Below are 288,358 nucleotides of genomic sequence, written 5' to 3' on the forward strand. Positions count from 1 at the left end.
CACGTAACGGGCCGGGCCCTGCTTGGCGTCAGCCATCACCGGCGGCGAGCCTTCCGGGGCAGCTTTCCGCCTTCGTTTTTGTTTTGTTTTTCCCTCCTCCCCTCCCAGCACTAATTTTCCTTAAACACTCCAGGGCAGCGGGAGAGAGGCGCCGGAGGCAACGCGCAGCGCGGGGGGGCGCATCCCCGCCGGGAACCGCAGTCCGCCCCGGCCGCTGCCTCCTCGGACCGGGATCGGCTTTTCCCAAAAACTCCCGGCCTGGGCTTCTCCTGGAAGGGGAGCTGGTTTCTAGGCGGTTTCACCAGTGGGAGAGCCTTGGTGGCGGGCCACCACCCTCCACCTTTTTTTTTATCCCTTTTTCTTCTTTTTGGCTTTCTAAAAAATAACAGGGAGGGAAAAAAAAAAAAAAAAAGCCAGGGAGCGGAGCCGAGGCGGCCCGGTCGTGCCCCCCAGAGCCGGGAAGAGCCGCCGGCCCCTCGAGGCGTGGCGGGGCCGATGCCTGCAGCCAGGCAGGAGAGCGGGGAGGAAACTTATTTCGAGTGGGGTGGAAAGGGGAGGGCAGGGCAGGGGGTGGGGGTCGGGGTCGGGCAGGGAGGTATCAGCTCCAGGAAATGTGCCTTGGCAGCAGTCGGACGGGCGCTTCCCTGCAGGTTGGTGCGCTCCTCTCCGGAGCCGTCCAGGGCGCCGAGGCTCGGTCCCCACTCCGGCAGCATCGGCGACGGGGAAGGAGAGGGAAACCAGCTTGGGGAGGCAGGAGCCGCTGCAGGATCATCCCGGAGCGGTGGCTGCGGACGTCTCTCCCGCCGGCTCCCTGCAAGAAGGCTCCGCCCGGGCCGTCCCAGGTAAGCGGCCGAGCCCTGCCGAAGGCTGTCCCGCATCATTCTGTCCCGTATCCTCCCGTCCCGCTGCAGCGGAGGGCCCCGGGGCTGGCTGCCTCACACGTCGGAGCCGTGGGGCTGGTGAGACGCTGTGAGCCCCCCTGGGGCTGGGGCTGCGAACCTGGAGCGGGGAATTCGGGGGTTTCTTCTGGCCGGAGATATGGAGGGAGGAGGGAAGCGGGGCGTCCCGGGAGCGGGTGGGTAGCCGGGGCGGGGAAATCCCGCCCGGGAGCGGTGGGGCCGGCGGCTGGGCTGAACGCGGTGAGTCCGGGCTGTGTTGGCAGGCGGGCCGCGCGGCCCCTTCACCCGGCCCGGCTTCTCACCATGTTGGACGGGCTGAAGATGGAGGAGAGTTTGCCGAACGCCCTGGACCCCGCGGCCCCGTTCTCCTCCCTGCTGGGTAAGTCGGGGCACCCCGTTTGCCCTCCTGGGGACCCTGAGGGTAGGGCACAGCCGGCCGGGACATGAGCGATGGGCACCGGGGGACCCCGGTGGCAGCTTTCCCCGCGGCTTGTTCCTGCCCGGCGCCGCGCCGCTCCCTTCGCCCGAGCAGTGCCCCCGTGCCCGCCTTTCCCGCTCGCATTTCGTTCCGTGAATGCATTAAATTGTGTGCTCCCGCTCTCCCCCCCAACTACAGCGAAGGCCTTTCCTTCGTATCGAACAATTTAATTTATATTTTTTAATTTCGTTTTAATATCCTTTTCAAACAATCGCTCTCTCTCCGAGCTGCGGTTCTGCCTTCACCTTTCCAAAAGGAACGAAATCGGGGACGATGACCCGCTCCCGGAGCTGCTGTAAGGCTCAGGTCCCCCTCGGATCCCGGAGCGGCGCCCCGCACACTCTCGCCCACCACCCGATCCACCAGCCTGCACCGGGGAAGCGGGAGCGGCGCGATCTTCTGTTCGTCCCTCGCGCGGTCCGTCTCCCCGTCCACCTCTCCCTCCACCCACCCCTGCACCCGGGTCCTTCCTGTAGGCAGAGCCGCGACCCCCAAGTCGGTGTGTGAAGGGTGCCAGCGCGTTATTTCGGACCGGTTCCTGCTGCGCCTCAACGACAGCCTGTGGCACGAGCAGTGCGTCCAGTGTGCGTCCTGCAAGGAGCCCCTGCAGACCACCTGCTTCTACCGCGACAAGAAGCTCTACTGCAAGCTGGACTATGAGAAGTAAGTGTCTTCTTGTCCCCCCGGTGAGCCCCCTTCGTTCCACTCCCAGCACCCTACTGAAAGCATGAGGGGCTGGAGGGCTTCCCTGCAACTTCGCTGCTTCCTCTGCACTGTGTGTCCCAAGAGGTGTCAGCTTTACAGTGCTGTGTGGTGAGTTGTGCTTCTCCCTTGCAGCCTTGTCGCGCCCCAGTTCTCCCCTTTTTGGAAGTATTTCCTTGTGCTTGGCTTGGGCCTTGGGCATTTAGGAGCCTTTTGTTCGGAGCCTGAGACTTGGGGTTACCGGGCCTGAGCCTCAGTAACCCCGAGGCTGTGGAGGGACAGGGACAAGTGTTTTCCCCATCTCCTCTGGCTTTGTTCTCCAACTGAGCATCTTCAGGAGGAGCATTATATCCTCCCTGATGTGGTTCTGGATGGAGTTAGGAAAATATTATATATTATTAGGAAAATAGTCCCACAGGCAGGACAATGCTATTGCTCCCTCTGGTCAGATGGAGAAACTGAGGCACTTGTCAGGGACCAGGGAAGGCCCCGCTGAATTTGAAGTTTTTGCTGTCACATGCTGAAGGCTTTGCCTGCATCTGGGGCTCTGATGAGCAGGAAATTTAGACATAGGTGGTTAAAGCTTCCAGTTCTGATGCTGCTCCTTTGGCAAGTGTGGGGCTGGAGGGGGGGAAGACAATGAGAAAACTATTTTCCCTTCTTTTATTTAAAGAAAAACCTTTCCAGTGGGAATGGGGAGAAGGTTGTTGAGTCTTTCCTCTGCAGCTGTTTTCATTTTCTTCCTGATCATGCCACTCTCACTGTCCCTGCCGGACCCCGTTCTCTGGCTGGGTTTTGGAGCCGTTAAATTTGTGTTGCCTCCTGGCCAGTTGTTTCTTGAGGAGGGTGTAGCTGTGAGACTGGACCCTTCACTACAGCAATAGCACAACTGCTGAAGCCCCATGGTTCCATTCCCAGGTCACTGCTACATGAGAAAACAGTGGTTGGCGATGCTCTTATCCCCGGCCTTCAGTGGGCCGATGAGCGTGCCTGGGGGCTAGCCCTACTTCAGGCCTTGTTAAAGTTGTTTTTTTTTTCCTTTAAGTCCCGTATTGTGGGTCTGAGTTTAATCACTATGGATACAAAGCAAATTGAAAGCAGAATTTGTGCGCGTGACCTTGTTTTCAAATGTTTACGAAAGAGTGGAAGAATTAGCTGCCGTGAGAGTGGGAAGGACAGCGCTGCGGTATGGGATTTTTTTTTTTTTTTAAGGCAAAAATTTGTTGAGATTGGGTGCCCTGCTTGCTTGTTCATAAAAATTTGGCTTCCCGTTCCCATAGCTTTCCAACACAATTTAATTCACATTTTTTGCTTTACCGGTGCCTCTATTTGGAGCATTAAGGGGAAACTGGGATGAATATTACCGCAGAAATGCCTTTCCAGCTTGCAGCACGTGTGGGTTTTACTCTCTGTGTGTTTGACTGCAGCTTCTGAGCTCTGGAAGCTGGCTCCAACCTGGAACCTTTCTCCTATGTCTCTTGTCTGGGAAAGAAATCGGTGCCTCAGCTGGCTTCTTGTTGGGCACATCTGGCTTTTGGGATGGACAAGGATGATTGTGAAAAAGGAAAATGCCACAAGTATTTCCTAGGCTCTGGTGATGGCATCATTTATCCTGGTTATTTCCCAGCTGTGTTTGGTTTGGTGTCTGACTGGAGCTGGGAGTGGGCTGTGCAGCCGGTGTTTTCCCAGAGGTGTGATGGTTTTATCCCTGAGCCACTGCTGGTTTCTTCTCTTGCTCCCACCTGCCCCTTGCTATCGCATCTTTGTCCCCTTGAGTTTTATTTTATTTTACTTTTTTGGCATGGGGCTGTAGGCGCATGTCCCTGCTTCCTCCATCCCCTTGCCTGGGCTCTCTGATGTGCCTGCGCTGTGACTCCTTACCTTGGGACGGCAAGGATGCAGAGAGCTATTCCCTTTGGGCTCTGCTGAGCTTTACACATGACTGTATTTAACGAAACCTCCTCTTTCTTTGCCCATGCTGCTCGTCCCCATGTTTTACTCTGGCGCAGTAACACTGTGCCGGCGTCTGTCTGAGTGCTGATGCTGATAATGGGGCTTTCAGTGTGAAAGGGGCAGGGGAAGAGCCACTGCTCTTGCACTGAGCTAATTACCTCAAGCCGATAGCTGGTTAATTATCGTGAGTGACTGACACTCCTTGTGCAGTGCAATGGTGTAAAGTGGCCGATCCTCCCCGGGGCCTCTCTGTTGGCTTGTCGGGTGGGAGAGCTGGGGTGTCTGCGTGTGAAACATCAGTGCTGGGAGTATCAGGGAAGCGGTTGGGATCCCACTTTCCACTGCTGTGGTGTCGGTGGTTTTTTTTTTTTGGTTTTGATTATTTAATTGATTTTGTGGAGATTTTTGTTTGGTTGTTTGGTTTTGTTTTGTTTTTAATTGAAAGATGGGATTTCTCTTCCATGTGGTGACTGTTGCGATGTTTTATTAGAGATGAGTAGGTGCAGTATTTTCTGACAGACCTCCTTGCTCTCTGAGTTCCGTTTATAAGAAGGCTGTAGAGGGTTAATGACAGAGCGTGATATGGCAGAGCCTTTAGTTATAAATACAGCCGTGGAAAGCATTATGGGCGGTATTAAGAGACCATCTGACTTGCTGGACTCTAGAAATTGAAGAATCACTTACTAAAGCACGTGTTTTACATTTCTTTGTCTTTCATGAAGAGGAAGACCTTGGGGGAGGACCCGGAGAGGGATGGTTGAAAGACAAAGGATGTCAGGCCAGGTCTTGGCATCTCTTTGGGGTGCTCAGGGCCACAGCTTAGGACCTGTGGGCAGTTTGGACGGTGATGCTGACCACGCACTCAAGGGGCCGGGGGTCATTCTTGGATGAGCTTCCCTGACTCTGGTGAGGAGGGCTCTTGAAGAGGGCCTGCTTGAGCCATGCCCCTGGGACAGAGTCTATTTGGGGCAGAGGACATCAGTTACAGAACATCCTGAATCTCACAGCAGCCCCCGGCGCTTGTCCAAACCTGATAAGTCTTAACTATGACAAGGTTCAGGCTTTGCCCTGGCCAGCTCCCTGACTGCAGAGCAGATTTGGGGATGTTCCCCAGCTGTGGGGCCCCTGCGCTGGTGACCAGGGAGATGGGCTTTTGGGGTGGCAGGTTTTTTTGAGGGGTAACATCAAACCTGGCCATAAATGAGGAGGGGTGCTGGAAGCAATGAGAAGAGTGGGGCTGCCCTAGAAGCTTAAAATCCACATGAAGATGGGAACACCTGAGCCCCACAAGCCTAGAGGTGTCTTATAGTGGGTTTGTATGAGCCAAGTGGAGCCAGAGCTGTAGGGAGAACTTGGAGCTGCTGGGACATCCCCATCCCAAAGCCCCACCGTGGGTGATGCCAGTGGCATGCAGAAGCCCTGCTGGCTGGTTCTGGGGGCCAAGAGCACTGACAGCGGTGCGGTCATGATGGGGGGCGCAGCTGGGGAGCGTGGCGACGGCGGGACGGCTTGGCACGTCCCCAGCCACGGCGCAGAGCCCCAGCCCCGGCCCCAGCCCCGGCTGGCAGGAGCAGATGGCCAGCACATCTTGGAGCAGGCCTGGCATGTGGGCGCCGGCAGCAGAGGGGCAGCCACAGCCCCCAAGCCGCCTCCACCATGCCGGGCTCCCCGGCCGAGGGAGGCAGTTGTGTGATGCTTGTCCTGTCTTCGCATAGCTTGATGGCTCTGTGCTGTTGCCAGCTTCTGTGCTGTCATTGCAAAGCTCTCTCTGCTTGGTTCTGAAATCCCCTGCTCCTGGAGTCATGGGGTCACGTGGGTGCCTCCACCTCTGCCTCTGTGAATTAAAATGAGGAGGCACATCCGGATGTGAAAGAAAAAAAGTCCTTCCAACCTCTGAACACACAAAAGAAAATGTGTTTTAGAAACCCATCAGTGTTGGGTTTTAAAATCACACCCTGCCTCTTTGTATGTCCTGGCAGATCACGGCGGGCTCTACCCAGGGGGAAGGTGGGATCTGCTGGTGCAGGGCAGTGCAGCATAGCTTCCTCTCATGGGTTCGAGGCTTGTCTGGCAGCTGCTGCCATAGAGGAGAAAGAGGGAAGAGGTTTGAAGCACCGTGGCTGTTTATCTTGCTTAATGTGGGTAATGAATGTAATTGTGCAATTAGCTGCAAACGGTAGCACAGCTTCCCCAGCCCGGAAGGGTTGTGATGCAGGTAATCCCAGATGGATAGAATGAATAAGGTGATGCTGATACTGAATGCTCTAGAGCTGCCTGCTCCCACCGGCTGGGACTTCCTATGGTCTGTATGGTTTGTGCTGGTAATTTGCAGTCCTTTGCTTTCTCTTGCCTGGAGAAATGGGACTTTTTGCTCTTCTTGTGGCTGATGGGAGAGAATGGGCCTTCCAGAGAGCCATGGGTCAGCCCAGCTACAGTGGAGAATGCCTTCCAGAGGTTCTTTTCTCTTCTTATAGGGCATCCTATGAAGAGTATGGTGCTAACTTGGGGTTCTCCAGCTGGCCATGCACTGAAGGCAGTCAGGCTGGTCTGGACAGGGTAGCAGAGCACATGGAAGGTCTGTGGCATGATATCCTTCTTGCTGGTCTCTCTTTTCCCATTCCTCAATTTTTTCTTCTAGAGCATCCTATCCTTCTTGCCTGCTCTCCATCCCCACCCAGCACCTTGTTTCCTGTAGCAAATGCCTCTCTATCCTTGCCTCCTTCCCCATAGCTCCTGGAGGAAACATGCTGACTTGTGGGCTGGGATGAGCGCAGCTCTGGGGCAGTCGAATCTGGCCCCATCCCTACAAGGGTTATAGTGGTGGGTGCTGCCATGCCAGGACCAGGTGCTGGTCCTTTGTTTTTTGTTATTAGGTTGCCTTGTTGTGCTGGTGGGAGTGGGAGGGAAGTGGGGAAGCGGTGGGATGCAGCAATGAGAGGTGTGTTGTGGAGGCCGCTGTGGGCTCTGCACTGGAAATGCCAGGTGAGCAAAATCCACGCTGCCTCCATCTCTGCTACCCCCTGTCTTCTCACTTGTGGGGCTTTCCTTTTCCAAATGGAGTAGAGGACAGATTTGACATCCTGCCCCTTCACTCTGCCCTTAATTGGGTCTCAGTCTTGCAACTAATGTTTCATAGAAAGGCCTGGAAGGGAGCAATGTTTCTTAGCTTGGGACCAAGGCAGCTGAATATACTCATCGTATGTTATTTTGTAGCAGGGACCAGGGGTAGCTTTGAGGTCACCCTTTCTCCTGATCATTGACAGTGAGACTGTGGGTTGGTGCTGGCAAGGCTGGGACCTGAGCATCCTTGGGACTCTCTGTGGTTTCTGCCATCTTATTTCAGACCTGCAATGGCTGGTTTTCCCTTTCTCTCTCTTTCTCCCCGTGTCAGAGTTCTCCCTGATCAGTGTCTATCAGGGTGCTTGGATCTGCGGGAACTGCTTCAGATCTTTGCAAACCCAGTGAAGACATTGAAAAGAAATCGGCTGGGGGAGGAAAGGGGGGGTTTATTTCAGGTTGATGAGAATTTTGTCCCCATCAGCTGGAGAGACAGCTGAGGTCCTCTTCTGTCCCAGCTCACCAGCCCTTGCCTCGCTGATTCTTCACCTGCTTGTAGCCTCCAGGCACAGGGAGGGATTTGCTGAGCCACGGATTTGAGGGCGCCCACAATTGGGTTTCTTGCTCAGTACTTCCTTGGGGAGCTTTCCGGCAGGGTCTAAACTCGATGCTGTGGTCAACCCCAGCTGTTTTTGGATCGTGGTCTTGGGTGTTGGCTATGCCAGAGACTGGCCAGCATGTGGGCAGGATTTGCCAGTGGCCATGTGTGCTGCCAGGGAGGATGAGCTCCTCTGTCTGTCCCTGTCCCAGGGTTGTCTCAACATACCCAAACCCACAGCAGTTTCTGACTCTGATCCTGTACATTTGCCCCATGGTTTAGTTGGGGGACCCAGAAGCACCCTCTGCCTTGGAGGGGGAGAAAAGGCACTTTGAGGGGTGAGGGTCTCCTCTTCTGCTCACAAGGCTGCAAGTCCTGCTCCTTTCTGGGGAAAGAGAAAACCCAGTGGTTTGAATCTGGTTTGGATCTGGATTCATGGCTCCCCATTTCTGCTGAATCCTGTGGTGTTCAGCCAAGGGGCTACTCAGCATGCTGTAATGCTGGAGGATGTCTGAGGAAGAAGCTGTGGCCAAGGCTGTGGGAGGTGGAAAAGAGAGTGGTGTCCTGGGTATTTTTCCTTTCAAGATGTTCTTTGTCCCTTTGTACTCCATTTTGTCTCTGTCGTATGCCCTCTGCAGGTGCAAATGTAAAGTGGGGAAGTGGGAACAGGGTCCTGGGCTTAGAGCCTGTGCCTGTACCTGCAGTTTAATGAAGCATCTCCTCTGTAATAGGAGTAAAGAGTAGTTCTAAAGCAGGGAAAAAAAAGTTCAGATTTTATACGGGTTAGATACTGGGATTGACCGCCCAATTTTCTTTTTTTCCCCCCATAAATGTGTTTTCATGAGGAATTTGAATTTCTGTGTATTCACATATTTCAGGAGAGGGAGGTGTGTGGAGATAAACAGCGCTCCCTGCCATGCCAAGCACCATGCAGATGTGTGCGAAAGCCTATAGCTGCAGTTACACTAGCCCGTAACCTCCATTTTGTTCCTCGATATTTTTAACTTGGAAGAAATCATGTCTGGCCAGAAGGAAGTCAGCTGGTGCCTGGGTGCCTTCTCATGATGGTGCTCAGGAGCAATGGATGCACTCTGGTTGTCTGTGCATTTCTGTGAAACCAGCAGACATCTTCTTGCAGATCTGTTTGATTATTTTTAAGATCATCAAGCCTTGGTTGCCCAGGAGAAGGGGTCTGTAATTCCTGGCTTCCCATCCCAAATATTTACGAACAGCCAGATCCTGAAGCTTTTGCAAGAGGCCTGTAGCAGCCTGAGCCTATCTTATCTGATAGCCTTTCTCTATCAGACGGCTCTGCCTTCTTTCTTATATGTTTTGCTGGGATCTTATTAATAAAAGACCAATTTCTTCATCTTGTCGGGGATCCTGCAGGTGCTCTGCATTTTGTAGACTGGCTATCTGAAAATGGTGATTTCTTCCCACGGGGGTTTGAGTTTTGAGGAGGGTGGCATGTGCATCTCTCAATACAGGGGCAAAATCATGTTGTTTTCAATGCAAACAATTTATTATATTGCATTGTGTGCTTGCATGCACCTACCTGTTTTCAGTAGAGCACTGCCCATGCCTATGAATACAATCCTGTTTTGGGTTCAAGTCTCCTGCACTGGTGCCTGGCTGAGACTTGGCTCCTTTACCCATGAAAATGGGGCTGGAAATATGTATCTATCTAAAAAAGGATTTGTTCATTATCATAATGTCTTGCTGGGCATGTTTGAATAGGGAGCATGAATTCTCAGACTCTCTCCAGATTTGCCTTATTTTTACATCATGTCTGTCTTTATGTTTTCCACCTTGGGCTACCTTTGACTGAAGGCAATCGAGAGCTTGTGTTGTAGTTTCTCCCAGGCATGAATCAATAGGATGAAGGCATGAATTGGTAGGAGGACTGCTCTCCTCTGTATCACAGCACATCCTGGCAGGCAAAGGTGCTTCTTGTCCAAGGGTCGCTGGGGCTCTGTGCCTGCAGATGAAAGGTTTGTCCTGCACAGAGGCATCCTGCTCCTCCTGGGGCAAATGTGTCGAAGGCATGCTGGAGGAGGCTTCCTCAGCTGGTACTCATGCTTTGCGAGCCCATTAGAGCTCAGCATTGATCCTCCCCAGCTGTCCCCCTGTCTCCATCGTCCATACATTGTCTCTTGCCACTCCTTGCCCCTCTCCTTCCCTTGTGGGCTTCATTTCCTAACACTGCTCTTAGGGAGAGCTTTCTGTCCTTGACAGTGGAACAAATCCCTTTTCACATGACTCTCACACCTCAGCCTATTGTCCTCTGCCCCTGCCACCACTGTGCAGTCTCCCTCCCTGGTATGTCTGTTCTTCTGGAATGATAACCACTATTGCCCCTGAAATCCCTCTGGGTAAGGTCCCTGCCCTGCGAGGGAGCAAAGTGAGGTCTTAAAAACACAACAAGAAGCAAGAGTGATTCCTGGATAATTTACCTTTTGGATGCGATTCATCTCTTTGTGACGTGCATCCTGTACTCTAGTTTTGTGGTGCAGAGCTCCTTGGATGAACCTGGAACCTGTGTGTGCTGAGGGCTCCTTCTCTGTCTGGGGCCAGTGGAGCCACATTAAAAGTTCATTTTTCACTGCATAACATTGCCCAAGGTAGCTGAGCAGGAAGAGTGAGGCAGGAATTTTCTCTTTGCTATTGAAAGCTCAGGGAAACATTTGGCAGCAAAAATTTGGAAAGGGGAGAGAAATAGCTTAGGGGACATGAAGGCAGTTCTCAGCTGCAGCATTTTATTTATTCTTTTTTATTTTTATTTTTTAATTTGTAGGAGTCAGTGTTGTCATTTCTTTCCTTCAACCCCAACTGTTGTAAAAACATAAGAATGCTTTCCTTGTCAAAATTTCTGCTTGGCACTTGCCAGCTCTGTTAAGTCTTTGTTCCTGGAAAACAGTGTCTTAGCTATGCAAAATGTTGCTAACCTCTGCAGTAGTCTGTCTAAACAGGAAGAGGGAAATGCAATTTGGGAAATGGCATATGTTCACAAGTGCCTCCACAGGGATGATTTTGATGCCTTTGGATGATTAAATTCATGGTTGATGATTGTGGAGATGGATGTTTGTCAAGACACAACCCCAAAACTCTTGCCCAATGACTTCTGTGTCAAGCCCAGGTTGGAACTGCCTTTGAACACCCTTTTGAGGCATCTTTTCCATTTCTGGTCTTAGAGAGGACCATCCAGGCAACAGGAGAGGAGGGAATGGCAGCTGTGCTGTGTGTGCGTTGAGTATGCAGGACCCCAGCCTCGTGCTGGGTGTCGACGATGGGGTGACAGTCTGCTCTCTGCTTACAGACCACTTTCTGTAGACTCCTACAAGGGTTGAAGGGAAGGAAAAGGTTCTTCTGAGAATGTGGTTCAGGCAAGCCAAGCTCTGAATTGCCTGATGGAGATGCTGAACTCCAGGTGTTGGGTACAAGAAGAGCAGAGGGCCCCTTACTCACATGAACACTGTCTGTGAGCCCAATCATCCTCTTGGCTTGGGTGCCTGTGGTCTCTGGTGTGGTGGGATGGCTTAGGCTTATGTGTCTTGAGTCTAGCTTTTGCCAAATGGGTGGCCTTCTGGATTGGTGATGTGGAACTGAAATACTGAATTATGTATATCTCAGCATCTCTGCTGCCTGGCAGAGCACTGGAGTGGTATCGAACAGATCCTTTTAAACAGTGATGTGGACATGGGAGCTTGGTTAGGAAAGCCATTAAGTGTTTGAATTTTCTTGATGCCTGATCAGGTGAATGTTGCTCCTTCCTTCTGCATCCGTAATTATGAAAGGCTGAAAGAGCAACCTCAGTGGACTGGCTTAAAACTTTAATGAAGCTTAAAGTCTTGTAGGTTGGGCTCTTGAGTCTGAGCTTGTTTCAGCTCTGGCCCTAGAAAGGAGGGTTAACCAGAAAGTGGGAGAGGCTTCCTGCATGCATTACCTTGAGGACATCAAAACCCATGTTGATGGGAGGGGCTGTTATGGAGATGGTTTAGGGGAAAGTAATGACAGAAGACATCAGAGATAGGTGAAGGGCCCTGCATGGGGAAAGTAGGTCCAAGCGAGGTGTTTATCCTTGGCAGGGTGAAAGCTGCCCGTGGCAGGGATGAGATTTTCTGGCCCCTGCTGTGCAAGATGTGTGTGTAACGGTGCCTTCTGCTCTGCCACTCCAAACCTGGGCAGCACTGATGGATGGGTGCCAGGCTGCAGATGTTGCTGGGTTGCTCACCCACTCTGCCTGGTGTAACATGCTTCTCATGTAGCCTGCTAGAGGCACGCCAGGCTGGGGAGGATTGCTGGTGTGCACATGCTGGCAGCCTCTGTCTGGATCCTAGCAAGAACCAAAGAGTCTGTGCCCATGGCAGCATCTTTACAGGAGTTTCCTTCACAGCACCAAAATAACCTTTGCATCTTTTTTTGCCTGGCTGAGATGTGGAGCCAGGGCCCCAAGCTGTCACCCCTTGCAGGGCTGGGGGAGAAGTGCTCTTTCTCCAGATGTGCTGTTTTGTGAACCACCACCAGATCCCGTTTTTAGTTTCATGGTAAGTATTTGCAGTGGAAACGACCTCTGGCCAAACGTGCTGGGATCCTGCCTGCTCCCAGTGCTTCACCTTCTTCCCCTCGCCTCATGGCGAAACTAGCTCTTTATGGTTGGAGTGAGGATGGAAGAAACATGATCAATACTTTGATGCTGGGATATGTATGGGGACACAGTTAGATTCATAGGACCATTTCTTCATGGCCAACCAGGTTCAGAAGCACTGATGATACCCATCTTCATCCAGGCGGCATAACCTGAAGTGATGAATCTGGCTGCTAAACCAGAGAGCCCAAATCCACCCTGCTCTTCTGAGACGGACCATCCCCATCCTCCAGAGGAAGTAACAATTTCCATGCCAATAATGTCTTTATCTGTTTCCAACTGCACAACAAAAATCTCAGGAACTCCCTGAATCCTTGGCTTTTAAAGTAAATATACCCCCACCTTGCACTGGCCCGTTTCAGGCACTTCTGCCTCCAAAGATCTGCCTTGTCTTTCCCTCCCTGGCCTGATGCCTGCAGAGCACCATCCTCATGCAGAGCAGTTGCTGGTCTCACCTTGGGACAATGCTTTGCAGGTCTGCTTGGTCAGCTGGGGAAGTACATCAGGCACGTTGTAGGTGAAAGTTGCTAATAGAACAAAACTCAAATCTGTGCTTTCCACTTTAGTGCCTTTGTGCTGGAAAAGTGCAGCAAAAGTCAACTGACGATGCATCTTGCCGAAGCTGCATTTTTTTTTCCCATAAGGATTAGTTGTTCAAGAGCGGGGATTTTCAAATTGACAAGCCCTTGGCAGAGAAATAATTACAGGCTTTTTATGCTTTGTGTTTCATAAGTAGTTCTAAATAACTTTTTCCCTTGGGGTATTTTAAGTCCACAAAATGGGGGTAAAAAATGTGAATTTCCTTAGTGTCCTTGAAAATATGCAAGATGTTTGTGGAGATCATTTAAGTTTCACCTACAAGATTCTATGATTTTTTTTGCATATATTTGCTTTAACCATGTTCAAACAACTGAAGTTTCTTGGCCAGCAATGCTTCAGAAATGGATTTTAGAAATGGGAGATAGATGTGATCACTTTTTGGCCATCTCAGGAATGCGGGTTTTGCCTCTGCACCATTTTCCCGGGGGTTTTTACCCCACTCCTTGATGTAAGAGAAGATTTCTGGGGCTAGCAGAGCTGATTTTCCCTGTCAGTGTCTGTTATTTGCTTGTGCTGAGTGCTGCACATTCTGCTGGGAAACAATGGTTGTGCCCCTTTCTTCAGCATCCTGCCACCATTCCCAGGGGCTGCAGAGCCCAGAGGGGCTGGCCCAGTCCTGCACTGAGTCCTCTCCTTGCCCACTCCTCCATCCTGACCGCTTTGGCCAGTCTTTTTAATTTTATAGAAGGCAGCATGATGGGGAAAAAAAGCCATCTGGGAGTGACTGAAAACAGCTCTCAGGCACATGTGAGCTCAGGCCTTTTGCCCCTAGCAAAATTCACCTCCTGTAGGTTTCTATGTAAGCTCTTTATGTGGTATCCTAATTTTCTGAGCACACCAGACATCTCTATGTCGCATCATGTACCAGCACAGAGCTCTTTAATCCCTAGTTTTTGGCCCCCCTCCGAAAGACACTGTCCTAAATCCCAGGAGTCCTGTGCCTGATCAGTGAGGGGGTATCCATCCATCCCTGATACTGAATCCTGCTTGCAGTGTAAAGGAGGATCTGGGAAAGGACCCCCTTGGCATTTACACTCACCACAATATAAAAGAGCAGCGCCAAGTCCCAGAGGGGCCACATTATTGCATCCACTGTCAGGGCAGCGCTGGGGTGCTCCTCTGGGATTACCAGTGCAATATTCCGGCCATCAGTAGGGAGGGGCAGGTTGCTGTTAATAACGGCATTGCTCTACCTCGGCTTTATTAAGTAAGGGAAGCCTCTGTTCCTCGCACCCCAGGCATCTCTCATTCTGGGCTTTGCGATGAGAGGGGAGGGCAGTGAGGAGATGGTGTTTGAAGTAGTTAGAGATGCTCAGTGGAGAGGAGGGAATTGCCAAGATGGGTGGCAGTGATACCTCCATGGAGACTCCTACCCTGACCCGATGCAAAACCCCTCTGTGGGCTCTGCCTTCTACTGTCCTCTAAAGACTCTCTTAGGGTAGCTAAAATCTCGTTGAGCTGGGAGGCCACTATGTAGCTGCAGGGCTTGCAAAGTCTCCTTTGCCCTACAGATGTGGCAGCTGACCCTGCAGAGAGACATGGTGCCAGGAGGGAACCTGCGTGTCCTCTTTCTCCTCTGCCCCAGCCATCATTTCTCAGGGGAAAGGGTTGGGTTTTTTTTCCCTCATCTTCCCCTGTCCAGACGCTGTGAATCCCACTAAAACTTTTGACTGGAGCAGGGATTATACGCTCAGGTTTCAGCCCTTGTCTGTGAGCAGTGTAAGCTTTCTGCTGGAGCTCAAGTGACATTTTGTGGGAGATACAAGAGTATTAAGTGTTGGTCCTTGCAGATAAAAATAGCCAATGGCCCGACAACATTTTCTGTCATCTTGTCACTGGTCTGACCTGCCTCTATCGCCTCCATGCTGGCACTCCCAACCTGGTCTTAGCAGCAGGTGCTGGGGGTGCCCACAACCCAAGCCGGTCCTTCTCTGAGCATCCCCACTTGCCTGTCAGCAATTCTCCTTTCCTCCCATAAGCACCATGACCAGGATAGTGCCAGGCTCTTAGAGTAGGCTGGAAAGCAAACTGGACCAGGAGCAGCAGGTTCCAGGTCAGGTTCCAGGTTTGTGTTCACAGGGGCTGGAAGGAAGCACTGTCCATTCTGCTCACTGTGAGCCCACCCTAACCAAGCACAGCATCACCCTTCCCTGAAATCAGAGCCTGCAGGTCAAAACAGGTACCCCAAATTGCCCATTATTGCAAACCTTGCCACTGATGTAGGAGCTCTCCTGACTACAGGAATGCTCATGTGTGCACACATGTCCGCCTGTCTGTTTTTCCTGTTGCTGTGTTTCAGAGATGATGTTTTCATTCTGAGGTTATAGCCAGAGCTGGCTCAGGGCCCCATAGCAGCATCGGCAGAGCTGACTCTTGCTGCTTCAGAAATGCGGGGCTGGGGCCAGTCGAAAGGAAAGGGAAGGAGAGGAGGAGGAGGGAGTGGCAAGGTCTGGCTCAGTGCTGAGCTGGGACCAGATCTGCTTCTGGGAAAGCCTCTCCCACCCTGCCTGCCCTGTGCCTTTCCTGGCTCTGCTTCAGAGCTGCATCTGCCCGCTCCACCTCTGAAAAAAGCTAGCATGGTTCTGGAAGAGTTTGCCTACAGCTGGTGAGATGGCAGCAGGGACAATTTCTACCGGTTTTGAGCCTTTTTTTCTCATGACAGGATTGGGAAGTCCCTGGGCATTAGACTCTGGACTGGGTATCCTTTGAGGATGCCTCCATTCCATCTGCTTGTTATTCCCATGTCCCCCAGAGCACCATTCTCCCCAAAGATCTCTTAATGGATTTCTTAGCTTTATAGTCAGGGTGCCTTCAACGCAACTTTTAATCGCAGTCCTTAAGTACCTTTCTCAAACAAGTGAAGGCTTTTGGGAACAGCATCTTTTCCAGATTCCTTTTACTCTCTGCTTCAAGGCCCACCTGCCACTGAGGGATTCATCATCTTGTGTGATGTCATCCATCAGCTGAAGCATCTCTCCCATCAGAAATAGGGAACAATGTCCTTGTGTCTGGAGCTGAACCGATGTGATGGCAGTTGGCCACTTACAGTAGTGGGCGATTACTGAGCCCCTGCCAGGAATTTTTCCAGTGGGATTGGGAACGCTCTTGGGTGTTAAATTTGTCCTGCAGTGTGTAACCTCTAAGTAGAGCCTGTTGTGTTTTGTAACGGATCATATGATGCCAGTGATGGCAGCTACCCGCCCGGTGTTTCAAGGTCAGCACAGAGCTTGGGGACTGAGGGGCTCCTGGCTGCAGCCTCACCTGACTCCTGAGCATGTTGCAGGGCTCTGCTCCCTCCTGGGGTGAAGCCTCAAGTCCCTCAGGAGCTTAGGCTTGGAGATGGAGGATGTTCTGCTCCTGGCTGGTGAGACCGCAGCCCACATCTTGGGATCTCCCTTTGCAGGGGGTGCTCCCGGGAACAGCATGTCTCTAGAATGTGAATCCTGTCCGCATTTGTCCTGCAGCCCTGTGAGGGTTTCTTGTGTGCCACCAGCATACTGTCTTCATGTCTGGAAACCTCTGTCCTTTAGCTGGAGCCAGCACATAAGGTGTGGCTCCATCTCCTGAGAGTTTTACAGCATCATGCTAAGGACAGGACCTTTCAGCATACATATAGACATTCCCTCATTCTCAGTGCCTTAAAATACCTTCCAGTTAGGACTTCATCTTGTATTCTTGAAGCCAGGGGAACTGCTGTGCAGAGAAGGGAAGAGTGGCAGGGTCCTTGTCTCTGCTGCCAGAAGTGAGGAGTGCAGGGTCCTTGTCTCGGTGGACAGCCAGTGATGCTGCTGTCTGCTCTGTCCCTTGGCTTCCAGCCCCTCACTGGAAGAGTCTTCTATGGTCTATATCAATAAATGCTTTAGGCCCATCACTGTATGAAGCAATTAGAAAGGACTTTTTGGACAGGTCGTTAAATAAGAATTAGCAGGGATTTAAAATATTAATGGGCAATTCGCCCTCACCAGTTCTTTTGTTACGTGAACATTTCATTTATAATTTGGACCCAAGTTGGGATGTGCTGAGAGATGCTCAGGCTGCAGCCTGTGCATAGGGGTTAACGTAGTGCTTTTTCCTGCCAGAAAATAATAAAAGCCAGGGACTGTCTAGGGATTGTGCGTGAAGGATTAGGAAGAGGATATGCATAGGCCTGTCTGCAGCTGGTTGAAGTCTAGCACAGAGGGGTAAGCCTGGAAATCATTCCTTTCTGATGGCTTCAAGGGGGGCAGCATTGGAAAGGGAGCTTCTCTCCTAAAACCTGGGGAGCTCTGCAGCAGGATGATGTTTTTAGTGGGATGCAGTCAGTGGATCCTCTTTCCCTGAGAGATGTCTGTGCTGGTCGGGAAGGAGGAAACACTATGTGGTGGATGCTTCTGCCTCTGCTTTCCAGCTGCTGCAGTTTGATGTTAGCCAAGGATACTGGACTGTAGGGATTGGGGTTTTTTTGTGTGAATGGAGGATGCTGGGCTCTAGGGACTGGGTTTTTGGTGTGAGCAGAGGATGCTGGGCTCTCAGGACCAGAGTTTCTGGTAAGAGTGGAGGATGCTGGGCTTCAGGGACTGGGACTTTCCACCTTTCTACAAGATACTTTGTCAGACCTACAGATTCTGCTGGGAGCCTGGCTTCATCCACAGCAATATCTGTAACATTTTTGCTTTAAAGCTGCAGGTCCCAGAGCCAAGGGATTTAATGAAGTCCTTCCTACTTTTCAGTAGGAAGCTCTCCTGTTCTAGGGAAAGCTGGAAGATGCTGATGTTTGACTTCTTGATGTTGGCAGTGCTGTTCCTTAAAATGGCCATCTCAAGCTGGCTCAGGAAGCTGGAGTCACAGCTCTCCAGCATCAATTATTCAGCATTAGCATTTACTTTGTGACCACCACACTCATGGAAGGTGTCTGCTGAGATGAAGGTATCCAAATTCCCCATGGTGACTCAGGGCTTTATGGCCTTCACCCAAGAGAAGCATGTTGCTTTTGTGGCAACTATTAATTGCTTCCTGAATTTAAAAAGCATAGACAAACTCTCTTGCCAGGGAACGAGTTACCTGATGCATAAATACTTTGCCATTAATGCGTGGCTGACCCTGACGATGATGTGAGGACCAGAAGAGCTTTCAAAGAATTTACCAGAAACCATTTCAGGGGAGGTTGTGTGTTGTAAATCCTTAAGTAACAGGATGGAGGGAATTAGATTAGATAATAGTTTGCAGAAACCGGGCATGATTCCCCATTGAGGATCTTGAGATCATTAGAAGCATAGTGTGGTAAGGCAAGGACTCCACATATCCTTATCCCTGAAACTGATGAGTGAGTTTGCAACCTGGTAAACAAGATTATCAAAGGGGTTTTTTTACATGCTGCAGTAACAAGTGATGGTAGGGAGCAAAACAGGGTCTTGTTACGTCCAAAGATATATTGTAAAGCTGCAGCAGTTCCTGGAGGAGCAGCCCAGGACAAGGCTGTTTGTGCTGGGTTGAGGATGCCCATTGCATCCAGCATGCACCATAGCAGCACCAGGGCACCTTGCAGCCTTTGGCATGAGTTTCTCAGGTGGTCCTATGCTTCTGCTTGGGGAGCTGTTTCAGGAGGACTTTTAGCTGCTATAGCAAGGGAGGTGGTGTCCTATCTTGCTTTTATAGTCTGCCCTGAAGTATGCATCTGTTTCTCTGCTCCTGCCATGAGCTGTTCTAAAGCTGTTTGCAGGCTTTTAGGGGGTCCCAGCCCCTCCTCACCAGCTCCCCAGCCTGTGGATGGGGCCACTGAGCTCTTTCACAGTGAGATGCTGGTGCGTGGGGTTGTTTGTTGCCTCCACCATCCTCCAACACCTTTCAGTTGCTTGCTACATAGAATCATAGAATCATAGAATAGTTAGGGTTGGAAAGGACCTTAAGATCATCTAGTTGCAACCCCCCTGCCATGGGCAGGGACACCCCACACTGAACCATGTCACCCATACATCTGCAGGTTTGCTCTTCTTCAGGCTTCCCTTGCACTGGAGGGGTGGGGTTGGGTGAAATTTGGGATGCCAGTGGCTTTTGGTGGCAGACCTGCTTTTACCATCTAGCCACATGTTGGCTTTTCCCCAGGTGTTTGGTGGTGCCTGCTGCAAAGAGCTGGGGAGCTCAGCAGGCAGAGTTAAAAATCTCTCATTTGAAAGGGTAGGCATGAGGGAAAAAAATGTTTTGCCTGCAGCGAAAAAGTATTTCCCAAATCCAATATCTATGCAATGAGGGGTACCGTGGTGGGAATTGTGCATCCTTTCATGGGGCAGTGCTTGCAGGGAAAGCATTCAGCAGCCATGCTGCCTTGAGCCCTAATAACAGTCTTGCTGGCTGCCTGGGGCAAGGCGCTGGTGCTTAAAAGATCAAATCTAGTGGCTGAAATTCAGCTGCCCATTAATGCTGGTGTAGCAGATCACATCCAGCTGGTCTGTCTGTCGTGGGGCTGCCTGGCACATGCACAGGTTGGTGAAGTTTTCAGCACAACAGTGATTGAGGCTAGGGAAGGTGTAAGTCTAGATTAGCATTGGGGGGTGTGTTTCTGTCTCTAGATTTCACTCTTTCCAGCAGAAGGATGGAGTTCAAAGGGGCTCTGGCCTTCCTGGAATAGGAAGAAGTAGGGTCCACCCTGGAGCCTTTTCTCTTCTTACCCAGAAGGGTCCCTCCCCAGCTGAGAAGCCCTAAATCCAGCTGGGTGTGGAAATGGGGTCAGAAAGGTCTATGCAAGGACTGCTTCATTCCTACCGCTGCAGTGGTTGGTTGTTCCCCTTGAGCACGTGTGAGGTTGTGTTTGATCTGGGTCCGACTCAGGATTTGTGTTTAATCTTCTTTAGAAAGGGGGAAAAGAAATTCAGGAGGCGCTGGTGAGATGGGCTTGGAGCTGGGTGGCTCTCGCTCCACGGAGCAAGTGCTGGCGTCCAATTTTCTGTCTCACTTTGTTTAATGGACCTGCAAACCCGTTGCAAAGCCAAGATTGCACAGGCAGACGCTCCATAACCAGATTGCAGGGGCTTGCTTAACCCAGTGCTGCTGGGTTTTTCCCCACAGTTTTCATGTGAGGTCTCAGCTTCACCTTTTCACCAGTGAGAAAATACTCCAGAGCAGCACAGTTGAGCCTCAGGGCTGGGGTTTTCTTTTGGAGGTGAGTTTTGCTCAGCCACGAGGATGGAGAGGCTGGTTTGCACTGGTTGCCTGCTTTACCCCTCTCAGGTGGCACCTTTCCATGCTGGTGACACGCTGGTCACTCTTTGCTTTAACCACCCTGGGAGGTGTCACCTCAGACGTTGTTCAGCAGGTTGGCAGGTGACATCATTAGGGTTCAGTGGTAATGTGCTGTGGAAGTAAGCAAGGAGAATCTCTCAGCAGTTGGTTCCCTAACTGGGGGCTCTCTGTTGCTTTACATTTGGACTCTGTTCATACTCAGATGGTTTTCCTCCTGATGCATACCTTTCTCACAGGCTTTCACAACAGACTCAAGAAGGCTCAGGTTCTTGGGCAGGTTTTGGCCTTCTGCCTGTAAATGCATGGTCTCATGGCCTGAGGTGACATTATCTCAGAGTTTCAGATTTTTGTGTGTCCTTTCCCACCTCTGCATCCTGCAGAGCACTTCCAGGGACAGAAGAGGCATCTGAGGAAGGGGAGATGCTGTAGAAATCAAGGCATGGTGACCTGGGTGCCAAGTCCGTTGCTGTGTCCACCACCTCTGCCCAGTGGGTCACATCGCTGTCTGGTATTGGTGGACCTCTGGTCTGATAGGAAAGGAGCACCTAATGTGTATTTTTTAGTGGGAAATATGAACAAAGAAGTACAACATCCGACATTGGCAAGCCACCAGGCATGCCTTTGGAAGAGGATGTATGGAGGTGCTTGGTATGCAGTTTGCAGAACGGCTGCAGTGCATTTTGGAGCCTTGAGGTCCCATTTACACTGATGCTGCTGGAAGAGACTGGTTTTATCTGGCATTTCCCCCCTCCCCACTCAGCAGCAGAGGGTGAAGTGTCCCCCCGCAGGGGTTTGCAGGCAGGACTCTGGCAGGGAAGGAAAGGAGGAGAGGATAACGCCCCAGATGTGGACCCTGGCCATTTCTGGATGAGTAGGTCATCTGGGTGTGGGAGGGGAGCCGGTGTCCAAGCCAGCCTGGAGAGGCTGAGGTTGGGTGTATGTGTGATTTGGGGGAAAGTGAGAAGGGATTTCTTAGGCGAGAGGAATGCAGATTTCCTCCTTCACATATGCCTCCTGTTCTTCCAGTTTGCAACAAAAGTCATCAAATTGCCCAAGACCTGGCAGCAAGGACAGCCTGAGAACAGCCCACAAATCAGATACTCGTGCAGCAGGAACCACTTTAATCCCCCTTTGGACAATAAAACTCCTGCCCCTTCCTGATGCTGGGCGGCTACACAGCCCAGATGCTCCAGAGCTCCTGCATCCTATAATACTTGTCCTGGCAGCTTAGAAATTTGGGTTTCCCTTGAATTGTTTGCACTTTTAAACTCTCCAAATGGTCCAGGGAAGGGCTGGAGCACTCAGACATCAGGGGTTTGGAGGAGCCGTTTGGAGGAGACACTGTGACATGACTGGTGTGACTTGTTTCCTGCTGGTGGGGACAAGTGGCAGTGACTCAAGTCCTACTTGGTCTGCCTGAATCATCAGGCACTGGGAGAGGAGACTCTCAGGGATGCCCAGCTGTGGAGCACCGGGGTTTGGGGATGTAAGGCTCCAGATGAGAAGTGAAGGAGCAGTTGTTTCTCAGGATGAAGGGTGCTTTTAATGAGCCCAGCTGTTTCCTTGCAATCCTGCTGGCTGCTATTTTTTTATTTGGCAGAAAGAACTGTTGGTGAAGCAGAGCTGCAGAGATCAGGTGATCCTGTCTTAGCTCTCCTGTTCACCCTGTACATCATGGGGATGGGCAAAGTCTCCCTTGCTATTGTAATTGCCAAGTTAGGATTGCTGCTGAAGGTGTGTTTTGTGCTGTTTTGTCTGCCTTTCTTGGGGCTCCCAGAGCAGTGTGAGAATGGTTGCAGCCCAACCATCCTCCCACCATGAGCTCATGCTTCCTGCCTGGTTTTGCAGCCACCCAGTTTGCACCAGGAGGTGCAGGTCCTTTAGGATCCGCATAAGAAAGACAATCAGATTACACAGTTTTGGTAATTTGAGTTATTATAGGATTTTCTTACAAGAAAACAATTCTATCTGTCTTATAAGTAAGTGTAGACTAGCAGTGATACCAGGACAAGGAATGCCAAGGTGTCCCACCTTGAGGGACCATGAGGGTCCATCCCTCATCTTGTGTCCCAGTAAGACAGTGATGGTGCAGCTTTCACAAAGCAGAGTCCAGGGGCTCGTGTGATGGAGGAGACACAGGGGAGCTTCAGTGTGGCTGGAGGGCAGGGGCATCCAGCACTTCATGCTGGTCAGTACACGGTGTGCAGTGAGCAAAAACAGCAGTGTGAGTTGCTGCGGAGGGGAAGGAGTTACTTCTAAGTACACCTGAGGAGTACGGGGTCCCTTTGAGTAGCGTGAGCACAGCTGTTAGCTCTGTGTAGTTACTGCTGTCCCTCCACCTTGCCTGGCTGGGGTGAAGGCAGCAGCTCTCTGTTACCTCTCTTCTTCTCATGCATGTCCAAACCACCTGGGAACCAGGTGTGCAGCTTCTGTTTGGAGGGGAGTTGTTCATGCAATGAAGCTTCCTGAGGTGAAATGGCTCCAGATGAAGTCAAGTTGCATTAATGGTTCTACTTGAGATATTAGTCTTTCTTACAAGGCACCTAGCAGGATGCCCTGCAGATTGCCAGCATGCAGTGCTGGTCCTTCTTCAGCTCTCCTGGTGAAACCTTGCAGACTGTCTCGCTCGCTGAGCTGCTCACAGGCAAGACCTGGTTTGCAGGGCAGCCAGTGTACAGGCTTCCTTCATCTGCCCCACATGCTGCTCCCATGCCGAACTGCTTTTCACTTCCCTGCTCCTGCCTTCTTCCTCCATCCACAGCATCTGCTCCAGTTGCTTTTACCCTTGGACTGCAGAAGCTGAATTTGTTCTGTGGTTTTGCTTTTTTTTATCTCTCCAGGGTCCCCTTCAGATTGTTTTGCTCTGTTCCATCCTCTCCAGTTTATTATCTCCTACTAAATGTTATTAACATGCTAATTAGTCCCTAATTGCCATTGCCAATGAAGATGTCAGAGAGGGCTGATACTAATCTTGAGCCTTTACATCACACTTTTCACTAAATCCTGCAGATTACCTCTCCCATTGTCTTGATTATTTTACCTGGTTTGGCTTCACAGAGGGATGGTCACATATGCTGAGTGTGATTCCTCCCCTAGTAAAGACTCACTGAGATAGATCATAGGGTGGTTTATAAACCCCCAAGGCCAGGTTGGCAATGGGTGTAGCTCTGAGAAGCCTTTTCTGGCTGGTCCCAAGGTCTTGTCTTATAGGCAGGGTTCATGCCTGGCTCTTGATGGCAGCCCCTTGGGAGGCAGAAGGAAAAGAACTTTGGAAAGTCAAAGAGCGGCATTTGCCATCCTGCCTGTACACTCAACCCTCTGGCTGCTTGAGTGTTGTGCAAAGGTCTTCCATGGCTATAAATAGGCAGAGAGGTAGGCAAAGAGATGGTGAGATGGGATTAGGATAGGCGGCGAGCCAGCCTTGGCCGGCATCTGGAGCTCTCATTGCCTTCATGCACAGAAGAGGTGTGGATTGTTCCAGCCATGCTGCTCTCATCAGGCAAAGTTTGCCCCCGCAGAGCCTATATTTGAACACAAAATCCCCCTTGGTTGCCTTTTGGATGTGCTGCAAAGAACTGGGGCCAGTGTACAGTGAAGTGCCCTGGTGCTGCTGCAGGACGTCAAGCCACGTGCTCCAAATAGCTCTGTGCAGACGTGGCCTATGGAGATGAAATGTGGCTCTTGACCGATTGAGAATAAATCAGGGTCAGGAGCTTGAATGCTGGCCAAGAAACCCAAAGGGATAAAATATAGCTTCTCTACAGACTGTTAGCAAACAGCACGTGGGCTGAGATCTGCTAGATAAATTTATGCACTGTGAATTGTTCACCCAGCTGTAGTAGAGGGATGGATGGACCCACAGAGAACTAATAACCATATGTGGTGGACATGCCTTCGATGCTGACCTTTTAGAGGGTTCAGCAAGGCTGGGAGGTGGCATGGTGGCATCTTCTTAGGGATGTCACTGGGAGGGAATGGACGCATGTGTTGCTTGACACGAGGGAGGGGGATTCAGGCTGCCTTTGCCCTGCACATCCAGGACACAGGCTGGCAAAACAAATTAATGCTCCTGACCTTGGTTCTCCCATCATGTCGTCTGACATGAACTGAGGATGAATACTGGGCTCTCTGCCTTTGCCTACTTGTTTCCAAGCTCATGGGATTTACCGTCCCAAGAGCTCCCATTCCTGATGCAGCCCAGGGAGATCAGTTTAAAATGGGAGGAATAATATGGAAATAGTTAAAAGGTTGGATGCTCACCCAGTTGCAGGCTGTGGGCGTGGGGCCTCCGGCACCCACTGTTGCCTGTTTCAGGAGAAGTGCTGAGAGATGGCAGCACTGCCCCTGCTGTGGAGATTACTTCCTCTCGCTCATCCCAAATCCCTCGTAGCTGCAAAGAGGAACATCAACTTCATGTTAGGATGAAACATCCTTGAGGTGGAACCAGCTCCAGGCAGACTGACTTAATGAGCCTTTGGGCTCAGCCCAGCTGCTTTAAACCAGAGAGATGGGCCCAAGCCCAAAACATGGAGCCAAACAGCCTTGTATTTGTCCAAGCTGCAGAGGAGCATGAGTGGTTTGTGGCTCATCCCTTCTTTCTCTAACCACGCATCTGCTTCCCATCCTCTGCCCCGGGATGCTGGATGTGTGCATGCTGTCATCAGATAGGACTGGCTTATATATTGACATCTTACACGTCAACATCTTACATATCAACGTCTCTGTCCGGGCTTTAGCTCAGCTTGCAGGGGGGACTCGACACCCCCATGGGTACCAGACCCTGGGTCTGGCTATGGGAGGGTGACTGCTCTGTTTTCTTCTCTCTTTTTACCCCAGCACTGTAGGGGAATCTGAATTCCTCTGGCTGTGATTCAGAGAACTGTGGAGGAAAAAAAAATATACCATGTTTTGAGAGGAAAAAGCATTTCTCCTGGATGCTGGTCCAGTCCTGCACTCTCAGGCTGGGCTGAGCAATCCACCTTCCCTAGGCTGCAGGGGATTATTGAGGGGGCTGCAGACTGGCTCTGCTTCCTGGGATTTGCAGCATCATTTTGAGGTTGCGAGGTGGAAAAAGAGGCTTTTTCCTTGGCTGGGCATCCCCAGCAGCCTGGGAGTCCTCTCCTGGATGGACTGGCTGCTAGCTGTGCCCAGCCTCTCTCCTGCACTATCTCAGCAGGGTAGTCTACATCCCTGCCCCAGCGGGTGTGGACAGAGACTCCCACTTTGGTGGCTAATCTAGCAGCCCCCCTGTTGCTTTGCTGCCTGCCCTGTGCCTTTGCCTTGGGCTGTGACTTTTGACACAGGCAGGACACATTTAACAGTGTGCTCTGAATGCTTTGCCAGTGGTGAACTGGTGGATTGTGAGCTGTGGGGCTGTGTCACAGCTCCTGCTGGAGTGACACCAGAGGTGGCATCGCCATCCCAGCTTGTGCTGGGGACCCTCATCCTGGAGGCAGATGAAAGCCACCAAAGGCTGGCACTGCTTTCTTTGTGCAGGGTGAAGGATCCCCACTGTGTCTCACACTGCCATGCAATTCAGTGATCTCATTTGTTCTTTTAAAACTGCGCCAGAGCAAAGCACAGCAAGTTTTTAATGCAGACTGATTTTTCCACCAAGATGTCTTTCCTTTCTCCTTGTGGCAGTGAAGATTTTAACAAAACTTCCCAAGGAAACCACAACAAAACCCCAGAGCAATGAAATAAGTGTTAAAATGTGAAAACTGTGATGTGGCGCTTGAGTTGGATGTGCCCCTTGTTTGGTGAAGGCAGCTCAGAGAAGTCTGGCACTGCACAGGGAAACCCTAAAAGAAAAATAACTGTATTGGGTTTTAATTTTATTTAATTGTGGTCCAGTGCTCTGTGGCCAAGCACCCAACTGTGTACTTCTTTTTTATCATGGTCTAGTCTGTCCCTTAAAAAAAGGCATCTGCCAGCTATTCCATACAGCAAAGGTTGCTGGGGCAGGCAGGAGAAGCATGCGCATGCTGCTGCCCAGAGCTGCTTCTTTATCACACACCAGGCAAAAGAGCAGAGCTAGAAGGGAGTCCCCAAACCTGTGTAGTGGGAAGGGGGTGTCTTTCTTACCCACCCCTGCCCCAATGAGTTGGTGCATTTGGTGTTTCAGTGAAAGAATTGAGACTTTTGCTGGGGATGGGTGGCTTTGGGATTGATGGATCTAATGTACTGCCTGTTATTCTGTTGGTGCCATTTGTGGTCTCCCTTGGTTGCAGTCATTAGGTTCCAGGGTGAACGATAGGCATGGGGTAATTTACACTTGTCTCAGGTGTGAGGGGACATCCCAGATATAACTTAATACCCTTCAAAGGTTTTGTGTTCTGGATGGATGGATTGGCAACATTATTTTTCTGTTGTCTTCCAGAGGATCCCACTGTCGGTTTGCAGAGCCCTGCCCCAATATTGCTGCTCCATGGTGGGCTCCTATCCCTCCATCTACTAGTCCATGTTTGGGGGCTGAGAGAGCTTTCTCCCAGCTGAAGGTGTTGAGCTATCTTCTGCGAGGGGTTCGCAGCTAATTGGTACAATCAATATTTGTTTTGCAAATGCAATTGGAGGGAAAGAGAGATTGAGAGCGCCAGAAATTCAATTGACCTGTAAAAACAGATACTGTGTAAAGGGAATCCTTCCCCTGCCAAGCAAATATTTAGAAAGGAGAAGCAATAAAATGAATAAGCAACAAAGTAATATCCTGCCTCAACAGCCACCAGAGGCTGCTGGGAAGGGCTGCTGCCCTCAGTGCTGCGATAACCCTGAGCAGACGAGCAGCAGCAACCTGTTTCCAAGGAAAGCCTGTTTGCTCTTAGTGTCAAATCTGTTGAAGGCTCATCCTGGTGCCTTGGCAGCACTGGAACCTGTCTCAGGTAGCCCAGCAAAGTGAGCTCCAGCCCTGCACACCTGCAACCAGGACCGTGGTATGAGCCCAGGAGTGGCACAGGAACAAGGCCGTCCTTGCCCCCTTGTTCCACCTTGTAGCCCTTTGGTACCCAACTGAGTGGAACCACAGAACTATGAACTTTGGGCTTATGTCTGAATTGAAAAAAAATCAATGGAAAACACGTTTTTCAGAAAAAAAACCCATATAATGTATATACCTATGAGTGTGTGTGTGTGTAAAATAGAGCAAATAGAAGGAAGAGATATGATTTTATGGGAAAATTTTGAACCAGCTGTGGCACTAAGCACCTTTAGGCCACTTTGGAGCTTTCTGAGCATCCTCCCCCCATAATGGATACTGACATCTCTAGCTGATGTCAGGATCTGAGACTGCCTCTTGTTTACTGACATAAATTAAAACCTTTTTTTTTGTTGCTGCCGAAGCCACCTTGAAATGCAGTTACTACACAAATAAAAAATTTGGGTTCACATTAGTATAATACTGAATTTTCAAGAGGGTGTTGGCTAAAAATGCAGGCTTCCCTCCCAAACTCCCCCAGGCTGAAGAGGAGAAAGCTCTAGCGAAGCAAGTGAATTTTTAACACTTGATAACCAAATTTTCCTCAGGCTTTATCCCTGTTTAGCTTATCCCTTATTTATACCTACCCTACTCCTCTAGGACGCTCAATACCTCTGGGGAGCTGATGCTCAGCCCCACAAAGGCAGAGCAGCTCTGCTTCTCCATGCATGATATGTCATTTGGGAGCAGGTTGCTTGTTGGGATCATGATCAGTGAGCTGCCTATGCTAGCTGCTCATTGCCAGGTTCCTCTGCTGATGCTTCCCTGGACCACTGATGGTGTGGCCCCTCACACGCTCATCTGTTACAGCAGCCCTGTCTCGGGTGCCACTTTGCTGAGGGTGCAGAATGTGTACTGAGCATTTGCTTCTCCCAAAACCCTAGCCTGAGAGCACATGCTACCAGAGAGACGCTACATGAGCTCAGCAGAGGTGGGTAAAAAAAAAAAAAGAGATGGCTTAAATTTAATGTCTTTTTAGATGAATATTTCCATTCATTCCAGAGCATATTCCTCTGGCATTTCCAGCGTGCTTGTTTAGCTGAGTAGTTAACAAACTTCATTGAAACACATGTTATAGTGCTCTCTAGTGCACAGAGCTATGAATGAAGGATGCCTCTTTTGAGATATCTGGATGTGCAGCGCAGCTTTTGCTCAGGAGCAGCCTTTTAACCACAACAGCTGCTTCCCATTTAGAAATGCTATTGAGAAAAAAAATCCACAACGCCCCAACAACTTGACAACACACAGAGACAATATTTATGCAAAACCCTGTGTGAGGGTGAACTGGGACACATGGAAATAAAAGATAAGGCAAGAAATAACCCAGCCACAAGACTGATATCTCCTCACTGGCAGTGCCCTGTGTGCTCCCACAGATCTCTGCTTGCTGAGCTGGTCCGAAGCAGCTGGTCTCTATGTCGGGCTTAGTTTACTCTGTTTAGCTTTCATACAGCTGAGCAATTTTTATAGCTGCCGGAGCACCAGGAAGCTTGACAGGATATTGGCTGCCTCCTAATGAGAGTTTGCCACATTGGCACGTCAGCACGAATGTCCCGTGAATTTTAAATGCCTGGGAAATGCTGGCTCCTGTGGCCCTGTCCCCGGATGCTCAGAGAGCCACTGAGGGAAACATGGGTTTTCTGTTTAATAAAGGAAAACACAAGCCTTAATTGTAGCCTAGGAGACGCGAGAGCAGTCAGGAGCCCCAGTGCTGAGGCACGGCTGCACCCAGTGTACGTGCCCTTGAAAGTGATGCTTTCAGAAACCCTGAGCACTCAGGAATTTGGGTGGTCCTAAGGATGAGGTCCTGTGGGACCAGGCTGGGGATGGACTTGGTCCCCCAGATTTGCCTGAGCCCTTTTTAAACCTGTTGGTACAAGGTGGAAGTGGATTTATGGCATCAGGGGGGAGTCAGGGTTGGAAGGGACAAGAGGTCCCCATCCCTTCTTCTGCATAGAACAGGGCTGACTTGAGTGCTGGATCAGGTTGCTCAGGGCTGGCTATCCTTGAGAAAGGATATTTCTACACTTAATCTGAATGGTCTTTCTTTTCCTTTTGTTTTTGTTTTTTGGGGGAGTATTTTCTGTTATTTTTTTTGGTTTTGTTGTTTTGTTTGGGATTTGTTTTGGTTTTGTTTTGGGTTTTTTTGTAACCCTCCTTTCAAAATTCTGAGTGCAAAATGGAACGCTTTTGATTTTTTTGTTTCTATATTCATTGTCCATCACAGGAGGTTTACAAAAAAATTCATAAGCAAATATAATGACTTGCAAGAGAGGGTACCTTAAGCTGGAAGAGAATGAAAGTAGCTCCTTCCCCCCAGGTGGTACAGCACGTCGAAAAACCAGCGGGTGCGTAAAATCTCCAAGGGGGCAGGAAAACAAGCCCACGGGATTTTTTATCCAGGATATCCGTTTCTTGGAAAGCGAAAATGAAGTTTCAAGATCATCGCATTTTTATCTGCAAAATGAATGACATGAACAGCATTTCTTTCTCTCTTAGTTATTCCTGCCCTCCTTACAAAGCCAGCCAAACTGGGGTGGTGGCAGCGATGGCACACCCTCTTGCTCCTGGTGACTTTGCTTTTCCATCATTTGCCTCTCCATTAATCTCAGTACAAACAAAGGCTCTGAAGAGACAAGCTGAAAAGCTCCTGGGGGTACGTTTAAATCAGTCCTTTCTAATAATGTCTGTCGACCTCTCTATGGAAGCACTGCTCCCCAAGGAAAGGACACGGAGCAGCGGCAGCGTGCTGAAATATGGTGGGGTGTAATTAATTCTGACCTCTGGCTCCCGCTCACTCACTCTCAATATTAAATTTGAGTAGTGATATTGTGTTTTTTCAATTATCCTTGTTTTCTTGGAGGCAAGGAGGGGGAAGGGGTCGCTGCTCGAAATTCAGATTTTTGGGAGATGTACTGGCTGGGATGCAGAATTGCTGTGCCATGGGCTGGGTGGGACTGGTCCTTGGATTGTCTCCATTCAGAAGGTGTTTGTGCTTGGACACAGTGTTGTGTGTGCCTCTCCCCCTCTTACCTGTGTCCTTCCTGCCTCCAAAACCAGATCTGTGATGAGGCCATCTCCCTGCATTATGCTATGTGTTGTTAATGGGGGGGGGGGGGGGGGAGAGAAGGAGAGGGGCACAAAAAGTCTTTATAGTATATCCTTCATCAGAAATGGAGCAACTTAGAGCAGCCTTAGAAGCCATGCCCTTGCTTGACCTTTTATTTTGGTGTAGAGAAGGCTTGGGGATTGCTAGTGTATTTTGGCAGCAGCTGTTTGCTGGGAAGGCTTCGTTTGTCTGTTTATTTAACCGTTTCATTCTAGTGGTGCCCCTGTGTGTTACAATGTGGTCTCTGGAGGGTTGGGGGGATGTTAAGTGACCATTTTTGACCTCATCCAGGAGGCAGGGGTGAAGGTGCCTTTTCCTGGGAAGGCTCAGATGGTTCATGTGTAGCAGAGAGAAGGTTGAACAGTCCAGTGCCAAGCCCCTCTCCTCTGCTTGCACCCCTTTCCCCTTTGCCACCATGTTCCCTGTGTGTCCATTGTCCCCAGCATGTCCCTTGTCTCTAGCATCTTCTGCCACAGCACCAGGCTCCAGGAGGGGATGTAGGACCATCTTAGGTGCTCTTATCAGGGCAAGAGTTCATTTAGGGTTCTTCCTGCAGGGTTCCCATGCACGTATCTGCCAGTTTATCCCCTAGTTTAACACCTTCAAAGCCTCTGGGGTCCCTGGACAGGGCTGTCCCCCTACCTCCACACCCCAGCCATCACTGACAGCAGTTCTGCCTTTGAAAACAAATTGTGCTTTTTGGCATCCACCGCTGTGATGGGCTGTCTGAGCCTGGGATGTGTGCAGGACTGGGATGCATGGCAGAACATGATGCTGGATGGGGTAGGACAATGAGCTTTGGACCCTGAGAGAGCTGGGTTAGGTGAAGAAAGGTTAAAAGCAGGACCCAGGCTTCACCTCCCTTCCTTGCTTTCACTGGTCTCCCAGAGAATACAGCCACCAGCCAACTGCTCAGGGGTGGATTTGTAAGAGGTCAAGGATATTTTGGACTCCCCATTCCTGGCTGCCAGCAGCAGCTCAACTGGACTCTGGGAAGAACTTGCTCCCGAAGGCCATGAAGGCGAGCTCGCATCAGCCTAAGGGATGAAATAAGCCCATTTCAGCCCGGTTGCTATGTCCCCTTGAAGTGTTGGAAGATGCATTCAAGCAGCAGGAATGAGAAGGGCTTGAGCTGGGGGGGGAGGGAGGAGAAGGGAAATTAAAAAAGGAAAAAAAAACCCGAAAACATCACTTGCTGCAAAGTGAGTGAATTCCCCAATAAACCTGAATCTGCTGAGAATACATTTTACAAACACGCAGTGAAGTTGGCTGCTTTTGTTTGGGCGTTTGTTAAGCATTAACTAAAGAATGCCATGGTCCAGCCTGCTCGGTGTGAAACCTAATTCTCCCCCTTTCTGGAGCCATGGCATGGAGTGCTCAATTTTTTTCTCTCTGTAGGACTGCAGCCTTCTGGTACTCCAGCCAAAAAACACTCATATTTTAGCAAGCTTAGCCCCGGCCCCGTTGCCAGGCAGTAAAGCGAACACTTGTTCGCCTCAGGGTAGAGGGGGAGGGAGCCAGGAGACGGAGAAGGGTCAGAAGAACAGTCCCGGGGAAAACATCCCTCCTTCATCCCACCAGAGAGCTCTCTGAGGGCTTGAGATGCACAGGGAGGGTGGCTGGGGGTGCTTTTCTGCATCAGCCTGGGAGTCTGGAAACCTGGTGTGGGTTTGGAGGTTCCTGGGCTCGCTGGTGCTGGGTTCCCTCTGAATCTCTTTTCCTTAATCCCAGGACATGCCAGCCTGCTCTCTGCAGCACAGAGATGGTCTCAGCCCTTTCCTAGTTCCACTCATGGCCTTAGCACCCTTCCTGGGGGCTGAATATCCATGTAGTCCCCAATGCCTATGGCTGGAGTCTGCACTTGCAGGCACCACACATAGGGAATGAATCCCTCTCCCTTCCTTCTTGGCCACAGTCCCTTTGCCTTATCCTTTTGCCCCACAAGGGCTGGAGGGAAGGACAAAGTGACGTGAGCCCAGCAGCAGCAGGACAGCGAATCTTTCCCAAGCCATGCATGCAGGGTTGACAACAATTGGCATTTTTCCACTGCCAGCCCTTGGAGGACCTGGTGCTGCCCTCCCCCTTTCTCATAAGTGACAGTGAGTGAGAAGATGACCCAGTGCCAAGACAACTCAATCCAACATCCATGCACAAGAAGCCCTGCAGTTTACTGCCGGTGCCTGCCGCTAGCCTCCTCCTGTACCCCTCATGCCATGCATGGCCATTGGCTCATCCCTATGCCAAGGTCATGGCTTTGCTCTCCGGAGAGACATTGATTAGAGATGTCTGTGAGCATGGCCTGGCTGGAGCTCTTTACACCTTGGATGGGTTGGTTGAGGTCTGCTCACACCCCTCCTGGGCCATGCTGAGAGCAAGAGATGAGTTAGTCAGGTCTCTGCACCAAGGTGCTGGAAAACCCAGCATCCCTGTGGATGCATCTGCTGCGGGCAGCCCTGGCAGGGAGATGAGCAGGACAGCTGCCTCACAGGAACTAGTACCAATGGTGCCTGCTCCAGCCCTCAGCCAGGAGCTTGTGTGGTCACTTGGGGCACCCTATCAGCACATCCTTAGGCCAGGCTGGTGCAGGCAGACAGGAAATTATTCCTGTGCCCAGCCGAGCTGCTTTGCCTTACCTGCTGTCTGAGCCAAGCCTCTGCTCAGCGTTTGAGGTTTGTCCATCACTATTTAATATCGTCATCCCTGATCCACTGTCCCCTCCCTGGGGAGGCTCCAAAGGGCTGTGTTTGTATGCGACACACGCAGACAGGCAGCAGACGGGAAGCACCCGTCAATCACAGCCCCTTTCAGCCTGTCACCTCGAAATAAAGGGAGAAAGAGGGGGCAGTGACTCTGATGAGAAACTGGGGCTGCCCGTACACCTCCCCCTCCACCAGTGTCAGAGGGGACATGGGATGAGCTGTCCCAGAGGTGGCTTCAGACACGTGTAGAAATTTCTAGGTTTCAGTGATGCTGTGTAGATGGGAAACCCTAAAGGAGAGGTCTGGGATGGCTTTCTTGAGGAAGAGGGATTGCGTGAAGCAGTGAGACTTTGTCCCAGAGAAAAGGGGGACATCTGTAAGGCTGGCTAGTTTGTTTGGGAGTCTTCCAGAAATGTTGCATTTCTGGAAATGGCAAAATATTTTGTTTCAAAATCTTCTTGAGCACCCCTCACACACACGCGACTCCCTTTTTGTTTCAAAACTGTGGATTTTAATTTCAAAAGGGACCTAAATACAAAATAATAATAATAATGCAGATCAATCAGTATAGAAATAGGAATGTTTGTAAGATCAGAAGCAAAAGGTTGTCTGTTGCAATAAAAATTGCTTGCATCACCGTATTTTTGTCCCAGTTCCTGCTAGGCTGAGTGGGTTTGTTTTGATTTACAAATTGTCACTGCAGTTCAATGAGACTTTCACTGAGCTGCCCATGGCAGGTGGGGTTTCTACCGAGCATCACAGTGCTGAGTGGGTCACCCTGTTCAGTGTCCTGCACTGTGCCTGCCAGCTTCCTACATGGTTAAACAAACCCAAAGGCTGCTAGCCAAGCCTCATTTAGCTTTTGAACCCCAGGCTATGAAAGGAAAAATGGTCCTCTGCCATCCTTATGATGGCAGGAATGAAAACATTTCTATTGAAATCTAAGGGTAGGTAATTTGTTCTTGGTTTAAAACCTGTTGAAGTCCCTCCCTTCTCTTCTGTGCAGCCTCCTACAGAGAAATGTCATCTCAAAGTCCCCTTTGCAGCTGAAGGGAGGCACAAAGAGGGAGAGAGGGGACAAAGTATCTCATGTGTTCTGCAAGGAGGGAGCTGGGCACAGAGCTGAAGATCCCGGAGGTGGTGCAAAACATCTCTGGATGCAGGCTGGTGTGCCTTGCTCAGGCAAAAATGTTAAATTAATTGCTAGATCTGGTGCTGGAGGAAAACTTCCTTTCAGCCCCATCTCTGGCTGACCAGGGGCGGTTCAGTTGGGTTACCTGTGCAGGAGTTGTCTGTGCTAGAATTATCCTGTGTGAGGTTGCCCCTATTATGGAGTTGTTCTCAAGTGGGATAATCCATGCATGGGGTTATCTATGGGGGGGATGTTAACCATGCATGCTCTTCCTCCCCAGTTCCTGTATAGGAGCTGGTATTGTCCAAGGCTGTGCCAGGACTGTAGGGATCTGGGATGCTCTGTGCTCTCTCCCCATTACTACCTGTGGTAGGCTGAAGTTTTTATGCCATGACCTTTTACTGCCTAAGATCTTGCTTTATTGTGGGTTTATAAGGAGCTCTTTAGGTTTCATATTGTGAAAGAGGTTTTATGGGGATTTCTCTGCATCTCACATTGCCCAGGGATGGGGGAGTCCTGCATTGGACAGTGAAAGATGACTGGTCCATCTGGCATCTCTCAGTGGGAACTGCTGGGGACTCAGCAGTTTGGAAAGAAAGTAATTTATTCAGCAACTTAGTACAGCTTTAAGTGTGTAATATTAGGCAGCCATTTACCTAAATCTCACACCTTCCTGTTTTGCAACATGCTTTGGGCTTAGAAACATCCATTGCTTAGTTGGTGCTGCTGTGCTTAATTGACAAAAGTTTATGGTTCTTTAATCAGTGTCCTGGAAATAGAGATTTTGGACACATTCACTTGTGAAGATCAGATAGCAGTAATGTAATAGCTTATCAATATTTTATTACTGAGAGCAGTTAGTAATCCCAACAGGTAAAGCTTCATTTAAACAGGGTGAGAATATGCTACCAGATCAATCAAATCACCTCCACTTTGACATGAGGGACATAATTAAAGACAATTACAGAAATATTAACACAAGCCTGCATTTCTCAGAGCTGGGACAAGAAGAAAATAACCCTTCAGAAGGGATGCTTTAGAAGGAATATATATCCCTTTCCTCCCAGGGCAGTCACTTGGGTCATGGAAATACATACATCTTAGAGACAGACAGTTGTATGTAAACCTGGGAAATTAAAATTGAATGTACAAAAATAAAAGCTACTAATAGCATTACACAGAATTATAAACTCCCTAACCTCCACTTTTTATTTGACGATTTTCCACTTTCTGTAGTGACACTGGTGTTTTATAAAAACTTCATAACACCTCTTTCCTACTTCTTGGGAGATGCTACAATTTGCGAGTTTGCCCAGGATTTGGCTATCATGGGGAGAGTGATGCACCCCATTCTCATGCCCCCACCATTTTGGGAAAACTGGGGAGGGAGTGGGCATAGCCCACATGCCAGCATGAAGTGTCTGTGAGAGACCCCCAGGCGAGAGGGAGCCAACACCAATAAAGTGGGGTACATTTGGGTACCCCATTCCCAGCCCTTCAAGCCCTCAGCACCCTCAAAGGCTTGCAGGCACTGCTGGCAGGTGGCAGCGTACCTAGTCACCCTGTGAGAGGTGTGCACATTTCGCAGGCAGCTGTTTGCATCTGGAGGTGGGTGCTCACCAGCTGCAGCACTGGGCACTGGGAGGTAACGCTCTATGGTTGACCCTGCCTTCAGCATGGGGAGGCCAGCATTATCCTCTGCTCCTGCACATAACTGCCCTCCTCGTACCATGGGGGCACTGCCCTGCCCAGGGTCACTGGCTCCGTGCAGGCAAGAGGTAGGAATAGATGCAGCCAGCTGCTGCCAACTCTCCCAGGCTTGCTGCCTGCATGGCAGAACCTGCCTGTCCTCCTCCAGCAGTTTGCACAGCTGGCCGCCTTCTTCTGCTGCTGTTGGGCAACTGAAGTGGTGAAAGGAAAAAGTGAGATGAAGCCTGGCTGGGATTTCATAGGAGCAGAGGCTGTGCATGGGCTGCAGCAAGGTGCATGCACCTTTGCTGCTGGGGATCTTCTGTTCTGTAGCATCTCTGTTGTTATGGGAGGCTTCGCTTTGGGAGGTACCTCTGGAACACAAAGACACGCACGTGCCTTGTTCTGCCCCTTGTCTCCTTGTTTTATGGGCTATCGAGCTCACCACAAAAACTTTTTAAAATGATCCCTGTTTTCTGATAGTTTTGCTGTGAGGGTTTTGCTTACATCTGGTCCTCTCCTTGTTGGGATGGGGCTAACTCAGCGCTTTTCATTTCCTATGTAGGCCTTTTTTTCCATAACTGCCAAAAAAAGCAAAAGGATTGAAAATCCACTGGTGGGTGCAGGGCTGCCCTTCCCCTCCCAGCCAGTCATCCCAGCACCGCAGCCCCCAGCACTGCAGGTTTTCCCTGGAAATGACACATGAAATGGGACCACAGAGGTGGGAGCTATCTGGGGTCGGAGGAAGGCTGGATGCGTCGCTCTCCATGCAGGTCCCTCGGGCATCCCTGGGCTGGGACATGGGCGATGCTCGGAGATAACCTTCACAGGATGTGTGCTGACTTCTGACTTCTCTTTCTGTGCCAAGGTCATCAAGACAGGGGAATAATAATGTCTAGTTCCCACAGATACTTAGGACAAGGCTGGGTAAACAGTGACTTTTTTTTCCTTATGGGGCCCAAGCCAAAAATACAGATATCTGGGGGTATCTTCAAACAGCTCTACTGGATGAAACATCCCATTCACTTAAAACATCCAGCCCAGGGATTAGCTCCAGGTGCCTCCAAATCCTCTCAAACCAACACTGACGTTCCCGCCTCCTCTCTGCTCACCTCAGTTTCCCCAACTGTAAATCAATGATCATGCTACTGAACTTCTTGGTAAGGACATTTAAAGTTGGAGAAAGAAAAGCTCTGTTTCAACCTACAGTGTTATTGCTGTCATTATTATTTTTGACTTTTAAGTATAAAGCCAGTGTGTTGAAACCTGGGAATTGTACAATTAGTGATGCTTCACACACTGTCCCATCAATGTCAAGGAATAAGCTGAGATTTATCTTTTCCTTTTGACATATCAAGTCTTCAGTCTGTCATCAGCTTTAACCTAAAACTTGCTGCTGTAGAGATTTTTATTATATATTGGGTGCTTGATATGTTTGCAAGAAGAAACAGGGCTGTTCCAGTGACCCAGGCCAGAGGGATGGGGTGGTTTGTGGGTGACTTACAGTACTGATGCTTTCTTCAGGTGCTTCTTGAAAGGCAGGGATGAGCTTGCTGGCTCCATTGCCATCTCCAGCATCTCCTTACATCTAGGTGTGATCTGGAAGCAGGTAGACATGTAGGATTGGCTTGATAAAACTCATGTAGATGTGTGTCCCATGTCATGTGGTGGTGAGAGCTGGACTGTTGGGTTTGACACCTGTCTGATTTTCAACTGGAGTGTCCAGATGTTGGCGTCTTCGTCCTTTGACTGTGTTCATGGTAAGCACCTGGTAACAGGTCAACTAAAAATGCTAAAGTTGACCCAAAGGCAGCAATCCCCACTGGCACAGGGCAAGCTTGCAGCACGTGTTACTGGGTGGAGACAGTGCCACTGTGCCCAGCCCCTCGATGCAATCAAAGTACCACCGGGGTGACACAGTGATCCTGTGATGCCCATCTCCCTGCCACGGGTCCCAAACACTGCGCCACCTGTGGGTGCAGCCGCGGTGCTGCCGGGCATCCCAGCGGGATCTCCTCTTGCTCCCGCAGGCTCTTCGCAGTGAAGTGTGCCGGCTGCCTGGAGGCCATCGCTCCCAGCGAGCTGGTGATGCGAGCCCAGAAGAGCGTCTACCACTTGCGCTGCTTCTGCTGCTGCGTCTGCGAGCGGCGCCTGCAGAAGGGCGACGAGTTTGTGCTGAAGGAGGGGCAGCTCCTCTGTAAGAGCGACTACGAGAAGGAGCGGGAGCTGCTGAGCTTGGTGAGCCCGGCTCTGTCGGATTCTGGTAAGGGGCCACCCGTGCCCAGTGTCTCCCTGGCTGGTCCTGCTCTGAGGCCCCTGTGAGTGCAGTGTTGCTCGCTAGAAGCAAGGTTTGGGCTCATTACCCTGAAACTCTGCCCCATGGTCCAAAGGGAAAAGCATATTGCATTCTCCAACCAGAGCCTCTCCTACCTCAGTAGCAAGAGCATGAGCAGGTGCCCCAGGAGCAGAGGGGCTGCAGTGCTAGAGGATACTCTGGGAACCATCCCATTTCAATAGGCTCTTTCTGTAATGGTTTGTGCTCTTGGCTTGGGCAGCAGCACCCCATCCTGAGGGGCATACAACCTCTCCAGGAGCAGGAGGGAGAGTCACGCTGGCCAAAGGTGACATCTCTCACCTACTTGCCTTTGGAAACAGAGGCGCTGCCTCTGCTATAAATACACTGTAAACAAGAGTTTTTTTCTGAAAAAAGTCATGGTCCCAAGCATCCCAATGACTACCTTCTGTGTCCTTCCCCTGTGCCTCACTGTCCCAGACAGCAGACCCAGTGTGGTGACACTGCTGGGACACTGAAGAGCCAAGGGGGGCAGCAGGAGAGGTGGCACCTAGCTGGCACCAGTAGGGTGGGCAGGGGGCTGGCATCCTGCTCCAGCCAGGGTGTCACTGCCAGGTCAGGTTGCCCAGAGCATCATATCATCATTAAAATATGTATTCACAGTCAATGCTAATAAAATTTGAATGTTTCCCAGGAAGACAAATCTAGTAAGAGAGCCCAGGAATAAGAGCCAGGCGGGTGGAAATGATCTGCTAGCAGAAATCCTTGTGTTAACGCCTTCCCCGTGGAGCCCTGTTTCTTGAGAGGCTGCAGAACCCCATGCTGTGCACCTGGGTCACTCTTAGAAATCATCACTGGGGGAAAAATCTGCTTTGTGGAGGAAAAGATTTAACTTTGAAATGCCGTGCTCTGGGACGGGCTGACAGCATGCTGGGGGGATCCTGTCCTTTCCCTGCTAGAGCAAAGCATTGGATTTAATAAAATAGAAATCAGTGTTACAAGCCTGTTTAGGAGCTAGTTAGGTTGTCAAGGTGTGAAGCAAGGCAGGTCACAGACATGGCAAAGCCAAGTGCTCGCTGCCAGGCACAGGCAATGCTGCAGCTTGGAGCAGGTATGTGGGGGGACAGGGTGGTTTCAGTGGATATGGAGCAAAAATTGCGCAAAGCCCATATTTCTCTTTAATATTGTGCTCCCCTGCAATCCCACTTGGTTGAAAGAAAAAAAATCCTCCTCCCAAATAACGGTGATGATATTTAAACAGTGAAGAGTGAGACAATGGGAGGAGGTGCCTGAAGGCAGTCGGTGAGTGATGGTCCAACGCTGGAGTTGCTGGAGAGGCAGGAAAATAGCAGGATCTAGCACACTGGCGCTACCTCTTGCTTTAGCCTTGGGAAAGTCCTTAATGGATTGAAGAATTATTATTTTTTCCTTCTGGGATGTGCAGACTCTTTCAGTTAAAATAGGAACTGATGAGGAGATATCTTGCAGGAAAATAAGTGAATTGGCCACAGCAGTTTGGGTTTATTCCTAATAGGGGAAAAGGGCAGTTTGGGAAAGGTTGGGGAGCTTTTTCTCCCCAGCGACTCATCGGCCAGTGGTCCAGCCCTGCTGCCAGGGGCTCTAGCCAAACTGAGAACAACTAGCAAAAACCTCCAGGGGAAATACTTATTTAGGTGGAAACTCCAGCTGAGACCCAAGGGATGCAGAGGGCCAGTGTGGGAGTCAAAAGGGCATGGCAACCCCTTGGCTGGGTGGAAACACAACCCAAAGCTCCAGCATCCCCTGGCAGCTACTGGCTGGGGGGTCCCAGCCCTTCCTGTCTCCCCACAGACCCCATAGCTTAGCCCCACTGTTGTTCCTGCCTGGTTTTAGTGGCCACCAACAGTTTGTCTCAGGATGTTGTGTGGGTTTGGGGATGGTGGCTTAGTGGTGGCCAGCCCAAGTGCACATCCCACATGGATGCCCACCATGGGGCAGCTTTGCGCACTCCTGCTACGTCCCTCCTGGGTACCCCACCACCACGCTGGGGGATGCAGAAGGGGTGTCTCCACTCTGGCACTGGTCCCAGATGCCCTTCACCAGCAGTGTGCGATGTGCTCGTCCAGCCTCTCCCCTGTATCCCCCTTGCTGCTTTGAAGACCTCCGGCCTCCCGCCCCCAGCCGCCGCGCACCAAAGGCCACTTTATGAGAAAGCACAGATAAAAAGAGAGCCATATGTTGTCTGTAATCTCCCAAACCCTCGCTTCAATTACCTCCTCCCCTGAGCCTCCGCCGCCCAGCCTAAGTAAACAAGCCCCTCTGAAAGAGGACCCCACTTTCCAATTAAAAGTGTCCTAACGTTTCTCCTCTCCCTAAATCCTCCCAAGTGAGGAATGTCCCGGCCCTGGCGGCGGGATGCGGGCTTGGCGGGTCGGACCAAGGGCATGCTGCACAATATCCATTGCCCCGGCCCCTTCCCAGGTGACGTCAGGGGCAGCCCCAGACACTCATTAATTTCTCCCCCCTTCTTGGTGGGGAAAGGCTTGAAAGGGAGAGTTAATTAAAAGTAATACCCTGCCAAATCCGGCTTCACTTTTCCTTCTTTCCCTTTGACACTGGGAAGGATTTGCGGAGCAGGTGTTGTGTGGGGGGCAGGGCTCTGGAGGGCTGCTCCCAGAGGGTTTTCCCCTTGGCATTGGTTTTGAGCATCATTTGCTTGATGGTGTCCATGAGCCTCTGGCTCCCCCCTGCTGGGCTCTGCCCCTTGCAAACTGGAGGGGGCTGGGGCACTTGCCTCCCTTAGGATGTAAAGGGGTTCAGGCACTGAAATGTCTCCATTATTCCAATATTCCTCCTCCCAGTATTTGTAAAACTCTACCCTTCCATCAAAATTTATCTCCTTCAGGTTTCAGGAAAGCAGGCAGCTCAGCAGAGTAGACTCTGTGCTGGCACTGAGGAGGCAGTGGCAGCCACTGCTCAGCTCCATTAGCCATCAGACTCCACACCCAGCATCCCTACCACGAGGCTTCTCAGACCCACTGTGTTGCTATGTCCCTTGTTTTGGGACATGCAAGAAAACAGCAGTTTGCCTTTCCCATTGCCACTGCTGCCATGGGCACAGTGTGGCTGTGCAGGAAGCTCACAGCAGCAGCAAGGCTTTGTCTCCTGGGGGCCAGCACCTAGCGCCAGGCTGTTTGGGGATCACCAGTGTGAAGATCTCTCCCTGTCCCAGCCCGTCCAGCCCTTACCACAGGGAAGGTCTCTGTATCAGCTGGTGAGCCCAGGAGAGAATCCAGAAGCATGGACGAAAGAGTTAACTGTTACCTTAGAGCATTGTTGCTCCTCCACTGAAATCACTGCCTCACACTGTGCTGCAGAGCTGCTCCTGTTGTTCCCCATTCTCAACTGGGCTGCCACTGGATTTTGCTTTTCTGATGTGTGTGATCCATGATTAGGTCTTGTCAGGGGGTTCAGCCTGACCTGCTCTCACCATGAATTACTCTGAGCTAGGCTTACAACTCCCTGATGCATCCCCATCTCCCAGAGGCATAGCAGCCTTGGGACAGGACTTGGACGAAGCACAGCCTTGCAGCCTGCATCTGCATCAAACCAGCACCTCAGTTCTGTTATCAATTCCTGAATGGATGGTGAAGGAACTTTCTGGAAAAGGCTATAAGTGAATTACAGCTTGTGAGTGGGAAGGACCTGTGCTGTCAGACTTGCATTACAGCCGTCCCACAATGGCTGAGCATGCAAGACTGTCAACATGATGGTGATCCAGAAAATGAGGAAGGCTGGTAAGATGCTTTCCTGGAGCAGCTTCTGCCCAAAGGCCTTGCAGCCCTGCACAGTGGAGAGCAGCAGGGAGATACATACCAGTGCCTGGGAATGCAATGGAGCAGCACATTGCAGTGAGTACATTAGGGGTGAAGCTTGAAACAGCCTGAGCTTCTGGCTAGAGAGATTTAAAACTCCATGGAAAGGGGAAAATATAGGCCTGCTCACCAGCTGTAGAGCAGGCAGAGGTTTGGGTCCGATGAAGGGAAAATCAGGTGTCCTAGGATTTCACATTGCAGCTGTTCAGACTGTTGGGGCAAAGAAGAACCCAAAAGCACATTGGCTGGCTGAGCAGTCTCAAACTATGAGTCACAGCAGCTCTCACCCTCTCTGAGCTGCTGTGGGGAAGCCAGCCTCAAACCTCAGCTCCTCTCACACATTCACAGGAAGATTCCCACCAATGCCAGCTTAAGTCCCCCAGATATTTTTGGACATGCTGGAAAATGGAGTGCATGGCCTGTTGTCTGTAAAGGACCTGCTTCTTCTTCCCTCCTCTTAGGCAAAAGTGACGATGAGGACGGCATTTGCAAATTGGGCCAAACCACAGGGAAGGGTGCTGAGGATGGGAAGGATCACAAGCGTCCCAAGCGGCCGCGGACAATCCTGACCACACAGCAGCGGAGGGCATTCAAAGCATCGTTTGAGGTCTCCTCCAAGCCCTGCAGGAAGGTAAGGGGAGAAGTGCCCATGCTCAGCTGCCTTCAGTCCCTGGGGATGTTTTGGATGCTGAGCAAGGACTTGTCCTGGCTGCTCTGTTCCCTCCTAAAGTCCCCCTGAAAGGCAGAGTGGGCTGAGATGCTGCTGTCATTCCTTCCTCCAAGGTTCGGGAGACGCTGGCAGCCGAGACGGGGCTCAGTGTCCGTGTGGTGCAGGTCTGGTTCCAAAACCAACGAGCAAAGGTGGGTACAAGGGGTAGCCCCCACTAAGGCTGGTGCTGGGGCTCCCCTCCCACCTCACTTTGGCCAGGGCATGATTTCACCCTGGTTTTCCCATTCTTCTCACCCAGATGAAGAAGCTCGCCAGGAGGCAGCAGCAGCAGCAGCAAGATCAGCAGAACACACAGCGCCTGAGCTCAGGTACCCCGTCACACCCAGTTCTCCTTGCATTCAGGATCTCCTTATTTCCAGCCCTCTCTGGGCTTCCCAAGGGAGCTGGGCCCCGCAAAAAGCAGCAGCCCCACTGCATTGACAACTTGCTCTTATCTTCCAGCCCAGACCAATGGCAGTGGAAGCGCAGGGCTGGAAGGAATGCTGAACCACTACACCACTCTGCCCACACCCCAGCAGCTGCTGGGCATGGAGCAAAGTGTCTACGGCTCTGACCCTTTCCGGCAAGGGCTTACGCCGCCACAGATGCCCGGAGATCACATGCACCCCTATGGTAAGGCCCTGGGGTTTGCCTCTTGCCTTCTGCCCTTCACGGAAATGCTGGGCTGTAGTGGGGGGCTGTGTGGTGGAGGCATGCATGGGGATGCAGTGATTCTGGAAGATGGTGGTCCCTTCACCACTAAATCCTTACACTGCAAAAGCTGGGGGTACCAGGCACTGTCATGGTGCTGGAGGAGAAATAGGCTCTGAAGCCCTTCTGCTTCTTCCCTGCTATCCAAGGTGCCGAACCCCTCTTCCACGACTTGGATAGTGATGATACCTCACTGAGCAACCTGGGTGACTGCTTCCTCACCACGACTGATGCGGGGCCGCTCCAGGCACGAGTGGGGAATCCCATCGACCACCTCTACTCCATGCAGAACTCCTACTTCACCTCCTGAGCGTGACGTGGGCCCCAGCACAGGGCAGCCACCACTGCTGTGCTGCTCCAGGAGGGGCTGCAGAGCCCCTGGGGTTGGGAGGGAGGGGAAAGTGACACTGCTGAGATGCTGTCAAACAATATGTTGTAGCTTGGGATTCCCAAGGAGCGAGTTAAGTTATGGGTTGCATAGTTTCATGTTTCTCTTAGGATCCTAGGATTAGGGACAGGAGTGGTTGTTGCAGCTGGCTGGTGGATTTTCAAATTTCAAACAGGGAACCAAATTTCTTGTTTCAGCAGGAGGAAAGGCAGGGGGAGGCGGGAGCATCCCGGAGCCGTATTCCCTCCACACCATCTTCAGTCTGAACCATAGAAAGGGGAAACTGCTGATCTTCACGGAGAGAGCCTGCAGCATCAGCCAGGCTTTGAAATTTGAAAAGCTGAGAATGCCTTGGAGAAACAAGGGGAAAATTTCGCTTCAGGGTTTTCTCTCTGTTCCCTTGACCAGCTTGAGCACTCGCTGTTTAAACACAGGGACTTTTAAGATAGATGTACCCATGTGAATATAGAAAGCTAGAAACCCCTAACATCACCCCCGTCCCTGTGGACGGGGCTGTGTGTGTATGTGTGTGTGAATGGGCACACATGTGTGTGTGTGCAGAGCTGTGTGGCTGTGGGTGATGTCCTACACAGCCACACCTGCCAGATTGTATCAACAAAGTTTATTTCTAAGTCTATCAGAAATTTACTGTACAGCAAAAGTAACTTTATTTTCAGCGTGAACCATATTTAAGGAAACACTCAATGCACTTAAGTTATAAGATGAAATAATTTACTTTTTATAAAGGTTATGTTTAGGTTGCAAAAGCCCAGTGGCAGGGAAGGAACATCAGTTCATTTCAGGTGATAGGTTTGTATTTTGGGGTTGGTTATTTTTGGTGCTCTAGGGTTGCCCTACTGGTTTTGAGGTGCAATTGAAACCCAAAGCAGGGCTGGCTCCAAATACCTGCTCCTCTGCCAGCAGATTGATGGGGACAGCATGGTGGCCAAGTCCCCATCTAGACATGTTCAGTGTGGGGTTAGTGCAAGGTGGAAAACGCTGCTGGACCTGGTGGACATCCGGGCCCATCACGGCTCAGCCGTGCTTCTCTGCATCACCTCTCTCCTTCCCACAGCAGGACCCAGCCTGCCTCCACCAGCAACCCCATCCTGTACCCTCAAATATGGGTGCTAGACCAGTGTGAACTGCTGTCATGGCTCTGGAAAACACTGCAGCCTGTGTCACCACCCCTCAGGCAAAGGAGAAAGGAGGCATTTCCCTTCCTGTGTTCATCCCTGCCGGAGCCATAGGAACCTGGGGAAAATTCTCCTTAGGATCAAGCCTTCAGCTGACCCTCATCTCATCCCCACTCTCGTTTTCATGCGTTGTGTCCTTTTGTGCTGCTGTTCACAAACGATGTAAGCAACAACCTGTAAAGACATGCAAGTGACTGTGAGGCTCAAACACTGGCTCATTGCCACTGTACGATCTGACACTGAATGTAGCGGGTTCCAGAGATGGCTGACCCAGCAGGAGATGCTGACACACTGTCAGAAATCACGTACCAAGATGAAATTAAAAAGACAAAAAAATCTCTGAAAAAAACCCTACAAAAACCCAAACAGCCTGGTCTTTTCTTGCGTGGGGTGTCCTCTTGACTCTGAGTGGGAAGGTTTTGAATCATCTCCACAGTCAGCAAGGTGTTGGGTAGGGTATAGCAAGACCATGGGGGAAGCTTCTGCTCCTTGGGTTTCCTATACTAAATGTTCCCTGCTCTGGGAGAAAACCGGACCTTGCGGGTCCTCCGTGGCCAGTGGACAGATTGGTGGATCTAGAGGGTGACATCTATCCCTGGCTCTGTCCAAGGGTGGCAGTGAGGGGTTTGCTGGGAAGGCATTTCTGCAGGCCAGGTTAGCCCATAAGTGCTCTCACCTGGTCTGTTACTTCACTGTGACCACCAACCCTCCATGGTGGGGCCATGGGCAACTCTGAGTTAGGACTACCTAAAAGGTGTGGGTAGGTATTTTCCAATAGGAGCTGCTCTTATTCCAGGTCTCTGACATGGAGAGGTTCAACAAATGTGTACTGATGGTACCAAATTGGGGATACGGATTCACAGCTCATTGTCTGAGGTGTTCAAAATAACATGCTCTCCTTCCTGCCCTTCATCAGTCACTGCTCTGCTGTTTCTGTGCTATAAAATGTTTCCCAAGTCCAACCTGCAGAACAAAAATATTCTCAAATGGTGTGACTCTCTAAAGAAAACTTGATTTTTATTTTGCAAGATGTAGTTTCCTAGGAACAGCCTGGATTTCTTGGGTTAGTTTGGGGGGTTGCTCTATTTCAGGATAGAAAAGCATGGCACCTGACTCTATAAATGGCAACTGCTGCAAAACCCCGGAGCAGCCCCAACCCAGCAGTGTCCAGCTTGTTCCAGATATCAAACTATGTCTTGGGATCAGGGTGCTGGGAAGCCTGCTTGACCCAAACTGCTTGAAACTCCATTCTGGGTCATCCTGCAGCTATTTCTCCTTGCTCCCCAAGACTTGCTTTTAACCACTGCACAGGCTCTATTTTCTCTTAACAATAACTGTGATTACAGAACATCTCTGGGCCCTTATCTGGCCTCTGTTGCCTCAAATGTGAGCTGAAAAAACACAGCAAGAAGGATGGAGAAATGTCTGACATGTAGGAGAAGGCTTTCCACAGAGAAGTAAAAAAGCTGTATTCTAGTGCAAAGTCTTCTCTTCCTTTTCATCTGTGCCTGTTTGCTCATTTGAGATATAATTAGTGAGTCATTAGGTGAAAGTGTTTCAGGAGGGAGGGCAAAACCTTATAAAAGCAGGATTCACAGGTTGCCTTGTTTTGGGAGGAGGTGGGAAGATGTGCCCTAGGAAGCTGCCTGGCCTGATTTGTGATGATCTTGTGAAGGACAGCAGGGTAGATGCTTGTGTGTAAATTTTGCAGTGTTTCTAAAGTCTTTGCTCTTTCTAAGAGAAAATGATGTGTTGGAAAATTTCTTTCTAGAGACTGTAGCATTTGTGTGTACTTCACTCTTGCAAAGTACAAGGGTGATACCTGTTATAAGTGCTAGCATTTTTTTGACTGGTTGTCTCCAAACCCAACTTCTGGGTGGATGACACGGAAAGGCAAAATCCTGTATTTTATTTTGGTATTTTGGTGCAGGATTGCTCCAAAGCAGCAGGGTAAAGGGTTGGACATGTTCTGGCATGGGCAGGTTGGGGAAATTATAGCTTGAGATTTCTTTGTCACTAGGCTTGGTGGTCTTGGAGCAGTGCTGGCTGGTGCTAGTGAAGCAGAGGGAATTTGAGCTGGGGTTAGGCTGATAGTCACTGGTGGCTGGAGGTGGAGATGTGCCTTGCTTGTGGAAAGGGAGTTTATCTAGGGGAGATGAAGTATGTGTGGTGTGGAGGAGCTGCTGTGAGCCATGAAGCCAGCATCAGTCTGATCTGTAGGATTCAGCTGCTGGCAATGCCTTTGTTAGCACCACCCAGGTCTGCAATAGAAAAATAGATGTCTTCATTAATGGTTATTAAAATTGTCTTAAAAATTTCCCTTAATCGGATGCTTCTTAAAAAACATTTAAACTTGGGGGTTTTAAAAAACTTTTGAAGATAAAAGGCTTGTCTTTCCCACCCACAGCCATCTCCTATTTGGAAAACGTTCACCTACATCAGTCTGGTTTTCTATCAGCCTAACTATCAATCTACACTTACAAAATTGCTTCCCAGAAAATAAACCCTCCATAAAACCCATGGCATATAGACAGGCTGCCTACTTTTAATATCTTGCAAAGAAGTACTGACATGCTATAATAACAGTACCTCAAGGGGGGGTGTGTGTGTGTATGTATAAAGTTATTGTATACAGTATATAATTTGGGGAAGGATCAGTATTGTGGAAGGGGGCAGATCTTTGTCTAGTGAAATCAGAATTTATGGTCTTAAACCTGTCTTCCTTCTGCAAGTTGACCTGTGTGCTTGACACAGCCTAAACACAAGTCCAGCTTGCAATTGTGCAATGCAGTAGCAGATGTGGGTCCTCCTGTCATCTGGATTTCATATTCTGATGTGCCGTATTTCAGGATGTGGATGGATCCTGCCAAAGAAATACTGGCTAGGCCTTATATTCTGCAGGTGATGGAGTCACTGCATGGCAGATGACTTCTTGTCATGCTGGGTGGGTTGTGAGTTTGCTATGTTCAGGGCTGGACCCCCTGGGATGTACTGTCATGGTGCTGCTTTACCATGTTGTGCTCCATGTCTGAGCCCACTCCTGGCCTCTGGAGCAACTCCCTAAGACAAATGATGTCCTTCTTGTCAAAGCTAGGAAGAAAAGAACAAGGTCTGACACGAAAACAGGTTCTACCTTGCTCTCCGATACAAGGACAATGCCAGGAAAGTGTTGGGAGCTGACCGTTGTGTCTCTAGTGGCTCAAAACAAAGCTTCCTCTGTTCAGGCACTGTTCGGTGGCCAAGAAAAGATCAAGTCAGAGATTACTTTTCAGTTGAGGACACTGATTAGATGATACAGATAGGCATCTAGCTCTGAGTGATATCATGTTAATTAACTTTCTCTTTGTGAATGGGTGATAGAGGAGCTTGTGGCAGATGCAGACTGGAATGAAACTCAACATGGTATTGGCCAATACTGGCTGGGTTTGAATCTGGAGATTTAAATCTTGATGGTATTTTCAGTTATTTGTGGAAGACTCATAGTGCACAGACATAGAAGTTGGAGCAAGCAACCTTCCTGGAAGTGTGTGACCTTGGTAGCAGATGCTGTCTAGATGAAGGGTTGAATCCTTGCCTTGCTCAGAAAGTCCTGGCTCAGCATTTAAGCAAAGTTAGTGAAGCTGTGGTGGCTCCTGTCAGCTATGATATGGGCATGGGGATACCTCAAACCGAGTAAAGAGCTTGATGTAATGGAGATATTAATTTGTGAACCCCAGTGCACTGCTGCCTCCGCTGCCCATTGGTGCACAGGGTGTTTACAGGCTGGCAGGGTGAGGGCTACTTTCTTGTGTAATGTGAGCACTTGTATATAAGAAGAACCTGCAGAAGACTTTCTTGTGTACCTGCACCAGTGGGTCATCTTTCTGCACATGTGAGGTGAAGCAGGCACAAATCCCAAGGAAACCACAGGTAGGGTCTTTGCCTGGAACTGGACATGGGAGGTGGCAAATGCTGCTTTTTTGTGGGGAATATAACAAAGATTCAGTTGCTCCGCTTACCTTTCCAGAGTGAAATAATTTGCCAGATGCTTGATACCTACACTAATGCTGTTCTGGTACAGTATGTCACTCATCATTAGAAAATGCTTGTCCTGTGACACATAATAAAGCTCAAATCACTGAGGATGAGTGCCTTTGCTTTGCAGTAGGTCGGTGAGCAAGATCCCGGATAACACCAGCTGTCCAAATCTGACTTGCATTTCCTAAGTCTTTTCTTCCACTGCTAATCATCTGCATGGAACATTCATTAAAAACAAAAAAAAACAAACAAAGAAAAAAAACCCTACACCTTTATAAAATGATAAGGACTTGCAATGGAAAGGCAGGAAAAGGGTTAGAAGCTCTTCACGTGTAAAAAGGTGAGTAATGGTTTCCTATCTTGTTGGAAATCAGGCTAAATTCTTGTCTCCATTCCTTTGAGTGGCAATGTGTTGGTCATGAAAAGGTTATCTTGTCAATTGTAGACCTTCTAAACACTGATGTGGAGGCTGACGCGCTTGCCTGATTGACGTGTATAAGTTCACAGGCTGGGGACAAGCATATCCAACTGCAAACCATGTCAAAACACTCCAAGTGATCAAATACCGACAGCACTTCTGGTGAACAACAGCAGATTCCCACTGCCTCAGGCCCTCTGAGCTGCTGCTTCAGAGGGGAGATCAGATTTCTCCTCTGATGACCCTGAGAACAGGGGGCTCATTCAAAGGGTTGCTTGGTGGGTTGAACTGTGGTCTTGGAGCAGACTAAATCTGTGGCAGGAGGCAGGCAGACCCTGTAGCACAGAGATGTAGAGTGGTGGTGTACCTCAGCAAGCATTGCCCTAGGGTCTTTATCAGTTTGATGGCTTCAAGTCAGGTGGAGAGTCAATGATCATTTTCTGACCAGTTTTAGTTAGGGCTCTTAGAGAGCCCAGACAAGATTAGTGCTTTAGAGAGCTCAGCTTTGGTATCTCAAATCAACACTCTGAAACTGGCTAGCCCCCAGCAGCTCTGGCTCTCCTCTTGCCTCTGTTTGTTGCAGTACAGATGCAATAATATCTGCCTTGGAGAGGAGAAGCTGGGAAGGGAGGTATCCGTGGACCTTGGGCTTCCCTGTGCTTTCCCGAGAGCATCTGTGAGGAAACAAGTCTGTGCTCAACACAAGCTCAAAATACTTTGTAAGCACAGAGAGCCCTGAGGCTGTGCATGAGAGTGAGGAGGAGATGGGAAACAGTGAGCAACTACCCATTTGCTAAATGAGGCAGGGACCGTATGGAAAATATAGCATGAGATCATGGAACTAGAGATGTAGCAGAACACCTGTGCCTTGGGTGGCTGATTACGTTGTCCTGACAACCTTGCACTAGTGTCCCAGGCTTGCAGGGTTTGGCTTTGCAGCCGCGTGTATGTAGGTATTTGGAAAGTAACTGGAGAACCCTTGGGGAGTTTGGGAAGAGGAGACTGGTGAAACTCTTCCAAAAGGATTAGCTGGAGCATGCCAGAAGCTATAACTGACTGTTGGCTGCTCTATCTCCTCCTGGAGTAGGCGGAGAAGTGAGGAAGGAGTGGTGACATCCCAGTGCTGCCAGCAGATGACCTGGGGGCTGGGGCACATCAAGCCTCATCCCATGGGGCAAAGAATGCCTTTGCAGGAGCTCTTCAACAAAGGCTGGTGTAGAAGAGCTGGAAACAGGGTGAGAGGCTCAGGCAGCACACAGTGGTTAAAGGACAGTAGCAAATGTGGCAGAGCAGCTCATCCGAAATACGGGATATTAGCTGCAGGCGGGATCAGGACGTTAGGGAAGATGAGGCAGTCACTTTTGGGTTAAGAGAAAAGGACCAGCTCCACTGTGGGTGATCAGGAGGCCTGAGTGGCAGGGAAGTAGAATAGCATGGCTGGTGTTTGACCAGTGGCTTTTCCACATCAATCTGGGTTACCTGATAGCATGAGATGGGGAAGGGACGCTGAATCTGGAGAAAAGTATCAGTGAGTCTTTGTTGAAGAGTTAGACCCATGAGGATGCCCAAAGGCAGATGTTACTCTCAAAGGCGTTGCAATATGTTGGGCAGCAGTGGGGGGACACATAGCCTATGTCATGCCCAGAAATAGTCATATAAACTGATCTGCTTGGCTTCTTTCCTGGTCTTTACAGTTCCCACTAATTAAAAGCTAATCACTTTTTCAGAAAGACTTTAAGTGCAAGCAAACTTATTCAAGATGATGAAATTGCCTCCTAATTGATTATTCCTGCAGTTTAACAGCTGCTTCCCTGACTTGCTTAGTTTTTCCCTTTCTCGAAATACAAATCTGCTGTTGATATGACCAGCTCACCTCCAGCCAGGAGCTTGTGAGGAGCTAACAAATGTTTGCGGCAGTGCTGGCTTCTGTGAAGGGGTTGACAGAAGTGCCTAGTGTATTAGCTAGGGCTAGAGCTGGTGGGGAAGAGCTTCCCCATGAAACATGAATATGCAGAGGAGATGATGCATTTTCAGTCTTCCCCATGATGGCCTCAAAGCTGTGATGTGCTGGGGGAGGAGGAAGAGTCTTGTTTCATCCCACTGCCCTAGGCCACCTGAGCTTAGGTGCTGCCTGACTGCGTGCACCCAGCCAGCCCCTCCCGATAGCATCGGAGTGAATACAGTAGGTGCTTTGTGGTTGAGGGGGATCTGGTTACTTGGGAGCAACTCTGCTCCTGGGGAAGATGATGGCAACATGCTGGGGGGAAGCAGGGCTTGGGAAAAAATTACAATGCCAGTTTGTGAATTACTCCAAGATTGTTTCAAGGTGCTTCCTAAGGAAGAAGTCAGTGGGCCCCCTGTAAGGCACAAGGGCTTTATAGCAGATTACCTGATCTGCATCTACCTGCTCTTGCTGTACTATACCTTGCTGTTATATTCTTCATGCTGTGCTGAGTTTGCTGTGCTATACCACAAGAGATATGTATTCCCTTTTTAGATGCTATTACAGGTCTTGCTCTGCATTCCCAGCAAGGCTAGTGTGGCTCTTCTTTCTTTCTCAACAAATGTTTCCACCTTGCTTTTCTGCTCAGATAAGGCTTATACAGTTACCTGCCCTACACCTCCTTGCCAAAATAATTTTGGGGGTGTTGTCTAATTCCTGCCAATTTTCATAACCTAAAACATAGATTTCTGTGGGTTTTGCATAGAGAGGCTCTGAAGTGATCTATACATCTGTCCACTACTTCTCTTCCCCTCCATGCAGAGACCTCAGTGTGAGCCCTTACTGAATTTCAGGAATTGCATTGGTGAGCACTGTTATCTATGTCGCACCTGCAGCTTAGGTGTGAGACAGGGGCTGTGGCTGCCCACCAGTGGGATGTACAAAGCCATGGAAGATCAGGCTTTCTGGAAGCTGGGTTGCTACTGAGTCCTGGCCAACAGGTTTTTCTGCCTGAGGAACCCCATGAGTTTATCTCAGCTGAGCTGAGACCTGTGAGCACACTTGAGGTGAGGGAGCTTTAGAAAAGATGCATTGCTGCTACTGGCTCATTCTTTCCCTCTGTTGGGACACCTGGCCAAAATGGGTGAGGGATATGATGTTGTTTTTTGGCCTCTCATACAGGTGGCTGGTGTCTTGGCAGGTCATAACAGCAAGTCCTTCAACCTTCTTTCTAGCTAAATGTCTTGCTCTCCACCCCTCTTTTGGCAGCAAATTCTAGTGAATGTGAGGCTGAAAGAGTCCTCTAGAGGCTCTCACTGAGAGTTTAACAGTGCGCAAACTTCTTTCTTTGGTGATGTCTTGAGTTGTCTTAATGTGATAACTGCTCCTGGTGGGGTTTTCTGTTGCATGGGATGCTTCAGGAGGGAGCAGGACCCTTAGCTAGAAGGCAAAATTCTTGGGAGGTCTGTGGGAAATAGAGCAGTGAAATACAGAGATGGAGATGAAAATTTGCCATCTGGTACAGAACAAACCAACTGCAGGGAATATTCAACACATACAAATTTGCTTCTGCAATGTGTTTGCAGTCCTGCTGGTACAGGAACCCACTGTATGTGGCATCTCAGCTTCTGGTCCTTAATAAAACCTACAGTGTACCTGGAAGCTTCACCTTTGTCAGTGATGGGAAACTGTTCGGTGCTGGGCAGGTTGCAGTCCTATTGTTCTGAGCTGTGCTTTTGGTGTGCTGCATACTGGTGGGTAATTGGTGTGCCACTCATGCAGCAGGCTGTCTGTCTGGGGAGAGACACTCCAAGCTGCTTTTCCCAGGAGGGTGCACCTGGTTATCCTGTCTGTTAACATCCATGGATTGGAGGACACAAAATACCACTCTCAACACACCACCTGCATGACGCAGCCCAGACTGAGGGCTACCGATAGCCAACCGATAAAACTGTCCTCAAAACCACAGTGACACACAGACTTGGGCAAACTTCCTTTGCAGGGTGAATGGATCCAGTTTCAGTGTTAATGGGTTTCCCAGGATTTGCAGATGTGAATTATTTGCATTCTTGACTCCAAGGTGAGTGCAGGTGCATCAGATGGTCCCTGTGAGCACCCCTCTGGTGTGCTGTCCCCACTTCTTAGGGCACAGGCGGCTGGGCAAGTGCACAGAGCTGCTATTGTGCACTGCTGCCTGTGTGCCAGCTACCTGCCAGACAGCCCATTGGGTGCTCAGGGTGTTACTTGGTGCTGTCTGAGTGACAGTGCTTTTTACAAAGGAATCTCTCCTTTATCTCCTCCAGGAGAGAAGCAGTTTACGGAGTCAAAACCTGAGCCTGGCCCTTGGGCTTTTGGTCAGAGGTCCAAGGAAAACAGCCTTTGCTTTAAATCACCCTCCTTGCATCTTCTGTGCTTAAACTCCAGAACTATTTAACAGGCTTCAGCTTCTTATAAAGTTTCTGTCAAAATGGATTAGCAGCAGGCTGACAGATTGCTATTACAGCCCCAGTGAACTTTTAATACCTGCCAGTAAGTTCCGTGAGTCCCTTAAATCCTCCTGTGGATGCTTGGGTTGGGGAGCAAAGGCTGTAGTTTATGTGGCTTGTATTCAAGGTACCTCCACCTCTTTCCAAGATGTCAGCATTAAGAAATGACCTGTAAGGATTTCTGACATTATGTTTCCCAAGGCCTTAAAATTACTTTCTCGATGCAGATTGCATCCCCTCTCCCGATGGGATGAGGCGCTTCTGAGAGAAGGATTGGGGCTGAAGGTCCCCCAGCAGACTTCAGGCAGAGGAGTGGCAGCAGCACATCTTGGCTCCTGCCTGTCCAAGGAAGTATGTTGGCATATGAGCAAAAGCCGGGGTGATTTTGGGTGGGGGGAGCCCTCAGGGGCTGCTGTCTGTGCAGTCTGATGGCCAGGATCAAAGCATCACCCAGGTGAGATGAGCTGTTAGCTGCCTTCTAGGGAGGCTTGGCTTGATCTATAGATGGCCTGCAGTCCAGGCACTCCAGCAAGCATCAGAAGGCTGGTGGGTCTAATTTCTGCCTTTGTGATCTTTTTATTTTTTTTTTAATTCCTTATGCTGAGTTTTGCATCCATGTGAATTTTGAGGCACCTGTTCCTACTACTGTCACCAAAACTGAAGCATCAGTGTAGAGGTGAGCCAAAGAATAGCTGTCAGATGTCCACATAGTGAGGTGGCTGCCATGTGAAGGAGGCATTGTATGACAGCGGGTGTGCTGGTGTGGGTAACTGTGTGGTGGTGCAACCCAAACATCTTGTCTCCAGGATCCCTGTGTCCCTGGTGGGTACCAGCATGCCTCTCACAGCTTTATTTCACCTTCTAAGTCCCCAGCTTCTGGAAGCATGGAATGTGCAGGAAGATATTTGCTACACTGTATAGCTTCCAGCTGTGGAAAAAAAGCTTAGAACTGCCTTTGCTGAACTCAAAAAACAGAAGTTACCTACTACTTCATTGGAGGGCACATGAGTTTTGCATGCTTAGAACAAAAACTGGAAATGGCTTTTGACCAGGATCTTTCTAACTGTATCTGCATGTGTTCTGCTCTTTAGGTTTCTCTTACTGGGATGCATGTTGTCCCAGTAGGCAACTTGCATCCAGAGTTTCATTAGCCTTTTGAAATGCCATCTTTCTCTTGTGCGGTGTTGGACGAGTTTGTGTAGCTTGGCAGAGATACAGTTGTTCAACAAAAGTCTGCAGCTGAGCAAGATGTCTTGGCATGGCCAACATATCGTAGCTGGTATTTTGGCCTCCTGCCTGCAGGATGTACCTCAAGGCACCCAGCAAGTGCTGTGGATGTGGATGCTGTGTACCCCACTTCCACAGGTATGCCAAGGTGGTGTTTTATGTGGTTCAAGGTGGGCTTTACAGTTGCCTTATACTCTAGCCAAAACTGGACCTCTGCTTGGAGCTGCACATGTAGCTGGCAAGAGCTGGGACACAGCAGTCCCTGTAGCAAATGTATGACAGATGCAGATGCAAAGGGGAGCACCTTGGCAATGGAGCAGGATTTGGGGTGCTTGGGGAGCAAGGTCCAAATTTGCTGCTGCTTGGAGAGATTTGAGCATGAGAGAGAGAGACAGACCTTGGTTGACAGGGGGTTATCCTAGCCCTAAGCTCCTTGAACTGGGCTACCTTGGGCAGCTGCTCTTTAAGCATCTTTGATATTTTTTATTGTACAGCAAAATGTCTGGGTTTTGGAGGTTTGTTTTGTTTTGTTTTTTTTTTTTTTTTTTTTTTTTTTTGGAAGTTGGGCTATTATCCTTCCAATAGCAAAATACAAGCCCAGAAGAGAAAGGGGTGAGGGGAGAGAGGGAGTAAGCACAAGAAGGGGGCCTTTGAAGTGAGCTGCCCAAATGAAACGTGTGACATCAGAGAGATGGCAGATAGCTGGCAGAACAAGGCTGCCTTTGAGCCCTCCTTGAGCCCAGCCAGCACGCACTTTACACCCCACCTCCCAAAGTCGGAGATGAAAGATGCCCCAGGCAGCCTGCCTGACCCCATTGCCTCTGCTATCTCCACTTGATTGCACAGTGTTTTGCTCCAAACAATTCTTCACTGTCTGGGCTGCACAGGTGAATCTCCCAGCTTGGCTTGTGAGCAGAGATGCCACGCATAGCAGGGCCGCTTTGTTGTGGTTGCTCACCTGCTTGTGGGGTGGTTTTCTTAGGATGGACATTGTTCGATAGCAGGGCATGGAGGAGAGGTGGAAAGGATGGGGCAGGACTGGGCAGCCTGGGCACAGGAAAAGTTTAGGGGGGGATATAGAGTCCAGGAGCATCCTTAGGGATGGATGGATGTGGGGATATAGGGATAGGGATCATCCTTGGCCAGCAGATTGGTAAGCCCAGCAACTTGTGATGGGTGTCCCAAGAAGGGATCCAGGCTGGATCTGAAAATAATCTGCTTCTCCATTTGTTACTGGATTCAACCTGTGTTTAACCATTCTGGTTTTTTCACTTGGGGTCCTCTTGCTTTCAAAAAAGTGTCATGGCGGGAGGACACCTGCATGCGTATCTATACTAAGAAGAAGATGCACACACAAATCACACTCTCCATGTGTGGAAAGTGTGTCAGACACCAGAGTTCCCCTCAGAGAGGTTAAGGATGTAAACTGTGTGAATCTTAGTTGCTCCACTGTCCTCAGTTTCTTTGAAGCTGGGATATACTCACGTGAACCATGAAACCAGCCTTCATAGGCTGCTTAAACAGCACTTTACATCTGCCACCCTCTCACTGAACTTCATAGTACTGGGGAGTTCTCTGCCTGGAGAAAAATCAGGCCACATTCCAAACTGAAGACCCCAAACCACAGGCCAGGACTCAACCAGTGTTGCCATAAACAAGGCTAGAATAGACTCCTCCTGACTGGTTCATTTCTGAGCATCTTCCAGCAGTGTAAAGGCCAGGTGAGACCTGTCTCACATGTGTCCACTAGCTGATTGGTCATGACTGTTCTCATGGGACTTGTGTCCTTCAATTGGGATGGTAAGGGTGAATATATCCTGCTAGTGAGAGCTGGTGGTGCACTGTAAGGGCTATATAGCAGGAACAAATCAGTGCTGACCACCATCAGCCCCTAGTTATACCAAGATGGGAAATGATGGACCACTAGAGCCAGTCTTTATAAGATCAATGGCCAGTGAAACTCAGCCATGTGCTCTATAGATGGACAGACTCAGGCAGGTTTTGAGTGTTCAAGTAGTACCACAGATGTGTCAACATTACCTTCTCATTTGGTCCTTCCTCAGCAGATGCAATCAAAGGCAATTCCTAGACTCATGAGCAGGGCAGACTTCAAAACCCTGAAGGGCATTTGAAAAGTTGAGCTCCTGTACAGAGATCTGAACACCCTTTTGACCTTTACTGAAAAGATCAGAGCCAAGTTTTCCCTTGCATTCAGTGACTTGTAAAGACTGAATGCCCTAAAATCAATGTTACTAGTGGGAACATGGAAATTAATTGTGTCACTCTATCACTCATCTTGCCCTATTACATTTAGTGATTAGAACTTGGCCTCAAACACATGAACAAAGTGTCTTCTGTGACAAGTAACTGCTGCACAGGAGATGGCAGTGCATGACTTAAAGTCAAAAGCAGAGAACAAAAGAAAAAACACTGTTTTTTCTAGTCTAATGCAATGCTTTCCTTGCTTGGGTCTTCTCAGGTCAGTATGACATCTTGGGAACAGAAGATTAAGTTTGCAGAAGTCTGAGTTGCAAAGGAAACAAAGTTTTCTTGACACATTCCCTTACTGTCTCTGATGACAGGTAATAACTTGCAGAAATTTGCTTCATAAGGACTTGTGAAAGGGTAAAGTTAGGGGGAAAAGAAGTAAAATAGTAGGAAATTAGCAGTAGGAGAAAGTACATAGAGAAGGTATGTATTCTGCTGTGAACTGTCTTGGAGCAGTGCTAAGGAATAGAACACCAGGTTGATTGGTCATCTGCAAGTAGACCCTGGGGCTGAGGGGGATGACTTGCAAGGCATTATGTATAGGCATTATGCAGTGACCTCCCAGAAACTGTTTAGGGCCAGGCTGTTTGAAGGTGTGAATGATGTTACTGTTGTGGGCATTTTTGGATCTCCAGCTACCATATCGCCCTACCCAAATCTGGCCTCAAGGCCTCAGGAAGCAAAAGGTGTTGATGGTGACCTCTCTGCCTCATCTTCATACACAGACAGCTTGGAGGCTGAGTGAAATGGTCAGGTTGCAGTCATGGCTGAACTCAGTTGAGGTTCCTGATGGCTGGAGGGTAGATATAATTGAGCTAATTTCAAGATAACCTAGCTGGGTAGTAGTAAACAGGTATGGCAGCACAGAGCTCAGATTTGGTCTGAAATGACTCTACCTGGCTATGGTTTTAAGTTCAATTCATGTCAAGCTTAGCTTTAGACTAGCTACTGTGAAAAAATCACAGCTTTCATGTGCACACAATATGCCTGAACACCTTTCACCTTGTCACAGAGCCATGACATTCTGTTCAAGTGGAAAGCTGCTTCTCACCCAAGATTAGTGCTGAACTCTAGGCACCCCCATGTTTTTTGGCCTGGCATGGTAAGATGCTGTTGGCCTGAAGAGCTACCTGAGGGATGAGAGTCCCTTCCACCCTGTGCCACACCTCCATGGGATGGAAGTTACCTTCCCATTGCAGACACAGTGTGGCTGGCCTTGCTCAGCAGCAGCTTAACTTCATCTCTCCTTACCTATGACAATTGGAGGGTTACAGCCTGAGGCAGGTCAACTTGGGAAATTGCTGATACTCTTAACACAAGGCTCATTTCTCTAGTGTTTCTCAAACTAGTGCTGGTGGGAGAAAAGTTGCTGCCCTGTGGCAGCATTCCCATGTTTCCTGCTTTGGGGTAGGGCTGTCCATCAGAGGGCAGAAACATTGTCCACTGCACCTGAGCCTTGTGAAGGTTGTGATGCTAATACGAAACATGCTTTTCTGCCTCACCAGCACCTGTGTTGGGCTGTACCCAGGCATGGAGCTCAGCGCTTCTCTGTAGTTGGTGGCAAGGGGACAGATGGCCCAGATTAGGAGCTCTCCCTATGCCAAGCAGGAGTTAAATTTGAGTGTAGAAATTTGGAAGGAGACCTCAGTGGGGAATAAAGGGAGGAATTACAGCTGTAGCAGGCACCTGGCGTGCTTCTACCCCATGCCCTGATGCAAGGCAGGGTGAGCTCTGTGCTTGCCCGGCCTGCACTATTTTCCAGTGACCAAGACTACAATGGTCTCCTGGAGCTGCCACTTGGGAACTTCCCCAAGCCTTTTTCTGTACTCCCTTCCTCCTTGTTGCAAGAAAAAGGAGACAGGGAACAAAACCAAGCAGGAAGCTCCCTGCTGAGGAGGATGAAGTGCAGAGAGGGGAGTCCTGCTCTGTGCTCACCCCTGTGGTTGGGAAGTCCAGGAAGACTTTTTCACCTCTTCACTGGGGCCCAGCTCTAGGGGTGACCTGGGGTTTGCAGCACTGGTAGAAGAACTTGGTGCTGAGCCATCCCATGACCCTGGGCTTTTCCAGCCTCCTGGTGTCCCTTTGCCATGAGGATGGCACCGCAGCTGTCCCTTCCTGTGGGACCTCCACTTCAGAGGTGGCTGCAGCAGCTTGGTACCTGCGTGTCCCCTTCCTCCCTCTCCTTTATTAAGGCACCGATCTCTTCCCAATAACAAGGGGGCTTCTGTTGGACAAAACCTGCCAATTAGTCATTCTGGCTGGGTATAAACGTGGCACTTGAACAGCTGAGGGGACGGCAGGCAGTCCTGCCCCTTCTCGCAGTGTTGCCAAGCTTGCCATTAACACAATGTGACAACTAATCTCTCTATAGCATCTGACTGAGCAATTTTAATTAATAGCTCTGTACGCTTGCACACACACCCCTACCCCCTCTGCTTCACACAGGTACCGCATGCCTTTAAAGCTCCTTCTCTTGCATAGCAGCCATGTGGACAAAAGGAGGGGGCTCATATGTGGTGAGCTTGGATGCTGCTTTAGGCAAAACTTAGCTGGAGAATGCCTGGCTTGGGCCTCTGCTCTGTGCTGCAGCCACTGCTATGGCAGTAGGAAGAGTGGGTCCAGTCCTCAGCATGGCCAGGTGGGATGCAGGACCTGGAGAAGCTGTGCTGGGCTGTGTGGGTTGCTGCAGCAGGAGCAACATAAAGCCCCCACAGACAGGGAGAAATTATTGTGGCTGGAAAGAGAACCGAGCCTTTCTGCTAAGAACTGGCAGAAAAAGGTAGATACGGGAGAGAAAGTGAGAAGACTGGCAGAGTGCAAGGCTGAGGAGGGGTCCCCCTGTTCTCCCTTCAACACCTTAATTTCAGTATTTTGGTGCTTCTGATCCAGGTGGTGCTGGCTAGCCAAGACCTAAGGTGGTATCAAGTGGCTGAATATCCTGAGCATGATAAAATTGATCAGGCTTTGGGCACTTGCATAACACATGAGATTGTCTCTTCCCATGGTGATGTAGCTCCACCATCACCCTCTTGCAGCTCCCTTCTGTTCAGGGGCTGCTCAGCACTCTTCCTTCAGATCACCAGAGCAAGTCCTCAATGGTAGTGAAAAAAGCACCACAGGGTGCTTGAGCAGAACATCCATGCTTTCTGCAAGTTCTTGTTCCCATGGCACATGTAGGGGGGGGTCTTGCACTGTCACCTTGGCAGAACAGCTGCAGTGGGTCATGCCAGAGTATTGGGAGCCCATAGCCTTGAGCAGCGACCCCACAAGAACGTGGGGAGCAGAAGCCACAACTGGTGGTGATCTTGCTGGTGCAATTTGATACTTAATAAATGGGTAGAGCCCTTGCTCTCAAGAGAGAGTTACACTGTTGCAATACTGTTGGATAACACATTTCTGGCTGGGAATGCCCATCTATCCTGGAAGCATTGCTCATTATGGACAAATGCAGGGGCTTGTACTTTGCTTTGTTCTTGTGAAAAGCATAGGCTTGTGTCCCCAGGAGATATGTCTCCCACCCTGGAAAGATAGGAACTATGTGGGACACTGGGGTGGTGTGTAGGAACCACCTTCCTGGAGGTGGGATCTGGCATGAAATGACCGACTGGCCTCACAACCCTTTCGCTCTGCTTGTGCTCCTCCTTTCTGGCTTGGTCCTTGCTGGTGACACCTGGCTTGGGCTTATGTTTCTCTTGGTCCCCCTCCTGCCTTCGGGGCTGCCCAGGCTGTATCCCAGAGCTCTGGCTGCTGTTGCTGGATGTCTCTGCTTTGCTCTGGCAGAGAACACATCCTGAATATGGTAAGGGTTGGGACTTTCTAAGAGTACTCTTGGTTTCTAAGGTGACTTCTTGTGCACAGCACCCTTGGGCAACCAAAGCACAGCACCAGGCTGTCTCACAGTGAGACGTCTCCTCATCCTAGGACATGGGCCTGGCTGCCTTATGCTGGGTAAAGCTGCCTGGGTGCTTTGAACATCTTGGCTTTGCAACAACCACTGAGGCTGCTGCACTGCACAGAACTGTAAGAGCTTTCCTGCCTCCTGCTCATCCTCCTGACTGAGACACTGAATGCCAGGACGCAGTGGAGTTGCCTCAGCCAGGCAGCTGATGAGCGCTGCCACCCATCTGCAACCTGGGAAACACGATGTGGACCAGCCATGCCCCCACCGAGCCCTGGGCAAAGCATCTCAGCCCTGCAGTGGAGACCAGTGGATGTGTGGGGAGCGGCGCAGAAGCCGATGCTCTCTGGCACCCCCTAAGCACGGCAGTGGCAGGAAAACATGGGACCTGCCCATCTGCCCACACGGCAGCGCAGTGGGGAGCTAATGAGAAGCAAGGTGAGAGGCAGGAGATGGGCTGACAACTTACTGGCTCTGCAAGCTGCTGGTGGCATGAGGGAGGCAGAAGGACGGCATCTGCCCCTGCTCCTCCCCAGCATCTTCAGCCTCATAATGAGGTTATTACTGGCCCGCTGCTTGACGGCCAGAGCCAGCAGCTCTTGCCTCTTCATCCTCCCAATTCCCACTTGTGGCTACGGGAGCGGTGAGTCAGAAAGGAATAACCATGCGCTTGCGCTCTGGTTTAGCTCAGGGCTTCAGTGGGAGGGAGGTATGGTTTTGACCTTGCTTGTGGAGGAGATGGTGCTCCTGTGCTCACTGCCTGTCCATCCCTGTTATATCTCTGGAAGGTTTCTGGCCCGTTGCAGCCTGGTTTGACAAGGGGAGAAATCTCAAAGATAATTAAGTTCCTCCAAGTTTTGTGAAAATAGGCAGGCAAAGGAAGGATGTGATGAGGGCTTCTGCAGTGGGGAGGGTTCCTGACTGGGAGGCTGAGCCAGGGAATGGCAGCTGCCTTGCTTGTGGAGCTTGTGGAAAGCCCTTCCTGAGACCTGACTTAGGAAATTAGGGAATGATGCTTAATTAGGGCTTTTTCCACTTTGGGTCTGCTTGGGGAAGAATGGGATTTCATAGGATATGCCCAAGGGTGGTGAAACCCAGTGCATCCAACAAAGGAACTTGCATGGGTATAATGAAGGCAGGACTTGTCCCATCAGCTCCTTAAAATTTTCTTAAGGATAATAAGCTATGTCTGGGTGAATGCTAGTTACTAGTACAGCACAGTGTGTGTCAGCCATTTCTCTGCCTGCAGAGCATGGGCTAAAAGGCTCCAAACACTTTTCATCATCCCACTCCATCTAACAGCAGCTGCAAACAGCTTTTCTGAGCCAATCACCCCCAGCATGCTATTAACATTTGTATTAATCACTAATGCAGCGTGAGAAACCAGTGTGTTACCAAACTCCTCTGACATCTAAAGGTTTGCAAACTGGGGTGCGGAATGGCTGCAGCTCACCTGGCTCTGCTCCTCTCCTAACATGGTGTAAGGGGCCCACTGGGAGGGGCATGTGTCACTGCTTGCTGCTTCTGACCCCACAGCTGACCATGGGGATGCACTTCAGGTACCCGCATAGTGCCATGGCAGGCGCTCACACAGTCAGGGTGCTGGGCAGGGACTGGCCGGTGGTTTTGCCTCTCAGAGCAGCTGGCACAGATGTCGCAGCCGATCACGTCGGGGAAGGAGGTGAGCAGGAAAGTGGTGACACCTTGCTTATGCCGCCCTGCTGTCGAGGGATGGATGCGGAAGCCGACACATGTTTGCTGTCACTGCACTGCTAATTAATCACCTCCACCACAGGGCCACAACAGCACCCTTCCCCACGCAAAGGGTGGGGTGGCTCTGCTGGGGTGGCAATGGGTGTTTTTCCCTGCACTGTCCCTTTGAGCCACATTATCCCATATGTGAGAGAGCGGGACGATGGGTCATGCCAGCAAATGTTAATGCCGTTGGCTTCTGCCTACTGAAAGAGGTTGGAAAGCTAGGGTGCTTCATTCTCACCCTTTTCATGGATGTAACTACTCTATAAATCAGTGGAATGCCTCCCCAGCACCACCTCAGCTTGAGCACCCATGGGAAATTTGGCATCCAGAGACCCACGCACCTTGACAAGCTGACATGGTGTCTGTACTTGCAGCAGCATACAGGAAAGAGAACTTCCTTCTCCCTGGAAGGACCAGCAACTTCTAAATCATACAGAGAGCAGGTCCTTTTTGCTTTTTTCTTCTTCTCTCCTCTCAGAAAAATGATGAGCCAAATGGGACTTTGGGGTGTTTTTCCTGTTTGCTCTGACCTGCGTGGCAAAAGCCAGGCATTGTTGTTTCAATTCATCTCAGTGAAGGGGCACAAGAATAGCAAGCATCACCCAAGACCACTTTTCCCCAATTTCTCTATTAACCAGCTGGAAGAAAATAAAAATAATTACAAGTGGGGAGTATCACCATTTTGCTGGGAATGTCTCACTGAATTTCCTGGCAATTTTGCCCTAGACAGAAGTGTCTTGTGGGGAGTTGGCCACACCAGCCCCCTCTTGCATGCCCAGCATATCTGTGTGCTCCCGATGGGGACAATGGTGCTGGGGAGAGGGGCAGAAGCCCCCTCCTGTCTGTTAGCTTCAGCTTTTCACTGAGTCAAACAACCGGCTTTTGCGGCAAACCCCGGTAGTGGCCTGGCTTCAGGGATGGAGGATGCGGATACAGTGGTCGCCTTCGGGCACGGTCCTAAGCCAGGCCCCAATTCCTCCACCGGGCAGTGCCCGAGCAGTCTCGAGGTGTCCTCAGGAAACGGGGACAGCGGCTGGAGATGCCGAACCGGCCGGGACCTCCGCGGGGGCTCTGCGGGCAGCCCGGCTGCTCTCCGCGGGCAGAAGCCTCCATCTCGTGGCCGAGCCCCGAACGACAAACGGGCGGCGGGACAAGAGCGGTGGGGCCCGGAGCCGTGTCCTAGCCCCGGGGCTGCGGCGGGACCCCGCTGCAAAAATCATCGAGTGTCACCCCCTTTTTGAGCTGTTTATTTCTATCACTCTTGATCTCTTCTGTGCGTGTGTTATTTCAGCAGTCAGAAGTTTCCAAGGTTAAAAAATCTTTTTTTTTTTTTTTTTTTTGTTAGCTAGTTTTCCTATCCCCTTCCCTCCTCTGCCCTTCTAATTTTTATTTCTGAAGCTGAGCTCAAGGCACCCAAGGAGGCAGCAGGGTAGGATTAGGCAGCAGAGCATCCCACTTCTCCTCTGCCTGCTCCTGGGTTATGTGCTGAGGAGTGAGAGGAGAGAGGGGAAACCTCCATAAGCATGAAATAACTTTTCCCCGTGCTGGGGTTGCTATTGGGCTCTGCTGGCCCTTGCTGGGGCATCAGGAACCGGGCTGTGCCTGAGCAGGATTTGCTCCTTGTTTAACAGCCACATCTCCTGCAACATTTGCAGCATTCCTGCTCTCTCATCCCTTAAATGTGAATGCGAGCAGAGTGTGGTTAGCTCAGGGTGAGGCAAGCCTGCATGCCTCTGTTTCCTAATTTCACGTGACCTTGTTCTGCCTTTACTTCTCCCTCAGCTTGCCCCTATTCCAATTCCTTTAATTAACACAAGGAGTAGCTCTGCCCTACAGCATCCAGCAGGTTTTTCACCTAAAATCCTCAGCTCACTTAACTAATGAGCTCTCTAGCTTTTGTATTCTAAAGCAATGAGGCAGCTATTATAGGGCAGCTCATTCCTGACTTGGCCACCTATGTGGCTTTTGCTGTGTAGCTCTCTTGGGGCTGATTCAAGCTCACCTTGGGGTCCAGTAGCCTCAGTGGCTCTCAGGAGGGATCACACAAGCAGGAATGTCTGTCTGACCACACTTGCAGGGGAAGGAGATCACGATGCTACCCATTTTCTAGCCTAATTCTCCCTTGTGATGGATTTTGCATAGGTTGCCTCCAGATTTGGCAAACCTGGTTAGTTAAAGGACACTCCCACGGCCCTGGGAAAGAAGGAGCCTGTACTAACCTCAGCAGCTGATTTCTGCCTTCCCTCTTCTTTTTAACCTAAATGAAGAAAATCAGGAGGGGTGATCCACGTTTCGTGGTGCTCTTATGGAGAAGGAGCGTCTTCTGGTTCTTGCTTTTCCCCATCTGTTACCAGTGATGCAGGTACAGTACATCTGCCCAGGTGCTTCCAGGATGTCATTTCATTTAAACAGTTTCCAACTGCAGCTCATCAGTTTACCTGCTTCATTGGAGACGGCTGCAAGAGACAGCGCTTGGCTGGGAAGTCCATTTTGCTCAGATCAAGGACAAAGTCTGACAGAAAACTAGAGATACATGACAGCAAAAAGCTAAGCCTGCTGACTAGAGCCAGGAGCCTCTGCCACTCATCAATTAAAACCATGGTGTCCTGGGGGAATTAACCCTTTTGTGGCCAGTGAGGACCATGGGTAACATAAGGCGACCTGCAACAGGCCAAGCACCACCTTGCCATGGGAAACCTCTTGCATGTGTCCTCAAGGACCATGTCCTACCTCAGGGTGGAGATCTCACCAACTGTGTCCCCACCATCACTGCAAAGTTCCATCCAGCTGTGCCAGTCCTGTGCCTGGAGCTCCTCCTCACTGCATTTTCCCAGGCAAGTGTTCAAAATGATGGCATTTCTCTCCAACTCTTTCATTTTCTTGTTTTTCAAAAATTAAGATCTTATTTCAGCATCAGGGCAGCATTTTTTTTTTTTTTTTCAGTTTCAGAAATTCCACAGGGAATTTCAAGAAAAATAGAAACATTTGACATGCCCCAGGACAGAGAATTGGGTTGTGAGCAGCTTTCATCTGGTGCAGCCTTTGCTTCCTGCCCTGTGGGATAAAAGTCACAGCAGAAGTGACAAAGACTCATAAATTCTGCAGAACAATTTAGTTCGTTCTGGAAAAAAACAGGTTGTTCCCTGAAGTGAGAACAACCAAGAGCTGGGTGTGACATGGGGTAAAGAAAGTTTCTGCAAATGTCTGTCTCTTAATTAATATTAATACCTCTCTAGCTTTTTATCTCTGCTTTAAATAAAAGGAATCCAGCCATGGCAGAGTTCCCACCACATTAAGAAACTCATGAAAGTGGAGTGATTGATGCTTTGGAAGACGGCTTTCATTAATGTCTAATCCTTTCCATCAGCCCCACTTGTCCCTGACACTCAGAGCTTGTTAACCATTTTGGAAATGGTTTTCAGGGACTTGTGAAACTGGGAAGGAGATGGCATTGTTTCCTCCCCTTTGGTGACGGTGCAATGAAAAGCATGAAAAAGTAATTTTTGGTTTGGGTGCAAATAGCTGCTGCTCTTTCCATCTGCCTGACCCAAGTTTATTGCAAGAGGTCTCTCCCAGGCACATTGTGAGGCCAGAGCCTGCCGGAGGTACTGAAAAATGTTTCTGTTTCTTTATAGGCTAACAGCAATCATTTTTGAGGCCGTGTGTATTTTATATCAGTTGTTTCTGGGCGCAGGGCCATGGGGTGTTAGGGGGCCGACCAGGGCCTCTGCTCAGACTGTAACTGCTGCCTCTTGCTGCTTTGCTGTGGTGAAGGGCAGTCAATCTGGGGACATTCTGGAAGGCACCAGCTCCTGGATTCATGGAATAAGCAAGCAAATTTTTTTTTCTTTTTTTTTTTTTTTTTGGACACAAACCCACTTTAATGCATGTAGAAAATACAATAGGTTTTGAGGCTAGAAAGGAACAGTAAGTGGACTTGGTCTCTGTGGGGTTACACTAGAAAATCCAGCGAAGGGGCCTCTCTCCTGGGTGCAAATAGACCACCAAAGAACTTTTCTGGGAGAGGAAAACTTGTTGCAATTGTGTGTCCTGGTTTTGGATGGGATAGAGCTAATTTTTTCTTAGTAGCTGGTACGGTGCTGTGTTTTTGGGTTTACTATGAAAAGAATGTGGGGGTTTTTAACCCTTTGCAACCATGCATCTTTGCAGCAAGGGTGTGCTTATTGCAATGGTGATAGTGAAGGCTTCTCTGCTGAAAAGCATTTTTCCTCATTTATATCCAGGTTGCAATGCTATTTGAGAATATGTGGCTTGTGGTAGCACAGATGCTCAAGGAGCTCATCCCTCTGCACCAGTCTTGCCGAATGTCCTTACAGGGAAGTCACAGAGCCCTGCCAGACCTCAAGGGATTCATTCACCTATGCCATGTATCAGGAAAATGGGCCTCTGATCCTGCTTTTGGTCCTGAAAAAAATCCTGGCCACTCTGCTTGTGGGGGTGCCCGAGACTTCGGACTGTCAGGAGCAGTTCACTGAGGTCTTGCACAACACAGACCTACTGCACCCAGCTCGACTATACAGGATAAGCAGGTCCTGGCCTTTCTGGAAGAGAAAAGCCACTCAAAATCAGGACAATTGCTAGACTCACTCGCATACATCTATGTCTGGGCTCAGAGTGACGGGTTGTAGTGTTTTACACAGCTAAATATTGCAATAAGACTTCCCAAGTAGGTTGGTGCAAAGCGCTTTGGAGCAAACGAAGCCCTTGAGGAAGAGGTACAGCCGAGGGCGGCCGCTTCTGTCTGCTTTCCACTAGAGGTAGCTGGAGCCACGCACAACCCGCCCAACAGCCCAGGGATTTCCAATCTCCAGCCCTAAATCAGTATCGATATAAGTGATTAGCCTGCCATTAAAGGCATATATCCCAGCGCAGGAGGCTGTTCGTCCGCAGGTCTCCCTTCCCTGCATGTTTCCTCTCCCCTGCCTGCAGCCCCGCATGCCCCACATCACGAGAGCTGCAGTGGAGAAGGCTGTGCCAACACTTTCTTGGTGCAAACCCTATAGTTTGGGAACTTTTCAAAAACAGAGGCAAAAATCCCCACTGCTGCTGCAATTCATCACACAGTTTCTCATCCTTGGGGACAGATGTCTGCCACTCTGGAAAAGAGTAAACTGCTTTTAGCTCTTTATTCTGCAGAGGGGCAATAGGAGAGAAGTTTGGTGGTTTAAGGCAAATTTTCCCCCCTTATTTCCTCCCCCCCTGTTTTGCCCTTCTAGCAGGCTTAAGATGTATACTTCCAGCTGACTCTGTAGCTGCTGTTTATGGAGAGGCAAGGAATAACCCCCCAGGATGGATGGGGGGCAGCTGGCTCTGGCCACAGGGACCCCTCTGGTTGAAGGGATCCTGGGGGTGGAAATATCTTTTTCTCTTTTTTGTTTTTCTTTCTTTCTTTCTTTCTTTTTTCTGGAGGGAAAAGAGTGTCTCATGTAGAGCAGCTATTTCTGGGGAGCTGCAGTAACCTTGCAATGCAAGGAGGGAAAGAAGGTCAGGAGGAGCAGGGATTATCTGCCTTCTCCACTCCCAAAGGGATTTTAGCCCTGAATTTTAATAATAGCCTAAAAAGAGGCAGGCTTCCTGCTTACCCAGAGGAAAAGGCCCTAATAGCATAAAGGATTTACTAGAAAAAGGACTTTTTATCTCTCTTTGCCATCCCCGTGGAGACTGCTGTGCCGGGGACTGCAGTCCCCCACCCCGAGCCTGCCCTGGACCCTCTACAATGGGTCGGGGTCCTGGCTGGCACAGGGGGTTCTTGTGCCACTGTGCTCTGATGACGGTGATGGCGTGACTTCCCTGGACAAGGTCACTGGTGCAGCTCTGTGCAACATGAGGGGCTCACGCATGGGATGAAGGGAGAGCCCTAGGGGCCCTCTCTGTAGCCACCACGTTGCCCAGTCCTTGCATGGGCTTAGCAAGTATGTCTCAAAACAAATGAGGTTTCACGGAACTGAACATATGGGAGGAAGACTAAATCAGGGTTGCATGGCTGGGGCCATCTGTAGCTCCCCAAAAGTCTTCCAAGCCTGCAGCATGCCACATCAAAAAGGGTTCCTTGTCTTCTCTTGATGCCACTTGAGATATGGCTGCAGGTCCTTAGCTGCATCATCCTTTTTGGTCTGATCTACTGGTCATCAGGTCTTGTTTGGTTTGGCCAAAGCCAGGGGCCACCTTGGCACTTCCCTGGTCCCTCAGGCAGGAGGAGGCTAATGAGTCAGAAGCCTTTCTGAATGGGGCTGTCACCTTCTTACACTTCAAACTTCTAAACCAGTGCTGGAAGATGATCTCAAACCCATCCTTGGCTTCTTCTCCAGAGGGTTTGCTGAGGCCTAATGGGTGGCATTTGGGGACGGTGGAGCACCAGCCCAGCCCCACAGGATGAGGACAGACACGTGCAGGTGAGCTTTGACAGATGAAGACCGTTAATATTGAACATATAATTATGCTGGCCAAGGCCGAGAGTCCTTCTGCAGTAATGTGTATGGAGGGCATCAATATTAAGGTGAGTTACTAAATGTATCTCAAAGGTGAACTGAAAGGCATTTTGGAGGTCCAGGGCTGAGTTTCAGGAGTCTGCTGTGCTGTGGCCAGTGCTGAGAAGGTTCTTGCTGGCAGGGCAGTGGAGAAAAGAGCTGCTTTTACTGAGCCTCTTGAGATATCTTTGTGTTTGACAGTTAAAAGAGGAGACAGGTACAGTCACCCCGTGCTGCCGAGCTCAGCCTTTCTGAAATCAGTGGATTGGTTTAAAATGCTTATTTTTAAAGACTGCATGCTATAAATGAATCAACCTAATTAAAATAAATCCTCCCAGGGTTGGGGCTTTTACAGTGCTCAGCTTTCTTCTTCCACCATACTGCTGGAAACTTTGTCATGGTTGATTTCTAATGCAAGTTATTCTCACTTAAGCCCTTGGTTCCCATTGCTGGGATGCTAAAAGGCATTTTGGGTGCCATGGGGTGAAGCTAGGGGACCTGGAAAATGTGCTGGTGAACTCCCAGATTCCTAGTGAGAACTTTTTATATATACTTATGGAGGAAAAGGAGTAATTTCTCTCTATCAAAAATGAATGAAATCTTGAAAAACCTCTACCAGGTTTATTTATTGCCTCGTCTATTAAAATAGCCACGTCTGTTCAAGTGTGGGGGCTGTGCTTTACCTTACCTTTTCCATGAGTCACAGAATATGGGTTTTTTCAGGAAAAAGTTACTGCTGAGTTTCTCACAAGGCAAAAATGAGCTATAGGACACAGAGCACAACTTGTCATTGAAGCAGCCAGGCAGCACCACCATCCTCCTGACACCTCTGTTCCACAGCCCTGCAAATGCCTCAGTGGCCAGTGCCAGCCTGACAGCCCCTCTGCATCCTCACTGGTAAGCCAAATCCAGGGTTTTTCTTACCTCTAAACCAAGAGCCATCAACTGCTGGTGAGTGCTGGTTGAGTTAAAGAAGGCAGAGATGCTCTGGGACCCCTGAGACACCAGCATGCCTACCTGCACTGAACATCTTAAGGGACTGACAAGTTGTTTGTAGCAGGTTTGGCCACTTGTGCCTGTGTTTCTTTGTGGTGGCATGAAGGAGACACACACACGTGTACATACAACCTCCTGTACCTTTCTAGCTTTGCATTCAGTGAAACTGCTCATATTAAGCATAAGCTCCAAATTTCTGCTAAGCCAACCCAATACAGGAGCTGATCTATTTGTGCTGGAAGGGACATGCTGTATTATTTGAAAACCAGATGCCCAAAAATATGTTAATTCAAACCCCAGAACAGAAATCCCCTCCATGTTTTTTTCTCACTTTGTCTCACATTGAATTACAAGCTCACAGCAGGACAAGAAATTAAACCTGCTTCCCACAACTGTACCCCTGTGCGTGACTCTGCCTGAGACTTAGCTGCACACCTTGGCATCCTGGGCTTTCCCTCTGTCCCCAGAAGCCATCGCACTGAACAGATGCCACAGGCTGTCGGGTACCTGCCAGAAAAACCCAGCATGGGAGCCGCTGTTGAACCAGAAAACTGATGGAGGTATTTAACAATACCTGGTAAAGGTGGTGACAAGGAGGGGCAGCCCCGAGGACTCCTCTGGGCCCTTCTGGGATGCTCTGCCCAGGGCTCACCTTTCCACTCTTTACTGTAAATGGGTAGGGACACCTTGGTGAGGGAGACCAGCAGATTTACTGGTGAATAAACTTTATTTAGAACTTATCCACAGTACTGCAAATACTATTTGCTGGGCTTGATATTATTCATGTTTTTTATTGTGTACAGTAAGTGACAGCTTTGGAAGAGCTGCGAGGACCCTGGCAATCCACAGGGATCTGGTCCCAATTTCCATTATATGGGGCTGGTTTTAACTTTTCATGGTATTTTTTTTCTGGCATGAATCAAGCCACAGGCATGGCTTGGGACCACCGGGGCCAGTGCATGAATGTGGCTTTGATGGGGCTAGAGGAAAGCCAGGGTCACATTGATGGAGACTTTAGTCCTTAGGGAATGGCAGGAGGGGAGGCATGGGGCAAAAGTCATCACTTTATTAGTATCTTTGGTAAGCACATCAGCCTGGGGCTGGTAAAGGGCCTGGCTCAGCAGGACACAGTGCTTTCTCCTGCTGTGGGTGTTTCTCCATGGGATCCCCACAACAGTCCCATGAGCTCCTGCTCTTCACACACCCTTCCTGCCTGTTCCCTGCCACTGCTCAGAAAAAGCTTTATTTATACTCATTTAGCTGCTTGCCTCCTCCCTAATTGAAATCATTAACCTTCTCGCTTAATGAAGATGAGAACCAGGGGGATGGGGGGGTGCCAGGGCCAGCAGACCCCCTCCCGGGCTGCTCCGCTGACTCCCTTGACTGGCTGAAAACATGATTTTGAATTTGGCCACCGGGAGCTAAAGAAAAAAGCCCCGAACAACTGCGCTTTGGTTGGGGGGCTGGTGAGGTACAGCTCCTGTGCCCCCAGGGCTGCGGCGGGGCTGACGCCGGCATTTCATCTCGGTGGAGAAGTCATCGGCTCTGACCACGGGGGGACTTTGCCCGCCAGGTCCCACTTTGCTCCCCTATATTTAGCCCATTATGAATATGGAAGAGCGTTGAAAATGATTCGCCCAGACATCCCTCTGTCCAGCTGAATAACGTCAAAAGTGGGAGTGGGGACGGGAGTTGCTCTCCCTGGCAGGGGCCCTGGCTCCCGCATGGGGCGCAGAGTGGGGTTCGTGCAGCCGCGTGGGGGGAAATTCACTCTTGTGGTTTCAGGGGTGCCCATCACAGGGTGCTTTGGGGGTGCTTTGGGCAGACGCTATGAGGTGCTGGGTATGGGAGCGCTCCCCCCACCACAGCGCCAAGCAGGCGCCCGGGGTCTCAGCTGGCTTTGGAAGTGGCCGTGGCGGGGATGCCGCACAGTGCCCAGCTGTGCACAGCGCTCTCTGAGGGCACAGCAGCCCCATCGCTCCCTTCCTCCTACCACCCGACACCCCCTGGACAGCTGGGCACAGCCCCAGTGAAGGGCCATGCAGCCTGGAATCTGCAGCCTGGGAACTGCTGATGCTTGCTGCTTCCCATTGAGCTCCCTCCTCAACCCTCTTTGCAGTGGAGAAGAGGGATGCTACAGTCCTGGCTGGGTTTGCCGATGCCCTGGCATTCCCACTCCACTGTGCTAGGTTCTGGCATCAAAAAGGTGCTGAGTGTCCTGGGTGTGCAACCCAATAGCACATGGCTGCTCCTCCACTGTGCTTTGCTGGGCCAGGCCTAGCATTAACCACCTTTTCCCAAGGAGAGTCTGTCTTCCTGCCCTTTGGGAGCAACAGCCTGCTGCAAAATCATTAGGGCATCCTCCTGCTCTGCTTTGGGGCATGGACACCCCTCCTTGGGCATCTGCCCCTTTTCAGCCACTATTTTCTTCCCCTTTGCTCTGTCCCAAAAGCCATGCCCTGATAGGGAGAGGATGTGGGGGGCAACACCGCCTGCAGATGTGCTCCCCAGATTGACTGGGTTGGGTTGGGGTTTGAAGAGCACTTTGTGCAAAAGATGACTGTTGCTTTTGGGCATAGCAGGAAACAGGGAAAACAGCTTTATTCAAGCTGTTAATGAAATGTCATTTGCAATTCACTTCCATGCTGTCACGTGGCAGATCCACAGCACTCCCGGGTTGCACGGGCTCACTTGGGGTAAGGGGGGAGGTGCGAATTCAGAGGGGGGTTTGGTACAAAATGCACAAAAGCATCAGAAATCAATTGCCCCATCCATAGCCTGGGGGCTCTGTTTGCCATGGGTGCTGTTGCTGGGTGGGATGGCTCAGCCTCTTCTGCTGGCTCATGGGGCAATAGGTGGGGTCAGAAAAGACCAGGCAGAGCAACTCACCGTTTCTGTGTGTGGAGTCTGACCCCAGAAATATCCCATGATTTTATTTTTCCCCTCCTGTCATCACATATCTATATCCCTCACATAGCATGTGGGCAGCCAGTGGAGTCCCGCTGCCTTCTCCTCTCAAGGCTTGGTGGCGCTGTCTGGACTCCCTTTTCCATCCTTCGCCCTGTTATCTGCTCCCTCTCCCCTCCTCCACCCTTCCCAATTTCTGAGCGATCCTCCACAGCTGTGGGCAGGTTTAACTAATCTTTCTGTCAATGGGGTACTTTATGGAAATTGAAAAATAATTAACGTTCATCTCAGCAGCTAATCACATAGAAAACCCACCACCTTGGCCTCCCTGCTCTTAAAATCATAATGGCACATGAAAAGGAGCAAGGCAGATCTTGATCAAGCCCACCAGGTCAGGATGGTCCCAGAGACAAAGCTGAGATACCTCCAAAACCCCGTACCTGGGGATGGGTCACCTTCTGCTGGTGCTGGACATGGCTCCAAACCTGCTGAACCCATCTTGCCTATCCTTCCCTATGGCTATCCCGACCCAAAAAGTGGGGAAAGCGCATTTTGGGGCAATTTAGGGATGGGGGGGTGGTGTGGGGCTGGGGCCGGGAGAGAGATACAGATGTGTGGTCAAAGATGCTCTCGCCCACAGTGAGTCATTCGGCTTTAATTGCTCTCTGAAGTTGTTGGCTGCTGGCGGCACCACATCAGAGATGTCATGTTACAGTCATGCGTGAAGAGCTAATGGTCAAGGGTGACACCATCAACAAAACATCCTCCGGGAAGCTGTCAGCGGCAGGGGGGATCAAAGGGCAGGGAGAGGGGAACATCCCACTGCCAAGGGTCAGGGCTGCTGCTGGAGATGCAGGTGCCCAGCATAGGGGTGGTGGCAGTGCTCATGGGGCTTTGTGGCCAAAAAATGGTCCTGCCACATGAGGAACAATGCAGGTAGTGCCCGAGCTGAGGGTCCCGGCCCCCTTAGAATGCCTGGGAAAGATTTTCCTTGCCTTTGAAGCTTCACACCAGCACGGTTTGGGAAGGCTCATGCTGGTGGTGCTGTTGAACCAGTGGTCTCTGCTGTCTTCTGTGCCAAAGGGTACATACCCAGTTATGATAAACCAGAACATGAAGGTGGATCTTGAATGCACAGCTCCTGTGTCAGCGACGGGGGTACCAACCTGTCCCTTTGGGCATCTGTACCCTCCTGTGCCCTGGTTGGGATGCTGCTGTGCCCAGGCTGGTTGGCACCTACCAAGAGTTGAAGGGAAGACGTGGATGAGACCCCATCTCACCAGTGCAAGAGGTTAAGTGGTACAGCATTGTGGGTTTGCTTTTCTGGATGCTGCCAACAGGACAGGTCTCAGCACATGGGTTTGCAGACTGCGCTGCACTGGAAGCAAGGTGCTCCTTCCTGATGCCCTCTTCCCCAAGGGCCGCAGAAGGACACAGGCTGCTCCTCTGTTTCACGGCAGTTCTAGCATGGTCCTGGTTTGTATTTGGCTCAGCGGTCCCATTTCCAGCTGCTTCCCACTGTGCTGCTGTTCGGTCCAGCATCTCTCCCCCATCATTGCTCCAGCAGGATTGGGCAGCATCTCCCTGCCCTCCATCATGAGGAATGGCTTGCAGAAAGCCAGGCGAGTTGACCACAGTGCTGGGGCACACAGATCAACCTGCTGGAGAAGCAGCCCTGGCTGCAGCCATCCCACCGAGGAGCGCGGCACAGGAGGAAGAGTTATTGCTGCAGTCACACACCAGCTATTATCTCCCAACAAAAGGCAGCGTCTGCACAGCCCGCAGAAAGCCTGAGGACAGGGACCGCCCTGATGACCTTCAGAGAACATGCAGCAGACAGGCCGAAGCCCTGATCGCCCCAGACAGGTATGCCTGCAGGCACCCCTCCACCTGGCCCTGCGCAGCAGGAGCCTCCCGGGATGCTCCCCACAAGCCTTCAGCCGCTATCAGCTTCAAAAGCTGCTCTGCAGCCCCTGGCCTCGGTGGATTTTTTATCCCTTCCAGCACATGTCAAGTTTTCAGGTTTCTGAAAGGAGGCAGAGGCGAGGTTGTTGTTGGCTCTTAGCTGCTGCGAGGTGCCAGTACCCAGTACAATGCTGGAGTTTGGATACAGCCCTGCAAAGCAACATTTTCCAGCCCCTGCCTGGCAGCCAGTGCTTAACCAGGAACCTGCTTATAATAACTAGGGATCAAGGCTAAGGTGACAGCAGCAAAGTCCTGGGGGAGCGAGCCAGGGCCATTAGTGTGAGACAGTGGGTCAGGATCTGCTGGTTGTATCCCCAGCCTGAAATGCCAGCACAGGTCAGAGCTCTGGGACACACCAGACTGGAGGGTGATGTCCTTGTACTGCCTCTTGCCCCAGGAGTGAAGGTACTCAAGGACACTCTCATGCCATGGTGAGAAGCTGCCTGTAAACAAGGAAAAATGACTGCCTAGCTGGGTTTTGGGTCTCTGCCTTTAACGTGGCCCAAGTTTACCTTGGGAGGTGTTGGGGTGTCTGTACTATTTCACTGCAGTTCTCTCCTGTTTTTCCAAGCATTAAATGCATTGCTTGTGCTCACCAGGATTACAAATCTCAGGGGTTTTATAGGTCCTGGGAGATAGCACACTACCAAGTCACTTCTACCTACACATGTATGCACATAAATACATTATATAGATTATTATATTTATGTCTTCTATTTCGTACAGAGGTCACAGCTGTGTAGCCGCCAGCCCTTTTGCACAGCAGACTTTTCCACAAGCCCAGCCACGCTGGAAGCACAGGCAATTTATTGGAGACCCCTGCTTGGCACTGGGCAGCTGGCAACAGTGGTGGCCAGGAGCCCTTGTCCCAGCACAACCCCATGGTGGCCAGGCTCCAGACAGTGCTCCTCACTTCCCTCACAAACCTCCTAATCCCGGGTTAATTAATCATCAGCAAATTAACTGCATGGCTGCAGCTGGGACAGCAGCTTCTCCTTCACTCCTCCTCACGCCTGCAAGGCTGGGCTTGGTCCCTGGGGTGGTGCTACCTTTCAGGGGGCACTTGGGTGCATACCCAGCGCCTGGAGTGGCTGCTGCTGAGATACAGCTCCTGGAGAGGGGTTCTCACTATGAGAGGGGTCTCAATAGGAGAGGAGGGGTCTTGAGAGGACAGAGGTCTTGATAGGAGCAGGGTCTTGGTAGTTGGGCCCTTTTTATTTAGCTCTGAAAGGCAATAGCTCAAAGGATGAGTTTTGAGGCAGCTCAATGGCATTAACCACCTAATGCCGCAGTCATGCTCAGGAAATGCTGCAGACCATGGACACAGGGTTCAGGAGCTGAAGTTCCCTGTGTTTTGCGGCATCTTCCCCTTGCCCCAGGGGCTTGCAATAGCTCTGCACTGGCAGACACTGGTGGGGACCCTCCATAGGGTGTCTCTTACAGTGCTAGAGCCTTGCTGCCGGGTGCAGCCTGGGAGAGGCTGGCAGGCTGGAGAAGCAGCGTAATGCCTGCATCTGTCTGCACCACGCTCTGCCTGAACAGATGCTTCTGTGCCATAATAAAAGGTTAAATATTTTAATAAGCATTAGCCACATGTTGAAGGCAAAATGAGCTGCTTGCTTTTCCTCTCTTTTTTTTTTTTTTTTTTTTTTTTTTGTATGCAAATGAACTGGAAGCTTATTAACAAGATGAGAGGCTGGAACCTAATTAGCTGCAGGACGAGGGAGCTGCGTTGGAGCTGAGTCAGCGAGTGGGAGAATCGCTGGCGTGGCCCTCGGCAATCACTGCAGCCATCCCTGCCATGGCCGCTTCCAAATCACCCCCAAACCCAGGAGAATTGGGCAAAACCCCCATGTTTCTGGAAGGGCTGGGAAGATGATCTTCGCTCAGGGTCATGCTCTGGACAGAGCTGTGTGGGTCACCTCCATCTTTAGTTTCTTCTCCATGCTGGGTGCACTGCAGCTTGGATTTTACAGGTTGAGCTAGGGCAGTGTTTCCAAGAATATATTGAGTATTTAGGGGCAATGCCATGAAGCCATGTAGTGATGGATGAAGCAGAAATGAGGTATTTGTGGTGTGGGCTCAAGCATGCCCAGTGCCGCTGGCAGGGGACAGGGCTGCTTTAGTCCCTGTGTAATTTGTTTTAGCGAGTATTTGCCTCTGATGTTTCTTTTTTTCATTTTGAAGAATCATTTTCATACAAAGAGGTGGGAATGAAACAAAAGAAAACAAAACCAAAAACCCCATCAAAACCCAGGTAAACTCCTCCCCCCCCTTCTTTTTTTTTCAAATCAACTTTATTTTCCCCCATCCTTCCTTCTACCCCCTTTTTCCTGCTCTGGAGGTTGCTTCAAGGGGAGGAATGACAGAACCTGTTCCAGCTGTCGGGTGGTTGCAGTGGCGAGGCAGGGGCTGCCTGTCCTTCGAGAGCGGTGGCTGTGGGAGACTGGGATGCGGCTCTGAATGAGAACCTGCCAATAAACCCTCCTTGTAATTTGCACCTTCGGAAAGTGACAGCAGCCGCGGCCCCATCTTTCATTTGCATTTTTAATTAGCTCGACTCTCCCAGCCCCGTTCAGTTGCTCTGCCCTGGGGCCAGTGATAGCTGCAGGCAAACTGGGTTGATTCTGGGGGTGAACAAAGCCTTTCGGTGGCCACAGGACCTGGCAAGGAGGTAATTTTAAATGTATATTTTTTCCACCCGGTCTCGGTCGAGCCCTGCCTCTGTGCCATCAGCACCTGTGGCTGTGCTGAGACAGTACCCATCCATCAGACCCTCCTCCTCTGCCAGCACCATGCACCCCTGCATCACTGTCCCTGGGTTCCCCCTTCGCAGGCAGCTCCCAGGGCAGCACTGCCACTCCGGCACCTTGAACAGCCAGCACACAGAAGGCCACCACAATTCCCCTATAAAGCTATTAAAACTCTAGCCCATTAGCAATAACTAAAAGGTGTAGCACACATTCCCAATAGCTCATGCCTGTGGGCAGGGTTATTCTGTTTTGCTTTATTTTATTTTATTTTATTTTATTTTATTTTATTTTATTTTATTTTATTTTTTAATCTTATTTTATTTTGTTTCTAGGCTGCTGCACCCACCATGCCCAAAGAATGGGCAGCATCACCCCTCCACACGATTCCCATGGTGCTGGCAGAAGAGGGACCCAGGGATGGCCACCATTCCTCTGCCTGCCCGGAGGCAGGGGGCTGGTGCATCTAAGGCACAGTAAAACATTTTACTACAAAGCAGAATTACTCCAAAGACTGATGGGCTGACTTGCTAGACCCACTCACATTTATGGAGGTCGTAAGTTATAGACTCCTGGTGAACTGGAGGAAAACATAACCCTCGCCTTTTATAGGTGATACTTCCTCCTGTATATTAAACTCTCCAACAAACAGATGGGGGCTTTACTGCAACCAGTAACTTTAATGCTTCCCAACCACTAGGTTAGTTTGGAGGGATTATTAATAACTGGGGTGTGATTTGCCAGCCCTCGTACACCGATGGTTTGCCCCAGTGATGGCAGTGGCTGGTGTCTCTTGGCTGGAGCCCCCAGCATAGAGCTAGGTGGGAGCAGGCAGGCAGGAGCCAGGGAATGCTGGCGGCTGCCTATGAGGAGAAAAAGCTGCAAGAGGCATTGTGTGGATCAGGACATGCACAAGGGATCTTGGGGGGACTCAGAATGTCCAAGGCACTGCCACCAAGCAGCTGGTTTCTGCTCACCAAAAGCCTTCTGAAGCTTCTGTCGTGGAAATCTGTAGGGCTTGGTCCATGTTATGTCCATGCCTGTCTTTCCCCACCCTGTTTGTCTAAAATATTATAAATATTATAATGTGAAATAGAAAAAGTGCAGGAGCCTGCCTTGGGGTTTGCTCTCACCAAACTTTATTGCCCAAATGTGGGGAAATAAGAAAAACAAAAATCCTATTGATAAGGGAATGGCAGGGCGAGAAGGAAGAGGTGTGAATGCCGAGAGGGGGAACAAGATGATAGCAACGAAACCACAAACAATCAAGTTTGGTTCCTGTGAGTTTGGTTTCTCTTTCAGCCACAAGCAACCAGCAAAGGAGGGATAGAGGGAGGAAGGATGCTACACCCAGCCAGGCCCTCCAGCTGCCCCTGACCACTCTAGGAGGTTCCATGTGCCCTTTTCCCATCTTAAAATCATCTGCTTTTGCAGGGAAGGGGAAAGACTCGAGCTGGGAGAGGTGCAACATGCTCAAACCCACCCTGGCACCCAAAGGATGCATGCCAGGAGCCACCAGCCCAAACAGCATCGTATCCCCTCCTCCCAGCAGCACCTCCTGCCATCTGCCTTTTTGGGGCAATGCTCTCATCGGGCCCAGTGTGACTTCTTAGCATTTCCATGTTTGGAGCCAGGATGAGCATTCATTAGAATTAAACAGCTGGGAGCAAGATGATATTTAAACTGGTATTAGGAGAGCACCGGTGGAGAGAGATAATTCCTGGGGCGGTCTGGCAGCACAGCGGCCAGGGGGCTCCTTGGGTCTCCTGCTGGAGAGCGATACAGTTAATTTGCAGCCGGGGCTGGAGGCTGGCCCAAGCTGATATTGCCATGTTATTTAGAAGAGAAAGGTCAGGCTGGAGATTGAATAATCATTGACAAGAAATCCATAGGGGAGCAGGGCAGCAGCTCAAGGCAAGCTCCAGCATCCCTGTGCTGCCTCCCTGGGGGTTCTTTCCCTCTGCTTTGCTCCCTGTGGGGTGTTGGAGGCATTTGTGGCAGGTCCTGCCTGCCTTTCTCCAGGTTGGAGCCGGGGAATCACAGCCACCCCCTTTTTCACGTAATACCACCAGGAACACGGCAGAGCTGTTCTGGTTTTTGTTCCATGCACAGACTCTTTTGAATTGCAAATTATTTTTAAATGTAAAATGAGTTTTTGCTCAGAAATGTTTTCAAAATGTTTCTCTTTTTTTTTTTTTTTTTTTTTTTTTTTAAAAAAAAAAACCAAAACCTAAAACCCCCAAGGAAACAGAAGAAACCACCAACCCTTCCCCTGCCCCCCAGCCCTGCCCCATGCCTGGGTGTGATAGAAAATCCCCATTGCAGCTATTTTGGAAAGAAGTGCACTAAGAAGTCCAAAAAAGCAGTGAATGAGCAATGAAAAGGAAAGACTGAAAATGTTTTTGGCACAGACAAATCTGTGTGTCCAGCAGTACTCGCTTTCCCCCGGCCTGGGAAACTGAGACATGGGAGGAGGTGCCGGCAGCAGCAGGAATGCTGCACATCAGGCATCACCCCTGAATCGCATCCCTCCAGCTCCCAAGTTCACACCACCAGAAGCAGGACCAAGCAGCAGGCTATTGCCTTTGCTCCCGCTGCATCCCAAACCCTTCCTGCCCCCTGCACCCCCGTGGAGAAAAGCCCCAGGGAACCTTGTGTTCCTCTTTTTCCTCCCCCAAAAAAACGCCAGGTTTGGTTTCTTTTTTTTTTTTTTTTTTTTTTTTTTTTTGCAACAAAAGAAACTATTTATTTGGAATATGCATTACCAGTACAAATCAGGGAACTGTAAAACCTACACCTTGTTAGTATTGTCATAGAACATAAAAGTCTCAATTGGGATCAGAAAGACAGAGGCCTTTTTTTTTCTTTACAGAAGCAGAAAAGCTTAAAGTTTCAAAACCAGGTCGGAACAGAGAGGTGGGGGTTTTTTTTAGGGTTTTTCTTTTTTTTTTTTTTTTTTTTTTTTGTTTATTTTTTTAATTTTTTTTAATATTTGGAATCAATTAGGAAGAGAAGAAAAAAAAAGATGGGGGAAAAATAGAAAAGAAAAGGCAACTCAGAACAATTGGATCATCTTTACAAGGGATAGAAAGGGCTTTGCAAGAACAGAAAAAGCAAACTGACAGAACCAACCCCCCAGGCAACGTCTGATTTACATAGTCTTAATAATAATAATAATAATAAAGGTGTATGAAAACAAAGGGACTCCAGGAAACCTTGGGATTAAAAATAATACCCCAAACCCTAAACCATTCAGTGATGTGAAAAGCTGGGTTTTTTTGGGGAGGGGGCACAGGGAAACTGTTTTTAAGAGAAAACTAAAGTGGTGCCCACCAGCATCTTCCTTAGCACTTCTCCTTGAACCCCACTCTGCAGCCACTGAAATTTCAGGCTATATTTGGGGGCATTTTGGCTGTGTCCCACCATGGCTGGGAGGCTGCCGTGTCCTGTCCCTTGCCCCTTATCTTTCCCAGCAACCCTGTGCCGCTGGGGCTTGGGGCTAGGCTGTGAGACCCCATCCTCAACAAGGTCCATGACTGAAATGAGGTTGGTACCTTCCTTGCTCCAAATTAATTTTTCAGCCAAGAGCTGTGGTTGGGCTGATGGGTGCCTCCAATACAGGGCTCTTGCAGCAAACTCCTGGTGCCACCGGGATTCAGAGCAGAGCATAAAAGCATTGAAGCCCACTGTCTACACATTCTGGGGAGGATTCATACCCTTTCATCACTTCCAAGCAGCTCAGAACATGACTCCCCATTACCCCTCAGCATCTACTTGCCAAAACCCCACGGGACTACATGCTTCTCTGGGAGACGTAACTCCCCAACTCAGCCCCAAAGCAGCCACCTAAGGATCTTCTGGGTTGGGTATCAAAAGGAGTGGGGCCCCCTGGAGGAGAGACAATTCCCCCCCCAAACACCACCATCACTTTTCACATCACTTGGGGCACAGCTCAAAAGCGCAGGGGAAGCAGCAAGGCTGATGTCTCAGACAGGTCAAAATAAACTCAGCATCATCAAAGCCCCGTCCCCCCCCCCCCCCAAATAATGCCAAAAAAAAAGGTAATTTCTGGGTCTCAACGTTAAGAAACATAAAGTGTTAGACTGTACCTATTAATGCTCACTATTCCAACCATTTTTTTTCTTTTTAAAGTTTTACAAAATGAATTACTGTCACTTTTTAAACATTGTGTAAGAAGAAATGAGTGTGCACAACTCTACACTTTTCTAGCATTCTTGAACTAATTCACAAATGCAAGAAAATGGAAAAAAATAATGGGAAAACCAAACAAACAAACAAAAAAAAGATGAATGTAGGTAGTTCGATGTTATAAACTATACAGGAATGAAGCGCTTGTTGCCACAGAAAGAACAGGGATGGGACCTTCCCCCTGTTCAATTTTGCGTGCTAAGAGGGTCATTTTTTATTCTTTTATTATAAACACTATTAAATTCTGACTGCGTTTTTGGTTTGTTTTTTTTCTCCTTTATCTGAATATACAAGAACATTCATTATCAAATGTTCATTATCATCAATACTACAAAGAACGAGACACAAATCGCAAGAAACAATGGAAAATGTTAATAAAGCTGAAAGAATCATCGAGTTTTTTTGTGGCTTTTTTTTTTCTTTTTTTTTTTTTGTTTCTGCAGGTTTTTTGTTAGTTTTTTTGTTTGTTTTTGTTTTTTTGTTTTGTTTTTTTGGTATCGAAGTCAGGTTTTTCTGGGCAGAAAAAAAAAAAAAAAAAGAAGGAGAAAAAACCCCACAACACTTGGGGCTGGGGGAAGGGATGAAAGGGGAGGAGAAACAAACCCCAAAAATAAAGAAGGCAAAGGAAAAGGCAAGCAAGCAGCTATGCCAACACAAACCGGAGGGACCAATCAGGGAACCCAGGAGGTGATCTGCAAAGTACCATGGAGGAGTGAGCACCCTGCCCAGGACAGGGGTGCTGTGGGCAGGGAGTGCAGGCAGGAGGGGCAGCAGCTGCAGGGCAGGGGAAAGCAGCCCTGGCATGGGCCGGCTCCAGTCAGCGGGTGGTTCTGGATTGTTCCCGGTTGATTTCCAAGAGGTACCATGGCATTCCTGCAGGCACAGCACTGCTGCCACTCCAGAGAACAGACCTGACCCAGTCCTATGTCCCTGAAATGCTTTGCCAGAATGGTTTCGTATAAAATAACCTGGAAATGGTGAAAAGGCTGCACTGGGGGGAAGCCACGGGAGGAGGAGAGCAGGAAGGTGCACAGCTGGGGAAGATGGGCAACACCTCCTAACCATCTTCTTGGAGAAACCAGCTTCTCATTGCTCTTAAGATATTCCCAGCTGGGAAGCAGCCCCAGACCTCACCTGTTGCATCATGCTCTGCAACACAGCCTCCAACCCCGGGCATAGATCTGAAAGGAACAGAATGTCTCAACTGGAGATATAAAAACCAAGCAAAAGGCAGCTTGTGCTGTTTCTCATCTACCTTTTGCATCCTACTCTGACCCCACCAGCTCGGAAGGAGAAAATCTTATGAATTGGCACCTCATATCTGGGGAAAGGTCACAAATTTCAGAGCAGATGTTTTGAAGCCTTCTGGGCTTGTTCCCCATGGAAAGGCAGGCTTCACCTCCACTTCAAGCGAGTCAAACTGCTGGCCCCGAGCTGCAAGGCAACAGCACGTCAGAGCTGTGGGCACACCACTGCTGTGGCCTGCAGGCCAACCATCATTTTTTCCACCAGAATGGTAGAAATTTTTTTGGCAGAGCTGTAATTTTATGTGTTTCCTGCTTAAGGCTGCTTTGCACTGGCAGTTCCCATCTTGAGATGGCTGGCACCGGCACTTGGCAGGGTGGGCATGGATGTGCAAGTGCATGAGATGTGGCCAAGAGGTATTCAGATTCAGGTGCTATTTATGCTGCACCCACAGTGATCCCTATGAGACCCAGGATCTTGTCACAAGATGGCTGAACCTGCTCTCACCCACTGGAAGAACCAGTGGCCAAAAGTGCCACTATGGCACAAAGCTCAGCCCATTGCCAGGGGCACACTGGTGCCTCCTCACCCTGTTCTTCAATGAAAGCCATGTTCTCCCAGCATCAGCTGCCTGAAGTTGTGTTTCAGCCATCACCAGCTGTCCAAAGAGCAGACCAGAAAATCTGGGCAGAAAATCCCATGAGTCTTCCTATGGTATTGAATGCTACTGTCCAGAGTAACAGGGATAAAACCAGGAGCTTTATCGAAAAGACATCCCCAAGAGGGGCACCCCTTATCCTACAGAGCTGTTGCTTTAACCATTACTGAAAGCACCCACTGTGCTCACCCCACCACATCAAGCCCCTTGAATCCTGCCGCCCAACCCTTGCTGCTAGCCTGGCATGGCTTTGGGAATGCAGCAGGTGCCACCATCCTCTGAGGGTCTTGCCTGCACTGGGGAACCCATCTCCTCCTCTTCTGCAGTGTGGCATGGTCCCAGAAACACAAGCAAACAACCCATGACACTTTCCTTGCCAGGAATACATCCACCACCAGCCTCCCTAGGTGCTGTGAGAAAACTGATCAGTGTACACCACCACAGAGGTGCTCAGTGCCTTTGTAATCAGTGACGGCCATTTCTCACCTGCCTCTGCCTCATTTCCTTCTCTCCTCTCCTCCCCTCCAACAGCAGGCAGAGAGGATGGAGGGTTCCATGGCTCATTCAGCCCACAGCAGCCAGTGAGATTTGTGGCAGGGCAGGGACCAGGAAGTGCTGTCAGTTTACCAAGGGCTGGGAATGGGCTGGTACCTTTTGGAAGCAAAAGGGAGCATGCCGACTTCTTCTCTTACATGCACAGAGGCTGTGTCCACCCACCCATCACCAGCAGCGCACAGGGGACAGCTCACTGAAGCAGGGCTGGGCGCAGGGAGGCGAGGTTCTGGCTGTGGCCAGGGCCGGCGGAGATGAGGCGGCAGCAGGGCTGTGGTGGCATTTCCCTATGGAGAGGTAGCATGAGACAGGAGGAGTAAGGGAGGCTGCCTGCTAATAAAGGAGTGAGATATGACTGAGGTACGTTTGTGGCTCCTCAGAAAGACGCCCAGCATGAGGCTGTACACTGCTTTGGGGTTGTTTTGTGTGGTGGCAGTTGATTTTTGCTTTTCCTCCTTAAAATCCTTCTACCTGTTGACATATCCTTCGGTGGGAAGGGGTGAGGGGAAGGGAGTGGTGGTGTGGCAGTGGCAGGGAGGGAGCGGCTTCTACCCAGAAAAGAAAGGGAAGAGAGTATAAAGAAGTGTCCAGATTGGCTGAAAAAAGCATCCCGACGAAGAGAAGAGAAGAGAAGGAGTCTTCTTGTGTGTGCTGATTGGGTTCACCTCCAGTCTGACTGCTGCGGTGTTAGGAGAGGCCCCCTCCCCTCCTGCCCCGCCGGGATCGGCTCAGCCAGGGATGCAATTTGCTAGGAGATCAGTTGGAGGTATCAGAGTGAACGCTGCCAGGGCCTTCTGTGGGGGAGGTCACCGACGATGGGGTAGTAGCGTCTTGCCAACCTCCATTAGCCTGCGGGAAGGGAGACATGGAGATGTCAGTCACCAATAGCACACCCAACTCTGCCCAAGCCACCTATCCACCTCAGACTCTCCTGCTTCTCCCTCAGCAGGCGCTGATGTAGGGGGCAAAGCTGTCCCCTCTGGCTTCCTCATCCCACTGCGGACCACAGGGCTCCATCAGGGGGATGGGGCAGAAACAATTCTGTTGAAAACACAGGTTTTGATAAATTGCAAGTGCTCGTGAAAATTCTGCCCCCTAAAAAACACATCTTTCTGCAGAAACTCTGAGTTCTGGTTGTATGGTGGTTTTTTACCCCCAAATATGACCCTTCCCCATATGGAAGGAGGAAAACAGCAAACATCTCACTCCAGAAACACCATCCTGAGATATTATCTGGACTCAGGTGCTATGAACACAAAGAACAACAGGTCTCAAGGGACTGCTGAGCTGTGCTATGTTCTCCAGCACAGCTCCATGTTCCCCTTTGCTGCCTTTCTACGCACCCCTCCTGCTGCATGATCCCTGTGCAAGGGAAGCCATCAGCTTCCAAGCCTGTTTCAGGAAACACACATTGTCCAAACACCTCTCTTGCCACTGTGAAAGTTGTATTCTGGGATCTGGGCCACATCTCTGCTTCCAATGCAAAAGCATTCCTCTCCTCACTTTATAATAAAACCAGAAACATATTTCTGCCACCCGGGGCTGACCCTCCATGCTCCCTGTAACCACTCCTTGGGGCATCCTAAGCCACAGTGCCATGGAGGTGCTACCACCATATCTCATCCCAGGGTTTGTACAGCAAAGTGTGGCAGACAACTTGTTTCTTCTCCTAAAAGCAGATGCAGAGACAAATCCTCCCATCTCTCAAGAGCAGAGCTACTGGAGGGCTCCACTGCTGCAGGCAGCGCACAGAAGCTGCTCCTCCACGGTTGCCATCCACTTTAGAGAGGAGCAGATGTCGCAGCCAACCTCCTCTGCTCACTCTGACATTGATTCAGTGCTCAGCTAATGAATCCTTTCCAACCACTGCCCAAGCTCAAGTCAGTAGCAGTTGCTGTCGCAGTTCAAATGTGCTGTGGCTGCTTTGTCCTCTCTGGCTGCCTGTCCCACTGCCTCCTGGCACAGGGCATCCGTCACCAGCCACACTAGTTGGGGCCCCACTCCCTGAAACAGGGTAAGGGTAGGAAAAGCCTCATGGCCCTAGGGCACAGGGCAACTGTCTGGGACTTGCTGGTGGGTTGTCCACGCTGCTGACCAGCTCCTGCCTGGCTGAAAGGCAGCTGAAATGAGAGGAAAGAGCTGGCCACAGGTGGGCCATGGGAACCCATATTTTGAGGAATGCAACCACCGCACAGCAGGGCATGCACAAAGCAAAAAAGACAGAGGCGTGCACACACACAATGGGCTTGCGTGTTCTTCCATACGTGCATGGGGTTCCAGCAACAGCTAGGAAGACAGGATATCGTGACCTAAGCCTGCTAGCAAGTTAGCAAATCCCACTGCACTGTGGGTGCAAGCATGAAACCAGACTATGCACAAACATTACCAGCCCCAGGTACCCCCAACCTGCGCAGACGATCGGCTCAATGTGCCCACAGCCCCCATCAGCTTCCATCTGTACCCAGACCCTGATCCACCATCCCTGCACTCATGAGATGCAGCAGCCACCCTTACACATCTTGGACCGCTGCAAGAGGCAGCAATTACTGTAGATTATCAGCCCGACAATGACAGGCCACGTAAAGAGAAACACAGAGCCAACTCCACCGCCCCGAGACTGGCATATTCAAGTACACTTAGGACATTAATAGCAATTTACGTGCCATCAGTGAGAGAGAACCACAATAGCTAAGCTGGCAGCCTCTTATTACCAAGCCTGTTATTTGTTGGAGTTACAAGCTATAATCACAACAGAAACTTTCAAAACCCTTATCTTCCATGACGCACCAAATCTATTTCAGAGCTGTAATTGCTATGTCACCGGAGAGTTTGCTGCTTAATGCACTCAGATGCCATTTAGTGTTTGCAGGGTCATTACTGCGAGCAGGAGGGGGGAGAGTGGAGGGGGCCACATGGAGCAGGGCTCTGTCCCTATTGTGCTTAACTATTTTTAGCGAGGCTTTGGCGTGCCAGCCACGGCTGGAAGGAATGAAAGGGAGAGCGTCTTGCAGGCAGGGACTGCAGTGCCTCGACGCTTAGCACCCTGCCTCCCACAGTGCTGGGGAGCCTCATGTTCTCCAGATTGGAAATCAGCCTTCATGTATTGTGGGAGTCCATGCTGTCAATTACCATCTTGGTTGCATTCAGTAGGAAGCCAAGAGGATGTTGGGGAAAGGCTGACCCAGATCAGGAAACCTTCCACATATCCCACACTCTCCTGCTCCCCCAGCCTGGGAAGGCCTCAAGGTTGGCCATGACTTTATCATCTTAATGCTATCTTCTGGTATGGACAAGCCCTCCATGAGGAGGCAAGACTCTTCCCAAAACAGAGGGCATATAGGCACCATTTACACTCATCTTCCCTTTACTGGAGTTCACCCTGTTGCTGCATGGACCAAAACACATTCAGGATGCATCCAATTCTACACAGCCAGGCCCTGCCTCCTTCTGAAGCAAGAAGATCCCATTGGGATCTGACTGAAGTAAATTGCTAGGGATCTCCTTCAAAAATGAGGGAGTCTTCTGAGAAGGCTTCTCCTCCTCAGACTTTTCTGAGCAGCCCCTGCATGCAGCTGTGACTTCTTCATGAAACAGGAACAGAGCAATGGTCTCTGGGACATCTCTTCATATGTCACCTTATGGTGCCAAAGCACAGCCAAGGCCTTGGTGGCTGTCCAAGTGATGGAGCCTCACTGATGGATGGCTGAAGCAACCCATTTGCTGCCCATTTCCACAAGGCCTCCCAGAAGTTTGGTCACCTCCAGCAAGGCTAGATGGCTCTCTGCCTGGGCCTCCAGCATGGGCTTGGGAGATGACTCTGCCAGTTTTTAAAGGCACCTCCTGCTGTGCACAGAGGCTGTCTCGCCATCCCACCTTCTGTGACTAAATCCTTGTCCCACCATCAACAACGCAGGGTGTCAGGTCAGCTTCCAAACACAGCAGACACGAGCAAGTCTGACAGACAGGCAGTAGCCTCAAATTGGTTTCAGACCTCTGCACTTTTAAGAGCTTGTATCAGGGTCTCCTTATGATACACGCTGAAACTCTTATTAAACACTGAAGAATCCAGCTTTGTCTGGTTACCACTTTCCAAGGTTCACAGCAGCAGTCTTCAGAACACACCAAGACATTCCTGATGGACGAAACTTGGGCACTGAAGCCCTGCCAGACAAAACTTCCATATCCCAGCTTGTGAACATGGTCATGTACCATAGCTGGATCATGATGGTGAACTGTAGCTTGCTGAGGAAAACAGCAACAACTTTCATTTCAAGGCTCAAATTCTTAACAGAAAAGGGTCTCAGCATAAGTGAGAAGGTCTCACCTCCTACAGGTACCAGTGCCCAGAGATCTTCATCAACAACAGTGGTTGCAAAACTCAAAGGCACACCCTGCTGCTGACCGCCACCATCATGGTCACAGCCACTGCTCTGTAAATAGGCACAGATCTGCACAACGACATTTTAAATCAAAAACCTTGTACTCTGATGACCTTTAAAAATTGCCTCTCATTTTAGATTTAAATGATCTATAAATTAAATTAAGTCCAAAAAGAAATTTCTGAAATGGTGTTTCTTTAAGATTACTATAGCTCATTTCATTCATTGGGAGATAGCGGAACTAAAACGCTTGGTGGATTTATGGCCACAGGGCAGAGGCAAAAAGGGTGATGTTTTGGTTTGGGACCCTCCAGAGAACTATGGTAATAAAGATCCAGCTTCCACTGGAACCCACAAGAATCTGCACTTCTAAATGCTTTGAAACCTTTACCTTGGGACCTCCAGCTGGGTACAAATGCAGGACACCCCTTTGTGCAGAGGGACCAGGCACTTAACAACTCTCACTTTATGGTGCAAAATCCCTCATCCTCAAAGCTTGCAGAAAGGGCTGGATCATGCCCCAGTCACCCCTTCCTTTCAGGTGGGAGGGTCCCTCCTTCTTCTCAGTGCTACCCAAGACTGGGTATCCTGAAGATATCTCCAGTCTCTATCAGCCATCCATCACCAAATGCATCCCTGTTCCTTGCCAGTACTGGTGATACCTCACACTGTCTCCACCTGTGGAGGAGAAGGCGTCTGTTCTTGCTCTGCTTCAGTCATCACTGTGGGTCACGGGGATCGTGATGGCTGGGACATCACCCATTATCCTGCTAACGATGCAGAACTGACTCCAGCCCTTTTTGCCCCGCAGAGCGGTCTGTCAGCCATCAAGCAGCACTGCCACGGAGGGAACTGGGCTTTGGGTAGATTCCTGCTCTCAGCTGTCATGACTTACACGCATTTAAAAATTCATCTTCCATCAAGGAAGGCAAACCCCGAGCATTGTCTCCCCTGCCAAGGTTTGCAGTGGTGGAGCTGGGCAACCTGCCGCTGACTTCCCATCCCTGACAGGCTCTGGGGATGACTTAACCTCAGCCCTGTGCAGACATCGTTGTGACAGGGCTCTTGACTAGGTTTCGGCTCATCTCCTTCCAGCAGCTCACGGGGATGCTCAGATGACGTGGGGATGGCAGCTTTCTGTGTCACTAGCAGGTTTCCTCCACATCCTGCTGCCCTTCCTTGGCAGTAACGGGTTCAGGGTAGAGGCAGGGAAGCCCTGCATGGCACGAGACAGCCACCCTGCCTGCACTAAGCAGCTCCCCAGGACATTGCCAAGGGTCAGCACTTCCTAGAGGATGGCCACACTTCAGGAGTAGACAAACTGGGGTCCATCAAGAGACCTAGCTGGGTAGGAAACCGTTAAATTACAATAAAAGCTACAGGCAGGGGCATGCTGGTCAGTATAAGGGGGAAGCAAAACATTTGGGGATAGAGAGACAACCCAGAAAATATTTCCTAAACTATTCACCCAGCTCTGGACTCCCTGCCTTCCTCCCCATGCCTACTACACCTTTACAGGAAAACGAGGCATCACCCCTGAACATGAGCTGTCTTTTTGCCCACTTGCTACCATGCTCCTCTTTGAACAACATACAATTTGGGCCTATTTGGGCTCCTGCCCCCCCTGAAAACCAGCCTAAGGAGCCATCAGATGCCACCATGCTGGATCCCCATTTGGGAAGCGCGGGGGAACAACTGAGCCCCTGCCACTCTCACAGCTCACCAATTTGCAGCGCTGGTAACACTGGTTCTCCCATTACCACAGCCAAAAACACCAGCCCAGCTCTCCTTGTCCTATACAACTTTTGAGTTTCTACTACCTCTTTCTTGTCCTTTTCTCTATTGCCCCCATCCCTGCCTCATAATCCTCAGCAACAATCCCCCCCCCAAAAAAACATTTTGGCTTACCCAGCCCACTGTTATTTTTGAAGCCAACTGCAGCTATAATCTGCTCAGCCTCTTTCCTTGGGGGTATTTTAATTTATACAAAAGTATCATCTCTTATCATGATCAGCCTGCGATTCATTTACTCTCCAAGTATTAAAAAGCCAGAAAGGGAATAAATTCAGTGCACGGAGAAATTAATGCAGAACGATAGGCTCTTTCATGTGGCATTTCCAAGCGCTGTTTTTGCAATGGGCTTATGTAATGAGACATAATTATCTGCACATGTTCAATTACATTACTTCACAAATCCTCCTGCCTCTGCCTCCTGACGTCAAGCCACCCACTAAGCCCCAACACCCGCAGAACAGGGGAACACAGTTCTCCATCCCACTGCACCCCTCTCCCTATACCCTCTCCCTATGCCAGCAGTGGCCGCTTGCATGCCAATGGCCCAAAGATGGTCACACGCAAGGTGATGTATGGCATAAGCCTTGGCCAGGATGGTGATGGGACTGGATGGTGCACCCCGCTGGGGTGCTCACCCACAGGACCACCGTCCCACCTGGAGGATCACTGCCTTCCTGCCCAGTTTGAGATCACCCCACTTCAACCTTTAGGCTCCTCAATGGGGACCGCAGCAGCCAGCCAACCCCTCCTCCGTGCTATCCCTGGACACCACTGCCACCACCCACTTGGCACTCACAGCCTCCTTTTCCAGGCTGCCCTCTTCTCCCAGCTTGCTGTCACCGCTGCTGAGATGGCAGACGATTGATCTGAGAAATGAAGTTGGATTGCTGTCCCGAATCTACACTGGGTTCTCCTTGTGTGTGTCTGATCGATTTCCCCCTGTGCGACACAGCTTGTCGCTACGAATTTTCATGCTAGTCAGAACCCGCCAGCGCACCCAAGAACAAGGAGAAGATGTTCTGGAGACCGCCCTCCCCCTCACATCCTCCCCCAGCCCAGTTGGGTGAGGTTTTCTTGGGTTGACATTGGTTGGCTTTGTTGTTTTGTTGGTTGTTTTTTTTCTCCATTTATTTGCATTCGTTATTGCCACCAACCCCGTTGCTGCCGTGCTTTCGGATGCCGGCCAGGGATGGTTTATTTTTAGACGGTAGCTCTGGGATGGTGCCACTGGCCTCTACGTGAAGCCATCTCTGGACTGGGGCATCAGCGGTGACATCCCTCACCACAGCTACACAAGGTGTCACCTGTTTAGCAGCTCCTCTCGGCCGAGCGCGTGTGGCCGCAGGTGCCAGGCAAACGCTGATCAGCTCTGACAGTCCTAGACGCCAGCTGCCTGCACAAAGCCTGCCCAGTCGCCACTTTTTTTGTGGGCAAAGCTCTGCCGTTGGCGTGACCGATACAGAAGCAATAAACTAGGTGACCGTAAAAGCAAAGACAAGTTCTACTAAGTGGCATTCTGAGCCCTATGGCTTTGAAATAATTGGTAGTGAGAGAACAAAAATGAAAAAAAAGCCACCCAAAAAACAAGAGCCCAAGCCTATTTTTTTTTTTCTTACACTGATGCCCTGCGGACTATACATCTGACTTGCTGCGAGTCCATCACTGTATCCTCCTGTCTGGCTGATAACATGGCGAAGGGTATCCACCTAAACAGACCAACGACAACAAAGACACAAATTAGAGTGAATGAAAGGTTAGTGGGAAAAGATGCTTTGGTTCATCTTTGGCAAGATAAAAACAAAGAGTCATAGTAGTAATAATAATATTAATACTAATAATAACAATAACAATGGTATATATTTAAAGAGGGCAAAGAGAACCGCAGTTGCTCTTGCAGTGAGAGCCGAGCCAGAGGGCTGCTCCTGCCTCCCTCATCACAACCCCCTGTCTGCCCTGGTGGCCCCATCATGCACTCCTCAGTCCCAAGTCTTTCAATAGAAAGAGCAGAGAGGGAGAACAGCAACGGCAAGTGTAGGGTGGGACCTCCTGGAGCACACTGATGCAGCCAGTTGCACCATTGTGCTCAAGGATGCACATTCCTACCCCTTCCACCCTTTGGCCCCAGGCACTGGGAAGCTTACAGCAGTGTAGGAGATCCTTGGAGTCAGCTGACTGCCTTCATTTTGGAGGGCCCAGAAAGGCAATATACCTACCATGGCAAAGGCACTGGCAGCTCTCCTCCGGACATCCCATTACTCTCCCTCCTCTCACCCAGCCCAGCCCCAGCAGCAGTACGCATGGTGAGCATGTCTCGTTGCCCATGGATGGCATGCTTGCTCTGCATCCAGCACTGTGAGTGGGGCAATCTTAGCTTTAGAGAGCTCTCCTTGCCCAATGCAGAAGTGTCAGAGTGGCTGTTGTCTCTCAACACACTACAGAGCCTTAGATGCCAGAGAATAGACTCATGGCACATCTGGACATTGGATGGGAGGTGGGAAATCTGAGTGAGTTCATGGCTATTTTAAATTCTTTCTTTGTGCCCAAAGCATGGGTTGACGTTTCAGTAATGCTGCTCAAAGCTTCCATGCTCTGTCTTGCTCATGTGTACATGGGTGGCATTGAGTGCCTGTGCTTTGGGGAGGTTGTGAAACGTTGAAGAGTGCCTTTTAATTTAAAAAAAAAACAAAACAAAATAAACAAAAAACAAAAAAACCCTAGCTGTGTATTTGAACATTTCTTGCCTTTCAGCAGACACCTGGTTTGGCACCAAAGGAGTAAGTGGAAGCCTTCCTTGTAAAACGAGACACCAGTTCAAACATCTGGGCCCTTCCCTTGGAAGAATAAAGCAAGCACAACCTAAACCTCAGGTGCTTTCATTTGAGTTCATGCCTGTTCTCCTAAACCTCCTTTCCTTCTAGTACAACTATCAAGCCAGAGCCAAATGCATTCACAAAGTGTGGGCAAGTCTCCTCAAGACCATGGTTGTTGGTTCGGTTGGGTGTTTGGTTTTAGTTTTTGTTTCTTTTGATTATTTTTTTTTGGGGTGGTTGTTGCTGTTGCTTTTTTTTTGGTTGGTTGGTTTTTCGGTTTGGTTTGCCTTTTTTAAGTGTTGGTTCATTTGTGCTGGTTGAGATTTGTTGTTTTCGGACGGGAGGGAGAAGTGCCAATACAGTCAAAGGCTCCTCCAACACTAATGCATTCACTGGCAGTACATCGGATGGGTCCCTACCTGTGACTGCACGTTGGCTCCAACCTGGGCCCCTTGGTAAGAATCCCCATTGAGAGACTGCACGCTCATGAACAAATCTCCAGAGTTTGACATGTTAAAAGAACTGGAAGAACCTGGAAAGGAAAGAGTGAGGCACCTGAATCACAGAAAGGAAAAAGATCCACCCCATGACTCTCAGCCAAGAGGAAGGAACAACATGCAAAGCAACCACAAAAACAAACCACAGAGTCAGGTTAGTAGTATGAAGAACAGAGCAAGCAAAAACCAGGATGCACTCTTGAGGTTATTCAAAGCCACATGTTGTTACAGCTCAACGCCAAGAACATTCTTCAACAGCTCCTCAGCTGGAGGAAGGATTCTTCATGCTTTTGACCAAGACAAACAAAGCCCAGCCTGGAGGACTCAGCCAGCCTTTCCCTTAATTTCAGGGCATCAAAATCCTTCAGGCATCTTTGAAAAATCCTGGTTGCTGGAGGTGTCCACCCGGCAGACTGCACTGGAGAACAGAATTACCCAAACAAGCCTCACTATCAAGAGCAGCAGACTGCTCAGCCGGGTGAAGCAGACCCACACTACTGCTGCTTCCGAGCTCAGATCAGGGTGGGTTAAGTCTACACCAGCTGCTCTCTGCAGGGTGAGAACATCCAGTTCCACAGCTGGAGCTCCCACTGAGCTATGGGGAGCTCTGCAAGGGAGTGGTGCATAGGGTTTGCCTTCAGGACATAAGGAACCTATCACTGGTGGGAACCAGGAGTGAAGGCTTGCAAAAATGTGAAGACACCTGGGCTAGACTCCCAGTACCCACCATGCTGGCAAGTGTCTTTCATCATGATGGGCCATGGGAGAATGCAAGGGTGTCACCTCCCTTCTGGGCCAGCTGCCCCAGAAGAATGAGCTCTTTAAAGGAATTCCCCACTGCATGCACCAGTTGTCAACGTTACACTAAAAAATTGTCACAGTGAAGACAACTGGGTGGGATCTGGAGGAAAAAAATCCACGAAAAGAAAAAAAAATCCCATCTTTGCAGAAACAAGGTTTTCTGCTTCCAGCTTCGAGATATCTGAGCACCTCCTCAACTACTGAATGGGAGAAACAAACCCATCACATAACTGGAAGGCGGGGAAGGGGATTAAAAATAAATAAAAAGGTTTTATGGGATTATTTCAGATTTTATCGTGCAGATCAGCGCGTTAAGTGTGAGACAGCTCAACGTGCAAGGTTTGGTTATATACATGACGTTAGCCTTGGAAAGGAGAGACTTCAGGGGCCCAGGTCAGCTACATTTTCAGCTCCAACCCCAAATACACTCTCATCATCTCCACTGCCACTTCCAACCTGGAAGACTGGCAACCATAGCCCTGGTGGAATTGCCCAACTATGGCTCATGCGTGCACTCTGAGAAACACCTGGCAATCCCCCTCCCTCTGCTGGACAGGGAAGAAACACTCTGGACAGACCCTAGCTCTGTCCTGGAGGTGGACCAGGGAAGGCTCCTCTGAAGGAAGTCACCTCCAAAAACGGCAGGGAGGAGGTGGGAGGTCTATGCTGGAGACTTCATGTTCACTAAACCCTCTGCTGCTCTCTTTGCAACTGGCTCTTTTGTCAGGTGCTGGTAATTCTCAGCATTGAAGGAAAGCAGAAACATCACTGCTAGATACAATGTCCAAGATAGTCAAGAGAAAGACTCATCTTGAGCGCAGTGAGTCTTGGATCCAGACCCTCCCACTGGTGCCTGAAAAGAGCAGAGCCAGGAATAGCTTATTGTCTGTGCTCACTGTCAACTCTGCCCAACCTGTTACAGAGATCAATCCCACAGTGCTGCTGCGTAAAATAATGGGGACTAGTCAGAAGGCAGCTGTAACTATCGCGTCCTCTGCTCAGCTGGCAAAGGCCTCCTGTCATTTCCCAACCTCTCAGGTTACTTGCTATTTTAAAGGCAAAAAACCTAGGGAAATGAGCTGGGAGACTGAGGATAGCCCACCCTGACACTGCTCAACTTTAAGCACGAAAATGGGCACTTTTCACATGTATCTTTGGATGCGTCCTACCTCAGTTTTCTGAACGATCACTCTGACCACTGGTGTAAAAGCAGAGGTCACAAATTAACGGTGGCTTATACTCCCACAGTGGCTGAGAACCAAAGGACTTTGCAGCTACTGCTCTCAAGAAGCAGAGAATTTCTCTGTTCTTTTAAGGTGAGCAGAAACCTCTGAGATCACACAGATGATCAGTGGCAGAGTTGGGAAGAGGACCTGGAAATCCCTGAGCACCTGACAGGGCACTGCTATCACTCTGCCCCCAGCAGAGCAACATCTTACCCCACCTTCCCCTACCAAAAGAAAATTGTAACAATAATAACAAATAAAAATGCCATAAAGTTAACTGGTATTTTATTGAAACTTAACAAACCTGCCTGTGAAACTGAGACTGGGAGGGAGGAAATAAAAATAAACAAACAGCCACAAACTCTAGTTCTGAAGAGCACTGGTGTCTTGGAAATCATGAGGAGTGCTGGAGATGTCACTTACAAGATATACACTGCTATTGGCACAGGGTATTTTTACAATATATGTGCATATCTAAACAGTGAATATGTCTTGTTGCTGATGTGGATGCAAAGATAAATATGCGCATACCAATGGCCCCGCATGTATGGATGCATTGGTATCAGAGCTGTAATTGCAGAGAGCCCTTCATGCTGCCACTCTGCTGCTTCAGCACTCTGCTGTCTATGTATTAGCCATGTATGAAAATTATGATGGCCCAAAGTCTGACAGACACAGCTAAGAGGGGCTGATACACTGGGGTGGAAGAGGGAGCAGGAATGTGAAGAGCCCCAAAAATTAAGATTTGTATATTCCACAGAGAATACATCTGGAAATACAAGTCAAATCCTTCAGTTAGAGAAGGCTTCACCATAAATGTAATCTGTCCCTCTGCAAGGCTCCACTGTGAACACAGTAAAGGTCTTCAGTGGTCATAATTTGATTGGGGACTCCCTAACAACTAAGAAGTAACAACCATCTTTGAACTTGTGAAGCCAGAAGGAAAGGGCTCTAATCTTGGCATGGAAGTCCCCTGATGCTACTGTGTGCAGACCAAACCCCCCCCAAAATACCAGAAACCCCAGCACTTTTTATGACTTGTAGCAGTGAGGAACAGTGGATCATTTTCAGCATCCAGATTATCTTATCGAACCAAAGACCTACCACCACTATTCCTTAGTGATGAACTTCTATCAGGTCATCATCAGCTTCAGAAAGAGTGCTGGAATGTTTAGACAAGCTATGGCAGTCAGATCTTGTTACTGGATGAAATCCTACATCAAAATAATGCCCACAAAGAGGTTTCTTCCACCCCTAACATTTCTGATGAGCAAAACCCACTTCAATTTTGCCTCCAATTCAAAAATCTTCACAAGCTTGTCTGCTGGCATTTCTTGCACCACTTCTCCAGCTCTTCAGAGAGTTTATTCTTCTCTGATGTCTTCTCTAGCGTTTTGGCAGTCTCTACTTCCACCTCAGATTTTCCAGGACCTCTAGTAAGTCCTTTTCTCTAACATACCTGACAAGTCAAATGGCACCATGGATAAACAGACAGAGTAATTGTGTTCATTGAGGCTGAAATCAAACCATCCTCATCTGATGCCTCATACCACCTACCACCAATGAGACAGAGATCCAGCACACTGAACCATTTAAGTAGACTGTGGTCATGTATAGAAGGCTCCTAGTTGAAGTCAATGGCAATGACATAAGCATTGAGAATACCTGCTCTGTAATTTTTTCCTTGTGTTTGTACCATGGCCAAAGATGAGAGAGGAACTTGATGGACCATGTAGCTCCTCAGCTGGACAAAGCCACTGAGTTTGACAGCAGGTCTAAAAGCCAGGGATGACTCAGCAGGGCATTTGTTCTTTTTTACTTGCTAACCAACACTCAAGATAGTGAGACTATAAGTAGAACAGCTTCTCTGCTGACGCAGGGTCCTCTCCCATGCTGTCCTCTGGACAACTGACTGCCACAAATGGAGGAAGGCAGAGAAGAGAAGATACAGCCATCAGGCCTGTGCCTGATGACATACTTATACTCCCAGACAGTACAATCCCCTCCATCCGCAGTTTTGCAAGATTTTCACAAAATAGAAGGGTAAGCAGGAAAAAAAAAACATTTCAGGACAATTTTGGTTGCTCTGCATGGAAGATTTCACTGGATGTCATCACCTGCGTGTGGCCCTTGAGGACTCTGGTTGGCAAAAAGGTCTGCCCACATAAAATAACTTTAATTTGCCATGTGGTTTTTGTGCTGAGATTGTCCAGGCAATCAAAGTGAGGATGGGGAGTTGTTAGCCCAAATGAGCCAGACATCTCAGCTTATTTGAACATCTGGCTGATAAAGCCCAACTGTGCGTATTCAGGATGAAAAGGTGTTTGACATTCAGGCCTGGGTGACTGAGGATGGGGGACCCTGCTTTGAACATGCCAGATGGCTAGACAGATGCAATTCTTGCCCTTGTCAATGTGTGGCCAATCTCTTTGACTGACTGTAGCCATTCACTGATCTTCGGTAACATGGGCATCAATGCAAAGAACAGATGGGCCTGCGCAGCCCTGGCAGAAATGAATTTAACTCCTGTCCCAGGTCCCATCACATCCAGTTCCACCTCCTCTTCGACCGTCATGGCCCTCCAGGGACTACGCTGCTGGTCGCTTTTTTCTCATGACCTGTCCTCTGCCTACACTCTTTCTTTCCACATACCCTAAAGTGTATTTAAACCAGAAGGTCTACAAATTCTCATCAAATCCCATATTCGCTCAGGTTCCTTCCTCAAAAAACTTACAGCTGATGATCTGAAAGAAGTCCATGGTGTAAAAGGAGAAGCATCATCTATCTTAGTCCTTCACCTCTTCATCCACTTCCACATTCCTCCCACGGCAATTCAGCACATCTGGATGGCTCATAGCCCTCGACAGCATCCTCCAAATTTTTCACAGACAGGTATTTCAGACCTAGCATATACAGGTGTGCTTCTTGCTGCTAGCACCTACAGAACAACCTGCAGCAGGGGAGGTCACTCAACTCTAGATTCCTCAGGATGTGCCTTTAACTCATAGCTTGACTGAGCTGTTACATCTGCATGGTTCAGCTGGGGAGATCTCAACCTGGGATGCCACTGTTGGACATAAAATCCTGAGGCTCTTCCAGTATCTAAATGCACTATCTCTGCAAGCTGCCCTAGAAACTATTGCAGTGCTGACAGCAAGGCCTCCCTGCTGCTGGATACAGGGAGGATGGTGGGATCTGGGCCAGGTTACAAACACTTCTAGCAGAAGAAGGATCAACATGGCCTGAAAGCTCCCCTCACACTGATGTGCTGCTTTAGAACCACCACATTAGACACGTGAAAAGAAGTCAGTGTTTCTAGAGTGCAGACAAGTGAGCCAGAAAGAGGACCCAGGAGCTCAAGTCTTACTTGTTAATAACAAGACTGTTTGTCCTTCATTGAAAGCATAGTGTTATCCAGGGATTATTTTAGCTGTTTACTGCAGAGTACCAGCCAATTTATCTTTGAAACAGCTGTCTTACTGCCTGTGGGGAAGGTGAAGAAACAACCTCACACCAGAGCACTATTTAACTGGGTAGGCACTGGGGAAATGCCTCTTTCACTGCATGCAGGCCAGACCCAAAGCCATTTAAACAACTTGAGGGCTTTTCCCTTGCCATTCCAGACCTTTGGATCTGACCCCAGTATAAGAAAGAGGAAAAGAAGGAAAGCTGTGTCTAAGCTGATGTGGACTTCAGGACAGCATCACAGGCAGTAGGCATCTCCCCTCAACACACACCATTCTGCTCTCTACTCTCCAGCTTTGTCTACATGGGGGGTGTCAACATCAAGAGACCCCACCTGACCAGGTATTTTGAGTGAGCTGTTTGGGAAGGACGACACTGTAAAAATTGCAACTAAATAATCAGCAGTTCAAACAATAGAAGGGAAAGGGGAAAAAGCCCAAACAAAACAAAAATAAAAGAATCAAACAAAACTACTGCAAACCATCTGTCCCTAGAGAACTCTGCTGCATTCACCAGAGCCTTCTGAGCACCTCAGTCAAGCTGCAGCAGGCAGTCCTGTGTGAGATGCCCCCCAGCAGTGTTTCTGACCTGCAACCAAAAGCTGCACCAGCTCTGCTTTAGGTGGCTCTGGAGGGCAGACCCTTAGCACATAACATGTCCCCTAGAAATTAAGAGGTTGTGTGTAGGGACTTCACTGCCCAACTGAATAAGCCTTCTACCACTTGCTTCTGTGCAAGCCATCCACATGAGTCCCTGCAAGGTGTGGATGAGCTCCCCAGCATAGAGCAATGAACCATCATTTACCACATTAGCTCACAGATAATGGACTGCCTTTGCCTTCCCACTGAGGGACTGGTTTAGGAGGTCAGCCAGAGACTCATACCACGAGTTTGTCTCCTTGTATGACCCCTGGATCTCCACTTTCCACTCAAAACTTCCAGATCTGGGGGTGCTTCTGAGGTGCGATTCCTCTGCTACCTGCCACAGGCAGGACTGTGCTCACTACAGAAGCATGTCCTGATAGCCACCAGCACAGTGTACCACTAGTACTATATCTAACATTGAGCTTCTCCTGCTGTCCACCATCCTCTTTGCTCTTCCACCATTTCCTTCCTCTTAGTAGCCTACCTCATAACAGCAAGCACCACACCCATGTGAAAGGGTACCATGAGCTGACACCAAGCTGACACCAAGAGTGGCACATTCCCACTCTCCCTCCCACTCCTAAAAAGAAAACAGGCACATAGATATTTGCATTGATAACAAAGTACATGGCACGCATGAAGTTAATTTTTTTTCTCTGCTTTTCAACAAATCCCAATTTTGCATCGCTCTTGGGAGCAGAGCACAACCAGTCGACCGCAGCCCAGGATCATTTTTGGGTCGGCCATCCCTGTGGCAGGCACCACGCATGAACTAAGCATCATTCTCTAGCAGAGGAGTTGAAATCTGGGCAAAGCGCTCTGTGCCTTTGACCCTCAAAACAAATAAATGTAAACCACAGCAAATGGGCAGGAAAGGGGGAAAGGGAAGGGAACGACCCATGTATTTCCCTGGATCGTGCTGACACAGAAGGAAAATAAAATTCAAACAGAGCACACTCTTGCAGATGATCCAGACATTGTCATGTAAGCAATCAAAGGTAACCACAACAGAAAGGAAACCAAAGATCTATCCAAAACAACCCCCCAAAGGTCATGAATTAGGACATCCTAAAAATGCTGGGGTTTAGCCATTAGGGCCACTCATGCTTTCAGCCCCAGCGAAATAAAATCATTATGCAACGAGTTCTTAATTATTTTATTTTTTTTCCCTCAAAGTGCAAGCAATTCCAGCAACATTTTATGGACTGTATTTCTGGTTTTGTGTTTACCATCCATGCATATAACCCCCAAGGTGACATCAGTTACAAGGTCTTATCACATCATTTTCCCAATGAAAACAGAACAGGAAAGGGGAAGTACCCCCCAAAACAACCCCAAAAACCAAATCCCATCTCTGCCTTTTTTTAAAGACCACAAAAGTGAGCCAACCAAAACCAGAAAATAAAAATTCAAATAACCAAAAGGGGAAAAACAAGAGAGAGATTAGGGGGAGAACAAACAAAAAACCGAACACTAATGACCCAAAATAAAAAATAAAACAAAAACTAACCAGCTGAATTGGGAGTTGAGGGTGAGTTAGCCTGGCTTCCATGGGCTGACACATTGGTAGCCGTGACAGCCGTTTTGGCAGCATAAATATTGGCTTCCTCTTGAAATTTACCTATGTTCTTCTTGTACCGGATTCTCTTATTTCCAAACCAGTTTGATACCTAGAGCGAGTTTAAGAGAAGACAAAGACGTTAATGTTTCAGCTCTGGCAAGGGCGGCTGGGTGAGGAAGGTGGATTAGTTCAGGTTAAGTAGTGAATATTCTTTTTTCCCCTCCCACTTTCCTAGCTGTGGAAGGAAGCACTTTCTACCTGCACGTGCTACACCAAACTCAGGAAAGGTGATGAGACCCTCTTGGGATCACTGGGTTGTGCGAATATATCTGGTTCCTCTATGAATGGGACATCCACTAAGGGGATGCTCTACAGGAAAAGCTAGAGCCACCCCATAAAAATATGAGATGAGTTTAAAAAAACCTGAGAAAGTCAAATGACTCTAAAATTGCACAATCTGAAAACAGGTATGTGTCATTTTGGAACTTTTTATTTGCTTCCTCCTCAGTATCCCTTTGACAGGGACAGATGCCCTGATTCCCAGCTGCCCCTTCTCCTCCCTTTGGACAGTGTAGCTTTCAGGGAGAACACTGAACAAATTTACTCAGGCCTGGCTGACACACAAAAATACCTTGGTATCACTGAAGCTCTGCTTTTGATCCAACTGAGTGAAATTGGTGCAAAAGGCCAGAAGTGGATGCTCTTCATCTAGCTGAACTTGCCTTTGTACGGTTTAGCATGAGCCACTACGTAAACCAGGAATGTCAGGGGAAAGCTAGAGAGGGAGCACAGGGCTCATTCTAAGGCCTAACTTTGGTCCCAGGGAACAAGTGTGCTCCTTGGAAAGCGGCAGGAGATTGTGTTTGCCCAGAGACCAGCATGGGCCTGACTTCAGTGCCTAGAATTGTGCTGAAAGGGACTAGGGGATTTATTTTAAAAAAAATAAGAAGCTTCATGAACTTCTTCACAAGTCATGGGGATGGTTGAAAATTATGGGCCAGATCTGAAGGCAGAATGAAGCTGTGCAGCTCTGGTCATTCCAGTCCTGGTGAAAGCTGTTTCCCTGTGCGTGCAGCAGTACAATGCATGAACCTCAGAAAGCCCCAAGGAGAGGTCTGAGCAGTGATCCCTGCAGACTGTCAGAGTGATATCCTGGGATCAGAAGTATGAATGTTTGAAAGAAAGGTTGCTTGGTCAACCTGCCAGGTGTCTGAATAAAATGCCCCAAAGTCTGCATGTCAGAGATTCAGCACAGTGACAGGATAACTCTGAAGTCTGTGGAACCAGGCTGCAGGATCTGGCCAGAACTGCTTCCCAGGGAAAATGTCAGGGTACCTCCCAAACCACCATGAACTCAGTGTTCCCCAAATCTACTCAGTACCCTGCTGATGATAATCCTGTTCACATGTGGGCACCATGAACAATTTCAGAGATGTGGGAAATATTCAACCTATGGTTGGGGAAGCAAATCTCAGCTGCTTTTTTGACACCACCAAATACAGAGATCCAGGGGTGTGTCTTCCTACATGCAGCTCTCTAAGCAGAAGACAACTTCCAGTCACTACTGACCTTGTTTGAAAAAGCTCAGCAAGATGAAGAGAATGAGCACATGCCAGAGGATGCTGCAACTCTAATAAACCACTCTAATAAACCACTGGCTGTTCATCCTGGGAAGCTTGTGATTTTTATCTCATCTTAGGAAAATTGTTTTGCCTTGGGTGTTGATAACTGAAACCCATATGCTTTCATTCCTATGATACTTTCTATCTGCAGTGATCCTAGAGCATTCAGCGCTTCTACTCAGAAATGGCTTCTTCTACCAGTTTACCCACTACTGAACTGCAGGTATTCAATCCTGTGCTGCTGCAGAGCAGGAAGAAGAAAATATAACCGGCAGAGACTCAGACCAGCACCCAACCCAGATCTGGGAGTGAACATTTCTATCGCACCAGAAGGTGCTGTTTGCAAGGAGCTTGATTCCATTTCTTGGTCCAGCTTTCCCATTAATGACAATGTGCTCCTTTGTGAACTTCCCAGTTGGCCATTTCTACAACAGCTCTTCCAGCTTCAAATGCTGGAGCCAGTGGGTGAACTACAAGTACCACAGGGAAGGAAGTTGGGACAGATGACCACTACAACTGATCTTCACCTTGAAACTTGTGAAGCAAAGAACCTGCCTACCCCTGTCAACCTTTGATTTCAGATAAACTCTGCTTATGACTTGCACAGATTCATATTGTCCCATGTTCCCACTTAACCTCAGCAAAAGCACAGACCCAGATGCGTGTTTGTTTCTACCTTCTCTGGATGAAGAAGGAAGGGAGATTCTGGAGACAGGCACAAAGCAGCTTTGATACAGCAGAGTCAAAAAATATCCTAAGTGCAGCATTTCTCCTGGGCATCTTCTCTTCGCAAGAGAAAAGTTGTAAGTGTGAATAAATTAATTAAGAGAGGAAACATCAGGACAGCTGTAGTTTTACTTAAGCCACTATCTGCTGTTTCTCACTGGTAACTCTGGGCAGAATCAATGTTTGGGTCTTCTGACCCAGGGGATGCAATTGGAGTCACTCAGCAGGCATTCAACATGGTGACAACACCTACCCTTGGATGCTGTTGCTCCTGCTGAAGGCAGACATGCTCTCACAAGGACACCAGCTGCTACTGCTGTCTCCAGTTTACTCAAGTGATGAATAGGCATAGGTCTGGGGGTGGAAAGCGGCCCAAGATGGGGACAGCAATGGGACCCCTGAAGGTGCACTAAGCTCACATGAGGACAAGACTATCAAAGGCCGTATAGATTGGCTTTCAGTCAGAAAGCTTGCCCCAAAAAGAGAGACAATAAAGAGAGGCAGGCCTGGCCAATGTACAGCTGAACACTTCGAGGACTGACTGCACTCCTCACAAATTCCAGCAGCTCTCAGGTCAAAGCTACAGACTCCAGGAATTACGCGGCTGCCTTGAATGTATGGAAATACTTCAACTTGTCTTTACTGACCACCTTTTTTTGAGGGATAAGCAAGTCAGAGAGATGTCATGTCCTGCAGCACAAGGGTAACAACAGAGAGAAATCACCCTGAGAAAGCCCACCCTCCCTGACCACAAACTATAACCATTAGCCTGTTTGACCCAAACCATTCCCATCAGGACCTTGTCCATTCTACCTTATCGAGCAAAATCTGCACAACTTGTTTTACTGCCTTCAAATCCCTTGGCTCAAAGAATGGACTCTCAGCTCAAACAAGCTCTTGTTGCAAGCCAGTTCAGCACTAATTCCCTCAAGAAAAGTCTTTGCCTCTGTGGGTCATGCCACATCATTTCTGTGTTGTTAACACTTTGGCTGCACACACAGCCGTCACTCTATGAAGTCTTCATCCCTTCTGAATCTTCTCCCAAACTCTCCTTTTTCATCAATGGCTTCAAACTGCAAGCCTGCTGTCTCCTTCCCCATCCACTTACGCAAACTTGTGCTAAACTAACTTAGAAATTAAATGCTCAGCACTGGGATATGACTGACTTGACTGAGGTCTGGAGTGTCCTTCACCACGCTAAGGCTTCCCAATAGCAGTAGCCATCTTTGCTGTATTTCTGAGCTTTCTCACCTGTGAGACTGTGATGCCGCATTTCTTGGCTAGCTCTTCTTTGGCTTCCTCACTGGGGTAAGGGTTGCTGAGATGGGAATAGAAATACTCATTCAGGATTTCTGTAGCTTGCTTGTTGAAGTTTCGTCTCTTCCGCCTTAGCATGAAGAAAGAGGGGGAAATAGAAGGAAAAGAAATGCAAATCAGTGTCAGGGATCCAGAAACAGGAATGCAATTTTAGACACTCTGACTTTCCTTGCTTCCTTCCCTCCTTCCCCTGCTCCTGGGGGCACGGAGTGCAACAGACTCATAGCCAGGAAGCTTCTCATCTGCACTTTGCTGGCAACTCCTCTCTCAGCACCTTCCACAGCAAATCTCTGTCTCAAATTACTACTGCATCACAGAAGAGTCCCAAAACTGGCACCCAGCTCCTCTACCTGGGAAGGTGACTCTCAACACCTGGCTGCTCTGGCCAAAGACATCACTGCTACTCTGCAAAGCTCCATACTGAGAAAGCAGTGCTGAGGATATACCCTTGGTGAGGACTGTTCCATTTGCACTTGGGCATTATTTGGCTGTTCATCTCTCAGTAACTGGCTCTCCTCCCCATCCCAAACTGCAGCCCAAGCCACAGCCTGCATACAACCAGCTTGGGCAGTGAAATAATTCTACAACAAATAAAAAATCTGGGAAAATGGAAATAGAAGGAAAAGAATATGAACCTAGAGAGGATAGGATGGGCTGGAGCATTAGCTTTCATTCCTAACTGAAATACACATTTTCATCACAGAGGTTTGTTGCAATATGCCACAGAATTCCATTCTGCCACAGCAAAACCTGGATGCGCAATTCTTAAGGTACAGCTGGAAGACTCCCCGAGACAGAGTCTGCATGTCTGGAATTGCTATCCTCTCCCCTGCTGATCCATAGACAATTAAAGGATAAAGAAAGTAAATGGCCTCTGTGCCTCAAGACCAAGAGACGTGGTCCTTCATATGAACCTGAATTCACTCCAGAACCTCAAAACACCTCTCCTAGGCCGCAACAATACTGCACAGTGGGTAGGGAGAAAGGTTTGCTGGGGTAAACTCACCGTGCATCCAGAAATCGGGAGCGCAAGATCATGACAGCTTCACACGTGCTTTGCTTCAGTTGCATCTGGATGGAGCTGAACTTGCGGTGGATGATGCTCACCATCCGCTCTATCTCCTTTGGTGAGATAGGTCGGGTCCGGCTCTGCTCACGCAGCAGGTTCATCACGTGGGTGGTGAATTCATTGCATGCCTGGGATGGCAAGAAAAGCAAAAGAAACCCCACAATCGGAAGGTCATTCGATAGTGTCAAGGACAGTAGAGAGGCAACGCTGCTAAGGAAGGAGATGAAAATGGAGACCTCAATGGCTGCGGCCTTTTAGGGCAGACTCAGATCAAGAGTGTGCTGGCTCTCAGGAGAGAAAGTAGAGGGCATGAGAGACGCCCAACAGACATGCTGAGAAAGGCAGGAGCCAATTTTGTTGCTCTCAGGGATCATGGATGGAGCTGAGGCACATGAAGTCCTAGGACTTACGTAAAGCATGAAGAAGTCACAGCCACTGGTTTTCCAGATAGGGCTGGAGGAGCTATAGATGTTCCTCTGAGGAGGACCATGAATCTTTTGACCCACCTCCCTCCTCCTGCTGCCCCAGCTGGACCTCATCACCACATGCTTCACAGGAGCAGGTCCCAGACACAGCCCTGCTCTGTGCTCTTAGCACGTCAGATAAGTAAATAATGATAATCAACTAAAGTCTGAATGAGGCAGGAGGCCTGACAAGTAAGGGCAAGCAGGTAACAATCCCAATCAGTCTGTTGCTGGCACAGCACTGTCTGGCTGTTCCTGCTGTCCCCAGCCTGTGCTGTGAGGACACGGCAGCGAGAGGAGTCGAAGGGACAAGGGAGGGATTTTAAGGCTGGATGAAGGCCACTTCATTGCCCTCTCCTCCATCCTCCAGTTCCCAGCATCAAGCCCTGAAAACCAGGGGGAACTGGTGCTGGGAATCACATTGTTGCACTGATGGTTCAAGAAGCCTTTGGTGCTCCTGGGACATGGACAGCTACTCTAGGGACAACGTCCACAATTCCCACCCCATGATGGAGAAAAGTGGGCTAGCAGGGGAAGGAAATACTGATTTTGTGGACTGGCAACACAGTCTTGACTTACCATCTCTCACCCAACCCTTCCAAGCTGAATCCCCACCCATGGCTCAGACGCGAGGAGATATTCCCAAGGCCAGCAGAGCCCTCCAATTCATCACCAGCTTCAGCTGACAGCTCCCAGGGTATGAGAGCTCTCAGCTAGGTACCTCTTTGCTCCCAGACACCCAAGCAATTTCAGATTGTCTCCTTCTGGCGTGAAGTAAAGGGCATTACAGGAAAAATTGCCACTGAGCACCGTGCTGTCACAGCAGCAGCCCAATGCCATGAGAAGCCAGGCACTGAGCTCCCCCAGCCTCCAGCAATGGGACTGGAGAAAGGAGGGTGGAGGTTGAGAAACCCTGAACTCTGTTTTTTTGCAGGACTGTGGGTGATGATACAGGAGATGTGGACCTACACAGCCATTTGCAAAGCAACTCAGTGGCAAAACCAACTCCCTCACTGATTTCTGAGAAGCAAATATGTGGCCCACCTCACTCATGGGGCTGAGGTAAAGGCTTCTCTTACTGGGGTGCCCCTTTGGGCAGCCAAAATGATACAGAAACAAAATCAGAAAAGCAAACAAACAAAACTCCTGTCCAAGAGGAGGAAGGAGCAGAAGGTCCTTCCCTGAAGCATGTCCTTGGCTGTGCCAAGGGTTTCTCCTTGGCCTTGGGTGGCAGAGGACATGGGGTCTCTCTCCCTGCCTCTTCAGCCTGGGAGCTGAAAGATGAGCCATGAGACCCTCTCCACTCCTACCCATGTGAGAAGGCTGAGGCTCTCTCATGCCACACCAGCCCATCTCCATCACTCAATGGAGTGCTAGCAAGGGCTGAGGACAGCCACCAAAGGTCATTCTTCCAACCTGCCCCCTGCCTGCTCCCTGGAACCTGCCACCTCCTCCTTTTCTAATGCTCTGTCAAAATGCCTTTCATGGTATGACCATACACAGCTTCTCCAACACCAGAGCCCTACCTGGCCACTCTGACTCCAGCTCCAACCCAGGATCATCTGAGGCAGCTCCACACCACCCCTGGGTGCAGGTCTGAAGATGCTGATCAGCAGCCTCAGCTTGGCCAGTGTGGCACCTGAAGGGGTGACACATCCCCCAGCCCCACCATCCACCATGCATTCAGTTAGCCAGGTATAATGGGAGCCTGGCTGGAGGCTGCTCACAGCCCTATCACAACAGCAGAGATGGTGCTAAACCACAGACCTGAAACCCCGCCTGGCTCCTGGCCACAGAGCCCATCCTGCACCCAAAAAGGAGGGATGCTTTTTTGCTTGCACTCCAGTGCAACCTGGGGGTAGAAACCACATTCATCACAAAGGCAAGCTGCACAGTGGCGACAGGAGATCTGCAAAACATCTGGAACCCTTTGCAAAAAAAATTGTTTTGAGCATCAGCCTGCGAAGCTTTTCATGCAATTGTCAGTGTTACCAATAGCTGCATTCACGACCCAAATAGTTTTTCGTTTTGTTTAAGAATCATTTTTCACAATTAAAAAGAAACTCGTTTGGTTTTGGGGGTTGTTTTTTTTTTCCTCTGGAAAAGGAACTCTTCAAGCAGAAAAAGTATTCAAGGAAGATTTTGATTCAAGCCCTGCTTGGAAAACTGCCTGCACTGAGGCCAGCACCTCAAAGAAGATTCCCACTTCATAGGGCTAATTTTTGGCAAGGTATTAGGGGAGGACTGAAAAGTGAAAGTCAAAGGGGCAACCCATGCCAAGCTTATTCTCGTGCCATGTTCCAGAGCAAAACCCCAACCCTTCCAACCCTAAAAAAGCATGTTTTCACTCCAGTACAGTCTCCATTTGCCCGTACGCTCCTAACAATAGATGTCAGTAGTGATCCAGGCTGTGCACATCCACTCCAGCTGCTGTCCCAGCCACTCATCTCCACTCTCCCACCATCCCACCACCACCACCACTGGGCAGCCCTGCCTTCTTCCACGAAAGAGCCTGTTACCTGCTCATACTTCTCCAGCTCCGTGTGGTAGATCTGCCGGATCTGGGAGAGTTTGGCTCTGTAGTCAGAGTGCTCCACTGAGTTGTCAGAGCCAGCTCCTCCTGATGCTGCAGCAGCAGCGGCAGCAGCGGCTGAGCCACCTCCTTTTTCGGGGCCTGCTACCCCCTCGGCCAGGAGCATGTTGTCTAACCGCATCAGCTGGGGATCCGTGGGCTCCTCTTCCTGCGCTCCTCGGATGCTCAGCACTGCAGGAGACACAAAGTGGAGAGGAAAGCCTGAGTTGTGCCAGGTCTTAACTTGGGGAAAGGGATGTTCATCTGAAAGGGGATGTTCATCCCAGGTTGCTCAGTCCCCATCAATCAAGCTTTTCTTGCTTTAGAAAGGGTACCCCAACAGGCAGTTTGCATTCTGGTTCTCCCAAGTGCTCATTACCAAGCACGGTTCATCGGCTCTCCAACCAAGCAGCAGTGACAGGGGCACTGCAGCTTCCTGCTCTCCTCCCTGCTTCTTCCCCTCCTTCCTGCAGAGAAGTAGAGAAGAACTGGCAGACAGCTCACCACAGAGGTAACTCAGAAAGCCATGGTTTGTGTCCAAACACACTGCAAAACTGCTATCACTAGTCAAAAAAACAATTAATGTACCCATTCTTGCTGCCAGAAATGATAGGGACTCTATCCCAACCCAAGCATGGGCTAGAAGTTGGGAGTCTCTAGCCCAGACTTAAGATCACCCAGATAGCCCATACTCTCATGTCACCTAACAAGTAGTTTACAGCTTGATACTGCATCATTTGCATCAGCCATCAAACCCAGAGGGTAGAGGAAAGCACAGAGATCCCAGAGCTAAACATGCCTCAGTTTTTCCATTTTTAAATACAGGTGGAGAGTGCTTGCAAGGCCATGCTTTTAGCCATACAGTGGAAAGGCAAGTAAAGAAATGTATGAAATAAATGTCATCGCTCCAGTGAAGTCTAAACCATGGTAATTAAAGGGGCAACAATAAATTAATCCTCCTGAAGTAACTTTCCAAGGAGAGAAATTTCCTCCCCTCTTTGTAGTCTCCACATCAATTACTGCTTCAAGTAAAAGTCCTTCTCCTGTGTGGGCTTTCCTGGAAAAACACATGGGAACATCCTGCCTGCTGGGAATGTCCCAGGTTGGAAGGATGGAGGTGGCCTAAGTGTCCCTGTGTGACATCTCTGCATGCATAGGTGTGCACAGTTGCGAAGTAAATAAAATAAATCCTTGATGAGTGAACAAACAGGCATTTCTTAAGATAAATTAACTGCATTTCCCCATTTCGTCTGGCACAGGAGCTCAGAGCACTCTGCAAACACACACACACACCCCAAGCACATCCAGAGCTGGGTAATGTGGGGATTTTACTAGAGCCATGCCCACTTACACCCAAGATGAATCTGACACCCCAAATCCGCAGCACAAACAAGAGCTAGTCTAAAATTAGTTCACAACAGGAAGTAAACTGGAGCACCTAAAAAATGTGGGAAAACACCAAGTATAGCCTCCCTCACTCTGAAGTAAGTTAAAGACATAGCTATTATCAGTATAAAATGGAAGCAAAAGACCATGTTGAGCGGCTTAGCTAACTTTTTTTTTAAAGCCTCAAACTCTGCTGAAATCCTGATTTTTAGGACTCCAGGATTTATTGGTGTTTTTTGTGATTTAAACATTCATTGTCAACAAAGGAGCAAAGTTCAGGGGGAATGAAAAGATAGATAAAAGCCCAACAACTGTATATTTGCCAATAAGATGAGCTAATGATAAGTAATTCCATGCTAGAAAGGATTGTTTCTTTACGGAGGGATGGGGGTAGAGTGCCAAATTTGGAGTCGGGTGCAGTTGCTGAGCCCCAAAGAGACAGGATCAGCATCTCCCCTCACTGCAGGAGGCTTCCCATGGCACCACCGGCACCCGGCCACATGCTTCACCGATGAATAAATCTGAGGGGAGAGGTCAGACTTCATTCGAGAAAATGGTTTGAGGTCTGTGGCCCATAAACTGAAACAAGAGGTAAAAGTGGCCAAAATCTTTATGAAGAGGAGAGGTGACAGGCTACAGGGGGTCGGGAAAATTGCTATGAAAAGAGAAGATAATAAATCCCTCTTTTTCCAGGAAAAAAAACAACCCAAAACAAAACCAAAAGAGCCACGCACTAAATTAAAGCACATCAGAAGCCCAAACACAAACGGAAAGCAACACAAGTTAAAAAAAAAATAGATTAAAAAACCTCAAATAAACAAATCAAAAGCGGAGTTGCCGAAACAGGCGCATCTGGATTTCAAAAGGGAAATATTTTTAGATTAAAAATCTCAGGAATCATTGACCTGACAGGTAGGCACCAGTGATTAATTAGTTTATGTTTAGAGAGCTGCTTCCTGATGAAAAGCGCTGTATAACCCCTGAGCTTTATTACCGTGCCACACGCACAGACCAGCATGTGCATCCCGAGCATCCAACGGACGTATGTTCCCACAGCAGACACCCAAACCCAGCCGGGAACCGTGTGGAGACGGCCTGGGCTTGGCTGATCGTTAGGAATAAGGCTAGGGAGTAAACAGATGGAAAGGCCAATGTGTCTTAGCAGAACTGATGCTGCCTATTTATCCCTGGAAGGCTGTGCTCAGCTGAGGGAAAGACAAAATGATTATTTAAAAGCTGCTTTTTTATCTTCCCGGCGCTGTCCCTGACTCCAACACGCCTCTTGCCAGGATGCCTGGGATGCTGGGCTCCTTGGAAGCACCAACTCTAAAATGCCCCCTGAGATGGGATGTGGCCCCTGCTCCACTGGCTGGGGAGCCTGGGATGAACCAGTACAGGCAGCACCCAACCTGCAGTGCCTGCGCAGCCGATCGTGAGTGGCTCCCACTCTCCCCAGCCTGCTGTTTCCATATCAAATAAAAATAAAACAAATGAAGCAGAATGATCCTCAGCAGTCCGGCAGCAAACCGGAGTCGAGAGGCTGCAGGCATCCTCCTGCCTGTGCCTCGGAATCCCCAGGACCTGCCATTTGCTGCTCCTGATTAAAGAGAGGGGGAAATACAGGAAGAACAAAAAGAAAGATAGCGACTGGCAGCCGGGTGGAGGAAAATTCATGCAAGACTTTCTGTCCTTGGCCGCTTTCCTGCTGGCTCGGCAGCCCCCGGAGCCATGGCAAATGCCGCTAGAGGGGGCTCGGACCTCACAAAGGTCCCCCACTGCCTCAAAATGCATTTTTATAGATAAATATATATATCTATGCACAGATGAAAATACACACATATGGGTTTATTTTAAATGCAAAGACAAGCCACACGCCTTGTCCCCCCTTGCACCGCTGCGAGACACTGCCTGGCTGACCGCAGAGGGGAACCGAGGAGCACGGCCGTAGCACCTTCAACGTCACCAATGCCAGCAGCAGGAGCAGCTGGGGACTGTGAAGCCACCAGTGTGCAGTCTGCTCATGGGTGCCATTAGGGTCACAGAGACCTGTTTCAGCGGTTGAGAAATGGCTCCCAGCTCACTCGCTCACTCCTTCTCCCTGTTGAGGAAGGTATCACAGCCATTGGGTGCAGAGAACACTGTCCAGGTCCCAGTCCTGGGCTGGCTCAGTGCTGGCTGTGGTGCAGGACACAGGGAGAGGTGGCAGGATTGGCCTTGGAGAATCAGGCAAGGAGACAAACCAAAAATAGCTCCTTGGCTCCTTGCCTCTCCTGCAATTCAGGGACGCGGGATGGAAACTGCATCGAGTTGCCAAAGCTTTCAGCTGCTCCAAGATGTTTCCCACCAACCTGGGCATCTCTGAGGAGCACCTGCAGAGCAGCCAGTTTCACACTCAAATAAGATGGGCAACCAGCACCCCACATGTGTCTGTGTCCTCACACTAAAGTACCTGTGCCTGGTGTCCCCACATGCCAGGGTGTCCACACAGCCTGACAAATAGCCAGGGTGGGGGGCACAGGGCAGGAGAAACAGCCTTTGCCAGACATGGTGCTGGCAAGGCCTTTGAAAGAGACTGCACCCTGCAGATGTCCTGGGGCTGTGAAGATACTCAAGAAATCCACAAAGGTGGATACCAGACTCCTCCTGGTCCTCTACACCACCATCCCCTCCCTTATTTACTCCATTTTCCTGAGAGCATTTTTCCAAAGGGACCTAAGAAGCCAGCTCAGTGCAACAGCTGAGCACCCAGCCACTTCTCCTCCAAGGCCACCCCAAAATTCTTCAGCTTAGCAACAATTTGCTCTCCACCCCTTCCAAACCCTCCAGATGAGAGGTGTGCAGCCAATACAGGCAGAATAACATCCTGAAAGTAATCAAACATGAGGGTGACGGCAGCTGCTAACCAGGAGACTGTGGCTCAGCAGTGACAAGAGAAAAGGATGCTCAAACCTCCAAGCTCTACTTTTCTTCTAGAAAGGGCAATTTTTCCTACTGTGGTCAACTTCCTCAAGCTGCGGATATGCGGGAAGCAGGGGCCTGTCCCAGACAGACTCCTAGCACAGGATATATCCACTCACAAGGGTATGTAGGCTGTGGTGGTACAATATTCCCCACCATTTCTCATCCTCATGTCTCCTGTTAAGCACGTGCAAGAGCCCATTTCCAGTTAGGTGTCAGCCAGGACTTCTGAGATGGAAGCTGAAGACCAAGCAGAAGACACCAGAGGAGGCAAAGGCAAGGTAGAGCAGTAGGAAAAGCCTCTTCAGGGATGCAGTGAGGACATCTTGTAAGACGATGACACATTGAAAGACAAGAAGCCAACCCAGGTTTGCCATGATGAAAGAAGAGATCCCCAGAACTGTTGTGGCCTTTGGTTCCTCAACTCTCCACTGACTTCAGCAGTCAAAAGTGTGGTCCTGTGAAATTTGCTGAGACTGCCTGGTTAAGATCCCCTCCATCTACATCAGCGGGTAGTTCCTCTACAGCTGTTTGCTGACACCATCAGCCAAGGACTGGTCCCAGTAGCTGGATGTCTAAACAAATCCACCCTAAAACAAAACTTGCTGTGTAGTTTTAATAAGTATGGGAGGAGTGCTTGCCCTGCCGCCCAAGCTGGGCTGTGTCTGGATGGGTTTTCTCATGGTTGTTTCTGCCCATTCCCAACTTGCTGAATTGCCTTTCCAGGGGGACATTTTAAAGAAGAAAGAGATTTCAAGTAAATTATTGCAACTTATCGAAAATAATGTGCTACTTAGCATCGGGGACAAGCATCCTGGCAGGCAGAAATGGGAAGCAGTGCTGGAGCAGATGGGAGTAATTAGGTTGTGATTTTCAGAAGGGTTTTCTTTCCTGACTTCAGTGTGCCTAAGATGTATTGGGGAGGGGGGGGAACCCACCCAGCAACAGTTTCAAGAGGCGGACAATTCCTCGGCCAGGCTGTGAGCTGGCCTTCGGTGTGCCTTTTCAATTGAGAAACCAGAGATGCCCAGCATGGCAATGCCACTGGTGGGCTACTGCTGGCTGCCCTTACTGTCCTCTTGGCACAGCCACATGCAGGGCAAGATGCCTCCTTCCCCACCAAGGCACTCTTCTGCCACCAAATCACAGACACCTCACCTGTGTATTGGATAAACGAGGTCTAGCCCAAATCCCTTCCTGGACCAGTGTGTGCCCCTGCAGGGTGCTACAGACAATGATGGCATGGCAGCTCCTTCCCAGGAACCCCAAAACTCCTGTGCAGACACACACAGCACACAGCTAGGCTTTAAAACACATAGTGAACATCAGCCCTCTTCAGACCTTTTTCAATTTAATCACCATCTGCAATATTTGCTTGGACTTGTAGAGACCCAGCTTCAGGAGTCACACAAGCTCACCAGTTTTCTTCAAACAGATATTTTTACACCTCTGGGTCTAAAACAACAGCCAGCAAGCAGAGGGACAGCCATGATGCCAACAAATGTCCCTGCTAACAAGACCAGTAACTAATCACATCATTTTAAGCCGATCTCAATATTCCCTTGAGCCTAAGTCTACATTTGTGGACACTGAAGTTCAACAGCACTGGATTTGGTACAAAAATACTTCCATCTGCCTCTTATTTGAGGACAGTTAGGCATTAAGTGGCTTGCAGCTGGCTGGCTGCATCCTCCTTGTACTCATATGTGTAGTCACAACCGAGTCAGGACAGTTGGGGTTTGCTTCCTTGGCTGATCCATTATGGCATGGGCTTGAGCTGCTCTTTCCAAGCTTTCTTTGTGCAGGAAAGCTCCCAGACCCCATTCACTTACTTAAACTCCTGTCTCTTTTCCTGTGAAAGTGTATTTGCAGCCTACTTTCTTTTCCAACAGCAGCTCCTTACCCCCCAGGAAAATCCAGTGTATTGGATCTTGTCTTTGAACACAAAATCACCTTCAAGACCCTATGCTCAGAAGAAATAAACTCTCAGAGCTTTGTGAAAGCTACTAAAGCACCTCTGTCTGTGTCTTCACAGGGTCATTTCAAGGGTCCATGTGACAGCAGTTCAATGTCTTCTCAGAAAAGCATATGGCGTCCACCTTAAATGGGTATCAACAATCGCAGTAACCAAGGTGCAGCACTTCAATGTTAAGTAATCACAGGGAGTTTTAAACCTTGGTTCACCATGTTTACATAAAGCCACTGAGAAAATCAACATCAAAACACAAATACCTATTTCCAACATCAGTGGAAGCTGGAATTTCCAAATACACTGACATACACCCTTCCAGGATGCGGAAATTAAGAAAAGTCGTGGTTTTTTCCTTACAACTGACATAAAAGTTCCTCTTCTCGCTCCAACCTTTCCAAATCTTGCAAATGGATGAACAGATTTTTGCTCAGATTTTCCAAAACAGGCTGCCGTGAGATGAGGCATGGAAAATTTCAGCTGGCAAAATGGCTTTATGTGCATCTACTTATTTATTTATTTCCCAGAAAAGGGAGGAATACTGTGAAACTGATGGGCTGTTTCTATCACCAATTTTCATAGTCTAAAGCCATAAACCAAACAAAAAATCCCAGCAACAAATCAAGAGAGAGGCTTGTACCCATAAGGATTGCAAAGCTACCTTGGACCCTCGCAAACCCACCTCCTCTCCCAGCATGGGAGTGTCCATAAGGGCTGTTTGGAATACAAGGACTGAAACTATTTTATGAGAGATGATCTTTAATGTAAAATGTTCCTTCAGCCCATAAAGCACACAAAACTGTGATACGAACTCCCACAGAGACGGGAGCAAGTCACATCAGTTCAGAGTAATAGTCCATTTAGACCCAGAGGCCAACTTCAGCCATGGCCAAAAAGGCCTAGTGGAGACCCAACCAAGGCCATGACCAACAGCAGAAGCATCAGGTTTTCAAGGCAGTAGCACTTCCCCAGCACCCTCTTACCCAAAACCAGTTTTGTGAACTTGCATTGCAACTCAAATTCAGATCAATCAAAACTGTTTCCTGAATCAAAACTGAAATCTTCTCCTCCCATTTCATGTTGTCATTTTCCCACTTCTTTTTTTTTTTTTTTTTTTTTAGTGAAACTTTGTGTCAATTGCATAACAACCAAACTGCTTTAAAAACCAGTAACTTCCCATCTTTCTGGGGTGGAAGAGTCCAAATTATCTGCTGTATCCAACCCACATGAAAAAATAAGTCTTAATTACCCTCAAACCACAATTTTGGGGTTGGAAATGGGAGAAGGGAATTTATCACATGCCAGAAAGTTTCTCAGCTCCCAGCAGCAGCTCTCCATCACTTCAAGAAGATGCAGCTTGCATGTGCCATGGAAGCTACAGAAGAGAAACACATATTTCATAGCGCTGGCAATGAGTCTGCACCAGTTTTCTCCTAACCCCATCCCAAATGCCAAATGGGTTTCCATAGTGAGTGAGGCTCTGGCAGCAAAATGATCAAAAGGTCTGGAAAATTATCACTAACACACTGGGGTGGGAAAAAATTCCCCCTGAACTGGAAAACGATCTAAAATAGTCACAAAAATATGGCACAATGTTGTAGTGATTACTGAAAACCAGATTCCCTGAGAAATGTGACCCCCCAGGAAGCTGAATGAACACAGATGAGCTCCTCTTTCCAGTCTTTCCCTGCATTCTGCTCCTGCCGACCAGTTTAGCTCACGGCTAGTAACCAACCCAAGCACAGAAGCTCCTGACCTTGTCCCTGCCTGCCCAGTTATTGCTACATTATGGTCAAATGAAGCATTGTAGATCAAATTTAAACATTTTCTGGTTTTCTCTTCACAGTCCTGATGCCACAAGCTGTGTCTATTCATGGGTGCTGGTGGTCAACTCCCATCAGCTTTGGCAGCAAAACTCGCAGCTGTAATTTCTGGGGCAAGCAGCACTCAGAAGCCAGAGTTGATTGAACCTCTTGCACCACAAACACGGAACAGAAGCAGTTTAGTGGCAGAAAGCAGGCTGCAAGTGCTTGCAAACATGGAAAACAAACCAACAAAGCCAAATGCCCCACCGGTGGACAGATCACTTCCTCCCTTCCCAGTTACAGCAGCTTCAAGCCCACCTTTACTATGTCCTATGGAGCAGTAAACCCTCACAACTCATTCTACTTAATCTTCACCTCCCCCAGTAACTCTGCAAACAACCCATCAGCCCAGAGCCAAACTCTGGATGCTGAGGGGTCAACCCTGTCTTATTGGCAGTCTTCCCTTGGAAGACCTTGGATTAATTTTGGTTGCACACAGGTCCCCTCCCCATCCCACTGAACACCTCACACATCCCCAGGCCAGGTTCATGGTCTGGCCACAAAGCAGGCTAACACTGGAGACCAATGCTGAAGAGGGCTGCAGCAATCCCACGTTCAGTTTATCTCACAGAGCAGTTCTTCCCTTCCTAAGCAGGGCAGGATTAGCAGGCTCCAGTTACAGCTGTGAAGCGTAATCAATCCCTTATCTGCATAGGCAAGCCCAGCACATCTCAAATTCTTCAGCTGCATGGACCACACTGTAAGGGAGAGATTTTCTGAGGCCACCCACCCTCCTCCATCTCACCCCAGCCTTCACAGCAGGCAGGGATTGGAGACCGGGACCGACCTCTAGCTGCTCAGAGCAGCAGCTGCAAGAGGTAAAAGGAAAGCAGAATGAGATTGAGCACTGCTCTGCTGCTGAGCCAGACTTGAGCAGAAGATGTAACCCAGCTAATTGACCATGGGCTGACCTGGCTCAGGGGAGCAGCATCTACCATGGGGAAAAGCCAGTAGCTGCGATGGCAAATTGCAGTGGAGAGGAGAGGGATAACATAAGCATGAACATGTGACCCCATTCTCACACCTCTTGGAGAGCATTTGGGGCATTTTCCAACCCCAGATTGTGATATAGGGCAAAAGAATCAGATGCTGATGACAAGAATAAGTGGTTAAACACAGGGCTCTGCCTCAGTGCTTCCAAAGGCAGCACCTGCTGTGCCAGGACCTCACCTCCTCATGGAGTTTAGGTGGTTGACCAGAGTCCCCTCTGCAGCACCGAGAGCAAACTGTCACTGAGGGACAAAGTAAGCCATTGTCCTTATCCTAGGAGATGGCTGAGACCTGGCATTGGTCATGCCTGAAGACACATCCCGGTCTGGAACATGGAGGGGAAGTGAGACTCCCTAAGCCTGCATGCACAAATCAGCAAACAAAAGATAGGATTGCTCCCAGGACAGGTCTAGCCATAAACACATGCCTTCCTACAGCCAGTTGGGCTGGGATCTGTGAGATGCTTTGCATATGAATTCTCCTTGCTGAAAAGAAAGGGTCCTTTGAATGAGCTGAATCTCTTAATGAGAAGCCAGGGCCTCCAGAGCCCCTCTGAGGACAACAGTCCCAATTCGACTGCCCCAGGCCAAGCTCTGAAACCTGAGAACAAAGAGAGGTTTTCCCCCAGAAGGAAGCTGCTTTTCCAGCTTACTCCCCTCTCACGAAAGGTCATCTCCCCTGGACACGCAGCGCCTGCGATCTGCTGCTCAATGCACAAAGCAGACAGGACAAGAAAGTCATAGGTGAAAAGACTGGCAAGAGCCCAAGCTGAAAAGCTGTATTTCAGATTCCTTTCTCCTGCCTTCTTTCATAAAAGATGACCTGTGAGCCCCCATCCAAGGAAAGCTGGTTTAGAGCTCATTAGATAGCAACGTCCCACTCAAATCTCAGGTTTGCTAAAGAATTTGAGTACCCACTGCCCATCATACAGGCGAAAGCACTGCTGCTCTGTTGTCAAATTTGATGGCCTTACCACGGGCTAGATTCGTGATTTTGTGCAATATAAGAGAGATTTTCCAGGTCTCAGAGCCAAGTCATCGCATGAAATTAACTGTTGTTTTACTCCCTTTCTCCCTCACAAAGGGGGCAGTGCTGAACCATAACTGACATCTTCACCAAAAGCTGGGGACAGACATGTAAGAGCCTCCCACTGCAAAGTGCCCTGGGCCATGTCCTCTCCCTTCACTGCCAAGGGACCTCCCTGCCTCCTGCTTACTGGCACGCTCTCTGCCCAGAATCCTGTTCCCATAAAAAGGTTGAAGTAAGCTATATGCCGATGATACATGCAAGTCCAAAACACAAAAAGCAACCATAACCAATGGTATCAGAAACCCCATCCCAACTCCTCTAGTATAGCCACCTTTTAGATACAACACGTAAGCCACTGCGCAAATTCAGGCACCTACTTTCAGTGATGGCCTGTACTGGGACAGTATTAGGCCACTTCACAGTGTTATAGATGTAACCTCAATGACAGGACCACAGCCAGCCTCCCTGGAGCCCATATGCATGTCACCCCAGTGTGTTTCTGAAGTACCACAGCTCTTGTGGACTAAATGTTCCTCTAACTCCTTGCATACGTTCCCAGACATTCCTTACACATAAGGTCTTTCTTTCTATGCTTTACATAAATTACACCAAAGCCTACCTGGATGCTCCTCTTCCATCTGCTTGGTTTCGAAGCTTGCCCCATTCCCGGCACTACAGAGAGGTCAAGTCTGCCCAAGCGTAGATGGTCCATCAAGCTCCCATGGCTGAGACATGCTGTCTTGAACCCAACCTTGCTGGGATTCAACGATCTCAGGCAAATAAATGAGCACGGTTTTTGCATGATGCTCAGTCCCCCACACTACTGTGCCGACCTGCAGAGCCTGGCTTCAAACCTGGTCCTTGAGTGTGCCAGACAAAGCCCGACTCTTTGAAAGGCAACAGCCGGTCGGCAGTGTTTTAAGGCCAGAAAACAGCTCTGAATGTTCAGTTCCTTTTTTAAATAGAGGCCCCTTCTGTAAATGATCTGTTTGGACAGGAGGGAGAGAGCTGCAAGAGTCCAAGAGCTTGTGAAATAGGATCAGCTGCCTTCATTCCCGATCCATTCAAAACACATGGGGAGAAGAAAGAAACCCAAAACTGGCAAGGCAAGAGGGGAGGAGAGAGCCTCTGCACCTTTGTGCTGCTGGAAGGGTGTGAGACATCAGAGAAAAAGGGAAAAATAATTAAAAAGGATCAATTAGGGGCATTTGTGTTTTGAGGTGTCTGCGTGTGTTCAATTATAATCCATGCAAGAGGTTGCTGGCACAGATTTCCATGCTCTGTGGTGGTGGCGTAATGGGATCTGTCTCTGCTTCTACCTTGGATAACCCTGCTCAGGACTTTACTACCAAGCTTACCCTCACACTGTTCAGCAGCACCCTCAAGCAGAGGAGGGCTCACACCCAGCCCCACAGCACTAGCCAGACAGAGGGCTGCACAGCTCCTCCCTGCTCCTGCAAGAGAGAGGCCCTGGCCATAAACAGAGAGAAGATTAAAAAGGGAGCAAAAAGAAAAAAAAATCTTTGCCCGACTCCGGCTGCGCCCCAGATCAAAGATCATCTCCAGCGAGGCCATCTGGTCCTTGTAAATGTAAAACCAAATTGAAAGCCCTGCCCTCACCTCCTCCGACTCCCTCGGCAATATTGCTTTTACCGTCCAGGAATGGTGAAGGAGCTCGCAAAAGGCATCTGTATGTAATATAGAGCCCCCGTGCAGCTGGGCTATAGGTTAGTGACCCCCCTTTTTATTAATCACAAAGCAGAGGTAAATGTTTTCTTTGGAGCTCCAGGAGCCCTGTTATTCCCAGGGGTTTTGAGAAGAGCTCACAGCAGGAACTCTGGAATGGATGAGGACTGTTCTGCATCCCCATCACTCCTTTCTCACTAAAGATGAGGTTATCACCTCTGTCCTAGTTTAGAAAAGGATGCAGCAGGAGCAGAAGACGTCCCCACCATCCCAGCAATGTCCCGACCATCATGAAAGCCATGCAGCACCCTCCTTCCCCAGCTTAAGCAGGTTTCTGTTACCACGGCTCCCTGCCTGAGATACAAAAGAGGATGCAGAGGCTAGCAAATAAACAGAGAGGAAGAGGAGGACTGAACCGAGCATTTCCAAAAAGGGGATACAATGCATCTGAGCCAAAAACAACTTGTGAAAAACCCCACCGTTGCCAACCCAAATACTCCAGACTCAACTTGAAAGGCAGGTGGGATCTGCTATCAATAGGAGAAAGCTACACCGGAGACATCGCAGGCAAAGAGAAGGCAGCTTGAGGAATTCCTACCCATCAAGCTTTATTGTGTTATTTCAACTAAGCAGAGACAAAAAGACAAATCTCAGCTCCCTACTTTCATTTATAATTGAACCCAGTCCAGAAGGATGGAGCAAGTACCATCTGTAATGCAGAGTGCATTAGCAGCCGGCAGAATGAAATATTCAAATTACTGTAGGCTACCTCGCATTTCAATGACAGGGTTACAAAAACCTGACTTGTAAGTAGCGATTGGACTGGAAGAACAGAAAGTTTGTTTTTCCAATGCATGAATTAACCTAACAAAATGTTACTTTCAAGGAAAAAAAAAAAAAAGCATTTGCATGGGTAATTCTGCAACATACTTCAACAGGCTCATGAGAAAAAAAAAATATTACCCCATTTAGCCATCCTAATTGATATATTGTCCAGGGAGATGAAGAAACTCAGGGAAAAAAAAGCTTTTTCCTTTTGGCTGAAGATACTAAATAAGTAGACTTAGGTGTGCATGAACCTTATCGACACGTCCAGGTCTGGTACACAGGGATGAGTGGCAGCATGTATGTGCATCCACAGGGTGTGTTGGTGCAATACTTGCATGAGCCATAGTCTTTTGATGCCATGCACCATTTAAATATGCAAATCACCCCTTGATTTTCCTGCTTGTGCCTGAGCCGGGATCCATTCGTTTTGATATCGTTAATCAGGGCTGCCGAAAAGCCTGACACAGTAAGTGGCTGTAGCCCCTAGCAGTAGTCAAGATAGAGTGACAGGCTCCATTTAAGATGTCACAGCATATAATAAAGTGTAAAACTATACTTAAAATAAACGAGATAGAAACAATAAACTTGACTCTGGGTTTGAACTTTTTGGGAGAGCGGCAGAGAGATGCGAGCACATTCGTGAACAAGCGGGCACAGGGCTGGGGTGGCTGGAGAGGATGGTCCCCCACCAGACTGCCCCCAGATGAGAGTGAGGAGGGCTGCCTCCTTCATCCTCCAAAAGAGCAGAGCGCCTCAGCAACCCTACGATAACAACCAGTCTGCATGTGGGACATCTCTGGAGCTTCTGGAGGTAGATGCTAAGGAGGAAGAAGACATGAAGCTGTAACTGGGATCTGCTGGGGACCAAGGGGACGGCCCGGCCATGACAGGCATTGCGATTCAAGTGATAAGCCCACCGAAGGGGCTGAGCTTTGTTTCCAGCAACTCAGAAGAGAAGAAGGGACTTACCCACTGCAGGTGTCACCTCCAGCCACCTGAATGAAGGTTGAGAAAACCCAGCCCAAATCACTCTTTCCTCCTGGGCACCCAGAGAGCATCACCAGCTCCTGGCCACACTCCCGGGGTGTCCCTTCCTTCCTCTCCATCCCCAGGTGGTAGTGCCAGGATGGGAGAGAGAGGCAGTGATGTCCTCAGCATCTCCAGCCTGGGCATGGCCATGTGCCCCACAACTAGGAAGCACAGGAGACACTTGAGCCCTTCCCTGGCAGGATAAGGATCAGGATCTGGCCCATGCAGCCCCCTCCTCCTCTCCCCCCATCCCCCCAGTACTAACAAAAGCCCTATTTTGCTCCCAAAATCACTTCTCTGCACCTCAAAACCTCCTGCGCGCCCAACAGCAGCTCTCTGTGCTGAGACAAACCAGCCGCTCTCCCTCCTGCTAAGCAGTTAAATTAGAGAGTATTCAATTAATAACAGCTGAATATTCTGTCACATTTAGGAAGATGTATGGTAAGACAAGCGAGTTGTGATGTCTGTGACAGAAATGATAAAAGTTCTCCCGACACAGCCTGGCAGATACTTGGCTAGAGGAACTGCTTGCTCTCATGGACTCTAACGTCAGCACAGACACCAGGCCCAGCGCCGCCTTCAAAGGAGAGACACTCCAAATTGCACAGAAGAACCACTGCCAAATGGTTTGCAGGCAGCTCCCTCCCATGCTCCTTCTGGGATCCATCTGAGATGGAGGGATGAGACCCTGGAGAAGACTTTGGCCAAGAAAGGTCTGTGACAGAGCCTGTCAGCCCACCATGTGGCAAACATCACTTCGCAGAAGCTCAAACCCTTCCATGTCACCTAAAGGACATCCCATGACTCTTACCCACCTCCCTATGCTGCCTCAGTTTACCCATCTGCAAAAGGGACAGTGATCATACCTTAAGCAACCCAGCCCATGGGAGAATTCAGGGCAGCACTTGCATGGCATCACAACCATAAGCAAGTGCCTAGCATCCAGCAGGACGTTCTCCATCTAATTTACGGATGCAGCGTGGTCAGGGGACAAGCGGGAGCAGGGCTCTTGAGGCAGCCTCCTCTTCTTCTGGGGGGTTGTTTTTCACCGGTGTTGTTTGCGAACACAGTTTTGTTGCTAAGAAACTACCTTCGTATTGCTCGGAGAGCAAAGACAAAGCAACCATCAAAATAACACTGTATTTTGACAGTAGCCAGATCATAACCATAAATGATCCATTTTCCCTGCTCTCCTGTATGCTCATTAAACGTGGTACAAACACCACACTCCCATATATAACCCACACCCTACATGTACACAGGCAGGCACTGGGGACCTGTGCCCCGTGTGCAGAGGGCTTCATCGCATCCATTCATCCTCGTGTGAAAGCTGAAGTAATCGGACTCGCAAAGAGGAGCAAGCTCCCAGGGGAGGTCCCATGGCTCCCTTCTAGGCAGAAAGATGGCACAAAGTCTTTAAGCAAGACACATGAGAAATAACAGGAAGAAGGCAAGACCTCTGCCCATGTCCACAGCAGCTAGCTCTGAGCATCAGTGCTGATTTGGGGAAAAATGTAATTATCTGGCTTGGCGTTTGGTGGGTAGGTTGGCGTTGCTTGTTATGGGGGAGGTTAAATCCCGGGAGAAAAAGTGGAGGAAAAAACAGAACCCTTCACTGTTCAGATTCCAAAGTGCTCTGTGCCTCTTGGTTCTCTCAGGATAAGAGATCCTGCCATACAGGGAAGATCAGAGCATACCCTCACCATCACCTCAACACAGGTATGTTCCTAAGCCAAGTCCCCGGGATCCTGAAAATCAGTTTGCCAACACATCCACCTCTTAGAGCAGGAGGACATCTCTACCTTTCCTGCTTGAGCACCTCTGGCCCCTCTGCTGGTCCCACTGCCTCTGCAAGGATCTGGATGTTGTAAAAAGCAACATATCTGACCACCCTCAACAGGTAGGAAAGGGGCAAAAGCACCTCCAGGGCAGCAGCAGCTGCAGGAAGATGCTTCTTGTGCTGATCCAGGATAATGCATGAAGCCAAAATACTTGGTGGATGCAGTGGCACAGTGATGTCAGCAGTGCTCTACTCGCATCTTAACGCTAGAAGAAAGCAAATGGCCTGCTTGCAAACATCCCATGTGCCCAGATGGCCTCGTGGTAAAGGCAGGGGGAGAATAAAACACCCAGACTATGCCCACCAACAACTGGGAATGAGAATTGCTTCCCTAGAAAGCTTTGGTGTCATGGGAAGTGCCCTGAACAGAGGCAGCATGCCGCAGTCAGATGCCAGTGAGATAAGTGGAGCAGAAAGCAACCACCGCACAGGGAAGGACACAGACCTCAGCACCCTGTACCCACCTTGCTGGAAAAGCCTCCTGGGGCCACAGGCCTGCTGCCCCCAACTTGCCACAGAGAGAAAGACAGATAAAGGCGAGGCTGAAACTGTAACTGCAACCTGTCATGCCAAAACAAACCAAGGGCCCCACGCTTTTGCAAATCCCTGGTGTAAGAAAGGATACCCAGAGTCACAGCACAACTGCAGCAGCTCTGACTGCCCCAGAAGAACAACAGACCTCACATCTTTGACTGAGACCCTCCCACGGCAATCACCAGCTCAAGAGCTGATCAAAAACATGGACTCACTGCCAGCAACAGGGCTTGGGACAGCAGTGCCCTGCTTTGGATGCTTAGGGCAAGTAAGGAAGAAAGCTGAAGCTGAGAAAAGTGACCCTGCAACATTTGCATTGTTTTGACTCTACCCCTGGGCCAGCTGGATCATGGCTCTGGCCTATCCCTTGCTCAAGCACATGATGCTTCTGCACATACCCAAAACACAGCCCAGCACTGAATGGCCCATCTCCTGTACAGCAGCAGCTTGCCACATGTGCTTTCCCTGCCAAAAACCTGAGTTCCACCCCACAGTGGAAGGGCAAAGAAGAGCTCTGTTGAAATACACCAAATGCCAAACAATGTTTCTCCACAGCAGAACAAAGCCTTTGGAAATCTATTCTCTGCTTGGGTCTCTCGACCCACATGAAAGCAGCATTTTTCTGGGCTAATTACACAGGCTGCTCTGAGCTCCTGGCAGAATATGAGCTGCAAAGGCAGACATCAAAGGGCTCCCAACTTTAAAATAAATAGAGCGCAAGGATGGCGTGGTCCACAGGAGATCTCTCCCTCTTGCCTGCACTGGCTGCCTGGGTTGAATGTTGGAGGCTACTCGGTTCATGAGACCCCCAGCAAGGAAAGCCAGGGAAAGCAGCAGGGCAGCTGCCTTTTATTTGCATGGCACATTCCCAGCAGGCACAGGCAAGAAAAGGGAGGTTGGTCCTTGCAGGACCAGCCACGGCCACAGAAAAGCTTTCTGAGGCCTCCATCCAAGGGAAGGACCTACTATGGAGCCTGTCTGCTAGCTGGCATGGCATGCTGGATGGAGCAGCCAAGGTTGGGTTGTGGGAGACGATGGGACAGGAGTCACTGCCACATGCCAATGGTGGCTACCATCCCAGCTGGCCTGAGCCCCAGTACCGGGCTCATGCCTGTTTCCCCAGAGCTGAAGGCACACACTGCACCTGGAGCTTCTGAGATGGGATGTTTCAAACAGGTTCTTCTAAAGGAAGCTTGATCCTGCTCAAGCAGAGTCACAGCCTGTGCTTGCAGCTCCTGATGGACAAGAAACCTGAGTTCTGTTGCTTCCTGTTCATTTGGGAGAGAAAGATGCTTTTACTGTCCCCCCCAGGAAAGGGGCACCAGCCCCAAACCACTGGCACATCACAGCTATCCATCACCCCTCCTGGACTGGAAAGCAGCAGATTCTCTTGGTTTTCAGCAGGACACCCTGACGTGCCAGACACGATTTGCATCAGAGATGACTGGTAAGATGAATCCATTTTACCAGCACCTCTGGCCCCTACCTTTCACCCTCTCCTCTGGGTTTCATAATGCTTTGCAGCAAAGCCCTCACTCCTTCTTGCTCATGAGCTCACAAGAGACACCTCCAAAACAGCAAGGTGAGACCAGAAATCGTCTGGGTCTTCAGGTTCTGGTCCTTCCACGGGCAGCAATTACTCAGCAGAGCTGGCACAAGACATTTCTACAATGCCTTGGAAAAGGACAGGGGCAAGGAAATCACAAGGGGTGCTCCGACATTCAGGAAGATCAGTACACAAGAACTGTCACACAAGGAATGCCAAGTGTGATCCTGAACTCAGCCTGGTCCAGCCCTTGGTCTTCCCACTTCTCCCCCAGCTTTGGCTCCAGGGGTGCAAAGGAGGGCTGGACCACACCCCCCTTCCTCCTAGGGAGGAGAAGGAAGATGAAAGGAAGGATGAGGCTGGGATGGCTGAGCGTGGGATGCGAGGGGAAGGTGTCAATTAAAGCAATGAGGCCCTTCGCATCCCCGCGCCTGACAGCCAGGCTGAGCGGAGCTGACAGCTGGAGCGCCGGCTGGCTTCCCCGTCTCGCTCACCGGAGCACGATTCCCCTGTACGCCCCTGCCTCCAAACCTGCAAGGCCGGGACACACGAACACCGGCAGCAGCATGGTGTCCCTACCCCTGCCCCCAGACTTGCTCCTAATAATGGGAATTTCCATGATTTCAGGCTTAAGCAGGCCACAGCCAGCCTGGAGGTGGATGGCAGCGATGCAGTCGGGGCTGGGAGGGACGGCAGAAAGAGGCACTCGATGATGCTGAAATAACTAATGAGCACTGCAAGGTCTCAGCCCCTTTGCAGAGAGTGCTGGGATACAGGGAAGGTGACAATCCAGCAGACACCTGCTGGGAACTCACCCTCCAAAGCCTCCCCGGGTGGCCAGCCTACACCTCTGCTCCTCCCTTGCTTCCCCTTCGGAATTGCTTCTTGGGAGCTCCTGTTTCACTCCCTACCTGCCCTCCCTGCAGGCTCAATCCGATTACTGCTGATACGCATCTCCTCCTGGGCTCCAAAACATGCTCTTCCCAGCTGAAGGATTCGCATGGACAAGGAAAACTTGTCCTGATTGCGGCGTTAATGGTCGTGTGGCCCATGTCATCACCGAAATGGCCTTAGGGGGAGAGCTGATGGGTCTCTGAAGTCATCAGGACTACCCCACCTCATCTTGCTTCCCTTATTAAAACCATTCATCCTAGGAGCTAAATGAATATGTTTCATCTTCAAATGCTGAGACACAACAGCAAGCAGGCAGAGATCTAATAGAACAATACCCATCTAATCATGCCGATTTTTCTCTCCCCATCCTGCCTTCATATTACACACACAGCCATGAGACCAAGCTGGGGCCGCAGGCAATGGGTGAGGATGGGGCACAGCCTGCTCCTGGCTTTGCCACTGCCATTGTACCTTGTTACCCCCATGCCAGGGTCTTCCTCCTTCTGCTGCGGTGGAAAAAGCCCCAGGACTTTAAAAACTAATAAGCCCAACAGATAACGAGCCTAACAACTCTAAGGAAGCCAGGGAACCAGAGCAGGCCCTCTGCCCCCAGGAATACTGCACACTGTACAGTCCATGAATCATTTTGGTGCTCCTGCCTACACCCACTGCAGGTTTTCTATGCTCCTGTTCCTTTAGATACAGGGTTGATTTCTGCTCTTGTTTGGTAAAGCACATTTTGCACAGATGATGCTGGGGGAAGCATAACAATTTTGTGTCTCCCGCATAATAAAGGTCTCCAGCAAAGTCCCTGACTGGGAACGGGTAGTGAAGGACACGACAAGTGGGAACATCAGGAAGGGCTGGGAATGGGAAAGGTGCTTAATCCGCTGCATCTTTCAAGAGCCTGCTGGAGACGCTGCTGGCCTCCCCTTCCTAGCCAGAGTTTGCACAGCAAATCCCTGTTCTATCTAATTATTAACAATAATAACGGTGGCTGGCTTGCTGGATGCCATCTGGAGCCCCGCCACACGTGCCCGCCGGCCCCGGGAGGGCCAGGAAGGGGGTGACCCGTGGGGCAAGGGCCAGGGCTGGGGGCTGGGCAGGCGGTGGGTACCAGCTCAGGGTCGCCCTAAGGACCCGGTGGGCCCACCCAAGCTGCCGTGCTCATGTTCGCTGCTGTGGCAGGCTTCATAAGGCTCCGCTCTTTGACTGGCGTTGAGTTTATGTGAAAGTAATTAACAGTAATTAATCCTTAATTACAGTAATTAGCCAAGTCGCAGTAAATTAAACCACATCTGGAGCAGATGAGGGCTTCCGAATGGGAGGCTAGTGCAGGCGACAATCGGAGAGATGCTGAATTCATCTGACAGTATCTGATTAAGGCTACCTGTTGCAAACGGCTCATTTACATCATGTTTTTGTTTGTACTTGGCAGTAACCCTTTCAGCCAGGCTCCCACTCCCCACCTCTGCTTCCTGCTGCCCTCTTCTACCTCTCATGTGCCCCCATATAGGGCATGGATCTGTGAGGAGGAGGGAACAGCTCCAACCCAAGAGGCAAGGGTCTTCCCACTGTCCCCCCCTAGCCAGTCCTGGCTACCCCAGGGTGGTGGGGATGAGCCAGCACGGGGCCAGGGAGTCATCAGCCTCTCTTGCAACCCATCAGAGAGCAGGAGGAGGTATATAAACTGCCCACCCCACAGGCAGGGACCAGGCAGGGGAGGACCAAACAGGATGGAGGCAGAGCAATGGAGGCAGCCAGCTTCACTCCTCAGCTTCCCTGCGGCCTGTGTTATAACAGCTACAATAATATTAACAATAATAATAATAATAAAAGATCTGGACTACAAAGGGGAGCACATTAGCAAGAAGGGACAGGTTATTATTAATACCACTCAGCATTTACCCAGTGCCGCGCAACCTTAGAGACCTTTGCTGATGTTTAGCCTCGCTCACAGGGAGAAGGCAATCCTTTCTTTCCCTTTCTTTCTATAATGGAGAAACTACAAGACTTGAGAGGCAAAACAGGGCACAAGAGACTCAGTTACTGCTTGTCATGTTTGAACGCTGAAAGAAAGAGCTCAGAGAGCAAATTGTGCTGTCCTGACTCGGTTTCATGCCTTCATCCCATGCGGCCAGGATGCATGGTTGGCTCTGACCTATCAGAAAACCAAAAATATCTCACACTCCTCTGGTCCTCCAACTGCACCACTCACCAGCACCCCCAACCTGGGACAAGGATTTCCATCAAGGCAGGGAGATGCCAACAGGATTTCAGGAGCAGAACGGCAACCACAATGATCCAAGAGCAACTGCCTGATTTCAGTAAGCATCACAAAAGCTTCAGGGCTTAATTGCAGGCAATTAATGAGCATGAAGGTCCTGTGTGTCTTGCCTTTTCATCATACAGTACAGAGTGTATGGGTGGTGTACCTAGGCTACCGAAGCCTTGGCAGGGAGTGTTAAAAAACCCTTCGATACTGAAATGCTGTCTCTCCTCTGGAACTAAAACTGTTCTGGACTGCCAAAGTGAACAGCTGCAACACGTCCTGGAAATAATCAGAAGAACCTTGTTTTATGAAACATGGACAAAAGCTACTTTTGCCCCTGACTGCAAAATACAAGCAACCTTTCCAGTTTCCTGTGCACACAAGAGCCTTGCAGAAAAAACCCGTGGTTTCCCCAGCTCTGCTTTGACTCTGCATCAGGCAGATTCCCCCTGTACCGTTGAAAGCCAGCCTGAGCACTGAAACAGCTACTGACCAGCTGACATCTAATGCACGTTCGGACCAGAAACTCACTTTTGCATCTGTGACTCAGCAGGAGAAAAGCAAATTCACAGCTTTCCTCCCCTCCCAAGGAGAAGCATGGTGTCCCTCAGCCCCAGAGCCACCAGCAGCCAAACACAGAAGGAAGAATTACATAGGCTGAAGTGATGCTATGCTAAATCTCACCTGATCTAGGCAGGTCTCTGAACATATATGCTACCTTGAGATAGCTACACCTGGTGCAGGACCAATGTGTGCCCACCCTGGGGGGAAGGATTCTGCAGTCAATTTAAACGAGTGGGGAGGATTCCTGATTCACACCCCAAAAATGAACTCACACTGTCCTTTCTGCACAATTTTGCTGTCATTCAATAGTTTTCTAAATAGATGTTCCAAGAGCTTTGTACTTCAGATCCTTCACAGCTATGGCATTTAGAGCAAATCACATTATCTTGCTGCAGCCAGATTTTTGGCTTAAAAAAAAAAAAAAATTCATATGAATAAAAGATTCCCTCACAAATGTCTTCAAGAAATACACCCTCCAAATCCACAATGCCAACATTTTGTCTGGAACAAAAATAACATAAATTGGGAAGCTGTAACCAAATAAGCAAAGCCTGCTAAAGCCAGGCAAAAAGAGCACCCAACATCACTACAGAAGCAGAAATGACCTGCTGTGATGACAGAGGCAGAAAAGCCTGGTTGGGCCAACAGCTCATACAGACCACAGATGGTGAAGATTCAGCCCCCTAAGCTGCAAACTATTCAACATCTCAACTTGGGTGAAAAAACAAGTTTCCACTGCATGGGCAGCTCAACGCTCTTGGGAAGACAGAAATTTTGGGCCCAAACAGGTGTTTAATTTCAGCTTGCATGTGTCTTTGTATCCAAATTTCACCCAATCTCACCTGGTTACAAAGCTGCTTCTCTGAGCACACAAGGAAGCTCCTTCCCCATGCATTGAGACACTTGAGAGAAATGGCTCCCAAGACAACTGCCAGCTGTCCTACCCTGGATCAGGATGTGATGAGACCCCTCTCCCCAGGAAACAGTGCAGGCGAAGTGGTGCAACCTCCCATTCTCACCCTCCCATTGCTCTTCTCAATGCTAGCAAAGGCTTAACAGGAATATGAGGACTAGGTCAGTGCCTCCTACATGACAGATCAGTAATGTTGCTGTGGGTCCAACTAGACCCAAAGCTCAAAGTGCCCTAAACCTCCAGTGTTGCTCAACCCAGTTGCCCTACTTGCTTGTAACTGGTACATCTCAAAACTTCCAAGCCTACATCCTTCATGGTGGCTCTGACCTGCCTAAGTAGCGACATGAGCCCTTTTGGCTTATACTTGTGTGGATGGGAACACACACCCCTGCTCTTTGTAATAAATTACTAAGAAACCCTCCCATGTTGGTGCAGTGACTATTACCTCCATCAAGTTGACCCCTTCCACCTTTTTAAGCCCAAATAACCCCTTGGGACTTTTCGCTGTGTAAGTCCTTCAAAGAGCAACCGAGTGGTTGCTCCATTTCCCATAGTTTCACACCAGATCAAATGAGAAAACAAACAGAACCACAAGAAAACTAATGACAGCATGAAGGATGGAGGCATATCTTGCTTCTCCTCTCCAGGGGAACAGAGACATGGCCATAGCCAGTTACATGGCCAGGCGGGCTTCCTCAGACATCAAATAACATTTTTGGACCAAACTCTAGTGTGGAAGTTTTAACCTGAAAACAGAATGTGTGAGTGGGGAAATTCCCAAATAAAACCAGCTGAAACCAAGCCTCTATGCCTTACCATCCAGGAAGGCAACATGGCCAAGGACCTGAGCTGGGAGGCAGATCTGCCCAGCCTTGCCAGGGACCCAATATGGATGTGCCCCTCAATGCAGATGGACATGTACATGCACGTTTCACAGACATGTGTGCACTCCTTTCAGGCCTAAGACTCATGTCTCTCCTCATCTGCACAGTTTGAATTAATTATACACTTTAATTTCATGAATTATTAATTTGATTCTGACTCGGCAGCTTACGATTATCCAGCGCTACAGACTACGCAATTCCAGCTTCATTAAAACATCACCAGCTGCCTGAGAGACAGACATTAAATAGCAGCGAGTAATAATAAAATTAAGCTCCCTGTGCATAGCAACAGAGTCTTCCCCAGCCGCACGCAGCGAAGGCCCAACTGGTAAATAGGTCCTTTCCAGGAGCTTTATTTTCTTCCCAAGGCTGGTTCCACCCTGCTTCCTTGCCAGGAGAATGCTACTCCCAGGACGGATGGCAGTGGAGGACTAGGGGTCTGCAAGAGTATCCCTGAGATGGAGGGCATGGCCAGCTGATGAGGGCCAGCAGCATACCCCTCCCAACGCCCTCCTCGGTGCCCACAACAAGGACGGGGAAGGCTCCAGGGCTAACATCACCCCCAAATAAATAAAGCTGGAGTGCTGCCTCTCATCGTCTCCCTGGCAAAACAATTTATAGAGGGAAAATGTCGGAATTTAGACATTCCATTTAGCTGCTTCAGAAATCTAAGGACCCCAAACCTTGTGGGATTTGAGAAATCGATGGAATTAATTAAGGGAGATGTCCAGCGGTCTCCACTAAGTAATCAGCAGGTACAGTAGACCTGAAATTCTATAAAGAAAAATGGGAAGGGATGACATTGAAGGAGGCAGTAGGGATTAAAAAATGAGCATCCGAGTGGTAAAGGCGCACACCCATTGATCGCTGCATTACGGATTAAGGCTTCAACGAGCAGCCAGAAGATTCTGTAGCAGAAAATGGTTACAGAGGATGAGCATGAGCAGAGCAGATATATATAACCTCTGACAGCTGGGAACAACTGAGACAGAGGACAGCTCTGCAGTGAACCCCAGAGCAAGAAAGTTTTGGGGTAGGGGAGGAAGGGGAAGCAGGGGGGAGTTGGAGGGAGCCATTTTGTGCAAGGGAGACCTTCCCAGGAAGAGGGAGCAGTGTCCCCTGCCCACCCAGGAGAGAAAGGGGACACCCAGAGCCAGTGCCAGAGAGGGGGACATGAGGGTGGGCAGTGAGGTGGGGAAGGAGCACTTGTGTGCAGGCCTGGGAGGTCATTCCATCAGCAAACAGTTCACGTCTGGGAACGAGATGCAGCCCAGGCAAACACATATTCACAGACAACACCTGCCTGCACTGCCTGCCTGCCTGTGTCACAGAGATCTCCAGGCCATGCTTCACCTCTCTGCCCTGCCATGAGCTCTCCAGGAGACCACTGCTTTTAATTCTGTGCTCTTTAGCAGTCCTGTGCTTTGGTCTCCCAATCATTCCACCCTTCCCTGGCATGACCATATCTGATCACGGGAAGGCATCATCACCACTTGGACCACGTCCATGTGGCAGCAGCTTCCCAAGGTATCTCTGCCCCACAGCACAGCCCCAGGATGCACAGGTACCTGCTCCTGAAGGCCAGGCTGGACCCTCCTCAAGAAGGCAGCTGCAGCAGCAGCCAGCAGCACTGCATTGGAGGGCAGGTCACCAGCGAGCACCATCCACCCTCAGGGAGGAAACAAGTAGGGCATGATCGTGTCTTCAGACACTCTGGGTATGTATGGAAGAGGGATAAAGCAAGATCACCCAGGAGGTGCTACCATGAAAACCTCCAGGAGGCAGGCACCCAGCTTCATTACACTAGCATCAAAGTTGTGCCACCATTTGGGACCACTACAGACAAGATACGCTTCTCCAGAGGTTCTAAGCATCACCCAGACCACAGTACCCAACAACATTTCATGCTGTCATGTTGGCAGCTGGCTCAGCAATGCAGTGAACTCAATTTTCTAAGCTTAAAACAGATCCCCACTGTGAACATTACAGCTGTATCCAATGCCTTACGTAAACAGAGCTGCTACCTGGAGGAAACCCTTGGGAAGCAGCAGCACCTCACCCAGCTATCCAGCCTTCCAGGCCAAAACTGAATTGGGATAGTTAGAAGGTTTCAATCAGAAATTTCAAATATAAAACAAAACCCTCTGGAGCCACAAAGCAGCAGCTCCATATCTGCGGAGCTCATGGGACCAGGGCCAGCCCCCTGTCACCCTCCCGCCTGCTCCTCATACATATGCATCGTTGTAAGCCAGTGCAAGCTAAATGTCAGTAGTGCCAGCATGTGCACACAGCCAGAGGAGACCCTCCCTTTGCAGGACAAAGGCAGGTATTTTGGGGTACAGGAGGCGTGGACTGGCCTGGCACAGCAGGGAGAAGGGCTCACCCCATGGCATGGATGCAGCCATGGGCACCCAGCTGCTCTGGAAGGCAGTTGCAAGCTGGCAAGGCCGGTGAGGCTGAAGCAAGCTTCCAGCGAAGGGCTGTTTGCATCCCTGCACGTGCGTGGATAGCTCCAACAGCTCCTGTGCCACCACTGCTGCTCTCACAACCACCGCTCACACACACAGGAGTATCTCACCTTTCACCTCTTAAATATCTTTCGAAATCTGGTAGTGACCAAAAAAAGCACATCTGAAGGTCATGGGCATTTTGAGCCAAACCCAGTGAGAGCGTCCTGACTGGGGAAAGGTCTGCAAAACCATCTTCCCTTCCCACTGTGAACTGGCCCACTTTCCCAAGCCTGCAGGAAACACAGAGCTGTGCTTAGATGTGCAACCTCCATAGAGCATCTGGGTCATCCCTCTTGCGTGTGGCTCTGGGAGACACAGCAGGTCACCAAGTGGACCTTGTCCCCTTTATCACTGGGAAGACAGGGTCACCTTCTCCACTGCTGGTTGAGGGACATGTAAACAAACCCTGGTCTCTGCCACGCAAGCCACAGGGATCAGGGGACACAGGATGGGCAACTGCCTGTTCCAAGCTGAAGTGAGATGTTCCTGCATGCAGAAGGCTGAACACCATGCCTTCAGACCCAGCATGACAAGACATCAGCTTAAAAGGCCATGACCACCTGAGAATGTCAGGTTTATGCAGCAGTATAATCACAGCTCATCCTTTCTGCCCAGGAAGGCTCTCTCTGCCTCCACATCTCTGCACATACTTGGATCAAGCCCTTCCAGCTCCAGCCCCAGGTTCCCTCAAGCCAACCCCAATCTGCCCCCAGGCAGGAGCTGCCAAACCCACCACCCAAGCAATACCTTGAAATCACACTGGGGAGGCCTTACGGGTGCCCAGCAACACGCCAGGCGATGGGTGTTTTACAATCTATGTGTTGAAGAGCCCTGAGCAAAGGCTGTAGCAGATGCAGAATGTTCAGCAGATTCCCTCCCCTGGCTGCATGACAGCAGGAGGCAGGGAGCAGCCCCAGCCCTCTGCCCCCCGCCTCCCTGTCCCCCAGCAGGCATTTGGCATCCAGCACCACGAGCTCCCAGGGCAGGCGTGCTCATCACCACAAACATCCTCCCTCAAAGCAGGATGCCTTCTCCCATGGGGCAAACATTAGTGGGACAACTGGAAACGTTCAACTTGATTATAATGCTTTAAGAAAAGGTCACGGTGAAATTTCAGTGCTTTACCTTGAGCTCTGTTTGTTCTCTGTGGGATGAGATGGGAAGAGTCAGCTTGCCCTGGCTCGTGGCATCCGCATAGCTCTGATTGCATTTCACGGGCCGGCAGCAGGCTGTTGAGCCACAGCAAAAGGCCCAGCCCTGGGGACTGAGATAAGTCACTGTGGTTGCTCTTGTGGGGGCAGGCACTAGGCCACTATACCATAGCTGGACCACCACACAACTGCTGAAACATGTTTTCATTCAAAAAGCTGTCCAACCCCTAGCTGATTGTGCACTTTGCTTGCACTTCTGTTGTCACAACAGGCCAAATACACCCAAAATGCGTGTAAAGGCAGCCAGCAATTCCTAGACAGCATCTCCCTTGGAATCGGGAAGGTTTTCCAGCACACCATTTGGCTTCATCTTTTCAGGCCTCAAAAGGAGCCATGGCCAAAACCACAATGAGGCAGGGGCACTGCAGGACTCAAGAATTACCCAGGCATCACGGAGACCACGGGTGACCCTCAGCCACCATGCCAGCCCCACCAGCACCTTACCCTGCTCCTAGAGAGGACGGTGAAGCAAGGGCAGCCAGTACTTAAGGGCTGACAGGCTACCGCCAGCACTATGAGCAGGACCAGGTCTCAGCCTCCTGAGAAGCATGTAGCTCAGGAATATTCCTAGCTTACCCAATCCCTATCTTTGCACTCTGGCAAGGCTGTTTTGTGGCTCATTAACAAGACATTTTGTTCTCCAAGCTGAGACAACCCACCAAAAGTCCACAGCTGATACAGAAAGTGGCCAGCATTCCCCCAAAACGGATGGGCACTGGAGAAAAGCAGGCTAGCATCCCTCCTCCTCTGTGCATTGGACTGGGAGCAGCTCTGACCGGCAGCAAAGGGTTTGCTGTCAGCTGGGTAAGGGAAAACCAAGGTCAGTTTTATTTGTGGCCAACTGCCCCCAGCAATGTTCTTGTTGTGATAATTAAAGCTGTCGTACAACTATTTGCTGCCAGGGGAGTTCTCAAAAGGTCTCCAAGAAGAGCCAGGAGACAAGTGCTAGTGGAGATGAAGCCTGCTGTACCCACTGGGATCCAGGCTGCCAGGTCCAGGTCCAGGTGGGTAAAGGGAGGAGACAAAGCCACCAGAAATTACCTTCAGCTGGGATGTCTCCCCAGGAAAGGGCAGCCAGCAGAGGGATTTAAAACAGCAACTTCCAGTGAACTGGACTGAAAGCCTGAGATGCCGAGTGCTCTTGCAGTATCTGAAGATGGCTGGAAAGAGCTCAGCATCCTTCACCCAAGGCAGCTGCACAATCCAGCCTGCAAACCATTTTCCAAGGGGAAATGGCTTGAGATGCTACCACAGCACAAACAATTGTTTCCTAATGCCTGCTGATGCAGCTGGAGTGGAGGGCAACCATGACACTTCTCCACTAGCTATGATGCAGCTGGCTGCATCCTTCCACTGAAAGCCAACTTCAGCAAAGCGATGCCTGCTTCAAAGCCAAGGAGGACCGAATCATTGCTCTGGTTTGTCAGTGGGGCCATGGTGGACCCAGAAGGCAGACAGACCCTCGTCCCCACAGTGTTTGCTCTCACTTTTCCAGAGCATGCAGACGCACCTGCCCGCAGAGCCGGGATGCTGTATTCCCACCACTCCGGCAGTGCCGCTCGCAACAACTCCCAGCTGCTGCCAAAAGGTATTTTTAGCTGCATTATTTATTTGAACACCTGCCTGAGACTTCAAGGCAGAGTACAGAGCCTGAGCAGCGGAGGGAGGGAGGGAGGAGCGGCACTGGGAGATCTGGACCGTTTCCACTGGAAGATTCGAGAGACACAGGCACAATGGAGCAAGACTGTGGCTACACTGAGAAAGAGGGTGGCATGGCAGGGATCACACACCTGCACAGCACCAGGTTAACCCAGCTGCTGGGAATAGCCGAGTACCAATGAGCACTGGGAATATGCTCTAGCCACCCACACTGAGGGGCCACATTTGGGTAAATTGGGCTCATTAGGTATCCAGCTGCATGTAATTTCAAGATGTTCTGGCCCAACATGGTGTCTGCAGCAGGAATACCCAGGTCTTGCTGCCACACATCCTCTTTTCCATGTAATCCCATTTTTTGGAGAAAACTCAGAGGAAATGCCCTCTTTCAAAATGCCTTTCCTCTACACAAAACCAATTCCACCCCAAAACTAGCCCATTGCCCTTTTTTGGACAGCCAGCCCCAGAGAAAAGAGGATGAAGTGAGCAGAAAGCAAGAGAAGGAAGGATGCTGTGAGGGAGGACAGACATACTTTCACACCCTTCTACTCAAAGACAGAAATGCCCTCAGAGGTGTAGGGTGGGGCCATGGGGTAAATTGAGGGGCACATGGAAAGCAAAGCAACACCTCTGCACTGTTTTTGCACACTCTTCTTGCTACCCCATTTACAGATGTGAACAAAACCCACCAGCTCACTCCCTCCCCTTCTGCTGAAATAATCCCCCTTTCTCTCTGAAATCAGCCAGGAAAAGGAGGGGGAAAAAAAAAAAGAAAGAAAAAAAAGAAAAGAGCATCTAAAAATAAAGGCCAGGCCATAGTATACGCCTCTTGGTTGGGCTCCTGTGCTCACAGATCTGCTTATTTTGGCCTATCTCTCCCCAGCGATAAGGCAGCTAACAGCCCGTTATCAGCCAGTCGGTGAAAATGTGCTCCAGCCTGATTAGGGCTCAGTCTTTGCCAAGGTTATAAACAGCCGTTATCGTTCTCCCAAACAGAATAATCCGGACAGTATCAGCTCAGAAACATATGGGCCACACAGCGAAGATAGCCGCTGACGGACACTTCATTTTAATTGTAACGAGTGGTTAGCAGCAGCCTCCAGACAAGAGACACAACTGCCCAATTGGCAGTGGGTTCACATCTCCTCCTGCATCCCTCCTCCCTCCTGCTCGCAGCCAGTTTTCTGCTCTCCCTGCTGTCCTCCTCCCCTCGACTCTGTAGACCCTTGTTGTGAGCATCCCTGCAGTGCTAGGAGAGCCCTGCCCAGTCCCCACGGGGCTGAAGAGAAGCAGGCAGGCAGCATCCTCTTTATCTCTGCAGGTAGAAAATGAGCACTCGGTAGTAGTGCCATGAATCTGGCCATGTCACACCTGATGTGCTTATGGCCACACTGGTGTGGTGTGGCGTGGTGGGGAGCAAGCACAAAGTCACAGTGAATGGAGGTAGAGTGATGGGTCCCCACCAGAGAGCACGGCACCCAGGCTCATGGGTCCCCCCCTCCATGGAGCATCCCAGCGTTTCCTTGCTGCTTGCCCGTGTGCCAGCTCAGCAGCAGGCAGGGCACAGGAGGAGGGGCAGCAAACCCTCATTTCACATTCTCCTGGTGTCCCTTCTGTGTCATACTTTTTTTTTCTCCCCCATTTTCCCCCCTCCTTCTTTTCAAAAGGGGTGGTTTAGCTCAGAGAGTCTTAAACACATTTGCATTCCCAAGACAAGCTCAGGCATAAATTCATCTCGGTGCAGGGGTCTTTTTTTTTTTTTTCCCCTTTTTTTTTCCTCCCTACCCTCCTTCTTTTCCTAGTTTCTCCTTTTCTCTCCAAACCCAAAATGAATTCAGTGAGAACCTTTGCAATTCCGGCACCGTTGTGCTGCGCAATGCAGGATTACAAGGGATCTGAGGGCTTTCCTTTTCTTCCAACTCATGGCGTGCAGTGCTGCAGCTTGGTTTTGTTAACAATATGCAGGGATAAGGCTGTTAGCCCTATTAGCTGCACTGACATTCTTGCCACTTTCTTCTCCAGCCAGCCCTGGCTCCCAGAAATTGCACCTGAGCTTCATCCCCCTCTGCAGGGAAAAAGCAGGGAAAAAAAGGGAAACCCCCTAAAAACCAACAGCAAAATGTTAATATGGGGAGACAAGCTAAAAAACCTTAGGAAGACCCAGGACTGAGCTTCAAGTCACAGACGCTTTCTCAGATAATCTGTATTCCTATCTCGGTGCAAGCAGAGCTGTGATCAGAATATCCAAAGTCTCATAAAAGATTCAGGGCTTATTGACTTCCTTGCCTTCACTGCCTGTTTGTGGTGCTCCTGCCTGCTCCTGCTCAGCCTCCAAAGCACCCGCTGCCCCTTGCAAGTTGCCATCACAGATGCCAAAGTTGAAGTCATCTACTTCTGTGTCTTTGCTGGACCAGCAGAGCAAAGTGGTGGAGAAAGGCTCTCCTCCTGAGTTGGAGGATGTATTCCTGGCCACCAGCCCTGGTGAGAGACGCTTCAGGAGAGCCTCTGCCCCAGTGCACATGCCACCACAGAACAAAACCCTCTCAGATGTCCCCCAAGCCTCCCAGCAGCACCAGCCACCGTGGTGGGCAGGCAATGCTCTACACACAGCGGGTAGAAGAGCAGATTTATGAGTTATTTTAATTCAAGTCACACATTTAGGTGAAATCATTCTCAAGCTGGAAAAAGAAAACCTATAGCAGGGACCCCTCAAGAGCAGGTCTCTCCCCAGATTGTATGCAGGATGAGCTTTGCAAGGGCTGTCTCCAGCAGCACTGCAGCCTGGTTTTGCTGCATAAGCAGCCCAGAGCATACGTGCCAACCAGAAAATCTGGTCCCAGCAAATTTATGATCAGTGTTACTTGGCCACAGCCCAAAGGAAAAAGCAGAGTATGGGGACAGGCACACAGCCCTTTGGAAACCGCCATCCCACCATCACTCACGTGCTCACTGGTTTTAGGCACAAAATATCAGGTGAAGGGTGAACACGGTATAAATTGTATGGTTTAGATACTGGAAGTCTTCATATATGAGTTAAAATGAGAGGCCCATGAACACCACACACAACCAAGCATGATATAACCATCACATCCACCCAGGCACCCTATTAATTGTATTTCCACATCACCTAAAAGCCTTACATGTGCACTAAGACTCCATACGAGAAGGCACTGCACAATATAGGAAATAAATCCATATAAAAATAATATACTACACAGGAGCACACATTCATATATACATATATGCTCAAACACACGTGTGTGCTTGTCTGTTCACATATTATATGTGCACACACCCTCATCCAGCACATGCGCACACACCCCTGCAAAGACATACCCAGACACATACATATATGCGTATCTGCACATAGATACGGACTACTTATACATACACAAACTATACAAACACTCTACACACCCTACTCAGTGACAGCTCAGATTTTCAGTAATATCATAATATTATTTTTTAGATCAGTTACGGTATAAAATGTGCGCTCTCTCAGTCTTTAATATTAATAAGTCTTGTAACTAGCAGTTTCTCGTAGCTCTGAATTCTTGAGCACAACTAGAAAGGGCACTTATCCTGAAAAATCTAATAAATTTACAGTTTTATATACTTCCTTCAATTGTAAAAGTCTTGTTCAATAAACTTTAAAATGCCACTATAGAGCAATAACACAGACAGTATAAACCCAGCCCTGGGAAAGCTGTGCAACCAGAAATTGTTCCCCTTTCTGCTACAGCAATAAAGTTTTATATGTTTGAACTGACTGTAAAAAGGTTTGAATGTTGGCAACTGGGGAATAATCTGTCTTCTTTATAGTTATTATCATATTTCCCACAAGACCCTTTGGTCTGTGTCAATCCTTCTCGTATATGACACCTTTGTACTGTCAGCGAAAGCAAGAATACTTAACTTTTTGCGTGCATGCATGGCTGTGACTGGAGGTCCTTCACTCTGCTTTTTCTTCAGATTACAGCACCCAGGAATAAATTTCCTGTGACGTGCTGTGATAGAAGCTGTTTACCAAATCAAGCTGATTAGGAGCACAAAGCTAAAAAAAAAAAACCAAAAAAACCCCAACCCAAACAAACAAATCCAAGTGGATTTGTGGACCAGTTCTCATAGAGCCAGGAAATAAGAGCTGCTGCCACCAAACAGGAATGCTGACATCCCCACAGCTACAGACCACTGAGGCTCCACCTGTGGGGCAGGCAGTGGCCCCATCGATGGCATCTCCCCATTGCTCTTTCATAAGAAAGAGATTTTGGTTTGAGAGTGGCTCCTTCTGCCTCTCCCCCACTGCCTGAAGGCAAGGGCAGGTCCAGTGGTTGGAGCCAACACACCCAGATGCCTCCTGAACAGAAACATTTTGGGGAGTCTCACTGTATCCCAAAGAAATCTGACCTAGACCCCAAAGAAGCAGCAGGCAAATACAAGGAAATTCCTCAAGCTCATCCGTTTCACAAACAGATGATGCTTTAAGTGGTAGCAATTTTTAACTATCTAGGAGCTCACAAACCAAGATGAGGATGATTTTTGTCACAAGACGTACAGCAAGCCTGGCCCTTGCCATCATCCACGCAGAGTTGATCCCTGGAGGAGCTGCTGTGGTGGATGCAGGGAATCACAGCCCTCAGCCTTCAGCAACCCAACACCACGCCATCTCTGACCATGGGCCATCTTTCAGGTGGCAAAGATGAGACTCAATCAGAGATTGAGATGTCAGAAGAAGTGATGGTAAAGCACGCTTAGAAAATGAAAAATGAGGAGTCACCAGGACCAGGTAATACCTGCCTAAGAGTTCTGCAGGGACTCAGAAATAAAATGATTGCATATTTTCATTAGCAGCTCAATCTCTCATTACACTAGAGGACACAAAGTGTCATACCCTATTTTTAAAAAATGGAGTGAGATGAGCCACAGATTCACTGACTTGTGAGTCTCACTTCAGTACCAGCTAAGATGATAAATAGATAGGATAAAGCCTCGAGATGGACATGATACCACCGAGATTAACTAGCCATGCCCGTAAGGAAGAAGAAATTGTACCTCACTAATCTACTACAATTGCTGCGCACCCAGCAACAGAAGGCACAAAGCACACTTGGCCTTGTTTGGAGTCCCCCAGGTTTCATCGCCTGACAAATGTAGCTCTTCTCCCAGCAAAAGCAAGGACTAAGGGTTGGTTAAGATGTGGAAAAGAGTAAAAATAAATGGCTTTTTCAATAATGCCATGCGTCTATGAGGTTGATGAGCATAAGCAGCAGGTTTGAGGAAAACATGAGCAGTAGGGGTTAGCAAGTACCCCAAAATGCTGAAACACTCCTCCAAGGATGTGTGAATGAAGCTCCATGAGCTGGAGATGAGATGATGGGTAAAAGTCAGCGAGGGTAAAATGCACAAGGAAGTAATTTAATTACTCACACACACTGACTAGGACAAACTTTGCGCACTCAGGCCGGACGCCTAGTGATGCATGAAAGGCAGGGGCAGTGAGCGCTGCCAGGGCTGCACAATGCCCCACATCTAGGCTGCCCCCCGCCCTGAGGCTTCTCACCCACTGCAAGCCCATCATCCTTGTAAGGAAGATGGAGAAAGACTTTTTACCAGGGCCTGTAGTGCTAGGACACAGGGTTACGGTTTCAAACTAAAAGAGGGTAGATTTAAATCAGATGTAAAGACTAAATGTACGATAAGGGTGGTGAGACACTAGAAGAGGTTGCCCAGCGAAGCTGTGGATGCCCCATCATTGGAACAGTTCAAGGTCAGGTTCAACAGGGCTTTGAGCAGCCTGATCTTACGAAAGGTGCCCCTGCCCATGGCAGGGAGGGAGACCAGATGATCTTTGAAGGTCCCTTCTCCAACCCAAACCACTCTGTGATTCTGTGGTCCTGCAGGCAGGAGGCAATACTGCCCATGGGGTCTCCCTGTGGGGGAGCTACAGAGACACTCCGTGAGGAGGAGAGAGCAAAACAAGTACCAAACACTAATTAGCCTTCAAAATACAATTTGATAGTTAAGTGGATGACTGAAAAACCCATCAGCGTGAACCACAAGAAGAGTTGAAACATGCACACAGCCTGCCTTCTCCAGACATAAACACAGAGATGGAAGGGCACCAACCACCACAGCTTCTCCCTACCCAACCCTCCCCTTCCAATGATGAGAAACGATGTCTAAAGTACAAACCAAGCACCAACACCATGGGGCTACAGTTCTGGACCCCAGCATAGCACCTTGTGCAAACAGTCACAAACGAAGGCGAAGCCCCTCAGCTTCCCATCACCTCTGCCACCAGTGAAAGGGAAAGACCAAGTTGAAGGCCACCTCTTCCACCCCCCTCCAAGCTTGTGCTCTTCACCTCACCATTTGAGCACCCAAGACTTCTGCACCCACACTTAGAAGGGCCCCAAACCTGAAACCACCTCAAATGAAACATCGGGCTGCCGCTTTTTGAAAGCTGCATCCATTTGCACCTCCCAAGCAGCACAGGTGCCTTTGCTAATGAGCAATAAATAAATCTCTTGGTGCTCACCATGAAGATGCTCCTTCAGGGCTTGTGGCAAGCCCAGCAAGCACTGCTGTGCAGGATGGGGGCCTGCAGAGACCTGGCCAGTACTCTCCTCACTTCACAGGGACAGCCTGGCTCTTCCGACCACACCTCAGCATCCTACAGGGCCAGAGACAAGCAAAGCACGTACCCCACATTCCACCCCATCCCAGCAGCAGAGTGGCGAGGGTTAAGTCCAGCCAGCAAGGCACATCTCTGTTGCAAGAGTCCATTACCTCCCGCCACATTACCTCATTCATTTCTTATATGCGGATGGTTTATTCTCCCATGAGCACCCTCGCTGGCAGACATGGCTAGTGTAAAGTCCCCTCCCTTCCCTGTATTTCTCTATCCATCACATTTAACACTCTGACAGTAACAGTCTATAATGTTTCTATTCTACAAAACCGCTCTGTCAACTCCGGGCTTCCAGAGCAGCAACTGAGGAAAATAAATAACATCAACGCCAGGCCCGACAGTATCACAGCTTGCTTTCTGCTGGGGGTTTATTTTGTTTTTGGTTTTGTTGTGGTTTTTTTTTTTTGTTTTGTTTTTTTTTTTTGAGGAAGAAAAAGGAAGGGAAAAAAAGGGGAGTAAGAAAGAAAGGGCAGAAAGTGCAGGCATGTACTATGCAGAGAGACTAGCAGGAGTTTCCTTCCCACCCAAATGAAGGGCTGGGAGACCCTCAGAGATGAGCACAGCACTTCCCATGCAGAGGAAGGAGAAGCCTACTCCCCCCGACACCCTTCACCCCTCTCACCATGTGCCAGTATTCCCCATTGACACAGTGGCTTAGGGGAGGGGAAGGCAGGGGATCATTTCCCAGCTCCTCTTCAACACCAGTCTGCCTTCATCAGCCGAGGGTGAGCACAGGCAGGCAGGCAGGCATCTGCCCACACCCAAGGGCAGGAATGGGCTGGGCAGCTTGCAGAGGCTGTTTGGGGGAGAGAGGCTGCAGCTCTTGGATGTGGAGGATTCAACCCACCGTCACCCACCATAACCCTCCCACAGACCCTGCAGCAGGCCAAACCCCATCTGCTCCATACCAGCCCCAGGTCAGAAATCACTAATCCACTTAAATAATCCACTCCATCTCGTGGCTTAGCGGCTTCATGGTGTTTTCTACCTCCTTTCACTCCTGTGAAATTCCCTGGAGTCAAAATCAGGCACATCGCCACTGCTCCAAGGTTTACCTGCTCCTTTCTGCAGCTGCACGGGTGACCCCAGCACCCAGTGGTAGGGAGGGTGAAGGGGTTACTGCACCCAAATAAGTGAAGCCAGCAAATCCTAATACTAAAAATAATAACTACAACAACAAGAACCACCTTAAGAAATTGCCTGGCACTTTAGAAAGTGAAAACCAAGCAGAAAACCTCCACTTGTATCAACATCTTTGTTTTTCCTTCATAGGACTATGTTGGTGTTTAAGTCCCTACGTGCAAGCTTGCCTGCCTTCCGCATAAGCTGCACAGGCCTGGCAAACAGAGACCTGCTCAGGTGGTGTTTTTCACTGGGAGAAAAAAAAATAAATACATGCACAAGAACTTTTCCAATCAATCTGAGAGAGACACAGCCCTTGACAGCCCTGCAGACTGGGGGGCTGTGCTCAGCAGGCAGTTTACGGAAACCAGCAGGGACGCACCCACCCGTGGCAGAAAGATGAGGAGGAAACGCATGCAAGGGCCAGAAGGGATGCTCAGAGGAGAGAGAGGTTTGGAGGACTCAGAAAACACAGGGAGCAGGTAACAGTCCACGCAGCCCCCCAGTTACTCATCTCCTCAGTCCCTTTGTGTCAAGCAGTTCTGGAATCAAGGTGACACCCTCCAGCTTAACATCACAGGTCCACTGCCAGCCCTGGATGGGGCTACACCACCCTGCATCCATACTCCTTCAAGTAAAAATATTTAAAAAAAAAAAAAAAAAAAAAAAAGCAACGAGCAAGCAGAAAACAGTTCCCTCTTTTGTTTACATACCTGCCAAGGGCTGACGCTGGCTGCTGTCAGTCATCTGTATGAGCTGACGGTTTTCTAGCCGATAGCAACATAAGCAATACTAAGGCAAGCAATAAAGGGATGGATCCTGCTCTGAGAGCCCCATGCCAGCTCCCCAGCTCACTCTGCAAACCCTACTCTAGGAAGAAAACGCACCAAGCAATCAGAAAAGCTTCAGTTTTGGAAAAGGAAGTGTGTGTTACTTCAAGGCATCACCTCTGTAGGAGGGACCACCGAGCAATGTCTGCACTGAGCTCTGCCAAGCACCCAAAATTTCGAAAACTCAGATGGACGTTAGCATCTGAGCATCCTCCCCAGATTCCCCAGAGAGGGGCAGCTTACACTGCACCCACCACAGATCAGGTTCACTGGCCAGACCCTGCCTGTGCTCTGCACCACAAGCAGGGCTTTGCTGCAAAGCCCCCATAGCCACTCAGAAAACCGTGAGCCAGGAAGGATGCTAATGGAATTTGGGCTACCGTCTGGAACAGGTTAAAGGATTAGGACTCCAGAAGCAACTATCTTTGCCACAGTCCTCTGCCAGGAAGGGCCTTTATTTCACTGGAAAAAGAAACTTCCCACTTGCAAAAGCAAGAATAAAGCTTCCTGCAGAGACCTGACAGCATAATATGCATGCAGGCCCATGTGTACACGCACACCCTTATGCAGGCATGCTCACAAGGAGAACATGCAAGAGCAATAAAAAGAATTAAGGAGCAATGAAAGGTGCAAACCAAACTCCAGGCTTTGATGTGGAAAAAAATCCCCACACAAATGCGGTTTTTTTGTCAAGCTGTATTATTTTCCATTCATAAATATCCCCCTCAATAGCTATATACGTACCCAGATAAAATTTGTATTTAGCTAAGCTCTGTCACCAGGAAGTGTGTTATTTGCTCTCTGATGGTTGCTGGTACTCCATTTACAAAAATTTCCTCCCTTTGCCCAACATGAGAGGAGAAACTGGGCGCTGGGAGCAATCACAGCGTGACTGGGGAGCAGCCCTTGGAAAGAAATGTTTGCAAACAGTTCACTGGCTGAGATTGTTTCTGGAACCCAAGCATGTTTGTATAATTAACCCATTTCCTATTTATTTTCGCATCAGGATCTGCTGACAAACAGTTTACAAAGCTATAAAGTAAAAGCTCAGGGTTTGAGAGCAGGGCTCCCAAACTCTGGGGAGAAGCAATGCCCTGTGGATAGATACAGATAGTCTGGCTGTTTTGTGGAACAACCAAACATTCCAGATTTGCTGCTGCCAAAGTTCAAGGCTAGAGCCTCACTGGCAGGACCAGCAGCATCTTCCACTTGTGCCCACAGCAGTCCTCCAAAAGCCAGAAATGACAAAGCAGTGGTGCATGGGGTCAGGGAAATCCATCCTTTCTAGCTTCAAGAAACATAAGATTTTTGGCTGGTTTCTGCAGGGAAGAAGGGAACTGAGAGAGCAGAAAATCCTCAAGCTAGAGCAAACACAGCCTTCCTGGGCACCCCAGGCTCAGAGCCCCGGGCTACCCATGGAGCGGCTGTGGTGCGCACCAGAGGGCAGCAGTGCCAAAGCCACCCACCACCACCCTGCAATCTGCAACCCGACAACCACCTAGCAGAGGAGAAAATGCCCAGTCCCTGTCAAAATATTTCTCACCAGGCACTCACTCCACAGGGGCAAAGAGACAAGAACATAAAATCACCAGCCATTTGATCTCTTTCCTTTAAAGAAAACTTGGTGCTGCTTACCAGAGTCAGGAGTAGCTGGGTACCAAACCAAAGCCCTTTTTGCTGCTGCTTTGAGGACATCCTCAAACACTGCAAGCTTCACCCAGGCACAGATGGCTGCTTACAAGGGGCTGCTCTGCCACAGTGCTACCCATCAAGTCACGCCTGTCTGGGGCTCAGGGGTGGTCCACACTCTCAGGCATTTCTAGGATCTGAAAACCCCTGGCGCTACTGCCAAGGGAAGGTAAAGAGGGTTGTAACTGAAATCCATGGGGGAGGCCTGGCATGGAAGCAATGCATCCCTGCATTGCTGGGAGCACTCTTACATCACTGCAAGCACCCCTCCTCCCACAGCCTGCTTGAATGAGGCCACAAGGCCAGCTCAGCTATGGGTAGTGCAATGGTACCCATACGCCCTCACTTCAACCTGCACACCCTCCTCTTGCCATGCTAAAGCCCACCTCTGGAGATGGTAACAGCTAATGAAACCTGTGGCCCACCGATAACGGGAGATCAGGCAAAGCAGCGGTGGTGGCAGCAGCAGCTAGGCTGCAGAGCGAGCTGGGATGCATGTAATCAGAAGGGTTATCTAATGCTAGTTTCATTCTAATTGAGTCACTACCATATGTCACCCTGCAATAACAACGCAAGCAGCATGCAACTGAATACATATTTAATTCACATAATGGGTACAACAGTAGAAGTAATCAAGGCAGTTTGCCATAAGCCATAAAGAAGTGTAGTGTGTTCCTATCGAGGAGCAGCCTATGCTCAGGGAGAAGGGGATGGCAGGGGCATCCCTCCACTGAGAAAGCTGCAAACGAGAGGGGGAACGCCCCAAAACGCACCCTGGCAGGGATTGAAGGCAAGGCGTCCATTCGACGCGAATGGAAATCTATGGTGGAATATTGTCAACGGATCGTTAGCCCCTTCAATATAATTAACAATAATGGATTTATTGGCGGAAATTTAATGATTTGAATGTTAAATACCGGCCTGGAATTGTGGTGTGCAGTCCAGCCGAGGGGCGGGTGCTTTGTTTCCAGTTTCGAGAAGGACCAAAAAATTGTAAAACTCAACACAAGCCAGGAAAAGGTACAGCACCAGAGGTAGGGCCAGGCAGCAGTGGCTTCCCTGCTCCCAGCGCACCCTCCTCTTCCAGTGGCACCTGACGGCCCTGCTCACCACCTTCATTTCCTCCCGCGATGAGAAGATTAATACGATTGAGGACCACTCATCAATATCTTTGGACAGATCAACCGGAGTTTTCATTAAAGCCATATTAATGCTTTTGGGTACACAGCTGCGGACAGGTTAGGCTTCAAAACTAAGGCCTAGAGAGGAAAGAAAAGAGGAAAGGAGCGGTATTTGCTCCCAGCCGGGAATTAATGGAGAGCTGGCCGGTTCCCTCATTAGCAGCCTCTCCCACCACCACGTTTTGATGTATATTTCATGAGGATAAACAAACATTCATTTCACTTTGGGAAGGTGCTTGCTGTAATGTATTGGCAGCCTCACCAGCAATGAGAGGACATTAATTTCAATTCTGGTGTTTAAACACTTTGTTGATTCCCAATCATTCATCCCTGGCTCAGCACAGCCCTGACATGGGGAAGCAACGGACAAGCAGAGCCCTAACCTCACATTTCTGCAGAACCTGCTGGAGTTTATTTGCTGTTTAAATGACTTAAGAAAGACCAGACATTAGGAAAGAGGCAGCTCTACCTGGCTGCTTGCATTGGGATGCAGCCTTCAGTCATCCCATGTATGACCAGAGAAAGGCTCGCAGCCCATGTTGGGAAATGCCATTCCTGGAGAACAGGCTCCGATGAGTATTTGTAGCTATGATGAACCACGGGATGTGCCAGAGATGGAAGGAGGACATCTGGAAGATTCCTGGGTCTTTCAGGGTTCCTCAGCCTCCACCTCTGTATCCCTGTTAAATAACAACAGCAGCAGCTCTTTTCCCAGGGGGTGCTGCAGATCAGTCTCTTAGAGACAGGGAGGATTCTCAGTCTGGCACCAGAAGACAGACCTCACTTAGAAAACAGCTTGCCCAGTCCATAGAGCTTGCCTTGCAAGGACAGGAAACCAGATGTGCTGGTGAGGATGTACCTCCTTCCAATCCACATGCCACTCTAGGGTAACCAGCTTGCAGCTTCAACTGTTTGGGCAGTTTTGCCTGTCGGTAGCCTGCACCACTGAAGAGTGTTTTGGAGATGCAGAGGCTATATGTGAGAAAATGCTCAAAGCATTCCCCATGGAAATGCAGGTATGGATGCAGGTAGCTGTGTCTTCTCTCCATCCCTTGCCCTCGGCTTCCCACACGCACTGCTGAAAAAACAGAGCTGGCAGAAACTGCACAGTGGAGGAAGCAAGGGAGGCAGGGCCATGGAGAGAGGGGACATCCGGGAGTGGGAAAATGGCAAGCAAATAAGGCCTGGAAAAGGACATGGGGTCCTGCTGCAGAGCAGAGGAGAGCACAACAGGCTGAAGAAAGAGTGGTGGGAAAGAAAACACTTCATATTACTCTCACGTGTCTGTAAGAGGTGATGCTGCTTGTGGAAAGCCCTTTTTTTTTTTTTTTGTAAACAACCTGTGGGTTAAGATGCATGGAAAAAGCAAAACAGGAAAATAATGCCTTTGTGAATGCCAAGTGTTTTGCTTATCCCACCCCTCCCTGAACACACCACCAGCCAAAGGGAAGAGAGGAGCTCCACCAGTTTCCCCACTTCCAAAAAAGAGAAAGGTCCCATCAAAAGACTTCAGAAATATTCACCTGAAGAGCCAAGGCAGAGGAGGGCAGGGAGGAAGATGCTGCACACTGGGACAGCCAGAGCTGCCACCTTGTTTTTCCTCCCACTTTTATTCTCTTGCTTCTTTTTGTGATCACCAAATATGCAAGATACCCTACATAAAGTAGACTTAAAAGAAGTTACAGTATCTGACAACACATCAACAGCTCTCTGGGAGCACTGTAGAGACATTGCGGTTGCTTTATATTATGAAGCATGCACTGAGACACAGACACGCTCATACTCATACTCCTATCTAGCACCACATAAATGCACGCAATGCTACAAAAAACATTTCTCCTTTCAATTTATTTTGTGTGATCTGCTTTGTGGGAATATTGTAGAGGCAGCAGCACTGTCTCCCTTCTCATCTATGCATCTCCTTGTTTTTAAGGGTATAAAGCTATTTTAAGAAGAAAACACATTAATGCCTAGAAAGGAGCATAGGAGAGCTGCCATGATCAGGGCCACAAGGCAGCCAAGCACCAAACATCTTGTCCCCAGACACCTTCTAGAGCATGATGCCAAATGAAAGGGGTTTTGTCAATATCAGGTGGCTCAGGAGGCACAACTGTCCCTTGGTACTGAATGACCAATCCAGCCCATCAGAAGTCTCTTCCTCACCCTTCATCAGAGGCTGACGAAGGTCTATGTCCCTCCCAAAAAATTCTCCCCATGTCTCTGTCTTGACTTGTCCAGACAAATGTTTCCTGTAGCATTGCAATGGACATGACAGACCTGACAGCAGCCCCCTTGGAGATGCATCCAGACTTCATGCTGGTTGGATGAAATGCATATTTCCTTGTGGCAGGGTTAAAAACTGCCAAACGTCCCCTTTCAGCTCCCCACAAGGAACACGTACCATCAGACAAGGTCTCTACTCCAAAAAGCTCCTCATCTAAGCAAACTGGCTGAAAAGGTGAAAGGGAGGGAAGGACCCGGTCAGACTTCCATGATTCCAACTGTCCCACTACAGCTCACACATTGACATCTAGCAAAGCCACCCCAACTCCTGAAGCTTCCTTGTCCTGCTGAGGCCACTGGAAAAGAAAGATCCATGGTCTCAAATCATACAAAAAACCCCAGAGCCTTCCTCCTTCTGCCCTCCTCCAATGTTCAATAATCCTGTTAAACTGAACCCTAGCTGGATTAATCTCTTTCCCCAGACAAATGGGTGATTATTCAGGCATCACACTGGGATTTTTAGGGTTTGTGAGCATTTCTACTGATCTTCTCTTGGCTGCTTTTGTAAATGGCTTTTACAGCTCCCCCGACAGCACACACAATTCAATTCAGTCTCTCTATTAACATTTCAGATACAAATACCTGCTCCCCAAGGCGATCCGCAACAAATATCGGCAGAGATTTGGGGAATCCTTTCCTGCTTCACAACAAGTTTGGTGGCTAGAAAAACCTATAGCTACTCATACTTGTCCTTTAAGTCCTCTCCTCTCTAAAGCTTCCTGAGAGAAGCTCTGCAAATACTAGACCCACACAGCCTAAGGCCAGAGCATTCAGAAATCAACCTCCTAACCAAGCCTAGGAAAATCCAACACATGCCTCAGGAAGCCCTGGATAAGGAAGATCCTACTGAAGTCAATTTGGCACCCAAAAAGCTGGGTGTAAACACATAATCTGACTGCGAAACACTCAGGCAGGAACATCACATGGCTGTTGTGCCTCCTGCCCAAGAGAATAAATGGAGACTCACTAGGAAAAGCAGTAGGGAAAGCTGAAATGGTTGCAAAGATGGTGCTCTGGGGTAGAAGTAGGTCCTTTTCAACCTAGCTGATTCTATGATTCAGGTTTCTTGCCTGGATAACAGAAGACAATCACCTGCCACTCCAGGGAACTGGTCCTGAGTCCCATGTGGTCACATTTTCATCAAGGTCAGTCTCTGTTCTTTCAATAATCAAGGAAAGGATTTGGGATTGGGACACACGGTCCCTACATCGCACAAAGAAACATAACCATGGGGCTCCTTTACTCCCTGGAGCACCTCTTCAACACAGCCACAATCCACATTTGCATTCCTATATATGCAATTACGAGTGTGCATATACAGATATATGCATACATACACATACAAACATGCATTTTTGCAAACAGCATGGAACCAGGCAGCATTAAAACACCTTTTTGTTCTTTGAAGAGCATGTTCCTTGAAGTGCTTTTCTGGTTGCTCTCTCCCAACCCCAAATAATGCCATCACATAAAAGCCAACAAGCCCTTCTGCACTGCCCAGATGTTTTTCCAGCGTGTCCTTAGCTATATTTCTGTACTTCAGTAACTACAATAAGTTGAAACTAATTTATAGTGTGGCTAAGCCCTGTCAAGGCAAGCTGGCTAAGAGGAGCCAGCTGGACCATGGAGCTACAGAACTGTTTATCAAGCCACAGCCTGCTCTGCCCATCCAAGCCCAGCAAAGTTGCAGCTATGCAAATGAGTACGCTGTCCCTTGGATGCCAGCATGACCCTTCAGCCACTAGCAAAGAGAAGGGAAGAAATCAGAAGAGGTATCAGCTCTGCAGCTGGAAGGAAGCGCTCACTGGCACTTGCAGTACTGCCAGCTTCCACTTCAGCAGGAAACTCACATTTTTGGTCATTTTTTTCCCCTCAAAGCTCCAGGAGTCTTGGGAGAAATGAGTCTCACAGCATTCAGTGTCAGAGAAGAAAGCAAAACACAGAGTAGTGCTGATCCTCATGAAAGACAGCCTCAACAGTGAGGCTTCCCACACTTACTAAGACATCCTTAGAAAACACAAATCAGTACTTCCACCTTCTCTGGGCTATCTGGTTTGTGGCACTCAGGGCATATGAGACACTTCTCAACACTGCTAGTGATTGAGGGTGCTTTGCCAGTTCTTGCCCAGACTGAGGACCAGGGATGGCAGGGGCAGCCTGGTGAGCTCAATGCTGAGCCAGAGAGGCAGTGATCCTCAGGAGAAGTCTAGGAGCATGGGAGGAGATGGATGCTCTGCAACTCTCAAGAAATCCTTCCCATTCCCTTTGCAGCCAAGTACAGCCTGGGGCACCAAACAGAACAAAAAGACACGAAATCCAGGCACTCACAGCCTCTCTTTCCCAATCAGGATGGAGATAACCCAGGCAAAATTCCCATTAACCAGCTAATGTGTATAGCAGTGTTTCCCAGTCAGGGCTCCTTGTGGCTAAATAACAGTCTTAATCCCCCAATTTCCCTTCATCATTTGTCATCTTCTTTCAAATCAACTCAATATTTCCTGAATCCTCAAGTACTAACAGGCTCAGGGGATAAAAAAAAAAAAACAACAACCCACAACCAAAAAACCAAGTAAAGTGCTTATGCCTCACTAGAAAACTGGTTAATTTTTCTTACCCCTCTCTCTCCTCTTAAACTTCCCCCTTTCCACCCTGGGCCTCCAAACACTTCCTGGACAGCCAGGGATCAGCTCAGACACACTGGCCTGGGGGAGGAAACCCAGCAAGCAAGAAGGCAGATGGGTCACAGCACTAGGAAGAAAAAAGCACAGCGCACCAGGATCTCCAGCAGATGCATTTCCTGTTCCCCCATCCCACCTCAAATCAGCCCAGCATCCCTGGGAAAAACCCAGCCCCGCACCAAGCAGTGCTGGGATACTTTCACAAAGGACAAGAATCTTTCATAGGAAAGCAGCTAGGGATCACAATGCAAGAGCATCTCATGCAGCACGTTTTCCCCCTCTGCCAGCAGCCCCCTTCAAGCTGATGTGAATGGGCAGGGACATGAGTTCCTGCAGCAAAAACGGGTCTGCAAGGATGCAGAGAGGGGCTGTGGTGAGGGCTTAGCAGGCGTACGTGGAAACAGAGGACAACAGAGCACAGCAGTGTTTCACACTCAGGGGGCTCTTCCCCCTCCACACTCATCTAGTGGCAGGGGGGATGGCATGGGTGACCAGGCCATGGCCCCATATGGAACTTAAGGTAACTTCACCTGCACCACCACATTATGTGGCACCTTGCAGATGGAGACCTCCAGCTCCTACAGAAGACAACCCAAGCCATCACCCAGATGCAGCCATGCTGCTTGCCGCTCAAGTGGGGCCCATCCTGCAGTTTCCAAAGCAGAATAGAAAGAAATTAATAATTCTTTTACACACACCTTCCCCCCTCTTTCAGTGCTTCCTCTCCCCAGGTTCCGCTTCCCCCCTTTGCTTTCTAACACACTGCCACAGCCCCAGGTAAATTGTGTAAGGGCAATTCAGGGGCAAACCAAAAGCAAAGCAGAATGGCTGCAGAGTAGGGAAATAAGGAGAAAAAAAAACCCAAAAAACAAAATGAGAAGAAAGGGGTTTAAAAAGAGACAGGACTAGGGAAAAAGCAATGGCAGCACAAGGAAAGAGGAAGGGAGAGAATTCCTCTGGAAATCATTAATACTCCAGAAACCTTCAGGACTAAACCTGAATACAGACACTTAAGCTCTCAGCTCTGCCATTAACGCTAGGGCCTAAATTATTGATCTTTTGCCTTTATCAGCATAACAGTCACGTCCCGGTATCAAGATCTAACTACACTGCGGTCCCTGTGCTGCAGCCACTGAAATAATTAGGAGAAATTCTCATTAAAGGAGAGTGAAAGGTTCAGAGATGGAGACAGAGGAAAGGGTCTGGGAGGGTGTTTAATGTCTTCCACGGGGTCGAGAGCGCGCTCTGATCAAATCCCTGCGCGGGGCCACAGGATGACAGCTTATCAAAAGGAGAAGTCCAAAGCCTGGGCTGGGCTGCACCATACCAGCACCCACCCGCAGCCACCACCACATGCCGGTGAAAGAGGGAATAAAGGAAGGTAGGGGGAAAATGTATAAAAAAAAATAAAAAGGGAAAAAATTAATAATGGAAGGGCTGCTGTGGGCTTGTTTGGAGTCTGAAAAATTCAGCCTGGGGAAACAGAAAGGGTGTGGGGAAAGGAGATGGATACCAGAGACAGCCAGAGGAGGAAGGAGCCCAGCCTGCCCCCCAGGGCACATGGCCACGGCTCTTGCTATCTATTTCACTGCAGACTTCACCTCTCCGGGCACTGAAAGGAAACCACAAAACAAAAAGGGAGAGTGGCAAAACCGGAGCAAAACCACACACACGCCCAATAGAATGGAGGGAAGAAGCAAGGAGGATGGGGGAAAGAAGCCCAACCTGGCAGCAGCACTGGTCCCAGTCCCAAACGCTGTGGAAGACATTAAAAAATAAAAACATAAATTGATTAAAAGAAGGAAAATGCACCCCCACCAACCAAACCCTGCAGGAAACACTTCACAAAGCCCAGGGGGCAAAAAAAAAATCCCAGTCTAGTGGGTAGCAGAAAGAAGTTGCTGGAGATTTTGGTGCGATTGGGGAAGGAGTGATGGGAAGATAAGTCAAGTGATGGCCATGAAGGGAGAAGGACAGGGATGAATGTAAAAAGCCTGTTCCCTCCCCCCTGTGCACGCAAAGTTTGCCTATATCTAATGTCAACGCGCTGTAATTTAAAAGAAAAATTCCATTTCACTCAGCTAATCAGAATGGTTAGAGAGACCATTACCACAAACACTGGGAACATCTGAAATTGATTATTTTTTACTTTGTGCAGTTAATGAAATCCTCAAGCAACCGCAGGCGAGTGTGGCGGAGGGGTCCATGCCCAGTACTGGGGATGGAGAGGGGGATGAAGGTGCCACACCACCGACCTCCCTGCCTAGGGCTGCGGGGAGAGGTGTGGGGCTGCCAGAGCTGAGCTGGCCTCTCTGCCCACCATTTTGTGGAGGCTGGGGATATTTAGCATGGGCAGCACATCCCATAAGGAGAACCACATCATTAAATGTCTTGGGCTGGTGCGGCGGGGAAGAGAAATGCAGGATGTCACTGCCTGATAGGGAGAAGACTCGGAGGTTATTTATTAGCCGACACTTACCACAAACTGCATTTTCTCCATTTGCATTCAATATGCTACAGCCAGTTTAGCGCCAGGAAAAGCCGGGTGGGAGGGGGGGACTAGCACCCTCACCCTTCCTCTGCTCTCCCTCCTGCTCTCCACTCATCTCAACCCCTCAAGAGCTCCTCTGCTCCTTGCCAGTGTCACTGGAGCCACCTGTCTACCTGCTTGGCATGACCCCATCACACCAAAGAAGCTGTGAGGCTTCCCTGTTGATACTCTCCATCACTATAGTTTAATCAACCAAGCTCTGGGGTCCAGCTGCCAAGTCCTGAGGTTCTGCTAAGGTCCCCAGAGCTCTACAGTGACCGTTTGGCCACCGATGCAGGACATATCCCTTCTGCAAGACCATCCAGAACAGCACACCAAAGAGCCCACAGACACTAGGACACTCAGCCTGTTGCTGCCAGGTACCAAAATTCCTTCTTGGAGTGTCACAAGGGCATCCCTGCCTCAGGTGCAGGCACATGCAGAGGACCACTCTCCCCTTCATCCCCTAGCCACAGCTTCGTCCCCACCTCTGAAAAGTGGCTGAGTGTAATTACGCAGAAAGCTCCTCTGGAGCTATATCAATAAGACAGACGTCTGTTGTATCATTCTCTCTCAGTAAGGCATTTCTTCTCCCCAATTGCTCATATAGAATCATAGCCTAATAGCATGCTATTAACATAATTGCCAACACAACTAGTGTTCCGTGTCTCACAGCCATTTGCTTATTTTGCCATAAAGAATATCAAAAACCAGCCCGAAAACCGGCACCCAGGCTATGCGGCCAAGGGGACCGGCCGCTCAGCTCCACCAGTGGTTTCAGGACCCAGCAGCAGCAGCGGCTGGCCCCAGCTGCAAACCACAGCACCGGCAGCATGCTCCGACCGGGTTCCTGAGCAGACGTGTGCGAAGATCTAAACGGATTCTGCCAGGCGAAATGAAATTCCCATTATTTTTAATTAATCCTTAATTAAAATATATTACTCCGCAGATTCCGCAAATCTCTCTTAATATGCAAATGCGGCCCATTCAAGGATATTTACATATCATTAATTAAAACGGCACATTCTTTCAGTCTAACAAGCTGGGAGCCATGGCTGTTGCCACACTGGCAAGAAAGCCCAGCCCGGCACCGCCAAATTCATCTGCAAGAAAGATGTTAAGTGTCATGACAGGGGTGAGAGAGCACAGGATGGGGATGGGGAAAGGAGATAGCTCTCAAGGTTCTCACCCATCACCAAATGAGGAGTCGAGTCTGGGAGATCCTGATCTGTGGCAGAAGAACCCTGAGCGGTGATGTGGATGCATGATGGCACAGAAGCATCCAGGGAGTAAGGAGAGATGTTTCAGCAGAGCAAGAGGCATGGTTGAGGCTCTGAGCGCATCGTCAGTGCTCACCCACACACGATGTTTGAAGTCAGCTCCACACGGCCTTCATTGCCAGGGACATTGTGCTATCCCACCAAGATTTGTCACCAGGGAGTACTCCTGCTCTCCCTCTCTGCCTCAACCTCGGACCATGGAGATCTCCATGCTTCAGAGCTACTAAGACACACAGAATCATAGAACAGTTAGGGTTGGAAAGGACCTTAAGATCATCTAGTTCCAACCCCCCTGCCATGGGCAGGGACACCTCACACTAAACCATGCCACTCAAGGCTCTGTCCAACCCGGCCTTGAACACTGCCAGGGATGGAGCATTCACAACTTCCCTGGGCAACCCATTCCAGTGCCTCACCACCCTCACAGTAAAGAACTTCCTCCTTATATCCAATCTAAACTTCCCCTGTTTAAGTTTTAACATCACCTGCAACGGTCAAGTTGCCAGCACCAAATCCACTATGGATTTGCTTCACATCAAGCAAGACAAACTGCCCCATCTAAAGGGTCAGACCCTACAAGACAAGCCAGTGCTACAGCTTTTCAACAGGTAAAAGCACATAGGTGACAATGAGCTGGCTTGAGGGATGACAGTTTTCTGTCCCCCAGTAATTTCTTCCTCCATGTCTATCTGTGCCTCCTTCCCCAAGTCATAAAGGACATGCTCTTTTGGCAGCATCACAAACATGGATACTTGCATGCTCTGTGCCTACAACTCTGACCACAACTGCCTGTTCAGCACAGCAGGGCTGAAGATCCCGAGATGCATGTGAATCAAAGCAGAGTGTGAGACAGCCAAGAGGTTAATCACTGCTCCAGCATGAGCCTAATAGCCACAGAGAAATTTTTGTTTTATTGTTCTGGAGAGGCTTATCAAGTAACTGAGTCCAGGTACTCATCAGGCACAAACCCATCACCCCAAAGAGCCATCAGTTTTGCAGAGGCAATGACAACTCTCTGTTATTGCCAACTGACCTCCGTCTTAAGTCTCCCATGGGCTGGTATCAACAGACACATTAAGTACTCAAAAGCCAGCTAGCAGTTCCTTCCCAGAAAAGGAAGGCCACCACCAACCAAATAGTATGCACATGTTCATGGCTCCACCAGTGCCTGAAAGCAAAGGCTGGCCAGGCCTCCACAGCAACGTGCCAAGACAGAGCCTTACCTCCCATAACAACCTGGATGTACCACTCCTATAAACCTGGAGGTTTTCATCCTGAAGGGCTGATTTCCATGAGAATGACAGCCCCACTCTCATTGTCTCAGTATTGTCACTACGTTCTCCTAGACAGAGCAGACAGCAGAAATTCAGCCAGCAGCTCCTCACGCAAGACTGACAGATACTCTCAACAACAGTTAATAAGATTCTGTCCTTCTCCAGTGCTTTTCATTGGAGGACTTCAAGTTGCTTGAATAAACTTGTCGCCACCACACTCCAGAATGGGAGCAAACGCATATCAACCTCTGCCCAGAAACTGAGGCACAGCGTAGGGAGACCTGTCCCCTGCCACACAAGAATGTTTACACACAGAGCAAATCAAAAGCCACCCAGCTGGGTGAGGGAACTTTTGCTGAGAATTGCCAGGTCTGTAACTGCTCACTGCCTGAGTTTGGGAGGCACACCAGCAGAGGAACATTTTCACTCTTGACTTGTTCCTTCCCCTGGCAGCTGCCACCAGGCTTTGGCAACAAGGGCAGCCTGGACAAGAGCAGCCTGACGGGTACACTTTCAGCCTGACCTGATATAGCCCTCCCAAAACCCTCAGAGATACCTACATCACACAAGTATTTGACATGCAACACCTTCATGCTCTCCCAATAAAAGAGGCTTTTCAGGTCATACGAGCCTTCGATCTCCCAGGTCTTCAGAAAAGGAGATGGTTGCACTACTATCACCCAACTGAGAGGACATGATATGAACTGCTCAAATCAAGATAACTTGGCTGCATTTCAATGCCTCCTGTGGTTGGGAAAAGCGGCAATATCTCTACGTACCAGGGTGATACCCACACTGAGACCATTTTAGGCCACACTTACCCCTTTGTGCTGCACAGGGAGTCATTCCTTCCTCTAGTGGGATGAGTGTTTAACCAGAGAGGTGCATCAGAGGGGATGCCTGCTTTTCTTTCTCTTGCCCTGTTTTTCAGGACAGTGCAGGGAAAACATTTCTACTTTATCGCAGACTGCCCTTTCAGCAAGTTTCATAACTTCTCTTCACATCTTCAGTGCCATACGGGTCCAGGGAACTCAACAAGGCCCATGTAAAACAGGCAGCTCCAGATGCTGCTGGAGAGGTTTGTCATGCCTCCGCGGCATCTTTTGTCCTAAGTCCTTCTCAAGAAGCAAGTGGAGTAAGGCAGAGGGGAGGATGTTAGGGCTGGGCTTGAAACACCCTCTGTCACCCTGCTGAGGAACTGTCTGATGCACCAGGAGCCACAGACAAAACCCATCAGTATTGCCTTCCTCACCTGCAGGCAGTTTTGGAGGCACTTCTACCAACCCCCACCACCACACCACGTTTTCAACCACTTTCAGCAGTTTTCACCCACTTTCCAGAAAAGCCTCAAAGCTCCTCAAAATCCCCCCAACCTGGAGCATGAGGACACTAGGTGGACAACACATCACAAAGTGCCAAATGGTTGATGAATTATGCCAATTAATACTCCCCTGGCACCTCTTGCAATGAAGAGGTGTTTGGACCTTGGTGGTCATGGCCCAGGGCCAGCTGAGGTGATTAAATCGTGCCTCTCTCCACTCTCCCTTTGCAGTTTCAATTGCACGTGAAATTGCTCCTTACCTCCATGCATACCTATCTGCGTCCTGGCTGCCCACACAGGGTTAAAAGCCGCCACCACAAGCCACAGCTCCATTATGGCTTCACGCTCAGCAAGGGCTGCAGGACAGGAGGTCACTGGAGGGACACCATGGTCACTTTGTCACCCAGGCTTATTCTCTCCAAGCCAAATCCTCCCAGCAGCATCCATGAGCGGCCCTGAGATGTCAAACCTGGAGTGCAAAAGGGCCCTGGTTTCCCAACATCCTATAAAGGTTCATCCCCATTCCCCTTGGATTCTGCTCTGCTCCAATGTCACCAGGAGATACTAGGCACTTCTTAGGGGCTCAGCACAGCCTCCAATCAACCCAGTTTGGGGGACAGTGGAAACAAGCACCAGTGCAGGGGGCTGTCCCTCTCTCCCCACTTCTAACGCATGCTCTGCCATGGCACTAATTCCACATTAACATACACAGCTGAAGCAGCCGATGCAATGAAAAGCCCATCCACGAGGAGATAATTATATTACAAAACCATTTTAAATCAATAAGAGCCAAGACAGATGAGCAAAGGGGGTGGTGGGACAAGCTGCTGTCACTGTGGATGCCCTGCCACAGTCCCGCCACCTCTGAGGGCTGGACTGTCTGGCTCCGGAAGGGACTCCCCAAGCCTCCTGTACCAGGGGATGGGCAAACCAGAGGTGAGAAATACTAAAGAAAAGCAAAATGTGTCCCAGAAGAGCGTGGCCTTGGAGATGGCAGGGGCTTCTGGCACAGCTTTTGGCACCCCAGTTCTCAGGATGGATGGCAGCTCGCTCCAAATTCACCAGCTCCCAGAGATGGGGGATGGCAGCTTTTATCTAAAAGCACTTGCAAAATTCATCCCAGCTTGATGGCATAACCCAGGAGAGAGCTGAGAAACAGCCACCTGGCTTTTAAAATGGCACTTTCACACCCACCGCTGTCACCCATGTGGCCACAACTGAGCAGGGGCAAAGGATGCCAACACGTGCTCTGCTGTGGGGACAACCACAGAGGACATCCCTCCTCCCATGCCAACAGACGAGGACCCAGGGCTATGGACAAAGTCACCACCTCCAGAGCGACAACGTATCCAGCCTCAAAGAGAAACCCCATCTGTGAAGGAAACAGCTTAAAAGGAAAATAGCTGAAATAAGGGGAAACCCTAGAACCAAAGGAACCCCTACAACACACGTCCTCCCCTCCTCCTTCTGCGCCTTGTTCTCTCTCTCCTTTCCCTGGCCAGGTTTAATTTGACACCTTGAGCTTTGGTAACGAGGTGGGGAGAGAAGAGCCACAGCGGAATTCATTAGGCTGAGCACTGCAGGGCCCGCTCTCGGCACGCTAATGACATCGGAGGATAGGGAAACGAGACAGCCGCCACGCTGGATGAAATAAACATGAGCACTGTCAGCCCTGACAGCAAAAGGGACAAAATAAGGTAGGTAGAGACCTTTCCCAAGCTGTGCAATGCAAAGCGACAGCTTCCAAAGCCCCCTGCCCACAGATCCCCTCTGCCCTCTGCTTGGGAAAGGGAAGGATGGACAAAAAGAGGAGGGAAAGAAAAGTAGCAGTTAAGCCATCCTTTCCATTATCAAACCACCCTTTCCCAGGCACCCTCACCCAGGTCCTCTTCCACAGCTCAGGAGGAACTTGTGCTGCCTCCCTCCAGCCAGCTAGCACAATCATAAACTCCACGCAGCTGCCCCCAGGGTGGGGGTTTTGGGGATCCTGTCTTTGCCTAGGGTACACCTCTGCCTCCCCCAAACAGCACAGGGAAGGAGGGAGCAGGGTGAGGTAAGTATTGCACAAATCCCCCAGGCTCATCACACCAGTGAACAAGCTGGAGAAGACCAAGTTCCAGTGTGCCACAGGGCTGATACACAGCACAGGGGCATGCGTGCAGACACAGACGGTGCTCCTGGCATGCTGTGGCGCTATACGAACTCAGCACCATGGCTCTGGCACAACTGCCAAAACTCACTGACTTCTTTGATTTGGGAAATACCCAGGCCGCCAGCAATGCTTTGCTCACTTGTAAAGTTTCATTCCAAGTACATGAGTACCCAGGTACGTCAGTCTTACTGAGAAAGAATCATTTAAAAGGCAAGTTGCAAAGGGCAGCAAAGCTGCAGGCTCTAGGAGGAAACTATCCATCTACATCAGCTCACCCATTTTGATACTGGACTGCAGGGCCACCGGGCCAGGATAGTGCCAGCCTGCTTCCCTCACAGGACCTGGGCCTGCAGGACCATCAAGCAGTGCTGAGGCCTTCCACGGTGTACAAAATGCAAGAGGATGGTTGCAGAACCACTGCCCACCAGCAAGGGGCCAGAGCAGCTGGCCAACTCAGCATTCAGTGCAGCCCCTGGCACAGCACAGCCCCTATTAAATCTCCAAACACCACTTCCAGCACCCTCCTCACCTAGCTCCTATTCCCTTTTCCTGAAGGTACTCTTCAGGAGGACTAGAGTCTTCATTATTTTAGGGCTGCCCCAAGCTGCACAGATGACAGGAGGATCAGAGAAGCAGGCATTACTTGCAGCAGATCAGGCAGAACCACACTTGTTTTGAGAAACCAGACCTTGGGGAAGACAGGGACACTTAACTGACCTGCCTAACATTAACTGTGCCCAATGTTGGGCTGAGCTCAGGGCCCAGCATGGCTCCCCTTTGTGCCTTGCTCTGCTCACCACTACTACAATTCATCAACCAGTGCAACAACCAGGTCAGACTTTCTTTCAACACCCCTGATGCGGAGCAAGGTAAAATACTTCGCAATCCTAGAGCAACTGGCATTACAAGCACACTTTTCCTTTCTCCTCCAAAAGAGATCTGTCCCATCCCTCACTATGGGAAAAGACTTCTTCCCATGTGCACAAACACACAGCTCTTGCGCTTGTGTTGGTGCACATGGTCAGATCACTTGGATTGACAGATGCCCTCTTTCCATCAGGAATCTGAATTTTCTGCTTGGGTTTGGGGGCAAGTTTTTCTGGCTAGACAAAGTTTCCAGAAGGCTCTTTTACAGCATCTTCACTCCAGTGCTTTTAGTGCTCCCAGTTGTTGGCACTGCTCCCAGGACACAGCAGCATGCAGCAGGGAAGGGCACATGAGGGGAAAAAAGGCAAACTTCTGGAGCACAAGAGCCCCAAGCACTGCTCTTGTATCTGCCCCTAGCCTGTAGCTGACCTGAACAAGTCACATGTGCACACCTCCCTCAGTTTTCCTACCTATTAAAATAGCCAAACCCTCATCTGGTCCTTTTCTCCTCCTGAGTGAAGGACAGAACTCAAACAAACATACTGCTAGATTTGCTGCATTCTCACCACCCTGATTTTCACCCCAGCAAAGAACCCCACACATTGATGAGAATATGGGACCCATAATACAGTTTAAATGACCCAAGGCTGTTTTTCCCCAGTCCACTTAAAGGCCAGGAACACTTCCAGGCTCAGCCGTTCACCCTCTGCTCCATCCTCTGCTTTTATTCCCTCCCTCCCATTCCCCCATGCATCCCTTGAAAGCGAATGGCAATTGAGTTTGTAAGTCCCTATTCATCAAGTAAATTAATTCCTTATGCATAATTCATTTCTTTTGTCAACTTTTCTTTCCCCCAAATGCATCAGGAGTGGAAGCAGCAACGGGAGAATGGGAAAGCAAGAGGCTTAGAGGAGGAAGAAATGGTCTTGTTGTAAACTGACCAGCCTTATGCCCTGCACCAGCCCACTGAACCCTGGGCTCCCGAAGTGTCCCCATGAAATGCCTGAGGAGGAGAGAGGCCATCACAAAGTCTGAGCTACCAATAAGCAGTCAGTTTGCTGGTGGGACAGAGAAGATCTGTGGGGTGAAAGTCTGTGCTTTATCTATGTCATTGCCCATGACTGAAAGCAGTCAAGCTGAGGATAATCTCACTGTAGTTGAGCAAATCTCCAGTGACAACTGAGAGCCCAAAGAATGGTTCCAGGGCTGGAATGGAGCAGGGGCACTACGGTGCCCAGAAGACCAAAAGAAGCAGCTCTGAAGGTGTGAAATCGCAGTGCTCTGGTCCCTGAATCAAAGGGGGTGGCAAGCCTTCAATCAGGCTTTCTGTCCTCCTCATAGCATGTTATGCTGGCCTTGCACTGCACCAGATGGGGATATCCTTCAACAGCTATCCTTCCCAGGTCCAGAGCCAGCTATCCAGCCTTCACTATATGTCTTGTCTGTAAGAAGACATTCGTACATCTGGATTGTTTATGGAGGAGAGCTCTAGAGCCATGTCAGAGCCTTGCTGACTACAGAAGCTTCGTAGATACATGAGCCTTGCTGGAAGCACAAATCTCAAAGGAGGCCTGGAGCTCACACCTTGTCAGCCCTTGGAAGGACAGCCCAGGAAGAAAAGCCCAATTGCAAGAAGAAGAGTTGGCTGGAGATGAGCTACTGCTGCTCTCAGAAAGGACTCTGAACCCCTAGCTCCTCCCAGTGTCAGGATGGTGCCCATGTCAGCAGCAGCATCCAGTCTTTCATTTCCCTGTAGCTCTCAAGCACAGCAGAAACAGACCAACTCTCCCTGCCAGTTCCACCTTGCTCCTTTCCAAGGAGAGGAGATCCCAGCTCGCCCTGGCATTAGCACAGCTCAGCTCAGACACAGGGACACCACCACTGAAACTCAGCCTGGAAGCTCTGGGGCCACATGCAATGCCGTAGTCCCAGCAGAACACTGCCATTCCTAGCAGGATCAGGTACAACAGCAGCTTGGGTTACAGGGCTCGGTTTACTGCTGACCTATCGACATTTACACTCGCATGCAGCCAGTAAACCGCCTTCAGATACTTGACCAAAAAAGACTGTGGCACTTGGCCCGTGCTGCTAATCCCCAAACTTGAGATCACACCCACGTACCATCACTTCACACCCTGCAAGCTGGGAAACCCCGTATAAATAAATCTTAATTGCTGCTACTCCAACACAGCACACACAGACAAAACGTGTGGTATCCAAACAAAGAGCAAAGCCCCAGGATTCCCCGACTCCCCCGCTCCTCTGCAGACCAGACCCTCCAGCCGATGTTCAACCCAAGTCAACAGGACCATCGCCTTACCTGCAAACCTGGCATCTTGTACGACTGAATTTCTCCCTCTGCTATAGAGGAGAAGGCATTTGTACAGTGAAGTTGAATTCATTTACTGCTTCTGCGCTCATGACTCTCAGTGGCACTAAAGAAAAGGGAAAATTAAGTGATGTGCTGAGACACCACTGCTATCTCTGATTCTCTGCAGAGAGGACACAGCCCTGGCTGTATCCCACCCCAGCCCACAGAGCAAAAGGCAGTAGTTCCTGCTCTTCCCTGTACTAAATTTGGACAGTAAGTAACGCCACCTTGTCACGGGGGTACAGAGAGCGTTTGCAACGCCCCATTTAACTCCACTGTACTCCTATCCGCAGGCTTCATCAGCATATTTCAGCACCACTTTGATGGATGAAGATAGATGGAAGAACATCATCCTTGTTGAAATCACTGTTTTATCAAGGTTAAACCATCCTCACGTTGCACCACCTCCCTTTGTTGCTTTGTTTCCAATCACAAAATTAGTGGCAGACATAGCGTGCATTTGCATGGACCCTGTTCCTCCCTCCCCCGTTCAGCTCTCCCTTCTTTGGGGTGAGGAGGGAGGGAAGCATGGAGAAACCTCTCCCATGTCCATGCCTAAGCCCATCCAGCTCTGTTGGCTCTGGGGACCCATCAAAACCCAAAATCCACATGGATTTCATGAAGTTGCCTCTGACGTAGGGAGGGCCAATGAAAGCGACAGCTATGTCATCCATCAGGGCTCTTCAACAGCTCAACTTCTCCCTTCATCTTGGCACACCACATCTGTTGGCACATTTCTGTGAGCTGAGAGCTAAAGCTATGGCGAGCAGAGGATGAAGAAGGAAAGCAGGAGGCAGGTAGGCTTTTGGTGGAGCCAGATGGCCTCATAGTGAAGGTACCAAGGGGAACAGGATGCAGAAGGGCAGAAGCACAATTAATGACCTTTCTCCATTGTCAGCCTAGCTGGATACGAGTGAGGAAGCCTGGGCAATTCGAGGGAAAGGGCACTGGAGCCAGGGAGGGAGGGAAAGGCCTTTATCTCCAGGTCAGAAGTTCAACCCCAGCCCAGATCAGCAGCGACAGAAAGCTGTTGCCTTCTGACACCTCTCTAGCAGCCAGCTGGGCAGGCTGATGGATGTCCCTGTGGCTCCCAGCACCAGCACTCCCTACATCCCCACCTGGCCGCCTGCACACATCTCCTCCAGCTCTTCCCGAGAGACGTCCTCTCCACACTCATGGGACATGGCCCACAGCAGCTGTGCTGGGCCACCAGGCAGATTCAGGTACCTCCTGCAAATCCCAAGCACACTCAGGTGCTCTATCAAACCTTTTCCACAGAGCCCCTCTGCTGAGGAAAGCTTGTCCCCTTGCCTTGTTTTACCAGAAAGAAGCGATGCATGGCCTTGAGCACTGTCCCTGATGAACCACCTTGAATCATCCCATTTTTCCAAGATCAGACAGCGTATGCTTGTGGTGGAGAAAACCTTGTGCAGGGTCAACATGGCTCCAGCGCATCTTAGGCAAAACCATGAGACAAGAAGCCCTTGAGCCTCCAAGTGCTGGTCCCACTGGAAACCCTAGATGTCAGGCCCCCAATTCACTTCGACCCAGATTTCAGACACGTTTTGGGGCTGCCACCCCTGCCTGAGGTGAAGCCCCAACAGAGGAAAGCACCTGTTATTCCTGCAGCCTTAAGCCAGGCACTCGCTGGAGCAATATGATCCTGGTGGTGTGGAAATACATAAGGACAGATGACCAAGGTGAGCAGCATGCAGCTTTTAAACAGTCCACAGGATCCCCTCTTTTCTGTAGCCCTGGGCTCCTAAATACCTTTTAAAAAATCTGTACCCCCTTTATAGCACTGTTTGTCTCTGCAGGGTGCTATTAAGTTACAAGAATATCTCTGGGCCCAGGGCCAGCTGCCGTATTGTGTGGTCCCCATTAAACACAGATGGGACAGAATGCCTCCTGCAGGGAGACCTGCTCCAGCCGTGGTTTTGCATCCCGTCATGAGGAAGTTAGCTTTGGTGACTTTTTAAGTTTCTAGGTAGCCTATCAGTCCTACATGTTGCATAGGCCCCTTTGTCACCTTTCAATCAATGCTCAGTGGCATTCTGCATCCAAAAAAGCAAAGGAGTAAGATGGCTTGCAAGATCATTGGCTTTACAGTGGGGGAAACTGAGGCACAGACACCTGGGGGGCCAGCTCAGGCTTACTAAAGGCGGCACTGACCATTGTGATTGCTGCGTAGCTGCCCCCCTTCCCTCCTCCCACACCTCCTCTGGAACAGCTCCAGACACAGCCAGCACAGCGGGTCAGGTCTGCCAGCCCTCCCCTCCTCCAGTGGGATCTCTCCTCTGCTCTTTCACAAGCAAGGAAAAGCATCCCTGATACGCAGCTGAGCAGCCAACTGACCCTGGCAGGCAGTGACCCAGGAGAAGGTCACTTATCCAGTCCGGCTGCAGTATTTGCTGCCTCCAAAGTCACCCCAGCTGCTGGGAGCACCCAATGCCCTTGGCAAGCCATGGGTACATGCCACACACAGACACACACAGACTTTATGGGAGAGGTGTCCGGTTTCACACTCCAGCTCCTTCAGGGCTGCTTCCCCACATCAATAGCATCCAGCCGCTGGCAGGAACTGGGCAAGCCTTGCTTGCTCCCCCACCCCCTGCCTGTCCTGCCATCCCCTTCCTGGTACAGGCAGCCATAGAGTTTGCAGGTACCATCACAACAAATCTGGTGGAGAATGCTCACAGGGAAGTTTCCTCTGAGCTCAGTGGGCAGTGGTTGGCTTGCACTCCAAAGCACCGTGGTTTATGGCCCTTATAAAAACATTTATATAGAAACTGCCTGTTCCTATGCATATAAGGCCAATGCCTTCAGACTTGGGCAGGCCCCAACACCATATTCAGGCACAGGGAATAACCCAGCTTCCCAGTGAGCCAAGCACATCCAAAGCTGGATAGAAACAAGCCAGCATTTCTCCAAGAGCTATATATGGATTTTGTAGCCCAGTCACAGTTCACCCTGGGAGAAGAGGCCAGGAGGGCTGTGCTGACCAGCACTCTTGAGACACAGCTACAGAAACATGTTACCAGAAAACTAAAGAAAGGGTTTACAGCAGCAAAAAGCAAAGCAAAAGACAAAGAGAGGTCTCCTTCACTTCACTCCATCCCCAGCACAGGCAGGTAAATGAGAATATGGATTAAACAGATGCAGCTTACACTGGATCCTCAAACAAAACAAAAGCAGGACTTTCTGCAGTGTAAATATGTCATTAAAAAGCACAGCTCTCGGCAACAGTACTGCAGCAGCAGAGGTTCACAACAGCCCAGATCTTGCTTAACAGGAGACATCCAGGTAGAAAAAAGCCCAGCATCTGAATCTTCCAGTTTTGCAAGGATCCCAATCCAGGCACAGTAGACACGACCAGTTCCCTTTCTCCCATTTCATACTGATTGCCTCCAAATCTCCTTGTGTATCCCACCAGGAACAGCAGAAACATCTTTTCTCAGTTGCTGCTTCATATGCTATCACCAAGAAGATCCCTCCTTCAGTTTCCCCAGGTAACCCAACAAAGTGCTCAGTCACACGGCCAGCCCAGCCCAGCATAGAGCCATCCCCATGGCAAACTTGCCCCCTTCTCCCAGTAACCACCAGTTTGTTCTAGACCCATGCAGCTTTCATTAAGAGCTCACAGATGACACTTGCCCCAGACTTCTCCACCAGACCTCAGCCAAGCTGTCCTCTGCCTCAGAGGTGGCAGCACCTCAACCACAGGGCAGTCAGGCATCTGCCAAAAGCAAGAATGCTCTGTGAAGCTTTGCTGTCTCATGGGAACATCCACTTCTAAGACTCAAGGACATGTGGACTTCAGTTCCTGGAGACAATTACGAGAAATAAATCTGGTTGCTTTAGCCCCAGCACTGGAGGGGGAATGATTTTCCCTAGTGCTAATGGAGGCATTTTTCCTTTACATATATATCAGCTGAGATGATGTCAAGGCAGAGTATTAAATTAGCCAGCCTCTATTAATTACAGCACTTCTATAGCTCTTCCCATCTTCCAAGTGCTTTACAAACAGCACTAATTCCTGCACATGTTATCTCCTTTCCAAAAACCTCCCCGAGGAGGTGGCAAAGTCCTGCAGCCTGAAGCAGCATTGAAGTGAGTGGTCCTCAGCCAGCCTCGAGGTGCCCTGCGCAAGCAAAGGCACAGTGGGAGCCTGGACTCAAGACCATTGTTTGGAGCAGGAGCCTGGCTAATTTACGAGTCATCAGAAGGGCAAGGACTCCTCAGTGAAGTCTGTCCCCAGCTGGTCTCCCATGGGCTGGGACTTACTGCTGTCCTCCCATCCCTGAGGGCTGCTGGCACTCCAACTTCAGCATCTCTGCCTCACGTCTCTCCGTGGCTGCAGAATTTCTCCCACCATTAAAATTAACGAAGTGGGTTTGCAGAGATGTGGCTGCTACAGAGCCCCTCCTGTGCCTGGAGTTTGGGGTTGTTTTTAAATTGAGTTGCAGTCCTGTAAGTGCAAAGTTATACCAAGCGTCATTTACTTTACTGCTATGCAATGAGGAGCGGGGAGGGAAGCAGGGCGCTTCCCTCCCGGCATGCTGTAAAGCGCCCGGCGCATGCCGGCACACAGACGCTGCCTGCAGTTTTCTGCTCCGGTCCGGCAGCACTCTCCATGCCAAGAGCTACAGCCTGGAAAATGGCACTTGTGCTAAAGTGTCCGCATTAATCAAATCTTCATTCACACCAGCAGTGAGGGAGAGAGGGAAAGGCAGAGAGAGCCTCATCAGCTCCCCAAGCCCAGCTTTCAGTCCAACCAGGCTTGGGAAAGTGCACTACAGTACTTTGCCAGCCAATAAGCTCCATGCAGTGCAATGGAAGCCATTACAGCAGAAAAGGGCAGCAAAAGCCTCTGTATCACAGCTTTCAGAGACCTACGTGTTCCCAGGAAGAAAAGGGAAATTACAACTTCCCAAACTAGATCCAGCAACACAGACAAAAAGGACCTATGGCAGAAGGGGGCCATGGGATTCCCAGCAAAGTCACTGAGCTGTGTTCTGACACAATGATTGACTGCAACTTTCCCTGGGACCACTGATCCAGGATGCTACAAAGACAAGTTTAGCAATAGCAATGAGGACATCACGTATTAGACCTCCAAGGTCAAGGAACCCATGACAGCAATCACTAGATATGGGGCTACCCCTAACGCTATCCAAATATAGAGCAAGCTCGGCCTGTTAGCCACAATCTGCTAGGAGCAGAACGGATGCTAACCACATCAGCACCAACCCTGTACTGGGAAAACCCAGCACCAGGCTGGCCCCCCACACCCCACATCAGCAGCGCAAAGGGTGGACAGACACGTACAGACTGACCTCTCTTCTCACACTGGAAGAAGAATATCCTTGATGGGGATTCTTCTAACCTGTTCTTGGACACTCATCACAAAGGTGAGTCTACTACCTCCCCAAACAGATTTATACTTGCACGCACAACCTGAAGAGACTGAACAAATGTTCAAACCTTGCTTGAACACTGTGTTTGTTACTAATTCTCACCTGGCTTTTAGTCTTATATTCACTCCTTCAGTCTGCAAAGCAACAGTATATTTGCTCTCCTGTTTGGACTAAGCAGAGCAAGAACCATTTTTAGTCTGCCCAAGAGCTTAACTCCTGTACACTCCCACCTAGGAGACTGTTGGACAAAGTCTCGTCCAAGCTTACACAACTATCTGTGACACTGGAAAGAAATCAAATACAGATCACCCAAAACCCAAGTGACTGCACTGCCAGGTAAATCAGGGAAAAAAGCACTGAATGCAAAGTACAAAAAAGGGACGGTGGAGGAAGAATTTCCCTCCCTCCCATTTTAATAACCCAAGGTTGCAAGGACAAGAGCAGCTCTTAAAACTACACCAAGCTGGGTGCAGCAGCATCATGACCTTCACCAGTTTTCTGCTCATCGGAGAGGAAACGAACACAACATGCTCCAGTTTCTTCCATTCATCTGCCTTTTTCTGTTCCTCACGGACCCTCTGGACAGCCAGACAAGACATATCTAATGCTCAAAGGGAAAGTCAGCAGAGCACAACCCTGCCAAGATCTTGAGAAACCTGCCAGGCAGACCTTAGATCATACCTGTCCCTTCCCTGCTGTGAAGGTGCAGCAGGAACCAGTACCCTGGCCACCAGAAATGAACTGAATCTTAGCAAAACCCTGCCACCTATACTTGTCAGACACTCATAGCTTCAGCATCCCTGCACAAGAGATGGGAAGATGCCCTGCAGGTATGTTGGGACCTTGTCCTCCCAATATCAACAGCCGGTTTCTATCCTTCTCTCCTCTACCCCATTATGGGGTGTAGGGCACAGGGCAGCTGCACAGGGCAAGGTCTCCTGCAGGGTTCAGTTACAAAGTAGCCTGGTATACAACCTACAGCAACAGTGGCAGGTGGCACCCAGCAGCCCATCCCCTCCAGAGCCATCACCTCCCAGATCCCCAGCAAGCGGGCCAAGATAGCCACAGGCTTCCCCTGAGCAAGTTGAACCACGACACCTTCGCTCAGCACTCAGAGTCTATCCAAAGCCACCTTCCAACCAGCCTTAATAAGTTAATGCAGAAATTTTCCCAAAGAGCCTGGCTATAGGAGACACTGGTCTCCACTGAATCAAGATCTGTTATGTTGTAATATAATAGATGTAAATTAAAACAGAAAATCTATCATGCCTCTAATGTAGCCTGATAGCTGAACGTGTGGATCCGTACAAGCAGAAGCACAGAGAGGAAGGGTGATATATGGCGAAGCTGGATGGAGGGTGAAAAGCGTGGCGAGACGAGCCGGAGAATGGTGCAGCCCGCTCTACGCTCCTCAGACCCAAGGGCAAGAGAGGAATAAATGTTGATTAGTGTTGATTTTGTCCGACGAACGCTTGTCGAGTGACAGTTGGACTAAGCTGCTCTGAAAGAGAAGCATTAATCTTGGTCTGGTTTAAGTAGAGTATATTAATTTGTGTCATTTTTACTAAGTCGCACTGAGAAAGGCTTCTTACTGCTTTGCATCTGACTGCTTTGGTGGTTTAGCCTACTTTATTTTTTTTTCCTTCCTTTTTCCCTCCTTCTCCCTTTTAAACAGATATGGCGGCAGCGGCAACATATTCAAATAGCTCAGCAGGAGAGCAGGGGACCAAACGCCTCACTCCTGGATTAAGAAAATAAACTCCCAGGGTGTTGGCATAGCAACAGCATTTCAGATGAACGGCTATATATTCCGTGATTAATAAATTAACATTTTTTTCATATGGTTGTTCCTCCTTTTCCTTCCCCTCCTTCTGATGGCAGGAACAAGAGAGGGAAGAGGGTTGGCAGCAGACAGGGTAGGCCATCACTGATGTCCCCATGAGCTGGGGATGGGGCTTTGCTCAAGCAGGGTAGCAGGGTCTCCCTCCCTCTCCATGTGCCCAGCTGTAGCACGGAGCTTTGTGAAGCCTACAGAGGTGCAGGAATATGATGGGAACGTGACACCCCACATGTACGAGCAAAGGAGAAACGGGCCTCAGGTGGATGGGGATGTGGCATAGACAAGGAGGCAGGTGCAGGGGTAGGGTACAGATAGCCCCAGTGCAGGCAAACCTCCTCGCAGGCAGGGCTGGAGGTGCTGCCAGTGCTGGGATGAGGCCTATTTCAATTCCCCTTTCAAGGGCTGAATAGACCTGGCAGGCCAAAGAGTGTGCACACTCTCACGATGGAGTGAAGCATTCCTGCAGCAGCAGGCACCAGCATGGACAGGGGTTGCCTGTGCTTCCAGTCCTGGTTTGGTTATGCTCCATTCCTGCTCTTAGGTGGACCGAGGGCTTCACAAGCAGGTGTATGCCCCTTGCTGGCAGACTGGACCTTTTGCAGCCACCTTCTCCTCTCCAGTGCCTGCCTTCTTTCCTTTTACTTACTCTTATGGAAAAGAGACTAGAGGGAGAAGCTAGCAAAAATACCATGAATTAAGAGCAAAAGACTGCAAAGTTCCCCAGAGCAAACTGCATGCACAGAGTTAATTTTCCATGGCTGGAGCAGGTAACAAGAGCTCCAGCACATTTCACAAGCCTTTCTGAACAGAACTGGGGATCCTATTCTCTGACAAACAAGAATGAGAGCCTCCCTGAGGAGTACTGGTGAGTGACTGACCCAAATTCAAACCCTTTCTTCCTCCTGCCAGTGCTGGGAAGTGACCAGCACTGCCTGCCTTCAGGCCCTTGCTGTGCCACACCCCTAAGAGCCTGAACACAGGAGGGAGAAACCCAGTGAATGCAGGATTCACTATAGCCCCCCAAAACAAGAAGGTCCAGGGATATGAGCTGGAAGAGCTTTACCAAGATGGCAGGCTTTCACTGGGTGAAGGCTGGTGGCGTAAGCCATGCCCTGCGTTCACTCATACCAGGCAGTCTGCATGCCATGGGATCACCATGCCAAGAAGGTCCAGGCTTGGTCTACATGCTGTTCCCACTGAATTCAGGAGGTTTAAAGTTGTTGGTTTTTTGGTGTTTTTTTAAATTTTACTGTAATACCGCTCACATCTGCAAATATGCCCTAAACATCCCATTGCCTGTGCTGCTTGCAGCCTCTTTGGCACCATTGCAATCCTCCCCCAGCTCCACCACCCAAAGCCGCTTTGTTTCAGACACCAATCAAAGTTGAAACATTTCCTCTTATTACCAATATCTGAATTTGTCTAAGTTTCATTAAAGCATTAAATCATTTTGATGAGGCTTGAGTTACAACCAACACAAGCTGAACATGCACATAGGCACACTGCAGGCACACACTCTGCACATCTCTGAGAATTAAGGTCCTGAAGAAGAATCAGTATTTTTAAAAGCATTTCAGCTGTTTGAGACCCCAAGTCTGCTTTTCAAACCTGGCTAGGAATGAGGCTTCTCAGCTTCTCCCAAAAGTAACACTTGTGCAATCCAGGAACATTACCAAATGGGTTTAAATGCAAACCAAACCTATCAGTTCCACATTTGCTGCCCCACACACAGCTGCAGGCATGCAGCATTAAAACAGGGCAAGTCCCAGCTGGTATAAATGGATAAAGCTCTTTCATCACCAGCAGGAATACTCTGGTTTAAGGCCACTGCTGATCCCTTCCAGTATCTTTTGAGGTCTTAACAAACCCCCCACCTCCTTCATAGCATTATACCTCCAAGTACGGGAAGCACTGGCACAAGCTGTGCCATTGTGTCAGGTCCCTCTATGCTCTCTATACCACAGTAGCATACAGCAGGGTCTCCACCCATGCCTCGCACGCACTCTCTCACCCAGGAGACCTTCCTCTGCTGCTGGCAATACTAAAGAAATAGAAGCCTTTAAAATTGGAGCCATCAGGGAGAAGGAAGCAGAGCATGGCCCTGCAGCACTTTCCTCCGCTCATTATTGCTGCTGCTGGGGATGGCAGGAGAGCAGCACCACGTCCTCCCTTACTGTTATCTTACACTACTTAGAAGCACAAAGGACTACTTACAAAACCCTCACTGGTGTAATGCTGTTTCTCAATGACTATTCTTATGGATCCTGGAGGATAAGCCGTATCAAAGCATTTCTACAGCTGCATACAGAGAGCTGGGGGTAACCTAAGCCTTTTATTTAAGCGACTGCCAGCCTCTTAGCCCAGCACCGGTAGTTTTTAGGGGGAAAACAGAAGTGAGCATGAGCCCATGGTGACATGGGATCACCAAACTTCAGAGGTGTCTTTGGATATTGGCACATTCCTCATCTAATCCCATTTGAAAACATATCCTGACTTGCCACATGTTTATTAAACACACCAACAGTCAGGCTACAAGTAAGGACTGAGTCCCAGATCCAAAATATGCAGAGCCTGGGATTTATCTACACACCTGAAGGTGGAAACATTCCTCATCCCTCTCAAACACCATTTGTGAGAGCCCACTGGAGTCACGGCAGCATCAACACTGCCCAGTCCTTCACTAATGCCTTCCATCTAACCCAAGAGATTTTAGAATAAATCAATGCATCAAAACATGAGTCCAGGTGTCTGCCCCTTCACTCACAAGGAAAGAGCAAGACCCCAGCAGGCAAAGTGCACACACACATCACAGCTCATTTTCCCAGGGCTGAATTGAGGGAGCCACAGTCAGCACGGGAAGAGGTGCAGCCCTGCTTTCCCAGGTGTATGGCCCAGCAGAGAAAAAAAAAGGCACTGCTTGCCCATAAAGGACCACGACTTAGGTGCCTAAAATGGTACAGAAAAGATCCTATTGGCCCTGCCTTGATATCTGAATGCTGCTGATTGCAGAGGCTGTGTCCCTCCAGCAGGTGCCCACTTCAGGCACCATGTCACACTGGTCCTTTACATGCTTAGTCTTTAAATTTGTCTGCTGGACCACATGGTTCTCAGCATCCTCATTAGGGACAGCATCAAGCACGAGATCCTCTCCTAAAAATCTAAGTGGTCAACTAGCCAAGAATGGGACAGGGAAACCCACAAACTAACGTAAAAAAGAAAACAAACCCCAAACAAAACAAAACAAAAAAGAGAAAAGAAAAAAGAAACAATAGAACAGCATCCTGGAATTTGTCCACGATGATCTGCACTAGGTTATTCTGCTTCCCCCAATTTCCCCAGTTTAAAATGAATCCTGCAAAGAATTGAGAGCTCAAACTAGAAGAGGAGATACATAAAGCAGCACCAACCACACAGCAAGCTGCAAAATAACTCCAGCCACTTACAGCTTTTGCCCACTGCAGTATAATCCCCAGCAATGCTATTCAGACCCTGTTTCTGGCCTCACTTTTCAATTCATCCCTTGTTCATCCTGAATTTCATCGCCCAGTTCCTAGTCCAGGAGCTGCTCCGTGTGACCCATTCGGTAGTTCCTCATCATCTCACATCCACACCCCTCATCAGTTCATCCAGGGAGAAGCAAAGCAGCAATGCTTGCTCCCTGAACATGCCAAGAAAGGGCTTCAGGGGATGGGGAGAGATCTTTAACCACCCCCAAAATCTAGAGGAAGGTCTGAATTCAAACTCAGATCAACAATCCCAAGCAGAAGACCAATCAGACCATTAATCATTAATTCCATACTGCTCAAAAGTCCCAATCCAGAGTTCATCCCTGGACCATGTCCACCCACATGCCTGGTTTAGGGGTGCCTCTAACTTGCTGGGCTCACCATCATGCTACCCACATCATGCTTATGCAGCAACATCAATGCACACTCAAACCTGCTCTCCATAGCTTGCAGCCAAGGCCACAAGAGAGACGCCTGGAAAAGGTCTTCTGCTGCTATTACTCTTGCATTTACAAAAGACCTCACAAAACTCCAGTGCTGTGCAAAGAAACAGTACAAATAGATAAAATGCATTCGTCTAACAAGCTTCTAGCCAGCCTTCTGGGAGTAGCTCATTCATTTCTTAAGTTTCTCCTGAATCAGGTGTTCCCTATCACGTCCTAGCATCTAACATCCCCTTAGAGAGTGGCTGGTAGGTCTCCTGGTCTGCCATGGAAATTAGTAAAGCCCCACCATGAAAGGAGAATTTCACTCCCTAACTCCCTAGCTCCGATTCCATACATCTAGAGCTCCTGAAACTCCCTTTATTTCACCAGTACTATTGCATTAATAAGATGTCTGGAGACACATGCTATAGCCAGTTAGGAAAAGGAACTAAGATCTCTCCTGCTCCATCAAGTGTGGCCTCTGCAGCCCAGAAAGCCCACCACTATGCTTTTTGCCAAACCACACTGCAAATAACACATCTAATTTACTCTCCACTGTGCTCCTTAGGTCTTTTGCAACATTACTGACTTCCAAGAGCTTTCTTCCCACTGAATCTTTCCGGTTTGGATTGTGAGTGTAGTCTTTTGCAATTCCTTCCTCACACATTCATGAAGTGTTGCTGTTTGCCACTAAAAAGCTGCTTGCTGGGCGCTACCCCAAAGGCAGCTGCGTTTCAATGGTCAGGAAGCTAATAATGTACATTACCATACTGGTAGGCAGGGAGAGACGTGCACTGATGTTTATATCTTCCACACATGACCAATGCACAACAAGGACAGTTTTTTTCAGAGGGTAACTGGGAGATGGAGGGAAGCGCACGAGACCACAGAAGCGAGCGGCAGCGCGCCGCCAGCACCCTGGCTCCCAATCGATAGGCCATCTGTAATAGAAGATCAATCGCTTCCATTTTGCGAGGTGTTAAGTGTGACGAGGATTGAATTAAAGCCGAGACCATAAGAGCAACTATAAGTTATGCCTTTCTCCTTCCCCCCTTTTTTTTTTCTTCTAAGAAACAAACCCATAAAACAGTGCTTTTTTCCTTTCCTCTTCCCTGCCCCCTCCCTTTTCTCTCTAAGATTTTCAATTAGGTGAGTGGAAGGACGAATGGTGCAAATTCATTTTGCTGGAGTTCTAAGTGCTTTTGAAACCCCCTGTCAAAGCATTTAGTAACGCAAGATTTAAGATGCCCAATTAATTCTTCCCCAACAAGGAGCCAAAAGTAGATGCAGGAGGAGGTTAAAAGCTAAGTGTTTAATTAATATTAAATTTATATGATTCTTTATCACCAAAAGCATTGTAAAATTGAAAAAGCAGTTAATTTTATGGTCACTGTGTATTCCTCTGCTTTGATCTTTGATCCGTGGAATGAAATCACAGAGTGTAAAGATTCTCCTGCTTTATTATACCTGTCTCATGGCAGGGATGCTGGGTGAGATGAGCTCATCGCGCCTCAACGTAAGCTAGGTAGGGTGGTACCCAGGCAGAAAACCCACACACCGCCCGGCACTTGGGGGTGCACAGCTTGCAATCACCTCCAAGGGGAACTTTGTGCCATTTGGCCAAGGACTGCATGAAACTCTTCGTAAGCCACCGCTGACTCGCTGCCGATTCCTGGCCTCCCCCGTGCCTATCTGCCAGCGAGACAAAGAGCTATTATGCAGAATGGATTGCACTGGAAAGCAAAAAAAGGGGGAGAATAATTTCTGCAGGGTTTTTTTTTTTAATGTGTTTTTTTATATTTTTAAATACCACTGGGAGCCTCAGTATAATTTACTTATTAGCAGAGGGGAAAAAAACCAAATAAGTAAAAGAAATTTAGCATCTTAAAAAAACATTTAAAGGGAGGAGAAAAATCAACAGGATGAAAGTTCTCCAAGCTTCAAAGCAGTTGCAAATTTCCAATTCAAACATTTCAGGCAGCCTCACTGGCAGCAAGCTGCCTTGGGGTCAGCTCCCCATTACAGATCCATCGCTGCTCCCAGCCAGACAGGTAGGGTCCCCGGACCACCGATACCCACACTGCCCAGATGGACACCTGGAACAGGAGCACATCTCCACACTGAGCAAGACCATCTGACCCCACTCCTCTCACCCAGCCCTCCACTTTAAAACCCTTTGGAAGATCACATACATCTTCCTCTGTCCCTTCAATTCAGTGCCTCCTTCCCAGAGAGAGGTATTGTGCATATATTCATATAACAAGAAAATGAGAGTTTATATGGGAATTTAATCTTATTAAAGTCTTGATTTTAGGGCAGGTACATAAGTCATACCTTACATATGAGGCACAAAGTAATGAATGGTGCAGCTCTCAGGATAGAGATGGGAAAACTGGAAAGTCATTAAAGATGGGCAAAAATTAGGCTTGATATCAAGAAATAAGATTAATAATTGGCACTGCTTCATAAGCAATGGGATTTAATACTGTTAACCCTTTGCCCCCACTCTTCAAATTATTTTCAGCTGCTGGCAGAGGACCTCACGAGAGGTTTCAGCACACAAGTAACACAAGTTGCCTCAGGTCATGCAGCAGTGATGGAGGAGATCCTGGTAGAGAAATCAGGTTTCTCCTCTCCCATGGGATGCCAGAAGAAGGTTCCTCTTTTACTAAGCTGAAGAGATGTCAAACACACAAAGAAACAATCTATAACCTCAGGGAGTCTGAAATAGGATTGATAAGAACCTTGCTGCTGTTAGCAGGTCATCTCTGTTCACATCCATGACAGGGAAAGTATGAGACAAAAGTGTTTTTAATATCGCCACTGGAAGGGCCATGGAGTCCAGTCATCAGAGATGCTGGCCACCAAATCCCACCCTCCAGATGGCACTTCTCCAAACCCATATTCAGCTTGTATTTTTAAGGGTCAAACTACCCTTGGTCCAGCCAAGACAAGAAGTCAGATTTGTGAACACTCAGGCATGGGCTCAAACCAGACAACCAGCTTTTAAGCCTTGCACAAGGCACATCAACCAAAAAAAACCCTGGGAAATATTGGCAATTGTCTATGGGTAGGTATCTACAGCCAGACTGCTCTCTCCCCTGTTCAGGGAAGAGAAACAGGTACCAAGAGCTCACGTCCTGCTAACATCCAACTCTAAGGTGCTGCTTTCAGGATCTGCTTGATAGAAGTCCTACATGACTTCTGGTCCTCTCCCATGAACCAGAAGTCATGTATGCTCAAGCACAGCTGTGTATCTATCTTGGGAAGAGCTGCCATTAAGCGAAATGTTCAGGGAACACAGCACACAAAGAGACCTGGTGCTGTTCTGACAATTCCTCTGCCTCCTCCAAAGCAGAAGAGAACAGCAGGTCCACCACAGCTCTGGCCATACACAGCGTAGCCTCCCCACACAGACAAACTGACTGTATTTTATACGTGTGCATGCAGATATCGACAGATGGGGAGAGAAAATTACTGTGCCCATAAATTGAAGCTTTGGTCACATCAGCTCAAGAAGCAGAAAAGAAAATTTAGAGCCAAAACCCAGCTTGTGTCAGTCAAGCTGATGAGTGCAGGCGCCAAAAAACACACCCCTTAGCACAGAGAGGCGAGACGCAAGCACATGCACGCACAGACCCTGCTTCTCTTCATCTATTCTCAGCAACTGTTTGTCTGAGGCCACATGCAACTGGATTTGTCAAGCCCCCTTTTAACAACTTCTTGTCACAGTCCATTACCAAATTGCATATAGTTATATATTCCACTAATTAGGCTTCTAAAATATCATTAACATGTCTCTTGATCATTAGCATAACGTATGAGGCGTCCTCGTTAGGCACGACTCGAGTTTGTTAATGCGGTAATGAAAGGCACAGGGCTGGTACTGCAGGAGCCGTGCAGAGATAGGAGCTGGGAACATCAAAAGCATCAGTGCCAGGATTAAAAAAGAAAAAACAAAAAACAACAAGATCAGCAAGAAGCAGGGGCAGAAGCCAATAGCTGGGAAACCAGGGGGATGTGGAAGGTGGAACAAGCATCTCCAGGCAGGCAGATACTGCACATACACTGTGCCATCTTACCCAGACTAAAATAACATTCCCATGATCTGGGTACAGTGCAGGTCAGAGATGAGTCAGGATCACAGCCCTGAACACACCATTATCAGGGTCTGAATAAAATGGTAGTGATGACCACAGTCTATGCGAGACTTCAGCCCCAAGGCCCATAGCACAGATAAGCATCCCCATTTGAACCCTTCCTGTCTGGTTGACCCTGCGATATCCCTCACACCTACTTGGGCCAGCCCTTCTACACACAAGGACATCCTGCACCCAAAACCCACATGTTCCTCCTTTCACCGAAACCAACATTGAGTGCTCCCTCTCCCCAGCCTCAAGATAAAACTGATCCGATGCAATGCTAGGCACCACCCTCACCCAGCCAGCTCTGACTATGCAACATTGAGCAATCACCCCAGTTAAACTGACAATGAAAAACCACCACCCACCAGGCATTACACAGCAGGAGATCAAGGGCGTTAGAGACAGCAGCTGGGACGGTGCAATGACATGGTCAGGATCATAAGAGAAAGATCTGAAAGGTCTCTGGTACCTAAATGCAACCCCCAGACACCAGTATTTACATATGTGCTTCAACACATCCAGGGCTAGGGGGCGAAGGATGTAAATTAATAGCCAAAGGTTTGACCAGGACAGATGCTTCCACGTCCAAGCCAGCTCATGTATCAGTGGTTACCACCATTACTATAAATAAGCAGGAACTTCTTTTATTTTTTTCCTTTGAGCAAATAACTCAATCAGTCACTGCATGAAAGATATTGTAAATAGCTCCAGCAGAGTGCAAGTCAGGGCTGCTTCCAATTAGCTTTCACTTACGCTCCTCCTGCCTGCACCAAGTTTGCAGAGTTTGTTCCCAACAGCCTGCTTGCTGTCTGGGGAGAGGTGGAGAGCGAACCCCACTGCAAGCCGGGCCACTGCTCCTCCAAGTTAGAAATGATCTTTTCATTAAAGCTGTGAGGATGTCACAGCAAGTGAAAACAGCCCAGATATACATTAATCTTTGTCCAGATGTTAATGCAAAGGTGGGGGGTGGGTGGAAACAACCAAGAGCTTTTCTTCAGCTGTTGAGAGCAAACACCACCACCACCGCAGCAAAAAATATGAAGCAGCATACAACTTTTTAATAGAACAAAGACATAAAACAAGCTTGGTGAAGGCAGCCCAGGGGCTTTTACACATGCACCTTAAGGGATCCCCCCCACATTCCTAAGAAATAGGTAGGACGCATCCTCATGGGTTACACCACTGCCAAAATAACAGGGGAAAGATAGATGATTTTGTGACTCTTCATCAAAAAATTCCTCTTTCATGACATAAAGGCAGCGTTAAGGCTCTTTCCAAGTTTTTGCTCATTCATACACACAACCTCTGTGTTGTGCACATGCACGTGCCTTCACGCAGCAGCTGGTCCCGATACAAGAGGAACATCACAGCCAGGAAACTATCACCAGGAAGATGAAATACAGGGCAGGAGAGTACAGGATTTGTTGGTAGCCTACAGGAACAAGAATCCTGGGGAAAGAGCTTAATTCCTCACTACCCCTACCTGGGAATGGCTCTGGGAAAGTCACAGGGTGTCCATGCCTCACCTTTGCCATCAGGACAGTGTTACAGGCGCCTAACCTGTGCCGGGATGTGGAGGGCAACCAGGAAATCAAGACTTACTCATCACATATTTCACCCAAATCTCCCTTCTTAAGTCATCACACGACTAGGTACCATGGCCACCCAGGCATCTTACAAGGAGGTCAGCAACACCCGAGCGCAGGACCAGGAGGTAAGTACCTAAGTAAGCAGGTGTATTCTTTCACACCGAAGCAGACTCCCTTTCCTGCCACCCCAAACCATAACATTGCATTGAAATATGAACACTGGAAAGCAACCACTGTTTTGGGGAAAGAGGGTTACAGCAGTCAGCACAGCACATACCACTTTTGTTTGCTTCCTGCCTTTCAAGCCAAAAGCAACAATCACAAAAAAGAAAAGCCACTAGAATTTGATAAAGCTTTTCAATTTAGAAGGAATCAGGGAAAAGTTCCAGGAAAGGGAAGAGAAACAACCTTCTTTTAACCCTCTAATGCAGTGAGAATCAGCTCTCACCAGCTACAGGCTTGTATTTTAACCTGTAGTTTTCCAGCCATCTTTAGCTCCTCTCCATGCTCATCTTCCCACTCCCTCCTGCACTCCCAAATGGTGGCAGTGCTCTAGTAAAATGGCCAGAGAAGGTCTTCTCCCCTCCCCATGCAGGAGGGCACTGGGTTGACCTCTCCACATCTGGACATGGCTGCAGCCTCCAGTTTTCCACAGCAAACGCTGGCAGCACAGCAACCTTCCCGAAAACGCAGTCCTCTGACCTCCTTTCTCTGACCCAGCCATCTCCTGACCCTCTGCTGAACTTCACCATCCTCCAACCACCCCAGGATGGGCACAAGGCACTATCTCAGGAGGGGTCCAACTCCTCCAGACAGGGCCTGGACAGCTCTCACAGGTGCAAGTCCTGCGTGTATTTGCTTGGGAGATTGAAGTGGGGTCATAGAGAAGAGAAAGAGAATCCACATAGCGAACAAGCCAGATTTAATTAACTAAAACAAACAACCTCAACAGCAACAAATCCTAGAGCTGTTTCACTTTTGATCACCTGAAGAGTGCTTGCCACTGCAGTCTGCCTCTATCCAGTGCATCTATTGTATAACCAGCCAGGAGGGGTTACAGACCTATCAATATATCTGTTGGTGCTGTGGTCTTCTTCCTTCTTGTGCTGCACAAGTCTACCAGATCTCACCACGTTGCTGAGCAAAACACTGACTTGCACAGCCACACAAACATGCCTTAGCCTTCTGTGGACAGTCCAGCACAAGGTGATCCATACTCTGGCTTTTCCAAGCCACACATGGTCCAGACAGTCACTGATATCACATCACATGCCTTCCCTGTGCAGGTCCAGCACTCCCTCCTCTACATGCCCTAGCTTTCCCACAACAAACACAGCCACATTTCTCCATGGGACCTGCCTCTCCCGGAACAACAATTTTAAGACACTGACACATTGCTGGAAGACCACAGCAATACTCCTATAGAACACGAGACCTCATCCCAGCAGGGTCCACATCCAACCATCCCATCCATGTGGGACAGTTTTTCCAAACATCTTCCCACTCAGACTGCAGCTGCCCAAGGCAACCCAGAGCTCCTCTCATTTTGGACCATCTTGGCTGGAAAGAGCATAACAGAAAGCAGAGCCCATGCTAATGGCGAATATGCCCTGTGATTCAGGGCAATCACAGTACCAACAAGAAGGGCTCACACCAGTGCCATTACTTGCTCCCAGACAGAGGAACAGATCTTTTTTGTAGGGCACAGACAGCTTTTTCCACTTACATCACCACCACCAAACGCTACTTTTGCAGCTTCCCCAGCAGCAAACCTATTGATTTGCTGCCCTCCTTGCTGGGCAAGTGTGGAGACCCCATCCTCACCCCCCAGCCACGCTGGAGGAGAATCACATCGACAGAGCCTCACACATGCAGTGAGACACAAGCCTCCCTGCTGCCTGCAATCAACTTCATTTGTTTATTTTTATTTGAGCAAAACTTTGGCTGGGCTGAGGAGAGGCTGAAAGAGGGACAAAACCCTGGAAAGCCAGACTGTGCACTAGTCTCCAAAGGGGCTGAAACTGAGGATGGGAGGAGGGGCCAGCTCTCCTTTCCAAAGAGCTTTCAATAGGAAACAGATGTTGAGGGCCCAAGCACCGAAAGCAGGCTCTGCAGGCTCTCCATGCTCCCAACAGAATCCATTTTAATTAAAATATTTCGGTTCGAGCATGAGGCAAGAGTTACAGGGAGCAGGGAAAAGTCTAGTGGTGATGTGCTTGTCACCTCTCTGCAGGCAGCAGGGTTTGGCAGGGCTGGACAGGGTGCCGGGGTATGTAGTGGCAGGGACCCCATCCTGTACCCCCAGCCCAGGATCCCTCTCTTCTTCCCTCCCTTCCCTCCAGCAGGGCTCGACATAAATTCTGCTGACCTCGAGTGAAAAATTGCCTCATTTCAGTACAGAAAAAAAATAACATTACATCATGTAGGCTGTGTCAGGTTCTATCAATGCCCCCTTCCCACCCACCCCCAAAGTGAGGGAGATGTAACCCAACACTATGAAAACAACAGCCTGGAGAAGAAAAGGGGCCTTTGTCATGGACCGTCAGCTCCCTGCTCCTGCCTAAGGTGAAGAAAGATCTCAAAAAATGTTAGGCTGGGAGGTACAGACTCCAGACATGTCCCCCCCCCATGGCCCCTTTGCTTCCCCATCTCCACTTTCAAAACTCCTGCTTCTCCCTTACCTAAAAACTTACACCTTTACTAGGATCCAGAGTTCCCTTTTCCCCCAGATGCCTTGGCAAAGGTCAGCCTCTTGAAAAAAAAAAACACCAGGGTGCCAGAAGACTGAAAGCCCAGCCATAGGATCACTAAAGCCTGACATTAGGCCTGGATGAGTCAATAGTATCCTCCAGGTGAAGATCTGTTCTGGCTTCCTTCCCAAGGGCATCCAACTCCCTTGCAGGAGGGGACACAGAACAGAGGATACACAGACACCTACATCCAGCTCCTGGAAGAAGAACTAGTGAAAGGCCAGGACTCAAACAGCAAGGAGGGGAGCCAGCAGGGCCTGTGCCATAGCCACCTGAGAGAAACCATGTGCCCTGACAGAGCAGACACAGAGAGCACCTGCCCATCCCATAAGGACAGGCATGAGCCGACAATGAGAAGGAAGGAAATCAGGGCACACAGGATCTGATAACCAGCATCAGCAACACACTGTGTTAGGGTCCACAAGGCTCGGAGTTCAGTGGGGCCAGGCACAGGCTGCAGGGCTCTCCTGTGGCTGCTCAGGGAGCAATGTGTCAGGCAGATGGGGGCAGGCTGTGCCACTAGCATCCGTAGCCAGGGAACAGGCCCTAACCTGCTTTATTTACAGGAAGAAATGAGCCGCACAAGCCTGAGGCCCCACAGGCTGCCAGGCTGAGCATGCAAGTGGGAATACAGGGGGGTGCAAATGGAATGAGCCCTTGACCATGCACAGTGCAGGGCAGGGTTGTGGGGTTTTTCTGCCTCCCTGCTGGGATCATGCTTTCCTTTGTCACAGGTTGGGGAAACAGGGGCAGGCACCCCAGCAAAGCATTCTTGCTTAAACCATGCTCACTGGCAGTACCCCAGCTCACTGGGCACAAACCACAGCAAAAGGGAAAGTAGCTGCTGCTGCCCACAGGCAGCACAGCACCAGGCCACGCGCAGGTCAAGGGGAGAGGGAGAACACCCAGCTTGCCCCAGGCCCTCGGCTCTCAAATGTATTTTCTCATTAACATGTAATACGGTTTTATTGTCTCAAACAATGTCTGTTTTCGATCAGTTCCTTTATCCCAGACACTGCCACGCGGAGAGGCCGAGGAGGCCAGATGGTTCGTGTTGCAGGAGTCTTCCTGCTCTTCCCCACCCGCCCCCTAATTCCTTACAAATTCCTGGAATGCCTGCGCCCCCAAAAGCCAGCCAGAGGCAGGGGAAGGCATCAGCCTCTGGACCAGAGGCTGGAGGCCCTTCCCTCCTCGCCAACATCAGCTCTTACAGGGCAGGTCCCTGGCATCAAGCAGTGGCTCCTGTCTGTCATCTCCTTCACGGGGCTGCCAGCAAGTTGTTTGCACCCAAAATCGGAGATCCTCCTTCACCAGTGTTGGGGGAGGTCCTCTACTTATGGAGGGATGCCCAAGCACCCAAAACACCCCATCCCATTCCCAAAGGCACATACAGCACTGAGGCTGCAAGAGGCAGGGAGGACGTCTGCCCATAATCCCCACCACGTGCCCAAGGCCACCAGGCCCCCGCCGCAATGCTCACAGCTCCAGCTTTCACCCACGCCTCCCGGTGTTAATCCCCACACGGGCAGCTGGACGCAGAGATTCATTGAGCCTTTCCCAAAATCCAGGGGCCTATCCAAGCCTCGGCCAAATCAAAGGGAAGGCTCCCGCTGACTTCGAGCAGCCTGCCTCCCCTTTGTGATGGCTATCCAGACAGGCAGCTAAGCTGGCGGCTCCAGCCCACCCTGAAACACCTCCTGGAGGTCCAGCAAGGCTCATGCTCCTACTGCCATCCCCCCAGCACCCTTGCAAGCACCTTCAGAGGAGGAGGAGGAGGGAAAGCACCAGCCCCAGGAAGAAGCCCTGCTGAGCACAACACAGCAGCAAGGGGGAAAAATAAGAGATGCCAAAAGCAATTGTTCAGCCTGGAAGAAGGCCAGGAGACCAGTGTTCACACCCTTAAAACTCAGGAAAAGCACCACAAGAGCACAGATAATCCCATCTGGGAAAAACCTGGAGCTGGTGGAAAAGATGGCACTTTCTCCAAGGCACTGAAGCACTGCAAGGCATGGCTGGGCTGTGGGTCATCCTAAACCAGGCATCAGATGCAGGGTCCTACAGTCTCTCTGATCCTGCAGATCTTGTCCTGTCTCCCAGGAGCTCCATATTATCCATCTTTTCCACCCATTCATGCTCCATGGCAGCCACTGCCCATTGAAAGTCTCCACCATTTCTCAGTGGGCTGGAGGGGACACGCAGCAGACAGCAACACGGGGCTGACCACCACTCTCCAGGGTTTGGATGCCAAAGTTTTCCTCAAGCTTCTCAGAGATCTACCAAGCAGATGACTGTGGTCCCAATCCAACTGAACTTTCATGAGGATGACACAAGACAGCCCCACTACCAAGTTTCCACAACTGTTCCAGAGAGAAGAAGCCAGAACCAGAGCCTAAGCCTTGAGAGGCACCTCCAGAATCTCATACACACAACTAGGGGGACGCCTTATTTTTTTCTCCATCCCTTTTTTTTTCTTTCCCTGAGCCACTCAGCTCATTTTAGCAAGCCCTATGCCAAACCTGCCTCCACCCAGAGAAATGCCAGGGCACCTAGTTAAAGTCCTGCCAAGTTCTGAGTGATGAGGAAAAAAAGAAGGGGGTTGGAGGTTTATAGCACATAGATTTATACCTGTAGGATCATGCTGTCTCCTCCAACACCCTTCCTACACCTTGCCCATGAGCACTGCGATGGAAGAAGCTGTTCTTGCCATGTCACGGTCAGATGCTCAAGAGGCAAATCATTCGAAGCTGAAAGCATCCAAGATGTCACGTTTCCACCCAAGAAGCCCACAGGCAGAAGAAAAGCTGCTAGCAGCCAGAACTGAAGGATTAAGGGAGTCCTCAGACCCCAGGCCTGAAAGAACCACTAAGGGGGACAAGTAGCGGAAGTGCCCTTGGTACAAGAGGGCTGGAAATAAGTGATGGTGAGGGATATGCAAGCATTTTGGTGATTTTGCGCTCCATAGCAGAGAAAATATCACCTGTCACCTTTTGGCATTCCCAGTGCTCAACTTCAGCTCCAACTAGCAAGAAAAAACACATCAGGAAAGAGTGAGCTGAAACCTGATCCCCTGAAAGGCCGGACTCCACGTCTGGCTTTTCTTACCGGCTTGGCCGACCTGTACGTGCCAGCCTGGGAAGGCGTAATGGTTCCACCAACAGAACTTCATTAACTTTTTATACACTCGGCCGCTAATTTATAATCATTAGCAGACAAACAGCCAACAATTACACAAGCAGCACGTTAAAAAGAGAGGGAGAGAGCTTGAAGGAGTAATGGTGGAAAAGTGTTCCTGGTCAGGAAGGAGCAGGAATGGCATGATCCCCATCCCAGGGCTGGCCTGTGACAGAAGCGACCTCCCAAGATTTACTGGCACACAGTTTCATGAGCTGTAATTAAGGCATTGGACAGGAGAAAAGCAAAAGGTGCAGGTGAGCACAGGGAGGCGAGAAATGTCACAAGCCCTCTCACCTTCAACACAAAAGAATAGAAAAAAAGATGAGAACAGGAGGAGCACACATATTCCACGTTTCCAGCTCCTGGAGCAGGCAAGCCCCCTGGTTGCGGAAGAATGGGAAACTGCACACACAAGCAGGACAAATTCCACTCTGATTTAATGAAACCTTCAGACACAGGTCACATAACCCTAGTCCCCTTCCACGCATCCGATCTCCTCCTGCTGGAGGCAGCTCTGTGCAGGAGGTAGGAGATGGTGTGGCAATGCACAGCCCTTGCACCCTGGGTGAGCAATGCCTGCAAATACCCAAATCCTGAGAATGCATGTACCTTGAGAATGGAAATGTGAAAGTGGGGAAAGGTTTCAAACACCTCTGTGATCTTGATCCCCAGAAGAAAACTCAAAGCTAACTCAAATATCTCTCCTGCCCAATATTCCACCCAGTCCTTGCCAGTAAAGGTGCATGACCTGTGTCACCCAGCCAGACCCTTGCCGCACACCACAAGGCCACAAGCAGAGGACAACAGGCATGCTCCCTTCTCTGCAACAACCCAAGCTGCTTTAATCAGAGCCGTAAGATCTGCAGATAGAGACATTGCCACCACGCAGGCAGGCCAGCAAGGTAGCAGAGTGACCTGACCAGGATCACTCAACAATACATGATGCCCAGAAACCAAACCTACAGCTTTTTTTTGGCTCCCATGCAAGGGCTGAGCCTGCTCTCCTGTCCCACACCAGGCAGGCCAGCCAGTCCTTTTTCGAGACATAAGCTTCCTGCTAAACAGGTCTAATGAACACCACGCACACATTGCAAAGTATCTGCTCAGGCACCTCTGAGCAGCCAGCGCCGCTCAGCAAAGCACCCGCTGCCTCTGATGAAGAGAGGAAAACTCCTTGCCAAAACTCCATGCAGCAGGGGGGAAAGAGCAGCGCTCACTGAGAAAGGCAAATTAAACGGGTGGCTGACCCACCCAGTTCCCCTCCAAAGCAGGAGAGGGAGCATGGAGCAAGCAATGCAGCTGGCGCGCAGAACCCGCCGTGCCTTGCAAGCCGCAGCTTGCCAAGCATGCGGAGGGCAGGTAGGCAGAGCCCCGCGCTCCGAGCGCACGAACCCGGGCACGCTCGAAGCTGGAAAAAGCCGCCGCAGCCCACCAGCTCCACCCGCTCCCCCTCCTGCTCCAGCAGCAGAGGCGTGCAGAAAGGCTTACAAGCTGGTTTTGCTCACAGCAGGGCCTTTCCCCTTCCACACTTCCAAGAAGAAAAGTGCAGGTCTAATGCACGCTGACTATCACCATGTCAAGAACCAAACTGTTCAGTCCAGAAGGATAAATGCCTCTGAGATTACTGGGGACTAAACCCAAATTTCTCATGTGACAAGCTCCCTTCCCTCTGCAGCAGCTTAATAACCATCCAGCAATTCATGGCAATTCAGGGGATCTAACAGTAAATCTGATTTCAATGCAAATTCAGACCATTCATCCTGCCTGGGATAGCCCCACAACTCCACCCACCTGGATATAGCTGCAAAATCATGTTGCCTACCTACACTGGGGCAAGCTTTTAAGAAAGTTTCTACCTGATCTACTAGAAATAGAGTATGTTGCTTAGGTTATTTTTCTGTGGCTGTTCAATACCCACAGTGCCATGATACCCTCAGTCTGTGCATCCAAGAAAAGCAGGCGGGGGGGGGGGGGGCCGGAATCTACACAATATAGGCCATCATGCAGTCCATATGGGGTAACAACCACAGATCAGTAGTGGCAGAGAGAGCAGATAGGGAGGTTGCTCTTGCAAACTTCTTTTTGGCATTCCTGCCTTTGAGTAATTTTCACACAGAACTGCCCAAATACCTGTCCTTTCAGGACTTTTTGTTTTGGGCTTTTTTTAACAGCATCAACTTGAGAACTGAATTTATCATTAAAGTATTTGCAATATGAAACTGGAGTTAAATTTCAGAGAAATACTTTTAATGAAAAAAGCAAAGGTTTAAAATTAAAAATGTAAATACAAGATGCTTCCATTTTTTTTATGCTTCCTAAAAGCAAAGCAAGAGAGTTTTTGTTACTGAAACATGCTGGGAAATTGAGCTGCACAGATGTGTACAGCATTTCTGTCAACCCAAATACATATTACAATTACTTCTTCTTCTTGAGATCTTTTAATTTGGGAGGGGTGAGAGAGTGGGGAAGGTGTGGCTGGGGGAAGACCTCATCTAGCCCTAAGGACGCCCTCACAGCACGAGAGGTGAGCACAGGACTGCCAGCACTCCTGGCGCGGAACCCTCACCAACCCAAGCAAGGAGGTGACAATCTTTTAAAGTAAGGACATAGTGAGCTGGGCGAAGGGAGCCTGGCAGCATCCATTGCATTGCAGAAGCATCAGCAGCACGGCCTCGTGCCTGGGGGGCTCTCCTGGAAGGGCCTTCACACAGAGCCGGGGCTGCTCCCCTCCCTGCAAGTTTGGGAACACTCCTCTTTGGCTTTCAGTGCTCCATTATTCAAAGACTCCAGCAAACAAGGCAATACCAGCAGTGGCACGACTAGATGCCTCCCTGTGAAGGGGCCAGCCCCATCCACCTCCACCTTCCCAGTGAGCCACAGGAAGGGGAAAGAGGCAGGGGGTGTGGGGAGTGAAGGGGGGGCTGACAGCACCCCCTGTCACAGCCAGCCCCATATAAACCTCATCCAAAGCCTTCCCCTGGGAGGGGGAAACTGCACAACCAGCACCTCTGTGTGCAACCCCCTCCCCACCACCCCCTATCCCTTTCCCATCCCCTAAGCTCGCTCTCAGACCCGTCTTCCTGAACAATCTCACTGCAGGCTGCTTTTGTAAGCCTCCAGCCCCAAAAAGAAAAATGATGGGTTTGAACTCTTAACCCTACCCCAGAAAAGGGTTGGAATTAAAAGGGGGTTATGACTAAGTATGCAGATGGGAATACTGTAATAACAACAGGCAAAATGTTTGCCCAGCAGTTCTGGGTTCGGATGGAGGGAGGGAGAGTGGGGACAGGGCGGCTTCTGGCCGGACGATGACAGCATGGAGAAAGAATTTGGCTGCAGGGAGGGAAGGGAGGTTGCTGATAAATGCTTAGGCAGAGGCGGAGAGGGGGGCCAGGACCCGAATGCCGCATCAGTGGCACTTCAGGGAGGCTGACTGCGGCGCTGCAGGTTTCTGGATGGCTGACAAAGGCACCACCACGGAGGAAGCAAGCAGGGGCAGGGGGAGATGGTAGGAAAGCTCAGCTCCAGCTTAGCACTGAACACGTCTTGTGGGACGTTGTCACACTCAATGCGACTGGAATGCACAACAGGGAATGGATAAAGGCAGATGGCAATGCTCCCCTACACCCCAAAACCCTTCTGACAGGGGAGGCCCATGCACACAGACTGCAGCCAAGGGGGGAGCCCACAACCACAAACAAGTGGCTAATTTTTAACCAGCCCTGGGACTCTAACTGTGCTGAAAAGATGGCAAAACATCAGTACTTAAGTCACCTAGGAGGGCATTTTCAGGACATCACTTTCCTCTTTTGACCACAACTTGCGCTGAGGCCCTGCAAGTGTCAGGCTTAGGCTAGGGGAGACCCAAACCACAGCCACCATCCCAGAAGAGTGTACCCCACCATTGGCTTAATCCTTCTGCAAGAGGGGAGAGTGCTCCTTCTCCAGTCCCCAGTCCTGCACAAGCCTACTCCCACTTCTTGGGCACACAAGGGCATTCAGGATTCCTCTCTCTGCAAGTGACCAGCTAGGTGAGGTACCCTGACAGCTCCCTGTCCCACACAACAAGGAGCCATCCTGACACCACTCAAGAGCTCAAAACACCTCCTTGCCACTCTAAGCGAGGTTGTTTGCTCCACAGCTCACTGGCAATGAGAGTCCTGATCGTACAAAATCAGCACCTGCCTGTTCTCTTGAGCTCTCAAAGAGCTACCTACAAACTTCATTCAAGATGCAAGCCACTTGTGCAACATTACATACAGCCTGGCAGCCACAGGCCACAAAAAGACACCAAACACACAAATCTTGCAAATCACCAGGACCCAAGGGAGAGAAATTCAGCTGCGGCACATGGAAGCAAGCCACAGAACCAGACCTTCCTAAGCACCTGAGAGGAGCCACAATACTTAACTATAACTGAGCAATGCTCCTGCCACAAGCATGGGGACCTTCCCCCCATGCTCACTGGGCACAGCCCTGCCTGATGCAACAGCAGCCCTTTGCCAAACCAAGCACCTTGCAGGGATATGAGGTTCCGATGGGAACACACCCCAGCAGCTTCCCTGCAGGGGAGGGGAAGAAAAGCCAGGTGCAAAAAAATTCATGGCACAACTGGCAACCCAGGAACTCCAGCAGACCTCCCCAGCTTGCAAGGCAGGGGGTTTCCAAGCATGTCTCACACCCACCTTTGCTCAACACAGACCTCAGCTTGCAGCATCATCACATAGAGTTCTGACTCGACTCTGGTAACCTCCTGCTGACCCAACTCCATTACCAGAGATAGGGAGTGCTGGAAGGAGCCTGTGGATAGTAAAAGGTTCTCCTCCAGGTCCGACCTGTTGCAATTATGAACAGAAACACAGCAGCACTACAGCAAGCAGGAGAGAGGAAAGCGAACCCCCAAACTACCTCTTACGGTACCCAAGTGTTACTGCTACCTGCAACACAACACAGGGGACAGGGAAAAAGCAAAGCCACAAAGCTTGCTCTTCTTCAAACAAGGAGATCTTTATTTTGCCTCTCAAACAGAGCAAATGCCTCTGTAAAGACATTTATAGACCACCTACAGGGTCAGGAAAGATAGTCTCTAGCAAAAAGAGCATGCATTGCAAAGGGTGACAGGGAAGACCCAGAGCCCAGTCCCAACACCACACGCTGCAGCAGCCTGCGGCAGACACAAGCTGCACAAATGCACAGCTCCCTTCACGGCCGCTGCTCCACGATGGCACAGCGGTGAGAGCCGGCACGCCAGGAAGCACTCAAATCAGGTAATGGAGGGTGTAGAAGACTTGCGAGATGAATCCTGTGAGTCAGACAAGCTGGCCAGGGCCCAGATCAGCAACCTCTGCAAAATCAGCAAACAAAAGAGGGCAAAACCTGGACCTCCCCAGCCCCTTTCCTGCTGCCTCTGAGATGACCCCTGCAAGTGGCCTGAGCAGCAGGCTTGATGACAGTGGCCAGAGCCATGTGGAATGCTACAGCCAAGGCTAGGGGCAGAGACTCAAGCTGACATGCCCTGGGGTGAGCTTGTCACCCCAGCTCCCTGCTCAGTTCTGGGACTGCTGAGCAATTTGGTTTTTCCTCTGACAACAGAGCAGCCAACATTATTCTTGCTCATTTAAGCTGTGAGCAGTCTCTCTCAACATGTAAACTGAACCAAAGAGATCATGCTCTCACCCACAGCTTCCAGGGCTCTTCCAAGCCTTTAAAAGTCCTTTTCTGACAGCAGTGTTTCCCCTCCCTGCCCAATCACATACCCGTGCCTCAACAGCCAGGAGATTCACATCTCCCTGCCAACAGGGTGGCCTTGGGCAGTTGAAACCCTGCCTTGCACCACATCCCTGGAGCTTGTTCCAGAGGCTTTAACAGATACCATATTCTGCAAGGCTGCAGCCACTTGCCTGCATCAGAAGGATATACCCCTAGGAGATCAAGGGGAAGGTCCTTGCTTCCCAGAGACAGACATGGGGCATTCAGTCACAAGATGATCCTGGACCGAGAGCCCCAGCCCAGCACATCTCTGTAGGATTGCAGCACCTCCTGAGAAGCAGCCCCAAGCAAAGGGTTACCATACATTTTGTGGAGACCTCCTCTCCCTGGAGGCTTGAGATCCTTACACTCCAGCCTCTTACCAAGCTTCATGTTACAGCACCAATGAAAGCCCCCACAGAAGCTCTGGCATAAGATGCTTCCATCTTTTCTTCAACTGGGACTTCCAGAACTTCCAGTTGTCTTATTTTTCATTTAAAAAAGGAAAGAAGGTGAATGGTGGGGAGGACAACCGGAAGAAGAATAAATACCCATCAGGAATCATCCCAATTCTGAGTCAGAGACGTGCTAACAAACAAGCTAAATTGTTCCTTTCCCTTGTCTTTTCCCTTCCTGACAGGCAGAACCAAGTCTCCTGAGTGCCCCAACTGCCAGCCCAGGAAATGGTCCCTTCCCAGCTTTTGGTAATAGGAAGAAGCCCAACCTAGGCAGCTGCCCAGCTAAACCACCCTGTGTCTCCTGCCTGCCAGCACAGGGAGGCCTCTGGCATTAAACCCCACTCCCCTGCACCCTCAGTGGAAGACTACCCACCCACTGCCCAGAGGGGAGCGCTGAAGCCAGGTGAGATGGAGGACCACACCAAGACCAGACCAAGCCACCTTTCTTGGAGGGATGGAAGACCAAGCCAGGGCAATGCAGCCTTTACAAATGGATAGGGACCAGGATCATGCACCCATCTTCCCCCTATTCCAGCAGAGAGGTGATGCAGGCAGACCTATAAAGGGCCCATAGTCCCTTCCTTCCCCTGCTCCTGACAGGAGGCACACCCAGTGCTAAACACTCCATCCGGTCCTTCTTCCCTATGTCTATTGACGCTAAAAATTTATCCGGTTTCTGTCAAAAGAAAAAAAGGGGAAGAGAAAAATAAAAAAAAAGAAAAAAAAGAAAAAAAGAAATCCCTTCTGCCCTTCAAAGTAAAAGCAGCTTTGCTCTTTACCGAAGGAGAGGGAGAGGAGTTTAAACACAAGTCCCCCATCTATCCAGCACTGCTGCACTCCTCCTCCTCCTCCAAGGACTTTCACACAGCCCTGCCCCGTCAGCCTGTCTGTGGCATTTGATTCCTGTCTGTCACTAAGTGATGAGGACAAAGGGTGAGGAGTCAGGAAAAGGTCTGAGCTACTTTGTTCATCGTCTGGATACGAACTTTGGATGAACTCCATGGGGAAAGAGAAAAGCCGCATGGAGCGGGACGCACCGTGCATTGCACTCGTTCTCCTCCACAAAAAAAAAAAAAAAAGGGAGGCTTGAACAAGGGGAAGGGGTGGGAGGGAAAGGGAGAGGAGAGCATTCTCCATCCCCATGGTGGCAGGCAGTCCTGAGAGCTCCCTGCTCGGAGGAGACAGAAGGATATTCAAACCGCCTTCCCAGGAGGCATGTTCAATAAAGCAGGATGCCAACGCAGCCTTTTCTCAAACAAATCTGTTAGCGGTGGGCCAGGGGCCAGCCACAAGGGCTTGCTTTTTAAAGCAACCAAATGGGAATTTCCTAATAAAATAAAATTTTTAAAAAGCCCCACCGTGGCACAGTGAAAGGGAAGCTTGCTGGCAGCAACAAGAAGTATGCACAGACCTCTCTGGAAGTATGGGAAGATGAAATACAGCGCAGGATGGGGAGCTTGGCTCTGCATCCAGGGCCAGGGTGCCAAAGCACCCACCTGCACAAGCTGGGGGAGATAACAGCCCACAGCACAGTTACGTACCGGGGTGAAAGTTTACAAGAGCGATTTCTGCCATACTGAACAAGCAAGGATGCTCACCCTGTGCTGCAACAGAGGCAATTCCCCTTGTCTCAGCCTCAGAGATGCAAAAAAGCCACCACAGGGCACCATCAGCTCTTTTGCTTCACTCTACTTTTCAGAGCAAAACCAAACCAGTTTGCAACCGGAAAGCCCTGTGGTAGTCTTGCAAACATTCATTAATTCAGCCCCTCCTGGGCAGCAAACCCACACAAACTTTCTCCCCAATGGCTCTTGCGAAGCAGCTAAGATGCCGGCATCAAGACACAGCCTCCATCAAGGATTATTGGCAAAGCCTAGGCACAAGATGTGCCAAGCCACACAGGAAAATGATTGCAATTGTATGTCAATTGTGTGTGCAATTCTGCAGCATTCACAAGCAGCACCCTGCTGAGTATGGGAGGTGAAGATTGTTGTGGACAAACCACTCCACCACACTCCACCACTGGTGCACACTGCACCTGAACACAGGAGCCAGCCACAGGCTGGCTGGGAACACAGCTCTGGCACCTTGAAAGTCTCTGCCTGAAGCATGAGCAATTGTAGATCTAAGGGTGATACTGGAGGCTGTTCACCACCAGCCTTCCCAACACATCCCAGTAGAGTGAGTGAACTTATTCTCCAGGATGGGGAATCTTACATAAAACAGAGATTAAGAGGGTTACAAAACCAAAGAGCAATCCACTAGAACGTGCCAGAAGTTACCTTGGATCCCTCGTCTTTCTACTTGCCACCAGCAAATAGAAAACAACTCTGTATGAGAAACTTCTGCCTGGGACACAACCATAACAGCCCTGTATGCTGCAGCAGCTAAGCTGCAGAAAGCAGAGTTGAGACCTCCCTGACTGGGCACACAGCAGCATGCAGGGCACACATTCGCCTTCAAGGTGGGAGACCTTCATCCCTTGTGAGCTGCCCAGCACAGGAGACTGAGAGCTGCAGAGATGGTCATGGGAATCATTAATCCCAACTTCAGTCTGGCCTTTCTGCTTGGGAAAGAAAATTACCACCAGGACTCTTGGAAGTGGAAGGGATCAAATGGGTCGGCTTCATTGACCCATAGCCACACACAGACCCAGCCTGCCCACGAGCTACCTGCTGTGCTCCAAGATGATGACCAGGGAAAAAAAAGATGGAAGGAGAAGGAGACACATTTCTGCAGGGAAACAACCCATTCGTGGAGGCCAGAAGGGCAGGATCCTTCCTTGCAGCCACCACCACATCCCGGAGGAGCACATATTAGGAGGTAATTCAGGCATCTCAGAGGTACTGCCCAAGTTCTCCAATGGAGAAACTTTTATCTCCTCCAAGCATGTCTAGCCGCTGTGAACTGTCTCTAGAGTACACAGCAGAGCATGCCAGGACAAATTGACTGTACAGAGAAAACTTCAGCCTGTCTGGAGGAGTTTCTTCCACTGCTTACTCCAGAAAGTCCAGATAGCTCCTCTGACAGTGGGAGGGACTCATCCCAAGCAGCCCAGCCAAGGCAGGCTGGCTTAAGGTGACAAGCTCCCAACAGGGAGAACCAGACAGAAGATGGGAAAAGACGGTCAAGATGTCAGCTGGCTTGGCCAGTAATCCCATTTGCCGAAGGTGAGAACTTGGGCAGGAGATGCTGGTGTTGCGGAATCCAGGGCTGTTTTGAGAACAGCGAGTAAGAGGAAAAGAGAGGGGGTTGGGGGAGGAGAAGGTAAAAGAAAACAAATCTGCTTTATTATTGCCTGAAACCCAAGGAGACTGATTAAAGCAAACTGCCCCCCCCCCGCCCCTTCCAAAGGGTTGTCTCGTCTGCTTCCTAAATCTGATTTCCATTTGTCTTTATATGGTTTTCATTTGTTCTTCATTTAGGTCTCCTTCATGCTCCTTGCCAAGCCTAAGAGAGCCTCTGGAGAGCCACAAGGAGGGGCTTTCCCCAGGAGCCTGTGAGGGCAACTGCTAACCAGGGTCAGACCCAGCACCAGTGCCTGCATAGAGGGAGGAGATGTGGCAAGAGGGAAGGCAGAAGGCTGCTGACTACATGCAATGAGCAAGAGCTCAAGATGATCCTTGAAAAGAGCTGCCCAAGGAAGGAGAGCATCACTAGCCAAAGGTGCTGATGGAAGTCTGGCTGCTGCTGGGGCAGCAGATTCAGCATCCCCGAAGGGTGAAGCAAAAGCAGTTTAAAAAGCAGAAAGGACCAGGAAGAGGGAATGCAGCATGACAGGAGACCACCACATAAACATCGTCCCTCTTAAACAGCAGAGAGCCTTCTGGTTAAACAGGAGCTTAAAAGTTATCCTAATGGAGCTCCTTTCAAACACAAACCACAGGCACCTCTCCAAATTGCACAGCTCCTCTCTCAGTTGCAGCATATGAACGCTGAAGCAGGTCCATCCACCACCCTTGCCCGCAGCCACATGCCTCAACACGCAGAACCAGCATGCTTCACCAACCGTGCCCACACCTTCCGACCACGTGTTGGGGCTGGAAGCACCGCACCATCACAGCCCTCCTGGCACTCACCTTCTGCCCTGGCCCCTGAGCACCCAGCCAGCCAGGCATGCTGCCTTTGCCAAAGGACGTTTCCAGATCTAACCAAACATGGCAGAAAAAGGGAAATAAAAATCTGTCTTTCCACCTGCACAGACTTTGCCACCTGCCTTGAGAGCATGGGAAGACCAGGAATTTCCCCTAACACCACCCTTTGCTGTGTTTCATCTCCTTCCATATCACATGTGGGTTTCTCATGGTAAACAATCCCTGTTTGCCCTTAGAATAGTCTCTGTAAACCTCCAGCCATACCATTGCACTGCTGCCCATGTCACCCTGCCCCAAAAAGCCCATGACCCAGGACCCCACAGGTTTTTAGACCTGGATGCAAAAGAGCCATTTCTAAGGAGAAATCCCACCATAGGCTGCACACCTCCCCAGCACACACTGCAAATCCAAATGGAAAAATAGCATCCTTTGCCACAATAAAAATCAACGAAGCACCCGCTGCCCAGACCTGCCTGCCAAACCGATCCACCCACCACAAGAGGAAGCTGAGCAGAGTCTGAGCTCTCCACAGACAGGGCCAAGCCCATATCCACCCAACATTAGATATTGGCCCATATAGTTGCACAGATAACATAGTTTTCCCTCTTCTGCTTGAGCCTAGGTAGAGGACACAGGATCCATCAGCTGCTCTCCCTGCTCCCTCCTGCCCATAAGGAAAGCAGAGGCCCCTGACCTTCTCCGCTGCATACCCCCAGCCCCTCCGCAGCTTAAGCAGCCCAGGTGCGCAAATGTTACCCAATGCCCTCGCCAGGCAGAAAGTAAATTCCACCGAACAGGGGAAATGCCAGCTGCAGTCAGACACTGGGATGTGCAAATAGCAGCCAGGGACCTTTGGGAGAGGAAGAGCCCTGGCCCAGGCGCTCCTATCGATAATCCTTCTTGGGACGCCCCTGCCAGAAGCTCCTGTAGCAGAGGAAGGATGCTAATTTGACTATTTGAGATAGCGGAGGAAAAAAAAAATAAAATTAAACATTTGCTATTACGCTAAGTGACCTTTTCAGCCGCTTGGGGACAGAATTGCACTGGGGCTTTGGAGCGAGCTACAACAAGCACTGCTCACTCCCTGCTCCCATGCTCAATGCTTTGTGCCTCCAGATGCATTTAAAGGGTCCATGTCCCCTAGCCACCTCTGTCCATCCAGCAACAGAGGCAAGAAACAATCTCTTTGGAAAAATCTGCATAAAGTAGGAAGGAAGAAGCAGTCCGCTAAGAGCTTGCTGAGCAAAGCGCTTCAGACGGCTTCATTTCACGTCGCTGAAAGCATAAATCACAGAATTGCTCCTTGGGTTTTCCCTCCATTAGTGAAGTATACTGCAAATCCTCTTCCCACCACCAATACTGATCCGACACTTCACATCTGCTGACCAGACCTAACAGCCAGGGTTTTCTGGGGGAATAATACATTCGCTGAAAACACCATTCCTGCCACCTGCTCCCCCCAGACACCGAATGCACCAGGAGCATGGCCACAGCAGGCACATGCACAGCACAGCAGCGAGAAGCTTCTCAAAGTCATACCAGAAATAAATAGGTAACCCCTTACAAAGCAAGGGTCATAAACCCTTCAAAACATCACCTCCACCATGGCGGTGGAGCATGTTCCGCTGCCTGAAACTTTCCTACACCAAACGCTCTTCTGGAAATCAGCACCTTTACATAAAACATACCGAGGAGGCTGTGCCCTGAGCTAGGAAGTCAGGATTGACAGCTGCGACTCCTTCCAATTCATTTCTTTTGCACTGTGAACTGTGTCTCTTGTCTAGAGATTTGCAATAATCATATCATTGCAATATTTGCAATTATTACTGCAACAATGATTTTGCATACAAACATCCCCCTCCCAAACAAAAAAAACCAAAACAAACCAAAAAAAAAAAAAAGGCTAAGTTAAAACACTTGCAACCTTTTAAAATTAAAGACTTGGAGTTCAAAGCCAAATTCAAAGCATAAGACCAGGGACTAATCCATCCAGAGGCTCCAGGTATTGTATCATTCTGAACATTTCACCAGAGAAAACACTGCACAGGGGGAAAAGAAAAAATACAAAAAAGGATGTGTGTAAACAAGCACAGGTATACGCATCAGCAGATTGCATTTTGAAACATTAATGTTGAAATTAGAAAGCACATTTCAGAAAGTTATGGGCAGATCCACTTTCATTTTGGTTCCAGCCTTGTAAATATCAAATGTCAAAGGAAACCATCACACTGAATTGAGAGGAAAATTCCCATGCCAGGGACATGTCCGGGATTGGGACCGCTGGAGCCGGGAAAGGAGCAGTGACCAGGAATGAACACTTCACAACTGGAAGGGTATTTTTGCCGGTTAACCTGCCACTGCTAATTCTGCTAATCGACATCACTCTGGAATTTGAAAATGTTATCCAACCAGGGGAGAAACTTGATTTTCCTCTTCTGATAACAAGGATGGGCAGGCCAGCCAGGCTGGGCCAAATGCAGCATTACAAAACGCTGCCTGTGAAACTGAAAATGGGATGTGGAAATGATGAACTGAATTTCTGGGCTTGCACTCCAGCGAGAAACAAAAATCCAGCTACCAGCATTTAGACAGGCTGATCCCACTTGCAAAGGCAGCTCCGCTCGTTTTTCACCAAGGCTGAAGTAAAATGACAAAGTTATCATTTTAGATTAGAGTGGCTCCTCACAGCACTGGCTTCCAAGGGTTTTCAATTTATCAGTATATTTAAATGAAAAAAAGGAGGGAGGTGGGAAACAGCCCATCAGCTTAGGAAAAGCAAAAAAGCTATTTTGGGTCAGGCTTCTCCTATAAATAAAATACTGGGCAGGGAGAGGACAGTGACAGTGTGCAGCTCGCTCAAGGTGTTAGAGGGGATTTCTATTCTCTATGCTAGTGACCTCCCCAAAACATCAAGGAGCAGCAACAGCACACAGCTCTTCAGCAGGCACGGCAGCCCAGAGAGGCAGCTTCCCAAGACAGCCATCCTCTCTACTAGACTGCTGGCTCTCCAGCTTAAAATAAATAAATATACATATATATACACACACACAGAGGGGTACAGCTCACAAACACAAGGCCGAGAGACTTAATTCTTTAGTGCTTTTATGTATTTATTTTTTTTAATCAACATGGTCGCAAACTGCTAATTCCAGCTCAACCAATCCCCCAGCACCAGAGAAAGCATCACCCGAGTCCCTCCCCAGCTCAGCCGCTGGCCTGAAAACACCACACTTTAATGTATTCAGCCCACAGCCTCCTCAGGCCACGGCTTTCTGTAATTTATCCCTACACTGTGCGCCACCTTGTATTATTTAAGTCACCGGGCAACACAACACCTCCAAGACAGTTTTCAGCAGAAGCTGCGCCAACCACCTAACCCTCAAACCCATCATTTTTTTTGTTCCAAATGGGGTTCCCAGCAGATGCTCCCCAAAGGCAATGTGATAATACGAGGGATTTCATGGAAAACCCATGATGTCAGTGCCTCTGGAGCACACTGGGTAGGCGACAGTCCGCAAAAGCACCATGTAGCACCTACAAACATCCAGCACACCCAAAAAGCAGGGGTGTTCACACAGGCCAGGCTCTGGTGGAGGGCATAGCCTTTGCACGCACTGACAGCATTGGGGTGCCACATCTAACCCCAGGCCACCAGTAACAGAGCCAGGCACTGTTCACAAAGAGCTTCTCCCATCAAGGGGAACACTTACTAGTCCAATCTGACTGGGATAATCTCTGGGTAGACATTTAGGGAAAGCGAAGGACACAGATTGAGGTTGGTTTATTAGATTATGGACAGCCCCATGCAAATAGGGCCATATTGATCCGGTCTGCAAACACCTGGCTGGGAATACAAGCAGCCCCTGAGTGTACAGAAGCTGCTGGAGATTATTAACCAGATCCATTGCTGTAAATCACATTACCTCCTTCCAAACTCTGACCCAGCACGGAGTCCCCCGTGCTAGGCACTGTACATCCTTGCAGTGCATGGGAGCATCACTTCTCCCAGCCTGGCACCCAAAAAGCCCAAAGATTCAGCCTAAAAAGCATGAAGCTTAGCAGGGGCATCCTGCTCGAGGGTGCATGGAGCCAGGGCTGCACAGCCCACCTACCCCACAGAAATTCCCAAAACAAAGCAAAGCATGTGTTACAAGGAAGGTTAAACTCGCTGTACGGGAAAACTGGCACAGAAATGCAAGGCAGGAATTGAGGAAAAAAAAAAAGGTAGAAAGAAAAGATCACATCTTCAGATGGAAACTCACCCCTGCTCCTACTGAGTACCTGGTATTTTGCACTAGCTGCACAGAGAAAATACAAGAGGCTCTCCTGCCTACCAAGACACCCCAATTCCAAGTAAAGGAAGGGGGAAAAAAAAAAAAAAAATAAAGTGCTTCACAGCAGATTTTCCAAGAGATCCCAAAACCCTTTGCAGAGCTTCATTAGCAGAGAAGGCAGCAGCTCCCGGATTAAAGGAGGAACTGGGGAATGAGGTGAATCAAAGGCAGAGGAGGAATCCCACATTCCTCCCTTCTCCCCGCCAAAATGCCCAGCTCTGATTCAGCAGAAGCACCATCAGCAGCATAGCCTAGTGTATCTGACTGCAAACTAAGCCATTTACATTTAAACCACCACCCTACTCCCCTAAAGAACTGCTGCATGCAGTAATTTCCTTGTGACTGGGAAAAAAAAGCCAGATGAAATTGCCTCAGAATTTCCCTGCGTTTTGTTTACAGCCACTGTCCTCAAACCAAGGGCCGGCAAGCAGCACAAGCCTGCTAACAGGAATAAATCTAGCATTTGAGATCATTTAGAAAAGCTCTCCTCATAGACAGTCAGGGCTCTGAGGGGGAAATCCCTCTGCAGGTCTCAAATAAGAGAACTTGAACCATTTTTCCCCTGGAGAAATTTAGGCCTGAAAGATCTTCCGAGTTTCTTGTTTGGAGCTACAAGGCCCGGTAACAAGATCTCTTTCCCTGATCTCACTCAACACTTGACTGCTGCCAAGACCATGCAGAGGCACAGGGAGATGGGCTGGAGAGAGACCCATGGCAGCAGGGAAGACACCTAACATTCACATAAGACGATGCTCTGGTTAGTTGTTATTTATGCATGCATCTGGTTAATATAGCTATCGTTCCTATAATAGGCATGCATTAACTGAACATGAAGATTCCTTCTCCTCCAATGCTGTTAGCAGGCAGCATCTGAAGAGCGATCTGCTGGCACAGCAACTTTCCAGATCACTCCTTCCCAAAATACACGCAGCCAGTGGCCACCACTAACCAAAACCTGGGGAGGCTGATGCAAGCAAAGGCTGGGGGACATGGAAGCATGGGATCAAGGTGGGGGAGGAGGAGGAGCTCATTCATCTCCCAGGAGCAAACAGATGGGGCAGGCAGTGATGGGATCCAGCACACCCTCCAAGAGCATCCTCCCAGCCTGCTGCAGTCACAACAAAGTTTACTTAGCATCAGGCAAACAAAAAAAAGCCTTGAAACAAAACTAAACAGGTTTGCTTCTGTGCTCCCCAAATTGTAGGGAGACCCTCAGGAGCAGTAACGCTGTGCGAAAGCGAGGCCTGGTTTTCTCTGCTTTGCCAACAGGGCTGATGGCGGGGAAGAAATGGGGGAAAGAGCCTGCTGGCAGCCCTGTGCTTCCCACCTCCTCCCCTGGAGGCTTGCAGGAGGCCAATTTTGATTAAACTAATTAAGCCTGCTCCGTTCAAAGAGCTCCAACCACATACTACCAGAGGAGAGGAAGAAAATATAAAATTAAAAAGGAAAAAGGAGAAATCTCCCTGCAAGCACTCTCCTCCAAAGCTATCCGTCCCCAGCAAGGCCCTGATGGACAATGCCACACTGGAAGAGGAAAGCCCAAAAAAAGGACTCGCTGCAGTGACACAGGTCCAAGCCTGAAGACTTTTCTCCTTCCAGTCACCAGGACCTACTGGGACATGTCCCACTTCCTATCAGGGTGACTGGTTTCTATCCCCTCCCAGCTGGTCCCCAGAGGTAGCACCTGCTTTTGCAGAAATACAGCCCTCCACGCAGCCAAGGTCTCCCAGATGCTACCTTCCCTCCTGAACCATCCCTATCTTCCAGCTCCATGCACATTCCCTTCCCTCCTTTCCCTTGAAGGCATCAGGTTTCTGGAAGCAATTTAATTGTGAGCTGCAAAAAGGCTTCCTCAGGCAGCGCTGGCTAGCCTTCCCAAAATGTTTTGCTTGCCCCAAAGGCAGCAACACCAGGGACCTGCCAGACTGCCCCTACAGACCCTGCCCCTGTAGGAAGCCTGCTCCGCTGGGGGAGAGAAGCACCACTTTTGCCTTCAAAGCCTTTCAACTGGATGAAAAGGAAAAAAAAAAAAAAAAAAGGAAAATCAAAGCAAAGGCTTCCTCCCCTTGAAGGGCAGGAGGGAGAGCAGCCAGGGAGAGCTGGACCTGTCGAAAGCAGATCGGGAACCCTGATCCTCCAGGGCTGGAGAAGCAGCACTTTCATTACAAGCTTTTACAGAAGCAGAATGAAGCCTTAGGTGCAATAATTGCATTGAAATTCAAATCAGGGTGTTTAACTCTCCCCTGCGCCTTGGGAAACCTCAGTCGAAATGCAGGATAAGGAGGAGGGCAGGGTCTGAAAACCCCAGAGAAGGGCGGGGGGGGGGGGCAAGGAAAGCAAGCTGCCTATCCTACCCTGTGAAAAAAATCATCCAAAGGGCCTTGGGCTTGCCAGCATATCCTGCTTGCAGCTCTGCCCTGGACCCCAAAAACACCAGCGTTGCCTGCACCACAGCTGCCCCTCTTCTCCAAGTGCCACTCCTGGTGGGGCTGTAGTTGAGGGGGGAGAAAGGGAAAAGAAGGGAGGGAGGAAGAAAGAAAGAAACCCCGTATCGTAATTGCTATATTAAAGAGAAATAGCAGGCAAGAATAATAAGAGAGGTGTCAGAAGTGAAATACAGTAACAGACATTAAAAAAAAAAAAAAGAAAAAAAAAAAGAAAAAAAAAACCCTACAGTTCTGCGATGGGGGTGTTAATTGAACACAGAGCTGGAGAGAACAAAGGGGTGTTAAGGAAGAATAGAAGGGGAAAAAATCCTACCTCCTCCAAAGATCTGATTTAAGTTTGGTGAAGATAATGCACAGGGAAAGGTAGCTAAGAGGCACCTTATATAGCTATTATGTTCTAAAAATTCAAAAGAAAAAAAAAAGGAAAGAAAACACACCAACAAACCCCATTATTCAACAACATTTGCACAGCTGATCAGTGCTGTCTATAAATATTCCACTTTGTAAATTCCCCCCGCTGGTGGTATGTACATTTTTCTTTTAAACCTGAATTCCTTCAGCACAGAAGGGTGATGGAGGTAAGAAAATAAAAACTGGGGGATTTCATATTCAAAATCAGGGTCTTTTTAAGAAGTAGAATTTGCCCGATGCCCTCACCTCCCCCAAAAGAGCAGAGAAAGTGAAACGATGGGAAAAGCTCTTAAGGAGGAGGAATCAGATTAAATGGTCATATATCCTGTGCTCAGCCTTTCTCCACCAGTGCCCGCGGAACGAGATGGGAGTTGAGAAAGGCTCACAGCTGAAATAGATGCTGCTGCATTTTGACAGCAGATATTTTCCAGTTTGCCATCCAAGGACCCCACGTCTGTGTACGCCTTGCCTGATTCTTCCGCTTAGCTATTCTGCTCATGCAGAGAACAGCTTAGACGAAAAAAAAAAGAACACCATACCGAGAGAGAGAAAAAAATAAAAAAAATACAAGGGGGGGGACACACATAAAGACAGGGCCCCTGCCTTCAAACTTTTTATAAATCAGCATCACCATTTCCGATTTCAATCCCTATTGACAGAGGAATCAATTGTATTTAGGACAACAATGCCTTCCATTTCCATGATTATTATTCCAAAAAGCCAGCCAGCCATTTGAAGGCCGTCCTGCCCCTTCCCTCGCAACAAAGCGACCAACAGCAAGTGAAAACACACCAAATGCACGCCAACAACTTACACATATATTTAAGCCATGTTTTTTCCCTACTACATACTCCTGCTTCGATCAAACCTCTCAACTTCTATTACTTTTAAACACACATCAAAAGCAGCAATCTCCAGGTTGCAGACAAAAGACAACCCACCGAGCTTTTATTATTATTATTTGAAGTGTTTATTATGCTTTAAAATAACCGAAGAGCTCAAGTGCAAAAGGGAACTCTTTGGCCAATACATACGACCTCTTTTTCTAAGAACTTTATGGACACTTTGGGTTTGCTTAAGACAACGTTAACTCTATGAAATATTAGCCATAATGCTGTGAGAGGCAGTGGTAAAGTCTCCGTAAGGCTCTGGAGTCACTTAAATCAGGCAGCGGGGTAACTGAACGCACATTTCTGCACATCATAACGCCAGGGGGAAGATGTACGCACGCACTTTCAAACACCCACCAGTGACCACAAACAATCACCAGGATTTCAAAAGCGACACATGCAAAAATCTGGGAAGCAAAATGGAAAGTGGGAAGAGAGAAGCTGGCTCAACTTTCACGCTCCTGCTCCCAAGGAAAGGGTAAACAAACAGAAGCAAGCAGTACCCTCAGCCCCCCAAAAAACAAGGCTAGCTTCCTCCTAGCATTGGGCACACAAAGCAATAATAATAAAAATAAAACAAAACAAAACCGTTTGGCCATTTGCTTCCCTACAAAGTGTGACTTTGGGGGATGCAGATGGGGGAGAGGAGAGAAGGTCTTTGAATTTGCAAAGTAAAACAATCCACCATAAACTTATCTGAGGGTAGATAAACAACACTCCAAAAGCCACCTCAATTCAAACTCTGAAGAGACCTCTATACAGCAGCCTCACAGTCAAATACCCCAGGCACACCAGCAACAAATAAAATTTAAAATCATGTAAGAAGCCCCAGTCTACAGCTGAACATTCTTTATTTCCAGCAGCACACTTTGCCCCACACCATTCTCCCTCAATTTTCTGTAGCGAACAAACTATCCTACCCAGTCACTATGGCTCTCCATCCCTCCCCAGCTCACCGGGACCCTACAGCATCCCCAAGGTCACCTGGATTTCCCACCAGGCTTGGTCCTAGCAGATTCCCCATGCATTCCCCTAACTTTGTAACTGCACCAACAGTAAACTCAAGCTGGGATTAATCGGTTACCCTGCTAAAAAGTACCCCTGCATGGGCAACGTACACATCATTACACACGTGGAGAAAAGTCAGACAAACATTTCCTTTGGCTCACACAAAGTAAAAGGAGGACGGAAAAGGAACTTGGTGGCTTCTTTTTCTTTGGGGTGGCACACAGGGTTAAAACCCATAAAATTGATTTCAAGGCAGGCTCCCTTATGTTACATCATATGAACTGTATGGAGGTTCCCATACTGAACCCACTGCTTGATACTATGGGAACTCCATAAGGAAGGACTCCTTGGGAAGGTCAGACCCAGCCATGCAGCCGTGAGGACTTCAGAGAGCCGAATGCCATCAGTAGGTGCTTTGTCTGGGCTACACGCTGCACAAACAACGCTTAACAAAGGGCCCCCTTAGTCTTTTTATATATATATTGCAAGAGTCAAGTAATTGTATTTTCAATCAGCTGCTCATGCTAGGTTTTATATATGTATTTAAGAAAAAAAAAAAAAAGAACCAGATTCAGGTTTCTGAAAGCTGTTTCCCTTTTATGTGTAACTATCAATGTATATCAACTGGGTGTGCAATCATATTTATTGTCACTTTCATTCATGTCATGCCCTTGCTTATATGGCTTAGATATGAATTATTGACTGTTATAGTCCTTGTTGAAATGGGGTGGGGGAAAGTCAAGTACTTGCAGCGTGCTAAAACAAGGCAGCTACATCGGCATGGAAAAGCTGATCAACTCCAGTCAGCTCAGAAAGCCAACAGCAGAGATGAACACTGCTACCCTCACACCACTGAATTTCCATCATTCCCCCCATTTTTTTTTAATTAAGAAAAAAGAGATTCCAACAAATACATAAGTGGTGCATGTTGCTAAATGTCCTTCCCCAAGCATCTGTTGTTTAAGATCACCCTTGATTGATGACTGCTATTTTTTAATTGTTGCTTTTAAAATTTAAATGCCCCTCTGGGATGTGTTATAAGTGTGTTGGTACATGGTAGGAGGTCTGGAAAGTGGGAAACGGCAGAATCAACGCTCTCATGCCATTAGCTTCTTTAGAAGCCTGAGAACACCCCATGCCATAAAACAACAGTACCCTAAAGTAACTGACAATCTAATATATTACTTTCAGTAAAGGCAACTGACAACACTCTCTTACATGAACTAGCCGGGATGATTGGCAGAGAAGAATATTTTAACTCTTTCTTTAAAAAAGTAAGAAACCTTTATGTTCACCTAATAATAATAGTAGTAAAAGTGCACAACTTCATTTTGTTGGGTTTCCTACCCTACTCGGTACTCAGATTTAATTATTTTTTTCCAAACAGTGCCATGTCTTAAAAGAAGAAAACTAGAGCAAGAGAGAAATTGCAAGGCTTTTGACTTTTTTTCTTCTCCACAGAAAAAGCAATAAATAAAGAGGCTGTACAATAGAAATTAAACCACAATATTTTCCCTTCCAAACGCAAACCACATCATGCAAGTCCACTGTCAGAAGCATAAAATACCTGCAAGTTATTTCTTCCCACTTAAATACTTCTCGGGGGGGGGGGGGGGGGGGAGGGGCAGGGGGGACACAACGACACAAACCTGGTGGAATAAAACCCTCAAAGACCAAAAATAAAAATAACAAAGAACCAACAGCATTGATTTCCTACCTGTTTTTTCTTTGATTTCACACAAGACATTAAAAAGGGCTGGCTTCATCCTGTGGCAGTTTAAAGCATGTTTCCTGAAGAGAAAAGAGGGGAAGGTGAGGTTACAATGTCACCATGAGGAGTAACTTTCCAAATTCAACCCGCTGGCATATGCCTGTCAGAGGTGGGGGGACAGGTTTGAGCCCTCTTTGCCCCTCTACCATCCCTGCTAGGACTTGAGCGCCAGTGCTGCAAACAGTCACCTACTTAACGCAGAAGAGATGAATTATGCCAATTTAGGAATGGCTTGAAAATTGCCTTTGCCACCGAGCGGCTCCCACCACCAGTGCAAGCCAGGCGATGCACTGAGCCGAAGCTAGCAGCATTTGGGAGCCAAGCTGGGTTCAACTGTCTTACTCAATAGCGAGAGTACACTGAGCTCTCTCCATCCCCCACCTTCGATATTAAACTCGACCATGTGCTTTACTAGGCTCATCCTGCAAAGCAGGTGGAAAATAAGCCCCCCATTGCCCCAGCACTGGGGGCTCTCTGCTTAGAGCTGTCAATTCAGGGAATTTCAGCGTGCAACTTGGAGCACAGAGCCACACGCACCTATGGAGAGAGAAACCCATTCCTCTGCCTCCATGCTAATTACATCCAGCTTATTTTCAAGTGTTAAAAATTAATTCTTTACAATTGGGACAGTAAACATTTAAAAACACAGGCGGCTGCTTCTGGGCAGGGGAGGGCATGCTATTCAATGCCTTTCTTTTTGGCTGCTATTATTTCAGAGCTGACCGTTCTCCTGCGGCTTTTGAGTCTGGGGTTAGAATTAATTGGCTGGTTTTAAAACCCACCATGTGCCTGTTGAGGCAAAGAAACTGTATTATTTTATTTCTCTTAAGCTATACAATCATTTAGCCAAGGGTTTAGTTGTATAAAGGGCTGTTGCTACCAGGCGCCGGCTACGGGATTTCTGTTTACCAACCAAAATTACACACGCGAAAGACAATGTGAACATCTGGCAAACATTCACACTACTTACCCCACCACCCACAACATGTTAAAAAGATTTATACATCTGATGAAGTCTCTCAAAGGTGTACACCCTTGCAGAACCACAGCGTCCCCTTATCAGCACCCCCAGATGGGTGCAGACATTTGGGTATGCACAAATCACGTACATACGCTGTAGAAGCCCTCTTACAAACAATACTGGCACTTTGTATCTTCCAAAAACTTCATTTAATAAATAAAAAAAAAAAAAAAAGGCAGCAAAACCACAGTTCAATAGTAGAATGGATGGAGGAAATGCAAAGCCAAACATCACTGATAAATACAGCGCATTTGGCAGCTCAGCATTAAAAATAATAAAAAATAAATACTGTGAGGAAACAGCTGAAACAGTCCAGCAAGGCAAAGCCATAAAGCCTTCTCCCAGCTCTGTTCTGCTTTGGGTTTATTGATTTGATTACCTACACTAAATTATCCAGGCAGGAACACACACAATTCCTGCAACTTTCCGAAGGAAGATCCCCCCTCACTGCCCGGGACCAGCCGGGTAGAAAGGGCATGATTTCCTCCTCCTCACAACTACTCTACCTCTGCAAAAACGCAAGAAAATCAGCCCAGCAACAAGCTTTTTTGGTAAGCGAGAGTTCTACCCAAGCTGGGGAGGCACAGAGGATGTAAGCTGAGGTTTGGGGAATACTTCTATCCTTATGAAAGTTCTTACTACGCGAGTTTCAGGGCCGAGAGATGCATTTTTCCAGGAACAATGTATTCCAGCAATCTGCTCCAGCTCGGAGCACGAATGCCAGGGGCAGGATATCACACCTAGGAGCTCCGCAGCCCAGAAGAAATTTCACATGTACCCCAGGCAATTCAGGGCAACTTTTTAATTATTTTATTTTAATTCCTTCAACTGCGCTTTCAGCTGGGGGATTATTCTCCCCCCCCCCCCCTTAACTTTTGCTAGCGCCTTTGAAGGTGCATATTAGGTTTGCGCTGCTTGCAGCCGGGGACAATTCGGTTACCGTCTTTTACAGCCTTTTTCTTTAATCTTTTCAAATACCTCTGCAATTAAGAAGAAAAAAAAGATATAAAGAGAAAGCTTCTACGTGCATCCTTCACGAGCAAAAAATGACGGCCTTAAAAATATCACCGCTAAAGGGCTCTAAAGAACATTATTGACGCCCCTAACAAACGGAGCAGCACTTTGTGCCCCGCACGCGCAGCCTGCTCCACCAACCATGTCCCTATGGAATTAACCCCCATCTCAAAAAGGCTGGGAAAAGCCAGGCCGCCCGCCCGGCCGAGCAGGAGTTCGGGACCCCGCCGGGGAAGGAACCGGAGATAAGCGGGGAGATGGGGGGAGAGCGGGCTGGGGGCGCCGCGACCCCCAGAAACCGCCACGAAGTTGGACGGAGGCGTGGGGCGATTAACCCATCCCCTTTTCTCCCCTTTCGCCCAATTTCCCCGCAGCAGGAGCCCCCTTCCCGGCTGCGCCTCGCGGCCGAGCGCGCTCCCCCCGCCGGACAACAAAGGCCGGGCCAGGGCGCAGGGGAAACTTCCCCGGCACCTGTCCCCCGCTTCCCCCAGCCGGGACCGGGCCGCCGCTCTCACCTGGCCTGCGCTTCGTCCAAACTCTGGTCCGTGATGGTCATAATCTGCTGTAAGATGTCTCCGATGTCCTGCTTCCTGCCTGCCTCCCCCTCCGCCCCGCCTGGTCCATCCTGCATGTGCTGGGACAGGCCCGGGTGCCCCGGCATCCCCACCCCGCTGTGCGTGTGCATCAGCCGCGGCTGGTCATCCATCGCCGGCCGCCGGCCCCCACTCCGCCGCCGCCTCCTGCCCTGGCTGCCGGGAGCGGCGCGGCTGGGCTGGCAGCCTGGCTCCTCGCTTTCTTTTCTTGCTCGCTTTCTTCTTCTTCTTTCCTTCTTCCCCCCCACCTCCTCCTCCTCCTCCCCCCCAGCCTCTTCCTCTTCGCTTTTTATTTATCCTTCACGCTGGCGCCCAGCTCCGCGGCGGGGAGGAAGAGGAGAAGGAGGAGGGAAAAAATGAAGGGAAAAAAAAAAAAAAAAAAAGAAGAGAGAGAGAAAAGAAAGGGGAAAAAATCCCTTTGGCTGCTGGAGGAGGAGGGAGGGAGGGAGGAGGGAAAAAGGGGAAGGGAGGAGGAGGAGGGAGGGTTCCGGGGAAGGGAGGGGAAACGGCGGCGACTCCAAAAGCAGGGCAGCTAAGCCCCGCGCCCGGGCGGCGGCGGGCGAGCTGGGGGGGGGCAGCGGCTGCGCCAGGGGAGGAGGAGGCAGCAACGGGCGGGGCGGAGCGGAACGGTCGCCCGCGATGGTAGCGGCGGAGCCCCCGCGCTCTGGGGGAGGGCTCCAAACTTTCCCCCACCCTCAGGCTGAGCTCGGGGCTGGCTGGCGGCCCGCACCGCTCCACAGTCGGCAACAGGGCCCCCACCCCCCCCGTCTCCAACGGGCCTGCGCGCACCGCTCCCGGCCCTCGCCGCCTGCTTTTGTTCGGCTCCGGACTCCTCAAACTGGCACGGAGGAACCCGGGGGGCGGGGGGAGGAAGGGGCAGAGGCACCTCCCCGCCCCACCGTCCCCATTGGCGGCAGCAAGGCCGGCCCCCGCTGCCGCCCCGCCTCCTCCGCGGCCTCCCGTCAATCTCCGGGTTCAGAGGTGGGCCGGGGGCCTTGCCCCGCCCGCGCCTTAAAGCGGCCTCGGCCGCCAAAGAAGAGGGGAAAGGGTATCGCGGTGTGGCGGTCTGTGGGGGCTCGGCTTGCGGAGCTCCCCATTTACTGCTCTGCGTGTCTCCCCCAGCCCTAGCTCTGGCCCCGGCCCGCCTTCCATCTCCCCTCAGAGCTGCGCCCTTCAGCCTTCCACCGGCCCCGGGCTCATGTCTGCCCCCACCTTTCCTGCTCCCCTTCCCACATTTCGCCAGTCTTTCCTCAGCCCTGCTGCACCTCACTCCCCTCGGCCTCCCCGTGCCCCACCGCCAGCCTTCCCTGCTCCCCACAGGCCCCTGCGCCCCTCAGCAGGGGTCTCCTTGCCGTCCCCTGTTACCCAGCTGGCTGTGACTCCCCAGGTGTCCCCACATCAGCTCCATGTTCTGGGTGGGAGCAGTGACCCCCTCTGATGTAGCCCCCCATGGAAGAGCCTTCCCTCTCACCTCTGCTGCGAGTGTCACCTCATGGAGCTGTTTCTCTGCTTCCTCTTCACTGACCCATGTGTTTCCTACAAGTGGGGCCCCAGAACAGTGGTGCCACAACCCACACCTGCCTGAACAGGGCAGGGGAAGCTAGCGGAAGTCCCAAGGCTACCAAGGCTGCCATCCAGACCTAAATGTCACGATGTAACGCACTCTGGAGGGGGAGGACTTCCCCAGCCTCTTTGTGCATTGCCGGTCATCTGAGGCTGTTCTGTGGCCAAAAAGACCTCTGTAGGCATCAGCTGGTGAGCAAGGATGGCCCTGGGATCAGGCTTGTCTGCAAATTATATTTAAAAGATAATAAATAAAACAGTTATGGTGATATAAAAATTTCTTGTGTGGGAGATGATTTCATCAGACTGTCCCTTCCTCAGATCAGAAGGTTGCCAGCTTCAGGACCCCCGTAACACAAAGGAAGATGGGCCCAGCCCCGGTTCCTGACCTCAGCACTGGCCAGGGAAAGAGCCATCAGGCTGACTGGAAAGAAAAAAAAGGCAATTGTTTTGCTTCCACTCTTCCTTTTAAATGAAACACTTTCCAGTGTTTTAAGCAAAACATGACTTTTCATTTTGAAATTTCCTTTTGAACCATTAAAACGTTTTAAAGTGGTTGAAGGCGAAGTGAGATGTTTTGATTTTTGTCACTTTGAAATGTTTCACTCAACACATTCTTCATGTTTCTCCATTTGCCAAAATTTCATACAGGTTTGTGCTTTCTCACCCAAGAGATATCTATATATTTTTTACTTTTTTGAAAAGGAAAGAAAGTAAGGGGAGATAAAATAACCTTTATCTGTATGGCTCCACAGGAAGCAGAACTTTATCCAAGAAACAAAGAGTCAAGGGCCTCCTCTCCAAAATCCAAACTTTCAGACACTTAGTCATCCCTTCACTTGCTTGCTCACACACCAAGTCTAGACATACGCTGTCTCAAACTCTGATAGGGACTCTCCCATCCCTGGAGGTCCGTCCAGGGTCTTTTGGGTTTGATTTTGAATAGCTCTGAGGAGAAGCAGTGCAGCAGAGCTGAACATGCACAGTGAAAAAAGGCACCAGCGGCTGTGAGGGGACAGAGAGGGACACTAGGACATGATGGCCTGCTGACCCCACAGATTCTTGTATTGCAGATCCTTCCTTCATTTTCCAAGTCACAACATGGTGCCTCTCAGCACATCAGGTAGACACGCAAGAGCAGGAGCCAAAAGACCCTTCAAGGAGCCAGCACAGGTAGGGTACGAGCACACATGGGGGTGAGGTGCGTTGTCTGTGGGGCCCCAGGCAGCCGCACAGTGTCTCAGAGGGAGAGGAGCAGAGCAACCTGAGCTGTTCCAAAGGAAGCATAGCATCACAGGGCCTTGGAGGAGCCATCAGACCAACACAGAAATGGCCAGAACTCTGCCTCTGCTGTCTGCTGGAGTCTGTAAAATCCTTCTTGTCAGAGATAACTAATCCTGAGGCCTTTCCAACACCTTTCCTGAAAAGCATATTTCATCTCTCTGTCTTCTCCTGCTTTCCAAGTGCATGAGATTGCAATGAGTATTACCGAAAATATTCCCCATGGGAGCTGACACTGGGCTCCCTTAAAACCCAAACACCACCACCCCTCCTTCCCCAAGTCACAAGCAAGTGCTATGCTCTATTATCTCTACACCCACTAAATCTTTCTGAAATAAAGAATAAACATTTCCACCACACATAGTGTAAGTGTATGTGCCAAGCTGCATCGCTTCCTCTCCTCTGTGGTTGTTATAAAGTGGTTTTGTTTCAATGGTGAAACAGATGGACAGATTCCAAGTCTGGCGTCCCCACTCTCTCCAAGTACATCTAATGCTATCTTTGGTTTATCACAGATTCCTGAAGAAAATGTTTATGGAAGCCTCTTGTTTAAAATCTTGGCTCCAAGCAGCATGATTCCTATTATTTATTAAATTAAAATCAAGCTGTTATTAATGCACCATTACTGTGGCAAAGTGGAGCCTTGGAAAATGAAGACATTTCTATTTCTAGAAAACAAATTCTATTTCTCTGAGCATGAGAGAAGCTTCTCCCCATAACTGTCTCTCAACACTCACACTGCAATGGGATAAAAAGCAGTTTCCTGGCCTGAGACTCCTTCAACATTTTCTTTTTGGTGAGGAGAGCCATGGACTCTTGCTTCACTGTCCAAAACATTACATCCCAGAGTCAGACAGCATACAGATCGTACGTAATACTGTTGGAAGGCCTTTACCTAAACATCTTTGTAGCAGTTCCCTTCTCCTTTCACCATGACCAAATTAGTTTTCCTTCCTTTTCTGCAATTTTCCTCTAACATATTCCATCAGAAAACCAAAGCTATTCCTATTTCCCAGCCAGCCACAGCCACCATAATACTATGAGCTCCATACAGATGGTCTCTCTTTGATTGAAGCACGCACAGTTTAACATTCCTAACCAGTTTTCAGAGGAAATTCTTATGTTTTCCTAGAAATGTTGTGTTGCTGCTTTGAACTGATTGTTTATTTGTCAATTTAGTCATTAACCTTCTTTCTTACTCCTTTGGCTTTTGGTAAGAGAGAAAATGTCAAAGGGAAGGGAAGTAGGCTCAGAATGATTTCCCCTGGTGAAGGATCCCAGTCCCCAGAAGCAAAGGGAGTTTTCTCATCAATTTTAGCAGAGACACAGCTTCACTCACAGTGCCAGGTTAAATCAGGGTTCACGTTTTTTGCAGGGTTTGCGTGTTAGACTTTAGCAAAGTACATGGGTCTCCAAGAGTGATCTCAATCTGTAGATCTCAAAGCCCTTTCAAAATGAGCTAAATACCTAATGATTGCAGCTCAGGTGGGAGATGGGAAGAACTGACTAGACAGTGGGAAAGCCAGAAATGGATTCCCACTCACCCCACTCTCAGCCTAACTTTCAGTCCCCTGCATCACACTGACTTTACATGGTCATGGTCTATTCTATTAAGAAATGCATTGAAGATGCAAGATGCATCTTAATTAATGCATTGCTTATTAATATTTCCTGATCATTAAAGTATTACAAACAACCTGAACATGGGTAAAATACTACTACAAAGGGAAAGGGGATCAACTTCTGCTCACGCAAAAATTTGTTGCGTCTAAACTTGTTGTTTGTTACTTATTCAAATGCAAGTAACAAAATTCTTATCATCAGAAGTTTACCAAAAAGGAAAACTGCTTTTCCCAATAGCTGACATAAACATGTAAGTGCTACCAAACATACTTACATGTTTGAAATAGATGGCATAATTACAATGAGTTATAGTCAATATTCAGTCTTTCCCTGGTTTAAATGCTACCTTCTGATATAGCACAACACATCCTTTAATTGTGATCACATGCTCTTTCTTAGAGACTGCTGTATTTTTTTTGTTCACAAAAACATCTATAATTGAAAAGAAAATGGCAGTGTTTACAACAAATTCTTTGCCCTCCTGGATATAAAAATGTGACTTCTCTTACAGAATGTCCTATTTCTGTGGCTTCTGCATGACAGCAAGCCACCTGCAAAATCATTTTGGACATTTTTCCAGACCCCAAATTTGAATTTCAGCAAGGAAATGCAGTTTTTGAAGACTGAAAAAAATCCACAAGAATTCTGACAACAAGTCAGGTAAAAGCTATCAGAGGAAATACCAACAAAAGCAGTCATAGAGTCCTCCAATAAAAGCAGGTCCACTCCAGGCTCAACAAAAAAAGGTCTTTTTACCTCTTTCAGCCAATACTGATGTTCCTCAAAGGATACAAAACAGCTGTTAAATTCATTTTTATCTAGCGTGTCTCACATTCTGTTCAGCACTTTATAACAACAGAAAGCCACATTAGAGGGACAAACACATGATTATATTCCACAGCTTCTCCATGAGATCTCACAAGTCAGGCCTCCAAATGAGACCTTCTCTTCACCACCAGCACTATGGGCTCACTTTGTCATAATCCCGTTTTCAGATAATTTACCAAGAAGGTATATCCCTATTCTTCTTTTACAGGTGGGGAAATGGAGGAAGAAGAAGGGCCTTACCTCTATGGACTAGGAGAAAGAGCCAAGGTTATTACTCAAAGGTGATCATGTTATATCTACCTTGATCACAGTGTCTGTGAAAGAAATCCTTGCTTCCTCATGTGAACTATAGTAGCTAGAATGATTTTGTGTCTCAGTTGCAGACTTGTGGTTTTGAAATGTTTTCCACAATATCATCTACCTTCAGGTGGTCTTTATGGAGTTCATCTGCAGCTCTCTTGAGATTTCCACAGATTTACAAGGCTGAGAAAGGCTGCAAAGGAAAAGGCTCAGCTGCAGGTTTCTGATTTCACCTTATTTAAAAAGAGGGTTTTAAGGCTATTCCCAAAGACAACTTTCATCAGACCCAGATCATGTGATAGAGTAAATATCCTCTGTCCCTTGCAGCAGTAAAGTTGATGTCCCTCCATGCCGAGGTCTGCCAAGAAGACCCTTGCTACGCTCTGAGATAGAGCCCTACCATCCCATGCACCTCTCAAGCTGGCCATATCCACAAAGTAGTGAGCAAAGAAGTCACAGTGAGACATAGGTCTCTATGGTGGTAAGCAAGCCAACAGCTCCAGTTTACTGACTCACTTTTCAATAAAATCCCACATCCCCCCACCCCTCTTGGCTTGCTCACAGATTCCTTCAGTCTCTCTTGCAGGGGTTTTGACCCAGTGTTCCTTCAGGCTTTGCTATTATCAGCTGTCCCATCCTTTCTATACAGCTGCTGAAGTTGGACCTTAGCCTTTTATTTCATTTTCATTTGGCTTCTTCCCCAACTTCCCATATTTGAGCACTTCGCTTATTATCAGTCTGGTCCCTCCTGCACTTTGCTCAGCTTCATTCTACTAATTGGTTCGAGTATGGGCCCAGCATTCCCTAAATGAGAGTCACTTCCCCTTGCACGCAGTCACTGCCACACATTCAACATCCTTTCCAGGCTCCCAGAGGAGGAGAGAGACTTCATCTCCAGAAGGTGCTGATGTCCTTGACTGAAAGGGTCTGAGACAGTGATCAATATTATCACTGATATATGATTGTGTCCCATATTGTTTTTTCACAGCCCAGGAAACACGTCTCCTGGCAGGTCCTGAAGGTTGTAGGACAGAGAGGCTTCACAACCAGACATCCGTTTTCACTATTGTTCTTATCAACGCTTTTCCCAGTAATACCCCTACCTAATACCACCACCTTGGGAAGACCAAATTTCAAATAGCCAGCAACCTAAAACTAGGGTGTTCACTTTAATTCCTATGAATTGAAAATATCTGGATTCTCACACTGTCAGACAAACCAATTGCACCACCCTTGCTGATAACCTTGTCTTTCCAGAACCCAAGTCACCACCACTTCCCTGTGGCTCCCAGGTCATAAAGAGGTATCAAAACCACTCACCTCTCACTTGTAAGGAGGCAGTGCTGCAGAGAGAATAACCACAAATCACAGCAGCAGTTCTCCTGCCCCTAGACCCAACTCAAGTTCACCAAGGACTTTATTTTCCCTGGTTGACTGGGCAGAAAACCTGCAAAGCTTAATTTCTTACCATGTTTTCCCAGGAGGAAAAAATCTCACCTAGATATGCTGTCAACTCGCATCTTTTATCTCACCCCAAAAAGACTCAGGCAGGTTAAGCCTGAAAGAAAGAGAAAATATCAAAAGCTGCTTGTTTGATAAGGGCACACCTATACTCCAGCAGCACCTGGTTACTGTGGGACATGTGGAGCTGGAAGCTGGGCTGGGGGAGCAGGTTGCCCTGCCTAGGCACTGTTCTCTCAAGGAAAAGCCAGAAAGGACAGGTTGTCACTAGCTCTGAACAAAGTGCAAAGCCTGCTGAGCAAAACCTGTTCTCATCTTGCAGTGAGCTCAAAGCCACCTAGCACTCACATTCAGTGAGTGTCTCACTGACCCCATCAGCTCAGCACCCACTAGGGAGGGAAAGTTACAGCCCTGAGAATGGAAAGTCAAGTTTGCTGGGATTGTGGCTTTGGAAGGAGGTCCTGTTGAGCCAAAGGAGGTGAAGGTCTGAGACACCGCTCTGGAATGAGCCTGCAGCCTCCCACACTGGTCTGTTTATCAGCAGCTTCAACTTTCCCAGCTTCCATTTGATGAGTGCAGAAGTCAAGGTGTCCAACGGATGGGATCTTTGGGAAAGGGCCAGAAGATATTTGCCAGAGGGCTGGAAAAACATGAGGGTGCCATGGTCACAGCAATGGGAAAGACTAAGGGACACATGAAACTCAAAAAAAGCTACCCACAACTCTAACATGTTGCTTTTCCTCAGTCTCATACTGGGGAAGTTCCTCAAAGGATATAAATTAATAAACCTTGTTTGAAGCAGTACTAATTTACTTACAGTAAAGACCTGGCTTTCAAATTTTAGAGGCCCCAGGTAGGTGTTGCACAGAAACCTGAATGTCAAGGACCACACTCAGCTCTCACTGCTCTGGCTTCAGAGAAAGAACTGAAACTCCTTCTATGTTCCAGGCCACTCAGCCGCTTCCTCCAGCTAACTGGTCTTTCTGCATTTGGATAGTCTAATTCTGGAGCAATACTTGAGTCAGGAGAGAAAGACACTGGCAGAGCCCAAGGAGGACCAGGAAGGAGAATAGTCATCCCAGGTCCCTACTGTCCCCATGGAACAGGCAGTGTAATGCTCCCAGCAGGCAGAAGGGATGGGGTGGGAGGAAAGCAATGGGAGCAGTGTCCTGGGAGATGCAGAGCGCCATGAGCAGAGGGGAAAGGGAAGAGAGGCAGAAAAAGCTACATGGGTATTCTATAGTCATCACACATATGCATCCTGTCCCGACTGAAATGCATGACCTGTGACACGCCCAAAGGTGGGCAGGAGATGCAAAAGCAGCAAAGGGACTTGTGCTCACCAAAAAATGCCCTGTACATTCTCCTCAGAGAATGTCCCAATGCAGAGCAGCGTTTGACATGTTAAACCACTCCCAGGCCAGGGCCCTGCTCCATCTCCCTTCCCAGCCTGCTCAATGCTGGGAGCTGGGAATGTAAACCATCCCAACAAGATGTGCTCTCAACATCCATCTCTTTCTATTTCCACTTCTTCCTCTCATTTAGTTGAGACAGAGACAGACTGAGAAGGGTCAGACTTACCACATGAGCCCCAAGGCTCAATGTAAACAAGGGAGAAAAGTTCCCAGGGCTTGGGCTAGGGAGTGGGGAAAGGATAGGCATACCTCCTGAAACCTCAGCAGCTTGCCAGTCTTGTGACCTGAAATCAAGGCCGTCAGGGCCTGCTCAGACCTAATAGCAGTGTTTACTTGCATTTGAGCTAAGGGGCTGGCTTGGAAGCCTTAGGCAGTCATTGTTCTAGATAACAAGAAAGGGTGCTCCTTACATGCACACTCTGGACACATCTGGCCAGCTGCTGCTCCTGGGCACTGCCATGTGGTTGAAGGCAAAGGCAGAGCTCTGTGAGAAATAGTAACATCTATTCCTTTCATAACCTCCAACTCTGCAGGTAAAAGAGAAATGTAAGCTCTCTTTCGGGAGATGGAAGGGCAGAGTGATGCAAGTAGCACCCTGCCTGCCTTACTTTTTGACCAGGTAAGTGTTATTTACCAAAACATGCTCAGCCTGTTTTCATAGGCTATATACTGTAGCATTCTCCAAGACAGTGCTTGGCAGATAGACTGCACGTGGACTGGAGGCCACAGTGCTGCCCTTAGCCCTGGAGTAACATCCCAGAAGAAAACAGCTTCTGGAAGACTCCACCATCCCAGCCTGCTTTGGAAGAAGATAGCCTCTGCCAGATCTTCATCACAGGCAGGACAGGAACCTTCGCTGCACAGTGCACAGTTCATCTGTGAATGGATGGACCTAAGCAACAGCAGGATCAACGCCAGGATCAGCGTTCGGTTCACAGCAGTAAAAACATATCTGCATTTTGATACGAAGTTATCAAAGAGTCATTTCAATGACAGAGCAAGCTAGAGCAACAGCTGCTGTGTAGACACAGTTAGACTGACTCCATTCAGTAACAGGTCTGTCTCTACATCAGAAACCCCAACTATACCGGTGATATGAGAATGGCATTGCACTAGATTTGCTCTATGGAGCTGGGATCAGGTTCTAACCCTAGGCTTTTAGACAGCTTTTTCATCATCTCCCCTCACCACCACTTAAATCCAACCCCAAGTGCTGGAATAACCAAATAATATCAATTAAATTGCCTCAGAGGAAACAACATGTGCATTTTTACAGGGCTGAGCCAGAGCCCTGTTCTCATGCTTCATGATGAAAGGAGTTCTTTAGGCTGCACAAAACACTTGCATTAAAAGGCAAATATTGTAACTTCTTCCTTTTTTTCTTTAGAACCCAGAGCAGATAAGAGAGAATTTGTAATGTGGAATCAGAGGTGCCCCTTAAAACAAGAAATCAATGTATCTAGTCCTCAGCTGATATACTGGGTAGATCCTTCTTAAGGGTAGAAGAATGGTCTTGGCTTGGTGCTGGAATTGCAGCAGGAAAAGTCTGTGGTGGGATGCAAGAGTAAAGAAAACAAGTATCAAACTTCTTAATCTTCCCATTAGGAAAGTGTTTCTGCACTGAGCATCTCTTCCCACTTTCTCAAACACCCTTCCACTGCCTAACGGGTGGCAGTGTTTGTTGCATACACATGCTCACACAAATCCCATGTGCTCTTATCATCCCATTTGAGACATGGCTTCCCAGACTGTATCAAGTACAAAGTGAAATCACCTGAAGAGTGTCGCTTTAAAAGCCACGGAAGTGCAGAGAGCAGAACCAGCAGCAGTCAATAGCAATTTCCACTGCCAGGTCGATACCATCTGATGGCTGTGTAGCTGTAAAGATTGTTTCACACACATATCAGGAGGTGGGTAGGGGCAGGAAAAGTGGAATTGGTTTTAATGATTGCAGGATTCAAAGTACTCCTGGCTCCCTCTCCCTCTTCTTCTTTCACAAGAAATACATGCACAAAGAGTCAGAAATCAAATTTCCAGCCCTGTCAGTTCCTATCACACCAGCTCCCCAGCTTGGACTCCTTCCCGGTTTGCCAGGAAAGCTTCTTCTAATCCACTGAGGAGTGCATTACCGGGAGATGGAGTTGCAGCCTGTGTCCAAACTTCCCTGCAGTTGCAGGTCATTAGCTCCACCGGTTTGGACACAGAGCTACAGCAGAAGCACAGCACTCAATTCAAACCCAAAGGGTTTCCACATGGGGGTAATTTGCACTATTTACCTCCTCAGACAAGATCAGCATCTCATTTTGCTGGGTGCTGTTATGGGCAGGGAATAGTAGGCAAGCACAAACAGCTCAACAGAAAAAAAAAATAATAAAAAAAGGAGGGTACCCATTTTGCAGAGAAAATGTGTGAATGGCTATAGCCTAAAATATAATAGCACATTGTGTTTCTGTTGCCTCATAAAGTGCTTTTCAGACAGTGACTCCAGGGGCAACACATGAACAAACATGTCTTGGTCAATGTTAAGAGCATTGTGGTGGGACAAAGGAGGCCGGTTCTAAGCCCTGGGGTTCCCAGGGCTGGCCCCGTGGCCCCAGCTCTGCTCTTTGGCTCCTATAAACGTGCTGAAACACCAGTTACTGCTTCTGTTTCCCTTGCACTGTCTGCCTGCCTGCCTGCCTCCTGCCTGAGGCATGGATTCTTTCTTACAGGGTTTCACTAGCTGGAGCTCTGATCTCTGCTAGGAAAAGCTCTCAATTGCTCCTGCAGTAAATGAAAGCCAAGACTGTGTCTGCTCTTCAGAAAATAAAGAACATTAGTTTGATTTGTTGCCTTCTAATTCATTAACTCACTGACAGCTAAACACAAACTTTTCCCTCACCATCACAAGAAGATGATTTTCCAAGAAGCTGAGCCCCCACCATTGTATCTCCTGACCCTTAGTGCCTGGGTACCAAGGTAGGAGCAGAGCTGGGTATCTTCCAGCATCTCTCTCTGACAGCTGGGGCAAAGCAGCTTCCCCACAGTTCATCAGGTTATACCAGGTAGATACAACCTACCTTCTCTGCTCCCCAGATCATTTCATAAAACACAAGTCACTGGTGTCTTACATGCCCATCATAGATTATTCTGACACCCTCATTTGGGCCTCATACAATAACTGGGATGCAAACACAATAACTATAGGTGTATGCTGCCAGTGGGTCTTTCATCTTGTAGGATTCCCCATGAACCTGTAGATGTGTAACACACGTATGCACACATCCTTGCTTCTTTTTCTCCCATCCCCTAAATCATCAATCCTGATTTGCTGCAGCTTTTTTTTTTTTTTTTAAATAAATACACAAGCATTTTAGGAGGGCCTGACCACCAGCTTGATTCTTTTACGGAAGGCACAACGCATATGCGCAGTGGTTAGAAGCATGCTCCCAAACTCCTGGTCTCCAGAGTCCTTTTAGAAGCAGAAATGGCAGGTAACAGTATTCAAATCTTGAAGCCTGGAAACAGCGAAATGAGGTAGAGCTTCACTGCCAGGGCTTGAGAAACTTGAGAGGGGGAGGCTCCAATTAGTAGGGCTTGCTTAAGTTTTAAATCAACAGAAAACCAGCTGGGTTTCAGCCACCAGAGCCACTATTGCTCTGGATCCAACTTCACGAATAGTTTTTTTCCTGGGAGGAAATACAAAGAGAGGAATGAATAGAGGGGAAACACATAATTTCAATATTTTTAAACACGGCATCTTGCTGTTTCAGTTTGAAACACTCCTGGTTTATACTTGCCCCTTTCAGAGGCCCTACCAGCTTTTCCCCGAGTATGCTGTGCTCCATCCAGCAGTGCTGCCAGGAGACACAGGGAGGGTGACAAACACAGTGGAAGACAAACAAAGCCCAAGCTGTGAGATTACTGAAGCACGTTAGCTCAGCGAAGGAAGGTCAACACAATGCAGTGGACATCTGACCTTCTAAGGAAGCTGGCAAATAAACTCCATTTCTCTCTACATGCATGACAGTGATGCTGAGACCACTTGTGCCCTTCAGTCTGGCCAGCAATGCAGAAGAACCCACAGATAAAGGCTTGAACTTCAGAGCCGTTGAGGTCAGACAGGCTGCCAGGACCAAGTAAACCTACTACTGTGCAGGTGGAAGAGCTGTAGGAATTTTAAGTCAAGGTCTGCCTTGCCTGCAGAAACCACACATATATGCAAGAAGAGACCTCCTAAGTCTCATGGTGTCTCCTCAGCGAGTTCATAATTTGCTAATTAGTCACCAAGCCAGCACCCACCATCCTTCTGCTCACAATAAACCAAAACATCATGAAACACTTGATGGAATAAAAAAAAGAAAAAAAAAAAAAAAAAATCCCGAAGGTAGTATTATTTTTGTGTTTTGGGTCACATTTTCAGGTTTCTGCAAAAATAAAGTGGAAAGCCCTTGTAATGGTGCAATTCCAGAGGCTGGGACTTTAAATAAAATCCCACGCACTGGGAGATGCTCAAGGCAGTATCAAGCACAGCTTCTGCTTTGCCTGTGCTCAACCCTGCAAAAGACTGAAAGGGCTCTCTCTGTCTGCTCAGCAGTCAAAGAAAATCTTTGTCGTGACTTGATCTCAGATACCCACAGAGTGAAAATAGCTGAGATTGGCATGTTTGTTAGGCTCACAGGTAAAAAGCTCAGTAAGCAGCAAAACCCAAAATAAATAGTGAGAGTTGACAACACTGAGTGAGGGAAACTTGTATGGGAAATAAAAGACAATTTTGAATAGTGAGGGTAGTTAATCACCAGGTCCAGTTACCAAGGGAAATGGCAAATTCATCATCAGTCAAAAGTTGTGCATAGAGACTGGATGTCTTCCAAAAAGCAGCACTCCGGTTCAGGATCAAGTTTTTCTGTTCAAGAGCATCTCTCAGAGCAGAATAACACCTTTCGTCATAGCCTCTGCGGGTGATACTGGCGTGAGCTGCCAGGCAAGCGGATGAGGGTACAGTGCTGCAAAGTCCCCACCTCACAGCCCAACCTCTCCCCCCAGCCTGGCTCCCCTCAGTCACACCAGGGCTGGCTTGTGGGGCCCAGCCAAGCACCAAAACTCTGTACTGACCATGGCCCTTCTCCAGACACCCTGCCTGAGCCAGGCTCTGAGTCCCAGCCTCTGTCATGCTCAACCCCAGCATGGTGCTCCTGGCCATCATGGCAAAGCTGTGCCACTGACCTCTCTGCACCAGAGCGCTGACTGCCCAAGGCAGCCAGGGAAGCATTATAATGATCTCTGTTTTCCTTTACTTCTTTTAGTCTCTGCATCTGCCCCTTTCTTCCTTTAGCTGCCACACAAAACCAAACCCACAATACATGCTCTGGCTCCCATTTCTTATTCCAGGCAGTTTCCTTGATGCCCAAGACGCTGATTTGAACTGACCTCTCTCTCAGTGCCACCTTACCACCAACCCAGCTCCACATCCCTCCTTGGAAGCAGAAACAAAAATCCAGGGGCAAAGCAAAGTGACCTTGGCATCCCTGATGTGCTGTAGCACCTTGATCTCCCAACCATCACATGGGAAAAAAGCAAAATGGATCAGGGTCTGACTTCCAGCTTTGATTGCAGACACAGAGAGCAAAATGCCCGCTAGTGCATCATGATGTTGCAGTTCCTACATGGAAGTGACTCCCCAGATCCCAAAGGGCAGAGCTGTGCTCTCTTTCCTCCTTTACCAGCCAATACAGCCAATTTAAACAGGTTTCAGAAGAAAGCAGGTGCCTGCAGCTCATGCTGCTTCCCTCATCCTTGTAAATCCAGTCTCTTGAGTGAATGGCTTGTTTGGAGAGAGCCCTCCATTTGTTTGTCTGGGCTCTAGTGATAATAGCTCTAATTTATCTCTGAGCTGGGCAGGCATGTCTAATGTGTTTGAGTATTTAGAAGCATTACGGAGGTTTCATTTGGTCAATTGTTTCTTGAAATCCTTTCCCCCACACAAAACAGCCCTGCAAAGGTGGAACCGCTCCACCGCTGGCAACCCCAAGAGCCACAGCATGTGCTGCCAGCCTGGGAGGGTCACCCATGCCAGGGCTGCTGGATTCACTGAAGGGGAGGCACAGCAATCCCAAACGTTGTAGTAGCCAGTCTCGGAAATTAAAGACCAAGCAGCTGACCTCTGAAAGAGGCAATAACAAGATGGTCTGGAACGTGCCACTACACCTCCTCCTGCCTAGACCTTCCAAACCTGTTTCCTTTAACATCTGTCTCCTCCATGTAGACACACTCCATCTTATCTCAGACTTGATTAGGCAGGGTTAGCTTAGCATCTACATTGGGAAATACAGCACAGTTGGCCAGCACATTGTACCTAATCTTAAACTAACCCTTCCTGCACTCCATTTCAGCTATAACCAGACACCAGCTGAAGACACCAGCTGTTAGGTCCCAGCAGAAGGGGTTAACCTGAGACAGTGTTGGGGAATGGTGGGACCAGGCCACTGGTAGAACATGCTATCTGGCTAATGGGGTACTTACAGCCCGAGCTTAACACAGTACTGCACATCACCTGTGCTATGCTAGCAGGCCCGTGCATGCTTTGGCCCGTGACAAATGCAAGGTCACGTGCTTTGGCTTAAATCACTTTCGTGGAGGTTTCAGCAATTCTCTTCATGCCATTTCAGCTAATTTTAGCTGCGAGCTGAGAGGCTGTTACAGAGGTTCAGCCGACTGGTGGCAATTTATCAGGTCACCCTGTTGGCGTGGGAGCTGGATCCGACAGCTCTGCCCTCTCCGCTCTCCTTTTTCCTAACACGAGAGCAGAAGCATCAAGAACCAGACCTGTTGCACAGCACCTGTACAGGCAGAGCAATTTAACAGAGTCAGCATAAGCAAGTCCACATTGCTCCCCATGTCTGTCCTCCAGGCCACCTCACACACCAAGGTGCAACTGGTGCCCGGCTGGAACATGTCGGGCATTGCACACCTTTGCCCAGCCAGGAAGAAATGACACCGCAGCTCCCCGGCTGCGACCACAGGGCTAATTTGTAGAGGCCGAATGTAATTACTTACCCTGGCACACAGCCAGGACACCAAGGTTAACACCCTTGCTCTCCAAAGTGTGCCAGAGGAATGTTAGAGGGATGCTGCCAAGTCATTTTATATGCCTCGACTTCAGGTGTTGGAAAGGTGTTGCAAACAGCAAGTTCTAGCAAAGGCCAGTCAGGAGGAAAAGGGCAGTCATGGAATTATTTAAAAAGCAAAATAAAAAAAAGGGTTTGTTTCCTGCTTGGCTGATTGGGTTTGTTATCTTAAACTTTACTGTGCTGCACTAAGGACCTCATTACATCAGCCCTGTAGAAAAGTTAGGGCTTGCAGATGCATCCTTCAGTTGCTTTGGAAAGTTTCAAGCCTCTCTTGGCCTTGCTAGGGAAACCTTGTGAGGCCTTGAAAAACTTCATCTCTGTCCCTGAGCTCCCCGTCCCTCTGATGGCCTTGGCAGTGTCTGAGCTGTCATCTCCCAGAGCAGGGGCTGGCACAGACACCACATCTGTGCTGTGCTGAACGGAGTGAGTGCTCGGCTCGACAGTCCTGTAGTGCTGCGAAAAGTTTCTCATTGCCCCATTTATTATTTTTACATGGGTTTAAAACAGATTGAAATAGCCCTTGTTAAAAATAAAAGCCACCAAATTTAGCCTTCCTTCCCTCTTCCCCGCCTCCTGTTTCCTGGAGTATTTGCAACAGGCAGTTTGCTGGGATGTTTTTCCCCAGGGGTTTTGTCTGTAATTTATAAAACTTTGATGAAAAATGCAAAAGAAAGGGAAAGAAAAAAATACATCAACTTCCAGGTGACCTCTCTCCTTCTGCAGCAGCTCTGCTCCCTTACAGCAATAGGGCATTGTGGCAGCCATGTCTTCAGGGCCCACATCCAGTATCCTTTAGGGTCAATGCAAACCTGCCCTCTGCCTTCCCTGGCGAGTCTTTCCAACCCCCCTTGATGGATGTAGCAATGAGAGATACAGTTCCCTTCCTCTAGAGTTTACTAGTTCAGAGAAAAATGTCACAAATTCCCACCTCTTAGCAGCACTGTGTTACTGTCAGGTGTCCCCGGAGCTTACTGGTCTGGAGGACTTCCCAAAAACTATTAGCACAGGACCTTGGAAGAGCTGGACTGCTGTCCCCTCCTGGTTTTAGGGCAAAACAAAGAAAAAAGTGCCACAAATACATCACTCCTGACTACCAGGATGAGAGCAAGGCTAGTCCCACAGCACCCAGAGCTGATGTGATCATTTCATGTCTGCTGATGAATCAAAAAACCCAAATAAGTGAAAACCTCTCTGGCCTTCGCCTTGGTAAACCCACACAGGAAAGGGCAACGCAGAATCCCAGTCCCTTTACCCTCTGTGGGTCACCTTTCCAGCAGGAGAGCAAGGACAACCACAGCTAGAACAGCAGCTATGTGGCAGCAATCCTCTTCGCAGGGCTGTGATGGCTCCACCCTCTGCTCAGCCTGACGTGGGGCTTGGGATGATGCCTAATGTGGGAACACTACTCCATGCTCCCTACTCCTGTAGGGGGGAACGCTGCAGCAGTACATATGCATGTATTTATCTACATATACATGTGGGTATATACTACAGCATGCACACAATGCATATTGAGATAATATTTTGAGAACAAATATTTCATTTGAAAAGTCACTGTATGACAACAAGTTAATTATCTATCATATCATCTCTCAAACCCAAACATTTTGAAAGCTAGGAAATATCTAATTAAGATCATCATAAATCTTACTCTGTCTTACAAGCCCATTTTCCTAAGAAATACATATTTCATCACAATGCAACATCCGAAACTCTGACCTATAAGATATTAATAACTAGTTCACATGGTTTCTCTATCTAAACACCTTCTTGCAGAGGTTACCATGAGGTAGCACAGGATAATTATTTGGTAATGCTCTCCTGGCAACTTGACTTCCAATAAATCTGTAGACAGAGAGTTAAGAGAAAAAAACCCCACACAAATATTGGGATCCTCTTGCCTAACACAAGACTTCCTCAGATCTATTTTGCATTGAACCAGGACAAATCTTATAAATGAATATAATTTACTGCTCCCAGTTAAAGCTTCCTCCTCCAGACAACTGCTCCTAACAAGCTTCTTATACCCAGGCCTCTACCCATTCCTGGGGTTTTCCTCTGATGCCCATTTAGCCACAGCTTTGGTGAGCAGCTAGCCATTTCTAGAAGACAGTGTCCATTTGATCCTGGATAGATAAATCAAGCCCACTGGAGAAGATGAGCAAAGCTAGGCCAGAACTACAACACTATTAACATGCTCAACATGGCTGAAGAGCTTAAGGATTTGAACATGGAGGAAATTTCAGATTTTTTTTTAATTAGAGCATGAAACTTTAATGGTGGGGCAACCATTCAAGTGAGGCTTTGAGCCTGAAACCACATTTAATAGGAAAAAGGTGTTCAAACTTAGCATCAGGACTACAAATAAAAAAAGGATGAGGTGGGAGAGATCAGGAAAGGAAAACATATCCGGAAATCAAGAAATACAGGAACAAGATGAAACTTGGCAGGACTCAGGCAGAGTTAGACCTTGAAGGGGAGACAGAAACACAGCAAAAAGGGATGTCATTATAAAAGGAGAGCAAGGGACAAAGTGCAGCTGCTCTTCACTCCTGGTGGAGGTCTGTGTTAGGGTAGTTTGGACATGGCCCCAAAAATAAATTAATGCTCGGTACCTGGTAGGGGCAAAGACAAGTAAAGCATACGTAGAAATGGCAGTGATCCTCATACATGTGATGGTCCAGAGCAGAGAGAGGCAGATACTCCACACAGGCCGTCACTCGGAGAGCCAGCATCCTGGAGCCTCCCTCCTTGACTGTAGGGTAGGAGAAGTAGCACCTCCACTCAGCTCTGCAAACCCAGTGGGCTGATCTCATAGTCTGCAAGACCTCAAAACAAGTCTTGAAGCTGGGATCATTTGGGACTCAGAGCTCGCTACAGGGAAAATGAGCCAAAATGCAACATAGCTCTTGCACATTTGGATCTTAGTGGGAAAATACCCAAACCAGCTTTCTAGATGAAATGGGGAGGTTCAGCTGGGAGGCACTGAATAGTGCCTCATGAGACACATTCTGTTGTGGTGGGAGAATGGGGATCATGGGACAAGTGACTGGGAAGTAAAGTGGGGTAGAGCAGGGTTAGGCTGAAGGACTTCAGGAGTGCCCTGCAAGGTCATGTGCTTCCCTTGGGCACGAAGAGCCACCTCCGGCCCAGTGCTGCCAAACACCAATCCACCTCCATCTCCCTGAGCCAGGGCTATGGCAGGAGCAGAAACCTTGGCCTCAGGGTAGAGCAGGCTTTGATGCAGTCTATGGTGGGAATTCAAACAGGTCTAAACATTATGCTAAATATAAGCTCTTACACTGATGAAGCAGGCCCTGATTTTGTGAAGGACATTTGCAAGTGAATTTAAGCTAAAGGGAAAAAAGGCCCTTTTTATACTGGAATTAAAATGTCTAGACAGAGCCTTCCTGCTGTAACTGGATCTGCATATACTGATCGTGATACACCTGATAAAACTTCCCATGTAGACAGGGACTAGGAAATACTCTAGCAGAAATTCCAGCAGGAGCCATTTTAAAAGTCTTTAATCTCGAGAATTACTTATGCTATGTAATGAAGCCTGCATTATGGCTGTGCATTACATAGACCCTAAACACTGAAAAGCAAGAGGATTTTCCTTGGCTTTATGGCAAGAATCCACAGCATAGACGAGGCTGGCCCTCAGTGTGAGGTCGTATCTCCCTCTAGCTGCTGGTCCTGGGGACTCAGCAGCCTTTGACCACTCCTCTGACCTCTCCTACATGCCAGAGCTTCCAATGCTGCGGGTCTAGGGGTCGCTTCTTGCTGGCTGCAGTGCTCCCCCAAGGAGTGAAAAATAGCTCAACTTTTGGAGAGAAGATACTCCAAAAGGGAAAAGGGGAGGCCAAGAGTAAAAGCCACAAGGTTGATGGCTTCTTCAAAATAAACCACCATAGATTAGTCAGTGTGGCATGCAGAGAGCCCAGGGCCCTCTGCAGAGGAGACATCCTACAGCCAAGATACTGGTAGCTTATGCTCCCTCTTATCCCAGCTAAACCCTCAAAAGACCTTCTAGTCTCTTTTCTCCCTCCAGAACACAGCAGGGTTCAAGCAGTGCTCAGCATCATACTGGTCTTCCCAAAGACATGTTCCCCATATCTTTGGAAAGACTGTTCCCTTGTCTTGAAAAGACATGTTTGCTTTGTCTTTTGGGAAGACCAGTGGCCCCAGGTCTCTAACCTGCTGTTATAATGTTGCTACATCACTCCTATCTTCAGGCCTAGCAGCAGACCTTGCAATCAAAACGCCACAATCATCACCCAGAAGAGCAATCCCAGAGGAGGATCTCATCCCTGGGTCCTTGGAGGAGTGTTGCTTGAAGATCACTGTGTCTTCCTAGGAGGCATGACTAGGTAGGAAGATCAAAGGGAGAAGGAAACTGGCTCCTCCACAATGTCCATCTGCAGTTCTGGGGGAATGGCTGGAGGAGAGAACCCCTTCCAGAGCCAGCCAGAAGGAAGACCAAGAGCTTCAGCCACTCTGTAATGCCTCACAGGGTGGCAAAGGAAGCTTCTTTGTTGGGAAGATACAAAGCCTTTTTGGTTTTTAAAGAACTGGATGAGAACCTTGATTTAGGGGGCTGGAGTCTGGTGGCTGAAAAATGTCTTCTGTCACATGGGTCAGAGTTGGCCTGGCTGGTCCCACTGGCATTTGCAAGTTAGTTTCTTCCTTATATGTTCAGATGTGAAAGGGAAAACTTGTGAGAATCCTAGCCTGATGGTCTCTTCAGCCACCCACTGCTTAGCAATGCTGAAGAGATATGTACGCATGAAAGAGAGATTTCTCCTCTTGCCACAAAGCTGGCAGTAGTGACTCCTTCTGGCAGATGCCAGCCAGTAATCCAAATGATCCTCAACAACAGTAGCAAAAAAAACCACAACAAACAAACAAACAAACACCTTTCCTTGACTGCAACTCATTTTCTTCAGATGCATCTGGACATATAAGTACTCCAGAAGTGTGAAAGGGCTTTGAGAAGCAAGACACAAAGAGCAGCAGGAAAGTCAACATTTCAATGACTAGAAAGGCTTCAGCTAAAACACAGCTTGTGAACCTCTGAAAAAGTGCCCCTCAGGCACAGCAGGAACCTTATCTGCTCTCCCCAGCACAAACAATTTCCAGCTCCAATCACTTTTCTGGGCCAAACCCACAAGAGAACTTAAACGGGACTGTATCATGCAGCCAAGGGCAACTCTGGGGCTCCTTGTTATCCCTCCGATCAGGAGGGTTGTGTGCGCAGGATCTGGCCTTTGTGCTATTTCCAGTGCTGGTTGTAGCAGAGAGGCACCATGGGGCAAACATGATTTCAAGCCGCCTTCAATCCTAGGGCTGGAGAAAGTCTCAGACCTTTGTTGAATTCACCTTGCTTCTCCCAGCATCTGAAAACAGAGTGTCTGTATGGCAAGGCAATGGCCACGGTTCTGCTCTTCTTCCCCTTAACCAATTCCAGAGCCCCTCTGAAAGATCTGTAGAAATCTAAGAGAGCCTTGACATGTCACCTGAAGGTCCCTTTACATTGCCAGTGTAATATAGAGGGGCTCCAGGCTGAAGCCAACTGCAGAGCACATCTGTGACAGACCTTGGTAAGGAGGAGTGTATCTGAAGAGCCACATGCGCACGTGCACAAACATACAGTGTCCACCTTGCAAAGTTTCCCCTGGATTTTTGTTACCATGTCATCTATTAATTACCTAATTACATCTTCTAATTATGGGATTCCTCCAGTATTTATACTCATTACATAAATGGCAGCAATTACACTAATTAGGTTAATGATACAGGATAACAGTCTACAAATTGCTTTAAAGGGACACTCTCAAGACACATAGGCCAGGGATGCTCCCTAGCAGGTCAGCTGGTGGGTGGCATGCAGACATGCTCCCTCATCCCACATAGCTTGTGCTGTTGCTGCCTTATTGTGTGGCCTCTTCCTCAGCACCAGGGATGCCACTACGAGGCCTCGCACCTGAGAGTGGCTGGAAAGACAGCAACCAGGAGATAAGGAAGCAATGCTCTATTGCTTTGCTGCTAAATTGCTTCCACTGAAAACTGGTCCACTATTTAAGTGTGACTGTCTCTAAGCTAGAAAGCTGGAAGAAGGGTTGCAAATATTTCTTCTTTGGCTGTACGGAGACCTAGGAGGAGGAAGGTGGAGCACCTGCATGTTTCCAGGCTCCTTATCATCACTTCTGAATGTAACCCAAATCCTTGAGGTCTGCTCAGCTGGTTGCGACCCAGTCACTTGCCTATAGGCATTTCCAAAATGGCAGTTTTGCAGAGAGGAAATCCAGCAGGATCCCTGGAGCTCCAGTGGCACTCTGCAAAGCCAAGCATGTCCTTGGAGTGAAAGGCAACCCACAGGAGGCTGGAAGGAATCTGTTTTGCTCAGCGCCATACTTACCCAGATTTGCTGGAGACTAAGCAGCACATGACAAGCTGCTTGCCCCTATATCTCACCCAAAAGGATCCTAAAGCAATGCCAAGCTCCATTACTCTCTGGAGTGGCCTTGAGCATGGAGAAGAAACTTTCTCTCTTGGATTCAAATACAGGCACTTCTCCAGGTGGAACACGGGAGCCCTTTGCAGCACTTTGGAGTGTGATGAATGGCCCTTTGTCCTGCAGCCACTACAGAAAGAGACTGTAATTACCCAAACTGGAATTCGGCCAGGACGTAATTTTACGCTGAATGAATTTCTCTCCCCCTCCTTAAAGTGTTTGCAAATCCCCCTTTAAAGATAAAATCCCAGAATAAAATCCAGTGCTTGCTTCAAAATTGGCCCAATTCCATTATAAGTCAACTGAACAACTCCATTTCGCACCTTTAAGGCCATGGAGCTCTCTATGTTGCGCAAGAGATTTCATTATTGGCAAGGTTGAGGAATGCTGATTTCTGCTGCTGAAATGCTGTCTTAGCCCTAAACTATATCCCTGTGTCAGCTGCCCAAAGACATGTGTAACCAGGTCCATTTTCTGAAAGATATACAGCTACGTCCGGCTTTATAGCCTGTTCCAGCAGGACATGGCTGGCACTTCCAGTGGAGCAGGCTGACCGGTCTCCACTCTAACAGGCAGCGTCTATGGCTCCAGCGGGAGTCTTGCAGGAGCGTATATCGATTGTAAATAATGTCTCAATATCCTATAGTAGGTCATAAATCAAAAAGGGGTTGAAATATCTTTTCTCCAAGGGACTTTTTTTTTAAAGGAGTCTATTTCTTGTTTAGTAGTTTTCTTTTTAGAGTTACTGCATTGACCTTTTACCCCAAGTGCCAAGTTTGAATCGTGGCCAGCGATCCCTGCTTGACCTTCCCCACGGACGTGCGGCAGCTCTGAGTCTAGGTCCTGAGGATCCCGTGAGAGAACAGTCACATCTCCCACACGGGCCAAAGCTGTCACCCCAGGTGGCGCCCCTTGCCTTGCGTGTGCCTTGCTAAGCAAACCAAGCCCCACAGCAGCCACATCTCCTCTGGTTGCAGACTATGGCCTGGGGAAGAGTCTCATACCTAGCAGCATCAGAGACACTCACCATGGAGGTGGGCATCTCATAGGGGGTGCAGGAAGCAGAGATCCTCCCTGCTGGCTATGAAGCAACACTATCTTCAACTTCTATGGAGCTCATGTGACAGATCCCAGTCCCAAAAATAAAAACAAGCTTTGAGCCAGTGAAGGCATCAGCCTTTCTCCTGTTCCACAGGACATGAGAGATTCCTCCTTAAGCCTAACCATCAACCCAAACCTCTCCTTTCCCTCTTTGGAATACAACTCCATGTGCCTCCAAACCACGTGTTGGCACAGGAATGCGGCAAAAGGAATGGCCTCAGGGGGTTGTTCTGCTGGACATGCACTGACACTGGCCCAGGGCTTGCACGCACATGTCATTAATGTGAGACATAGGACAGATACAGCCTCCAACACATGGTGCACAGCCCCGCATCAGTGACCTCCTCAGTGGTCATGACTTGCAGAGGCATTTGACATGGTTCAAGACAGAGACACCTTTGTTGTCACATCTCTATTACAGGGGCCTTTTTGACTTGCAAAGTGCCAGTTTCTCAAATTGCTGCATTTTTCTATGGAAAAAGAAAAAGGAAAAAAAAAAAACAAAACCCATCACAAAATAAAAAAACAACCCAAAAAGCCTATTTTGGGCCACTTTTAAGGGGTATTGAACAGAAGGAACTGAATACCTGGTACAAGGACAGAAAAAAACAATAGTTTGCTGTCTAGAAAGTTCTCTAAAGTTATCCAAGCTGAGCTTCTCTGTTGCATGATGGTATGTGGCACCTTGGGGAGACCTCCAGTCCCTCTCCCAGCATCTCTTGTGTGCCACCAGCACAGAATAGGAGGCAGGTCACCCTGACCGCCATGGACAGCAGGACACAGTCCCACTACTCCCCCTCCAGCACTGCCTTGGTAGGACCAGGGCAGTATTGATTTCTTAAAGTCCAAGAAATATTTGAGCTTGACTGGCAATAAAATCAAGCCCAGAGAAAGATGCGACAGGATCTCTTGGGACTGAAACGAGAGCTATGATCCTTAAAGAAGCCAAGAGGGAATAAAAGGGAAGGAATGGTGGGAGGGGAATAGCATTTACCTGCACAAAAGCAAGAGCATTGACAATAACCCAGTTCAGCTCCAGCTTGCACAGGAGACTTTGGAGAAGGGGGTGGGAGGCAAGGTTGGAAATTACTAGGAGCTTAAGAAAATATATATGTAAAAATTAAAAAAATAAGATAAAACTGTATCAGCATTGACTAATAATTTCCGGGCTCCGCGCAGATGTCATTAATGACCCTTTTTATTCATGCAGGAGTTCCCAAAGAGGAGCATAATGTTCCATTAGTAATAATTGAGAAAGTCTCCTGTCGGGATTATGTCAAAACCTAGAGATGCTGCTGCTGCCAAAACATTTTGGTGACAAACGTGTGAAGCGTTTGACAGAAGGTGCCACAGCAGGTTGAGGCAGCTTCAGGAGGGGAATCCTAGGAGGAGAGAAGAGGTGGGAGACAGAAGCAGGGTGAGAGCTGAGCACAAATTTACTCAGGGAACACAGTTCAAGGGATGAGCCCACCTACTGCAACAGCTTTGGGGTCATGATGGCACCTCAGAGATGCTGCTGGGGACTGCTTAGGATTTTGACTGACCCATCTCCTCCCCCACTTCCAAGATTTTGCAACACATCTGCAATATATACTCTGCCATGGCTCAGTGTGGCTGAATCCTTTCATCCAGAGACGACTGTGTCCTCAGCCACTGGAGAAAGGGTGTTGCGACACCCTGAATGTTTCTTGCTCTTTATCAGGGCCCATGGGCCAGTGAGGCCTGGGGACCACTGTAATCACTAGCACAAAGGGCAAACCTGGGGCAAAGCTGCTGCAAGCAATTAACCCAGTCTTTCCCATGCGAAGAGGATGGGGAGAATTTCAGGCAATGCAAGTGTAGTTTCCTCCCTCACTTTTCAGCTGAAAGCAAGGCTGGACAACACCTCTTGAACTACAGAACACTGGCAAGATTTAGATAGATGGGAAAATATATTCCTTCTACCAAATCTTTCCCATTTACAATTGGGATAGTTCCTTTTTTACCCTGTTTGACTGCAGCTGGTGCTCAAGTACAAGCATTGCACTGTTGCTGCACAGACACCACTAGAAAACATAGGAAGAGCAAGAGGTTATCTAATGCCTTACAAAAGCCAAAATAACACATTTCCTCCTCAATTCTCACCCCTTCTCGCAAAGCATCTTCTGGGACTGGAGCCCCCAATACCTACCATATACACTGTTCTTCTAAATCAGGAACCACCTACTGCAGCCCATGGCTCAGGGAGCTGTGCTGTAAACTGGTATTGCTGTGAGGTGCCTGGACCAGGCACTGTGGTGCACAGAGATTTGTGTTGCACTGCTGGGGCTGGCACACCTCAGCTCCATGACATCCTCAGGCTTAAGTTATGGGGCTTGGGGAGTGGGCCAAGCTCAGGAAAAGAGCATCTGTGAGATACAGGAAGGGGTTCCCATGCACCTGGGAAATGGGGGATAAGCTAGGCAGACAGGCAATGAAAAGAGCTGGGGAAGCTGCCCTGGCTCCCCATCCCCAGCAAGGGAAGCTTTGTCCCCCTTGAGCACAGCTCCTCCTGCAACATAGCCTGGCATGGAGAAGCACCCATAGGTCAAGGGCCATGACCCATACGTTCCCAACTTGCTGCGCAAAACCAGGTGAGTCACTTTGCCAAGTCAGCACCTGCTACCAGAGGAGTGAAAGAAGGGATTTAAATGCAAGCATTGTCCTGGCTGCAGTGATGAAGCTAGGGAAGCTCAAGCCAGCGCACCTTAAAGTCAGCATTACACAGAGCCATGGACAGAAAAAAAGTTTGTCACCACTGTATTATTTGCCTTTTTAGAGCAGAGAGGTATTTGGAGGTATTTGGAGCCAAGAGATCGTTCAGGCAGCATGTAAAGCTATGAGATTTGGATTTGGATCCAGAGCTAGAGTCTAAAAGCCATCCCAGTTTGCAGGGTTTGGTTCAGGCTCATTTCTAGTCCCCAGACCACGGCAGAAGGGCCCCTCTTCCCTGGGGCAGGAGCAGAGCAGCTGGTACTCTTCAGCCCAGTTAACAGACGAGGTCTGGCCACCACAGCTGAGGGCTGCTCCAGATTTGTTTTCTAGTGGTTTATTCATTGAGAGGCTGCCAAAGTGTTAGCAAAGAGAAATGCATACTGGCCTGATTCTCCCTATCCCAGCCCTGCCTTGCACCAGAGCAAATCTGCTGCAAGCTGCAGTGAAGACCCTGCTGAACAGAGCATGTGCTTATCTCTCTACTGTAGCCACATCGTTAGAAGACGGAGCCAGGGTACATCCCAAACAATTCCAATTAGGGCAAACTCCTCAGACAAGACCATGGGCCTCATACACCGCTTTGCATGCCCACCCCACAGAGTCCTGCCTGCGGGTCTGGTGTAGCCAAATTAGCCGTGTCCTCTCCCCCAGTACCTGTGGGAAAGCTACTACTTCTGGACCCATCACAGTGGCCTTATGGAGTCGAAGGCAGAAGTGCTATTGAAAAAAGCGTGAAGGCTGATTGCTGTAATTAAGCCTGCCAGGGGAATTTTGGTCTGTGGAATGCACAGTACATCCCACCCTGCAGGAACAGGGGTGGAGAATATCCGAGTCCTTTTGAGGACTAATGATGATGGGTTTTTGCTAGGACTTAAACTGGCATGGATGAGAGCTCCCACAGAGCACAGAGTCAGCCAAATTAAGTGCTGGTCCTCCCCTGGAGAAATCCAGTCTAGGAGAGATGTTCACAGGATGTTGCCAGCCTGGGTGCAGGCTATGCAAAGAAGGAGGTGGCAGACGAGGATCCTGTGTCCTTGCTGGATTCCTGCTGATGATTCAGCTAACACTGGTCTTTCAGCCCTGCTATTTAGGTGGCAAGACCTGAGCAGTGATGGCAAAGTGATTCAGGAGATGTGGGCAAGATGATGCCACTAGGAGACACATGGTAGGCTTGCCTGGAATTAACAGTTGAAGAGGAAAAATGCATAGCCCTGCACGTGCAATGCATACCTTTGTGTGTGCAAGCACATGTATACGTGTACATAGATACAGAGAACCTGCACCGCAATCAATGCCCTTTTTACCATTTGGCCCCTCTCTTGGGGTCTGCTGGGCTTATAAAATTTACTTTCCTGTGTATAAGCTTACTCCAACATATGGTCAGATATGTGGAGATCATCTAGTAACCATTTCTAACTGGCTGAATGTAAAGGATTTCAATCCTGACTAAATGGGAGATGCACACCTCATCTCAGAGGTCTGTGGTCTGAAAGGTGAACATGGCAAATGCACCGCTTTCTTGCCTAGCTTTGAAAATTCCTACAAAAAGATTTAATATGACTGTAAATAATTTTGTACCAAACTAATTCTTCATAGCTGAATCCAGAGAGAAGAAACACATGGAACACATTGCTGGTACTTGTGGTTAATTGCTGCTTTTCTTTTGGGTCTACTTGGTTTGAAATATTAAATGCAGAAGAAACCATCTATTTTTCCTCCAAAGCCTGTCAGTAGTGGAAGTGAAATATGTTCCCCCTCCCCTTTTTTTCTTTATAAACAAGGAGTATAAACTGTTTTATAGTAACTAGATAAAATTACACTGTATTTTACTCAGTGGGGAAAAATATGGATCTCTGCATGGCGGTATTTCTCCTATCTTTCTCGCTGACTGTACATTAACATCACAACTCTCCGTAACTCAGTTTTGCAGAGCTGTCATGGACATCTTAGAGCTCAGACACTGTCTGGTCTGTCCCATCATTACCACCTCCAGAGCCATGTGCTGGGGACAGCCCTGCTGTCCAGAGCGGGTCATGCTTTAAGGAATTCTGCGCCTCGATGTCCTTCCCTAACACCCCAATAACTTGGGAACAATTTGGACTGGCAGTCACAGATATAAGTCTGTATTTCACCTCCAGCCTGCTGTGGTATACAGTCAGCCTTTACCCCACAAAGGAGCTCTGGTCCAGCGAGCACAGGTTCAGCCCATGTTATTACATCGTCACTTGGAGGAAACATCTCTTGGAGAAGAGCAACGACAATAAATCAGGAATTTTTTTCCTCAGTACCAACAAGCCTATAAACCGGTACCTTTTTTGCTCTGAAGGACCAAACCTTCTGCAACCAGCACCAGCTCTTTTGCCTCAGATTCTTCAGCCTCCGTTCTGCACTGCAAAGTGCTGTGACAGACCTCCTGCCGTCTGCAAACTCCGTATCTTCCAAAAAAGCAGGGAATTTTGAAGGCAAGGTCTCACAGCCACAACGTTTCTCTTTGATCCTGAACTAGCTCTAAGGAAATGCCAATATTTCAGAATCAAAATGTTTCTATAGCATTTTATGACTGAAATTTTGCCTCTTCATCGCCATGCTAAGTAGAAGCATTTTGCAGATCTTTCCCAAGGGATTAAAATTCAACATTTTCCATCACTGCCTAGCAAACAGCTGTCCTAGTAGAGTTCATGCTAGCATCTGGGGTGGGAAATTCAATGTATTCCATATGAGTCTGTTAAAATTTGACTGAACAGTCAAAACTGTCTGTAGGACAGCACACAGATGGGAGTTGGGCTGCTGTCACCCACATCGTCCTATCTGCTGTCTTTAGCTAGCAGGGTATGGCTGCCACTGCTCGGCTCCTGCCTTGCCCTGGGAGATCAGCATCAGTTTTGGTTCAACCAAGCTGAACATCTGAAGTCACCACTAATTTTGCCAGAGCCACTTGCAATCAGTGAGAGAACGGATGCATTGGTGTCCTTACCTCTGGGCTCCATCCTGCCATCTACGCTGCTTGGTGAGAGCTCTGGTGAAGGCAGAGGTACCGGTTCTCCACTGTGGCTGTGGTGGGAATGCAGACTAAACTCACTGTCAGTGCCTTCAGCCCGTTAGCACATGCATGGCTGCAAACCCTCTGAAAGAAGCCCAAAGTGCAGAGGAAGAAAGTGTGTAAATGGCTTTAGCTTTCCCCACCAGGCAACAAACTCCCACCTCCTTTACAAGCAGAAATTCAGAAACCCTTTCCTAACCAAGTAACCAGGTTTGCAGGTGTTAGCTGTGAAAACACACGATGAAGATTATCACTGGGAGCTGAACACATCCATCCCTTTGCTGGGTGTTCAGAGCCCCTTGCGTCCCACTCCAATACCATCTCTAGTGCTACCAGAGCATCCTACTGCTTTGGATAAAAATTAAAGATCTTTGTGATTATTTTTTAATTCCTATTTTTCCAGGGAAGGAAAGGGAAAAAAAAAAAAAAAAAGGGGGGGGGGTTGGTGTTGAGAGGATGTAATCTAAAAGTTTCACAGTCTGGAAGTCTCAGCTGCTCCTGCAGTGTTATACCCACTGTGCGAGGCCAACCCATGGGATTCCGGTGCAGGACATGGCTGTGGCGCGGAGCAGGAGCAACGCTAGCGCAGCATCGCCCGTAGAGGGAGCTTCCTCGGGGAGCCGAGCATGGTTGACATCCTTTCATCAAAAGTGTTGGGCTTCTAAAAAAACACAAACAAAAAACAAACAACCAAACAAAATATATATATATATTTCCCAGACAATATGAAGTATTGATTTTAAAATTCTTGGGTTGTTGTTTTGGGCGGTTTTATATTTTTTCTGCCCCTCCCAGCAAAACAGACAGCTCTGGGTTAAACCTACTGGGAAAGGATATTTTGAAAGAAGGGAGAAAAAAGAAACTGTGAGAGAAATGCTTTGCCCAGCACTGGGTGTTTGCAGTCATTTTTCAGTTGGATTAAATCACGCAGATTGCAAATGGTCACTTTTCCATTTAATTTTGTTGTAATGAAGGGGGGGGGAAAAGCTAATATTTTAGTAAAAATAAGATTGTGCAGTCTGCCAACGCTCAAGTGTAAACAGCTTTTCAGACCTACTGGGTACCACTCTGGGTTTGAAACGCGAAGCCCAACGGCTGTTTTTCTACACATTTTTAGTTTAATTTCCTTGCAAACAGGCTCCCAGGCTCCAGTTACTTCTCTGTGAGATCCCCCCTACCCTTTGGGCACAGCCACAGGATTCCCACAGCTCCAGAGCTGGTGGAAGAACATTCTTCTAATTCACTCTGTGGACGGCCCAGTTAGCATCCAAGTAAATTATTACCTCAGGGAAAACTCGGTCTCAGGACTCAGCAGCCAGCTGTGAAGGCAGCTGGCATGCGCCCTGCTTCCCAAGTGGCACGGAGAGAGCCGAGAAGATGGAGGGCATTTTATCCATGAGGCAATGGCGTTCAGGTGGCTGGGCAGCGCAATTAGACAAGGAGAATTGTAGATTATCTCTGGTTTATAGTTCCCTGATAGAAGGGAGGGGGAGAAGCACAATAAAAATATGAACAAATCATTTGTTCTGCTGTTCAAGCTTCTGGACAAGGTGAGAGATAACACACAGCTCCAGCACCAGCTGCATTTGATCTATCCGGCTTTGAAATTAAATAGTCTCCCTGCAACAGGAGTAATTGGGTGCTGGTGAAAGCTGCTTCTGCAGGCTCTCCTATCAGTAGGGGTTTGAGGATCCTTCCACTCAGCATGTTAAGCACGAAAAGTCCCAGAAGTGGCTGAGACACCTCTAGTTTGGTTCACGTGTAGCACAAGCAAAGGATGGTCCTTTCCAGCTTGCAAGGCAGAGGCAAGAGTCCTTGCCTGCTTGGGCAAGGGGACTGAAAAACACCAGGGGACCAGGCCATGCACAGGAGATATATGTTCCAGCGAGGACACAGCCCAGATGTTGACACAGTCCACCATGAAGCTGTTCTTGCACCTCAGTAACCTGTTGCCACCTCCTTCTTCTGAAGATCCCTCTCTCTGTTCTTTCTCTCCAAAGTGCTTTTGCAATTCATGTGAGCAAGGCACAGACAAATAAAACCACATAGAGCCCATGCTGCAAACAAAATCTGCTGCCCTGCTGAATTCACTGTGAAAAACAGGAGGGGTGGTGACAGGTAAACTAGCCATTTACACTCTGAACCTGAAAAAAACTCATTTTACATGAATAAATTTGGCACAGGTATCCTCACCTCAGTATGTTTTGGCTTCAGAAGGGCCAGATGGATTTTCTCTCCTAATTTCAGCATCCTGAAGTTCCACCTCCGAAGGTTTGCCAGCTTCAATATTGCAACAAACAGCTATTTTCATTAAATTGTTTTCCAGTCTATTTTCAGCTGAGACAGTACCACCACACAGATGCCAGCACCTAGCCAGTGATGTTTTGGCTTCATGAAATCTCTACAAGCTTCAGAGTATGGTATAGTATTTATGAAATGCCATTTTTCAATAACCTGGCAACTTGGGACACATCTCCTAGGCTCTTGATGTTTCTCAAAACTGTCTGTCAATGTTTCTGCAATGGGACACTCATGCCTTTTACCAGCCTTGGATTTATACTATAGCATCTCCATTGATTTTGGCAGACCTACTCTTGACAAGGTCACAGTGGGAAAGGGGAGAACACCATCCCTCCATCATGCACCTACCAGAGGTTCACTGTTGTACTGAAAAGATTTGTTGACTAAGTATGCATAGGGCAACGCTGGCATCTGGTGATGTTTCCATCAGTGACCTGGTAACTGCGTTACCTGTTCTCGTGCCCTTGTTTTCTCCTAGGTTTTCACAAGCTTGACTATAGGTCCCAGTGCTTTTCTAGGAACTGCAGTTAGACTGAAAACTGCATAATTAACCCATTCTTCCTTTGTTCCCTTTTTAAGGATAGGCGTATTTTTCCCTAGTACTTGACTAGAATAACAGCAGACCTTCTTAGGGGAAAACAAATGTGATGCTACTTCTTTGGCATCATCTGCTGAGTGCTTTCCCTGTCCCCAAGTGCCAAACCAACACCTCTGTGCTCCTCCTGCAACTGTTGATGTACTGCTAGAGCGATCTCTCGTTACACTTGATGTCCCCTGCTAATTGCATCTCACCATGTGCTTTGGCTTATCTGATCTTGTCTCTGCATGTGTGTGCTGCACTTTTGTACTTGATCTTCATGGCCTGACCTACTTTTAATTTCCCCCAGGTTTCTTTCTAAGATCAAGGTTCCTTCCCTATGCTTCCTTTCTCCTGCACACCATACTCTGAACTGTGCCCACAAGAAGTTGTGATTGACTCTCATTAACAACTTTTCCCCCCTTAAGGTCAGCTTCCCAAGGGGCCTTGCCTCTGCATGATTGGCCTGTACTGGGGTTCCCAGATCTGTACATACATCCAGCACTCTCATTACTCCCTCCTGCTCTTCAGCATCAGTTCAGTCATTTCCCAGCAACTCTTAACAGTCACCTTTCACACCCCTAGCCAGCTCCTCCTGCAGGAGTTACCATCAGAAACAGGCTCTTCCTTGTTCTTCCTCTCTTGGTGATAGAGGTGGTCACACACTCCCAAGACTCACTGAGTCCTCTGCGTCTTCTATCCCCAGGAACAGATATCCCACATCAACCAAATGATGCTGCTGGCTGCTCACTAAAGCCTTCTTTACCTGGTGGGCTTGAGACCCACTTGTGTGGTAACTGTCCTGGTGTCTTTCCTTTTACCCATCAGCTGAAGACCCGCAATAACTCTAATCCCCCCAAATTTTCTGGCCCTCCACACAAACACATGCACCTTTGACACATGAAACCCACCTTCTCTGTGATGCCCCTGCCTGCCTTCACTGATCCAGCCATATCCTTTTAATGTTGCAATTCCAAAACATGACTTTTCATGCTAATTAAATCCTGTTGCTTTGTTGCAAGCCAAAGTCCCCAGCTCCCCCCACTCCCATTCATCTTGAATTCAGCTATTGGGTGCAACAACCTTCTCTGCTTCTTCTTGGCCCTCCTTTGATCTTGCTTTGAATAGAAGAGGTCAAGCTACATGACCACAGTTTCTTTCTTCCCTCCTTATAGCCTGTGACTCTGCAGTGATGGCTGGCACGCTGAGAGCCAGCGGATGGCACTTCCAGTGGCGGGTCAGGGCTCGAGCACCACAGCGGGCTGCCTCTGCAGGGGAGCACCCATCCCCAGCTATCTGCATCCTTAGTAGGGCCCTGACACTCAGCGCTTTCCTTCTGCCACAGCAGCACAATTCAAAGCCCATTGAAGGCTAGAGAAAGGCTCCCATTAGCTTCAGTAGGCTTTGGATCAGGGTCATGAACCACAAAGGACAATAGTTTTTACATCAAGGCTGCCAGATCAAGTTAGTAAATTGTCCTCAGCAGTCAGGTGCCTGCCAGGTCCTGTGATAATGCAGCTCTAGGCTGTATGCCCTGGTGCAGAAAGCAACAGACCTGGTTGTTCTACTCTGTTCTGGGTTTGTTTCACAAGAGAAGTCCTTGCTAACCACACCAGCACCCACAAGGGTGATATCTAAGCCAAGAGGCAGGAAAGAGAGAGAAGGGTGAATTACTCTGGTTTAAATCCACTCAGGTGCTCTTACCAAGAAGATTTACCTTCTGAGACAGGATCCTGATAGCACTTGGAGCTGAATCCCCAGCCTGAAGTGCATGAGGTTTAATTACTGCAGCTTTGTTAAATCAGCTCAGTTAAGCCCCTGTGTAATTGCTTTCTTATGGCCCCAGCAATGGTTTATTTGAGGACAGCCCAGGCTGCTTTTCAAATGACTCAAAGCTGCTCCTGTGCTGTTAACATCATCTCCTTTAAATTGGTTTAAACCCACACCTCTTGAGAAAGAGCCCTTGAAGAGGTGGGGCCTCAGCCTTTACTCTAGTTTATGCTAGGAGAAAACAAAATACTTATTTTTTTCCTTTAAATACATGAAGCCAAATTGTACCCAGTGCTATTGGTGTGCCCTAGACAGTATGTGATACCGTCACCCTCAGGGAGAGTATATAAAGAACCCCCAAAAAGAGAAATGACACTTGGTGATGGGGCCAGGGCTCGAGGCTGGGGCCAGGGCTTCTGCCTGGAGAAAACACCATGGTGCTCACAGGAGCCACATTCCAAATCCTGTTGTGCTTGCCACCACTCTTGCCTGGCTGGGAAGAAGCCCAGGACATGCGGCACCCTGGCAATCCTCCGCTCCATCCCTGCATCCTGCATCTGTGCTGGTTGCTACGGTTACAGGAAAATTGGTGTGTTTTGCAGGGTGGGAAGGGGTGGTGGACAGGACTGGGGTGATGGGGGCTGTAAATGAAATGACTTTTGTGGGAAGGAGGTCCTTTACCCAGTCCTCAGCAGCTCCATGCCGCAGAGCCGACCCATGCTGGCTGCGGGCGCCTTGCACATTTGCATGGAGCTGACAAGATGACAAGGTGCAAATACGCCAGGCTGCTCGGGAGTAATTTTTACGGCAGCTCTGCCTTGTGCACGTTTTTATTGCAAAGAGGGTAATCGGGCCTCTTCATTATTGAAAACATATTTACTACCCCTCGGCCGCTCTCTCCCATTTTTGCCAGCCCCTTCCTTTCCCCCTTAAGTACCCTGTCCTCCACGAGATATGATCTCATAAATTTACAGTGTACTTGCTGTCTGCAAAGTGGATGTTCAGTTTCATTTTTATTGGACTTTATGATACAGGCGGATTGCATTTTATTTGTTGTACTGCTACCAGAAGGCCTGAAACCGTACGTAAGTACTGGCTGCAACAGGGATTTGGCCTGAGAAAGGGCTGTGGGATGGGGCTCCACATACCCTGTGAGAGCTGCCAGTACGGGACACGTTGGCTGCAAGCAGGATAGCTGCAGGAGAAGGTAGTGCTTTGAGGGAAAGCTGCCTTCCTCCTCCTCTGCTCCAGGAAATGCTACTCCCTCTGCCCTGTGGTCCTCCCAGCACCTCTTAAGAGGGATTGGGATTGATGTGGGAGCTGCACCTATCTCCGCAACAGCAAGTGTGATTGACAAGAGATGCACAGCAGGAATACAGCAGCAGTTTCTCACCGCTCACCACTCTTTTTGTAGTTTGTACCCTTCCCAAAAATGCGTTTTCCAAGGTTGTTCTCAGGCTAGGCAGGTTTATCCAAATGTGCCTGTCCAGTACTGCCCTTAGCATGACACTAACATACCTTAACAAAATTGCCAAAAACCACAGGGAACAGTAGCAATGTGTGTGACACCAAGGAGGTCAGCGTCTATGAAAATATCTATCACAGTCAGTACATTGCTCCAGATTTACCCTACTGTAACAGTGAGCAAAGAATAACCTCATCCCTTTAACTCCAAACCGCTCAGATGGCTCCTACTTACTGCCTGGCACACAGGCAAAAATCCCCCTGACACTGAGGGAGCACTGCCTGACGGGCAGGGGCAGAGGGAAGCCCATGCCTCTGCTCCCACTGACACCAGCTCCGGACTGAGTGCCGAGCCAGTGCCTGCCATCAGGGCTGCTGCAATCAATCCATAGCTCATTATTAAAAAGCTGTCTCGCTGCCATACAAGGAATTTGTTAACACGCAGCAAGCCACGTGCCCTCTCGGCATCAGGTGGGTGGGGTGGCACCACATCTCACCACAGAGCTGCTTTCTTCCCCAGCGGAAAAGGCTTTGCAGCCCTTTCAGCAGCTGCCCAGTGGGCCAACAGCACTAGGAGCCCAACACACTGTTTCCACCTCATCTTGGTGCAGCACAGTGGAAATAATAAACTTCTGTCATTTCAATCCAAAACAAGGAAGAATTTTTTTTCTTTCCCAAGGTAATGGGGAGAGGCCAAGCAAAGCACTGCAAAGCAACATAAATGATTTAGCACTCAACAATTTTGCCAGGGAAACACTAAAGATGGAGTCTAATCTTTTCATCTAACCCTGGTCCTTCTAAAGGCTTTAAGCTAGGAGTTGACTCAGCATGTCAGTGCCAAAAAGATCCATTGACCTCGAGTTCAGTGCTGAGAAATTGAGAAATGTTCTTTTTAATGTCTATTCAATAAATACAGCATCACCCTCTCCATGGGCTGAGCAATCCACTTCAAATCCATTACAGCACGTTCTCACAGACTGACAAGTTGTCCTGAGACAATAGTGGCTGCCAGATGAGGTTAACCCTTGCCAAGGGGGTGTAAATCTTTGTAGCCACAAGCCTTTTGCTCTCAGAAGTCCTTGAGAAGAGGGGAGCGGGATATCTGAATTAATGACGAGCAGCTGCTGTGTGCAGTCCTTGCTGAACCAAGGTGATTTGCATCGGTAAAATATATGCCCAGTCAACAAAGTCGGGCTTCCAAACATCTTGATGGCAAGGAAGAGAGTGTTACTGCCCAGTGGCAGCAGAGTGTTACTCCCCAGTGGGCTGGTGATGCTCCCAGGTAGTCGTGCTCCCAGCTTGTACTGGCCATTAAAGCCCATAGGTTTGGCAGTGGGATGGATGCTGCTGAACCAAGGTTTTGTTGGGAAGCATTATCACCCTTAGGCAGCTCTACCAACAGCCAAAAGTGACCCCTGGCGCTTGTGGTGCTCAGGGAAATTTGGAAATGGTTTGGAGACCTTTAGCACAGGCACACTGGGTGTGAGCTCCAAGCTCAGCTGCCCTGGGGACACCTCCCAGGCTGTGTGGCTATGCTCTGCACAGCACCAAGCTGGCTGGATTAAATACACAGTCAAGGAGATGACAGCACAACTCACAAAGCCACTCAGCTCACCTGAGCCCAACCACTCCTGGCAGCAGTCCATGGCCTCCACTCCTGAGAGAACATGCATCTTAACAAAGTGGCTTTTCCAGAGACAGCCTAGGGCCAGTGGCAGCGCAGGCCCCCTGCACAGGGCATTGTACCTGCAGGCTGGACTTTCTGTCCAAAAGCACCTCCATGCAAGGAGTGACAGCAGTATGACAACCACTTTACCCACCACCACACACCTGTAACTCTATCCAAGGCTAGCAAACACAGGGACATACTTTTCACTAGCTCCTGATCCCCAGGTGCCACAGCTGGTGGGTGCCTCATGGCTGCCTATAGATATTTCAACATTGGTTGCCCTGGTCATCTTTGATTCATCTATGGTTTGTGGAGTCTGACCCAACCGAAGGGCTGCTGGCCTGTCCTAAGGTCAGAGTCACAGATTACTGACCTAGGCAGACTGGAAGGAGTGCTTATCTCTCTCCATAGAAGACACCTACTTAGCCAATGCAGTTCATCAGAGCTCAAACTTGAAGAGTGAGGAATCCCTGCATGGCCCTGAGGGGACCCTGCAGCCAGCTAGACCTTCTTTCTGATGAAAAGTCCTGGACTGCTGCAGTTTCCAGCAGTACGTCATTAATGAAAATTATCACCTTAGTAATGGTAATAATACAGTAATTCCAAAAGGTAAAGCTACAGGTGCACAGTCAATCTGCAAGAATTTGGAGCAGAGGCAGCAGGGGAGCTCTTCGTCTTCAGTTTTACATTTGGTTACAGGTATTTTATGGTGTCCCTTGTTTCAAGCTGCTGAGCTTTGGCTCAGTGGCACACAATGATGCAGGGGCTGTGGCAGGTTTGAAGGGATGATGGGGCACTGCAGCAGCCACCCAGCTTTTGCAGGCCTCTCCAAAACACCGAGTTGTATGAGGTCGTGTGAGCTGGCATTTGAAGCTCTCTGCTGATGGAAGGAAGCCATCCTGCCCCGTGAATATCTGGGACACATTTACAAATTCTCTTTTTGGTTCTGGAGGCTGGAAGTTCCCATCTTTTCCCTCCCTCCCTTTGTTTGTATGTGCCAGATGAAGGCAGCTTTGCTAAGATCTGCAGCGTGCAAAGGGCTTGGCCGTGCAATTGCACTGGTAACTACTGCGTGCTGGTTAACTAGATCATCAACAATAGCAAATGTTCATCTTTTATTAGATAAACAATCTAATCTAATCAATCTAATCTGCAAAATCTTCAAGGTGGGATTCCTTACTCATAGAGTCTTTAAAGATACAGAATTCTGCTGGAAATTAGCAACAAACTTTATTTATAGAAATAAAGCTTACATATACACTCGTATAGCTGCTGAGAAAAACATGGGAAGGACAAATGCCTGCATAGACCAGAAGACTTGCTTTGGCCACACTCATATTGCACTGGGATGGAGGACATGCTAATCAAGATGCTACATCTACAGCTGTGCCCGAGCAGCCTTGCCAGAGGAAATCTCTTGGAGAGACTCCTTGCAAAGTGGGAGCCCTTCAGCTCACTCTTGGCTGAATTTCAAAGGGAGATGCAAAACCGAAAAATTAGGTATTTGGGCAACGATTTCCAAGTGCGAGGTCTCTATGCAACTCTGTCTCAGGAGTGTTTCCAGAGGTCATCAGAGGTGAAATAAAACAGGCAGGTAAATTGTGAGCATCATCACCAAAACAAAACCATGCAGGAGAAGATATGAGATTGGTAGGGAGACACTATTCTGCTGCTGTACCAGGCACAGCCAATTCATTTGAAGACAAGTTTCAATGCCAGGTTGTTACCCTGTGATTAATACTCCCTTCTTTGGTCACCAGAACCAGCTATGATTCTGGTGCTCCGTAAACCCTTGGCCCATTAGGCCACCTTCTGCTGAAGAGAGACAGGATGTCTCTCTTCAACAGAGGGACAGTAGGCAATAACAAAACCATGGAAGAGCTGATGGTGAACCATCTTTGTGATGCTGCTGAGACATAGAAAAGGACCAGGATGGCAGTACTCAATGCATCAATCTTTGCTGCCACCCTGACCCATGCACATCATAGTGGCTGATTTGCCACAGGCTTCTTTTTTGGGATCAGGCTTTAAGAGTCTCTTCCAAGACATCTGCTGACACTGCTAAATATGGGCTGGGCTGACAGTGGCTTGGTGCACCACAAGAATTTCCTGATTGCTTTTTTGGGGAGGGACAGGAGCTTTCCTTCTCCCTTTGTCTTCTTGGTGAAGGATGTACTCTCGGGCTGAAGTCCTGACAATCCAAGCTGCTGAAATGAATCCTCTTCAGTCTATTTACTTGATATTTACCAAAGTCTGCGATCAACAAGAAAACACATCTCAGCAGCTCACTTGGCAAGAGAACGAATTGAGGCAGCACTGCAGCTGTCATATTTATTTCAGTGGCAAAGCAGGTCAGGAAAATTGATAAAATTAATCATACAAACTAGCAAACACCGGGAGTGAAGGAGAGGGAGAACGAAGGGGAGAGAATGAGAGTGAAGAAGTGTTTGCAGCACCAGCCTGCACCTGCTTTTATTTCTTTTAATGGATTTTTTTTTTTTTTATGCAATGTCACAGATAAAATTGGTGCAAGGTACAGTATTTTATAAGTAGGTTTGAGGAGGGGTGTGGAGATTACTACAAGAGATGCCTATTACACAAGGACTGAGCCCTAGCCACAGGGTTTGCAAGGAAATAGGAATTCAAGGGCAGAAGTGATTTTTCAGACAGTCCCCGTAGACCAGGTGGGAAGGTCCTTGAAAGCAATATCTAGAGGTGCTCTGAGCAGGCTGGGGTTTGGACAAGGGCTCCAGGTGGCTCCTCAAGGTGCACTCAAGTTTTTCCTTGGGGCCTTGTCCCTATGACCTCTGCCAGCTGGGTGCAGATGTGCGCAGGGCTTGTGGCAGCTGTACCCATCAAAGTGCAGAAACATCTCTGCAGCCTCATAGTTCCTTGCCTCTGCAAGTGAGCAGCCCTGGGAACACCTCACCAAGTGCATCCGCTCTCAGTTTCTCACCTTGATCTCAGGAAGCCTGGATGAGGCATAGCTCCAACAAACCCCTGTGTTCCCTAGACACTGGTCTCTATAGCCACCCATGCGGGGTTAATGCATAATGAGGATTAACACTGAATTTGCTCTCAGAGCAACTTGTGGGTCCATCTGAAGAAGGAAGCTTGCAGAAACTAAAAGCTTTTTGCTATGGGCTACTCTGAGTGGGCACCTGCCTGAATTCAAACTAGGGGTAGCCAAGTCAGAAAGATCCAGCTGACTCTGGGAAAACCTTTGGAGAAGGTTTCAAGCAGGGTTTCAAGCAGCAGGTTCAAGCGTTAAACATCTCCCCCCCCTTATCTCCCCTCCCCTCTTTCCCCTCCCCCCCCCCCTTTTTTTTTTGGAAGAGTTTTTAGACCAAGATTTAAATTTCAAAACTTGCCATTTCAGAATGAGAAGTGGAAGAGTGCATTTCAAGGATGTTACCAAATGGCATTTTGTCATTTCTACTCTTTAGTTTTCTGTCATAAAAATAGCATTCACAAATCTCAACCCAAATTCAAAAATAACATTGGTCCCTCTGAAATGTTTCCTTCTCCTCTCTCCCCTTTTCTCTTCTTTTTCCTCCTCTCTTTTCTCATTATCCCTCTTACAGAATGAAGATTCACTGAAAAATGTCTCTGCCCTAATTTTGAGTCCTTTTTCTCTGGCTTTCCACCCTCCCTCCCACACCTCTTCAGGCCCTCACTGCACGTCCCTATTCCTACCGTGAATTACTGTTCTCATTGCTCCAAGCACATTAAAAGTGAAGCTAATTAACCAGCAGAACAATTTGCCTAACGATGTGGTAGATTCTCCATCACTTGCAGCCTTCAAGTCAAGCTTGAAAGTCTTTCAGACAGAGCTTTAGCAGAGTGGGTAAATTTTAGGAGTGAGGGTCTCTGATCCACATAGGGCTGCAGGACATGTGAGGTCACCTTAAAGACTTTGGGACCCTAAAATAAGGGGTTCCACCTGCATCTGAGGAGGAGGACATCCATTAGCTCCTGCTTGCTCATCTGCAGTGTCACACTTCTGTCCTTGCCAGGGATGGGGCTGCTGAGGGTGGTGACAATGATATTTGTCAAGCCACAGCTGAGGAGGGATAGTGGAATGGGCCTTGAGATGGTGAACCCTTGGGGATAGTGACAAACCAGCAAGAGGCCACTAGAAACACAAACACTGCCATGGAAATCACAAGAGTTAACAAGCGTTTTAGGAAAGAAATCCCTCTATAAGATCTTGCTGACAAGCGCTATTAAATATTCATTCTATAGACTGCAGAGACATCATTAGACACATACGTTCAAACTCGCCATACTCCCAGCTCTGGCATTTGTTTTACACTGCACTGATGAGCTGAGGGGACCTCAGGTGGCCTGGTGCCAGCCCCCATTAGTAAAGCTGGGCTCCATAGGGGAAAGTATGGCTTGCAAGGAAAATCCCATCCTGGAAGCTCCAATGACACCCACATGAGAGAGGCAGGAGTAAGTGGATTTGTCAGATTATGATGCTTAAAGCACAATTATCTTCCCCAAGGAAGAGCAGCAGCAGGGGTTGCAGAGATAGCCATGCCTATGGAGTCACACTGACCCCAAGGAGCCACAGTCTTACCACCAGCATCCTCCCAGACATCCCACATGAATGTGAGGGTGCAGGAAGGAGGTCTGCCTTGCCTTCATACCCTGCCCTGTAGGCACATCCCAGCGCAGGCAGCGCTCCCTATCCCACAAACCCCAAATGAGCCCTCTCCAGCTGGTTAACCCCACCAGGGATCAAGGAGAGGTCATATGGGCACCCTGGCAGATGCCACAACCCTGCCATCAGCCACCTCGGCAGCCTCACTGGACTGAAGCTATGAGCCACATGCCCCCTTCCCAGCTCAGAGCTACTTCTCCCACACATAGGGCAAACCCATATGCTCACCCCAGCCAAAGTTGTTTCTGCCCATAGGAGACAGGCCTTGCACACACATACATATATATGTGTAGATATATATACGTATGTATGTATGTATTTTTGCATACATTTATGGTGAAGGTACCATTTTTCCTTAAAACAATCCGTCCATAAATGTCACCGAAAATCCCGGTCTCCTTTTATTAAACCTGAAAAATGCGTATAAATGTAAATAACAAATGACTGATACAGGGATAGGAACCAGAGCGTCTGCTGGCGTCACCCTCCCTCCCTCTCTCCCTCCCTCACGCTCTTTCCTCCTCGTGTAATTTGCATTAATAAAGAGGCTGTTCCTTGTCGGAATGTGTTTCATCCGGTTTAAAATCCCAGGGCGATCCACCAGGAACAGCTCTGGGAGAATCCGACTGTCAGAGCCGACAAGACAAATGAATCCTGGTGTCAGGAGCGTGTGGTTCAACGATGACAGATTGAGAAGAACTGTCCCCCTCTCGACAGGCGGGCTTCATTTTCAAATTAATAAATCTGAATAAAATATTTTCCCTTTCATTACGAGCCGAGCCCGGATGACAGTTCCCGTGACAGGAGAGAGTCGCAGTGTTGATGAGGAGACTTTGCATGAATTCCACCTGGGCTTCTTCAGCTTTATTTTTACCTGCAATTTCATCCCTGTTTACGTCTCTTCCCTTCCCTCCTCCCCTTGCCCTCTCTCTTATGCTTCCCCCTCCCACACTCCTCTTCCTTCACCTGCTCTCAGCCCTTTTCCCTTTTCTCTTCCACTCCTCCCTTCCCCACCGTTCCCTGGTGATTTGGAAGGCGAGCCCTGGATGTCACTCCTGCAACACACACACCAGCTGTCTCACACCTCGAATGCATACATGTATGAGACGCACCAAGGTTTCATGTTCTTGCTGCGTTCACACTGTTTTATTATGTTTTATTATGTGCATAGGTGCCTCAGCCTCACTGCAAACACACAGCCCACACACCTAAAGAGAAAACCCCCACCGGGTTTCGATCCTTTTTACACAGAGGTGGAACTTGGCTTGGGGATCAGCCAGCAATGGCTGCTCCCAAGGGGGCTGGAAGCAGAGTCACACCACATCCCAGTACCAGGGCACCGGCAGCAGGGTCAACAAGGGCTGTGCACAGCTGGCAGCATGGTCAGCCCCAGTTAAAACATACAGCTCCTGCTCTGTTGCACTCACAGTACCACCGCACTGCTCAGAAGGTGGAAAGTATTTACAGGTAGGTTAATAATAACCTTTTCCTGGCTTGCTGCCTCAGGTATATTTGTAAGTCTCCCAAGCATCTTTCTTTGAGACAGCAACATGCCAACCACGGTTGCATGCTGTGTTTGCACAACAGTATGACCCAAGTCAGTATTGGGCTTTGCCTCAGCCCAGGAACATGTTTCCCCTCTGACACCAGCAGCCATTCCCAGGGACGTGTAGTCTGCAGCAGCACTGCAATGTCCCTCTGATCTGCCCCTCCATAGCAGCCCCCGCCTTTTTCTATGACTGCTACAATACCCAAACCACTCCTTGCTCCAGAATATGCCTTTGGATGATGAGGGCAGGCAAACAGTTAGGCCGCTGCTGAGCACACATGACACTCAAGTTTCCGATCTGCCTCTGGATCCCACTGTGACCCACAAATACGGCTGGAGAGCCCATAAACTTTTTTACTGCCACATAGCCTCCAGGCAGTGATGTGGCCCCACTTCCCTAGGATGCAGCTGAGATTATTCAATGATGCTCCCTGTGCAACCCAGCACAGCAAGTGCTAGCTGAAGGTGAGGGCTGGAAAGCTTTTTTACATCCATGAAGGATGTCCTGGTTTAGGTAAACCTCCCAACCCTCTTGCACAAGTGCTGGTCTCCAGTTTGGACAGTCCTCTGGATCATCCCAACTGAGGAGTGGCACCCATGGAAGATCACACAAACCCAACCCAAAATTTGGACTGAGCTGGCAGTGGCATGGAGAGAGCAGAAATAGGAGAGACCACAGTAGGGGAAATGGAGTGTTTGAGCTGGCTTGGGAATTGCAGTGACTCCAGGGCATGTCATGGAGAAAGCTGGCAGAAATGGAGGCACCGGCTGATTCTTTGCAAGCCCAATAACCCCCTCCAAAGAAATTAGAAACATTCCAACAGCTATAGCTGTTCCTGACAGTAAATTTGATTAACTTGCCCGTGGAGTTAATGATATAGAGGGCCGTGTGGATTTTGTTGTAAAGAACACAGAAAAGACAGATGAGAAAATGAGAAAACAAGAAAGTAAATTTAAGCAGCTGGAAGCTTTAACAACTGGCATGATAAATCCAATAAAGAACTGCTCGATAAAACCCAACCATTGGAAAGCCAAACATGGGCTGGGGAGGGAGTGGATGTAGATGTGCTTCGGATTCACAACTGAAGCAGGAGCGTGATTCACTCACAGTGGGAAAATGCTCCCAGGTCACCAGCTGGGCTGCAGGGAATGAGAAGGCTGCAGCCCTCCTCAGCTGCTTGCTCCTGGAGCACAGGGCAGTGATGCTTCTGCTATGGCCATCCTACAAAGACAAGGCAAAGCCAGGGACCTGCTGCCCAGGCTCACTCCCCACCCCTTTTCCACTCTTGTTCCAGTTTCCTCTTCAGTTCTCTCAGGACCCAGATGAATCTGCTGAGGCTGACAAGAGCCTGGGGGGATTCACACCTACTAAGCCAAACCACGCTAACTCTGGAAGGCAGCACAGGACCATAGACACACTTGCCAGTGAAATGCAGACCAGGTATCGCCAAAAAGCCTGAAGTAAAATCCAACATTTGGACATCCATATTCTTAAATTCTACCTTCTTTAAAATTTAATTCTGCTGAACCCTGCTGGAAGTCACAGCCAAGAGGAAACCTCGAAGAAAATGACTGATAAGGACACATCTCTGCCTATCCCAGTAGCAAGAGCTGTGGATCATCGTCTTATAGCACCCTATTATTCAAAGCATACTTGGAGCACCACTGTAACACAGATGACCCTGCAAGATCCTTGCTGTCTGTACAAACTTTCTAGTTTTGGTATCCTCACACCAAGCTCATTGGTGTTCCCCATCCAGTTGACTGTGCCACGTAATTCCAGAGATGCCAATCTGGTCCAGCCACACCACAGCAGGGGGAAGGCAGAGACACCCTCCATGTAGATCCAAGAATCAGGAGTGCAGGGAAACAGGCACCAGGGCCACCCATGCAGTACCAGCTGCAGCTGGCAACAGTCCAGCAGCTGTGTTAGCTCTGGCACAGCTTCCCCAGGCTTCTGCATTGTGGGAGGTGTTAGCTGGGCACAGTCTGACTGCACAGAGCTGGCCTTAAAACCTAAACAACCAGCCCTCCTTGGACTAGCCTGGCAGCATTTAGTGCATTGGATGCAGGACCATCCAAGTGTCTTGGCCTGGCATTTCTCACCATCCATATCCTCTGGCACCTTCATTTTTCCAGCCTTCTGTGGCCCTGGGCAGTAAATGACCTCTGTTCCCAACCAGGACATTCAAGCCGGCCTGTTGACCCAGATCTGAATTTGGTACTTGAACTTTGACAGTGGACCATGGCTTGGATAATATAGACCAATATTTACATTGCTATACCACCTACAGCCAACTTTGGTGGGTCATGGTCAATCACAAAATATTCTCTACGTACAACAATGCAGAACAATAGCTCCAGATGTTCTTCATGCATTCCTTAATGGGGAAAAAATACAGATGGAGCCCAGTTCCCTAGAGTCTTAGTTTGCTTCCATTACCCTAATTCCCAAGAATATCTCCCAGGTCTCACTTCAGATTTGGAACTGGAGACCCAGTGGGGGAAAGGCATCATCATGAAATTCAGCTGCAGGCTATCAGGGCTCTCTCAAGCAACCTCTGGTGAACAAGGAGAGCAAAGGAGACCTTTGGAACCATCTCCCCTATCCCCTGCCACTTTCCTGTTGCTCAGCCTCCTGCAAGACCAAGTGGCTGGAAATGTGCAGAGTGCTCTGAATTGAGCTGTAAAGAATGAAGGTGAAGTTTTAAGCCGCTAGATTCATGGCTGGGATTTTTATACACACATAAAATATGAATCTCAGTTGTATACAAAGCTGAGCCCATCGTGCCAAAAGGATCCCAGTCAAGCAGGCCTGTAAAATGAAATCCTTTCGGACTAATTTAAGGAGACCTGAGCAATATAAATTCTGGCCTGCTCAAATGCAGGAAATAAAAAAAAATCTGACTTGAATACAGGCTTCTCTCTCACTGCACTTGGCAGCCCCAGCGTGCAAACAACGGGAACAAAAAACAGAGCAAGAAATTAGCTCTGGTTGTGAAAAACACTGTTCCAGCTCCCCATTTATACCACTCTTGTGGGCCTAATGACACCCTCTTCAGCAAAAATTTAATGCAGAGATAAACTTCCCAATAAATAAGGAATGCTTGTATTTGCTGGCTCCTGATGACTTTCCTGACCTGTACAGTCACTTCCACTGAGCTGCTGCACATGGAGAAAACACTCATAAAGATGCTTCTTATAAAAGAAAATATTAACTTCTCTGCCAGCTAGCGAATCTTGACTTGCAGACCTTTATCTCCTTGGGTTTAGTGGAGTAAGTCTCCTTCAACAAGTCACCTCCCTGCAGGCTGGAGAAAGACATGCTTGTCCTGCTCCTGCTGATGAGTGAAGCTGGAGAAAGGTCACCAGGCTGGAGGAGCTTGCTCTGAGCCATGGCCACCAGAGTTCAGGTACATTGGACAGTTTATGGCTAGCCACCTTTGCCAGATGGGGCAAGGAGTGGGTGAAATAAAGCATCCATGTCCCCTTTTCTTTTCTTAGGGCTCAAGAGGAGCTGAAGAGACTTTGCTCAAGGTCAGAGAAGCCTCCTGAGGTCTGGAAAATGCACCCAGATATCCCTGCAAGGGCCAGAGATAACATCATCCTTCCCAGAAAAATAAGGAGCCAGGTAACATCTAATTACAGGATTAGAAACTCCTTAGCTGAAAACACTGTCTCCTTTTTCCAGAAAATGTGTATGGCTGTTTTTTGAGGGCAGGGAGAAGAGCATCATTCAGACTTGCCTTGAATTATCTGCCAGCTTGCTGGGACCAGAGCATAGTTGCTGGGGCACATGCCGCCAGCTTCACGGCATGGTGCATAGCAACTCCCTCCCAAGCAAAATAACCTGGTGACAGCTCAAATGAGGCATGTATGGCTGTGCTGCAGCTGCTGATGGTTCCTCAGCACCTCTGGACTCCATATGTCCCGTGGTCTCCTTAGCACCATCACCACCTTCCCTGCTATAGCAGCCCTTACACCTCCCTCCCATGCCTGAGGTCCTCCTCACGGCACCAGCCCCCCCTCGCCATGTCATAGAGGCCTGAAATGAGTGGGAACATTGAGGAGCCTTTCTGTAGCTGACCAAAGGCATGAGACATTCAGCAAAGCTATACAATAATGCAGGGGATGTCCGCTGGTGGCAGGATGATATGGTAGCAAGCTCAGCAAGTTTCTGGGGCTATTTTTACAATTTCTCCATTAAAAAAAATTAAACATAAAAAAATAAAAATAAAAGAGACCCAAGCACTAGCCAGGAAAAGCCTCCCTAATGAATGCATCAGCTCCAGCTCTAAAGCTGAAGGCGACTTCCAGCCCAGCCCATCTTTGTTCCTCAGGGCCTTGGAGAAAGATCTCCTCTTGGGCAGCCAAGTAGCAATTGGGTCACAGTGCAGGATTATCTGCTAGTAACAAGCCACAAATGTGCTCTGGGACCAGTGATTCATTAATGCAGTTCATGGTGACATATGAACCAGAACCCCAGGGAGCCTTTATTTCTGCCCTCTCTATCCATTCAGCTGAAAGACAGGGAAAAAGGTTCCAGCACTGCACTGATTTCTAACACTGATCAAATTAGCACTACCCTACAACCAAGGCAACTAATCAAGGACATGGGGGAGAAGGTGTGGTTTGAAGTGTAGAAAAACCCTGGGTCTCTGAGTAATACTGCAAGACAAATCTTCACTGTTTATAGTGACTAGGAGGAAAGAGGACTGAAGAGGCAGGGATGGAGGCTTTGCAAGAAGATAGTGCTGCAGGGAACCTGTTGTGGACTCTTATGGCTATGGTTACAGGATGCAAGTCTCTTCCATCCTCCCCCAAAACCCTTCCCACAGACCCTGAGGCAGCCAGCAGTCCTTGGGAATTGGGAGCACAGATGCTCTTTCAGAGATGTGCAGTCCCTCCAGAGGCACATTGCCCACCCACACCACATACCACCAGCCTGCTGCTTTATTCTAAAAATCTGAGAATGAGAAGTGAAAACTATCCTAACAACAGGAAAACCCACTGCCTGCCTTTGGCTGCACAAGTTGAGTGCACTGAAGGCATGCTGACCGCACCAAAATGTTCTTAAAATCTTTTAATGGCAGCTGCCAAATATTTCCAAGGAGGCACACGTACACCCTTTCAGGCCAACCCTTGGAGGATTTTCAGGACAAGGCCCTTCCCTGAGGCCAGGATCTCCCTGAAATGCATGGGGAACGTATCATCTGAGGCTCGGCAAGTAACCCAAAAGCCAATGTCTCTGTAGCAAGGCTGAAGGGCAGTCCCAGCTAGCCACCTCTGTGGAGAAAACCCAGAGCTATTCCAGCCTTATACCAGTGTGAGAAACAGTGAGGTTTACCCCAAGCATTGCTCATCATGCAGACGAGAGGAACAGCTCCAACATTCAGGCAAAACAAGGCCAATGCCACATAAATACAGTCCTCACCAATTCAATGTTCCTGTTGCAGCTTTAAATACTTTATTTCCTGACTTTTATGCAATTTGATTCTTAGCCATAACGATTCATTAACTTTTTTTTATTTATTTTTATATTTTCCCCTCCACACTGCCTATATGTGCAGGTTTTAAAACCTTAAGAGCAGTGCACGAGGGTGGATTTACAGCTGGTAAGACCAGCACCACCTCACCAAAACCCACAGGAGGTGCTGACCTGGATAGTGGTTCCCAGAGGTTTTGGCACCTGGGAGTGCTATCCCAGATGTGTTGGCACTGCAGGGCCCCCCTGCCCCACCTGTGTCCTGGCTTGCATGCATATTGCACTGCCCTTTCCAACAGGGGACCTACAGAGGGTGAAAGCTGGCAGCATCTTCCCATCCCCTCCTGGTGTGGCAGGTGTCCCCCTGAGCCAGGCTGCAGCAGAAGATGGGGCAGCCACCCCATGGACATAGACCTGAACCCAGCTGAGCATGGCAGGTGACCGCACGCCTGAGGAGAGAGAAGATGGCAGCAGGTCCACAGGGCTGAACCACACTGTTCCTCCACCCCAACTGACCATGGCAGGATGCACACCCTATCAATACAATGAAAAGGTTAATGGGATCATCTCCTTCAACCTCTATTACAGTAAATGTGGGATTTATAGCAACGCTAAAATACTGACCTCTATCTGTTTTATGCTGATCATTAACTAAGATTATCTCACACCAGAGATTTGCTATACCACAGAGCATTGACATCACTAACTGCTATTAAGTGTATTATACTCAAACTCCATAAAAGGGAGCAAAAAAACCACTGTCAGCAGCATATGGAAAAGGCACATTACAAGGCACGCTCAGATTAAATACAAAAACCAAAAGAGCAGTTGCCTGCAGCTTTCTGTGTGTGTCTGGCATTTAGCGATCACAATATTGAGAAAAATCCTTGAAAATGTTTTCAGACTCGGAAGCCCTCTGCACACAGTCACCCAGATGAATGTCCTGTAGCTAACAGACAATGGTGGGTATGGCACACATTGCATGAGGTCTCCAGAGCCTCAACGCAGTAGGTGCTTTATGTATGGGGCATAGGAAACAGTGCCTGGTCTGGGAGCGGTGGGTGAAGGTACCCTGTGCCCCTGGATACCTCTGGCTGTCTTCTGCAAAGCCCATCACCCACACCAGCTCCGCTCACTGCCCTCCTCAGCTCTCCCAACACATGGCTGTTTCTGGGCAGTGGCATATTTGTTGACTTGCTCTTTTGGTGACATCTTCTTTTAATAAGGAAATCTGTCTCTTAGCAGCTTCTTGCCTAAGGCTGTGCTTAGTTAAAGTGTAAAATGTCAAACTTTAGCAAGGATGACAATAACCCTGCTGGGCGAAGAAGAGCCAACCACTATATTATTAGCTACTCAAGGGAGAGGGGAGGAATATTGACCCATTCCATGAGGAAAAAAAAAAATCCACACTAAAATCCCCCAGTCCACCCACCCAGCCCCTCCCACATGGAGACCAGCCTCAAATCTGCTTCCACATGATCTTTCCAGCAGCCAGCAGCCAAAGCTCATAACTAAAGCTGAACAACAAACTGTACACCCTTCCTATTTGATCAAATACATGTACATACACAACTATAATAGGTCGAAGCATCCTGGCCATGCCCTTTCATCTCCCAAAATTCCCCAAAGGCAGATCAGGAAGCAGGCATGATGCTGGCATAACACATGATGGAGAAAGTTGTGCTGTTGCTGAAAAGCCTAAGGCAGAGAATTGAGCAAAGCCCACTGGGTGCGCCAACAGCCAGTGGCTTAGGCAGAGGAAGGAAAAGCCAGTGGGCACTGTCGCAGGCAATAACCAAGGGCAGCTGCACAAAGAGGGAGATCTGCCAAGGGCTCACAGAAGCAGCCGGTAGCAGAGCAGAGGAACGCTTTATCAGGCTCATGAGTCTTTGGGCAAAACTTCTGTGCTGCTGAAGGACTCTGTACTGCATTTACTTTCACACACACACACACACACACACTTTAACATATGTAGGTGCAACCTTTTCATCTAGAGTGCAAGTGACTGGTACAAACATAATTTTCTGATTAGTCACTCCCTGACCTGCAGCAGAGCAGAGCCTTAAATTCACATGTCCAAACTTAGGAAGGGAGAAGATTTTTATCTTTAAGATCTGAGACTGAACAATGTTCACCATCAGAGCTGCTTTTCCTCTAGTGGATTGTAGTGAAACCCTGATACACAAGTTATGACGGGCTTTGAGAAACAAAGTCCACATGTGGATCTGAATCTGTATTCCAGCTACGTAAGAGCAGATCTACTACTGGCTTTGTGCAGGAAAGGTGACCTTCAGATGTGCAGAGGAAGTGGGTGAAGTTTTTACTACTACAGAATGTCCCAGTGCGTACCAGCTCTTGTATCCCTTCATGTGAGCACAGGACCTCCTGTGATGTTCTCCCCATCAGGAGCCACCAGAACCAAGTCGGGTCAGAAACAGCATCCTGACCAGTCACAGCACCATCCTTGCTCCTTCAAGCCTCCAATCCCTGGGCAACAACAGGCCACCACCAGGGTGTACCTCCACTCCTCAGACGCTTAGGAAGGTCTCCTAAGTGCCAGGGCTGGCAGGGAGCCCCAGCACAGCCCTGCCCTTCTCACTTATATTCTTTTGAAAAACATTATTTTAGTAAAAAAAAAAACAAAAAACAAACAACAAACCACATCAAACCAAAAAATCCCAACAACAAACTAACAAAAACTACACAGTGCAACGCAGCTACGTCACTTACCCAGGCAAAAAAAGGCTGTATTTCTGGTTTGGGTTAGAGACTGACCACAAGCCAGCAGGAGCCTGAGATCCAAATCCCAGAGACTGTCAGAAATTCAAGTCTCCCCTGCTCCAACCTGTGGTAGAGCTACAGGGCCTCCGAAACCAATGGCGCAGGCTGGATGAGACAAGGCATTTCCAGCAAGCCCCGTTCTTTGGAGACATCTCATCAGTCTCCGGGAAAGGAAGCAATCTATTCCCTCCTCCTCTCCATCTCAGGACAGAGGCGACCCAGGGGACTGCCTATGTGGGTCTTCAGCAGAGACACCGCTTGCAGTTCTCACCTCTGCCTCCTAAAAGCAACCATCACAAACCATCTCCCTCTCCATTGCATAACGGTCCCACGAAGTAAAGAAATACATATGTGTGTGTGCGGTGCACACATGGGTGTGTTGTGTTTTCCCAGCTAACACATGTCAGGATCTGTTTAAGCCTCGCTTTATGCTCAAATGTCACCCTGCCAGAATTCATTACGTCCCATTTATTAATTAATTAAAATATATTTATACAGAACAGGCTTTATGAGACAGAGATAAAAATAACGTTTTGAGAGCTGTCCCCTGGACGGAGCGGGTGCTCTCTGATGGCAGCAGCAAGGACAGTAGCCACAGCCTTCCCTGTCAAGTGCTGACTCTCAGGGAATTGATGATATGGAAATTCAGTAATTAAGGCTGAAGAAAAAAATCAGAAGCAGGCTCCAGTGCTGGTGCTGGCCATGCAGCAGCTCCATTGCCCCATCCTCTCCTTTCTGATGGGCAGTGGGATAATGTCATCTCCTCACACAGAGGATCCCAGTGTGTAAAGCAAAGGAGCAGGCAGCACTTGGTCTCCAGCACCTGTGCCACCCATCCCTGCAACTCAGGGCTTCTCAAAGGTGAAGGGATGCATAAGCTTCTGCAGCCCCCTCCTCCTGCTTACCAGGTACCCACACTGGAGCTTGCAGCTGTACTCTCCCTCCCAGCTCACGACAGCAGGGCTCCAGGGCTGGAGAGAAGCATTTGAAGCCAGAGGATGTGGCAGGCTCACCAGTGAGCTGATGAGGGATGCCCGGCACAGTCACAGCATGGCAGCAAGGGGTGATGGCTCACTTGGCAATGGTTTTATGGGATAAAAGCTGGTCTTTCCTAGCTAGGCATTGCCTGACTTATATTGGCAAATGGGGGATTTCCCCTTTGCTTTCCAGCTTCCTCAAGAGACGCCACAATCTCCTTGGGATTCAGATCTAGTGGCACCAGAATGGACTATGCTGGGAAGAGAGCAGAGGAGCCTTGGCAAAAAAAGGGAAGAAGGAGGAAAAGGGAGTGCAAGGCTGGGAAGGTGACAGCTGGAGGGGACCAACTCCAACCAAGCCCCTTATCCAGGACCAGGCAAAGGGGAGCAAATGAGCTGCAGCTCAGTGGGCCTGCCCTCTCTGCCAGAGCAGCGCCCACTTCACTGCACGTGCTTTGGCTCTGTTATCCTTTTGACAGAATAACAGTGACATTTCCACTTAAAACTCTCTATGACCTTTCCCTGGGAGCCTCTTGAGTTTCACTTGTTCTGGTGTCTCCTGCCTGCTGCATCCCCCCCCGGGAACACCTTGCTCTCACTGTAGGGAGATGGGGAGACATGGGCTCCATCCTGGCCATGGCCAGGACTAAGGCTAGTTCTGGGTTTTTGGTGTCCACCTTTACCTGTCTGTTACCAGCAGCATGGGGATCAGCTCATCCTGGCCAGCAGCCAGCCCACCCCAGGACCCTGGTTTGCACACAGAGGGGCAGTGAGTGGCAAGTCCCCCGCCTCTTCCCAGGCACCAGCACTATTAGCTATCTAACCATGTCCCGCAGCTCCCCCGGCTGAGGGGACCCTAGACCTGTCAGTGCACATTAGTGGACGTGCTCACCTGACAGCCACACAGCTTCAGTGGGCACCCCAGGAGAGCACAGCTGCAGCAGCTCTGCACACTAGCCCCCTTGCTGGGACTTGTGGGGCCAGGCAAGGCAGGGATTTGGGTCTCAGAAGGTAAATCAGCTCTGCTGCCATTGCAGCAGCTGCAGAGACAGCACAGGTTTCCCCGAGCTCTGCATGTCACTGTATCAGCTCAGAGCCACATGGCAGGGGACATCACTGCAGCTGGGGCAGCTGTCCTATGCCATGGCTGGGTATTAGTGTGCAGAGAGAAAACAAGAGCTTTGGAGCCATTGTGCCATGGGAGTCTACAGCCAGGTCTGCCCATCTACCAGGCTCAGCTGGCACCTCTCACTTTGTTCATTCAGCGAGGAACGAGAATAATCACTTCCCTCCAAAAGCATTGAGATGGTAACAGAAAGCGCCATGTCCCACAGACCAAGGAGCACTCCTCTGGCTATGCTCAACCCTGGTCCTCTACGGGGCACCACCCTCAATGGAGCTGTCAACTTAGTGGAAGTATGGAAGGAAAAAAGATCTTCGGGTACCTATTGCCTCAGGGAGGAGGTGGGTGCTGGATCCAGGGTTTGAAGATAAGAGATGAGAACTGGGGACAGCTTGTCCTCAGCACGAGAGTCCCATGCTTCCCAAAGAGCACCTTGATTTAGCCAGGGAGCAAACCAGAGTATCAGAAGACCAAGTGCTGCTGTAGCAACTGACCCACCTCCCACACTACCTGGGACAGGCAGAGGAGTCCTTGGGAAGTGCCAGTCTCTCCGCATTGACTGAGAAGTGGTGGTCCTCCATCAGCAGGCACAGACCTCACCTGTAGCTGAGATAACTTGTCCCACCTCTCCTAGAACAGACACAGGAGCTGAAATCCAGACCTCCAAAACCCTCCATGAACAGGACCACCTTTCTTTCCATCCTCACCCTCTGCAGCTACTACACTTCCTTCTTGGAAGGACCAGGTTCTTTCCCCAGGATATCAGCCAGCGCAGCTCTGCTGACCTTGGAGGAACTCTGCCAGCTTACCCTGACTGAGGACATAAGCATCTATTATTTAGATAAGGAAATACACCTGCAGGTATAAATGGAAGTAAATCCTACTTTTTTTATGTAGGCAAATATATCTGAGCAGATCATTACCGGATACTGTCCGGAGATTGTAGCAGCAAGGGAGGAAGCCTGCAGCTCTCTTGTCCTCCCTTACAGAAACAGGAAGGCAGAGGGGGGAAAAGCAACGGCAGGACAAGAAATTTATCTACGGCAGTAGCTTAGACATCAGCCAAGGACTGAGCCTCCAGCCTCACAGCTGTGAGAACCAACCTTCAAGGCTCTCTTTCCAAGTATCCTCCATCACCCAGTGGAGTATCACACCCCAGAAAGCACACATGGCCCTCTTCACACAGCCCAAATTCAACACAGCCCAACAGCATGCAGCTCTGCTCACAGCCCACACACAACCCTTGCTTGTACCTGGCATAACCTGCCAAATCTCAGCCAAACAGCCCTTTTCACTGCACAGGGATGGCTGTGAAGCATTTGTCATCCCCAGGCTGGCAAGGAAACCACACGCACAAGAAAAGAGCTTCCCTGACTCAAATGATTCTCATTTTTTGAAGGGCAAATTTCCTTAGTCTGCCCACTCAGTCTTGACAAGGACAGCAGGAGACCCACCACATGAATACTAATGGCAGTGACAGCAGAGACACGTGGGGACAGGAGCGGCGGGGCTGGGCACTGCTGGCGGAGTGGCAGGGAGACAAGTAACGAGGGGTATCTGAGATGCCACAGTGAGGGATGCTGGGATACCAAGACCCCTAGGATGGCCAGACTCATCCTTGCTGCAGAGGGCAAGGAATGAAGGCAGAACTCCAGCAGCAGCCAGGAGGTCATTATGATGCATTAGGTGTGCTGGATAAGGCCAACATGAGGGCATCACTGCTGCAGAGGGTGTAAAAGGCCTATAGTCTCCCCAACACCATCTTTGTCCTTGACCCCTTCTATGCCCCCCAAGCAGTTGCAATATCCCTTGTGCTGAATTCTTATTCAACTTCAAACTGACAAACTGTTTTTAATCTTTTCCTTCCATCCAGCTTGGAGATTGGGAAGCAAAAATCAATACAGGCTGGCAGGTGATCAAGTTGCTTGACAGTGGTGCTGAGGAGAGAAACAGAGAAAAAAAGAGAGGGAGCAGAGGGGGGGCAAAGACAGGCAGGAGGATGGGGGTAACCAAGCACCCTGTATTAGAGACCCCGAGTGGGAGGGTTGCAGTTGAACCCATCACCACTGGAGTTGCTTGATAAGACAGCTGGCATGAGAGTGTTGGTGCCCATATGCAGCTGGTGGGATGGAAGAAGAGGGCACTGCAATCACACCTTGCTCCCACTCCTCTGTGCTCCCCAGCACTGTCTGCCCAGTGTTCCATGCACCAGTGGGGCCTGGTGTAGTGCCTGGCTGGCTCCCAGTCAAAATCCCCACCAGAGACCCCGCTTATATCACCTCCCCCATTGGATCTGCTGCAGCCTGGTGGCAATGGCAGCTCAAAGAAGCCTCTTGGCATCTTTAAATGTGGAGCCTGAGATGCCTTGGTTATCAGGAGAGCAGCACAATTTTCCCAAGCCTTTTGGCAGGGAGGGAGTTGTTGAGGCTGAGAGGGGAGCAATCACAGCAGAAAGCCTATTTCTCAAAAAATTCAGCCAAACTGTCTCTCCTGTAGCCTCTGCTCCTGTCACGCCCCAGCCCGGTCCCCACCACCCTCCTCCGTCCACTGCCTAGGGGACACCCCAGAGGTCAAGAAGGGAGAGGGAGGCCAGAGCTCCCAAGCAAGGAGCTGCTCCTGGGCTGCTCAAAAGATGCAGAAGGAGGCACCACTTGAAGGAAGAGTGGCAGCGCCCCAGGAGGCACCCAGCAGCCCCTCAAGTTGGCAGCACCAGCACTGGGTTAAGGACAAAACCCCATGGAACCACTCAAAAGGAGCAGAGACTCTTCAGCCCTAGGGGACAAGTAGGACCAAGCTGGTCTCTTCTACCCACACACGTCCACCTCAGATACCTCCTGGCATTTCTGTAAGCCACAGGCTCTGCTCCCAGAGCCGCCAGAACCCCCGAGAGCAGAGCTGACATTTGAAAACGATCAGTTTAGGAACTTCCCCCACCGCTTTCCTTTGCATCCCCCTTCCTATTGTTACTGTTCCTCCGAGCTTTCATCGTCTAACTCAGTAAATCTCCGGGAAATACGGCTGTGTTTCTGTTGTCACTTCTGATCAGAGGGATGCCAGCGGGGTGGGGGAAGTGGGGAGGGGGAAAGGAGGGGGAAGGGAAAGGGAAAAAAAGACTGCCTGGGGCCCCACACAGAGGCGGCATGCAAATGAGTGCCAGCTCCGTAAAAATAGCCCCAGCAGTCACATTTTATTACAGCCAAATTATTGGACCTGGGTTAGTGGGAACTGGCATTGGGGAAGGCAAGAGAGGGAATGGGAGGGAGAGAGGGAAAGGGTCAGGTATCATTTATTCTAAATATTTGAACTTTGAGAGCACCAAGGGGTATATCCCCTCTGCAATACATTTGAGCGTCTGAAACCGGATGTGCCACAGCCTTCCTCAGCTCCAGCATGCTCTCCCACCCTGTGAAGCACCAGCAAAACACATTGAGGGGTTTTCAGCCCTGCTGGACTTCACACCCCCCCTTCAGACCAGCGCCAGTTTGAGGCAGGGACACCCACTACAGGTGCTGGCACTGTCCCCGGAGGTGCTCGCACGAAGGAGCCCACTGCCTCCCTCCCACCTTGGGCTGGGAAACAAGGCAGGGACAAGGCACTGGCTCTGCCCCCCAGTTTCTGCAGCACCTTCCAGCCACCGCCAGTGTTCACGGGGCGCTGAGGGTATTTTTCAAGACAGTGTGGGTTGGAGGGAGTGGCCGCTTGAGTTCGGAGGTGCCTCCCCTCCTGGTGACAGCGGAGTGGCGAGGGGATGTTGCAGACCCTGGCACAGGGGGGAGGTGGAGCAGGAGCTGCTCCCACACCCCCCCCAAGGGCAGCAGCAGTGGGAGACCCCCACTACTGCCTTCCCCTGGGGTCTGGTCACCTCCTTGTGAGCCCTCCTGCCCTGAAAGCACTTGCTTAGTCAGCGTTTCCCAAGCAGGGACAAAGCACACAGGGACTCGCTTTGTCACCCCTCACAGCCACACTTCCTGGTACACAAATGGCAGCAGTGAGATGTGATGAAACAGGCCCAGTTTCCCCTCTGAGGGAGCTCCTCACAGGAGGCCTGAGCAGGAAAAAAAGATGCTGGGGACAAGTTAAGGACTTTGGAAAAAGCCCTCTGCACCTGCATGCACTCGAGCCCCAGATGCTTTCAAACCAAAGCAACCCAAAACACTTACTGCTTTTCCACCACCGCACCACTGTCCCGGCAGACCTGTCCAGGGGTGGTATTTTTGGTTGCATTTCTTGCAAGAACAGTCCCGAGCTCCCAGGGCCGAGGCCACGCTGGGAGAGGCGATGCCTTCCTCAGGGCAGGCACATTCTTGCAGTGTTTTCTTGAGCCAGGCGGCTGCTCAGGCTGGCAGAGCGGCATGGCAAAGCTTGGCAGGGACACAGCACTCACTAAATGCGTTGCCTCCGAGTGCTCCAGAGGAAACTGGGTCAAGATTTTCTAAAGACAGCAGCTTGATGCTTGCCTCTCCATCACTCCAAGCAGCATCCCAGCAGAGCAGGAGGTGAGCAGGGACAGTGGGACTCTACCCCCAGAAGAGCCAGACATGATGGAGCAGAGAGAGGATGTGATATCCTTCTGTCTCTTCCACAACCAGAGGTGCTCCAAGGATGGCTGGTGCTTCTGGGAGAGCCGCTACCTATCCACCAATTCTCATCAACCTAAACACCTCTGAAAAAGCAGATGGAGTCACTATTCAGGCATCAGCTGGAGGATTTGCTGTCCCAAGCACATTGTGGAACCCAGCAAAGTCCTACATGACTGCGCACCACCCTAGGCAGAAGGATGATGGTGTAAACATGTGCTGAGGTGCTTACAGAATTACAGAATCCTGAGGGTTGGAAGGGACCTCAAAAGATCATCTAGTCCAACCCCCCTGCAAGAGCAGGGTAACCTAGAGTACATCACACAGGAACTTGTCCAGCCGGGCCTTGAATATCTCCAACGTAGGAGACTCCACAACCCCCCTGGGGAACCTGTTCCAGTGCTCTGTCACTCTCACAGTAAAGAAGTTTTTCCTGATGTTCACATGGAACCTCCTATGCTCCAGTTTACACCCATTACCCCTTGTCCTCTCACTGCACATCACTGAGAAAAGCCTAGCTCCATCATCCTGACACTTACCATTTACGTATTTGTAAACATTGATGAGGTCACCCCTCAGTCTCCTCTTCTCCAAGCTAAAGAGACCCAGCTCCCTCAGCCTCTCCTCATAAGGGAGATGTTCCACTCCCTTAATCATCTTTGTGGCTCTGACCATGACAAACCACAGAGAGGGACCCTCAGAGGTCAACTTTGGATGTGCTGAATTACAGGACCCTGAGAAAGGCTTCTCACACAGCCCCAACTCAGACCCTAAATCACCCCATGTCCCATGGCTGCAGGGCTATTTAGGCAGCTGCCACCTTCCCAGCTCCCCTGAGCATTCCCTTTGCTGTGCAAGCGGGAGCAGTGTGGGTTTGGCACAGCCTGTCATGAGACAGCAACTCCTTACACCCCCCAGCATGGACCACAAGCTGTTCCCTGCATCACTGCCTTGCCATTCTCACAGCAGGATCTGGCCCCTTGGCCCCCAGATGGGCTGCATGAGCGGGAGGGATGGACACATTCCCTTCTGCACAGCCTGGCAGTGCCACCCACCCCGTTCCTTTGGGATTATAGTTGTGTGATGGTTCAGGGCATGGCTATGGGGCATAGAAAAATGATATGCCGTCCTGGGAACACGTCTGCAGTTTCTTTTGTTTTCTCTCTCATTTCCACCCCCCCCTCCCAGGCCCTCACCCCCTAGTTTGGCAGATGTCTAAATTTTCACAAGACAGACATTGCCATCACCAAATCTCTGTCTGGAATGTCAAGTTCTTCATTCCTGAGTGCATGTGTTTGCAGGAAAACATTGATTTTAGAAAAGTTCCTTTACTGCAAAGCTCAAAGCCCATCAAAGGAATTAAAGACAGGAGAGCAGAGCTCCACCCTAGGACTTACAGTTCAGAAGCTGGGTTTGGAGCTAATTTGGGTAAGGCTTGACTCACTCTTCTGAAGTGCCCAGGACTCATCTTCTTGCTGATGCTGCAGGAGCAGAAGAGATGCCAGCCAGCTCCTGTTATCACCTCTGTGGGACTGGCTTGTGATTAAAGGCATCTAAGCTGCAAAGCACGGAGGGAACAACATATGGACAGGAGCAAGGGACTGCTTTTCCAGCCTCTCTTTTTTAGACTGTAACTGTATTTGCAAGAGGATCCCAGAGGGACAGTGCTATTAAACTTCATTAACTGATATATCGTTTCATGTTGACTCAACAACTCTTAAACCTTCTTCTGAGGGACTTCCTCTAACGCACCGTAAATTGCTAGTAACTGCCTTCCACCAGGAGCAAATGGGTCCAGCCCCAGCGTGGTCTCACTTCTCCACCTCAGGATGGAGCAGCAGCGCAGGTGATGATGCTGCCCAAGAGCTCCTGTGTTTTTTATCCTCCTGCAAACTGAGGAAGGCAACCAGAGGGGCAGGTGCTGCAAAAAAGCCACTCTCCTGACTCTGCTCCAAATGCAGAGAAAACCTCCCCGCAAGTTCTAGATCTTCAGTGGAGGAAAAACTCAAAAAAATTCCTCTCCCAGTGATCAAAGCACTTTTTTGCCACAGAATTGACAGCTCCGCTTCCAGCTGAATGCTTTCAAGGTTCTCGTTGTCTTACATAAACTATAATCCAAAATGATCTCAATCCAAAAAAAGCTCTCAAAATTAAAACTTTTGGACCTAAATCCAAATGGGTCATTTTGGCAGCGTATGATTCTGATTATTAGTGTTTTTCCGATCACTCCCTACACCAAATTCAAACAAAGTGAGACCGACCTCCTTCCAGAGAGCTCTTTGATGCTGTGGCATATACAGATGGAATATATTTCTGCATATTCCAAGACACTCTGGGATAGCTTTGCTCACGTAATTATTCAGATAAGCTAACCTGAAAGCAAGAGTGTGCACTGCTCATTTGCCAAATTTGAATGACTTTGCTTTCAAAGCATTGGTAGGCTCTTCCCTCACTGCAGGTGACAGCTGCCAGGCTGTGGTCCCCAAACTGTTCCTGTGTGGGTAGTGGGAGCCCCAGGGAAGGTGAAGAACAAGGGGCAGCTCATAACCCAGTGCTTGTCCCACCAGCCTCAGCCCTTCCAAAGTGGGGAGGGATGCTGAGGATGAGATACAGCACTGGTTAGAGGACTGGATGTCCCCATGGAGAAGCTTGCATTGGTGGCAAGTCAGTGCTATAGGTTTGGCACAAGTGGGTGAGGCAGATGAGATGCATAAAGGAGATCCCCTCCATGACTGCAAACCTGGCCATCCACATAGCCTGAACAGCAGCAACTGCCTGTGCACCTCTGCTGCAAACCAGCACTCACTCCCCTCCCCATCATTTAAAGCCAAGTGCACTTTAGGAGCAATTTTGAAATGACTCTGAGGTCGTGAGAGGATGGCTTTACTTCTAACAGCAAGGCATGACCAGAGCAGCATCAGGCAGGATAATAGCAGGGCTGCATGACTGGCAGGTGGGCCACCACGCCGTCCATTTACCACTCGCCTCAGCCAAGCACGGGGTGTAATTATCTCAGGCCACCGTATCACCATAAAGCGCCTTTCTGCTGAAATTATAACGTGTCGTCTTTAATTACGCTAATTGTTAATAGGGATTCTAATTTTGGGTTCATTTTTCACTGTTAAAAAATAATAGGCAAGGCAGCCCAGGCTTTTCTGCCTTCCCTGGGATTTCTCCCATCAGCACTAATTGAAATGTCCCCCCGATCCATGCTGCTCTGCACTGACAGTGGTTTTGCCCCTTGTCATAAAATCAATGGTCTTCCCCTGCCCACCCTGTGCTGGCTTCTCTCCGGCTGCTTGGGCTCCTTTTCCCACTCACTGGCTCCCTCAGATCATCAGGGTTAAATGATCTTTTCATACCACCCGGGCCAGACTGTCAGGAGGCATTGAGTGACTTTTGAAAATGAACCATGTTAAGTGGACTTGATGGGGGTTACAACCGCCATTATTGCTATCACCACCATGATAAAATGGAGCTGTAATGACGGGGGAAGGTACTTATCACTGTCTTTTGTAGATCACTTTAGATGGTTTGGGTCTGAAGCTTCTCGCCGGAGATAAATGGAATGTACTGAAGACAAATGGCACTGGGACAGAGCCTCCTACCACATTTGGGACACGCAACAGGAGTGACATGGATGCAGTGGCCATGTAAAATGATGAAACACCCAAACCTCACATTGCCTTTTCCTGCAGGAGCCAGAGGAGGTGCCCAAAACCACCTGGGTGACAAGATTTGTCCAGGCAGCTGCCAGTGCTAGGTGCAGAGAACCAGGATGAGAAAGAAATGGGAAATCAGCTCCTTGCCTCCCAACCTGCCTGTGTGAATGAACAGCAGTGCTACCCAAAAGCTGGTCTGGCAAACCAGGAGGTCCTTCCTGCTTCCCTGAAGCCTTCCCCAGAGAGCCTCTGCTTCCCCAGTCCCTCGCCAAGCTGTAGTAAGATACTAAGGAGCCCCTTCCCTTCTCTTCACCAGGTTTTTCTCCATCCACCCTGTCCCAAGCTGGACCACGAGCAACACCAGCACCAGGGGTCAGCACTCAGCCCTGCCGGCACCCCCCATCCTTTCTTTTATCCTGTCCCCAAACCAGGTGATTTCAGCTTCAGCAGAAGCCCAGCAAAGCACATGTCTGTCTGCTTCAGCACTCAGCTGATCTGCAGCAGAGGAATCCCAGAAAAGATATTTGTGCAACACAAAGTGAGATGTGAGCTCATGCTAAAGGATTTCTCATGTGGCATTGCTAGAGATAGACACAACAGGAGAAAACCCAATTTTGTATGTTTACTGGTGTCAGTCCTATTGCACATCAGACCAAACCTAACCTGCCCCAAAACTCTTGCAAGAGCTGCAGCCTGCCTAGAACAGGCAGAACAAGCTCCTGCCTACACTGCGTGCAGGGGAAAAGACCAGCAGGAGCGGAGCACACTGCAGGGTACCAGAAACCTCAAAGAGGGCCTCAAAGCACCAGCAAAAGCAGTGCAAAGCAGCTCCCATCAGCCCAGCCCAGCTCAGTCAGGGCAGTGCCAGCAAGGCAGACTCACACCCCACTCACCAAAGAAACCCAAACAATACCAAACTCTTTGTTTTAAATCCCACCATTCAAAACAGGCAAGGAAAATATCACATGCTTAGAAGACACTGGGTGAGTAAACAAGCAGCACCCCATGGCAATGCCATCCTCCTCCTCCACCTTTCCAATCCCTCCAATGCTCACTCACAGTTTGTGACCCACAAGCAGGAAAGTCATCCGCATGGGGCCTGGTGACTCTGCTCCCCCAGATTTCCAGTGCTGCACAGAGAAAGTTCCCAGGACACTGAGCACCTTCAGGGCACCCCTCCGTGCCCCAGGGAAAAGGAGAAGTAGAAAAAAACGGGGAACCACTGAGCACTCCTTATATCACCTTCCCATCTCCTTCCTTCCTCTCAGCCACACCAAGCTGAGTGGTTGTATCATTATCACTTAGTTGAGGTACAGGTGATTCCCTTCCCTCCCTGGCCACCTGGCAGCCCAGGTTGCTTTCTCCCTGCCCTGAAAGCACAGGAGAAGACACCACCAAGGCCAAGCTACCCAAAACCACCACCTTCAGCAGAAGCCCTGACTGCTATTGCAAGGGAAAGGAGAGGATGGTGGGAGAGGCAGGGATGTGGAGCAAGATGGCAACTTCTACATGGGTGGGCAGGAGAGATGCCCCCAGGCCATCCTGCTTCCCCAGTACCATCAGCATCTTGTGAACTTGAAGGTTTCCTCTGCAAAGAGGCAAGACATAAAAAGGAGCCCATCTGCAAATTGGCTGAGCCCCCAGGAGGATCTTTCAGGCAGGGAGAGGATAGAGAAGGGCTGAGGAAGGAAAAATAAAAGGAATAATCTGTCTGGGAAAGTGGGGAAGGGGAAAGAGTTGAAGCAAAAGACATTTTCTGGGAGCTGCAAGAATGCCATTGACTCAAGTCTCATCACACCGGACGTGTCAGCTCTGGTTGGGCTCGAGGCTGAGACGCCAGTCCCGGGGTGCCCAGTTTCTCCAGCCCTCCGCTGGCCCCCCTTTCCTTGTCATGGTGATGGTAACGCCGCTGGCAATATTGACAGCCAGAAGGATTGCTCATTTCCCACAGCCCCACAAGGTAAATTAAAAAAAGGAAAAGTCAAAGCTATCTCTGGCTGCTCGCACTCAGGGAGTCCCAACTCAATACATCTTGGTTACTCAGAAAAGATGCTTATTAATAAGCTAGAAAGGCAAAGTTAGCTCTGCAGGCTGTGGGGTCACCAGTTAGAGGATTGCTTGGGTGCCTGGACCGAAACACAGGCTCTGGCCTCAGCTGCTTCTGCAAACTCTTGACCATGTGGGTATTTTGTCTTGCCACATGTAAAGCTACAGAGATGAAACAGTATTGCCTTCATCCAGTTCTGTGATACCAATTGCCTGAACACCACCTTCCAAGCTTGTATAAGTATGGCAAACACTTAGCTTTAACTGCAAACCAGGGACCAAAAAAGCTACAGTCAGAAACCAGGAAATTTTAGTCTGTGAAATTTTATCCTCTGCAAAACTCTGTTTCCAGACTGACTTCAAGGCAGCAAAGCCTGCACAAGTCATACTGGTGGCCATGTGCCTTTTATTCAAGCAAGGATTTCCTGCTGTTTTCTAACCTCAAGGCAAAAGAGAAAACATTCATCCTTTCACCAGCTTTATTTCCATTCCAGATGAAGAGCTGATCCTCCTTTTTTTTGGTGTCACAAGACAGTCCCTGAAGCGTTGCCTCCAAACAGCACTGGTGGGAAGCATCTTGCCCAAGCACAGCCAGATGCCACCTCACCAGGGCTCTGCAGGAGAAGCCCATCTGGAAACCGTGGCTGCAAATACTGGATCATTCAGTGCGATGGCTGTGGAGTAGGAACAGCACAGCATGCCAGCCCCAGTGAATTTTGCTCTGAGGCATGGACCAAATACATGGTTTGGCAAACAAAAAAAGCTGTGAAGACAGAGGAGGGCTTTTGTCTTTGAACATGCGTTTGGGTGTCCCACACTGGTTGTCCAACTATCTTGGTGTGACAAGTTTGTTGAAAATTTTTGCTACAAGGATCGTTGTTTACATTAAAATAAAGCAGGGTTTCCCAAATATTGACATGGGATCCCCATTCCATCAAACCCCAACTAGGAAATGTTCCCCAGCCCCCAGCCCCAGTCATCCAAACCCGGGATGTTTAGCTGTAGAAATACTCTACTTTCCCCTTTCTTTCACTCTGAAAAACAGCACAGAGGAAGAAGAGCTCTCAGAAAGCCAAACTAGATCTCAAGGTTTGCCTCCCACTAGTGAACTGCTTGGAGGTGAACAGAAAACAGGGTGAAGAAAACTATAGGGTTGTGCACAAGAAAGGAGGAACCACTCAGTTACCACAAGCTGCAAACAGGCCCCTAGAGAGCTGCTAGGACCCACACATCCCCTTTGCAAACAAAGTTATGCAGGTATCACTAGGCAGAAGGTGAACCATAAGCATGCAGCCCAGTGCACAAACCCTTCTGTGCCTCCAGAAACCCTTTTTATGACAAAAACGGTTGTCCCAGAAGATTTAAATCTCACACTAGTGAGCAGCAGCCCTTGAAGACCTGGAAGAGCTGGTGGGTGTTGTCCCATTGGGGTTGGACCACCACATTATGGTCTCACTGGACCTCTGCTGGATGGTCTTTCACTAAACCCGTAACCTTTGTGCAGCATAGAGTAGCCAGCAGCAACAGCATCTCCATCTCTCCCGGATCACCAGAAGCCAACTTCCACAATGATCTTCTTCAGCAAGGGACTTTCCCAGCTCTCACAGTATCATGCCCTGGGCCACCAGACATCTTCCTCCCAGAATTTTGCTCATTTTCCCTTGGCTGCTCAGAACTCTGCTGCAGAGCAGAAAGCATCCAAACCGCTGAGGCTGTGATTTTCATGACATCGCTGCTTGGCTCATTTCTCTGCTGTCCTCTCAGTTTTGTGAAGGTTAAAGGCATCCTTCCTCAGCGACTGTCAGACTGTTATCTGGGCTGGAACCGGCTACATGAGCTCCACAAGGAATATTTTATGCAGATTCTCTGCTGCACCTCAGATAGCTCATCAGTATCCAACCTGCTCCTGGTGTTTTGTGGCTTCATTTCCTCTGAGCCCACCTTTTGCATCCTCACCCCTTTTACAGGTATAAAAATGAGAATTTCCACATGCATAAAATGTAAGGGCTTTTTTGTTTGGGCTGATGCAGTGCAGGGAGCAAAGGTTGCTCTGTGCTGCTCTCAAGGGAGGGATTGGGCTGAGCTGGAATGGAGATAGGTTTTTCTCCTCTGGAAGACCGGAAGATCAGGAGATCCCTACTACTCTGCATCAGAATTTGTCTCTCAGCCGTCTCCTCCCCAAATCCATGCCAGGACAGAGGAGTCTCTGTCTCTTCTCTGCCTTCCTCTTGGGAGCTGTGAAAAGAGCAGACAGGCAGCACTGGGCACCCAAGCTGGTCTCCCTGCCTCTTTCTCCTTTCAGAGGGATGCATGAAGAAAGGGAGAAGGAGAGTCCAGCTTTCTCAGATGGCTGCAAATCTGAGAATGATTTTCACACTCATGTGCCTGGCAAGCCCATTGTCATCCCAGCTCGCTACATGCTTTTTGGGTAGAGAATTGCCCAGAATGGGAGCTCATCCCCAGCTCGGCAGCTTGAGCACCAGCCTGGTCAGGTGAGCCCAGGGTGGAGGAGTTGGAGGGCATGCACTCAACCAGCATCCCCACAAGCCCACCTGGCCTCTCTGAGTACAGGGGCAGAGCGTACCACTCAGAAGGCTTTCCACTAAACACTGATTATAAATGTCATGATTTCAGAGGGAGAAAGAAAACAGCTGGATTTGTCAGACAGCAGCAGCGGCAGCTAAAAAAATACCATCTTTTAATGTGTGAGCTGAGTACAGAGAGTGCAAGAATAAACAGGAGACCCTGTGGTAACATTTTTACAAGTCCCCTGGCTGACTGTTAGAGTCCTTTAACTAGAACATGACTGAACATCTGGGTTTTGGGATCTCAGCAGCACGCCCAGCTCCTCTGGGAATCACCAGGCTCCAAAAGAGATGGATCCAAGCAACGAAGCTGCTGTCTGGATGGAAAGTCAGGGGGACTTGCTTTTAGACCCATCCCCACATCTAGTTTTAAACTGCACTGGCATGAGAGGCTGCACTTCTTTGGCCATGCTTCCTCACCACCATAAATCCAATTTTACGGCACCCAGTCCAAGCCTGAAAACAATGCAAAGTGCTGAACAGATATAAACTCTTTCTGCTGCTTCACAGGATCTCCAAAGGGGCCAGGAAGACTTTCTGCTGAATCAGGTATTGTTTTGTGCTCCCGCCACTGGCGGGGAGCCAGATGCACACCATATTGTACGAGCTGGGTAATTTGGCAAAAATGCGATCATGTGCTCTCCCCTGATTCAGACCCAATTCCTCCCATGGGGTGACCGGGTAATGTGCAGATCTGGTATTAATTAACAGGAAACCACAGCCCTAGGCAGCGATCTGTCATCCTCTTTTGGATGCAGCTTGTGCCTGCTAATGGCTTTCCCACCCCAGTCTCCCCCAGCCTGTCCCCCTCTCTTCCGGCAGGTACCACTGCTGGTCTGGGTAATCCCCCTGCTCTCTTGAGTCGGACTGAAGACCCAGCAAACCCAGCGCCTTGTCTCTGAGAGCCACTAAATCAGCAGTCCGGCTCCTGGGCATGCCTGCACTCCTCATGCTGGGTAGGAGGAATTTGCTCTTCTGGCTGGGAGCAGGTTTGGGAGCCGCAGCAGCACTGAGCTCTCACCCAGATTCCTATCCATGGCACAGCATCTCCACTCAAGCTAAGGCTCATACTACACTGCTGACGGCTCTGACAGCAGAGCCCAGGCAGCGCCAAATGCTTTGGAAAAAAAAAATCTCCCAGGCTCCAGTGGAGAAGGCGGCACTGGTACCCAGCGTGCCAGAGATTAAGCAATTTACTGAGTCAGTTGTCTTTTTTCCAAGGACAAACATGTATGATAGAAGATCTCCAGATCTGCTGGCACACTGTGAGCTCTGGGCCATCAGCCCTTTCACTGTCTCAATTCATCTGTCAATAAACCACCAAGCCCATTAAGGCTGGAGTAATGGAATGGGATGTTTGTGGTCCACCCAGCAAGGATCAAATGCCATGCTGCACAAGTGATGGTTACTCAAGATTTCTCAGTAGAAGTGCTGAAATTCCTGAGGGTGACTCAAGTTGCCCTCCTAAGCAAAGCAGGAGGGACAGTAAACAGCAGGGACATTATTTGGAACGATAAAGCCCTTGCAAGAGGTGATGTGACCATGATAGGATCTCACTGCTTCATAGAATATCTGGGTAGGAAAATTATGCGGTGTTGAAACAAAGAGCAAATTCCCTCCAACACATGAGGAAGACACAAGGTGTCTGCTTGGTGGAGGTCAACCAGTGATGTTCAGCTTTGTCTCCAGTGCTTAACAGCATGTTTAAACTTAGCCTTGGACACTACTCAGGCAGTCAAGCTCCGCTCACAAAGTTTGCCCTGGGTGTGTCCCAGTGCTGGTGGCCTGGGGAGTGTCACTGTCACCTCCTCTGATCCTGTTCATTTGATAACGACCAGTAGGTGAAGTTAAGATCCAGCTGATAGCTCGGCAGGGCTTAGTGGAAAGGCTGCAGGGGAAAGACTAGAGAAGCCTCATCTCTGTGCAGGACAGTTCAAGGGCAGCACATTCTCCCAGGCTGACCCCTTTAAACTGCAGCATGAGCTGCACTGAAGATAAACCCTGGGGAAATTCAAAGAGAGAATTGACATTTAAATGGGAAGAACATCGAGGGTTGCCATATATGAAGAAATACATTTGGAAGGACACAAACCCTTTCTAGGATTACATTATTCTCTAATGGCAGCCCAGGATGGATTTGGCAGAAGGATGGGCAGAGGGATAAATTATCTGGGAGATGCTCATTCTAGGACAGTTTGGGTTTATTATTCCTTTTTTTTTTTTTTTTTTTTTTAGCAGCTTTCTCCAGGGCATATTCGTGGGACCTGCTGGAGATGAGACACAGCAGCAGGAATAACTCAGACCTGAGCCTCACCGTCAATGCCATCATTTGCCATAGCTGCCTTTGCAGACCCCTATGCAGCTATTCAGCACCCCTGCCCAGTGCCCCTAATTAAAGCAAAGTTCAAATTGAAAGTCAGACCCCAGTCAGGCCCTGGGAATGGGGGCTTGCTTCCTTGATGGCTCAGAGCAAATGCTCATGGTACTTTGTGATGGTAGGGGAGCAAAGCACGAGAAACTCAGTAAGATGTTTGCTTTTGTCTGTAACCTAAATCCCAGGCTCTACCCTTTCCCTTGCCAAGTGCTAAAAGAAAAACAAGGGAGTGGATTTTTTTGGAGTGCATAGCAAAATGGCTAATTTAAAACAATTACGCAAGAGCTAATTAAAATCATCTCTGCGTCCTAGAAAGGCGACTGGCCAGGTACTCAGCATGAAGTGTTTGGCTTTACGGAGCAGCATCTTGTTAAAGCCCTTCATCCTGTGATCCCGTGGCGGTGGTGGCTGGACCCTTCCCGCGTGTGCCTGTGGAGAGCGGCTGATGGCCTTCCCAGTGTCAGCCAAGTGCGTCCTCCCTCCCCTCCCACCCGGCTCAGCACCGCGATGTACCTGAGGCACCGGCTGTGCTTTATGAAGTCTAAAATTTTCAACTGGTTGTGTCTTTCCATGCAAACTCATTAGACACTATTTACACCCGCTGCAGCTGTGCAGAGAGAGGTTTTGAACTCTGGCATTCTACAGTAGGCTTTGTTTCTCATTTACATTTGCATATTAAAGTGTTTGCCTGAAATAGGCTATTGAAATTAATTCAGGATTAATTGGTGTCTTTATCTCATTAGGACAATCTAATTTAAGGATGATGAAATTGTTTAGCCTCCCGTTTGCATAATTAGATTGCTTTGAATTGCTGTCATTATTGTGCTCTTTAGCATCATCTGTAGGCCTCAAACAGACAAGAGTTTCAACCTCATAAAGACCAATCATGTGTTACAGCAGAGAGCTGTTAACCCCTTTTAACCCAAACTCCCTCCAACACACTGGCACACAATGGAGCGGATGCTTTGCGGCAGGGCAGGGACACAGAGGTCTCCACACCTGGTGTAACAGGGCATCCCCTCCTTCCCTGTACACACTCAGGGCAGTGAGGTGCAACTCCAAGAGCTGCGGGTGGGCAGCTCTGTTCTGCCTGGCCTTCCTATGAGAAGGGCAGGGGCTCTCCTGGCTCGTGCTTAATCCTTCACGGTCAAATGGGGCCATGGGCTGCTTCTTCCATGAGGCTGAGTAGAGCCAAAAGTGCTCACGCAGCCTCTCAAATCACTGGAAAGAGCTGGTGGGAGCATGCCCTGAGACAGCCTGATCCCATCCCTCCGGCATGGCTTCAGGAACATCCCTTGGGCTGATGGCTAAGGCATCTGGTGACAGCTGGGCTCCCCCTCCATTTGAGCTGGAGCTGCCAGGGATGCTCATGGCCATGGGCACCGTAGTGTTTTGTCCCCTGACAGGACTTACCAAGCTCCATCTTCTTCTTCTGCAGTTTGAAAGGTGTTTCTGAACCTCCAACTGACAAGCATCCCCTGAAGATACCCTGGCCAACATGTAAGGTCCAGTAACAACATGCTCCTACTGCTTCAAATAGAGCTCTCCCCTCTGTGCTTACCTGAATGCTAAAAGGAGTGAGGAGACCTGTCCATGTCAGCGCAGTGGGAGAACACATATGAGGAAGTACCACCAGAGCCCTCATGGGCTGGGAAAAAGTGAAAGAAAAAGTAAGTGTAAGGCCAGATCTCTACAGTGGGTCATCTTTAAGGCTAGACTCACCCTGCAACACAGTGAGCTGATGCTGTGAAGGAGCAGACAAAGCCATGCCAGCCCAGTGCTGGGCTCAGTCTTGCACTCAGGGCAGCAGGAACTACCAGCATTGGAAAAAGGAGATCACATTGAAAAGGCACTAGCAGGATGGTTGTATCCAGGGATTACAATCAGGATGTGATGCTTAGTGTGTGCCCCAAAACATTATCCAGTATGCATGCACCAAGGGATATGAGGATGTGGGTTGCAATGGTAGTGTGTGCAGAGGACATTGGTGAAAAGCTGCAGCTGTCCTGAAGACTCTCAGAATGCACGAGGGACACATTCCCTGCAAGTAACCGTTTACCGGCTTTTCAGTGAGACCTTCCCCAGTGCCAGCAACCTGCCTGACCAGGGGATTTGGGCACCTGAGAGCTATGGGGACATGTAGGCTGGAATCACCTGGAAACAGGCATCCCAAGTCAACACTTTCATCTGACAGAGGGTACCAGTTAAGCATCCTGAGCTAAGACCTTGCTTCCCCATGGGTCTCTCCATTACAAAACAGCCTGTTCAGGCACACAAATGATCCAAAACATGCATCTCAGAAGTATTTTTACATGATAGAGCATCATACAGTATTATAACCAGCTTCCTTGCTAGCAAGGAGGACCATGGCCTTGTGTTTCCCCACCCCGTACCACCCCAAACTATCTTTCCAGATGGCTGCCAGAAGCCAGCAGTCACCGAAGTGCCCGAATCCAGCCCTGGAGATGCTCTCCAGGCACTAAGAGCAGGAAGGGGGTCGAGATGGCAGCTCCATAGTTGCTCCTGGGGATGCTCTCCGTCTGTCCTGGTCCAGCTCAAGGCAAGAGACCTGCTTCTCATTAGCGGGCAGCTGACTCTGGAGGTGGGGGCTGCGCCAGGCAGGCTGCTTCGCCAGTCGCTTCACGTATCCTAACATCTGGTTGTGTCTCATCACAGTGCAAATTTATGACCCTGGAAACAACATGTTGATGATGCACTGGGAAAAGGAGTCAGAGCTGTAATCCCATGTCCAGAGCAGGAATGAGGGGAATCTCCACCTGAGGACTTTGGTGTGGAGAGAGGTGAGGAAGTGCAGATCTGCGGTTCCCCACATGATGGGGGTGAACATGGGAGGGGGATGCAGCTCCCGATGATGCAGCACATAGAATGCAGTGTTTTCCTCTCTAAATCTCTCTCCTCTGGGGAAAAAAAAATGCAAATTCAGCAACAGCCAACTTTGAACAACTTTATCTCAATGAATTGCCAACTTCCAAACCAGCCAACAGGAAAGCTTTGGGAAAAAAAATGAAAGATTTCATTTGAATGCTTTGAAAAGGAACATTTCCATTTGCAGTGACCGGGCAGTTACACTTTCCATTTTATGGTTAAAATTATACAGACATTTAAAATTATTTGAAATGCAAATGACAGATTGCATTTCAAGTCCTCTAAAGGAAGTTTTGTTTGCCTAGGATAAGTAAACGTTTGATTATTTTTTTCAGAGATCAAACGTATCAGTTGAACCAGAACAGAGTGGGACTTGGGAAGTCTTGTTTGCAGGTTCACACTGAAGATGTTTTAAGTTTTCAGTTTAGCCCAAACAAGTGTTTTTAGTTATGTTGCTTTGTTGAAGCTGCAGTGGAAAAGAAAGAAAAAAACCCCAGCTCTTGCCATCACAGGCAACCAAAGAAGAAAAAAATCCCCAGACATAAGAGTCAGTGCAAGAGAAAGGTCTTAGTGTGGAAGAACTATGTAAAGCTTGCCTAAACCTTTCTGTTCTGCAGACTATTTCTTAGACCTTCGGTACCGCTATCAGGCCTTTAATATATTGGAGAGGAAAATCCCTGTATGGTGCCACACACATATATCAGCATAGGTGTACTTAGTGCAAGGCAGAAGTAGAAACAGGAGGAGACATGGTCACCAAAAGCTAGGATGCTATTCAAGAGAGGTGGGGTGCAGTCTCTTCCCTTGGCTGTCCAACAGCAGGAGAGCCAGCTGGAAAACAATGAGGAGAAGAGGAGCAGCCAAGGATCACACCGGGCCATGGGCAAATGAGATTTGAACTGATGCAACAAAGGCCACTGCTCCTCAAACAAGATAAAGCACAGCTGAAGCAAGCTGGAGGAAGGAAGGGAGTATGTCTGAAGGCCCGGGAAATGGCACGAAGGGGAGTCATGATACTACATGAAGGAAACATGCCTTCAAATACACCAAAGGCTTTTCTTCATGTTGTCTGTAGCAAATGCATAAGAAGTCATAGCCAAAAAAACCTCCACAAAAGCTGAGATGAGATCTCAGGAAAAGCTGTGAGTGGTGAGCACCATCGGGCAGCACACAGCAGCCTGGACATGTAGTCTGGAGCATCCACAGCACAGCAGACACCGTGGCGGCAGCACCAACATACCTACCATGGCTTTCCACCGCTGCCCATTTTGTGAATCCACATGGCTTTAAGGTGAACACACAGGTCCTGGATAGAGAAATCTGAGCAGAGCAACCCAGCTCCAGAAGGTTTCACAGCCAATGGTGTGGACAGCTATGGAAATCAGTGGCACAGCTCCCCAGCAGATTGACTTACCTTCAGTCAGCTACCCTGGCAGAGAGGTCTTAAGCAAGGACATTGAAATCACTGGCAAATGGATCTTTCTCCTTTTCCTCCAAGCTGGTGATCTCCAGAAAGCGGCTTATTTAACTCTGCTTTGGTATTGCTGCTGCTGAGCATTTCCAGGGCCTGCAAGGATAGAAACGAGCAAGGTCACAAGGATGATCAGGGGGCTGGAGCACCTCCTGTATGAAGACAGGCTGAGAAAGTTGGGGCTGTTCAGCCTGGAGAAGAGAAGGCTGCGTGGAGACCTCATAGCAGCCTTCCAGTATCTGAAGGGGGCCTACAAGGATACCAGAGAGGGACTCTTCATCAGGGACTGTAGTGACAGGACAAAGGGTAACAGGTTAAAACTTAAACAGGGGAAGTTTAGATTGGACATAAGGAAGAAATTCTTTACTGAGAGGAGAGGGTGGTGAAGCACTGGAATGGGTTGCCCAGGGAAGTTGTGAATGCTCCATCCCTGGCAGTGTTCAAGGCCAGGTTGGATGGAGTCTTAGATGACATGGTTTAGTATGAGGTGTCCCTGCCAGTGGCAGGGGAGTTGGAACTAGGTGATCTTAAGGTCCTTTCCAACTCTAACTAAGTTATTCTATGATTTGATGAACCTTCCACAGGAGACAAAAATGGTTAAACCACCTGGAGGCACAAGGGCAACCTTCAGCTCGCATACACCAACTGAGATGGCTGAAGGCAAGAGATATACAACCCTTACTGCTGGCTGCTCAGACAGTGAGGGCTGTCTGGTAACAAGGATGACCCCATGTCAAAAGGACAAGCATGCCTCTGTCATCTGCTGGAGTACTCTGATCTGTTGTACTGAGCAACAGTAGAAAGCACAGTGCTTACCAGAAGTCACACAAAATGTTCAGGAGCCTTTCATCAAAGACCTGTAGAAGTTTTAAATACCCTTTGGAGGAGATGCAAAATGCTGTCAGGAAACCTAAGCTGGTTAAGGGATAGAGTAAATATGCTAGTATGAAGTAGCCAGCTTTCAGCTGCAAATCAGGTTGTGACCAGTAGTAAACATCTGCAACCTGTAGCCATGAACAAAAATGCAGGGCTGTGAGGAAAAGCCTATGCAGGGATTTTGGTCAATGGTCCTACACAAGCCACAGCCTGGCTCCAGGCACACTGCTGGATAAGGAGCACAACACCATGTATTTGGAGGGACTACACCATCTCTTAGCTCAGCCTGGGCCTGCTTTGTGAGGTTAGCAGGGGCCAGATGCAGATTTACAGCTACTCAACCTCTGTCAAGCCTGTGTACTTCAGTGTGTGTGGTTCACCTCTTATTCCCAGGAGGACTTTGTTACCAGAGTTCAACATCAGATCTTTACTTTCATTTGTAGGTTGCTTTTTAGAAAAAGAAGGCAAAAGAAAAAGAGATAGAAAAAGAAAACCCCCAACATTACAGCATTGGAGGTTATGTAAGATATTTGCTTCGGTCTTGAGAGTTGTCAAGAAAAATAAAAAAACACCAACAAAGCAATTTCAAAACAAAAAGTTTTTTCAAATTAGAAAAATCAGACAGTCCTCTTGAGCAATGACAAAACAGAATCTTAGGACTTCTTCTAAATTCACACACACATGCAGATATATACTTACCTATGTATACATTCACCAATACATACATGATTGCACGCTGCTTTTACCCCATGGGAGGGTACCCAGCAAAACTCATCCAAATGAGGGGACCTCTTGGGTACTCCCAGCTCACATCAGAGGAAATGTGCTCCCACACTCCAGTCAGGTCCCATCACCACAAGAGAGGGTGTCTGGAAATGGTCGTCCTGGCCACAGCAAAGTGATTTGCACCAAAAATCAGAGTGGAGGGGACCAAATCCCGGCCTGGGACCCCTAGGCTCTCTCCTGCCAGAATAAGGAGGTGCCCAGCCAGGAACTGCATCCACCTTCCCGGCTCAGACATGTGCCAATGGACCACAAGCCCATTGATCCTTTCCCATCCACACCAGCGCCCAGGCAGGCACATGCCCCCAGGAGTGTCCCCAGACCCTCACAGCTCCCAGGGCTAGGGGGTCAGCATGCTGAGCTGTGGCTCCAGCGTTTGGTCAGCAACTCCTGACCCATGTAGGTTATCAGTCTCATAACCACCCAGCTTCCGTTTCCAAGTGCCAATCAGGCCTCTCCTGTGATCAGTGTTATAATCAGATACAGCACTCCAGCATGGATTATTAAGTTTTAACAGTTGACACATCATTTCTGATACCATAATCTGGCAGCACTTTACAATAAGTGACAGGTCCTCACTAATTCCTTTTGTATTCACTGTAGCAACGTTAATCATGAGTGATGAACTTTGCGTATTCATATGGATGTAATAGGCAGTTCCCAAGGACT

At 49.1% G+C, this 288,358-nt stretch overlaps 2 protein-coding genes across 4 annotated transcripts; one reads left to right on the forward strand and one right to left on the reverse strand.

The window, feature by feature from the left end:
- Window positions 1-1,202: 1,202 nt before the first annotated feature.
- On the forward strand, window positions 1,203-43,623 carry LMX1A (LIM homeobox transcription factor 1 alpha; the record flags this gene model as incomplete). Its single annotated transcript, XM_080623374.1, has 8 exons — window positions 1,203-1,278; window positions 1,854-2,040; window positions 37,777-38,009; window positions 42,355-42,524; window positions 42,677-42,754; window positions 42,862-42,931; window positions 43,065-43,235; window positions 43,463-43,623. The coding sequence occupies 8 exons, from the start codon at window positions 1,203-1,205 to the stop codon at window positions 43,621-43,623; spliced, it is 1,146 nt and encodes a 381-aa protein (XP_080479500.1).
- Window positions 43,624-82,479: 38,856 nt separating this feature from the next.
- PBX1 (PBX homeobox 1) lies at window positions 82,480-213,920 on the reverse strand. 3 transcript variants are annotated; one of them, XM_080624097.1, is made up of 9 exons: window positions 213,019-213,920; window positions 210,415-210,488; window positions 109,576-109,820; window positions 106,530-106,720; window positions 105,458-105,593; window positions 101,808-101,967; window positions 94,084-94,196; window positions 92,471-92,560; window positions 82,480-85,530 (listed from the first exon to the last, which is right to left on the reverse strand). In XM_080624097.1, the coding sequence occupies exons 1-9, from the start codon at window positions 213,207-213,209 to the stop codon at window positions 85,438-85,440; spliced, it is 1,293 nt and encodes a 430-aa protein (XP_080480223.1). In that variant the 5' UTR covers window positions 213,210-213,920; the 3' UTR covers window positions 82,480-85,437. The 3 variants fall into 3 exon arrangements, with proteins under 3 accessions (XP_080480223.1, XP_080480225.1, XP_080480224.1); XM_080624099.1 differs by lacking the exon at window positions 94,084-94,196; XM_080624098.1 differs by lacking the exons at window positions 210,415-210,488; window positions 213,019-213,920 and adding an exon at window positions 161,344-161,452.
- Between the last annotated feature and the right edge of the window lie 74,438 nt (window positions 213,921-288,358).

Source organism: Psittacula echo, assembly GCF_963264785.1.
Source record: "Psittacula echo genome assembly, chromosome: 7".
NCBI lineage: Eukaryota > Metazoa > Chordata > Aves > Psittaciformes > Psittacidae > Psittacula > Psittacula echo.

What these genes read in the sequence shown, in the direction of transcription:
- PBX1 (XM_080624097.1), bottom strand. Translation starts at nt 213,209, where the DNA reads ATGGATGACCAGCCGCGGCTGATGCACACGCACAGCGGGGTGGGGATG. An exon ending in CTCAACTCCCAATTCAGCTG is followed by an intron (nt 94,197 to 101,807) that starts GTTAGTTTTTGT and finishes TTTCCTTTCCAG; the next exon opens with GTTCTTCCAGTTCTTTTAAC. An exon ending in GAGCCAACGTGCAGTCACAG is followed by an intron (nt 92,561 to 94,083) that starts GTAGGGACCCAT and finishes TGGTCTGTTTAG; the next exon opens with GTGGATACCCTTCGCCATGT.